We start from the raw sequence: 255,288 nt of genomic DNA, 5'->3' as shown, positions 1-255,288 counted from the left end.
TATGAGTTAGTTCCAGAAGCCTACAGGCAGAATTTTAGACGTCTTACAAAAACCCCCAGCCAGACGTATGTGGAATTTGCCAGAGAAAAATCTCTGTTGTTTGATCGATGGTGTGCGGCTAGTAATGTCACGACATTCGAGCAGCTTAAGGAGTTGGTGCTCCTGGAGGATTTTAAAAACAATCTTCCTGATAAAATAGTGGTATACCTCAATGAACAAAAAGTTACCAATCTGTCTGTTGCAGCTACTTTATCTGATGAATTCGTTCTCACACATAAAACAAACTTTGTCCAGAGTTCTCAGCGTGACATGTCTCGCCGCACCCCCACTTCTCAACCTGCTGTTATTTCCTCTCAGTCTAATGTTTCTGAAAATAGAGAATGTTTCTATTGCCATGCTGTTGGTCATTTAATTGCTGCTTGTCCTGTTTTAAAACGCAAAGAAGCCCGCAATTTAGCCACAAAGAAAGTTAACGCTGTTAGTTCGTTACATAAGACCCCTGATAGTGACTGCTCATCTGAACAACCCTCGGTAGAAGCACTGTTTAAACCGTTTACATTTTCTGGGTTTGTTTCTTTTGGTGATACTGGAGATAAAAAGTCTATTCAGATTTTAAGAGACACTGGTGCTGCACAGTCTCTTATTTTAGACAGCGTTTTACCTTTTTCTGGCTCTAGTTATTGTGGTAGTGACGTTTTAATCCAAGTGATTGAGTTAGGAGTTGTCCGTGTGCCGCTCCACAGAGTTTATCTGGTAACGCCTGAGTTTTCAGGTGTCGTTAAAGTTGCAGTTCGTTCACAACTTCCAGTAAATGGAGTATCGTTTATTTTAGGCAATGACCTGACTGGTGATAAATTGTTTACACTACCTGAGGTGGTTTCTGAACCCCTCTCTGCTGTGGAGAACTCATCTATTTTTCCATCCTGTGTTCTCATTCGGGCCCAAAAGAGAAAGTTTGAGGATGTAGTAGGGTTAGCAGACTCCTTTTTAAGTAAAGATGACCCATTCTGTGATGCTTCTGTTCCAACTAGTGGTGATAAAGGGACAGATATTTGTAACATTAATTACACCGATACGCGAATTACTCGTACGGAGCTTGCTGCTGCTCAGAAGTCAGATCCCACAATTAAACGCTGTTTTGATTCTGCACTTGATATTTGTCCTGATAAACCCTTTAGTCCCTATTATGTTGAAAATGATGTCTTAATGAGAAAATGGTCTCCCCCTTCTTCGTTGGATGGTTGTGCTGATGTGTATCAAATAGTTGTCCTTTAGATCACAAGTTTTGTCCCTAGCTCATGACCATCCCTGTTCTGGACATCTCGGCATTCGTAAACGTATCAGCGTGTCATTGGGTAATGTTGTTGCAGATGCTCTGTCTAGGTGTTAATGTTCTGTTCCTGCTATGGGTTTGTATTTGTGGGAGGGGTGTTACGCTGCGCTGTGTATGTGTGTGTTCTCTCTCTCTCTCTCTCTATCTCTGTAAATTTATAGGTTCTGCAATCTGTTCCAGTCCATGTTTGTTCACCCGTCTAGAGTTCATTCCATGTTCCAGTTCGTGTGTTTGTTCACCGTCCAGAGTCCGGTCCACCATCCAGTCCATGTGTTGTCTGTCACCATTTCCCTCTACGTCATCCCGGCGGGAATCATAAATACGTCTCTGTGTACACTGTTAGGAAGCTTTGTTTTGTGCTGTGATTTGTATTGTGTATCTTGAATTCTGTTTGCCTGGTTTTGACTTTGATCCATTCCTATTTCGACTACGAGTTTGTTTTTGCCCCTTTTGAATACTGATGCTAGATCTATCTTTTGTAAATTATTGTAACACTGTGTATATATTTCACCAGAGTAGGGTTGGCTGCCGTTTGTTTTGGGAGTGGGTTTTGTGTGTGTTTTTGTGGATAGACAGGGAGGAAGGTAAGGTGTTGTCTTTTGTTTCCTTTTGTTTACACTTAGGTAAGTTAGAGTTGTTTGTGGGTCAGTTAGGAGGGGTGTTTGTTTGTTGTTTTTGTCGGCTAAAGGCCATCCTGAAGTTCACTGGTGTTTGGTTTCATTGTACATATTATATTTACAATATATATTCTATGCATTATCCATTCTGTGTTTTCGTTTGTGTTCTTTTTGTTTCACCATTTACATCTGTTACAATTATCCCCTTCATATATATTAATTTCAACCCATTCCTCATTCTGTTACGGCTCAACCCTAGACTGGGTCATAACAATATATATATAAATGTGTGTGTGTGTGTTTTGACCATATCTTCACATTAGACATTGGTGTAATAGGACTGTATAGAACTGTGTACCAGCCCTACTGCTGCACTACCCAAGTTATGGTCTTAAACACATTAAGAAGGCAGTGTTCATTCCATATATATTGATGTTCATTCTATATACACTGCTCAAAAAAATAAAGGGAACACTTGAACAACACAATGTAACTCTAAGTCAATCACACTTCTGTGAAATCAACCTGTCCAGTTAGAAAGCAACACTGATTGTGAATCAATTTCACCTGCTGTTGTGCAAATGGAACAGACAACAGGTAAAAATGAGAGCCAATTAGCAAAACAACCCCTATAAAGGAGTGGTTCTGCAGGTTGTGACCACAGACCATTTCTCTGTTTTCATTCTTTCTGGCTGATGTTTTGGTCACTTTTGCATTTGTCAGTGCTCTCACCCCTAGAGGTAGCATGAAGTTGCTCAGGTAGTGCAGCTCCACTAGGATAGCACATCAATGCGAGCTGTGGCAAGAAGGTTTACTGTGTCTGTCAGCACAGTGTTCAGAACATGGAGGAGATATCAGGAGACGTGGAAGGGGTCGCAGAAGGGCAACAACCCAGCAGCAGGACAGCTACCTCCTCCTTTATGCAAGGAGGAACAGGAGGAGCAGTGCCAGAGTCCTGCAAAATGACCTCCAGCAGGCCACTAATATCCATGTTTCTGCACAAACTGTCAGACATAGACTCCATGAGGGTGGTATGAGGGCCCGACATCCACAAGTGGGGCTTGTGCTTACAGCCCAACACTATACAGGGCGATTGGCAGATTCACCACTGGTGCCCTGTCCTCTTCATGGATGAGAGCAGGTTCACATTGAGCACTAAGACAGACATGACAGTCTAGAGACGCGGTAGAAAATGTTCTGCTGCCTGCAACATCCTCCAACATGACTGGTTTGGCAGTGGGTCAGTAATGGTGTGGGGAGGCATTTTTTTGGAGGGCCACACAGCCCTCCATGTGCTAGCCAGAGGTACCCTGACTGCCATTAGTTACCAGGATGAGATCCTCAGATGCATTGTGAGACCATATGCTGGTGCAGTGGGTCCTGGGTTCCTTGTGATGCATAACAAAGCTAGGCCTCATGTGGCTGAAGTGTGTCAGGAGTTCTTGCATGATGAAGGCATTGATGCTATGGACTGGCATGTTTTCAAGTTTTGTCCCATCCACCAACACCACTTTGCACCCAGACTATCCATGAGTTAACTGATGCTTTAATCCAGGTCTGGGAGGAGATCCCTCAGGAGAACATCCGCCACCTCATCAGGAGCATGCCCACGCATTGTAGAGAGGTCATGCGGCACATGGAGCCCACAAACACTACTGAGCCTCAATTTAAATTGTCTTGAGGAATTTCCACTGAAGTTGGATCAGTCTGTAATTTGATTTTCCACTTTTATTTTGAGTATGATTCAAAATCCAGACCTCCATGGGATAATAATTTTTATTTACATGATCATTTTTATGTTATTTTTTTCTCAACGCATTACACTATGTAATGAATAAAGATTTTCAACTGGAATATTTCATTCATTGAGATCTAGGATGTTTTATTATAGTGTTCCCTTTAATTTTTTGAGCAATATATATATATATAGTAGTATAATATATATTACTATCTTAGGTTAAGACTTCTGCATAGTACTGTGTGAGTGTGTATGTGTGTATGTGTATGTATATATATATTCTGTATACAGGGTGGGCCATTTATATGGATGCACCTTAGTAAAACGAGAATGGTTGGTGATATTAACGTCCTGTTTGTGGCATATTAGTATATGGGAAGGGGGAAACACCTGAAACTACGGATACTGGAAGCCTGTGCTAGCATTTCTCCTGCGGTGTTTCTGTCAGTGTGTAAAGAGTGGGAGAAGAGGGTTGCATTGACAATCCAACACAATTGGCAGCACTTTGAACACATTTTATAAGTGGTCAGAAACTTGTAAGTAACTCATGAAAGAATAAAGTTGCGTTAAAACCATGCACACCATTGTTTTTCTTGTGAAATTCCCAATAAGTTTGATGTATCACATGACCCTCTTCCCATTGAAAAAGCAAAAGTTGGATCCAAAATGGCCACCATGGTCACCACCCAGCTTGAAAAGAAATATGCCACAAACAGGAAGTTAATATCACCAACCATTCCCATTTTATTAAGGTGTATCCATATAAATGGCCCACCCTGAATATCAAAGTTCACTCCATATATATCAATAATAATTTATATATATATATACACACACACACACACACACACACACACATAATACTATGCAGAAGTCTTAACCTAAGATAGTAATATATATTTAAACCTATGTCTTCACAGTAAGCGTGGTGCTTGTATAATAATAGTATATTATTATAATAATACAACACAAACACAGAAATATATTACAAGAAACAAGAAATATATATTAGAAAGTAGTAGGTGTGAGTGATTTTGATGAACAATGTTTTGTTCAGATTCTCCTTGATTGCATGAATTTGTTAAGTAAACAGCACACATTACTTAAAATCATTACTTATTAACCGGTAAAACTAGGTATTAGATGATAACATCAAATAATACAGACTGCCACGTGGAGAGATTTGGAAAAATTTAAACATTCACACAGCTAATATTACACATACTGGAATAATTTTATTGGGTTTTATTCTAATGTTGGGCGTTATTTGTCGTTTATTTTTTTAGCAAATAAACACTTGCTGCTTAGATGAACAGCTTTGTAAATCTCTGGCACATAGAACGTTTGCACAGTACCATATACACATACACACACACTGTAAACCTGAATAAGTTAGTAGTGACTCATTGTGGGTCTCGAATCCATGACCCCAGGACTTCTGAGCTGTGTGACAGTGATTTTACCTGCTGTGCCACATCCCTCACTGAAATGACTACATGAACTTATCCAAATTTACTAAAAACAATGAACCCCGGGCCATGTACCATTTTGGTTGAAAATTGCTGCACACTGGTTCTACTCTTGTGACTTCAGATGTCATGCTCCGTAAGTTTATAACATTTACGTTCAGTTAAATCTATCATATACAGTTATTCTGACTTAAAACCACAAACCGGACTCAAAAGTCAAAACCATACAATATCAACAACTCAAAAAGAATAAATTGTATAATAAATAAATATAATTATATATTTAAATTGAGTGCAACATTTCAATATTTTTGAATATGTTTCAATATTTAAGTTAGAATCACTCATTGCAGCAATTTACATTGAATCTTAGGGTTATATATATATATATATACATTGTAATAAGATAATAACATATCTTACCTGAAACCAGAAGAGTGCACAATATCAGAATGGCAAAATAAGCTCTCCAAATAGAGGCCATAGATGCCAGATCCAAAATGATGCTAATGCCCCACATGTACCAACAAAACTTAATTCACACTCTCATCCAGAATGCCTCAATTATAGCACAGTAAGAGAATTATGATCTAGAAATTATTCTATGATTTCTTGTTCCAAGAAATAGCATCTACATCGACTGTGAATGCTGTCTCATTGATGTAGTAAAGTCTACAGATATTATGCACTACCACTCCCTCTTGACACCTTACACAACCTTCTGAAAACTTTATTGCACTTTAGAACTATCAAGACAGCCTTTTATTTTGACAAGGAGAAGTATTATGCTAAACAGCTCTGGAATATTTAATTGTGAAAATAAGTTAAGATATCTGGGGATATGAGAAACACACTTTAACAAGATGTTTGCTATATGGTATGTGTTTTAACTTTTGCACAGGCCATAGGTCAGCTTTTTGTCTTGCATATATAAAAATCAGTGAATAAATTAAATATCAACTTATTTTGTCACTGTCCAATTAAAAACATGTATCTCCCAAAATAGTAACTTTATAACAAAAAAGAAAAACCTACTTATCTTTCAAGGGAAGTCAATGTAAAAAGATAAAGTAATTTTGAAGAATTTCTTTTGGTTTATTCATTTTGTCATTTTACCACAATGTGAAAGGTTCAAATGATGCAGTAAACTAAAAATCCATGAAAATGGAGATACGTGTTTTTAATTGGATAGCAATGACTTACATATGTAGATGATATGTCCTTGTTTTCATTTTATTTATAAAAACTGGAGCACTGATTCAGAATGTGCCTACAGTATTGAACTCCTTCATGTGTAACAGTATAACTGTGACAGGAAAGTGCAAATAAAGGCATTTCCCCACAGTATCCATTGTGTTTAACTTACTCAATCAATGGCTCATTCTCAATTAACATGAAGATTCTCATCTAATCAAATGAAATCAAATTTATTTAAATAGCTCCTTTTAAAACTGACGTTGTCACAAAGCAGCTTCACATATTAGTATCAGAACAGGATATTTAAATCAAAGACCAATGCGAACAAGCCGAAGGCGACAGTGGCAAGGAAAAACTCCTTCGAGGCTGGAGGAAGAAACCTTGGGAGGAACCAAGACTCACAAAGTGGATCCATCCTCCTCTGTTCAACTATAGATTGAATTTTAAATTATCACCAATTAAGTGTCATTATGCTACAGTACAATAATAGCAATAATAATAATAATAATAATAATAATAATAATAACAATAATAACAGTGACATCAATCTTGGGGCATAATAATAGTGCACTAGATTGGAAGAATCAGTCAGTGTTGCTAATCTGAGTCCATTCCGACTTCAGTGTAGTTGATCATGGTGAGTGGTCAGAGGCTGGCAGCAGTAGTTGGAGGTGAGAAGCTGGTCTGGTCTGGGCCGCAGGAGAATCCAACAAACAATCTTCCATCAGTGGGCCACCATTTTCTCAGAAAACAGTAAAGAGAAGCAGTTAGTTTGGTTGAGTGCGGCAGAGAAAAAGAGCATGTGAATATTTGCATTAGTGTAGTGACAGATCTGACTGTAACAGACTGGGAGGAGGGAAACCAGAAGGAGCTCAGGCAGAGACATCCTTCCGCTCCAAACAAGAGAAATTGTGAGCACATCATCCGAGTATACCCTGATTCCCCATGTCCATGAGTTCCTGAAACAACAACCTTAAACTAGAAAGATGTTAGTTGCCAAAGGCTAAACTGAACAAGTGTGTTCTGAGCCTAGACTTAAACATAGTGACTGTGTCTGCGTCCCGAACACTAGCTGGAAGATTGTTCCAGAGCTGTGGGGCTTTGTAGGAGAAAGCTTTCCCACCCACTGAAGTGTTATGAATTCTGGGTACTAGTAAGAGGCTGGCGCCCTGAGATCTGAGTAATCTTGGTGGTTCATAGTGCGTGATCAGGTCTCGCAGGTATTCAGGGGCGAGACCATGTAGGGATTTATATGTTAGTAAAAGAATTTTGTAATCAATACGGAATTTAACTGGAAGCCAGTGAAGGGTCTATAAAACTGGACTGATATCATCAAATTTTCATTTAGTTTCATTTGTTTCATTAGTTTTAGTGAGGACCCTGGCTTCAGCAGTTTGAATTAGCTGGAGTTTACTCAAGTTTCTGCTGGACCATCCTGATAAAGTGCATTGCAATAATCTACTCTTGATGTAATAAAAGCGTGAACAAATTTTTCCGCATCTGGGAGGGATAAGGAATTGTGAGATTGTGAAGATGTAGGAAAGCTGTTTTTGTAATGTTACCTATATGCTGATCAAATGAGAGATCTGAATCAATTATATCTATATCTAATGACTAGTGGTGTTCATCAGTGTCATTTTCCACACTAGTTTATGTAGACAAACACTACTGGCTAAAAAAAAAAAAAACACAGGTTAAATTGGCATTGAGTTCATGTTCATGATAGTTCATGTTGTTTGTATCATCATGTTTTACAGAAATCAAAGGCAAGCAGGAAACTACTTACTGATGCATCTATAAATTCAGTGTCTCAGTATTCAACGTGACATTTCAAACTGGACTTTGTAATCATACTATGAGTTTCAAAGTGATTGAGTTCACATTTCCTGTTAGACAAAGGTTTCATTTCACTGTAAGAGCAAATGAGAGTTTAACAATTTGCCTTACCTGCTTTATTCATCATAAGAAGAAACAAAAGTTTGTCTGAGTTCAGAACATTGTGGGAGGGTTTTACAACAGTCTTATCTCAGTAATAAATTCATACAATGTCTTGGGTATGTTGGTAATATAACTATATAACTCTAATATAACTATAAATGTGGCACACATCAGAAGGCTTTAAATTGTTCTCAATTATACACTAATAATTTCAAAGTTAGCAAACAATCTCTCTCAGTGATTTGCAGTAGTTCTATGAACACTTATTGCTGGTACATGTATTCAACTGCATATTTAGCTTGTTTCTTTCTCCATGCAAAAGCACTGACCAATAGAAAGACATACTGAGATGCATGAAGTCATCTAAGCACTAAGGCCTAGTGCTAAACACAGGTTGGAGGGGTATAAACCTCTCTGCCATTGGACTGTGGAGTACTAAGACTGCATTCCCTGGAGTGATGGAGCAATATCTAATACCTTGGAGATGGGTTGGGGTGGTATTTGAGCACCAGAATCACTGTTTTTATCTTTAAAAATACAATTTCTGAAAAAGATGACCAAAAACGTCCTACAGTAAACCAAATCAAACGTGAATAAATCATCATTGATGAAAATCATTTTAATTTTATAAAATAATTTGTTTAAATTGTGAATGTATTAAATTTGAAAGTTGTGAATATTCAGTTGCTCTCTTTACTTTGACCTGTGTGATATATACTTACATCTACGCTTTTCTCACTGTAAATCATAACCAACAGCCACATTTTAATTTGGTATTCTTCTTCTTTACCTTACTGTACAAACGTTTCCAAATTTACTTTCTACTGATTGTTCTTTAGATGTAATTTTAACCCAAAATAGTTTTTTCATATATGTCAGAGAGCAAAACAAAATTGCACAATGGCACGTTTTTTATAGGAATCAATAAACCATAAACTGATAAAAGGCTGACATGGATGAGTGTAATAATGTGATGGCCACATGTGCAAGCCAGCATGTGACATCTGCTGATTTTTGTTGATGTGTTTGTTTCTAATGTCCTCAGCCCTCACACAAATCTGCCATGACTGATTTATGTCCTTCTCATCTGGAAGAAGGCTACAGAGCATCCAGATTTAGTCTTCTACTTCAATGAACAGTTAGTCCCCTCTGGCAGTTAGAATACTACACTTCTGCTTGAAGAACTAATAAACATTCAAACCGAACCCTTAACAAATCTCAAACTATCCCATTCATCTTGTTTCATCATAGCTAATGAGCTTGAGAGTCTAAACTTTTAAGCATAAAGTACATATTTAAAGGCAACCTCTATGATTGTGGGGAAACACTGTTGTCACTGGTTTCTTTACGTTCATAAGCTATGTGTGATTTAAGGTGGAACGGTACATTGGAGGAAGGTAGAAGAATGACTGTTGTTTGTATGTGAATAAAGTTGGACTTGTCTGTAAGTTTTTATACAGTTTGAATTACCACAGAGAGTTATTTTTTTTATGCTCATGTAATTTGCACTCTCCCAAATTTGTAATCAGTTCCATCTACAGCAAAAATAAGTCCGTATTACCCACCTATGGCAGGAATAGAGTAATATCCTCATCTTGGTTCATACTTTTCAAAGTTTTTGTACAAAAACATTCAAAATGCTGTTTCTCTGTCATGAACAGAAAGAGAGGATGCCAAGAATACTGGACAGTGACACTTTGTGACACGTCACCTTTAAAAGAGCAATCTGAAATAAAACTGGAACTATAATAAAGTTTCAAAACAGTGGAGAGAGCCGTCTTCCTCCCCACCCTCCTCTCCAGATGTGAAGTTCAACCAGGTTGCCAGAACAACCAAGAGACAGGTTTAAGAACTTTGGACCGTAATAGCTAAAGAGAATGTGCCATAATCAACACATTTACACAGAAATACAGAATTACAGATTTCACTGAAACATCTACCTATGCAAGAAATAGACAAAAAATTTGAACAAGAGGCCACTGTTGCGAGCATTTATATTTCTGCATTGGTGTCTGCATCACTCTCCAATTAAACCGCCACACCACTAGGACTGAATTTCAAACATCATCCTCTACACCAGAGGTATTCAAACTTTTCCTCCTTAGCCCCCTGTGGCACTTGTTTTCCCGTTTTATCCATTTAAAACACACGACCAAGTGTACATCATGTCACTAAAACATCTACCTACTAGTGAAACGCTTATATTTGTTGTGTACTACCAAGCTTGATTTTTTCATTCCACCTTAAATTGGTGAATATGCAAGGGGTAAATGGTATTTACACCTTTAAATCATATTGATATTCACCTTCTTTGTATAAAACACACAAAACACAGTCCTAACACCTTTCAAACATTGCTATGTGTCACGTTCTTTATATTAAACACACAATCTATGGCATTTACTCATTCTGATCTGTACATAGTCATCTGTACTTTTATATTTTTCAGAAATGATTTGCTGTTAGGGTGCCTACAGCCTAGACAATGGATGAAAATCCAAAATGGAGGAAAGGCTAGGCGGGGCAGTGTACACTTTCCCAGTTTTAGCCAGATTAGCAAAATATAAAAGGTTCACCCCATCATGCGGCAGCCTGGCGCAGTGTGTCTGTGTTTTCTGGTTTGTGAGGTTTTCAACGGTCCAAATTTCTTTCTCATTTTAATATGTTCCATTTCCTGCTGCATTTGAGCTACAAACCCTGCCCATGCTCCATCAAAGCACAAGCCTTCTAGACAGACGAGCACTTGCGTATGTGTCTACAATGTTTTCTAATGTGTAGGCAGACTCATCTGTTCAGAAAATAATTAGCCAGCTCTGGATCTGTTTGAGGTGTTGCTGCTTCTAAACTGCCACCACTTTTCAAACACAAGGCCAGTATTTCCTCTCATTTTACTCTGGTCATGGAGATTTTCAAAAGGGAAATGGGGCTTTTTGGGGTCTGGTAAAACATTAACTCTGTTCACTTGGTCATTTCATGGCTGCAAGACACTATGTTTGTAGACCTGGCAGCGCTGTGGGTTTGGACTATAAAGTGATTGGACAGAAAGCAGGACCACAGGTGCTCTGCTTCGGACTGGGCTCTTCTCAAAGAGAATATAGTGCTATAGCAATGCTATGAGCATTGTTTTGTGTTTCCTTAATCTATGACCACACACCTTGGACATTTTATGACTAAGTACAGATTGCTCCTTTATCCCACTGAGAATTGAAACGTGTCACTAGTTTCATTCAATGATTCAGTTGATCATAAACACTTCCTAAAGTCAGATCTTTATTATCATCCCTCCACAACAGACTGTTGCATAGCTCCTGATAAGAACACAACTGATATAAAATATTATGACAGAAACTGCATGAGCAATGCAACACAATTTAATATCAGTAGTACCCCAATTTAGATTTTATTCCCAGAAAGAATATATATATATATATATATATATATATATATATATATATATACAGGGGTTGGACAATGAAACTGAAACACCTGTCATTTTATTGTGGGACGTTTCGTGGCTAAATTGGAGCAGCCTGGTGGCCAATCTTCATTAATTGCACATTGCACCAGTAAGAGTAGAGTGTGAAGGTTCAATTAGCAGAGGGCAAGAGCACAGTTTTGCTCAAAATATTGCAATGCACACAACATTATGCGTGACATACCAGAGTTCAAAAGAGGACAAATTGTTGGCGCACGTCTTGCTGACGCAACTGTGACCAAGACAGCAAGTCATTGTGATGTCGTGGCTGTGATGATCAAGAGCCACGGTATCCAGGGTAATGTCAGCATACCACCAAGAAGAACGAAACACATCCAACAGGATTAACTGTGGACGCAAGAGGAAGCTGTCTGACAGGGATGTTCGGGTGCTAACCCGGATTGTATCCAAAAATCATAAAACCACAGCTGCCCAAATCACGGCAGAATTAAATGTGCACAAACCTTTGCCAAACCTTTGGTCACTCATGCCAATGCCAAATGTCGGTTTGCATTGGTGCAAGGAGCGCTGTGGACAATGTGAAACATGTATTGTTCTCTGATGAGTCCATCTTTACTGTTTTCCCCACATCCAAGAGAGTTATGGTGTGGAGAAGCCCCAAAGAAGCGTACCATCCAGACTGTTACATGCCCAAAGGGGAAGCATGGGGGTGGGTCAGTGATGGTTTGGGGGGCCATATCATGGCATTCCCTTGGCCCAATACTTGTGCTAGATGGGCGCGTCACTGCCAAGAATTACCGAACCATTCTGGAGGACCATGTGTATCCAACGGTTCAAACATTGTATCCTGAAGGTGGTGCCATGTATCAGGATGACAATGCACCAATACACACAGCAAGACTGGTGAAAGATTGGTTTGATGAACATGAAAGTGAAGTTGAACATCTCCCATGGCCTGCACAGTCACCAGATCTAAATATTATTGAGCCACTTTGGGGTGTTTTGGAGGAGCGAGTCAGGAAACGTTTTCCTCCACCAGCATCACGTAGTGACCTGGCCACTATCCTGCAAGAAGAATGCCTTAAAATCCCTCTGACCACTGTGCAAGATTAGATTAGATTAGATTCAACTTTATTGTCATTACACATGTTCAAGTACAAGGCAACAAAATATAGTTTAGCATCTAACCAGAGTACAGTAAGCAGTAAGTGCAGAATGTACATATATAGAAGATATATATGCAGGGATATGGACAAATATACATATATACAATATATTATATAGAATATATTATATATTATAACATAATATATATAGTTTGGTGAGAAAAACATGATGTACAGATGGAGTAGAAAATGCTAAAACATGATATACAAATGGATATAAATACTATAAACATTATATACAGATAACTAATTTACAGGTTGGGTTACAAAGGGAGGGTTGGATATGTTTACATTATGTGAATGTGCAGAATATGTCTAACCCAATATAATATACAGTTATGTGCAATGTAAAAATAGTATACAGAGAATGTAGTGCAGTCAATAACCAGTATATGGATGAGTATGTGTTATCGGTGGACAGAGTTCAGTAAGGAGAGCCTTTAAGGATGCTGCGGGCTCGCCACCGACAGAGTTTGTTCTGTACGTCCCCAGCTGATGGAAGTGGAGTCCCTGTAATTTTCTGGGCCATATTCACCACTCACCATTCACGACTTACGGTCAGCAACAGTGCAGTCCCCAAACCAGACTGTGATACAGCTGGACAGAATACTCTCAATTACATAGCAATAGAAGTTCAGAATGGCTGGAGACAGATGTTGTTTCTTTAGCATCCTCAGAAAAAGGTGCTGGTGAGCCTTCTTGACAAGGCTGGAAGTGTTGGAGGTCTAGGACAGATCCTCCGATATGTGTATTCCCAAGAACTTGAAGCTGGCGACACGTTCAACAGCCATCCCGCTGATATAGATGGAGTCGTGCATGCCACCTTTTTCCCTCCTGATGTCTATGATAAGTTCTTTTGTTTTGTTGTTAAGGAGCAGGTTATTGTCAGCACACCATGTGACCAGATGTTCTACATCCTCTCTGTAGGCTGTCTCATCATTGTTGCTGATGAGGCCAATCTCTGTGGTGTCGTCAGCAAACTTCACTGAGTTTCACTGATCACTGAGTTTGATTCATGAACAGTCTTGTGTATATATATATATATATATATATATATATATATATATATATATATATATATATATATATATACACACAGGGGTTGGACAATGAAACTGAAACACCTGATTTTAGACCACAAAAATTTATTAGTATGGTGTAGGGCCTCCTGTTCCTGCCAATACAGCGTCAATTCGTCTTGGAAATGACATATACAAGTCCTGCACAGTGGTCAGAGGGATTTTAAGACATTCTTCTTGCAGGATAGTGGCCAGGTCACTACGTGATGCTGGTGGAGGAAAACGTTTCCTGACTCGCTCCTCCAAAACACCCCAAAAGGCTCAATAATATTTAGATCTGATAAATATTGTGCCAAGGGAATGCCATGATATGGCAGCCCAAACCATCACTGATCCACCCCCATGCTTCACTCTGGGCATGCAACAGTCTGGGTGGTACGCTTCTTTGGGGCTTCTGCACACCGTAACTCACCCAAATGTGGAGAAAACAGTAAAGGTGGACTCATCAGAGAACAATAAATGTTTCACATTGTCCATAGCCCAATATTTGCGCTCCTTTCACCATTGAAACCGACGTTTGGCATTGGCATGAGTGACCAAAGGTTTGGCTATAGCAGCCCAGCCATGTATATTGACCCTGTGGAGCTCCTGACGGACAGTTCTGGTGGAAACAGGAGAGTTGAGGTGCACATTTAATTCTGCCGTGATTTGGGCAGCCGTAGTTTTATGTTTTTTGGATACAATCCGGGTTAGCACCCGAACATCCCTTTCAGACGGCTTCCTTTTGCATCCACAGTTAATCCTGTTGGATGCGTTTCGTCCTTCTTGGTGGTATGCTGACATTACCCTGGATACCGTGGCTCTTGATCATCACAGCCACGACGTCACAATGACTTGCTGTCTTGGTCACAGATGCGCCAGCAAGATGTGCGCCAACAATTTGTCCTCTTTTGAACTCTGGTATGTCACCCATAATATTTTGTGCATTGCAATATTTTGAGCAAAACTGTGCTCTTACCCTCTGCTAATTGAACCTTCACACTCTGCTCTTACTGTTGCAATGTGCAATTAATGAAAATTGGCCACCAGGCTGCTCCAATTTAGCCATGAAACCTCCCACACTAAAATGACAGGTGTTTCAGTTTCATTGTCCAACCCCTGTATATATGTGTGTGTGTGTGTGTGAGAGAGAGAGAGAGAGAGAGAGAGAGAGTGTGAGTGTGAGTGTGAGTGAGTGAGTGAGTGAGTGAGTGAGTGAGTGAGTGAGTGAGTGAGTGTGTGTGTGTGTGTGTGTGTGTATGAGCTGAGTGGATGTATGTTATTGTAATACTCTTTGCATCAAGATGTTACATTGATTGTCACCACATGATGGCACTGTCGTGTTGTTTGTAGTATTTGAATGAAGAGCAAGAGTGGAAGTAATAAATATAGTGTTTATAATAAGGTTTTCTGTTGATTAATGCTGAACTTAAAAGGTAAGTGATCCACCCCTTATATGATATTTTAGCCACATCCATCCATATTTTCTATTACTTAATTTTCTAGTTATTTTGGCATACTGCTTCCATGGCCTTGAGTGGAGAAAAGAAAAAAATACTATGTGCCCTCCCCCTTCTCCAAATCACCAGTACTCCTGCAATTAGATAATAGCTTTGGATCAGCAAACTGGTGCTTTTAATGACCCTATTATAGATTACCCTGAGAAGGCTTTTTCTCTTTCTGCATCCGTCTGTCTCCAGTTATGCAGTTTTTCTTCTCTCTCTGCTTGGATGTACATATATTGACACTGCTGATTTAGCAGGACCTACAAAATGCAATAAGGCAAATGGAGGTTTAGCACTGTGTAAGGCACTGGAGCCAAGCCAGGACCAAAGTATCTTCACAGACTCAGACTTTTGGATAAGCATACACGCCACCACAGCCTGTAATACATACTGTAGATTAACCATTTATCAGGCAGAAGATACATACTTCCCAACTCACATGTTTTCTCAGGCTTTTCTTTATTTGGAAGCATTTACTTGACCTAGACCCATTTTCACATTCTCATACGGACATATTTGACAGACATATTTAAAAAAATTAATATTTATTATTCACCTTTTTTTTTAAAGTTTCCATTGGGATAAGATGTGCATTAGATTTTATTTTGGAAGGTATTACACCCTGCAGTAAAAAAACAAAAAACAAAAAACAAGAATCTCTGATTTGTCGACTCTCTTGAAGCTTTATTTCCGATGTTTTAACCAACAAACTTGATTGTGCTTTTAAAACATACATTTTGAATTCACTGCAACACATTGCAAAAAGGTACAACAGTGAAAGGTTTACAGAGAATTCAATTTCTGAACATTTTATAGTCCACCTTAAGTAGGTGAATGTTTCAGGTTTTAGAGAAGCATCCACCAAAGGCTCAGCCTTTCCAAGAAATGACAGATCATAGTTCACTACTTAGTGTGACAAACACCATGAGAGAATTATCAAACAATTGTAACAGAAAATTTCTCAGTGCAAGACTGCAAAGTATTTGGGCCTCTTAACATCTACTATACATAATGTTGTGAAAGGTTTCCAGAAATCTAGAAAATTTTAATCTGTGTAATGCAAGGCCATAACACACTGTTGAATGTGTGTGACCTTCAAGACCACAGATGGCATTGCATTAGAAACTGTAATGCGATTGTGATAAATATACCCACATGGGCTCAAGAGTATTTGGAAAAGTGTTCTCTGGGAGTTTATGGCAATAGGTTTTTGCTCAGCCCCTAACCATGTGGTCCTCACTGAAGGCCACAGTAAAGGTGCATAAAGGGTGCGGGAGGGCACACATTTGATTGAGAAAACACTCTTAAACTTGATTGGTAATCTGTCCTTGACTCCTATAACTCACTCAGTAGCCACTTTAAAAAGGGGATCTGTAGTCCAACAACTGGAGAATGCACTGATCCAGGCAGGCTCTTTATATTCCATCCTTGTCTGTATATTATATGGAACATCTGGTGATATTTATGCCATCTTTTTATGTTTTGAAATGAAATTCAGGAAAAATATAAAGAAAGCCAGGTTCTGTTTGCTGCAGCAATATGTCAACTGACTTAGTATACTGGAACAATAGTTTATTTTTTTAGTATATTGATTTATGTCTCTAAGTGAAATACATTGTTGTCATGAGGCAGTTGGGATTCCTTATGTAACTTTTACAGTTCTAATCTGATGATAACATGAGTTCCAGCTGGCAGCACTGTAGCTGTATATGTAGAAATTACAGCTGTTTAGTGACATGTCATAAGACCAACAAAGAACAATGTGGATTCTTTAAAGATATGGTTTGCCCAAAAGAGGCTATAAAAATAACTTTCATGTTAAATAGACATTGCTATTTGAGGATATGCTATATGGTTTGCACAGCAAACCTTTTTGGTTAATGAATGTAGTTCACCCTGCCTTTTTCAGAGCTCTACCTCCCTGTCTTTCTCCAGCTGTTACTGAGATTAGACGTGCATAAATTAAGCAGAATTGTGTCTGGGTAGGGACAGTGGCACTTTAATTCAAAATATGCTGACACACATAATCAATTACATTTCTGGGGTGTTGATGAGCACCCAGGATGCCCCAAACTGTTGCAAAAATATTATCATAGTCCATACCTACCAGATTAAAAGGAATAACCTAAAATACATACAGTGTTGCTGATACAGAGCTTGTACATCTCACCTAATAAACTGTCTGGTGACTTAAATGTGCTTGAGGCAATGCCCATGAGCACTTAAAGAGGTTTCATGCACCACACTGCTGCTTGTGAAATGACATGCTTTATTAAGATGAGGTAAAGGGGTAATCAAGTGGCTTGGCACCACTGAAGACATTTATTACAAATGAGACTAACCTATGATGTCAGCATTTTTTTTTTCATTTGGGAAAGGCATGAACTTTTTTTTTTCTCCCTTGATAAAATTCTCCCTCTCATAACACACCTATTTTTTCCCTTCCTGTCTCTTTGTCTCAATGGTTATGCTTAACCTCTGTTTAAAAAAGGATGAGTTTTAGCCTTTTTTTAAAAAATACAAGCATTTTAGACTGTTGCAACATGAAACACCCCCAATTCGTTTATTCGTTAGAAAATGGGTGGTGGTTTATCATGAGGAAATATGATAATAAGTCAATATTACTAGGTTTTTGTTTTTTTGTTTTTTTATATATTTTTTATATGTTGCTGCCCAAAATTATGAAAGCATTTTTCTTCACTTGAAAATAAATAATAATAAAAAAATAAATAGCTAATGAGACTTTTATAAAAATAAACATTTCCCATTTTCTGAGGGGTTTTATTGCATTGTGTTCTTTCAAACTCCCCATGGACATGCTGCTCTGGACGGAGGCTATAGAGTAGCTCCATTTCAATTTACCCCAGATGTAATTAGCTAGGACCATGCAAAACCTGCTGTCTGTCTCATTTATTCTTTAAGTGCACCCCTCTCTCTATCTATTTGTTGCTCTGCCTCTTTTTAAAGCCAGAATTTACACTGTTCTTCATTGGTCATGAAATCTACAGTACCACCTCAGGGCAGCTATTAAGATGTATTTTGGTGATAGATTGCTCTTAGCACTGCAGTGACACTAATAAGATGGTGGTGTGTTATACTTAAAGTCATAGACATTGGAACATTAATTACATTCATTCCAATGGGTTCAGAAGTTCAGAGAGATCATTTTTTCACTCCTGACGTTTCTTCACTTCATTGCTGCCATAGCAACAAGTGACAATGCAAACAGTAATGTGATTAGTGGAAAGTCCATTAGCTGTAAAATGCATTGCAACTGGAGAATCCTTATAGACAAATCTTTTATTCTGATGAAATGGTCAGCAAGTCTTCTGTTCAGTTCTCCAGTATATAATCGATCATGACTTTTGCATGATACACAATAGACAGCTCAGGCAGTGATGAGGAGGTCTGGGTCATAGTAACTGATCCTTTCAGGCTGGTTATTCTAGTGTCTACACTAGCTTTACATAAAGCACATCTGCGGCAGTTGCAGGCTACAGTGCCATTGGTTCTGTTCAATATATTATCTCACAACCTTAACAAGAATGTCTTTGAGGTTTCTGTCACGTCTTTAAAATGTTATGTTTAACTTGCTTCTTCGCCTTCTCTACATTGGCGTCAGAAGTGGTAAGTGGTAGGAGAGACGGAGAACAATCAATGGCATTGATAAGTAACAGGGCCTGCAGAATTAAAGCACTAAAAATTGTGCCTGCCCTCAGCCTGATGTGCCCAGCAGAAAGCTAAAGACGGCAGTGGCAGAAAGCTCTCTTCTTAAGGGGGGGCAAAGATGGTGGGTGATGCCGGCTGAAAGCAGCAGCTCTATCGCACATCTGAGGCCAACGTGTGTGTCTGGCCCTGTGTTGACATGGACGTGAACAGCACGAGCTGTTTTTCTCGCGAGAGTTGCGCGGCTTTCTCTTTTTTCCTCGCTGTGCTGTTTATTATAAACGGTCTCCCCCTATCGACGTAGCAGAGCAGTGCGGCTCGAGTCCAGGTCTGAGTCTGTGCTCGCTCACTGCGCGCGAGAGAGAAGAGCGAAGATATAGCCTTCACATTTGACAGCACAGACACTAATTCAGTCTCCACACACACAGAGTGCTGTACGGCCTGCTCCGCGGTGCGCACGGCCATAACTCCACAACTACGCGGCTCCAGCACTCAAGGACGCGGAGAGAGAGCGTTCGAGTGACCGCGGCGCACCAGGTAACATCCAGTCATTTCAATCACTGCTCGCGCGTTGTATTTACAAGTAAACAGCACGCGGCAGTACAGAGGGATAGAGAGACATAGATGAAGAGACAGATAGAGTGTGTGTGTGTGTGTGTGTGAGAGAGAGAGAGAGATACGTACTGGCGCTGTGTTTATGTCTGGTCTATGGACGTGTATGTGGCGCGTCTCCGCGCGTGTTTGTTGGTGTTGAATGCACATCTGGCGTTCATTAATTTTCAACCATTTATTCAGTGTCTTGCAGTTCCATTTTGAAGATATTACACGTGCAGACAGTTTTACTTATAATCTTCAATGCACAGCTGCAAATAATGTGTATTAATCAAAACGCCATCTAAATACTGATGATGATGATATTATTGTGCAGTGCATATTTTCTGGTTGTTTACTAAATGTATATGGGCTTTCTTCAGACCAAGTATTTCTGTATGACAATATAGATATGGGCAGTGTTTTGACATCCTTATTTGTATAAATTGTGTAATGGTAAAGCATTATGCTTTTGAGCATCTTTTGAATGTTTAGTTAAAAACTGACAAACTTCATGCTCCATTGCAATAGGCCTGTATTAGTCATTAGTACAGTGAAGCTTGTTTTAATTAGACTTGGTACTGTACGGTATGAGATGATAAGGTGTGCCCTGAAAATGTGGTAAAATATCATATTGTATCTGTCATATCGCCCACCCCTGTATAACTGTCTGATGTGTGTTGCATAATTAAAGCTCTTTGAGGATACACACGCACATATCTCAACAGGCAGCATTTTAGCTTTGAAACAACCTGTGAGCTTAAGGAAAGCAGAGGCTGTAAAAAACACAGACCCAAGATGGATCTGGTGATGGATGTGCGCACTCTCTGTGATTTCATTAGGCCAATGTGGCATGGTGGGATGGAGAGATGGAAGTGGATGGGATGAGAGAGAGAGAGAGACATGCACGAGAGAGAGAGATCACAGCCCACAGAACCCTAAAATGAAGTCTTGTTTACCTGCATCACCTGTCTCTCATCTTTTTCCACTCATGTGGTCCTCAACTGCTTAATTAGACACAGGCACAAGCTGCATGACCGCAAGCTAATTAGGACATCCCATAAAGACTTAGGATATCTAAAATCTGAGGTTATTTTTTTTAATCCTAGTTTATTCTGCATGCCAATAAATAGAGGAGTACTTTTTATCTTCCTCTGACACTTTTTATTCAGAGTAGTAATTATATTCAAGGAGGAATTCCACATCACTGCATAATTTATTTTTCAAGAAACAAATTAATTCAGAATGATTTGGTCAGTGAAACTGACCAGCTGTGTCCCTGAACAGGATAAAAATATTACAGAGAATGAATGAATGAAACTGATTAATTCAGATTTTCAATATTGGTGATAGACACCAGAGGTCATGATTTCTAAATCACAATTATAACCTTCTCTTTTATGATTTACATACCCATACAGCCATTTAATTTACACAAATGTATTTATTTTTAAATGGCAGTAGAACATACACTCATGTTCAGAATATATGTGGATAATAGTAAAACGTTTTTTTTTTTTTAAATCTCGGTACTATTTTGCTATAATTTCAACAGAAAATTGAACACTTCTCAAACTTTAACCATCTCTTGTTGTATCCTTAGCTTTTAGAACCAGTGAACTATTCAGATATCTGGATCCTGTCAGCACTCATGTGAGCAAGTCTGGAAGCTTCTCTGGCAATTTCCTATCTTAAGGGATTTGTTTACATCTAAAATATTTAATTATGGAGACATTTCGTTAGAATCCCTCCTTAACGGCTGTATTCCAGTTACAGCAGTTAATTATAAGCATCCAGCTGCTTCAGACAAGAGCAATTACTGCTAACATTCTGTTCTATATTCTATTCATTCAGTCAGAGCAAAGGCCCAACACTTAAAATATCGCAGTTGTTGTGATTATGTTAATAATAGCACTCCACTGTACAGTTGGCTTTATGACAGTCTGGTGGCTTTAGCCCTGAGATGGAAAACTGGAACGATTTCTGTGGCCATCATCAAACTGTCTGCATGCGTCAGTCATAGTAAATTGCTGGGGGATGGGTGGGTCTGACTAGAATCAAAGAAGGTAGGCTCTGAAGACACGGTAGTGTAGTAAAGCTTGTTAGCATTAATAGCTTAACACTATGTGAGCTAAAACAGTTTACCATATTTATTTCTTACAAATTTTTACCTTGGTTAATTCATGTTTAGCATTGGGAGCCATCGCACCTGAAATTCTGTAACACTAACATTTTACGCCCTGTAGTGGTCTTTAGAACAGACAGGTCAAATCAGTCAGTAGAAGAGAGCATTAATGGAACAAAGTTTATGGAAGAGAATATTATAGATTCTTCTACGATTTAAAATGATTTGTGTATTTTTACCTCATGTAGCATATCAGCTACTAAAAAACTCCCAGGAACTGTGAGGTGAGAGCAAAATACATTTTAAATGTAGTGTAAAGCAGCAAAGAAAGAGTGTCAGGGGGAGAGTGTAGGCACAGATGAAGCTAAGAGTGTGTGCAGACAGAAAGGATGCAGTGGCCAGTGTAGGCTCTTCATTGCCATGGCAACCAAACACACTGTAGCACACTTGAAGTCACCCTTCTAGTGACTGTTACTGGCAGTGCTGGAATAAGAGTCCACGGAAATGGCCTTAAGTTCAAATAACTGCACTACAGTGTATTGCAGTGATGCAACTGCATTAGTAAAGGTCATAGCATAAAAATGTTAAAGGACCTTAAAATGTTAATTAAACTGTCAATGTAAATTCCTACTAAAATGTAGGTGCTTTTTCCACAGCATGGAACCAACTCTACTCGCTTGATCACTTGTTGGTTTTCCACTATAAAGCCCCCTCTAACAGGAACCACAGGCTTTGGAAGTTACAGTAGCAGCAGAGGTTGCATTAAGCTTTGTTAATTCATCGTGTATTTGCATATTATTGTGTTTTTGTTGGGGACTGGACACAACTCAAGACAGGTCAGTAGAGTTTTTTTACTGCCTTGTTGCTTTGTCTGGCTCTCACAGGAGTTTTAGTTGGCCATCGATCCAAGGAGCATTTGAACCTTTTCAAAACACCAAGACTTAGCATGGATGGAGGTGACATGTCCCCACCAATATCCAGCAATTATAGAAATGTCCAAACCAATTACTTGATCCCCTCCCCAACAACAAAAAACCTGAGCTGTCAACATCTCATTACCTAGAGCTGCAGGAAGGGTTAAATTCATAGGTCCCCACCAGTGTCAGGAGCAAATCTACGCCCTTGCAAAACACTATGGTGTAATTTTACACGTTGCTGTTGTGAGTTGGATGATACAAATGTGATCGCTACCATAGCTTGGAGATTTTACAAGCAGCTAGTTTTTGCTGGCAGTATTCATTTCACCATGAAAACAAGTCTCTCTGACCAGTCAGCGTGGTTTACACATCACGTTCAGTCCCTTCTTAGCTTGATTTGAACCAGATGTGAGTAGGTACTTTATAAAAGTACCTGTTTCCAGGGACCAGGTGCGAGATTTGCCTAATGGAACAGCAAAAGTCGAGTCAAGTCGAAAAGCAAAAATCATGCTGCGAAAAAGCGTCATAACATTTTGCCTGATCACAATTATTTGAGCTGATTACAATTACAGTACTGTGCAAAAGTTTTAGACATCTGAGAAAATGACAATTAAAAATACATTTATTGTGTGTGTGTGTGAATGTATTAGTTTAACCCTTTTGAAATCCTCATGGCACTTGACACTATAAAAAATGTAGAAGGCATTGATTAGTGATATAGTTTATTGTACCCAATTTAGCTCAAGTTAACACAGTTCTAGGGTCTTAACGAAACATCTGTGACATAATTTGTTCTAAATAACATAAGGATAAAACAACACAGCACCATTCTCTACCATGCCCAAACAGGCCTGTCCAGATCTTCTGGTTTTTGGGCCTGGTCCTTTAAATGAGAATGAGCCACAGCTCTGTTCATTGCGGGAGCCCAGGATTGAGGAGAAGAAGCTCTGATTTATAGCCTTTTATTTTGGTTCTCTTTTTTATCCTCTCTCATTTTCTCCATAATCACTTAGTACTCTTATTTTTCTGTGCTTTATTGTTTGTATGCACTGTTTAAGCTTGTCTTATGCTGGTCCATTGCTGTGATTGCAGAGACTCAGATGTCTACACTGTCTGCACTCTAATAGTGCTTTTCCACTGCATGGGTCCAGCTCTACACAACTTGACTGGACACACTTAAAGCTTTTTGCTTTTCCACTGCCAGGGTTCTCCCGTGAAATGGAGCCGGTGAGGTTGAAAAAACCCATCTCTTACAGGAATCGCTGTCTTTGTAAACCACAACACCAGCGGCGGTAAAGTTACATGCTGTTTACTCATGATGTATTGGCGTGTTGTTTTAATTTTTTGGACTGAACACGGCGCCACACCCCAGTTCTCACAGATCAGTTTTACTAGTTGCATGTTCGGTGCATTTTGTGGTGATTGACATGGCTCAGGCCAATCAGCGCTCTGCAGGGTTTACACATCACCATGTAGTACCTACGCGGCATGGTTGGCAGCAGCTGGGACTGGAAACCTACCCAGTTCCAGGGACCAGATTTGGCCAGTGGAAAAGCAAAAGAGCCGTGCAGAGTCGTGTAGGTTCCATGCAGTGGAAAAGCGCCAGAAGTGTTCTACTGTTCTAAGTGTAAGAAGCAGCAGAAATTCTGAAAGGCTCATATTATCCTATGTTTGCTGATTTAGGCAGCCTGGGTTGTGGATTTCACTGCTTGGTGGATGTTATGCACTACAGATTCCCAAATTAATGTGCTAATGGACTAAACAAGTGATTTTATTTATTGTATATCTCCTTTATCTTGCCTTAGTTGTGAGTGAAATTTACAGGACATAGCTAATTAGACAGTGCAAGCAATCTTAATTTCTTAACACCAGACAGTAGTATGTACAGAGAGTCCCAGAGTTTTGCTGGAGAGAGAAAGGTGTGGGTAAGGATATGACAGCGCGCATGACGACATGTAATCCCAAGCTGAAAGTGAATCCCCCTGTGAACTTCATACGCAAATTCCAGGATCTAATTTGAGGCCAGGCAGCCTCTCCCCTGTGTCTGTCCCCCATGCACATACCCTCCCTTACCCCGTTTCCTGCTTGCAGCTGTTCTCTCTGATATTAATAACCCCATTGAGACACACTGATGGACACCCTGCATCCCAGTCCCTGGGGCACCTCTACAATCCCTCTGGTTTACTATCAGAAATAGTGTAAGGTTTTCTTAACTATAAGAGTTAACACAAACTGAAAAGTAAATGGTGCAAAGTGAAAATCAGGTTAATGTGACAGTGACTGTGTGTGGGGGGGCTGGGGTAGTGTGGTGGTGTGTGTGTGTGGGTGGAAGGGTAAAATTGTGTGTTTTTCCTCGTGTTACATTTCCAGAGACGACACTCCAGCTGCGTCCCACAGTTAAATTACTGTACCCTTCAGTTTTATTACTCTCTTTTGCCCTTACTTCATTTGTAGTAATATATATAATAATAAGTTAAACTAGCAGTGAAGTTACTGATATTTTTTTATTTTCTAGTAAGTGTTTGCATTTTCTCCTTATTCTACCAAGTAATCTGCCCTAGAGCAAAATCTGTGCAAGACCTCACCTCAATTTGAAGAGGACTAGGCAATTAAGTTTAGTGCTGTGACACTGATATTTATCCATTTTAGTGTGTCAGTTCAGGGAAAGAATCTTATAAAACGTATCCCACAGATCTATATTAAATTACTTATAATCTATGTGTTTATATTTATTCTGTCACATATGACTTATGTGACTTATGACTTATATTAGCACTCCAATGGGTTTTCTAATAGTATTTTAGTGCTAAGCTAGAACACATGAACATTTTTAACTATTCTAGATTAACTGCAAGCATATAGACATGCATAAATGGCATTTCGCAGCGTTTATTTTTAACTTGCAGAGGTATTTACAGAGGGAGTCACTGTAAAATTTTACAGACACATTTTAAAGTACTGCCATAGAATTGCCAGTTTTTTATTTCTAACACCCTGCTGAAACCTAGTTGGAGTACCATTTATATTCTCTTTGAGTGATATTCAAGAAACATCTAAGATGACCTTGAGTGACATGTTCTTTATCCCTAGACAAACTGGCTGATTTCTCTGTCAGTGCCTAAGTACATTGATAATTACTTTAAAGTTTAAATCCTTAAATCTGTAAATATAAGAGTGGTGATCACCTCATAGATCACGAATAATCTGGCTGATGGCCAATTAGTGGTATGTTTCAAATGAAATCTGCTTTGTTAATTTATTTTCATGAGAGTTGTACATAGTTCAAAAGAAGATCTAAACCCTTCACGTGGAAATGTTTGAACCTATGGTGTTAACACTGCATTCTATTACAGAACTCCTCATATGCAGAGGGGGTAAAAGAACAGAAATAGCCACCTTCCTACACACAGCTGCAGCAGAAGTCATGCACCGTCTCCCGAACCATGCCTCCAGAACTAATCTGGCCATCATGGCAACCACACAACATGCAATACATAAACAACAACCTCACAGGTGTGAGTGAGTGTTAAGACCTTGGTAGAATGGCCCAACAATATTTAGAAAACAAAAGCATTAGTGTGGGTCACTGTCCATACAATGTTCAGCAAATAGATTTATACACCTTAAAAATGTGTTGAATACACTCTCTCAAAAACAAAACATTTCAGAGTGTAGATATGTTTGTATATTAGTTTAATACAATGACATACATTTCGTTTTTTCATTCATTCATCACCATCATTGTCTGTAACCGCTTATCTAATTCAGGGTCATAGTGTTTCTGTAGCCTACCTGGAATCACTGGGCACAGGGCAGGAACACACTCTGGAGGGGGAGTCAGAAGTCCCTCGCAGGGCGACACACTTACATTCACTCACACACTCACGCCTTTTGAGTACGACCTTTCACATTTTTAATTTTTATTCAATGATTTTGTCCCCTACAGATTCTGTGCTGAGGCTGCGAAAAACTCTAAGTACTTTAATAAAAAACAGAAGACAACATGAAGACATCCAATATCTTCCTCCTCCCTATTGTTGTCATTGTGTTCTTCATCCATTGTTATGTTGCCCAGAGTGACTCTGAGCTTACAGTAACCACCAGGTTAGGCCGTGTCCAAGGTATACGCCTGCCTGTCCTAGAGAAAAGTCATGTTATTGCCTTCCTGGGTATTCCATTTGCAGAAGCCCCATTAGGAAGAAGACGTTTTAAGCCACCTGAGCCCAAAAAGCCTTGGAATGATGTGGCTGAGGCCAAAGATTACCCCAACGCTTGCTACCAGTATGTGGACACTACATATCCTGGCTTTCATGGCACTGAAATGTGGAACCCCAATAGAATGATGAGTGAGGACTGCCTCTACTTAAATATTTGGGTTCCTTCTTCTCCTCGGCCACATAACCTCACTGTTATGGTCTGGATATACGGTGGTGGCTTCTATAGTGGCTCTTCTTCTCTGGATGTCTATGACGGACGCTACCTAGCTCATTCAGAGAAGGTGATAGTGGTCTCTGTGAACTACAGGGTGGGAGCATTTGGATTCCTTGCCCTTAATGGTTCCTCTGAAGCTCCTGGAAATGTGGGCCTATTGGATCAAAGAATGGGGCTCCAGTGGGTGCAGGATAACATTCAGTTCTTTGGAGGCAACCCCAAGCAGGTGACCATTTTTGGGGAAAGTGCAGGTGGAGCATCCGTTGGTATGCACCTTCTGTCACCAGAGAGTCGCCCAAAATTTACTCGTGCAATCTTGCAAAGTGGTGTGCCAAATTGCCCTTGGGCCACAGTCAGCTTCGATGAGGCTCGTAGGAGGGCCAACAAACTGGGAAAGTTGGTGGGCTGCCCTGACGGAAATGACACTGAGCTCATTACCTGCCTGAGGAACAAACAACCACAGGAGCTCATTGACAATGAGTGGCAGGTACTCCCATACAGCAGCCTCTTCCGCTTCTCCTTTGTGCCTGTTGTGGATGGTGTGGTCCTCCCTGACACTCCTGATGCTATGCTTAGTGAAGGCAACTTCAAAGATACACAAATCCTGCTGGGCGTGAACCAGAATGAAGGATCATATTTCTTGATTTATGGTGCACCAGGTTTCAGCAAGGACAATGAAAGCCTGATCTCAAGAGAAGACTTCCTAGAGGGTGTGAAAATGAGTGTTCCACATGCCAATGAGATTGGACTGGAAGCCGTTGTCCTTCAGTACACTGACTGGATGGATGAGGACAATCCTGTGAAGAACCGTGAGGCCATGGATGACATTGTGGGAGACCACAATGTAATCTGCCCTCTGCTACATTTTGCAAAATCATATGCCCAGGCAGAGACGGCAGGTCAAGGGAATATAGGCCTAGGCATTTCAGGATCAGTAGGCAACAGTGGCAGTTCACAAGGTAAGGTGGTTTGGAAGGGCAGCAATATATATGCCCTTAGATAATTGTAACACATTGCAAATGCTCCTTGCCATCTTTTTACCAACAAAATGTAATTTTAAACATCCATATAAGGTGTTATTTATTATGTTTTAGATTATATCTTAAGTGCAACTCAAAGAATATGAAGAATCAAATTGCGGTTGCCCTTTACACATAATTTTTGGGGAATACAGCAATATTATGGTAACAAGTTGTACTGCTCATTAATTAAATGTCAATTTTATAGTAAATAATAAGTGTTCAGATAAGTTTTAATTAAAAAAGAAAACCCAAAAACTAAATACTTAAAACTAAAACTTAATAATGTATGTTTATGATTGCTAACATCATTCATTCATTCATTCATTCATTCATTGTCTGTAACTGCTTATCCAGTTCAGGGTCGTGGTAGATCTAGTGCCTACTCAGAATCATTGGGCATAAAACAGGAACACACAGTGGAGGGGGCACCAGTCTTTTGCAGTGCAACAAACACTCACACCTATGGACACACTTGAGTCGCCAATCCACCTACCAACGTGTTTTTGGACCGTGGGAGGGAACCGGAGCACCCGGAGGAAACCGACAGGACATGGGGAGAACACTCCAAACTCCTCACAGATAGTCACCCAGAGCAGGGCTCATTGCTAACATCAAAACAACCATATTCAAATTGTTTGGATACAATATTAACCCCAAGAACACAAAAAATGATGCCTGTGCTGTTGTAGTGCTTTTTCCTCGATAGTATTCATAACAAGTGCAGTCAAAACATTTTTCTCGCTTGCCATTTTCTAACAAATTTTTATTTATTTGTTTGTTTATTCATTGGTGTTGAATATAATGGCAATTCCCACAAAAGAGTGGGAAAATATTTGTTTTCTGAAATACAACACGCACACATAATTGAGGGACTGTACCTGTTATTTCCCCTTTTTCTGCCAAACACCTGCTTAAGAGATCTGAACAAATTATGTGTTTTCATGCTGTAAAATACTCATTCACTTTTTCTGATTTATTTCTAGCCTGTCTATTCTGTTGTTTCTGACTGCACGTTACATTGTATCTGAGAAATTATGTCTATAAAAGCTCAGGTGTAGTGTACTTGTGCAGTCAAATTACACATTTTAATTACAGTAAATCTACAGCGTAATAGGTGTGTTAAATATGCATATCTTTCATATTTTCTTAGTTACTGCATCCCACATTAGGTAATAACATCAGTTATTTAAAATAATGTAGCATATAGTTTGTTTAGAGGGAAATGCCACTACCTTCTACATAGAATACCGAATAATTATTTAGTAAGAACTAATAAACTGACATTAAATCTATGGGTAAATACAACTTGTTTCTATAATTTTATCATATTTATACCTATTTATTACTGGTCTGTAAACTTCTGCCCAAATTACATTGTATACTCATAAATGAACCAGTTTAGTTACTGTATTGTGGGTCACCAACTGAGGGCAGCCATGCTTAAAAAGGTTTTTACAGAATCCCTGATACATGCCAGCCAATACGTATCAGTGTAATGGCTGTTTCTAAATGTGAAATTGAACCATTGTTAAAAATAACTGATTGAAACTTAACATGTTTATACACAAATGCCAGCTTATTTAATTAAAGTAAAAAAAAGTAAAGATCATTTGATCCTTTCATCTGATTTTAATATATCACCATATTTCTTTCGTATGCAGTGTATCTCTACTTGTTTGACCATCGAGCTTCTAATCTGGCCTGGCCTGAGTGGATGGGTGTGATACATGGCTATGAGATTGAGTTTGTGTTTGGTCTGCCCTTGGAGAAAAGGCTCAACTACACTCTAGATGAGCAGAAACTCAGTCAACGTATGATGAGATACTGGGCTAACTTTGCACGGACTGGGTAAGAAAGACAGGAATAGTGTGTTATGTAGGGCAAAATGTTTAAACCAGTTAAATATGGATGAGTAAAGCTGAATGTTTATTTTTTTTTCTATAATGTTGTCATGGGATAACTATCTCAATATCTATACCATGTCTTTCTTTGCAAAATTAGTAACCCCAATATTAACATTGACGGAAACGTGGACACCAGGAAGCGGTGGCCTCTGTTCACAATTAAAGAGCAGAAGCATGTAGGCCTCAACATTGAACCAATGAAGGTGCACAAGGGCCTGAGAACACAGTTCTGTGCTTTATGGAACAGATTTCTTCCAAGACTACTCAACATTACTGGTAACTAATACTCAAAAATACCGCATTCTTTTTTTTTTAATATATGTTCAGTTTGTGTCTCTTTCCAGTAAGTTGATTTTCATTTGGAAAAACTGTGACTATGAACCTAAAACAAGTGTTTATATATCGACACTAGTGTTACAGTTGCATCAATAGCTGTTTGTCTTTTGATAGTTTATTTCTTTTGCCTTGGTCAGATCCATGTTATTTTTCTCAGGCATGCAAGTTCAATTATACATTAAATTAAGCTAAATTATTTTTATTTTATTGAAAGGCAATTGAAAAAGGTGCAAATGTTTTAACAAATGTTTAGTTTTTATGGTGGTATAATGTACTTATTGGCAAAGTAGTAAACTGCTTAATATCCTTGGGGAACATACAGTACTAATCATAATGTAAATAAGCCTTTCACTGCTTGAGGAAATGCCTTGTCATTGGATGTGTATCTTGACAGTAAACAAACTCCCCAGTGCCAACTGGTGTTATTATATTGGAGGTGAACCAGAACATAAAGCAGCTGAACCCATACCCTGTTTTCTGAGGAGTTGCAGTAGTCTAGCTGAAGTGACCTGAACTCAAACTGAATCCCCCAGAGGTCTTTTGCTCTGATGAATGGGTGGAACCTGGGTGCACCATTGTATGCTGCTGATTAATTTGCTTAATGGATGTCTCAGACTTGGATGTTTACATCTCAGAGCTCCTTTTTAATTCTTCCTTTTCTGCTCTTGTTTTTAGGCCTTATTTATCTTGGTTGTACTTTTTGATTGAGCAAAAAAGAAAAAAAGTGTTTGCATCAATTCAGCTCAAAATTAAAGATCAAATAAAACAAAGTTTTAATATTTTTTTCTTACGCTTTCTTTCTACCTAGACAACATTGATGATGCTGAACGACAGTGGAAGGCAGAGTTCCACCGCTGGAGCTCCTACATGATGCACTGGAAGAGCCAGTTTGACCACTACAGCAAACAGGAACGCTGCACAGATCTCTAAAAAGATCTGCAGGGAGTGTAAGAAAGAGAGCGCGAGAGAGAGAGAGAATGCAAGAGAAGACAAATTAGAGAAGCGTCATGACCTTATTACTCCATACTCTCTAAGTATCACAGATTCTTTGGTTTTAATTACATAACATTTAATACTGACTGGTGCCTAAGATCAGATATATAAACATTACACCTATATGCACAGTAGAGAATCTTGTCTATCAGGCTATGTGTGTTCTTCTGTAATGAGTACTGAGAGATTATAGAGCATTATGGTCATCAGAAAAGAAGTGGGTGAGAAAAGGTTGAATGAAGTGCGATATTACCTCTGAAAACTGTATGCGTGTGTATCAGTACAACTGATGCTTGGAAACCCTCATTCACTCTGGTCCTCAGGATCCCACATTTCCCTTTTTTACTTAAGGATTTCCTTTAAGCTGTAGTCTGCGTAATTTACAATGACTGTTGACCATTTGTGTATTTTTCAATGTATATTCCCTCTATCCCCTCTATCTTTCTATCTTCTCCTTGTCTTTCAGTCTTGCCATTTGCTTCTGTGGTCTGCTATGTGTGTCGTCTGCTGGTCTCTCTGTGGGTTCAACTCAAATCTTTGATATCACATATAGGAATCATGAGCCATTTCAGTCCGTGGTCTGTGTGTTATCTATGTTCTGCACTGGCAAGTGTTTGTGGTGGTGTGCAAGTCTGTGAGACATGTGATCTCTGTATTTTGCTGATACATATTTTCATCTTGACTGCTGTACACATTGCATGAATATTGATGCTCACAGCATGATCCTCGAATATGTTTGAGTTCGCTAGGTTAACAAAATGAGACTGATAGTGAGCATGTATTTGAAGATACATTCATACACCCTATTTGGCACCTACATGAGTCAGTATTCACCTACATGTGTTGTCTATATGTAGCACACCACCCGTTGTGAATGTCACCTCTACTATCAATATATTTTGTCCGGGCATTGCGTGCGAGAATGCACGTCCTATAGAGAAAAGCTGTTTGAGTACTGTGTGATGTCTGTGTGCCAAAGAGTCAATACTGTTTTTTTTTGTTCCCCCCCCCCCCCCCCCCCTTCCTCGGCTGGCTGGTTGGCTCCCCCCAACCCCCTTCGCCTCAGAGGGAAAGAATTTTCATTACGGTAATGGAAGGAGGATAATTTAGTTAGTGCTTGTTTGAAATGACAGCCTGCTGTGTCAGCCATCTTAACTTCTGCCCTAACATCAGTCACTCGATGCAGTGGGCGGATGATATAGGAAAAGAGAGCGAAGGGAGTGTTCAGGACAACAAAGACAAATTCACAGGAGTTACCACTACACTCTTTAACATAAAAAAGCTAAATTGTTCTTTGAATTGATATCATGGAAGAACTGCTTAAAACACACAAAATTCAAAGGGTGGTTGCTTAGGAATCTTTTCTAATCAAAATGAGATGTGCAATAATGCAGAACCTCTACATAAAGACCTGTAAAGATTTTAGGAAGCTCTTATACATTGCACACTTTATAAGATGCAAGGGTTCTTTAACCTAAAACTGCTCCACAACACATATGTTTAAACCTACTGTAAGTAGGGATATACAAATTTAAAAGTTCTTATGGGCTGAGGAGTCTCTTTAAACAAAGGACAGTGTTATTGATGTGCAGCATTGTTTTTGTGAAACATCAAAATAAATTTTTGCACTAATACCACCCCTTTAGGCAACACCTTCAACCTGTGGTACATAGGTGAGTGGCCAAGTGGGTGAGTATGCAAGTAATGACTGAGTTACAAGCCAAATATGAGGTGTTTTGAATCTAAAATGTTCTTCAGAATCCTACATTTCTTTTCCATTGTCCTCCACAGAACCATCCACTGAAGGGATTTTTAAAGAACCACAAGTGGTTAGGAACTGGGTTATTTTTCTAAAGAACCATCCTTTGAAAGATTTTGCTGGGAAACAATGACATCATTCCAAAGAACAATTTAAAAAGCATACACAAGGGCTTCTTGTGTGTTTATTCTATTTCAGCATATCTTTCTTTTGTTAAAGAATTTTTTGTTGCATGCTTGCATAAAATATATGATCAAAAGCTCTATGTATATTGTTATTAGTTTACTCATATCAGGTTAAATGTTTTGTTGATTGAATACTATATTTATTACATTTTGGGACTGCTTTTGCGTCAGATATTATTCAGTGATTTGATTTGAATGTTCCTTGTCCTGTCTGCTATAGTCTGTCAATTTTATTTTTAGCTTTGTCCATGACTCTGTTTCTTCATACATTATTATTTGTGGTTGTTTGTGTTTATCACTGTAAGTTACACCACTGATTTCACCACAAATTATCTTTGTATTATTTATTTATATATTTTTGTTAAGTTTATTGAAGGAGTGAGTAGACGGTCAGTCCTGGGTTTGGACAGCAGGGCCTCCAGATGTATTGTGGTTGGCTGTCATCAGACAATTAACCTCCTAGAATGCTTTACAGTAGTGTATTTTTAGCTTTAAATGATGTTATTACAAATTAAATAAAAATATATATATAAATATTGTCTTAAATTATTTAGGTATAAATATTTGAGTAGAAGAGAATGAAATAATTGCATGTGTCTACAGTGTGGCTGCGTGTGTGTTAGTTTCTCTGTGGGTTTGAGTGACAGCTGCTCTCGCACCTCTTGCTAAATGAGAGGTCACCCTTATCTCCTCTGTCTAATGAAGCTCCTGTGCATGCCCTGAAGCTCCTCCCACTCTGTATTCTGTACTCAAAAATTTGACTGTTATCCTTTGTAAACATATGCCAGTGCTGCTGTATCTTATAACTACAAATTTATATTAAATTTAAACTGTATTAATAGCCCTGAGATTAATATTAGCAATAAGTGAATAAACTTGCAATGGAATGTTTCATAACTGAATCCTTCACTGTTTATTTAATGATTGTAGCTTGGCTGGTGATAATAAAGATGGCCTATATTTTGAGGATGATGGCAACTGAAATTGTCACTGATCATAACTATTTCTTGACAAAGCAATAGATGCATTTAAATTGATTGGTATTACTTGTGTAAGGTGGCAGGTGTTTTGGAATGGAATGAATTCCAATTCTTTTCTCATAACGTGTAACATCTTGCCTAGCAATGTGCCATTAAATGGAACTAGATGGAATGTTATCTTCAAATCAGTGTTAATTATCCTCCAAAATGGCAGTTGTTTTGACATTTATTTGTGCCATCACTGTTATTCTTCTTCTTGGTCCAGATATTGCCCACTGTGCCAAACTTGTGTGACAGCACTGTGCAAATCCTCTGCATGGAATGTTTCTGCCCTCTCAGGGGACTGTATCTGAAGTCCTCCAACAAAACCTCATTAAACAGACTGACTAAAATGGACAACTTCTCTTTATTCTATTCCATCCTCATAAAACCTCATAACGTGTGCTGGGTTCTTTGGAGGAGTGTTTTTCAAATGGATGTTTAATTTCTATGCCTGAATAACCACTGCATATTTATAGAAGGGTCCTGTCAAGGAACAATACACAAGACTGTGCTTTGCAGCACTTTTGCGATTTCCAGCTATTTGTATTTACAAATTCTTATGAATATTTCAATGATTTATATATAAGCACAGTCAATGAGTGTTGATTAACATGACAGGATCCTTTCTAAAGAAACAAGGGTTTAAGTGGACAGTGATGGTGATAGCAACCTGAAATTAAATTAGGTTTAAAATTAATTAAGGTCCAGTTAGAGAAAATTTTCCCAAACCGAGGTCTAGAACAAAATGTATAACTTGCATTATGATCAGTGTCATATCCAGTACATTACAACTACCTTATAATTATAGCATCATTTTATGTACTTAACAACTGAATGTCAAATCAAATTACACTTTCAATTATATTGCAATATATTTCAGCATTTATTTAAGTGAAGAGAGTCAAGTCAAGAGAGTTTTATTGTCAATTCTGCATATGTACAGGACATACAAACGATTGGAATTACGTTACTCTCCTCAGTAACATTTAACATAAAATAGACTAAATTCAACTAAGCTAAGTAAATAAATATAGGAAAGTGTACAAACAGAAGACAAGTGCAAGACATACGATACCAGCAGCTCACAGATAGACACATGAGACAATGGGACACTGACTGAATACAATAATCTGATTTGGAGGTAGGATAATGGATGTACAAGGCAGTGTAAACAATAGTGCAAAAAATTGTAATAGAAGGAGGTAGGATACTGGATGTACAGGGCAGAGTAAACAAAAGTGCAAAATAATCGCAATAGGAGGAGGTACAATACTGGATGTCCAAGGCACAGTAGACAATAGTGCAAGATATTAATAATATTAATAATTATATATAACAAATACTCTAAATAAAATGTCAATCTCATTTCAAGTAAAATTTACAAATAAAACAATGATTTAGAAAAAGCAAATGCATATTTTAAATAAAAAAAATCCCTAATTACTTTTGTATTGTATTGGTGTCTGAAGCCTTTCCCTGTGTGTGTCACTCATTTGAGTCACAATGCTCATCATAATGCACAAATCTGATTGGCTGAGCTTCTTCATGTATGATATGAAGAAACGCATGCAATTAGTCTGTGAGTTTCCTTAACTGTAATGATTAAAACAGTCACACCATTTAAAACAAACACTCAAAATTAAACAGCTCTTAACAGTTTATCAGTTACAGTATCCCAAATTATTGCTCCTGTCATGTACTTTTAAGTAAGTTTAGAACAGGGGTCAGGAATAGGTGGTCTGTGGTCCAGGTCCGGACCCAGACGCTATCCTATCTGGATCTGGACCTGGACCACAGACCACCTATTCCTGACCCCTGTTCTAAATCTACTTAAAAGTACATGACAGGAGCAATAATTTGGGATATTTTGGGATAGGGCTATTGCTTTAAGCATATATTTTGCAGAAAATATATATGAAGGTTTTTAAGGAAAATAAAACCCCAAAACACATTTTCCCCCATAGGAATACTTTTCTTTTACTCATGATACTGTCCCTTCAGAAGGCAAGTTTAGATCAACACTGGCCATGTGCTCTTTGGGGACCACTAAAATAGACAACGCAGATGAATGCCACCTAATTGTAACTGTGAAGCCAGCTGCTGTTTCTCCTTGATAGTGTGAACTGAACCAGTTGAAGGAAAGTAACTAACAATCCCATTGCTACAAAAAGCCTGTCTTAATGAGTCCATTAACAAATCAGTGATGTGTGGGCTGCTTCACTGAATAAAATGAATCAGTTCATTTGACTTGTTCCAAACAGAAAAAATAAGGAAGATTTACAATTATTTCAATAAAAAAGACAAGCAATGATGAGTGAAATATCCCCTCTCAGTAATTAATTACAGTGTCAAACTCTGCCAAAGCACTGCAGCTATCTGGAGATGGAGGCTAATAATGGGATGTCTCAGAGAAATGACTTTTCCTGAGGCAATCAGTTATTTAAGTCAATGAATATGAGTAATATCTTACAGTTTACATTTGGTTGAACACACCTGCACTGGATATAGATTTACAAGTGCCATTTTAGAATTGGTACCAATATGTTTTCCCTCCTCTCCTGTATTTATTTTACTACATGTTGTCCCAATATTTTAACAGTCATTTTATGCAGTGATTCTGTACTAACCTACTTTAAACATGGCACCAAATTCCTTGGGGTTCACCTGACAGAGAATCTTCCCTTGTCCCTCAACACTAGCTCCATAACCGAGAAAGCCCAGCAGCAACTCTACATTCTGCAAAGGCTGAGGAAAGCACATCTCCCATTACCCATCCTCACAATATTATATCATAGACAGCATCCATAGCAGCTGCATCACTGCTTGGTTTGGGAATTGCACCGGTTCGAGTTGCAAGACACTGCAGCAGACAGCGAGACAAGCTGAGAAGATCATGTGTCCCTCTCCCCTCCATCACTGCCATTTACACTACACACTGCATCCACAAAGCAATCCAGCAATGTGGACAGTGACACATACCCCTCACACACACTCTTCACACTCCTACTGTCTGTGAAATGGTACCACAGCATTCAGGTCCTCACATCGAGTGACTGAACAAACAAACGAACACACATCATAGGGACATGGTTTGTGTCCCCATAAAAACAAGAAGTCCTAACAATGTATGTAACAGGTTCAACCCCGCAACATGAATAGTCAGACGACACATTCTTTTCTCATTTATTTATTTGAAACATAATATGCTGCTGAATGAAGGACTGCTAAAATGGACAATAACTGCTCTCCTTCTGCTGCAAATAAGTCTACTAGGTTTCCACCAAAGTATAATGATTATATCTCTATCATCAATATACTATACTGTACTGTATTTCACCTATATCACCCCAAGTGTAAATCCCAGCCCCTCGGGTCTTTGGTTTCTTGCACATCTTTGCACTCTTCCACATTATGTAGACTTGTGTGAGTAATTTTATGTAGTAACCTTGGTCCTGGAGCAACATTGTTTTTATTTCACTTTGTACTGTATACTAGTGAACGAACTTGGCTGCTCCCATCTAGGAGTCCTGATTTATAAAGCACAGAATGGTTAATTCTGAGACTACAAAACATTTTTTTATCTTCATATAAAAACAAGTAAAGAAACAAGAAATAATCACAATCACATTCTTAACTATGTTTAATTCTCTGGTGGCAAATAACTTATTGGCCCTTTAAAGGTAATATTGCCAAAAGACATAAGTACTTTACTAACGGTAATTGTTTGCTACACATTCCATTTGTGCATGGGAAAAACATAAATAGTCCAGTGTTTATTTTCTAACCCTGTTTACAAAAACTGTAGCATAATAATAAATACCCTGCAAACAATCTTTATGCCTTTGCTCACCAAATAATAAACCACCCCACAGACCTTCCAGGAGATGGTGCCATATCTCTTAGCCAACACCTCTCCTGCATTTTTCAAGCAAGTCCAAGCAAATTCAAAGCACAAGAGATATTCAAGGTATAATACAGTACATACATTTTGATACTGGATGATTATTTGTCTTTCCAGAAATATACACTTTTTAGAAACTTTTAAAAATAATAATAATAATGCATTATATGTTTCTTAAATCAATTTTATAGTTTATTATCATTAAAAATCACCAATCGTTCCTTTAGTATCATTAAGGTAAAATTCATTCATTCGTTGTCTGTAACTGCTTACTGATATCTTGGTTGTGGCGGGACCGGAGCCTACCTGGAATCACTGGGAGAACAGGAGGGACTGCTGCACCACTATGCCCCGATTAAGATAAACAGCAATGTGTGACTTTAAAAGTGCAAAATTTGACTTAGGTTTTACTTTTAGCCTTTTAAAATTTTAACCTTAACATAGATTTTATACGAAAAAATAAATAAATAAAAAGGATGAGATAATATTTTTGTCTAATGCCCCCTTTGTGGGTTGGAAATATGTAATTTTTCACATGAAAATAAATAAATAAAAATACAACCGGAGAATTCCTTTGAGTTTCTTTTAGGTGCTCCAGGTTCCTGCCACAGTACAAAAAAAAGTTGGTGGATTGGCCATACAACAGTATCCATAGGTGCAAGTGTGTGATGCCCTGTGATTGACTGGTGCTTTGTCCAGTAGGGGTGCAACGATACTCAAATTTCACAATACAATACACATTGCTGTTTTTGCTCCATGATACGATACAGTTTTGTTACAACATAGAGAAAGAACATGTTTTTAATTTCCCATTTATTTTTTATGTAGAGGTCAAAGAGGCCAATACAAACACAACAGTATATCTGAAAAGAATGACTGGTTTTAGAAATCTTCCTAGAAAGCTAAAAATATATTTAAAAAAATGGGGACATTGTGCTAAAATAAGTTCTCTCTAGAAACAGAGCTTTAAAGAGCCATCTATAATATTGACAGAAAGTGTTTAAAATCAAAACTAAAATAGTTTCAAAACAGTGGAGAGAGCTGTCTGCCTCATCCCCAGAAGTGATGCTCAAGCAGGTTGCCAGTTTGATGGAAATTAAACGAACAAGCAAGAGACGAGTTTAAGAACTTGGGCCGTAATAGCTAAGAACGTGACATAATCAACATATTTACACAGAAAAGTGTTCATCATTTCATTACAACATCTATCTACGCATAAAAGTGAACATGCAGCTGCCATTAAATATAGATATAATTAATACACATTAAATATTTCTGTTACTTATCGATTTTCCCTTCCACCATAAATTTAAGAGGCAGATCTTATCTGCAATTTTCATAGTAAGTCTTTCTTTCCACCTTACATGTGTCTGTTTACGAGTCTTATTGGTGTTATTCGCCAGGTTGTTGAACTCTCTGTTCCACGTTAAGAGCTGAATCTAGTGCTATAGCTTTTGTACCTTTTTGAATTTAACAATTTTTGTATTCAAGCATTTAGTTCCACCTTAAATGGGTCTGTTTAAGAGTCTTTGATGCTTTGTTCTTTAGCTTCTTGTCTACACTGTTTGTAGAACTGGCCACACGGTGGACTGTAAAATAATTGGACGGAGGGCAGGATGACAGAGAGGACCTCGGAGGGTGGGATCATAGGAGCTCTGCTCCGGACTGAGCACTTCTTAAGGAGAATATACTGCTTTAGCAATGCTGTGAGAGGCAGCAGTGTTTTAGCTTTAACTGTTTTCATAATCTATGATCACACACCCTGGACATTTTATGACTAAGTACAGTAAATATCCTACAGATTGCTCCTTTAAATTTCGTTTTTCAGCACTGACCTGCTGCTCTCAGCGCCGCTGCAAAACAACCCCCTGTAGGTGGGATTGAGACTTCATTGGCTGCTGATTGGCTAAAAAAAGGTGACGACCAATGAGAAGCATGTTCGCTGTTTAGGGACCGTGGAGAATCTGCCCCTCGCTCCGGCTGAGAGGGAACTGCGTGTTTCTGTCTCAAAATATCGCCATAACAGTCTGACATCAAAAATACGCGACAACACGCATCCCGTATCGGTTCAAAACGGAACACATCTTGTAGTGTCCAAATACAGGAGGATTCCGTATTTTACGAGAAGGTTGGCAACACTAGTTCCAGCCCAGTCTTGCTCTCTCCTCTAGCCATTTCACATCCAGCTACTGTAATTGTCCGACAGGCTGACCAAAACAATAGCATGGCGTGGTTTCCCCAGTAGATCTAAACACAAACGGCTCAGAATGGTTATTAAAATAACATCTTAATGTATTAGATTCAAAGCTCGTATCGTATCGTATCGAAAAAATTTAAATTACTATGTGTATTGTGACACCCCTATCGTCCAGAATGTTTTATTGCCTTGAGCCCAGGGATTCCTTGTACGCGCTTGACCCACTGTGACCCAGAACTGAATAAGTGGTTACAGCAGCAGTACGAAGGACTGCAGTGTAGTTTGTCGTCCTCCAGAGGTCACTAACTAACTAATAGCTTGTTTTATTGAACTAGTCTATGGCACATATATAAGTAATCCTGGACAGAAATTGGGGCATCATTTTTTTTTATTAAAATATTTTTACTAATAAAAAATATTGTGTGAATAATTCCTTCAATTACTCTAGATTCATTTATACCTCTGAATCTTTGTGTTTCAAGTTGTGTTAAGATTTTTCAGTTTGGATTTTTAGTTTTGCTCGTATTATGAATCAAAGCCTCAGGCTTGGGTACCACATTATCTTTGTCACTTTCCAAAGCTGCTACAGCAACTTAAGCAGCAGTGAAATGTGTGCTTGGTATTTCATGCTTGATAATTTACTGAGTGAAGCGTTTAGTTTTTCTGATATGATGAGCAAATCTGATGTGATTTCCAAAGTGTGGATTTATTCATTTATGGTCACTAACCTCTTTATCCTATTCAGAGTCATTGTCGGTAAAGAACATACCAGGAATCGCATGATGCAAGGCAGAACACACTCTCACTGTGCCCCTCACACCTGTGGACATCATCACACAGCCAGTCCCCCCTTACTGACACACATTTATGAGGAAACAGTGGCACCTGGACAAAACTCACACAGACACAGGGAGGACACACCAAACACCTCATAAACCGTGACCCTGGGTAGGATTTAAACCCTCAAGCCAAGGACCCTGGAGCTGTGTGAGGACAATGTTACGTGTTGCACCCTTGTATTAATGGGTTTTACACAAAATGCTGATGAACACACAAATCCAACTAATATAAACAGTGACAGGCAGATGACATGTATTTTGTGTATCTTAACCCCCTTTTTAGACTTATATTATACATGAGGTGAGTCATGTATAATCTCATGATATAATGGAGTCCAGTGGAATATACTGAACCATATTTCTGCATGGGATTATTGCACAAAAATGTAAACACATTATGGCACACAGAAGCATTCATACATTCAGTTAAATCTCTATAAACACGAGCCTCTGTTTATCAAAATGATATGTTTAGAAGTTATTTCGATGGAAAAAAAAAACCTCATGCCTTAAAACGTATGTAACTTTACACACTTGCCTTCATTCAATACATGCAAAATATGCATGTATAAGCAAGTAATCCCCACCCCAATATTTCCCTCCACCCAGAAGTTGGTGCAATTAATTCCTTAGGTTTGTGATGGAAGAACCCCGACAGTCTGGATTCGCACAAATTTGAGTCCTTGGAACAGTTTCAAAACGCACATGCTCTGTCATGCCGCATGTTTATACTTCTTATACTTCACAGACACGTTAACAAGGTAAACACTTGATTTTTACTGAATTAGGTCTCTAATTAACGCTAACTTACATATCATACGACACTGTGATCCAACTGGAAATTATGACTTTGCCGTGTATTAGCATCGCCCACTATTAGTGGTACATCTCTGTGAAAAATATGAACACACCCACAGACTGAGCGCTGCGCAGATGAACGCGGCCCGTGTGTTGTCGAGGCTGCTGAGTTCTGACCAATCCCAGACGGCGGCGGACAGCGGACCAATGAGAGCCAGCGGGGCGCTGTGGAACATACATGGCGCACTAATGTCGTTCATTTAGTTTAAAACAGTGGGATTTTTAAGTGTAACATATTAATAAACGTCTAGTCGAGTTTATCTGTTCTACAAAATTCTGTTGACAGCACAGTAATCGTTCTGTGCTCTTTAAACTATAACGCTCCATTGGACAGAAAGAACAATGACTTCGGCATCAACAAAGGTAAAGCTAACATTAATGTAAACCACTTTACGGCTGATACCCCGTTAACGTTAATCGTGTGGCTATTATTCTTCATTGTGGACTTATTATTCAACTCGATGTCTAGCTTATAAATACGAGTTTATCAGGCATGTTTACTTAGGCATTTGTTAGACACAAGTTCTGGCTAGCAGGCTAATGTTTAGCCTCCTATTTATTTCTATACTTCAGCTGAGTCCATAGTATAATACTGCAATTGTAGTATTCCTCAGGATGTACTTGTCCATATTTAGGTGGGGGAGATCTTTTCTGCAGCAGGAGCTGCCTTTACTAAGCTGGGAGAACTCACAATGCAGCTGCATCCAGTGTCTGACTCCAGCCCTGCAGGGTGAGTCAGTCCTCCTCCAGCTGAAAACGCAACTGTTGGACCTAGGAACCCGATGAACATACACTATATGTCCAAAAGTTTAAAGACACTCCTTACAGTTAATGAATTTACTAATTGCTAACAGACGGTCAGTTCATTTCATCTCCACGTAACAGCATTCAGCAACAGAATGGGACACGCTTGAGCCTAAGGTCACTGTGCCCAATGCCAAGCTTGGATATGAGGGATATAAAGCCTCCTATCACGGGACTGTGTAGCATTCTCTGGAGTGACAGAGGTTTATCCAACTTTTTGGATCAGTTGGCGTGGTCTGTGATTCAGGGGAACAAATGTTCTATAAACACACTTTCTTTTCAGAAGAATTATCAGATAAGCACATTTCTACAAACTTTTGGACATAGTGTAATTATTTTATTCTAGTGCTGGACAAAGTGGAAACAATTCAAAGCATAATTTCCACATATAGGGTTTCAGGTCATGTTTCTGCTTGTTCAAATCATGCTAATGAACCCCTGCTTCCTTAATACTGGAACAATATATGCTAAAATAATATTTTACAACTTTGCTAATTTGTATTAGTTATACGTTGTTGCAAATAAAAAATAAATAAATTGTAAATGGTAAAAGTCATTTGCTTTTTAAAACAAATAACTTTGAACAATTTTTACTTTCTCTTGAATTTCTCTAAGACAAATAAAAGTAAAATTCCCAATCCTTGTTGTGTAAATAATTGAAACTTGTGCACACTATTTCTTTGTATCATCTCACTTTAAGGTTTAAAGCCATGTTCTGCATAATAGAAGAAAGAGAGAAATACAAAATTTTCTTTTCAGTTAGAGTGAAATAAAATCACAACATGGGACCTGTGCCTTGGTTGCTGTGTCTCCTTGCAGAGCTAAGTGGACGGATACTGAAATTGAGATGCTTCGGTCGGCTGTTAGGCGCTTTGGTGACGACTTGAACACACTCAGCTCTGTCATCAAGAAGCGTACAGTGTAAGAAATCAGGTCTCCCTACTTTGACATATTTTCTGTGCTGGCCTTATCGACACTTGGCTCAGTTAGTCTTGAGGCTCATATCTCAGATGTAATGGATTCTGTAGTTTTGTGTGTATATATATATATATATATATATATATATATATATATATGGCAGGGGCTCATTTTTGGGATTCAAAAGTCTATATGTGAATGTAGATTGCCTTTTAACTAAATTTATTATTTTTTTAAATCTGTGCTATGGATATTGGGGTATTCTTTGTGGAAATTCAAGAGAAACTAAAAAACACAGGCTTGCTTGATATGGTCTTTTAACCATGTTTTGAATTCTCTAAAAGTTACTTAATGGAAAAAGTTTTATAGATTGATTTGTAGGCGTAAAAGCATAACTGGTTATTTTTTAATTAGGGCACAGATCAAGACCACAGTCAAGAGGAAACTTTATGAAGACAGTGGAGTTCCTTTGTCTTCTGATTCACCAAAGAAAAGTACCAAAAAGGTTCAAGTTGCTGTTGCTCCCCCTCCACCACCTGCAGTTATAGCTATGCCAACATCTCAGGTTGTAGTAACAACAGGATTACAGAGAGCATCTTCAGGCCCAGCCAGCATTAAGAAGTCAAAGACGGCAGGTGAGTTTCCACATGCAGTTTTATAGATTTTCCACTGTGGAATAATTACTCTATTCTCAAGTCATTTCATTTTATGATGATAATCCTATTAAGATAATATATAGCATTATTATTCCCCAGATGTTACACTCAGTGCATTAAACGACTCAGATGTGAACAGCGATCTTGTAGACATTGAGGGCCTTGGTGACAACCCCACAGCAAAAAAGCTCAATTTTGATCAAGGTATTTGGAGGTTTTAAATTACGTTTTAAATACCATTTTATGTGTTTGTTCAGTCACACTTGTGCAGAGATAATAGGAAGCTGGCTCTTTATATATTTTTCCTTACAGAAAGTCTAAATCTGGACTCCAGTCTCATCATGAACTCCAGTGACCTGCCTCTCTTATCTCGCTGAACCTGACACTTCACTAATCACCATCAGCTGAAAAAGATTCAATTCACATGACAGAATTTGACAGTCGCCACACTAGCCTGAGAAACTGTCTTGGGACTTTGCAAGGTCAAATTTGTAAGCTAGATGGGGTGTTCATAAAACACTTCTTTTTGATCTCGACTTTGTTGGAATATAAGATGAATTAGGAAAAAAAATGTATGTACAGTTTTATTAATAAATGTGTATTACCAGCTGTGCTTCAAAATCCTTTTTTGCCAAATAGTAATATTTCAGGTAGACATTATAAATATTATTTTTCCCCCTCAACAAATACATTTTCCACTATGAACATTTCTATTAGAACTATCCTGGAAAATGTTTAATTTTGTGCTTTGATGTGAAACAGGTTTTGTCTTTGCTTATTTAAACCCAGATTTGTCATCTTTGGCAGAATGCATGCAATGTTTTTCCACATGAATACTAAATGTACGGTTTTCTAATGTTTGTACTTTTCTAAATGTGTTTAGTTGATGTTCATCAGTGCGTAGGAGACACTTGAAAACTGTGGCAAAATCTTACAAGGTTCCTAATGTCGTATCTTTGGTTTAAGTATGACCCATTTTCAAGGCCTACCTTTAATTGCAGGGTTCCCAGATACAAGTCTTGAGTTTAGCTTTCTACCTTATTTAACAGAATTCTTTGAACTTATGTGAATTCAGGTTTAGATGAGGGGATACACTGATCCGTGCACAGCCGTGGCCCTCAAGGGCCTGAGAGACAGACCTACTTTAATACAGGTGTTCTGTACACTCAAACCATGTTACATTAGATAAATATTAGTGATTGTACAAGTACTTGTAGAATCAAGTATCTTAAATTTTCCTGATTTGTTTCAGGCATGAGCAGGCAAAGCATGAAACTGCAAATCCAGGTAAACCTCTAGGACTTTATTGTGGAAACTGAGCTTATGGTCAGCCAAAAACTAGATTTATAATTTTATATAAAATACATGACTAAACATTTTATCCCATTTGTTCTTTAACAGTAATTAGTACATGTCTAATAATGTAATAATGAAATAATCATAAAATTCAGCATTTTCTTTAAACCACAGAAATATAATCCTGATAAAATATGAAATGTGTTCTTAGAAATAGACAACCCCATTACTCTTCTAATATCAGCTTCTAGCAAATTTTAAGCAAACTTCCTTCTTTAGTAAGAAGGTGAAACCTGGTGAAAATATCACATTTTATTCCTTACAAACCAAAAAATACACTTACTCCTAGGTTTATAAGTATTTTTCTAAATCTGTACATTTGTGTAAAGAATGATTTTCCCAACAGCTAATGAATATTCATCTCAGATACAACTTAACAGCATCTGCAAAACAACAGGGAGTGAATAAAATTCAGCTTTTGGTCGATTAAGAATATTAAGGAGAAATTCAAAAGTAATAATTTTTTTTTCAAGCCTACTGGGCCTGATTTATGAGTTTCAGAGATAACCTACTAAAAGTAACCAGCTAACACAGCCCTTGAGTGCAGCTGTATATTAAATGCTAAATGTGAGATCACAATCAATATGTTGAAAAATTGAACTGCTTAATTATAACAATGTATTTTTTAAAAAGTGTAAATCAATGCTAAACTACTCTGAAAAAAAAAATAGAATTTTCAGTTAATTACACCCCTTTCCACATCTACATATAAAATGTAGATAGTTCTTGTACTACAGTCAACAAGGAAAGGGTTACTCAATTCAAAGAGTTTCCTTATTAGACATCATTACATCTCATTTTATTATGGAATGATGTTCCTAAATAACCTTATAGTCAAAATGACTAACTGTCATCGTCAATCTTCAGAGTTCATAACATTATGGAAAATAAATATAAACACCAGTAATATTTAAACATATTTATTGCCATTAAAATGACAGAGCATTTTTGAAAGAATGAGTTGTCTCATTACAAAAACGTGCATGTAATGTTTATGTATTCAACAGAGATGAAGACTGTGTCTGTCTGACGGGAGCAGCACAAACCGTACTGGCAACCCAGGGAGAGGGCAGCTGCCAATATTGATGTGCTGCTAGTGTCAGGCACACAGACAAATCTGCAGTAATGGGAGTGACGTCTTGATAAGGAACATAGAAGGAGAAATTTATGAAAGATAACTCCCTTGTACAGTTCTACTAGATGAACAAGGTAGTAAACAATGAAATAAATAAATATTTTTCCAGACAATACTAAAACTTAGAGCGGCCCAATTATGTAAAAAATGAAAACCAATTATTATTGGTCAATACTGAAATCATGATTATTTATGATTATTCACTGACTTTGGATACATCATTTTTTGGACTGAGGAAAAAAAAATCTTTTAACAGTAGCTGTGAATGTGAAAAGGCAAGTTAGGGCTTTTAGGGAGGGGTGAAAATTTTTCTAATCTTTCAAAACCAAAATGGCAGTTAAATTTACCTCAATTGATAAGCGCAAATATAAAAGAAATACTATTTCCTTCAAAGAAAGTTAAAACTCATTAACATTGCTATATGGGTTGCATAAATTAATTGTTCATGCCATGTCCAGTCAAATGTAAAAACAAAATTTGCAATTGAACAGAAATTCAATTTGATAAATGTCAGATGCATCTTCAGAATAAAAGAGATAGATGGGACAAATTATTTTAAATTCTATTTATTAAGAAAAATTTCATTTCTTCTGCACTACAATAATTGTAATATACTACAACACTAACCCACCAAGAGGTAAAAGTGAGAAAGTTACACTATACTGTATCTGCACAGGTGGGGAATTACACAATGCCATTTTATAATGTAGAACAACCAAAACACCCAGTAACAGCACAGAATGATTTGGAAATCTCATTGGAATCTACAAATCATGATGTGCTGCTAAAGGGTACTCCAGATTAATAGGAGGGTACAGGGAGATGCAGGCAAAATGTTTTTTTTTTTCCTCCTTTCTCTTTTTTCTTCAGGTGAAATTGAGAAGATTACTCTTCAGGAAAGTATCCCATTCTCTTTTTTATTTAATACATACACACACACACACACACATACACATGCATGCACAGGGTTATGTTCACTGATCACTTTGAGGCCACCTCAAAAGATGTTTAAAAGGAAAACAAAAATGCTGGATCATAAAGAAATGTGTATACATATATTACAGGTTAAAAAAATTTGTGTCTAAATAGATTAAAATGACCAAAATTTTAGTTCAATTTTAAAGTGTGTAATACACCCCCCCCCCACCCCACACACACACACACACACACACACACACACACACTACCACTAAATGGAGAGTACAAACCTAAAATTTGCATATGACAAAAATATAAAACATGTAGGTAATATTTACAGGTACAATTCACTGAAATGTAATGTGGCAAAATTCAATAAATGTGCTAAATAGCTGTTAAAGATATTTGCATATTTTACAAGTGTGACAAACTGCAAGAACGACTAAGACTAAAGAAGAAAGTAGATGTGGGCATGGGGAGAGGAAAAATAAATAAATAAAAAAACAGCATACAAGGGAATCCCAAAAGATGTGACCTTGACAAAGACAAATTTCATTAGGCCCTGACAATTTGTTCAGTAATGACTGATAGTGTTCAGACTGAGCAGTCCATACCATTACAAATAATAATAATAATAATAAATAAAATATAATCACACAATTACTTTTTTCTTTAGTAGGCCTAAAAGTCCTAGTAGACACTCTTACATCATTACGAACACATTTAAATTGTGCACTGAGCACAATTCTCACCTTACAAAACACTATTACATTTTAATATTCAGTTAATTACATTATATAAGAGTGTAATAGAGTTTGATTGATAAAATCACAAATATTTTAGACATTATACCTGAAAAGATTAATAATATGACCCATACACCACACTGTGTTGTAGTCAAGTCTTAATGGGATTAAAAATAAATAAATAAAATATTAATAATAATTTTTATAAATAAATAAATTTCAGTATCATAACACAAACGTAAGCACTGGTAAAATCAAGGTATATATTTTAATGTATTTTTTCAATCTTAAAGCAACTAAAACTGAAACATTAACCAATTACAGATCCTCTTCAACATCATATTAGAACATGAAACAAAGAATACAGTGAAGTTTAACTGTTACACCTCAGTAATGGACAGTCTCAACTGATCAAGTCATCAGAGTTGAAGAAGCCATTTATTTTTGCCTACTTCAGCCAGCTTTTTATCGAGACGGAAAAAGACAGGAAAAACAGCAAGAGTATAGGAAAGAGTGAGATTAGAGAGGCAATAAAGGATAAAGAAGGAGAGACTATGAAAGACAGTAAGAAAACGAGAAAGAGAAAGAGAGCAGCAGAGAGCTAGAGGGAGAAGGGGAGAGAGAGAACTGACAAAAAAGATAGCCTGCAAATGGGAGGAGAGAGATGGGGGGGGGCTTGCACACACTCACACCCTGGCCTAACTTTGCTTACCCATTCAAACCAGTGGCCATTTTAGTATAAGCTTTGAAGCAGACATAGAAAAATAAGTTCACTTACCCTCGATTCTTTTCTTCAGCCTGTTAAGTAACAGAGAAGAGGGGAAGATACTTCCAACACTAACCTCAGTGAATACACATCTTCCAATCACTTCTGCACCTGGGTGGAGAGGGAAAAAAAAAGAAAAAAAAAAAAAAAAAGACAAACAAATTAAACTAACTGAATTCAATTAGATTTATTGTGTTTCAGTTTTCAGAAAAGCAAAACTTTTTTTTAACTACTTTATGCCATTTTTTAAAAACTAGGTTAAACACACCAAGTGTTTGTCTCAAATACAAATATTTAAATTCCTTAAAATACACAGCAAATCCAACAACTAAAATAACTAGTTAACTTTAACCAAATTTGTAGCATTAGAATTAAAAAGGAAACAAATCCTCACATACAATTATCAATGGGCATTCCAAGTCTTAATTTGAGGTCAAAAATACACCCACTCGTCTAAGCTTGGGGTTTCCATTCCAGGTTGGGGGCTTCCAGTAGTAAAATAAGTGCCTAAACCTTTTGTCCCCCACCACCTATTCTCACCCCTTAAACCCCTTTTTTCTCCCTATTCACCTCCAGACCAGCAGTCCATGCAGTGTGCAGCCTCTGCTTAGCTGTAGCTAGTGAGGCAGCCTGAGGAACTTGGTAGGCATAAAAAGCAGGGGTTGTAGCCTTTTTCCCAGGGCATCACTTTCTACAATTAAATTGAACATTTTCGGGGGGCTAAAAAAATCTAAAAAAAAATTAGTATGTCACCCCGGGGTCCCCTTAGAAGGGTGTGAAATTTGGGGGCTGTTGCTTTAACCATCTCGGGGCAAAAAATTAATTTGTGGGACTTGGTGTCTGGGGCGCGCCAGTGCTAGCAGCTCTCGCTTGCTTGATTTCTTGTACCCTTGCCAAAGCATTCACAGAGCCAACAGAGAGAAAGGGAGGGAGGGGGGAACAAAAGAGGGAGCAGGCTCGACTGCAAAAACGCAGGCAAAGAGGGAAACGAAACAAGGGAAAAGTGTTGAGTCGTTTGTGGCATATTTGTGCTACGATGCACAAAAGCTTTCTCCACAAACTAAACCCTCATAACTACACAGGGGTGTGTTTAAGGTCCAAACATATTGTTAGAAAAATATGGCTGTCCTTGGCCTCAGTTCATTCGCTGAAAGAAAAAGAAAAAGAAAATGCAAGCAGAGGAAGAAAACAAAGTAAGCACCAAAAATAACCCAAAGTCCCCTATCAAAACTTTTCTGAATATGAAGGCTTTTGTATTTCAGTCTGAATCTGAATACGGAGCTTGGTTTCATTCAACGCCATTGGGCTCTGTGTAGAATGAGACTAGGTACAAGAAGTGGAGAATATGTTGATCTGGTTCCTCAGATAGTTTTACTGAAGAGGACAACTGGGCTTGAACACTTGCATGCGCACACACACGCACACAGCCAGACAAGACAAAGGCCTGTGCAAATGGTACACAACCAAATAGCAAAAGTCAGAAGGGAGGAAAAAATAAATAAAAAATATCACAATCCTAGCAAGTTAAAAGGTTGTATACAGGGCTATATAATTCTACATTTTGTAATGTCAGCTTACAAAAAAAAAAACAACAAAAAAAATCACAATGATGACAAACACAGACTATGACAGAAGGGCTTAAGCACAGTTTAACTTTCCACAATTGCAATAAATTTGCTTACAATTACATTCCTAGGAATGCATGTATTATTGCTTTTATTATAGTTCTTGTTATTTAATTAAATAAACATTTATCTCAGCAGCAGTGTTAAGCCAGAGGGGTAATAAAAGTAAATTGCACACATACTTCTTTATCTTCTAAATTCTTTCACCTCAAGCATCATCTAAATTCTTTCACTTCAAGCATCATCTCACTCAGCTCAACCAAAAACACATTTTCACCAAGCCTCAGTAACCACACACAAAAACAGGAAGACTAAGAAAAGTCCAGTGCAGGAACAACATCAAAGCCCAGAACATAAAATCGCTTTAACACCATTTTCAGCTAATTTAAACATGATACATTTAAGGGATATAATTTATAAACATGCAAATACGGGCCTCAATTTCAAGCTGTAAGGCTGGTCATGAGTTAAAAAAGCCTAAGCTACATACCATTCAAGTAAATTTCACTGGGTATTGCTTATGCTAATATTTCAGCACATTTATTGTAAAGTTATTAAGTAAATTACTATAACATATACTGTGTGCAAAAAAAATAATAATAATAAAAAAAAAACAGTTATTAAAAAAAGTAATACCTGTTTAATCATCTGCAGTGCACACATTGGTATTTGCCTTAGCTTTGCATCATAAAACATCTATTTATACAAACATGAGTTTACTGAGAGCTGATTAGACTAATTAAAATTGATTTATATGTGGAAAATTATGAAAAATGACACTTTTTTCTGCATTGTAACCATATAAAAACTCATCTTGGGGAGAGAGAAAAAAACAAACAGCACTGATTATATAAACTTCCACACTAATAATCCTACAAAAAAAGCTGTGACTTTTTATAACTACAATAATTGTGTAAATTGGTCAATGTGACCACCCGGAATAATGATTACCAATGCTTATCACAATCCTCTGAAGTAAAGAACAATCAGTAAATCACCTGAAACATTCCTAATCAGCAATGCCCCAAAATACTCTTTAGAGCATCTTTCCAAACATTTACACCAGTTATTAAAATTCACTGAAATTCAAAGTTCATTTATATCGGACTGCACTATACACCACATTATGAAGTATAATGTATTTCAGAGCCCATTCTAAAACACATCCACAGCTACTGGTTTCATTTGTTCTGTCCTGTCTTTATAAGATGTTTGTGTGTGTTCCCTACAGTTGTTGGAATATCTTACTCGAGCACATATATTTATCAAAAAATAAAAAATAAATCTGACAGGCCTAAGAACACAGTAGTAAATGGAAGTGGTGTTTAATCTACATAAAAGAGCATAAACTAACACAAGTGACAACAATACAAAACGTTGGTCTCAAATATAGGAAAACAATGTAAGAGTGAGTTGGGACACCTACAATTCGAGAACTGTTAAAAGTGACAATGTAGTTTGTAGGTCGAAAGGCTCTGGAGGATATGAAAGGTACTGGACCATAAGTTTACCTAGTAGCTCTACTGTTTGATAAACCAAAACGTTTATATGTAAGAACTTTTTTTTTTTTTTTGCTTTGAATAAATATATTTAATGTTGATAGTACAAATAAATACAATATGAGAAACCAGACACTTACGTTATGACATTTATTATCTTTTTAGGGGGCTCTTAAAGTGGGGTTCACCAGCTTAAGACAAAATTTTTAATATCCAGCAACACTCACAGATACTCAAAAAGGCAGCGATTGTTTTTTTTTTTTTATGTGAAATGTGCTTAAGGGAGAAAGGCGTCATTCTGCAAACTTCAAACAAACGTTTAAAAAAAAAAAAAAAAAAAAAGGCAGGAACGACTCGTAGAGGCCACCCAGTTAATGACAAAAAAGCTTAAAACATAACTGAACCACATACATAAAACAGGTGAGACTCGTTATGTGTAAAGAGATAACAAGCGTTAAACTGTCGACAACAGGAAAAAATAGAAACGATTAGGGAGTGGTTCGTGAAGCAGCAAAGTTAAAAAAAATTACTAAACTACAGCTGTGATAAACATCCCCAATGTTCGATATCGAATACAAGTGAAATGGATCAATAGTATTAACAATAAACCGATTTTTAATATTTAAAACAATATTTATTTTTGCAAGCAGCAATGATGTTTCGAACGTTGCTAAAACATATCTTTACGTGTGTAAAGGAAACTCCTTCAGTAACTGAAGGCTGCCAAAGAACCAAGTTAAACTCAGTACAGATTCTCAACATCTCTCTTCCCTCTCTCTCTCTCTCTCTCATTCGTTTAGTGATTTAGGTCCTAGCTCAGAAACAAGTGTCCTCCTCTTATTCTATTAAAACAGCCAGAGTTTCACTTTGCCAATGAAGTGCTTTTCATAAACAAACGTTAATTCACACCCAAACGTTACCGTTAAGCCGTTTTAATGATTTTGGTCGAACAACGACTAGAGTCAAAGGTCTGACACTCCGATTGCTACTGCTGTGTGTTGCTAAGAGTAGATTACTGTTAGAAATATACCCGAGTTTTAATACTTACCTAACTAAAATCTGTCTAGAATAAACTCGCATTGAATAAACACGTAAATAACCTAAGATTCAGTGGAGGGGGAGTATTAAAACACGTTTAAAAGCAGAAACGCAGCAATCCAGTTTTTTTTAAATATAAAATATTAACTTACCACTAAAAAATATGTCCGAATCCGAGATAGAACAAACAACGCCAACTGTAAAATAAGAAACAGAACAATTTCAATAATTTGTGGCTAACAACACCTGTATTCACTCTGGCTCTGGAGTTTGAAAATGGCGCCAACGCTCCAGTGCAGCTCCTCTACTCTGTGATGACACGAGCACTAGGGGAAAAAAAAGAAATAAAAATTTATTTCTGCAAATTATAATTTTCTAACCACCCTGTAACATGTGTATTGACAAGTAGTAATGAAATCCCGCGCCTGTGGTGTTTATATTTGCCTCAATAATTTTTAAATATTTTTTCTTCGATATTTTTTTAACGGTCAGAGATGGTTTGTGCCGCGGTGCAGGTCGGGAGTCTCCCTGCCTGGTTTTGTTTTGAATTTCCAAACTGAAATTCCCGGATGATCCCCCCGCGGCGCCCCCTGCCGCTCACGCGCCGCGCTGCAGACTCTCCTGACGCCGAATCTCAGAGCTGGTGAATATGGAGATTCACTTTTGCTACTCCAGGACATTACAACGCCAATTTCTGATGTTCAGGTTCGGGCTGTGGTCAGTATTTATGAGTTTTCAAAAAAAATGGTCGGTAGTAACAGGTCTTAAAATGATAGTTTCAAACGGTAGGCTAATACTTTTACTTCTCTTTATATCTTTTAAGTACATGAATATAGATATTATTGCGTGTAGTATTCCGTTTAGCTTTCTTTTTCCCCCTAATTATATATATTTTTTAATTTCCTTATGTGTTATTAGTAAAATAAAATATCAGTTTTAACATGTTAAAGTCCCACCAAAATAGAATAACCTTATAGCAAACTTACCATGTTAGTCTCAAATGAACTACACAACTTGGTGCCAGCCAGGTTAAGTGTTGGCCACAATATAAGGTGCCTTCCGGGGTTAGTGATGGGACCAGGATTGGTTAAACATCTCTGTAAATGAAAAACATCCAATATGGGTACCAAATCCAATATGGGTCCATGCAGGCCATGTAGAGTCAATGACCCGCATCCAGTATAGGCAGCTACCTGGGTCCAACTTAAAAGAAGTGTACCAGTTTACCAAATCCCAGACCCATCTTTAATACAGCGAGTCACGTTTCAACCCATGTGAGCACCAAGGCACGCTTGTTGCTAGATTCTGGAGGTGATCCACTACAGTTAATTAGTGATTAAGCTTTCAATTTGTTCATTTTATTGATTTTATTGCAGGATGGAATTCTTCAAGTAGCCACTTAAATCCTATGAAAATTTTGCAAAAATCACTTAATATTATCCTGCACCATATGTACAATCACCCTTATTTCTATTATACCTTTGAGTGTTCTGGACGGCTAAAACCGATACAGATTATGCTTAGCTGAGAAGTGCATCACTGACATGTTTTAATAACTACAAATGAATATTTACACAGGGACACAGAGAAGAGACATAACTGTCTTTACAATATAAGTGATGCACACATCCTTCCACTGAGACCAAACATTTTATGGGAAACTTTCTATTTATTGCAGCATTTCTGTTACTTAATCATAGCTGAATCATTGATCCAACTCTAATAACCATGCATGAGGTTGGGGTCCATCATGGATTGTAAGCTTTCAGTTTCTTTCAGTGAAAATGTAAGTACAACAGGTGATCATTCTAAACGACAAAATGTTTAGTCAAAATGTAAAGCAGTAGAATCTAAATATTTACAGATGTTACCAGGCTCTGGAGGAGTATTGTTTGGGGAGGGGAAAGTCTGTCAGGGAATGAAATGAGAGACAATAGTTCTGTTTAATCATCTCCATGCAACTCAGAAAGTATATATATATGAGAATTTAAATAAAAGTGTAATCCACATCCCACATGCTGAGTTAATAGATGGAAATAATTAACATCACACAATACATAACCAATTGTGAATCCCCATTGTCTACTGCCTTACTCAGTCTCGTATGAGGGACATAGAATGGACTTTGGCAGAAATTTAATTGACCTTGAAAAATAATAGATGTAAACTAGAAACGTGTAGTACTAGAATACTTCTATATTTTTAATGAAGTTTTACATGGTAGTATTGTTTACAGTAAATCATGTTATACACTGTTATTGAACCAAACACCCAACTCCACAGTGAGGTATGCCAGAAACCAAAACAAGTAACACTTGAATAGTCTGATACATGTTATGTCATAGCAGCTAATTTGTGTTATCATTATACTGAGGTAAAATGGACAAACAGGCTAAAACCTGGACATACACAATGAAATATGACCAAATAATCTATTAATGCTTTCTGTAAAGATTCACATTTTTAGTCAGTGTTTAGAGTATTTATTTGTTTTCTCCATTTTTCATGTCAGTGTGCAAATGAGAACAAAATAAAGACATCATTATGTTAAAGAGTTCAGCAGCGGAAGTTTCACATTCCCTATACATGGATATAAACAAGTTCAACTTTTAGTGCTAACACCTCAGGCATATCTGGCATTTTTTAGTGTCTTCTAAGGAATTAATTTTATCTCAAGGTAGGTCTGTGATTTTGTGGCTTTCTTCCTTGAATTCATTGTCTTTATGGTTCCCTGCCTCATCAACCCCGTCCTCCATATTCCCTCCTTTTCCCATCATCCTCAGGGGCCAAAGGAGGCCATGTTGAGAGGGTTGTGGCTTGTGGCAGCAGGGTGCACTTTTTTCCTTGGTGAGGAAATAGAGCAAAGCGTTGAGCCAGGCATTGAAGGATGCAAGTGGGCGAGTGATTTTATAACAAATGGACACCATTTGCATTGTATGGCACTGCACCCTGCTGGTCACTTTAAGCACCAAAAATATGGTTCGGGTCACATGAAATGGGAAGAAGCAAAGAGCAAAGAGTAGTGTAATGGTTATTATGGTCTTGATGGACTTGCGTCGCCTGTTCACATAAGGTGAGTGAGCCCCTAAAATGACTGACATGCCTTCTGTCCCTGTCCCAGCTCCTGCCAGGACCCTGCTTTCACGTCTTGATCCCGGACCATTAGTTGGAGGCTGGGAGTGTAGTGATCGAAATATTGTCATAACCACATGTGAGTAACACCAGGCAATTATACTAAATGGTACAAAGAAACCCAATAGATGGAGGGTTATCCCATAAGGAACATAGTCGGGGAACTCCTTATCAATAGCGTCATCCCAGCAGTTGTGGAACCCCTCCACATTTGAATTTGTGGTGTCATCATTCAAAATGTTCTCTGAAATACCACTGTTCTTTCGGCGAGGAAGATACTCTGTTTGTGCAAATCGAAAAATTGGGCAAGTTAAAGCAAATACAGACACCCACACTAAAACACAAGTGGCTTTGACAGCTCTCTTAGTCTCCAGGGTGATGGTTCTCATGGGGTGACAGATGCCCAAGTAGCGATGCACAGAGATACAGGTGAGGAAAAAGATACTGCAGTAGAGATTGAAGTAGAAGAGGAAGCGCACCAGGCGACACATGAAGTCTCCAAACACCCAGTTGTCACGCATAACATAGCTGGCCACAAGGAACGGCAGGGACAAGCCATACATAAAGTCAGTTGTGGCCAAGTTCACCATGTAGATAAGAGATGCATTCCAGTGCTTGGTTTGACGAAAGGAACGATAGAGCACCACAGAGTTCAGGGTGATGCTGAAGACAAATGTGAAGGAGTAGCATATAGGAAGAAAGATGTACTTGTAGGACTCGTCTATGTTGCAAGAGGCAATAAGAGTGGAGTTTGAGGAGGAATGGAAGTGATCACTTCCTTGCCCTCTTTCGGACAGGGTTGTGGGAATATCTGTCACCATTTCTGGCTCCTTTGGAATCTTGCTAAGGAAGTCTCATCCTCACGTAAAGAATTCCCAAAAACCATCAGCACTTGATTCCAATACAAAGCATTTGTCCTTCTTCGAGCTTTGCAAATCTGGAGGTCCACCTTGAGTTTCTGTAAAGATAATAACATAATAGATTTAAAATATACAGTCTGACATAGAATACATTTTACGGCGGTGAAAGGGTTGATTTATTTTGCTTGAACCTGGAGTCTTTATCCAGTTCTTTTCAGTCATCTTTGCCCTTCATTCTGTCTGCTTACCTGATTCCCTCTTTACTCCTCACCATCCCCCTTTCTTTCTTTCACAATCTGTGGTGCTGTTTGCGCTGTCGCATGAGTATATGCTGCTGATTCAGACCCTTTTCACTTCAGTACCTCATCAATCAGTAACCACACTTCCCCTCTGTGTTCCATCATCTGTCCATCTCTGTCCTTCCTACCATCACTTCTGTAGATCAACTCAGATTCAAATGAATGGGGGTCTTTTATTTTAACTGCACTCCATAGCCCTTTCAGCACTTTTTTAATCTGTATACTTCACAGGATGAATTAAAACATCAAACAAATTTGAACTACAATTACCTTGATGCCATTCTTTAACCATCATACCATACTAATTGACTGAACCTTTTACTGAGTAACTTAAGGCAAATGACTATTGCTTAGGACTTGAGAAACATAAGCCTTTATATCAACAAAGTATACCTTTGTTTCAACCATATTATCACAAATGATCATTTTACTATCAAATTAAGTGTAAATTGCGGAAAAAAAAACTTATGTTGCACAGTGAGGTCAGTTGGTTGAGAAACCTTTCTCAGAAACTACAACTCATGAAGACGAAAACAGAAAACATAGCAGAGTGTGTGCCTAATAGGGCAATATACCTGCAATTCATCAGAGTGCACATACAAAACCAGGATCATTATGTTGGGTGGTGTGCTCTTAACGACAAGTTTGAACACTTACCAGTCCCTCAGGATACTGCTTCGTGAAAGGTAAAATCCCTTTTCAGTCTATTGTAGAATCTCAAAGTGAAAAGTGCTGACACCAAATCATCTTTTTAAATCTTCCAATCGTTAGTGCAAATAGCAGGAAGCAAATGTGTATAGAACAGAAGTGAGACCACTGTAAAAAGGCTGTTTTATGTCACCACCTTTTCCTCCTACCTATTTTGGACCAGTCTATCCATCCCTCCCATATTCATGGTCTCCCCTTGCTTCATAATCGTACCCTCCCCCTGTCTATTGCCTTTCCTATTTGTGCTGAGCTGGCCTTTTGAATATTCAAACTCTTGCTAGGCATTAAAATCACATGCAGTTGGCATTTTCTGTTCAAAACTTTGTTTAAAAAAATATAACTCACCTATATTAAATAAACAACCTATTCTAAACATGCATGGAATATTCTCTTTAAACTGCATCATTAAAAAATCATTATTTATACTGCAGAATAAAAAAAAGTCCATAACCAGTAAAATCAATGCAAGAGCCTTTGCAATCTAATGCAAGTAAACACCAATGTTATTTATTTTATGCAGCATTAAATGACCCATGTATTAGCATGTGAAAAGTAATAGATTTCATTTGACTTTCCCATTGGCTACACAGTTTTCGTCTGAGCACAGATGCAGAACATATAGTAACATAAGTCAAACCTTCTGGAGTTTATTGCTTTATATGTTAGCTCCTCAAGTGTCTGTGTGACTGTAAACTATTGACTATCAAATCATACAAAGAATACATCACTGTAATGTTGCAAATGTGATGTAAATGTAAATGAGCAGAAATAAAATAAAAAGAATGATTTGTCAAAAACAAACGGATTTTGGAAAAGATGTTGCTCCTTAGGCAGCAATAGCAGCTTATAAATGCCTTAAAACACCCTTAAAAATACCAACAAAAACATAACAAAACAACTAAAACAACGACTGCAAACCTTGAAAACGTATTTGTGCAATTTAAGCTTTTGGAATGGTTAAGCTTTTCACAGTACAATTCAATTCTTCCAGGCAGATCTCCCAGGTCAGTGGGTTAATTTTGTGGGGGCAGTGTCATGTCTGTCCCTCGAATTAAAGATATCTTCTTTCTATGCCATCACAGTGATGTCATATCTTGTATCTCCAGTAACATGGCATCCTGTTCGGTCCTCAGCTGGTCTCTCGTAAGTAGCCGTCCCACTAGCTCAGAGCTGAGGTCTATACACACAAGCACAAAGACAATACATACACAAATAAATAAGGTTAAAAAAGTCATAGTACAGATACGTAATTTGCTGCACAAATTTACTACCTTATAGTCAAGCTATAGGAAGGGTCAACAAATGTCCTGTAAAATATTTTGAATCAAACACAGTATAAGATGTAGGATTTGGAGGTGTCCCAAGAAATAGTACATAGTTTTTTCCACCCTGATGCATGCGGATAATCAAAACTCAGAAGACACTTTAGAGTGGGTAAAATAGTCATTACAATTGAAACAATCATTATGAGGAAACTTTTAAAAAATGTTGTCATTAGAATTATATGGTATGATTTGCTTAACATGACCAGCGGCATGAACTAACACTGAAGAAAGAGGAAGTTTGTGACATGTCTGATAAATAATAATACCAACAGTTGTGATGTCTGTGACATTTCAGATATCAGATAATCAGATTTATAAATTGTATCAACTTTTTATGAACATATTTTTAAGACACATTTTCTCTTATTAATTTTAGGACTTATTTCACGACTACAATTAATAATGATGATTAATGCTATCAAACCAATATGTAACATATACTGTTATGAACATGAATAATACAAATGTAGACCAACATAAAGCTATATAAGGTTAAACAATGGATAAAGTCTTCATCAATACATATGAAGAGATTTCAGTATCAGTTCTGAAGTAAAATGAATTCTCTATGACTGCATTAGGTACAAACCATTCATCAGTGTATTTACTGTACACTACAGCTAATTAAGGTAAGTTTATGTAAAGATAAGTGCAATGACTGAGCAGTAACATCTATTATGACAAGTTATAAAATCAAGAAACGATGCAATAAAATATAGCTTATGGGAATATTTTACAGATTTTCAGACTTTAAAAAAATCTTACTATGAATGTCTTTGCTCAGTGAAGACTTCAAAGCATTCAACTCCTTTAGGGTGAAATTTTGCAGGTCACTGCATTTATAGCGTGTTCTCTGTTTGACTGCGTCACTGGGAGGCATGGTCTAGAATAGAACAGTAAATCAGATGTATTGCACATACAGGTAATAAGAATAATAGTAACAACCATACAACAACTACTGCTGACAACACTAATATAAAAAACAATTATGAATCTTAGAAAATCAGAATTGCAGGACTGATTTTGTCAGCATGAAGTCATTGCTGCAGACATACCTGTTTTTGTTCCAATCTTAGTTTGTCTCTGAGCATACTGAGCGCAGCCCTGACCTCTTTCCTGAACCCTCCTGATTTGGTCTTGCTGTGGCTGACACTGCTGGAACCCTGCTGAGGCTGCTGCACCTGGCCACTGCTACTCTTCCCACACTGTTTCATCAACTGGAAAAAGTAAGATTATTAGCTACTGTCTAATAAAAAGCTTATAACTCATTACTATGTTTTACTTACTGGTTGCCATTTACATTGCATGAAGGTTTCAATGTCCAAAATAACATATTCATTCATTATCTGTAACCACTTATCCAGTTTGCGGTGGGTCCAGAGCCTACCTGGAATCATTGGGTGCAAGGCGGGAATACACCCTGGAGGGGACGCCAGTCCTTCACAGGGCAACACACACACTCACACCTACAGACACTTTTGAGTCGCCAATCCACCTACCAATGTGTGTTTTTGGACTGTGGGAGGAAACCAGAGCACCCAGAGGAAACCCACGCGGACATGGGAAAAATACACCAACTCACAGACAGTCACCTGGAGCGGAAATCGAACCCACAACTTCCAGGGCCCTGAAGCTGTGTGACTACGACACTACCTGCTGCACCACCGTGCCCCCCGCAAAATAACATACGTAACTGTACAATTTTTGCTATTCCAATAAATATACAATTTCTGAAAGTGATAATATTCAAGATCTTTGATATATTTCCATTTTAAATTCCATATTACAATCAGCAATTAGTTATTATTAGCTACTGGTCAATGCATAAACTATCTAGGCACAATCTTACGTTAATTTCCACAAAATATCAAAAATATTGGCAATGCAAGTATTGATGGCAATTGCTATTCAATTAATATTGATTGGTAATACAAGCAATGCATGATATTTAACACTCCATAAAAGGCAGACTATGGCACATTGGCAATGTTTATCAATTGCAGTTGTAATATTTATAGCACAAAACTAAAGAAAAGTAGGATTTGGAACCTCTTTTTTTCCCTCTTCCTCTTCATCCTCGCTCTCACTATTGTTGATGAAGCAGAGCTGTAGGTTCATATGACTCTGGAGTCTACAAACACCAAACAGAACACATTACATTCAAATACTGCAATAAAGAAAGAATGTAGAAGAAAAAAATGTACAGTGGTTACCGTGATGTTAATGCAGTCAGACGACTGTCCTCCATGTCCTCACAAGATTCCCTATGTCTGAAGTCATTTAACTCTGGCCAACTTTCTGTCCACCGGGGTAAGTCCTTAAAGTTATATATAAAACATACAGGTATTGAGCTACAGTATGTAATACACAAAAAATATAAATTTATACATCCTCTATGTAGATAAAGACAGTTCTACTGATGTGTTGATACTGGTAAACATCCTGAATGTTTATAATAATAAATGTAACACAATTCACTTAATTTACTACGTAATACCAAATTCCAAAACTTAAGTAGTCAGTAATTATAAGTAATAACACAAATAATCCCTGGGTTCTGTGTTATTTATTTATTATTTCATATTTTTGTATACAATTTTGTAGCTGAAAAAAGATACTGAGGAATGTACTACAGAGGAATCAAAAGATAAGGTATAATTATTTTTATCAGCACAAAAACAATTCCCAGCCTGATTCCACACCTCATCTTACATTCTTGCTGAAGCCCAACCTGAAATCCTTTTAAAAACTTGTTACTTTGTGTTTATGAGCACATTATTTTAATATTTGTCTGGAAATGTTGATATTTGATCATGCCTTAAACTAAGATAAAGGATTTAAAGGGGACATCTTTGAATGTGGGGAATTGCTGTTCTCTGGTTTGTTTATGTTCAGAAGCACTGCATATTTAAATGTGGAATGATATGTATTGTATAAAAATATATTGTTAGTACATGGCTAAAGTTTAAGTTGTCTGAAATTTTTTATTTACTGTGTGGATTACCACAGAAACTTGTTTGTAACTGGAACTGTTTAATTTTGTAGCTCTTTTGGTAATACAGTTAACCATCTCCTGAATTTGGAGATATTTCCCATTCGAAACAGCAAAAATAAGTCAATATCACCCACTTATGGAGCAAGAATAGAGCAACATCGTCATATTGATTCATGTTTTTCAGCATTGGATTTGTCTTAAATACTCTAGCTGTTTTTTTTTCTCTGCCATGAGCAGAGAGAGCCTAGCATACTGGACTGAAACCGGCTTTGTAAACACTTTGAACCAGTTTAGAGCATGCATACAGAGTGGACAGCTAGCAAATGGTGAGGAAACATCCTCAGAATTTTATTAAAAAAAAGTTTTTCGATCAAAATAGTCATGAAGATTGCCTTTAACTCAAACAAGGCACATGGTATAGAAGGAAGTTGTGTGAATATGATGTTGATCTTTAGTTCTGACCTTGTTCTTCTCTCTTCGTTCCTTCTCTTGTCTCTCCAGTTCTGCGATTCGTAAACTCAGAGCTTCCCAGTGCATGATTGGTAAATCCAGTTCATCTTCGGGGAAACCTTCCTGCCATATTAAGGCTGCTCCCTCAGCATCCTCCTCTGTCTCATCATTCTCTTTCTCCTCTCCTCTCTCCCTTTCTTTCTCTTTCTCTCCATCCATTGGTCCTGGAAAATTTTCAAAAAATATTATTAGAGTACTTCAGAGACTACAGTAAGGTTTGTGAAAGTATGAACCTTACTGAGGCACAGGTATCCACCCACAGAATTGGTGATCCCATACGGTTATCTAACGTAGTCTTCACATAGTGTTTAAGAAAGCAAAACAAAAGGGTTTTTCTTAGCTGAAGGGAGTCAAACAACATTGTGCTGTAACATCCCTAGTCTACTGCTGACACACACACTTAAAAACTCAGATACTCAAAATACAGATACTGTAAAATATTAACCAGCCACCAGATATTAAAGACTTATTTAGAAAAATAAATTAAGAATTTAATTACTGAAGAAAGCAGCTTACAAAACCATCCTATATTTATTTAAGTGACTTAACTAAGTACATTTCAGTAGTTAACCAATTATGTTCACCCCCTTATGACCTAATGTAGTCCCATTAATACTATATTACATATGAAATACTGAACATAAAAGTAAAAAGGTTACATTTTAAAGCACTGGGAAGTCCATGTGAACAGATTCTGTACTTATGCAAAGCTAGGCCCAGCCTGGTTTAGCCACGTAGTGTTGAAGAATTGTCAATTTGTTTTTTTTAAGTTTCCACTATAAATTAGCTTCATTAATGTTAAAACCCACGTGTCCTACCTGTGAGAACTGAGGAAATATAACACAGATGTTGAGGTCGTTTAAACTTGTCGAGGAATAAAGTTATGTTCCCATAGTTTTCCAAGTTAGGATAACCTGATTTTTGTTCCGTTACGCGCCCTCCTCGCCTTCCTTCGCTGTGTTCACACTTTTCAGCCCGAGTTTCTTGTTTTTTTTCGCCTTTATATTTTCTTATATATCATAGACCGCGTCTGTAAAGCGTTATTATTTATGTAAGATGCTCAACCTTCTAATGAGCTAATCCAGAAACTACAGAAATACTGAGGACGGCCTGAAAACTTGGAAGAATTTCGCAACGTTTTGTTAGCGGAGGGAGGAGAAAGAGTTTGAAAGGAGACTCATCAGGTGTCCGGTTTCAGTCTTTCACTACGGTTTGAATTTGTTCTTTCCTCCCCCAGACCCATGAAATACAACAGCCCACTTCACACTAAGTGTAGAAGTATTGATCCTCGTTCAGGTTTTTGACCAACTAGAATTGCTCACAAATAAATAAATAAATACAAAAATACAACGTACACTGACGATTGCTCCGTGGGCCAGATACAAGTATGTACAAGTCTGTCCTGTGAAGAGTTCAGACTCCTAAGGTGAACTAAACTAGCGTTTTGGAAAATATCGTTAAGGTCCTGCACGTTAATGAACATTTGTAGATTTTTTTATGTTTCTTTTTGTCCTAGCAGACTTATTCCTTAATGGATGGGGAATCTAAAGGAATATTCCACGTGGCTTTATTGCTGGAGAAATTACAGAGATCCCCCACTAGCCCCTCTCTAGGCCATATTTACATTTGAATTGATTAGTTGATTAGTTTCTATCTTCCAGTCATGAGGGGTCATGGGACTGTAAGGTCTGAGGGAGCTAAAATACATCACCTTATCTCTTGCAGATTTACACCAATCAAGCATAACATGACAACTAACTTCTTGTTTCTACATTCATTGTCCATTTTATCATTTGTTCCATTGATCATACAGGAGCACTTTGTAGTTTTATAATTACAGACAAGTCCATCTGTTGCTCTGTATACTTTATACACAGGTGCTGGTTATAAAATTAGAACAGAAAGAAAAAGTTGACTTATTTATGTAATTCAATTAAAAAATGAAACTTGTATATTTTACTCATTCATTACACACAGACTGATGTATTTGAACTGTTTATTTCTTTTAATTTGATGATTATAACTGACAACTAAGGAAAACCCCAAATGCAGTATCTCAGAAAACTGGAATATTACTTAAGACCAAAAAAAAAAAGGATTTTTGGAAATGCTGGCCAACTGATAAGTATGAACGTGTACAGCACTCAATACTTAGTTGGGGCTCCTTTTGCCTGAATTACTGCAGCAATGCGGTGTGGCATGGAGTCGATCAGTCTGTGGCACTGCTCAGGTGTTATGAGAGCCCAGGTTGCTCTGATAGTGGCCTTCAGCTATTCTTCATTGTTGGGTGTGGTGTATTGCTTCTTCCTCTCCACAAGGTTAAGGTCAGGCGAGTTTGTTGGCCAATTAAGAACAGGGACACCATGGTCCTTAAACCAGGTACTGGTAGCTTTGGCACTGTGTGCAGGTGCCAAGTCCTGCTGAAAAATGAAATCTGCATCTCCATAAAGTTGGTCAGCATCAGGAATAATGTAGTGCTCTAAAACGTCCTGGTAGTTGGCTGCGTTGACCATGGACCTAAAAAAAAACACAATGGACAACACCAGCAGATGGCATGGCACTCCAAACCATTACTGACTGTGGAAACTTTACACTGGAACTCAAGCAACGTGGATTCTGTGCCTCTACCCTCTTCCTCCAGACTCTGGGACCTTGATTTCCAAAGGAAATGCAAAATTTACTTTCATCAGAGAACATAACTTTAGACCGCTCAGCAGCAGTTCAGTCATTTTTGTCTTTAGCCAAGGGGAGACGCTTAAATGAAATTAAAAGAAATATACACTTGAAATATATAAGTCTGTGTTTAATGAATGAGTATAATATACAAGTTTCACTTTTTGAATGGAATTACTGAAATAAATGAACTTTTTCATGATATTCTAATTTTATGACTCGCACCTGTGCTTACTCTGTACACACAGCATGTATGATTTGGGTGTTGGACCATTCTCAGCACTGCAGTGATACTGAAAATGTGGTGATGTGTTAATGTGTGTTGTGCAGATATGAGTGAATATAACACAACAGTGCCCCTGGAGTTTTCATTGGTCCACTTTGTGGATGTAATGTCAGAAACATTAGCTGATCTCTTGCTGCACAGTTTGTGTTGCAGTACTGACAGTGGTCTACCACCTTTGTCTGTGGTCCTGACCAATGGTGAAAGTGGGGAAAACGTTGGTTTGTAGGCCTCCTTGCTTGTATACAGATTTTCATTCCTGCCCAAACACTTTCTATAGAATTAAGGTCAGTGCTTTGTGATTGCCACTATGTTACTTTAACTTTGTTAAACCATTTTACACCAGCTTTGTTAGTATTCTTGGGGTCATTGTCCTTTGCTCTTAGCTTTAACATCTTGACATGCTGAGATTTTATCCACATAACTTTCGTTCCTCCTAATGCCTTCCATTGTGTGAAGTGCACGAGACCCTCCTGCAACAAAGCACTCACATGATGTGATACTGCCACCCCTGTGATTCATTGTTGTGATGAGGGTCTCTGGCTTGCAAGTCTTCCCCTTTTTCCTCCATACATAACAGTGTTCATTATGGCCAAACAGTTCAATTTTTGTTTCATTATACCATAGGAAACTTCTCCAAATGTAAGATATTTGTCTCAGTGTACAGTTGCAATCAGTAACATAGCTTAAAATACGTTTGCACCTTTTTCTTTCAGCTTCTTCACAAAGTTGTTTGATTTATTTGTATATTGTGTGATGTACAATATATATATATATATATATATATATATATATATATATATCCTGTACATTATGACTTCAACTCTACATGCATTACTAGTTTAGTTTTTGCCTAGTGTCAGCCACAGACACTCCGCCCACAAGAAATCTCTTCCTAGAGAGTCTGGGAATGCAAGACTAGTTTTAGCTTCACATCCCATTTCTGCTTAAATGCAAATATTTAGCTTATTCTTAAGATATACAAAATATTCAAACAACTAAAAGAGCTTTTATGATGTGAATACCACAGAATATTGCATACTAGTATTTCAGAACAAACAAAATTTTTGCATGATTAAATATACACAGAAACACACATGTTCACCTTTAAATACTACTTTTAAAGTGGTTAATTTTTTATTGTTCTTTATTTTTGTGATATATTCAGATTTTCAGAGAGCCTCTCAAGACCAAATATGATCCTTGATTTTTTTTATTGTATTATTTATTTATTTATTTATGTTTGCATGTATTTTATAATTGAAAATGTAATTTCAATGATAATACTTGGGGTATAGCTTTTGGAATTGCTAGACAGAGGATATATATCAATAGAGTCTGGCTGCACAGTAATTTTCTACGAAAATCGTATTTTATATCTACCCCTTTTTGTTAACAATTCATTATTCTTTAAATTAAATAAATGCTGAAAAGTATTGCCTTCATTTAAGGTGTTGAACTCTGCATTGCTCGGATGTAACCATTGAAACCTTCTACGGTTCAGTTTGTTACTTTATAATGTTAAAGCCGTTATTGTGTTATTCCAATGGTAATACTCAAGTTCTATAACAGAATACTGTATTAAATAATAACAACAACAACATTAATAATAATAATAATAAACAGTAATTCTAAAACTGAAGAAAGCGCTCAGGGCTTCAGTGGGATATGAACGGTCTGAAACAGCAGGGCGCAGTGAAGGCAGCTCTTTGGTGAGTTTCCTCTTTCGTTCGGTCAGCTGACCGGAGCGTGTGACTTCAGAGTTTCAGGAAAAGACTAACTTTTATAAATGACACTTGTTTAAAGTGTGTTTTATCCTCACAGTGCTGAGAGTTTCTGTATCTTCGAAGACTAGAAGGTGGGCTTGAAGAGAAATGGCCGGAGTTTCGTGTTGTGGTCCGAAGCTGGCGGCGTGTGGACTGGTGCTCAGTGTCTGGGCGGTTATAATGTTGGTAAGTTTTTTTTTTTTTTTTTATCTCCCTCAGTTCTGAATAATACAGCTGCTTTAAACAAAACAAACAAACAAAAAACACTAAAACCCTTGACTTGCTAAAATATTGATTTGTAAACTGCACAATAAACGTTATATCACAATTACCACAATTAACTGAAATTTTCATTTTTGTCCTGTAGACATTTAAATAATTTTTTGCTGATAGCATTTATCACAACGTTGGCAAGAGTGCCATTCCACAAAGCTAGATAGATTATTCAGGTTATTCAGATAACTTAGGCCCAAAGACTGTCCTATAGGAACAGAACTGAGGGAGAGTTCTATTGGATAGTTCTCAACTTTAGGCTTAAGTTAACTGGCTGAGAATTCCTATCTAGCCACTGTTAGCCAGGTAATTTCTATTATCTATAACATTATGCCACAGTACATTTTCTGGGCATGTCATTGGTAAGCAGGGAATATTAACCTGCATGTTTCATAATAGGGGTATATTCAGTCATGTCATCTTAATTTAGTGTAGCACAGTAATTGAAATGTCATATAAAATTTGTAGTTCATTGTTTTTGGATTGTATTTTTAAAGTATGAAACTGCTTGAATTCCCAATTCTCACAAAAAATAAACATTATTTAACAAGGGATGGCTTAATCACCATCTGTTAAAGATAAAATAAATTTTAGTAAACATAGTCTTGTTTAAACTGAGATTACCCATGAAGGTGTGAGAACTGTAATATTACATGGTAAGATATGAGTAAGTGTTTCAAATTTAATGTTTCATTACTTGCAATACAATTCTGATACCTTCTAAAACATTAACAGAACTAGTTTTACACATGATTCTACAGTAAATGCACAAGTGAGTGTATCTGTCAAGATATGTAAGAGAAATGTAGGTAGCAGGTCATCATTAAGCACTCTGTCTGCTTTCCCTTTAGGCAATGCTGGGGATTTTTTTCACCGTTCATTCAGCCGTGCTGTTTGAGGATGTGCCTATTCCTGAGGAGTTCATGCACAACGAGTGAGTTTCCCACCATGCTCTTCCCCTTTTAGTATGGAAAGAAATAGTAATAATCTCCTTTTAAACTGAGCAACTTTAGAAACAAGGTCTAAACCAACTTCAGGGGTTTATTCTGTGTGTTGCTGCTTATTTCCTGAAAGTTTGAGAGATAATGTACAAAGTGAAATGATGGACAGATATGCAGTGCCAAATGTTTATTCTAGAACTAATCACAAATGGAGCGCTAGTTTATTCATTCATTCATTATCTGTAAGCGCTTATCCAGTTCAGGGTCACGGTGGGTCCAGAGCCTACCTGGAATCATTGAGCGCAAAGTGGGAATACACCCTGGAGGGGGCGCCAGTCCTTCACAGGGCAACACTCTCTCTCTCTCTCTCTCTCTCTCACACACACACACACACACACACACACTTTTGAGTCGCCAATGCACCTACCAACGTGTGTGTTTTGGACTGTGGGAGGAAACTGGAGCACCCGGAGGAAACCCACGTGGACACGGGGAGAACACACTACACTCCTCACAGACAGTCACCCGGAGCGGGAATCGAACCCACAACCTCCAGGTCCCTGGAGCTGTGTGACTGTGACACTACCTGCTGCACTAGTTTAATAATAATTAAAAAAAACAACCTGACCAATGATTACCTTTACTTGAAATTGTCCTGAAGTACTCAAGCACAAATGGTCAGTTTTACTGTTTTACTTTCAATAGTGTTTATTTAAGATGCTGTATATTCCACTCATCCAGTATTCCATTGTAAAATATTCTTTCAGTTCATTAATTAAAGTTCTTCCTTCTCTTTGCAGGGGAAATCCACTGCAAGATGTTTATGAACTTTACAACAAAGTTGGCTACAACTGTTTCATTGCTGCAGGGATCTATGTGGTGGTTGGAATAGTCTCCTTCTATAATGTCCAGATCAATAAGCGCAATGAATATCTTGTGCATTAGCACCATCTAATGGATTGAAAACCACAATAGACTTAATGAAAGTGACCTTACTGTATTCTCCACATTGTCAGATTTGATCATGGTACTACAATATTACTAGACAGGAGTTTGCTGCAACTATTTAAAAGTGTAATTAGTCCCAGTGTATATTGTGTTCACCGTGCCTATTTCTACTTGCCAAAGCTTTCCCAGATTCTGGTCCTTGACAAGATACAAGAGCCTTAAGTGATTTTAGAAGGATGATTACTGCCATCTGTTTTTTAATTCCTATCTTAACTCTGGACAAGTTGCCTTACATTTTATGTGTAAGAATGAAACATACATAATGTGTTTGTCACATTTTTATTAAGTATTAAATACAGACTTGTAGGAATAGACATTTTTGTGGTCATAATTTCCTTGAAAATGTTCACAGCAGTTTTTGGTACTAGTTCTGTACCTTCACATTACACCTTTTCCAAAGTTACTCATTCTGACTACGTTTCTCACATTATCTCAGTATTGTAGAAAATGTATTAAAAAAAATATAGGCTCTGTTACACCTCTTATATGTTAAAAAAAAATCTCTGGCAAAAGAGACATTTACATCAAAAGAGACACGTAAATTTATATCTTCTGTAAGTAAAAAGCTGTATGTGGATTTGTATGAAACATTATTTTTGAAGACATGTCACATAGCAACATATAGTCAGATCAAAACAGCATACATTTTTCTACTGTTTTAAATGACTTCCTTTTACACTGTGAATCCATTGGGGAACGTACCATTATATTCTGCTGAACAGATTATTGGAATAGGTCCAAATTGTTTGGGATAAAATCTGAAATGTTACAAGCTTTTGTTCTGATTCTGACTATATGCTGTATTTTTACAGAGCAAAAATATAAACAGACAAATTGTGGCCAGTCTACCCGTGACTACTGTTTTCTCTATATAGTAATGCTGTTTTCTACTCGGCTGGGACACAGATAGAGATACTGAAGCTCTAGGCCCTCATTCTGCTTCACAATATGCTCCTCAATTTCCTTCAGATCCTGTTGAAAATTTTTTATCACCTGTAGAGCTTCCGGCTCACTGAAGTACTGCTCTGCATACTGTGCCATGGGGATCTAAGCAAGAGCAAAAAAAAAAAAATTAGAATAGAAATAAATTACAATAAAATGTGTTAATGATAAATGAATAAACAATGATTATCCCTTTTAAAATCCAAGGGCCAGTTTCTGTGGACCTATATATGGACCTAATTTGGCCCAAAGTGCCAAAAACTACTAAAAACTTTATTCTAGATTTGTGTTTAGTCTGCGTCTGGCAAATCAGTCTGGTTTTATTATTTATTATATTTAATGCTGATTATTTTGTAATTAATGTCTGCAGTTACCACTTATTACTAACTTACTATGAAACTTTTACTTAATTTATGAAAAATAGAAACTGAAGAGTCTCCACATAAGTCCTTAGAGTAAAGATGGTTGAAATTATGTAATGGAGCACTTGAACACATTCGCAAAATTTTGACTCACTGCATCTGGCTGAGTTCTTCCTAAATGCCATGTGATCGCCATCTGCACACATGACTGGCTAATGTCTGGCAGTGTGTCCATGATTAGCCCCATAGTGACCGCGTCCTTGTCTGTGGGAGGAGGCTGGCGCATGGTGCAAGGTGTGTTGGGTACCCATGCACACCAGTCAAACTGTCATAAACAGAGGGGGAAAGAAGCAAAGGGCAATCTGAACAATCTGAATGCATTCAGCAAATATCAACATAGGGGGATAAACATTTAATTACAATAAAACAAAGGCTGTGTTACATTTGGGGCTTTATAATCGTATGCCTGTGAAAGAAAGCTACATAAGCTATATCCTGTGCTGTAGACACCCGTGTGTAATGTATAACAGAAAACCTCCCGTCATATCTAACTTCACATCTTTGTAAAGATTTTTAACTCTATTTGAGGCTTAACAGAGTGATTCACAGCAGCACAGATTGTTTTCTATTTTTTCCTGACTCAGTAAAGCTGCTACTGTTCATTTTAACTAAATAATTGTACATCGTGCAACTTTAAACAGGAAATATACCATGTTCCTGAAGTGAAAACTCTGGGTTCTTAATTGAATATCTGTGACATTCTTTAGTCAAAATACCATAAGGATCAAACAACACAGCACTGAAAGAGAACCCTGTTCTTTAAATGAAAATTATCCACACCTCAATTTGGCGTAAAAGCCCAAGAGTGAGGAGTGAGTAGTACAAGACATGGTTTTTAGCCATTTTTGCTTGGTTCCATTTGTTTTCTGCTTTCATTTGTCATATTTAATCAGTACACATATTCTTGTTTTGCTGTTAGCCCTCGTCTTTGCTTCTAAGATTAAGGTCACTGTAAATGTGATTGGAAGAGGAGCTGGGGCAATTCTTATATCTCACACTACATAAGATGCAGAATGACTCATGTTTTGACAAACCAAAAACCACTGTGTGAGCTCCAGATAAAAATAAAAATTTCCCCCGTTATGTCCCCTTTAAGATACACAACTGATCAAAACAGCGTACATGTTCCAAATTACACTACTCATCCCAGCTAAAGTTACAATAACAGGAAAATGGGGTGAATGCATTTCATAATTAAAAAGCATTCTAAATGTAGAAAAAAAAAATGAAATGAGTAAATGCTGTGATCAAAACTGGAGTTAACACTTTGGGGCAGATCAGTTATTTAGTGCTAGTCTGGCACTAAAACACTAAAAGACTATTTATCAGGTAATACTCAATCTTCTCCATGTGCTGCACTGTTTTCAAATATAGCCTATTAAAGCACATAACTGATATTAATTTTACCTCAAATCTCATTTATATTTCTTTCAAAATGCGTAATTCCCATAAATCTTACATGTTCTCAAATGTATAATTGTGTTTAAAACATTCGGTTTAGGTGTAATATTAGGATGCTCTCTATAACGTTTAGTAATAATTTTAGAATAATTTTGTTTATATCATGTAAATTTCAAGTGAAAAAATTTTTAAAATTATAATTCAAGCAAGACATTGCCCTATGCCGCCCACACAAAGGTAAAATTAGGGGTGCACATGTTTCTATGATTACTCTTACAGGTGATAATATAATGTAATGTGCTATTATTTGTCATTGTACAACGTAAAAGTTGTGAACACACTCCCAGAGCGGTGGGCAGCCATGCAATGTGCCAATTTTCTAGATGGTTAACTCTTTGCCCACTGAGCAAGTCATCTTAGTCATCACCCTCCCCTGCTTTAAATAATATAATGACCAGCATAGGACCCTGGAAATTCACATTTACCTTATATAGTACATTTATAAATAGGGAAATGGGTTTACTCTACATCTCTTCTTTTTATGTGAGGATAATTACAATTAGGAAAATCATTGACTGAAATTCAGGCAAATATAAGTTATTCTCTAATTGTGATCTCTACTGTATATTGATAATGATTTTCCTTCTCCAAAAACAATGCTCATTTCTGTGCATGATGGTGCAAGGAGCTAATGTGGGTAGGTGGTTTCTGGCCTGTTATGAAAGAAGAGCCGTGACTCACCTGTCCATTGTTGGTTGCCGCATGTTGTGCCGTGCTAATGAAGATGACGACACTCAGCAGAGTGATCAGCTCCTCTTTTTTCTTCAGTTCATTAGCCAGTCCTATCAGACATGTTTCACAAAAAACACAGTCATTAATCTGCACAGGGATAAATAAGGTGATGACACACAAGGATTGGGCTCCAAACACACAGGGGTCAGACTCTAGTAATGTGTGGTCCACTGACCAAACTCTGGCAAGTCCACAAAGCCTTCTTCAACTATATCCTTAATCCAGGCTTGCAGCTCCGAATCCTGCTGTATTTCACTGTCACTGCTGTAGTACAACGTCACCATACTGGACACAAACCTATTAATAGAAATTAAATACATCAGTCTCTAGCTGCGGTGATGAACTCATTGACCTTTATCCCTTTAACAGCATTGTAAATACTTGTCTACAGCATAAAGCAAACATGACATTGATATGATGAACTGAGGTTTTGTTTTAAAATGAATGCCTATTAAGCCTGCATTATCTGTCTATCTTTAAATGGGAAATCCTGCATGATTCAATTCTTAAGTACTCAAAGTCATGTGTTATAGAGTTCACAGCGGTGGTGATAGGAACCAGATATCTAAAGTGTTGGAGGTCTCTAAAAACCATATCACAGAAGCATATCACTAGAAATAAATATATATATGTTGCGCTTAGACATCCTAAGTCTCAAAATGAAATGAAAATGAAATTGTTTACATTTTCCTATTTTATTATGCCCTTTCATCTTCATTGAGTGGGCCTCACACAGCGGGTAGACATGTTTAAATATGGTTCAGTATAGAATGCCAGATATATACAAACCACTAGGTGTCAGTATAACACAGCTTCATAACGTTAAATGGAATGACTGGACAAAATGACTGGCACCAGACTGAACTCCTACTTGTGAATGGCATCCCAGAGCATCAGAGAGTGGTCTCTGTAAAAGTAGTCTTGGAGTTTAGTGACACCTCTGTCTAAGAAGTCAAAGGTGGGCTGTAGAGAGCGGTAGGTCAGGATTTTATACTCCCTCTGTGCCAGGAGCAGCAGACCATCTCCACCTGTGGAGACCACCTGCACAGAACAAGACCTGCTGAATCTGAGCTGACCTGAACAACTCATACAGAACAAGTTGTGTAGTTCAGTTCATTACATTTATTCATTACTAAACATGCATAAAAAATGACTGAATATAGGTATAAAATATATCATAGGCCTATGTAAAATTTAAATGCCTGTTTAATGTACACATTGTGTTGATTTTCTCAAAGAACATCTATACATTTATACATTAACTAATATTTACTTTATGAGAATAAAATTGTAAAAGTCACATTGAAATAGGCAAAGACAAGACAGCACTAATAGTCTTAAAGGGTGTTAGAGCAAATACCCAGGATGAGACTTATGAGGACTGTGGCTCACCACACAACACCAAATCACTGTCCTCACATATAAAAAAAAACACCACCACCCTAACTTGACTATCACCAAACTATATCAATATCAGCTACAATAAGCTGAGCAAGAGTGAGTGGGCACAATTGTTCTTGAATAATAAACAAATGAAAACCTTAGGCGTGCGGAGGAATTGACTTCAGATCAGGTTTCAGTGTTGGGAGATCCAGTGTACCGATGATGTTGCCGTGGGGCTTTATAACAGCCTATAACACCGCTTTTACAGTCCAAATACAGGACAGTTAGCAAACCTAATCATGTCGCCTCACGCTCCAGCTCTGAATCTGACTTGTGGGAATGTGTGCTTGCGCTGAACAGTTAAAAAGAACAGTCTGCGTATGTGCACTCGCACCTGGGGCATTAGCTCTGGCCAACTGGGTCCCACCCATGGCTAGCACCCTGGGCCAGTAAAAAAGTTTCAGCACATGTTTGAATCAACAAAACATGTAATTTTATTATATATGCATTTAATTCATGGAAACTCTAGCATTTCACTATGTGTCTTTTTTCCTGATTACTTATTTTTTGCTAGTAATTGTGCTGATGTAATATATTCTTATACAGTCCTCAAAAGAAATAAAAATTACACACTAGATCTTGACGAACCAGATATTCAAGTGAGAAATCTTCGTGTATAATATTTTTTTCTGATATAAATTGTGTAATTCCTTGAGAACAAAATGACTCAGCGTATGGCCACCAGAAACTCTCGGCATACTCCTGATGAAAAGACAAATGGTGTCCTAGGGAAAATCTTCTAAGACCACAATCATAGAATCATTAAGCTCCTGGAAAGTCTGTGGAGCTACTTGGCATAACATCCCAGAGGTTCTCAGCTGGATTCAGGTCTGGGGAATGCGATTGCCAAACAATGTAATATAATTCAGTGCATTTTCAGTTGCTCCTGTGGATAATATCAATTTATTGTTATCCAAGATTCCTACAATCATGAACCTCTAACATAAGCAGAAAGATAAAGTCACTCTTAATAAGAGCATCTGCTCAGTGAGATAAATTTATTTGTAGATTTGACTAAAGTAAGACTTACTATAGTTTTCCAGCATTAACCTGTCATTGAAACTTAATGCACCAGGTTGTGTTTCACTCTCAGTTTCAGAGAATTTTCTGAGAAGCAGATAATCACCTGGGCTTAGACAACATATGTATTCAGCAGTCAAATCTGCACGGATGCTTGTCCTAACAATGTATACACAAATATATGTTCTAAAAGCATCACATGTGCTGCCTTATACAACATCAATGATAAATCATGCTTTCAGACCATCTCAGAACTACATTCAGCAGCTGTTCAGGGAACAAGGGACTGACCCGTTTGAAGATGCCTTCAGAAGAAATGAGCTGTGTTCTTCCACGACAGTTTATCTCCAGAGTGTACCTCAGATGCGGGGTGAGCAGCTGCAGAGGAAGTGAGAGGGACCAACAGAGAGAGAAAAATATATTCAAAATCTATGGATTTGTTTATTCTCCTCAGAACAGTGTAGCTCTGTGGTAAATAGACACATTTGTTGATTGCCTACTAGTACATGCCCTCTACATGTAGTAAATATAAATATGTATTTTATTGCTCATTTAATGCAGCATTTCTTTTAAGATATAAAATATAATATGTGCCAGAATTTGTAAAATTTTATGGTTCTGTTGTTTTCCAATCTGATAAACTGCAAATAAAATGTCATTCAGATTTGTGATCTCTACAAAGATTGTAATTTGTCCAAAGGCTTCCAAACCTTTGCATATGGTTCAATGGGATTCATGTGGAAATGATTTTGATAAGTAAGCCATGTACTTTAATATATTATAGATTTTTTTTTACTGTAAGCCATGTTACATTTAAAATATATAAACACATGGTGTAATCACAGAAATAGACTCTATATTTTATTGTTTGAGCCGATGCCCATCTCTGACCTTATATAAAGGGTGCACAGCAGGTAGTTGCCGCAGGGTTGACACACAGACCACCTCCACCACCAAGTGAGTGCGCAGCAGGTGGGAGAGCAGCTGAAACACCTGGAACTCGGCATGACGCACCCACATCTTAGCCAATAGCCAGGCCAGGGGTGGGTCACTTGGGAGGAAGATGGGTGTGTCTTTCTTTGGATTCTGCTCGAGCTGAAAGAAGATTGATATTAAACAGGGTTAGGATTAGCCCTGGCAGGTCTAAGAGATATTGTGTTCGTTAATTTTATGTAACTGCTTTATCCTATTCAGGGTTTCAGTGGGACCAGGGCTCACCCAGAATCACTGGGTGTACGGTAGGAGCACAGCCTGCTTGAGGTGCCAGTCCATGAACATATTTAAATCTACTTATAAGGTGTTTTGGAATTGTTCTGATAAAACTAGAGCACCTGCTGTAAACTCACACAGACACAGGGAGAACACACTAAATTCCTAACAGACAGTGAGAATATATATCAAGCCTGCGTATCTAGATCTGAATTTATAGAAGATAATCAAAATCGCAATATATATATATATATATATATTTACACATACATTTATTAAACAACAGCAATTAGAAATTTCACATAAATCAGATAATAACAGCAGTTTTTTTTATTCTGGTCTCTGAATCATGGACTGAATTTTGGATTACCTTGTAACAGTTGGCATATTCAGATGTTGTTTAAGTCGAATTTTTCCTAATAAATGTTGCTAGGTGGGCAAGGTTTACAGATCACTGGCAGAAATAGTAATCGGCCGAAACAGAGGTTGTATCAATCTTTGTTTTAGAGTCAATATATAACCTTGAGTTTCTGAAATATAATGCTGTGATACTGAGATCCATTATTGTTTTGCTAATTGGAAAAAGACAAGTTGGAAAGGTCAAGCCTGTCATTAGTTCTGTTACCAACTAAAAATCAGTTCTAATGGATTGACATTTCACACATACACTAAATAGATATTGTTTGAAATCAACAGTATCCATTAAAGTTAAGAATTCTGACAAATAAGTCAGAGGTTGGGATATATTTTTGAGGTTAAATATTGTTTTTACAGAAAGGTTCTTAATGCTTTCTAAGGGCACCCACAGACACCTTGTCTATGCCTCTCCTCCATGCAGCTAGGAGTGATTTTGTGGGGAGAAAAGTGTCCATATATCTTCAGTTTATATACTCTCATCTTTTGGGGTTACCTGTATGGCAATGGGAATGAGGCCATTGTCAGGATGCTCATAGAGTAAGCACAGCGGAGCTGCTATGTACTGTTTCATATTTCTGATAACATTTGCAGGGACACCATCCATTATTCCATGGTCAACCAGATATACATTTCCAGCCTACAGAAATACAGAAAAAACATATTATGGCCTGTAGTATGCATATTTGTACATGACAATATATAACATAAATGGACCATGACAATGATAGCTCTCCTGCTTGGTAACTGACCTATTACAAAAACAAAAACAAAAAAGAACCAAAAAACAACCTTGAGCTCTTTGTCTAGGGTGGTGTTGGGGCACAGAAAGGCTTTCACCATGTCTCCAGAGACGGGGAAGTTAGAAGGCAGTGTCCTGCACCTCTGAATCATCCTTGGGTTGGACCCATTCAGGAACTGATAGCCAAAAAAACTGTCCTCCTTCCAGTGATTCATAGTGTATTCTATTCAAAGAGACATGTAAAATATATAATCATATCAATCACGCTCTAATATATACAGTCTGTATACAGAAAAAAAAACATTCAATTATTTTTGATTAATTGTCTCCATTCATTGTAACTTTATAAAAAAATTGTAGCTTTGACTCTTCTAAAGAATCTTAATAATACAACTTTGAACAGAAATGCGCACATTTATAATGATCAATCTTATAGACACATCATCATAGCATTTTCCTAAAGTGAGGAACATAGTTCATAATCACATTTTGCCAGGTAATAGTGAGAGGACACTAAACCTGCAATGGGACTCTTCAGTTTCCAAAATATCCGTTTAAAATCATCCAGATCATTCCAGGACTTCCCAAATCTGATGGCCAACTTCTTTAAAGAGAGCTCCAAAAGCCTGGCAATGAGAAAGTATGGCCAGATTAATGAGTGTATTTGTACATCTTTAATCTGGCACTTTACAGAGAGTTTAAGAATTATGTCCTATTATTGGACCCCACACACACAAACACACACAGGTCAGTACATGTCAATTAACACCACTCACGCATATTGAAGAGACCCTTCGAAGTCACTGCGCTTCTCATTGGCAAAGCGATCATTTTGGTGTAGGTCTGCCTCTGATTTGGCATCGATGCATTTGGGAATCCCTGGAGCCCACGCTACCCATCTAACAAGCACAAATTGAACAGACCAGGGATCAACAATACACTCTCAAATATGAGTGAAATGTAGCAGTCTTTATGAAAATGCTATGTAAACACGAGCACTGTTCCATTTGGTGCACTTGCAGTCCTATGGCTCTCATTTGCATGAGGTCACGAGGCTGTGGGACTTCCTATTCCTCAATGTGCCTTAAGTCACGGTTAGACAAAATACTAATAAAATTTGCCTAGAGAAAAGCAAATTTTCCTGGATCAGAAAACACACAGGAATGAAAATGAAAATGAGTTCCTCACATGAATCCGTGAGCCTTAGGAGACTGAGCCACAGAAAAATAATCTTCACAATCAACATTATGTGGCTTATTGCTCACAGTTGTGAGAAAAAAAGACACTACTGGTTAAGCTTGCTGGTTCACATACATTCACTCAAAAATTATACCACACCAGCACCAGAAATAATGACCTTACCCCACTCCAGTACAAACAAGGGCAAGACAAACAAAGGCAAGGCTTTAACAAGGACTTCATTGATTGTTCATTTAGCAGCAGCTTTTAACTCAAAATTCCATGCAACTATAGGCCTGGAATGGAAGGTGTCCCTCTAATAATCAGTTCATTCATTATCTGTAACCGCTTATCCAATTCAGGGTCACAGTGGGTCCAGAGCCTACCCGGAATCAATGGGCACAAGGCGGGAATACACCCTGGAGGGGGCACCAGTCCTTCACAGGGCAACACAGACACTTACACATTCACTCATACCTATGGACACTTTTGAGTCGCCAATCCACCTACCAACGTGCGTTTTTGGACTATGGGAGGAAACCGGAGCACTCGGAGGAAACCCACGCCGACACGGGGAGAACAAACCAACTCCTCACAAACAGTCACCCAGCACAGGAATCGAACCCACAACCTCCAGGCCCCTGGAGCTGTGTGACACTACCTACCACCGTGCCGCCCTAACATTTATGTGATTTTTGATATTTCAGTATATGCAAGAATCTATGACCTAAATATATATATATATATATATATATATATATATATATATATATATATATATATATATATATATAATTATTAATTATGATGTGCAGACTTGAAAGAAGACTGCAGGGCTGAGCATACCTTCTAGGACTGGCCTTACCAACAGAATCCCAGCACTGCAGTGTACAGACCTGTATGTTTTCTGTCTCTCCTGAAGCTCTGCTTTTCTGTGAGCCAGCTCCTGAGGCAAGCTCTCATCACACAATTTCTTAGCTGCAAGAAAACAGACAGAAAAGTGATATCATTCAGTGTTAGATGTTTTGGAATGAATATATCTTCAGCTTAAATCTGCATTGATAAATCCGTTTCTTTAGAGTTTAGAGGGAGTTTCTCATGAATGAAGATAAGCTGTATGTTGCTCATGTTAAAGAGAGGGAAAGGAGAAGACACTTTTTTGGTTAAAGGTTAAAAGCAATTGAATGGGTTTCTAATAATTTATGCAGAGAGTTCATTTATATTCTGGAAGCTTAAGTACATTACACAAAATGGTGATTAGCTCTCGCTTAGCTATGTGTGCTTTTAGATCCTTTACACCTTTGTTTGCTACACACAAAACATGGGAATTTCTTTTTTAATTCATTCGAGAACCTACATTTCCGTTTCGGCATAGCTGCTCGAGATGAGGGTAGGTACATGAGCTTTGCCTGACGTAAACAAGGACTACTGACGTGCAGACTGACCAATTAAATGTTTACAGAGAAAGTTATCGACCAATAATGGTAGCGCTATAGACAAACTGTCCAGTCAGAAGATTTTAGGCTACTTCACCACGCCCCCTTCTCACTCAAGCGAACCAATCGGAGTAGGGGAGGGCGGGACTAGTTTGTGAACAAAACGCTTCTCGAAATTCCATGTAAGCGCTAGAAAAACAAAATCCTGGACGAAAATTCCGACCGGACATTTTTTTAAGTCTAAAAAAGTGGACATATCCGGGTAATAAAGGACGTTTGGTCACCCTAGTTTTATATATATATACAATTCGTATCCCCCCTCCATTTTGTAAAAAATGTCCATGAGCGCCCTCTGCTGTCTACTCAGATTTGATAACATCACTGTACAGAGTGATTTGCAAATTCCATGACAAAGTATATTTGTTGGGGGTGTTACTGAGGACTGACCTGTGCCTTCCCGCACTTCCACTTTCACATCCCCCACCAGCCAGCAGTAGCAGGGGAAGGTCTGTGTGTTGCCCCCACCTGCCGGAGTGACCAACACATAACTACAGAACCAGTTATCCTCCACCCAGTACTTCTGCTTCTCCAACCGCACCAGCAGCACCCGGCCCAGAGGAGCAGAGCTCCGCACAGTGTAGTCATCAACCTGAAGTAGATATAGAGAATGTATATATTACAGAATGCATACTTTGCTCCTGTTCTTAAAGGCAACGTATATGACCCTGGAGAACTACAGCAAAATTACAGCAAAACAGCTGTTTGTGTTTACTTTTACCCTAAGTTAGTAGTCAGTTCCAACTTAAGTAATGTAACTCTAACAGCAAAAACAAGTCAACGTTACCCACCTGTGATTAAATATATATATATATATATATATATATGGGTGTCCTCACCATTGAAGGACAGGGTGAAAAGTATGCAGAGCAACAGGTGGACTATATTCTGTAATTGTAGAAATAAAATAAATGCTCCTGTATGGTCAGCTAAGAGAATAGACACTAGGTGTAGAAAAAAATGGATGGTCATAATGTTTTGGCTGACTGGTGTATAAATTAATAATGTTAAGTGTTAAGTCAATAACCAGGAAGCTATGAGTTAAATGTAGTCATTCCTCTGCCCTCTTTCCCAAGCATTTTGTACACTTTATGTGGTAAATCATTTCATATTTGACTCAAAACATTTGCAAGGGCCACTTAAAATGACAAATATTTGCACTTGATTTTTTTTTTTAATTTACCCTATATCTAATATTTCCAGAATGGTTTTGTTAAATATCTGTCAAAATTGGAATACAAATTACTACTTTCTGTTCATATTTGCTTTTTACCTTCTGTTCCAGCTTTTGGAGTTTATTTTGTATAAAAAATTTACTTTATTTTATTATTTTTTTTAAGAAGACATATAATTTGGACCCACACTTTAGTCGCCGTTATATCTACAGTGGTATGAAAACGTTTGGGCACCCCTGATAATTAGCATGATTTTCCTTTATAAATCTTTGGTCCTTCGGATCAGCAATTTCAGTTAAATATATCATATAGCAGATGAACACAGTGATATTTGAGAATTGAAATGAAGTTTATAGGATTTACAGAAAGTGTGCAATAATTATTTAAACAAAACTAGGCAGGTGCAGGAGCCTCAACTCTCAAATGACCTAAAAACCAAGATACAACATCATGGTTTAGGGGAAGGATACAAAAAGCTATCTCAGAGATTTCAGCTGTCAGTTTCCACTGTGAGGAACATAGTGAGGAAATGGAAGACCACAGGTACAGTTCTAGTTAGGTAGCAGGCCAAGAAAAGTCTCAGATAAGCAGAGGGGAAGGAGAACAGTCATGGTGAGAACAGTCATAGTCAACCCACAGACGAGCTCCAAGAACCTACATCATCTTGCTGCAGATAGTATCACTGTGCATCGTTCAACTATCCAGCGCACTTTGCACAAGGAGAGGCTGTAAAGGGTAATTCAGAAGAAGCCTTTTCTGTGCAAACTCCACACACAGAGTCGTTTGAAGTATGCTAAAGCACATTTGGACAAGCCAGCTTCATTTTGGAATAAGGTGCTGTGGGGCTGTGTGGCCAGTGCAGGTACTGGAAATCTGGTTAAAGTTGAGGGTGGCATGGATTCCAGTCAGTATCAGCAGATTATTGAGAACAATGTTCAAGAATCAGTGACAACATTGAAGTTGTACTGGGGCTGGATATTTCAACAAGACAACGACCCTAAACACTGCTCAAAATCTGTGGTGTGATTTAAAGCGGGCTGTCCATGCTCGGAAACCATCAAACCTGACTTAACTGGAGAGGTTTTGTAAAGAAAAATGGTCCAAAATACCTTCAACCAGAATCCAGACTCTCTTTGGAAGCTATAGGAAGCGCTCAGAGGCTGTTATTTCTGCGAATGGAGGATCTACTAAATATTGATGTCATTTTTCTGTTGGGGTGCCCAAATTTATGCACCTGCCTAATTTTGTTTAAATGATTATTGCACACTTTCTGTAAAACCTATAAACTTCATTTCACTTTTCAAATATCACAAATTCGTCTCCTATATGATATATTTAACTGAAATTGTTGATCTGAACAGTCAATGATTTATAAAAGAAAATCATGAAAATGATCAGAGGTGCCCAAACATTTTCCTACCACTGTACATGGCTTATATATTAGACACATAAGGCCACACATGATCACTCACTGCGCCTCTGCAGAGGTCCAGACCAGGGTTGTCCAGAAGAGTTCTCTCGCTCTCCCCTTCCTCGCCCACCAGAGTCACATACACATAGTTGTTAGTGCCTGAGTACTCTGAGGTGCCTGTAGCCACTGTTACTGTGTACTCCATCTATACACACACACACATACACACACACCAAACAGGCCATTAATTTTAAAGGAATACAAATCCACTATTTAACCTAACCTCTATCTGCAGCATCTGTGGCAAAGATAAGTCACCTCAGATCAAATGACCCGATATTTAGACAACAACAAGTAACAACTGATGCAAACATACACTATATTTGTACACAGCATTTGCACAAACCCAAAATGATTAGAAAATCTGATTTAAAGTGTGCCAATTGTGGACCATTGGGATTGTATCATTTCCATAGATAAGCAGAGTACCTTACAACTAATGTATTTGATGCTGAAAGCCATTAATCCTCACAGAGATTTTCCAAAATGTTAAGCCAAGACTTAAACTCTTTATTAATACTGTGGCCATGTGGTGTATTTATAACAGAAGGAAAGAGGAAGAATCCTAAATGTGGTTTTGACCAGTGTTGGGTAGTTACTCAAAAAAAAAAACTGCAATCCATTACTGTTCACTCACTACTTAACTAAAACTGTAATGGGATTATTTTACTCATTACATCCTGGAAAATGTAATCTCTAACCTCATTACTTTACTTTTAAGTTACATTCTAAAACGCACACCCTTTTAAAAACACACAAATTAAATCAATGGACAAATCTGGACAGTACAAAAATGATAGACAATAGTCCTTCCATAGTTTATTTAGGAGCTTATAGCAGTAGCAGCAACAATAAACATGTATAAAATTACTTTCACTATATTTTCACTTGTTTTCTCTGAAAATTGCTTATTATGTATTTAAACAATATACAATAGTCAAATAAAACTTAAAGACTGGGTAGGTGATTTGTCTTAATATATTTGTTATATTTTCCCTAAATACTCTTAACATCCTGATAGCAGCCAATAAGTTTTAAGATCTGATGACATAAAGAAAGAGATTTGTTTTGTATATAAGCAAAAAAGCGCAGCTGCCAATGTACTCACCGGCTCATAATCCACGCCCTCGTACCGTACCGGAACGTGTATTCGTTTGCGCATGCGCGGCTAGCGCGGCTAGCTACACACACACACACACACACTGGCAGCGAAACACACGAAGGTACGCACTGGTAAACAGCTAAATAAACAAAAGTCAGTGGCAGAAATAGTATTCAATAAAAAGAAGTTGGATTAAGCCCCATAGCAGTAGGGTGACCAGACGTCCTCTTTTACCCGGACATGTCCTCTTTTTTAGACTTAAAATAATGTCCGTGCGGGATTTTGTTTTTCTAGAGTTTACATAGAACTTCGAGAGGCGTTTCGTTCACAAACTAGTCCCGCCCTCCCCTACTCCGATTGGTTCGCTTGAGTGAGGAGGGGCGTGGTGAAGTAGCCTAAAATCTTCTGATTGGATGGTCTGACTGTAGAGCTACCGTTATTGGTCGATAACCTTCTCTGTAAACATTTAATTGGTCAGTCTCCACGTCAGTAGTCCTTGTTTACGTCAGGTTCAGATTAAGCAAAGCCACAAGGAGCTAAAATAGCATTAGTTCTATCTAAAGCAGAGCTATACTTCCCAGTGTTTCAGCGCTGAACTGTTTGTCCTCGCCGCCGCAAAACAAACCGCGGTAGGAGGGACTGTGACTCCACTGGCTGCTGATTGGCTAAATATAGGTGACGACCAATGAAATGTATTGAGTCAAAAAGATTTTGAACGTGTAAAACAATACTCACAAATGTAACGTAATTTGTAACTGCGTTTGAGTAAGTACATACATGTAAAATTCAAATCTATAAATGTATTGGAATGCACAAATTTAAAACAACAACAACAAAAATAATAAATAAAATTTACAAATATGTGTAATGTATAGAAATAATTTTTAAATGTATAAAAAAGATTTGCATTTGTAAATCAAATGTCGTTAATGTGTGAATCACCTCTCAAACGGCTTAAAATGTGCAAGAGCAAACATTTCTGAGGTTCCAAATGAGACATTGGAAGTTTTTGAATGAGGTGGAACAAATCCATACATTTACCTTCTCTGCTGCATGTGCGGATTTCTTTTAAGACTGTTTGACGGCCAATTGATGGACCAATAGGAAAATTTTAGCTGGACCAATCAGATTGTGAAGTTTGTTTAACATTTAATCAGAACACTGATTTGTTGCCATCACCCACAGCGCTTTTACTCCAAAAGAACTCTGGTTATATATATATATATACGGTGGCACAGCAGGTAGTGTCGCAGTCACACAGCTCCAGGGACCTGGAGGTTGTGGGTTCGACTGTCTGTGAGGAGTTGGTGTGTTCTCCCCGTGTCTGCGTGGGTTTCCTCCGGGTGCTCCGGTTTCCTCCCACAGTCCAAAAACACACGTTGGTAGGTGGATTGGCGACTCAAAAGTGTCCGTAGGTGTGTGTGTGTGTGTGTGTGTCTGTGTTGCCCTGTGAAGGACTGGCGCCCCCTCCAGGGTGTATTCCCGCCTTGCGCCCAATGATTCCAGGTCGGCTCTAGACCCTGAATTGGATAAGCGGTTACAGATAATGAATGAATGAACTGAACGACTTAGTTTACAAATAATGAACGTGAGCGTGACTGAACTAATAAGGCCGGACATCAGACACGTCTGCATCAAATTTAATACGACACATTGAGCTGAAGCATTGAAACACGCTTGTGGAATCCCTGTGAATTATTGAAGTAATGGAAGTAATGGAATGGATAATAAATCAACTTTGTGGTATTGAACTGCAAGCGGAAATTACAGAGAAAAAAAGACTTACGATATGTTAATAAGGTTATTAAAATTATACCTTATAGAAAAATTACGAAAGTAGCGTAGTCTTTATTAAAATAGTAACTATAATGTGATTACAAAATATTTTACAGTAATTTGTTACATTACTTCGTTACAGAAACTGTAATGACAAACCCAGCACGGGTTTTGACTGAACATTGTTTTTTCTGTTGTGTTAAATACGCAGATCTGTAAAGTTTTTGTTTGTGCAATCACCAATATTCTACTGGAACAGCTTGAACAGTTTATTTTTTTCAACTTGGTTATGCAACTGCCTACAATCTAGTTGTCAAAAGTATGATCAGTGGCACACCTAGGTTTTATTTTACTCAGAGCTGTGTGTTTTGTTTGATCAGGTAAGAAGGTCCATGCATAACTCCACAATATGTGCATGTGTATTCTGCTTATCTTGTGGACATATCTGTAGTTTAAATGCCCAGGGCCATGCAACCGAGGAAAAGATCATGAACACATATCATTGTTTCTATTTGAGAACACAAATTTACTAGTTACTTATAAATGTAGAACAACAGCTGAAGTATGTAGCAGAGAATAAGTACAGTTCAGTAGAACATTGCAGAATGTCTTGCATTGTGAGTTCTAACAGACCAAAATCTACCAAGTGGCTTCTTTCTACAAACATTCTCTGAAAAACTTCAACTTTGAAAGACACTAAAGGTGATGTCACAGTAAGATATCACATTCATTTTCTTACTTCCTGCTAATATCGTAATTTAAAGTTTAATATTTTGCCATTTATGTTTGGGTCATTCCTTTGCACAGGAGTACAGACACAGGTCATATTCTCATGTTTCTCCATTGATCCCTTGGTGGAATAAGCAATGAGTAAAAGAAAATCAAAACCAGCCACACCTTGCTGAGAGGCAAAAAACACCTTTGTCGTAGTATTGTAATTATATATAATCTATCTGCTGAAAACAAAGGGCTCGAACAACCAGGTATCATACCTGTATTTAATTCTTGAAAATAATAAGGGAAAAAAAATATGCTCTGTTCATTCTGACATTGCAAGTTTCTAAGCCTCCAGTTATTCCTGTGATACCGTATCATTGACTATGTAAACATGTAACTTAATCACCATTGAGCAAAGTAAATCCAATATAATTCCTCATGTCTACTGTATTAATACATCTTAATAAATCATTAACTATTAAAATATGTAACATATATTTCATACACATATAAATGGATTTAATCTCCCATTTTATTCACTGTCCAAAAAGCTTGAAAAAATGGCAAATTTACCTATAATTTTACCTCTAATTTAAACTAATTTATTGCCTGCATTTTTGGAGTATATATCCTGGCCTGTCCTTCATGAAATCTTTGTGCACTGTAAAAGGCAGCTCAGGTTTTCAAAATCGGTACAAAAATAAAATGTATATATACATATATATGTAACTATTAGGAAATAGTTAATTCAATAAAAATGTAACTTGCCTATGTAAAATGTCACATACCTAAGGATGCTTTACAAATTGAGTATGGTGTAAATAATCGGAGCGAGACAAAGTATTGTGAGAAATTATTTTAGCCAGGCTTTGAAAATCTAAAGAGAGGAAAAAGTGAGTATAGAAGAAGGTAAAGAGTTCCAAAATATGGGGGCAGCAACACTAAGGGGTGTTATCCCAGAGAGGGTTTAAGCTTAGTCCTGGACTTCACAGCATTCTGAATTGTGACTTTCCAGTGAAAGTAGGATAAAGTACAGGACTTAATCAAACAGGAAGTCTTGTCTGGAAAGCCAGCCCTAAAAGACCCACCACCCATAAAAGCCTAAGCCTAAAAATTGTAATATATTTTACCTTATATAACATTGAGATTTTAAAAATACACCACAGTATGACATACAAACTAAGACAAACCAATGGTTTCATCGTGCATCATACTATACATTCTACAATACGTGAAATCATCACCATTAAACAAATTGATAAATGAGCTAATCCAAATAATCCCAATATGAACTCCTGACTTAAAATGTGATTAGTGTAAAAGTAGATAATTGAAAACAAGATGTAATACACTCACCGCAGATTAGAAAATAACATGGCTAATCCCATTTAATCTTTAAAATGTCAATGATTCATTGTTACCTGAACAGAGAATTTCCCTGTGAGAAGCTCCAATGCAAATATCTGTTTGATGTGAGATATTACTGGAATATCCAAATACAGTTTAGAGGCTTACTTTTAACAAAGTATGTAGCAATATATTGTCACTTTCCAATTAAAAACTTGTATCTCCCAAAATAGCAGCTTTACAGGAGAAGGAAAAAATGTTCACTTTCAAACTTTCAATGGAAGTAAATGTAAAAAGATTATATTTTAAGTTAATTTAGTGCATATCTATTGGTCCATTCATCATCAAATATATATATATATATATATAATATATCATCATATTTATATATAAATAAAAGTGTACACAGCTTCAATGCCAAATCAAAGCATGTGACCAATCAAAGTCTAGTAATGCTGTATATGAGTACTTATAGGCAAAATAAAGTACCTTGGTCAAAATCTTCTTGCCGTTCTTTTTGTTGTCCACCAGATAGTCTTGTCTCTCTGAAGGTCTGTCCACTCTGCAGGTCAGTACACGTCCCAGCATTCACTGTATTCCAAAATTCCACTGACCCTCCCCTTGTCACACGTCCATCTACGTGGCTTTATTCCTCCTGCTTTTTTTCCTGCCTCTTTCACGCTTTCTGTGCTTCTCTTACCGCTTTTTTTGTCTCTCTCTCTCTTTCTCTCTCACACATGCACACACACACCCCTCTATGGTAATGTCTACATTTAAGCTCCACTCCCCAGTTTGAGGAAATGTACAGTTATATATCACTATATAAATGAAAACCATGGCTATCATTAACAGTAGATCTCTTCACATCTTTGCAAATTTGGCAATCACACAGTCACAAAATTTCCCCCATCGTACAAAACTACACACACAAATTTCTCATGCATTTCAGCTCCATTTTTACATATTACATCTGTCCTTTATCTTTCGTGAGCTCAGCTTGCGGTGCAACAGCCTGCAATCTAAAGTTGATAAGCACACTGAGATCTGTTGTACAGATATAGAGGGATAATGTTCATTTGTCTTGTTTAGTGTAATACCTCTCATATCATTTGGAAGGTTGCATCATTTGTCATAACTTTCACAACATAACACTGCATTCCAACAGCCTTCTTTGAAACGAAGGTTCCTGAATGAACTGTTTATATCAAATAGTTCTAGGAAAAATGTTTAAACCACATTATGCAAAATCAAACTGTGTAACCCTTACTTTGTCTACATCTAAAGAAACAGACTGCACAGTCACTCTCCCTCTTTATGACTTCCACATTAGATTTTCCACCAAACAATTGTACACTTGTTCAATGTGTCTATACAGTATTTACAATTACTTTTCTATCATCATGGTTTGACATAAGTGTTGGGACATAATCTTGCATTTTTCCAGATATCTATGCTTTGTTTTCAGACTGAAATACAATAATGGAGGGATCCACAGAACAGATGTGAAATGTGTTATTGTTATTGTACAACAGTACAACCAAAATGTGTAAAGCTCTCATTCCTATGTGAGGTCTGCTAATAGTCCTATGACTCTGTTCATATACTTTTACTGCTGGCTTTCTGCTGTGAATAAACGCCTCAACACAGGAAGTTCAAGTTCATGCAACTGCACTAACATGAACTTATGAACTAATTGTTACGTGAGTTGCTGGTTCACAGTGTTCTGAACAATATGATTTCATCAATATCACATTAGTTGGTTCGATGAAGTTTTCCCATCCTGGTTTTTGATTGCAGAAGTGCTACTCATTAGTGTTGTTCTTGCTCTGACACACAGCAAACACTGATCAGCCATAACAATAAGACCAGCTCCTTGTTTCTACACACATTATTTTATCAGCTCCACTGACCATACAGGAGCATGTTGTAGATCTGCAATTAGACTATGGTTCACCCGTTGCTTTGTATATTACTCTGTTAGCCCTCTTTCACTCTGTCCAACGGGTATTGTTCGGCTAGTGGAGCATCCTCAACACTGCAGTGAAACTGGTGTGCTGGTGGTGTCTTACGTTTGTATGTGTAAATCAGACAGTTTCTGGAGTTAGAGAAAATAAAGTTTTAAATTCCTTGTCATTTTCCACAGTTATTTGATCATCTCACAGTGCACACAACACCTTTACTGAACAACAGTGATGCCGGCTTCACAGTGCTCTTTGACTGCCAAGTTAAATCAAAGCGCTTACAGTAATCCCATAGAGATCACACCCATTTCACATAACAATGAAACTACACTGTCTCTGTACTCCCATCAATGACTAAAGGCAGAATTAAACCCTATTTACAACACAATAAGTTGAAATGAAGCCCCATAAAATCTCACAATAGCTGTAACTGGAGAGAAGACCCACCCTTCTTTTACTACAGACGGGTCACTGCTATGACCTGTGCTTTGCAGTTATCACAAAACCAGCTAACAATATCATCTGGAAGATTACAGATTTGGTCTCCATGAATTGCACAGGACAGGACAGTAGATCAGTACAAGTATGTATTTTATTTATTCTCTGTTTGAGTGTTAACAGGGTGTGTAGGCAGCAACCATCAAATACCAGCTACAAACATAAAAACCAGCTACTCCTAAAGAAGGTGGTCTTTCTCCATTCCAGTTACCAAAGAACTTGACCAAAAATTACCAAAGAATTTGTATCTGTGCTGTTTTGTAACACTTTTGGTTTATGTTTACTTTCAGGCAGTTAACGGTCTCTCAAATTGGGTATGATCCTCCTTATGTTTTGCAACTCCAACAGCAAACAGCGTTACAAACCTGTGGAGCAAGAACAACATCGTCATCTCTTTTCAACATTCATGGTGTCACCACTGTCCAAATGCCCCCAAAAGCTGTTTCTTGTCCGAGCCCGAGTGGGCAAAAGAGGGAAAGCACTCCTGAGCCAGTGTGCGGTTTCTTGAACTTTTTGACAGCTGACTGCACAGCACCAGTAAAATAATGACAGCACGCAGAGACCATCACCATGTGCAACCATCACAAGTGCAAATCCTATCTGCCTCATGCATTACTACTGATAGGGCAACATGCAGGTATGAACGTGTATTTTACACATCACAGCATGTCCAATTTTTCTTTATTCTGGTCTGACACCCAGGTGTGGAACAGCACACTCTTTCAAATGTTTATTGGATACCTTCTCACTATTCTTTTTTAAACTTCTTGAAATGTGTATTGTTAATACTTGACATACTAGACATCACCAATGAATGCTTTCCATGACAGCAATTTAGTTCAGGGGTAACTTGAGATTTTTTAGGACGCTTAGCTTAAGCATGTATTATACTAGAGTACTATAAAAATCAATCAGAATTTTATGTGTTAAACAAAATTTGTTACTCATGAAAGTACTAAAAGACGACGATACAATGTCACTGATTTTCTATTTTTAATAGTCTTCCAGCATCCCGTAAATATTTAAAAAAACAAACAAACAAAAAAAAATAACAACACATGTAACAAATGACAGTACAAAATAACAGAAATGTGAAAAAGCTCAAAAACATCAACCATATGGTTCATCTTCATTCATGTTGTAAGTTCTTTAGTGTATTGTCTGAGAGCTGAAACAGAATCCAAACAGAAGGTTATGCAAGCTGACTGGAGCATGTAACCCATGGGCAGAAACATTCAGAACACTGCAAACAAAGTCTGAACATCTTCCCTCTCACAGGCCAACATTCTGGAAATGTGGGAAAGGACCTTTGAGAAAGTAAACACTGGAGCAGAGATAAACGTTTTGGGATGTAAGAATGACAACCATCCGCATGGATCATATTAGATGTCATATTTTTACGTTATATTAACACCTATGACACCATTAAAGAGTAATTCCTGAATGATATCACAAGCAAAACCATGACTGCTTTCCACAGACAAACACTGTTTATGAAACTTTTAAACAGTTATGGATGATAATGAATGAATGAACCAGTTATAGCCGAATGCAAATATTGATCCTTAGGAAACTGACCGGCTCAGGCAAAGACTTTGAGTCCATATGAATGACCACTGAGTTGTGGATCTTGCAGGTTTTTTGCTCTAGGAATGTGACTGTGAGGCACCATGATCCTCGTCGTCGGGAGGGCAGTCCACAAAGTCAGCCAGCATAGAAGCCATTGCTTCATCATCCAGCTGGAGGAGGAAGGAAAAGAGAAAATGTCAAGAAAGTAAATTACTGCACAAATTATAAACAAGTTTATCAGCATTAGGCTGAAAGTCTAAAACCACACTGGTTTTTGAGCTTGAGTTTACATATCGTACGTGGAGTATAAACATAAGGAGACTACTTTTGTAGACATACATCTGGTGTCTCTTGGGGCACTTAGAGAAACTTTTTGTTATAACAGACAGTTAACAAAATGTTAGAAATGTTAGAATATATATATATATATATATATATATATATATATATATATATATATATATATATACACATACATACATACACACAAAAAAAACAAAACAAAAAAATCCACAAATTAATACATTTAATGACGCATTTGTACTCAAAGATAATTTTAAACTGGAGCTAATGTAAAGGCTAACTCGGCCAGTACACTACACCACAATATTAGTATAATGCAAACTGCATGCATACATCATGAGGCACTAGCCTCAAACTATGTTGACTTTGTTGTAGAAATGCAAATGTTCACAGCATGGTAACAAAAACAGAAGTCATTTTGAAACCAGAAAACGGTTCTTCCTAACATCTATTTTTGTTTGTGTCACAGTAAACGTCCAGACTAGTCTGTGATAACTTTGCAGTTACACAATATCACTCCCAGCACTGTTAGCAAGTAAATTCAATTGAAAAGTAGTAAAAACAACTTAAAAAAACCTGTCAGTATTTTACAACTAGACAGTTTTTAACTGTGTGCACCAAGATATCAAATACAACTCCAAACTTGCACAACTGAGAATAGCTACACCAATTTGCTGCTCCACAAGAAGAATGAACTCCAAGAAGTCCAACAAAATTGACTAAAAGTGTAAGCATTCGGCTATAGCAATGTCAAAACAGCGTTTGCTTTGATATCAGTAGTCATAACTGTGATAAAGGAGAAGGCACTACACCACAGAATTTGTACTTTAGTAAGAATTACCAGTAAGGAGAGTACATAACAGATTCTACATAACTTTAACAGTAACTGGTAACCAAATCTCAAGAAATGTTAGTAAAATATGGTTATGATAAACACACTGTAATATGGCCTTTAATAAATGTAGGCCAAACCCAAACATTTGACAGTCTCTTAAAACTGAACTCTAATAGTGTCTATCAGAATATATGTGCATACACACAGGCTTGTCCATGAGGCAGGCAGGTGGTTACCCTCCTGACTACGATGATCATTGTGCCTAACAGTCATATTCCTAGAGCAAAAAACCTACAAGACCCATAACTCAAACCATTTTTAATAATAATTCATTATGTACCGAGCATTTAATCAGTGACCAAGCATACACTATACAGGGGGTCCTTACGACGTTGATCCGTTCCTACGTCGTAAACCGATTTTCGGTGTAAGTGGGAACATACGTACACACGTGAGAGAGAACGTTGTAGCAGCAAGCTAAAATGGCGTGCCAACGCGACTGGGGTGACGCCGTCCTCCTCGGTCTCGAGCCACGCAACCGTGTATTCTTCCGCCGCGCACACCACACACGAAGTTCGCGTTACAACGTTTACGACGCAAACCCACTTAAGTCGAAACAAGGCTTTATACAGTAAATGGGAGATGTGTCGTTACCGGGAAACTCGTAACATCGTAACTCGGGACTGACGTAACCCGAGGACCTCCTGTATTGCCAAAAGCTCTCCAACTTCCTGCAGAGTCAATAACAACAAACCTCCAAACTTCATGTGGCCTTCAGATTAGCTCCAAAATGGCTCATAGCAGCTGCATCCAGGCTTAACATCACCAAGTGCAATGCAAAGCCTCGGATGCAGTGTTGGAAAGCATGCGGCCCCTGGACTCTAGAGTAGTGGAGACGTGTTCTCTCTATTGACAGATCAAGCTTTTCCATTTGAAAATTCAATGGACCAGACTGGGTTTAGTGGTTGCGAGGAAAACGTTACTTGTCTGACTGCATTGTACTAAGTGTAAAGTTCATTGGCGGGGGAATATGATGTGGGATTGTTTTTCAGGAGTTGGGCTCTGCCCCTTAGCTCCAGTAAAATAAACTATTAATGCTTCACAATACCAAGAGATGTCGGACAGTTTCATGCTCCTAACTTTGTGGGAACAGACTGAAGATGGCCCCATATTAAACCCTATGGATGGGTTTGTCAAAAATGGGATGTAATTCAAGTTCATATGCATGCACAGGCAGAGTAGCTATATTGCCAAAAATATTTGCTCAAGTCTAAATTATGTGGCTGTGCTAGCCATGAATAAATACCAGATCTGTGTCAGCCAATAACACATAGTAAAGTGGATATATTATACCACTTCCACACATTACAGTTCTCTGAGGTTTTAAAGAAACATCTGTGGCATGCTTTGATTGTTTTCTCCATATGTAATAAGTTCTCATTTCTCCGTACTCTGAGTTTGTCTTTGCTCAATTGGAGCAAAACAAACAGTATAAGTTGATTCTCTGGCGATTTGCAGTGAAAGCTTTCATAAGAAATTGAATAAGGGCACATGGGCAGCAAGTTTGGTCTGTTCTGCAGACAGAAATATTTTGCCATACATCCACCTGTGCGTATGCACATATATTCTGATAGACACTATTAGAGTTTAATTTCAAGAGACTGTCATTTTAGTTACATAAAAATATACATTGAAATGAAACAAAAACATAAAACAAGACTGCACACAACAACCTCCAATAACTACGAACCACTTTAAATAGTGAACAGGACTAGTACAGAGTAGATCTCCACTTTTGACTTTCCCCTGAGCCCATGTCATACATTTTCATTTCAATAGCTACTGCACTCACAACACTTTACTAACGAGTGGATTTAGAGTCACCAACAGGTCCAGACATTAAAGCACTTGTATTGGTTGTTTGTGAGGCATTGGCGATCGCCGGGAGCTCTTGGATGTTTCAATGATCCACACACAACGAGTAAATCCGACCTGTAGGTTTTGGTGGCAATCTCCCAAAGGGAGAGAGTAGTTGCAAAATAAGGGCTAATATCACATACTCTGCACCTGGCACAATTTGACCCCTTTAATATGCAGCTTCGGTCCAGGACAAAGGGTGTTGTTTGTGTGGCTGTGTGAACAGCAAAAATATTAGTGAATCTGTTTTGTTTTTTTTAGCTTTTGGGCCACTTTCATTTGTACTGACATAATTTGTTGTACTGACATCTGATCCATATTTGTGGCAATAAGACTCTGACCGAACAGCCAAATTAGAACTCATGTGACTAATTGTTACTCCATGATCGTTGAGAATGACCTGTGTTTAGGACATGGAAACGGTCAAAGCAGTTTTTTTTATATAAAAAATTTGGTATTAAATGTTTTAAAATTACAATCATTTCTTAGCTTATTTTTTATTAGCTGTTTATCTATATTATTTATGTCGATATGAAGCTGCCGAAATGTGGATCATGTAAACACCAAACTTATTTTGTCAGTGGTTGTGTCCTCCTGACTCTGAAAACAAATTCCCCGGGTCTCTCGCAAACACAATGTCTCCAGAGTCAGAGAGACTTTCCTACGCCTGGCCACTAAATAATCACTGACTTTCAGAACCATGTATTAACAGCCTTTAAAATTAGATAGTTGAGAGAAAAAAAAGATTGTTTGTTTGGTGATATATAGCTGCTCACTTAAATGCCAGCGTGGTTCTATTCCTTTATTTCAAAATGGAAGCATTTTGGACAAAAATAAATGCTCATTGCAAAATATGTTAAACAGTTGTTAAACCTTTCTGAAGCAGGGTGCAGAAGCAAAATAGATTTACCTTTTTCTTCTCACTGCCCTGTTCCGACGCCTCTCCTCCTTCACAATCTTCCATTTTCCTCTTTGTCCCTCGTGCTTCTTCCTCCTCGCCCTGCTGCTCTTCATCCTTCTCCTTCTCTGCAGCCTCCTCTACTTGCTGTGGAGCAACTTCTTCTGATGTTGATGCTGTACTCTGATTGGCTGTCTCTTCTTGTTCTGCTTCTACACTCTTTTCACTGACTCCAGGTTCTTCATCCACCTCCTGAGTCTCCTGAGGTATCACAGAATCCTCTGGGGCGGCTGGTAGGGGCTCTTGTTGGTTTTCTTCCTGTTCCCAAGGCCTTGCTTCCTGCTCTGGTGCTTCTGTTACTGCTGCAGCAGAGTTTTCTTCTTGCACTTCTTCTGGTTCTTCACCAATCACTTGAGCCTCAATTTGTGGCTCACCAGCCTCGCTTTCATTTCTTTCTACAGCTCCAATGTTCTCAATCTCTTCCACAGCCACATTATCCTTCATACCACCCTCTCCATACACACTTCGGACACCCTCCATTTCTTCTATCCCTGTTTCCACCTGTCCTTCTCTCTCCATTTGGAATGCATCCATCCCTCTTTCTTCTTGTTCTTCAATGATCACCTCACCTTCCTCTCCTCCCATCACAGCTCTTTGGTTCTCCCCTTCCAAAGGCTGGACCTCCTCCTCCTCTTCTTCATCCTCCTCCTCTTCCTCCTCCTCATCATCTTCATCCATCTCTTCTCCCTCTTCGTCATCGTACTCATCATATAAGTCTTCCTCTTCACTTCCTTCTTCCTCTTCTTCGTATTCCTCTAGCCCTTCTTCTTCTTCTTCTCCTAGTTCATCTTCATCCTCCATCTCTTCATCCTCCTCCTCTTCATCATCTGAGCTGTTAATATTGATGACATTCTGGTCCTCATCATTTGCAGAAGGCTGCTGCTGCTGGAGTTGACGGCTAGTTTGAGCCAGCTGGCTCTGCAGTTGCACGTGCAAAGAGAGGCCAAGCTGTGCCGTCTGACCACCTGGGGAAGGTTGCATCAGCATCTGTTGGAGCTGAGGCCCGGCAGGTAGTGAATTACCAAGACCACTGGGAGATGCTGCAAGAGACACAGCAGTGGAATTGAGAGGAGGAACCAAAGAGACCAGTTGCTCTCCTTGGCCAGGTCCAGAGAAGGAGTTGATAGTGTTGGCATCTGTTGGCAGGATCTGATGGGAAATGGATGTGGAGAGATCATTAGGAAGGGAAGTGTCAACTGATCTGGCTTCGCTGGGTGTGGGTATAGCACCTCCTGGTGGCACAGGGATGCTCTGTGCATTTGTGGCTCCTTCCTGCATCTCCAGCATCATTCCTTGAGGCATGATAACCACACTATCATCAGAATCACTTCCGAGAGAAATCTCCACATCCTCAGGCTCTTCTTTGTCGTAGCGGACAAACACCTGCCGCTGGCCCTCAGGGGCCCCCAGACCTGCAAGTTCAGCTGGCTGTGCTGGAGAGAGCATCAGATCAGCTTGACTCCCAGTGGCCCCTGCTGGAGTGGGGAGCACAGGAGCTAAGGGAAGATGGTTCTCTAGGGAGCTGAGTAAGGCAGCAGGGCCTAGCCCCAAAGGATGCCTGGCAGAAAAGGAAGGTCCGGGTGCAGGCCCCCCAAGTAGCGTAGGGAGAGAGAGAGGGGGGTTCTGAGTAGGGCCCAGGACAGGAGCAGCTGGGGTGGGCTTGAGAGTGAGAGGAGGAAGGGGAAGGGAGATGGAGGGAGTACGTGGGTGAAGCATAGTGTTGCATATAGTCAAGGCTTCAGCACAGAATGAAGACACCTGAAGTGAGCAAGAGAGAACAACGAAAAAAAGGTCAGGGGTGGGAATTAAAAACCTCACCATACTCAACAGCAAGTTTAAAACATTGAAAATTCAACAATACTCAGTGTAAAGCTCTACAATATATATTTACTCAATTAACAAACGTAAAGTTGCAGTGAACATACTACAAATATGCAGACTTTTTCCTCGAGGAACATACTACATGAGTACATTTCTCAGTATTGCTCATATAACTACGCCTTGATGGAACATATGTTGTGTATAATTATGAAAAAATCCTTCTTAAATTGTCCTCCACATGCATCTATACCTGAATATAACAGACTTCGACCACTACAATGAAGCAACTATAATGAAAAGCACCTACAACACCAATTCCATTGAAGTTGAAGATGATTTGCAAATACTTTTCAACCTATATTCAATTGAATACACTACAAAGACAAGATATTTAATGTTCAAACAGATGAACTTAGTTTTTTTTGCAATTATTCACTCATTTTGAATTTGAGGCCTGCAACAAGTTCCAAAAGAGTTACAGAGCCACTGTGTTACAGCACCTTTCCTTTTATCAACACTCAATAAGTGTTTGGGAACTGAGGACACTAATTGTTGAAGCCTTGTAGGTGGAATTCTTTACCATTCTTGCTCAATGTACATCTTCAGTTGCTCAGCAGTCCGAGGTTTCCATTTTCGTATTTTATAATGTGTTTATAATATACTTTATAATGTGCCACACATTTTCAATGGAGACTGGTCTGGACTGCAGGCAGGCCAGTCTAGTACCCATACACTTACTATGAAGCCACGCTATTGTAACGCGTGCAGAATGTGGCTTGGCATTGTGTTGCTGAAGTTGCAGGGACTTCCCTGAAAAAGACGTTGCTTGGATGGCAGCATATGTTGCCTTCACAGATGTGCAAGTTTATATAGCAGAACAACTGGGATTCACTGAAGTAAGATACAGGCCAACATTCCTGGAGCATGACAAAAGCTTTTTGTAATAGGCATTTCTCTCCTTATCTTCACTGACTGCATTTTGGAATGCCTGTGTGAAGTATTTTTTCCCTGAAGGCCACAGACGAGGAAGAATGAGCACTAACTTTGCTAATGACAAGTAATATTTATGCACAATGGAAAAGGAGAATTTCAGTTTACACACACGCACACGCACATCCAAACAAATATAAAGCTAGGGCTGGGCTATTAATCGAAAATTAATCAAAATCGACATTCAGAACTTCTAATGGTCAAAATCTTGTCTGTATTGATTATTTTTATTCTGTTATGTCCCTACTGTGTGTTCATGTACCATCTCTTTTAAACCATGCTACAAAGCTGTAGTCACGTGATTCTGCGCCTATCTGCCACATGGAAGCAACCTAAGTGCAGCAGGCAACCAAGCAACTTGAGAAAGAAGCTTCCAACAACATTAAGAAAAAATATCCCAGCTTTAATACTGGAGCATATTTACAATACAAGCCTTGCCACTGAACTATGAGAGTCAAAAATAAAACAACCATTTTTAATCGTAATAATGGTAATATTACCATTATAATAATATATAGAGCAGAGTCCTATTTCCAACCCAATTGATAATCTACACTCACTCACCATGATATTGTGATCTCTGCGGCCCTGGCTGAACACAGACACAGCGCAGGAGAGTGGAGGGGGCCAGTGGGGCGAGGGCACCATAACCATTGCCAGTAAGAGGCGGTAGAGCTCCCGACGAGGAGCAGCACTACCAAACTGACCACTGACACTGCCAACCTCTGACCCACACTGAGCCTGCTGCTGTAGCCGCACACACAGTGGCACTACCAGATCCTGCAGCCTCTGAGAGGGAGAAAAATAAAGGAATAATTATAATAATAATAATATATAATATTATATTACACACACACACACACACACACACACACACACTTAACTACAAACTTACCTTATGTAGATCATCTTTCAGAAGAGTGCCACTAGTCAAAATAATCTGTCTAAGGGCTGAAAACATACAATAAAATGTATTAATATTTTCCCATATTTATGATGAATAAACAGAAGATTTCAAGTTCACCATTCCCCTCACCTCGAAGAGCAGCTAAGCATGTGTCCTGATTGGCTAATGCATCGCCTTTCCTTTGAAGAGAAACCGTTCCTGTCTCTACAATACCCAAGCCCTTTGTCCGCCTTGGACCTGCCTTCCCAGCAGCACCCACAAGATCTGACATGGATGTCTGTCCTGTACGCAGCTACAGAAGACAAGGAGGAACAAGTATTAAGGGAGCGAGCGAGCAGAAAACTAAAAAGATACAACTAAATTCAATCCCAGATAATCATATTGAAATCTTGGCTGCCCTAGACAATGTGTGAGCATTTATGGACAAATGGAGGTGTACATGTAATCTCATTACATTAAGTGACAGAAAAAGAAACTATTTTAGAACAAGGTCACTGAGTGTGTGACTGACAGACAGACTGACTTTGGGAGAAAGAGATTTAAAAATACTGCAATTTCTTTTTAAAGTTATTAAAATGACAATGAAAATTAAAATGGACAAATTCTGGACTTCCTAATCTAGCCACCAGCATAGCCAGTTTCCATTAATGCAGGATTGATTCAATGAAACAGTTACTGAGGAGTTTTAATATATATAATAATAAATATATGTATTATTTTGACAAATTAATTCTTTGCTCTTTCTCTTTTGCACAATACTGTTTTCACAAAAATGCACAGAATATATTACATACATATTACACAAAAATAAAGACATACTTTGACAGCCTCATTTCCTGGTGTAATGTCACTCATGAGATGAGCAAAGAGCATTTCGGAGGGTGAGGTGCTTCCCTGAAGAACTGAGGCACAGGCTCCACCCACACGCACCCACAGTTCTAGCGTGTGGTATATGGCCACTCGTACAGCACTACAGGAAGACAAGAAATTTCAACGTCAATTATTAATGTAAATGAGTGTTATACATGATACCTCCTGTAATTGCAATACAGATAGTCCAACGAGGAGAACAGAACATTTTCTATGATCGCTGGTGTGTTTTACCTGTACGCCCTTTGCTGACCAAGGCTGGCTTCAGGTAGCGGCGTCCATACAGAAAGTGATTGAGAGAAAAGCCTGGTAATCACACTACTATACTGCACCAGTCCAACACCCACACTGAAATACACAGCAGCATTCAAATCAACAATACATGCCAACTCAAGATAATCAAATCATGTCATATGTAGGTGAGTATATACAGAGGCAATACACAGCTTATTGTATGTAATGTAACTATGTAAAAGCAAAAATCTTAAGGAACTGGTTCCCCTTTACCCACGCTTTGATTAAAGCAGAGAGCACATCCAGGGAATCTGTGTGTATTGATGGTAACACCAACAGTTTCAAGCAGCCATCACCTGTGACATTCTGGAGAAATATACAAACATGGAATAATAAGCATCGTTTTATATTCGACTACACTTTCAAAAGAATGATTAATTTGTCACTGGGGTTGTGTCCTGTAGGGTACATCTCCATTAACTTTAGTTAGGGGAAACTAATTGTAACATATTTGACTGTAATAAAGCCTGTCAAAATAATTACATTCTCGACTTATCGTACAATATATGGACATCATGCTCTTTAAAGGAGTGCACTTTATAATGTGCTAGTATATTATCATTATATAAGAGGCATAAAATGATCTTAAAACAACAATAATATTGTTTATCACAATTATATCTAGGACACTATGTCAACCACAAAGGCTATAGAGACAGACTTAACAGTAATATGTTAATGAGCCAAACTGGTTTCATATTCTCAGTTTTGACTTCTGGCTCTTTATTCTATTTTTCTATTAAATAAACAAATAAATAAATTAATTAAATTTACTAGTAAAAATATATACAAACAAAACAAAATCTCTAAGTATGAGAAAGGGAACAATTGGTCTTACAATGCTCTTACTGCTAACAGCCAGAGCACGACACACCAGGTTGAGTACGTGCTGAATGGGAAGCCGCACTGAAGTTGCTGGATCAACACTTCATGCAAAACAGAGAGACATGACAAAAACAAAGACATGATTGTTGACCAATTTTCAGACATGAATATCAAGACTTTTTATTGCACTGCATTTTCCTGCAGCTTGAAATAACGAACAACAATGTGTAAACCCTAATTATAAAGCTCAAAATAGGGCTACAGCTTCTCAGTAGGTACATACTAACACACACTCACCTAAGAGTATGTTTAAGAGCTCGACACACTGCTCTGTAGCGCTGGCGAAGCTGAAGAATCAAAAGTGGATCAACGTCATCCAGAGGAGGGAAGGGAAGTTCTAATCCTGGCCCATCATAATGAATTATATCTTCTATATAAGCAAAAGAATAAGAAAACAATATTGATATAGAGACAGGCATAGACCAAGGTTAAAAAATATTAAAGTATGGATTGGAGGACTGCACAAGACTGATTAATGCCCACATAAGCCTGTTTTAGGTTGTGCTTTCTGTCAGAAGTTCTGCCTGTCTTTGTAATATATATACCTCTACAAATACCTCTACCTCTATACCTCTACAAATTCAGCACCAAAATAAACATTAGAATCTTAAAAACCCAAATTAAGGATGTTGTATATGTTAATTTTAAACAAAATCATCAAATAGCGCAAAGGGTTCCATACAATGAGCATCTATATCTACGTAAACAGAAATTCGGAAACACAGTCAAGCAGCTTGACATTGCCCTGTTCCTTCTTAATCTGTATTAACATTAAAATCATTAACTAATTATAATACAAAGCATCTAAACAGCCAATAGAGACAGCTATGCCACCCCATGACTGAGGTCGCTTTCACAAACCAATAAATGTCCAAGCCCACTCTGCAGTGTCATCCACAAATCCTGCCAGCTTGAACCTACAAGCGATTAGCTATACTTTCTCAGAAAATGGTGCTTGAAAATGAGGCTGTAACTTATTTTGCTGATTCAATTGCTTTTGCAGGTGAACACACCATATACAGTAGGATAACCTGTGGTATTATTTGGTATCAGATCAAAAAGAAAATCAGTGATGTTGCCCATTCCCCCTGGGAGTCACTCACCTGTTTCTATATCCTGGTACAACTGTCCTAGAATGCCACTTGCTGATGCCAGTAGGCAGTGCACCTGATTTGTCCATCCCTCTGCCCTGCGCCCACCTCCTCCACGCTCAAGCATACCTCCCAGACAAGGTAACCGCCCATAACACTCGCAAGCTACCTATAAACACAGAACCATATGATTAGGGAAAAGTGAAGCACAGGTTTGTGATTCTGTGATAACCGGTAAACATACAGGTATAACAGATCATGGAATGTGGCTCTAAAAGTATCTTCTCCAAGAAAAATATGAATGTAATTTTTGAAAATGAATATATAAAGGCTCCAAGCCGATGTTTTTTTTCTCTCAATTATAACTGAACACTCTGAATTAAGATTATTAATATTCCTACATATAAGATTCTATTGTGTACTGAATTGAAATCATTAGATTGGCATTATTCTAGGTTTGATTATAACTACATTGTTACGCATTTCCATGCATAGAACAGTGGCATATAAGATGTCAGAAAAAAAATAAACCGGCTTTCCTGGTTATGTAATGTAGTTTATGATGCAATAATCTGTTCTTAATTTAATAGTCGCAGAGACACAATATATTTCCCTGCTGGTCCTAAATTCTGCCATGCAAACTTTCTTAGATTTGAATAGGGATCTGCAGGAAAGTTAGTATGAAAGTTATAGCTCAACAAAAATACAAAAGTCAGATTTCACATTTATATTACAGCAGCTAAAGTCAAAATAACAGTTTTTGTGAAGTGTGTGTGTCAAGACAAATGTGTGTTTCCACTTTTAATGTCACCTTTATTCTGTGTAATTCAGCTGACTGTGTAACCAATCACCTTCAAAAGTAAAAAGTAAATCTTGTTCAGTAAACACTTGCCATCAGCCAACTTGAATTTGTTTAACCCCATATTTATTTTAGAAGTTCTAGTAGGATTTTCCTTTACTTGAATCTTATCAGCAAAAAAACATGGTTTGCAAATCATTAAGAGGATCTCACTGTTGGAAGGCATCAGCCAGGAGAAGAACAAATTTCTAAGCATTAAGTATACATTGGAACACCATGACTATACCAAGGATTAAATATGGCGTAACAGTGACTTTATTTAGGACTGGACGGCTATAGAAAAACTGATGAAAACACAAGAAGAAAACTGGTCTGGAGTCTGCCGGGACTCTACAGCAACATTAAAGAAGCTGCAGGAATTCCTGGCAAGTACTGGTTGTGTACAACATGTGATAGGATGGCAACACAGAAAAACATCCGAGACAAAGCACGCCTTTACATCAACAAAGGAATAGCTTCGCCAAAAGATAATCAGAGAAGAGGGCTGTGCACAGGAGATGCTCTCACAAGCTGACAGCTCTGGAACACTTTTGCAAGGAAGAATGGGCAAAGACTGCCAAATCTTTATGTGCCATGCTGAAGGACTCCTAGCCAAAAAGACTGAATGCTGTCATAAAATCAAAATGAGCAACAAAACTTGTTTTGTAAGATTTTCTTTCCCCTACAACATTTCAGTTTGTTTTTCAATTTAATTGCAGATTATAGTTTGAAGATTCTTAAATTGTTCCAACGTATTCTAATTGTTTACATCACAACAACATGGCATTTCATCAGGGGAGTGTAGACTTTTTATACATATTGTATAAAAAGGCAATTTTTATTTATATTTTTTCCATTCCAGATACCTCAACTCATCCCAAATTGGAGGTGGGGATGAGACAAAGTGCTAATATATTTAGTATATAATATTTATTATATTTATATTTTTATTTACCACAGGGTACAATAGAGGGGATTTATATATATTTTTTTTATTTTTGCAAAGTCCAGCTCATCAAATTGTGCTCCAAATATGGACATAACCCAAAGTATAAACAATGAAGCACGACTTCAGTGGACTACTCCCAAAAAAGCTACTCTACGTTAACATTAAATATCATTAAGATAGGAATCACACTTACTTCTTGAACTTTGGGGTTGTCAGAATCCATCTTAGACAGAAAATATACTCCTAGCTTTTCCTGCAGGAGCAAATGATTACAATGAATACAAAGAGTGCCAGTTGTATACATAGCATACACTATTAAGATTAATAGTTTAGAAAAATTGGAACTTGTCTGCACTCACCTTGAGTGATCCACATGCCCGTGGGTAATAGGTCATGCATGCCATCATCCCCTCCATTGCAGCTAGGTGGCACTGTGATGAAGATAACTTAAAATAAAGAGGCTGCACAACACTAAGTCAGCTGTACAAATCTTACAACAGGTTGAATAATATTTTTCAGATTAAAGCAGTATTGCTTATATCCATGCAAAATTGTACCATACAGAAATGCTTTATCGTATTTGAACTTTAATAAAGTTAATGCTGGCAAAAACTTAAGGTATATTTGTGCCACCTGATCAGTGAATGCTAATTCACTGATGTGTATTTTTCGTGTATGTACATAATCTTTAGTAATCTAAAACTAGTACTTAATCAAAGAACAATACGGCTGTTACCAAAAACTAAGAAAAATGTGATACAGAGATCCATTTTGCCACAAATTCACACACAGGGCAGAACAACAGAACTAGTTTGATTTAGTGATTTAAATAAATAAGCAGAGAATTTAATTTGGGTCATTCATTCATTATCTGTAAGCGCTGATCCAGTTCAGGGACACTGTGTCCAGAGCCTACCTGAAATCATTGGGCGCAAGACGGGAACACACCCTGGAGGGGGCTAATTTGGGTCATTTAACAAAAAAGTAAAATAAATAACAATTCAATATGTAGTGTTCTCACCTCAGACTTGAGGCCCAGCAAAGAGGTGAGGATGCCCAGGATGGAGTTAAGACCCACCTCTCTGGCCAGCTCAGGCAGTTGTGATGAGTACTGGAGCAGGTCAAGCAACACATTTACTGCTAACTGTATAGAGGGCAAAGGAGCCTGGGACTGTGAGCATTTGGAGGGAGAGAAGCCGTGTGTCGCAGGAACAGAGAAAAAGAAAGACAAGGAAAAGGAGAAATAATATGATAGGAAAGATTACCACATACGAAAAATATATGCAAGATATAACTGCACACATTAAAAGAGCAATATTTGGTAGCGTGCAATAAAACTAATATTACAGTACATCAATGTGTAATTAAAGCTGATACATATGCAGTTATGCTAATGAAATGTTGTTTTACACACACGTGACTTCTGCTACATTGTTTTTGCTTTTAAACAAAGTGATGAAACTTTTGATAAAGGTATATGTTGTAACATTGCAGTTTCTCTTACTGTTGAAATAGCTACCAAAATGCAGCAAGTTGCCTCACCTGAATAATCTGCTGTAAAGATCGCAGCCAGGATAAACAGTGCTGCTGGAACACCTCACTTGAACTGTCCTTAACCAGAATAGACAGCAAGCACAGGCCCTCAAACCTAAAATACCAAAGTTAACAAGTTTGCAAAGCACTCTACTAACTTTAAAGTATGTTTGCCTTTCATAACTATATCCATTTATCAGTACAAATAAGAATTATATCAATGTTCATTTCCCAAATATAATGAGCACACAGCCCTGTCTTCGAGAGTAAGCACATGGCCGTGAGAGATGCTCAGTGTGACAGTGTGTGTGGACATGCTGGTGCCCACCTGGTTTTGCTGGACCCAAGCCGTGAGTTGCTGATGCCCACTAGGCCACCGACTGCTCCTGAATTCTATATGTACAGAGAAAACAGGATTAAGAGAAAAATACTTTGTAGATGGCTCCAACTGTGCTACTGGGTAAACTGACATAAAGAACAATAATTCACACAATTTGGCTGGAGCTTATGAGACGACTGCAAACTGAGATGTTTGTGTTCATGTAATCTTTATAGAAAACAATGACCTAACAGGATGCTTTGGAGAGCAGCACAAAGTCCAACATCATTATAAGGGGGACAGCCTCTGCCTAATCATTAGCAGAGCGGGCTTGGTACCTGAAGTTTGCCAGTTCGATCCCCAGGACTGGCAGGAACATCCATGGCTAAAGCGCCCTTGAGCAAGGCACCGAACCCACAAACACCCCTGGCACCAGGAATGGCTGACCCCCGCTCTGGGTGTGTGTTGAATGACCCCTAGTGCACTAGTGTGTGAGAGTTCACTGACATAGATGGGTCAAATATGGACGACACATTTCGCCGTACACTGACAAATGACTGCACGTTATAATAACTAGTACAGCTACCATATTTTGGAAGTCTGTTCAGTGTACAAGCTGTAATTATAAAAATACATAGCAGCAGTTCAAGCCTGGTCTTAGGTCACAGTGTGTATGGAGTTTAATGTGTTCTTCCCATGTATGCAACCCTGCCTCTGGGATCACTCATGTGCCCTTCTTGTGCCAATTTCAAGCCCAGGTGAAATGGGAGGGTTGCAGCAGACAGTGCATCCAGGGTACAACCTGTCTGTTGTGCAAATCATTGACAATCTGCTGTAACCCACCTAGTGACCCACCCTTTAATTTCCTCATCCAGTGCAGTATTACGTTACAGAAAACCCAAAAACTACATAAACAATCCACACTAACTTTTGGTAAAGTGATTCCAAATCTTTTAGGATGGAATGGCAATACGTTTAAGACTTCAATATTTCTCATATCCCTACTACCTGGAGGACCTTTCATGGAGGAAAACAGCCTCCAGCATTTGCACTCTGGAGCACTGGAAGAGCCTTCTCTGAAGTGAATGCCTTCTACAGCGTAACGTCTGGATGAATTCTTCCAGCATCACTATTAGATTTCACTGTTCTACCACAGCTTTGAAATTCAGCTTTGGATGAATTATTTAAACATATTCATGTTGGAGTACACAAAGTGTTGCCAGACAAAAGAGTATCAGTGTGCACAATTGTGTACAATTTCAAAGCCTGTTATTAACAGACCATTATTTTACACTCACTGTCTGTCTTATTAGCGCCACACAACATACAGGTGCTTTTCTCTACATTTACATAGTGAAATCCATCTGTTGTTCTGCATACTTTGCAAGTGTATTTCACTCTGTTCTTCAATGATCAGGATCCCACCGGACCACCACAGAGCAGCTGACTGTCAGTGTCACTTACGTGGTGGTGGTAGGTTAACGTCTTGTGTTGTGTCTGATCCACTTGTACCAGAGCAATGGACAAAAAGGTTAAACAGTGTACATTCTATAACAGGTCCTCTCGTAATATTGTACAGGAAACAAAATGCCCATAATTACGTTGTGGATGTCATAACCATGGCCAATATAAAAGCAAACACTATATATTTGCAAGAGGAAACTGTGTTTAACTAACGTCTCTGTAAAAAATAAACCTACTAACACAAAGACGCCGCGACAAGTCTGAACTTCACCTTTAACGTTAGCTTATTTTAATTTTTCGTCACACTATAAATAGATCGGCAGTTGGATTATTCTGATGATTAAAGGCATAGAGCCCAAAACACTGACAGAAGCGGCAGTAAAATAAACGTGAGGTTGGCTTCCTCTTCGAATTTCCTGTTCCACCTTAAATGCTGCACTGCAGCAGTTCACCGCTGCTCTATTTAAGGTGGAACTGTGAATTTTGGGCAGTAGCGTCCCTCCAGTCCCGGCTCGTGTGTACGCGGTAGAGTGGAGGTGCTGGTACCTGCGTGGTAAGGGCCCCGTGCTCTCTGTAGTCGCGGAGGAGAGCGGGCAGGTACTGCGGTCTCTCCTCCCTGAGGGCGGACAGCAGGCTTTCGGTGAGCGGGGCATTGTTGGGAGCATGATGCAGCCAGGCAGCCGCCGCCATTTTACCGCCTCGCAAAAGCGTCATTCACACGCGACACCACCTCAATACCCGGACTGAGGTTATCTTTCCGCGCCGCACAGCTGTAGACAGCATGAGGGGCACATCTGGACACACCTATTGGTGGTTATATATATCCAGTATCTATGTCAATATATGGACACTCTATGTGTTTTCCAGCTGAAGATCAATTAATTGGTTTATGCACATGTGTTTATTATTATTAGGGTGACCAGATCTGAGATAGTGAAAAAGAGACATGTCTTACACCTTTATTTGCTAGACAAAACATGGGAATTTGTTTTTAAATTCATCCGAGAACTTACATTTACGTTTCGGCATAGCTGCTCGAGATGAGGGTGGGTACCTGAGCTTTGCCTGACGTAAACAAGGAGTACTGACATGCAGACTGACCAATTAAATGTTTACAGAGAAGGTTATCGACCAATAACCGTAGCGCTACAGTCAGACCGTCCAATCAAAAGATTTAGGCTACTTCACCACGCCCCCTTCTCACTCAAGCGAACCAAACGGAGTGGGGGAGGGCGGGACTAGTTTGTGAACGACATTTTTTTAAGTCTAAAAAAGAGGACATGTCCGGGTAAAAGAGGACGTCTGGTTACCCTAATTATTATTATTATTATTATTATTATTATTATTATTAAGTTTTTATTTTTTTTAATTGGCTAATGTGTGTCATGACAAAATGAGCAGTCACTTTCATGGCTGAACATATCCGCTTTGCAACTGCAGTGTTCCCAACAACAGGCAAATTCTCAAACAGCCAAATTCAGACAGCCAGGGTTTTATACGTCATAAACCTACAGCACCAAGCTTGTCAACTTACAGGGTGTGTCATTTGAGCTGTAGGTGAACAGCAAAGAAGTAGATGAGGTAGAGAGAACAATGGATCCCTGTGTAATGAATGAAGGTGAAGTAAGTTACATGTAAGCCACTTTAAAAGTATTAGGATTTAATTTTTCTTAGAGATACAAAATTGTAATATATAATTTTGATGAACAGAGATGAGGTTTAACTGATGAGGCAGACCTTGGAACATTTTCCTTCCTCCTGTGTTTGTGTCTCATCTCCACCTTCACTGCATATGAACAGAACGTTCTAGGGTGAAATATGAAAAAAACGGCCACGTAAAATGTGGTTAAATGTGTGTATTTCTTAACATACCAAAACAATAACTAATCTAAATTATTTTATATGTATTGATAAGGATGATGATCATAAAAAATAGTGATGAATAAGGGGGATTAACATTCCTTACGATGGTTGCATTTATTTCTCTGCCACAAATAGATTTCAAAAAGTCTGTAGACTGTTAAGTCTGAAAGATTACATCTCTAATATGGAGCATTTCACATCAGACAACTCAGACCACAATTTTCAGCATTTAATTTTACAGAAATGGGTGGACCTCCCCTTTTACTCTCACTAGTAAAACGTGTTTCTTCACTCAAAATGCTTCAGGAAATCTTACACTGAGAGATCCCTGGATTAGGGCATGTCTGTGTCAATGCAGAGCTGAGAAAGATCCACCACCCAAAGCATACCCACTCTGTGGTGGACTTTTGAGGGTCCTGACCATTGAAGAACAGGGTGAAAAAGTAAGCAGAGAAACAAGTAGACTACATTCCATAATTGTAGAGCTACAAAGTGCTCCTGTATGGTCCGTGGAGCTGGTAATGGATAATGATACAAGATGTAAATACAAGGTGGGTGTTCCTAATCCAGTGATCTCTCAGTGTATAAAATCCTACCATTTGTTTTGTATGTGTAAATGAACTCTATGCTGCCCCCTGTAGTGTTAGAGTAGTCTTGTAACATTAGCTCATCTCTTTAAAGCCAGTCTGAATTGCATTTTGAGAGTTTTAGATGTTGGTGTAGATTAATGGTTAATGCCACTGCCTTCTACGCAAAAACTAGAGCTTTGGTTGTGTGTTCATTCTATGCTGTATCAATAAGAGTCCTTGGCAAGCCTCCTCAAACAATGCTCACTTACATCTCTATCTTGATTAGAACTGTCACTGTATAAGAGTTTCTGCCAAATGTCTGGGGATTTACCTCCTTTTAAAGTTCCAATAAAACCTGACTAATGTTCATACGCCTCTGATGGGCTTTCTGGACCAGAAGTGTAAAATTACTTCCATCATTCTTGCATCAGTACTCTAATATAATTGAACTGTAGCATAATGACAGACTTAACTGGTGATACTGTTATTTCTATCAGTAGTTTGATCAGAGGAGGATATGTCTCCCTTGTGGGTCTTGGGTCAAAGATTTTTTGCTTCAGTCTCAAGGGAGTTTTTCCTTGCCACTGTTACATGCTCACATGGGGCTTTCTGATTCACTGTTATCTGGTCTGATACTAATTCTGTGAAGCTGCTTTGCGATAACATCAGTCGCAATGAGCGTTATAAAATTGTTATTTTTTTTTAAATTTAAATTAGGGTTGGAGATGACCTCCGCAGGGTGATAGAGGACCAAGGACTAAGAACTGACATATCTGACCTAATGTATGTGATATTCAAGGGGACTGGGAAAATGTTTAGGGTGTTCATTGCAAAATAAGCATTTGTTCTGTTCTACATGCATTCTTGTCTCTTAACATCTGCTACCTTCCTAAATATGTTTAAACAGACTACTTTAACAATGTAGGAAGCATATGAATAGGCCTGGTATTGTGATAGAGTGGCATGGCCACACAGCTCCAGGGACCTGGGGTTGTGGGGTCATAAGTGGCTTACATGTAACTAACTTCACCTTCATTCGTTAAACAGGGATCCAAAAAGATCCATTTTGTTCTCTCCACTACTTCATTTACCCCTTTGCCATTCATCTGTAACTCAAAATGACACACCCTCTACATTGGTAGGTGGATTAGTGACTCAAAATTGTCCACAGGTGTGAGTGAATGTGTGAGTGTGTGTCGCCCTGCAAAGGACCCACCCCCCCCAGGGTGTATTCCCACCTTGCGCCCAGTGATTCCGGGTAGGCTCAGGACCCACTCTGGTTACAGACAATGAATGAATGGTATTCTGATATCTGTTGTCAGGAAAACCATCCTCATATCCCTTGCCCCTTGTCATAAGTTAATGATAAAATTAACCTACTTCTGCAGGAGCTCTCAGCTGAGAATTGAGAGGAAGCACAAAAGGCAAAGTGTATATTTTGATGTGGCCTACATTTTTTCTCTCTTCTATTTTACTCACCAAAGCCTAATAATTTTTTATCCTTTCTAACACTTTCTCTGATTGTTTAAGCAACCTCTCTCTCTCTCTCTCTCGCACACACACAGGAAATAAACACTGACACCAAACTGGGATTTTTTTTTTTTTAGAACAGTACAAAATAAAGAAGCAACATATATGAACTGACATATCTGACCTAATGTATGTGATATTCAAGGGGACTGGGAAAATGTTTAGGGTGTTCATTGCAAAATAAGCATTTGTTCTGTTCTACATGCATTCTTGTCTCTTAACATCTGCTACCTTCCTAAATATGTTTAAACAGACTACTTTAACAATGTAGGAAGCATATGAATAGGCCTGGTATTGTGATAGAGTGGCATGGCCACACAGCTCCAGGGACCTGGGGTTGTGGGGTCATAAGTGGCTTACATGTAACTAACTTCACCTTCATTCGTTAAACAGGGATCCAAAAAGATCCATTTTGTTCTCTCCACTACTTCATTTACCCCTTTGCCATTCATCTGTAACTCAAAATGACACACCCTCTACATTGGTAGGTGGATTAGTGACTCAAAATTGTCCACAGGTGTGAGTGAATGTGTGAGTGTGTGTCGCCCTGCAAAGGACCCACCCCCCCCAGGGTGTATTCCCACCTTGCGCCCAGTGATTCCGGGTAGGCTCAGGACCCACTCTGGTTACAGACAATGAATGAATGGTATTCTGATATCTGTTGTCAGGAAAACCATCCTCATATCCCTTGCCCCTTGTCATAAGTTAATGATAAAATTAACCTACTTCTGCAGGAGCTCTCAGCTGAGAATTGAGAGGAAGCACAAAAGGCAAAGTGTATATTTTGATGTGGCCTACATTTTTTCTCTCTTCTATTTTACTCACCAAAGCCTAATAATTTTTTATCCTTTCTAACACTTTCTCTGATTGTTTAAGCAACCTCTCTCTCTCTCTCTCTCGCACACACACAGGAAATAAACACTGACACCAAACTGGGATTTTTTTTTTTTTAGAACAGTACAAAATAAAGAAGCAACATATATTTTCCAATGTTTTCATGTATTAAAAAAATTGCTTTTTTTCAGTGGATTTTCATTCAGTTTTATTGACTAAAATAACATATTGCTTATACAGTATCTTGGAATCCATAATATCAATATATTTCATCTTACTTTATTGTGAATTAAATTACCAGGTAGCATGTAGGTTTATTTTCTTAATATCAATTTTAATAGTAGTGAGAAGTAGCTTAAAATCATCTTTGAAATACAAAAAAAAAAAAATAATAATAATGTCTGACATGGTACAATATAACCTATAAACCAACTTTAGCGTGCATTTTCCTTAGATAGACCCTACTGAATCTGAGGGAAATATACAATATAATATTTCTTGTGTACACTTGACTGGTTCACAGACATGAGGCTCCATTCAGATTGCAAAAGCAAAGTTGTACATTAATATGATCTGAGAGAGTGCTTTATCACTATAATACAACATTCTCAAAGCCTACAGTCGCCTTTGCATGCTTGGCTTTCTAGCAAAGCACTCACAACAGGATAAAGATGATTTTGGACCATCTAATGAAAATAATCTCCCTGCCATTTTATAACATTATTAAAAACAACAACAAAAAAGCATTTTAAATTCGACAGCAGACAGTCAACAAATGTACACATATGTAGACACCGTTTCACAAAACAGAGGTGGGTAGTGAGTAGGTTCATTTGCACTAGTACAGGTTCTTTCCTGAGTATTTTCAAATCATAGCACTTTAAATTCTACTCAAGAACATCTGAGCAATTTTTCCAAATTCCAGGGAAACTGTATTCATGTATTAATTAGGACGTTCCATTGCAGTTCTTTAATTACTCTGTGCTTAAGAAATATTTGAGCCCATCTTTTGCTTGAATATAGATTTACACTTCTCTACCCACCTCTGACTAGATGGCATCCCGTGACATAATGAACTGTTCTACATAACAGTGTCACTCATCTGAACCCATTACTGTTGTTGATATATACGTAAGGAACTTCAGAGGTCTGAACAGAACATCCTCAATTTTTTTTGCCTTCTCTTTATTCGGCAGCGTCCAATCTGTAAACGTCCCTCAAAACTGGTTGATGATAATCAATTGTTCATATAATGTGTTGTGTAGGTTATTCACATGAACAAATGGGTGTCTGACATCTGTGAAAATATTTCAAAAGCAGGTTAGATTTGTGTGCTCCTATGTACAAAACAAGACTGCTGTTGATGTTATGCGTTGATGGTTGTGCTGATAATTAATAAAGTACATCAGACAGCCGAACTGGTCTTAAGGTAAAACCACTACTTCACGTGTGCCGTAAGGACATGGGTTGAGTTGCTGGCCTTCACATAAGTACACCATCAGACTTTTGACAAAAGATGTTCTGTAATATTTAAAATAATAATAATTATTACAGCATAATCAGAAAACTGCATGGGATTTCTGATCAGTTCATTCGTGACTATAATTCATAACTTTGAATACAATAAATCATAGGAACAAACAAAGATTATGGCAATATCTCTTACATTTCTTTGCATTAATATAATAACAGAATGACTACAAGTGGTAAATTCAGAAGTAGTTCTTCAAAAGTGCCCATAACCCACTCTCGACAATCAATTTTGATAAGGAAACTTGAGTGAAGATGAATTTTACATACCAAAGTATACCATGAGCAGCACTAGACTCTACCCTACAGTTTTGTGAAGTTAGCCCAGTCAATGTTCAGTGGCATTTTTCATTAACAGAAAATGTATAATTTGGATAATAACACAGTAAGCTCTGGTTTAAACACTTTTAAATTTCAAGTGACTATAAAAGGCAAATCAATAACAATGGAAGGGGAGAACCGTTCCTAAGGCATAAAACCATGAAAACCTGGCAGTACAGGATTTCATCTTGACACCAGGGGGCGCAGTAGAGACGATATTTCATGTCAATTGCATGTGTACTGACATGATTTAGACAGACAGGCTCCCAACATTAATAAAAGTGCTATTTATGCTGATGCAAATCAGTATTTTAAATGTTCCTTGCACAAGTTTGTTGAACTGTATATATCCGAAACCTGGCATTCTCTACTGTGCAGAGATTAACTAGAGAAGATTGGCACTAATAAATATGGAAAATTGAAAAGCAGCTTAACTGAAAAGCCTGATCAAGGGAAGTAAGCCAATTTCTTGGAAATTATGACAAATAACACCTTAAAATTTCTTTCAGCAAAGCAAGTTTCTTTTTCTATTTCTGGCATTCCAACTTAAACACTTCCACTATCATCATTCAATATAAACAATATGTTGTTAGTTTTTGGCAAAAATGGAATTAAATTAAGCTTCACCAGAGAATTTCCAGATGGTGATGCGCAGCATATACAGTAGCAACATGGCATCTGCAGACAGACACCTCAGCGTCCATCTATGGTCACTCGAACCACTCAATCCACAGTAAGAACAAAAATTCTATACACATCTCAAAACTGCCGCAACCATATGACAAAAAATAAATCAGATGTTATGTGGTCTAATGGACTATGCCAACTTTTGAAAACAGTGCCACACTTACCCTGACCGTTGAGTGCTCTATGTCATCTATTAAGGGCACTGAATAGTCATACCCGTCCGTATTACTTGTGATATGTGTACAAAATTTTAAAATAAAACTATGGAGGAAAGATGGACAAACGTATGTTGGTGCCCTATAAGTCTTACAATGGATTTCTCAAAAGAATAAAAATAATCTTCAGTTCAAGTTCCCTATATGTATGTATCGTTATTCTACACTGAAATTATGTTACATATGTTAACACTATTACAAAGCTATTAATGCCCACTCAGTTTACAGTGGGAAACCGATGAGGAAATAGTAGGAGAAAAGAAAAAAAAAATCACCCCTGAATTAATGGAAACTGTGTCTAAGAATATTTCCTAGACCACGAATGGCCCATAAACTTCACCTTTTTCTCTTCCATTCTTACTCTGTTTTGTTCTCTCTCGTCTAACACACATGCACTAGAACAAAGTAGTTTACCAAAAAAAAAAGGTCTTTAGACAACAGCATCACTGATGCAAAGAGGACAGGAAAGCAGGTGAAGGGCAAAAGAAAGACAAAAAAGGGAGGAGAGAGAAAAGAAGAGAGTGTGTGAAAACTCAGTGAGTGTCCCACTCTGTCACATTGGCCCAGTGGGATGGCGGAGTAGTAGTACTGACATGTGGAGCCCCTCCAGTCCAACTTCAGCCCCACACTCTTGTGACCGGCTGTGAGGGGGAGGAGACGGGTTAGCAGAAGTGGTCGTCCTCGTCCTTATCATCCTTCATTCCTTTCAGCCTTAGCCGCGCAAAGTCCTCAAACACAAAGTCATCGTCCTGAGAAAAATTACTGGGAGTGGGTGAGAGAGAGAGAGAGAGAGAGAGAGACATATTAAGGTCAATAAAACTAAGGACAGTTTTAGCCACTGCCAAACACAGCAACAAGCACAAATGCCCAAAGACAGCAAACTCACTTTGTCTCAAACTCTATCAGGTTGGTGTCTACAGGGGCATCTGTCTCTGGCACAACTGTAGAGGAAAAGAAATAAACAACTGTAGTCTTTCTCATTAAGAAGCCATTAAATTGAAGCGATTTCCCGATACAAGAGGAAAAATACTTCCTAAAATCCTATTTAAAATTGATTTTCCCTAAGTAACTGCCTGGACTCTGTCGTAGAGGAAAGGAATAAGCCACAAGAAGCTGTCTGTTACTGAGATTTTACCACTGTTAAGAAGTGCTGAGGCTTGACACAAACTGGAGTAAAAACACTGTACCGAAAGACCTCCAAATCGCTTACGAAAAATAATTATAAAACACTCCAATACATCAGCAATTATACCTGACTGTGGTCTTGAGCTGGGCTGCTCAGAAGGTTTGGGGTGCATCAGGACAAAAGGTAGCTCCACTGACACATCACTGGTAAGGGACAGAAAAGGAAACACTAAATTAATTCCTAAGTTTAAAACACATGGAAAAACATGGGCATTTATGAAAAAGTGGTTAAATGTTGATAATGCGTGTTTGCGGCTCTTGTGCTCACCCGCCACGTGACACAACCAGTTTAACCTTGACTCTATAGGATACCAGGATGCCCAGAACCTCTTTGTTGGACCCCTCTTTCACACTATTAAAACAAAAGATATTAAACATGTTAACATTCAAAAGAGTGCTGCTTATCTGAGATCAGTGACATAACTAGGTTTAAAAAGATCAGCTCAGAGTCTTTCAGAAGTAAATATCAGAAGGGGTTCACTATTCTGTGAAAGACTGCATGAAACAATTAAAGAGTCATGTTTCTCAGTAGAAAATACAAAAAGCCTCTCTGATGGTAATGCACATAGATGACTTGCACATCTTTGTAGGTATCATTAATGCTAAATGATCCCATCCAGACCTTGCATTTTTCAGGGAAGCCACAATGTCAGTCCACATTTTGCATATACTACAACAGTACTGTCTTGCAGTAAAAGAGAGGTGCTAAAATAGTTCAGACACAATGAAAATTTTTGAAACAAAAAAATACCACGACTCTGACTTGAGTTGTTGAGCAGCTTATATGAACTACAGCAATATGTCTCCTCAGTTCCCAAACTTTAACTTAGTTTTATATTAAAAAAACATGGTTATATAACACAGTGATAAACAAGACCCTGTACCCTGTATTTTTATATGGTGTTACGGGCATCAAATTCAAAATTGGCATATATTGTTTAAAACACAATAAAAGCAGGTCTGACTGGCATATTTGTATGAGTTTACACATGTATTAATGGATGAAAAACATGATAATTACTTAAAATACAGCTTTTTCCCATAAACATTGATCCAACTCAAATAGGGGTTATAAATAATTCATATTAATGGCTGATAATGAAAATACAAATGAATAAACATTAGCCTTTAAACTTAAATTAGCCCCTTGAACCTGGAAAGGTTATTGGTGTGTTGCATGTTACATTTTGTTGTGTGGTGCAGGCTCACATAGTGCTGGAGGCCAGATTAGTATCCTCATGCTTGAGTTTGCCATCTAGAGCCAGACCCCTCTTCTCTCTGTTGTTGTTCAGTGTGGGGGTGAGTGTGTACACTTTACAGAATGTGGAACTGGGGGACACTTGATCACTGAAGAAGATAAGCAAGAGAAATTTAGACAGAGGTCACATTTCCACACTACTGGCACTTCTTTAGTGTTATAACACAGCTGTTTAATGTTCTAGTGTATGTAAGCAAATGCTTGGAGTCATTTATTCCTGTCTATAAACAATGGCAGATTGGCTTAAATACCAAATAACTTATGCATACCGATGATTGTCAATGTGTGTGTGAGAATTTCACGATAAAAAGTACTTTATGAATGCATACAAAAGAATTGTTCTCTGAACAGAAGAACCAGACCAGAAAGCATATGAAGGGACATACAAACAGAAAACCAAAGGGGGCAGGGTGTTAAATGAGAGAAAGATGTTCTTCAGAGGCTAGCGTTTAACAGTGAACATACCGCAGGAGAAGCAGTGCAAAGAGAAAAATCTAGGTGAGCTGAGAAAAAAAAAATAATCAAGGACTATTTTCTATAGGGAATACACAAAAGTGAAGAGACAGCAGCTGCTTGTTGGGGCCCTGTGTCAATTGTGGCTTATGACAAATACTGATGGCACTGCAACAATTAATTCATTTCTGCACACCAAGATCAATAGTAATTGGGGAAATAGGGGTATAGTTGTTAGCCCAGCAGCTTGAATACCACTCTAGCATAAAGGTTGTGGATTTAACGTAATTGCACAATACAAAAAACACAAAGATTAAGTGTAATACAAAAGTAGAGAAGAATCTCACTGCATTGGTCATTCACTTTTGATAAAATACAAAATATATGGTCTGTTCTGCAGTCACTGGAGATGAGGAAATAAGTCCAAAAAGCATAATGACATAAGGGGGATGTTCAAAGGAGCCAGTAGGGTTGCTCAGGGTCAAAAATTAGGGTCCTGGTCAGCCTCTTGGCCATACTCACCCTGAGGCCAACCGACCCACAGACTTGCTGTAGGTATCGCTGGAGTGCAGAACCACGTATGTCACCTGCAGCACTGGGAGAAAACAGCCCTTAATGACATCACTAAAGACACAGCCAATCACTGGGAGGAGGGAGTAGTTCACTGAGGGCAGCTGGCTTGTAGGTAAAGTCTGTTGTGATGTCACAGCAAGGTGAAAAAGATCATAACTGCTCAATTGGGGAGGCTGTTGATAAAAAAGATTGTACAGCTACAGAGTCAAGAGTGGCAGAAGACAGCTGCTAAAAGCAATAACTTTGATGTTTTGCTCACAGCACTGGTTGGCTCTCACAGCTTTTGTGGGATAAAAAAAAAGCAAAATACATAAAAGGAATAACAGCAAATGCAGAAAACACAAAGGGACAGCATAAACCTGTGTGATGCACCTCACAATCTCTTATCTAGACCACTACATGCTAATCGATAGCACTGCAGATAAACAACATTGTGTGGTGTGTATATGAATGCCACATCCACCTAATGTTTTTTCGCAAGAACACATAGAGATAGATTGAGAGATAGATTGAGAGAGAGAGAGAGAGAGAGAGAGAAGCTGAAGAACAGACTGAAGAGTATTAAAAAACAAAGAATGGAGCATAAAAGGTGAAGGGCTCATTCGTTCAGAATGAGAGGGCAGTAAGAGGTCTGGAAAAAACAGTCAGGTGGAGAGAAGAGGGAAGAAAAGAGGGATGAGAGAGGAAAAGAAGGATGGAGAGAGGTGGAGGGGTACTCACTCGGCCTCAACCTGAGCCACAGGACATTTGTACTGTGCAGTACTGAACAGACAGATATCAGCATACTGTCGCACTGTGGGGAGAGAGCAGGGACACACAGCAGGGTTAGGGCTGGAGAAAAGCAGTTACATACATATGAACACAAACTTTCCTGTAAAAATATTCACACACACACACACACACAGGACAGTGACCATCTTTTTTCATTTCCAACAGCCATTCACTTTTCAGCAAAAGCCAAAAAATCAATGATTTCTGGAAAATTACACAACACTCTCAACAACCAAATAAAAAAATAATAACAATAATAATAAAAAATAATTTGTTTTTAAAAGAATGGACGCACAATCCATCCTGTACACATTCAGTGTTGTTAGGGTCTGGGCTCTGGGGCTAGTACATTTATTTGTGAACACAAGCAGCTACTATAATTTGCAAATTCTCTTCCCCTTTATTTTCTTTTCTCATGTGTTTTTTGGATTGACGGGTGCTATATTGTCTCCTACATTTCTCAAAAATGCAGGCTTCAAAAGATATTTATGTAATGCTAACCATTTTGGCCCTTGCAAAGCTTAGTTGATTTTCTTCTGTTACAAATATAGATAATGTACTATCTATGTAGTTAAATCAGTGTCACTAGAACCTGAACCAGAAATCATAATACTTAAAAAAAAAAAAGAAAATTGTAACTGAAATTTTTCGATATTTCAAATTCAGGTCTTGAAATTCCAGTTTTACAAAGTCTGGTAACCAAAATTTCAGATAAAACTAATTCAGATACAAATATTTCAGGAAAACAAATGATAGAAATGGAAATTCAGGTTGTGGAATTAATGAAAACATCCAGAATACTCAGCACTGTCTTGTGATGAGTGTGTTTGCAGTGTGTTGAGTGCTGTGATGGGCATTTGTACACTGTGTTGTGACTAGTGTGATATATTCTGATGGGTGCATGATTTAATCTTTTTATACCAGTTTGTTCTGAGAGGGCGGCACGGTGGCGCAGCAGGTGGTGTCGCAGTCATACAGCTCCAGGGGCCTGGAGGTTGTCGGTTCGATCCCAGCTCCGGGTGACTGTCTGTGAGGAGTTGGTGTGTTCTCCCCGTGTCCGCGTGGGTTTCCTCCGGGTGCTCCGGTTTCCTCCCACAGTCCAAAAACACATGTTGCAGGTGGATTGGCGACTCGAAAGTGTCCGTAGGTGTGAGTGTGTGAGTGAATGTGTGTGTGTCTGTGTTGCCCTGTGAAGGACTGGCGTCCCCTCCAGGGTGTATTCCCGCCTTGCGCCCAATGATTCCAGGTAGGCTCTGGACCCCCCGCGACCCTAAATTGGATAAGCGGTTACAGATAATGGATGGATGGATGGAGTTTGTTCTGACCCCACAATGTGATTGGCTGGGAGACATTCCAGGTGTGCCATCCTTCAGCATGATAATGGCACTCAGACCAAAGCTCTTCTGGTATTACATACAATACAAAATATATACACATGTATTCCAGCAACGAAAAGTGTAATAACGTCCCAAAGAGTTAGGATGTTGTCCTGTTTCTGATTTGTAAACAAAAGAAAGTCGCAATAAAAAGGCCACATGTGTGGTTTCTGTAAATGATTTTATTTTTTTCTCCGCTACTCTTGTGCACCAGCTCAGGATGGCTGTCATACTCCAAAACTCAGTGTTAACTTAAACACAGAGAACCTGGCATTGTTTAGTGTTTTATATATGATCTGAACCCGCTGTAAACAATAGTTAACTCTGGGTTGGTTCTGTCCTGATTTAGACTGAGAGCAGCTCCGAATAACGCTGCCTTGTTTCCCATCAAATCTGGTGTAAACTCTGACCCGCTTCCTGGAGAGAACCAAGGTTAAAAATCCTTAATTGAACCAGTTAAAGATCCAGAGTTCAAATAAGGTAAAAATAGGTATATTTCCTTATGAAAACTTGATGAACAAACAGTTTTTTCCTGTTTTTTAAAACCTTAAAACCTAATTAAAAAACAGCGGTCACAACACTCATTACAGCACATCATACACACATTGAAAACTCATATTCATCGCAGCACAGAGTACCTGAATAGTTTAATTAGGTCTAAGCTTGGCTGCTCTTCCCAACTAGCACAGATGTTTTTCTGTTATCTTATCACTGAAATTTTACACACCTTTTATTTATTTTTTTTTTACTTTATTTTTCCGGATTTTTAAAATCTGAAATTTTACAGTTAAACATTTAAATAACTCAAAATTACACAGACTTTTTGTCAAGCATCCTAATTTCAAGTTCAGGTTCGAGTGACATTGATTTAACTCATAACACACTGTAAATATCTAATCGCCACAGAATGTCTCCTGAAAAAAAGAAAAACAATATGCAATGTCTATTTAACTGGAAACTAAAGACATGAAAAGTTAGTCTCTAATATAATACACAAATGCACATGCACACAAATGCTCACACCAACCAACCAACCAAGCAAACAACCAGCACACAAAAAAAAGCAGGAATGAAAAAATATAGTCTGTACAGTTCAAAAAGGACATGGCCCTTTCTTCTGATTCCATCTGACTGCATGGAGATGTCCACTGACACTGATAATAGGCGTAGTAGGTAAATATAATTATCTTGAATGTATGCATTTTTAAGTACGCTAAAATCAGCATCAACCAGAATAACATATTGATGCACAGATGTTTCTGTGGAAACAGACTCATTAGATAGTGTAATATTAACCACACATTTCCACGTAACCCATAAATGTGAAAGAACTACAGCTGTAAAATAAACACCACAACCACTAAAAGAGGGTTATGTAAATGGTCAAAGCAGCAAGTATGAGTAAGATGAGATCATATATATGGGATATAAAGTGGGAACACATAATGGCTAAATCTATCACTACATCATGAATCATCCATTTGTATATTTACCTGAGATTTTGACCCGTTTGACAGTCTTGGTGGTGTTGTTGGTAACATGAACGTTAACAGAGATGGGTTCTCCATGGTAATACAGCTGAAACAAAGAATAAAGAACAAAGAGAGTTTAAGAAAGCTAATCTATGCATACAGAGTAAAATAGAGCTGGGCAATAGGGCCACAAATTTTATCACAATTTTCTATATTGCTCGATCTTAATATTTATCACAAATATTTTGTCACACTGCTCACACAATGCTGACTAAATGCACCAACTGTTCAGTATTATAAAATATTTAAATTTATATACATGTGCACATTGTTTGCACATTACTCAAATTCACAAGGAAATATTTCACTGGAACAATAACATTTTCTTACCACAACAAAGTAATGATATCCATGTTTTGTGTCATGAAAACATTCTTAAGGCATTACCACCTCAAGCGTTTAAAGAGCAGAAAGAGGGAAAGCTAGACCGTTTTCAGTTTTGCACTTTTATTCATTTATTGTCTGTAATCGCTTATCCAGTTCAGGGTCTCTGTGGGTCAGGAGCCTACACAGAATCACTGGGCACAAGGTGAGAGCCGTTCTGCACTTGGCTGTGTTTATTTAAGAGAAGCAGCCTAGTCTATGGGGTCAGATCTAATTCAAAATTCACGAGTGGAAAAAAAAATTGTGAGGAAACCCACATCAGGTGACCAACACTGCTTCGCAAACGGGAAAACATTTCCCGAGAGGAAAATACATTTTGAGTGAAGGAAAACCCACCTTGTGCAAGGTCAGTTAAAACAGTGTGCCAAACTCTGCTCCCTACGCGTGAGGGAAAGTTTCTGTGCTTGTGCTCTGACAGGGGGTAGCCATACCAGCCCAAACACACCCCAAACACAGAGTGAACAGGAGACTTTAATATATATATATATATATATATACACACACACACACACACAAGCACTTGAATTAAACCCATATTCATATTCTTGTTAATGTTCTCAGGGTCATGTGGTCGCCTATGTTTATTTACTGTTTCTTTTTTTACTTTATTATTCAATTTTATTTTTATCGGTAAGGCATGTATAGCTGTCTCCTGAATTTGGAGATATTTCCACTTTAAGTAATTAGAAACAGCCAGAATAAATCATTATTCCTACGGAGCAGGAATAGAGCAATACCCTCATTTTGATTCATGCTTTTAAAGTTTGGAGTACTCCCCTTTGTCTAAAAACTGACAGATGCCTTTTCTCTGCCATGAGCAAAGAAAGACAAAGTCTAGCATACTGGACAAGACACTTTTGTTATTTCTCATTTACTAACACTAGGGCTTCGTAAACCCATTAGACTGGTTTCCAGCACGCAAACAGATTATAGAGCTAGAAAATGATGAGGAAACAGGTTCTGGATTTTATAACAACTGATTTTTGATTACAATCGTGAATGTTGCCTTTAACTGTACACGTTGTTTATTTTGTATGCATGCTTTAGTACCTCTTTGTCAAGTGAGGCCTCCAAGTGTAGCGAGCGGTCAGACATGAGAAAGCTGCGTGTGGTCTCCACCATGGGCTGTGGGCCTGGCTTCTCTGGAGCATACTGGACCTTACGTATGACCAGCCTCACAGAGTTCCTGCAGAAACAAATAAACAAGCTTAGCATCCTTCTCAGTATAATACAAAAATAAACATACAGACACATGCTATGAGGATTCACCTGGCGGTCAGTAAACATAACCCACAAATAAGCACATATCCCTAAGCCTCTCCAAGTATTTTGAAACAAAAATATGACAAACTGTGTTCAGAGGGTGAATGAACTTAAAGCCAAGTCTCGGCACCTTTTGTGAATCTTCTCCTCCACAGTTTTGGCACAGAAAGCTCTGATCTCAAAGTCTACACCACATGCCTGAGGAACCAAAGTTGGGGATATATTAGCGGTAACCAACACGCAAGATCCAAAAGCACATATGCATGTGTATGTTTGGTTTTTACCTTGCCCGTGTCCTCTGGTCCTGGCTGTAAAGTGACGGAGCAGGGGAGATTCTGAGGAATCTAAAAAGAAATAACAAATTAAACATAATCTCAGTACGACTGAGTATACAAAGACAGGTCCGTAAGAATGCTTTACGTTATGGGTCTCTTATGTACTACTAAAGGAGAAATGTTCTCAAAAGATTACGTCTTATCTTTGAAAAATCCACTTTTTACTCCCATAGATGTTCTCTATATGACACTTCCTATATGTACAGGGGGTCCTCGACTTACGACGTTGATCCGTTCCTACGTCGCGACGTAAACCGATTTTCGGTGTAAGTTGGAACATACATACATACTGTACGTAAATAACATACTGTAAGCACTAATACCTAACACCTATCATAACACAGTATTAATCAAACACATATAAAATACGTTTAATAATGAAATGAAACAGGAATAATGCGACTGGGGTGACGCCGTCCCCCTCGGTCCCGAGCCGCGTAACCCTGTATTTTTCCGCCGCGCACACCAAACACGAAGTTCGCGTTACGACGTTTACGACACAAAACCACTAAAGTCAAAACAATGCTTTATACAGTAAATGGGAGATGTGTCGTAACCACGAAACATCGTAACTCGGGACTGAAGTAACCCGAGGACCTCATGTATAGTGTATTATAGCATTACTGTTATTACAATACTGAAAACAAATGAGCACATGCAGGTTTATTATAACATAATAACTAGTTATACACAGTGCATACAGTATGTTAAAGCACTTGGCACTTTACAGTTAACGTGGTAACAAAATACAATACGACATATTATACCAATACTAGGATTTCATATGTATTATTAAAAGTGTCAGATTTATTAACTGTATAGTTGCTAAGCAACATAAAGGCCACAGGTTACTCTATGGACAACACAATGTTTTTTAAATAATTCAACACTACAGACTGATATGTGTGGCCATGTGAGTTTATAGTCAAGCTATAGTGAACTGTTATTTAGTGAGTTTAGAACCGGAGCTATCTGTTTTATAACAGTTATGCACGAGCTGAATAAGTGATTAACTAGATAATGTAGCTGTAATTACTGTGAAGTTGAATGGGTGTGCATGCTGCCCAAGTTTCTTGAGCAGTCGCTCCTGGAGGCGGCTGAGTGGTTTGCGCTCCTCTGGCAGTGGGGGGAAGGCCTGAAACGTTGAGATGTACAGATCCTTTCTAAAGGACAAGCCAAGCACATCCAGGTCCTCACGACCATAACGGAAGGCACACGTCAGGGTCACAAACACTAGACAGCAGGAACAAGAAGAGAAAAGAACATACGTGTATGTGCACATTTGAATATGACTGTGAAAAACAGCACAAAGTTTATTAGCTAAAGTCAGGAAGCTTTTTATATTGCATCAATAAATCTTACTGACATCTAAATGATGCCTTTAAATTAACAGATGCTTTGTTATTTATTCACCCACCTTTTCTGTCTTTAAGGTATTCTGGGTCAATCAAAAGAACACCATCTATGGGTACACAACATACAAAGTTAGCATGTCATATACATACACAGTCATACACTAACATAATCATACCTTCATTTTTGCTCATGCTCACATTTTATAAACAAAAACAAATGATGCAGTTCTAATATATATATAAGCAATCTCTGAGACAAATATACAGCTAATTCATGGCTATAAGCCCTGTCAAAATGAACAAATAACAATAATGCTCTACTCTAAAGTCATGATTCCTTTCAAAATTCAAAAATTTCATAACCAAAAAATTCACCCTCAAGAATTTCAGAAGAAGGTCATAAAGGAAAAAGCATGAAGGTGTGTAGAGCATAAGCCTCACTTTCTCACATCTCATTTTATTCTCAACAGAGTGCCAGATTCTGATCACTGGTACAGCAGATTTGATTTAAAACACGTTTATTCAATTGTTTATATTGTTACACATGTAGAATATATCTATGATTAGATCAATGAGCTACATGGATAGTGATATCCTTTATTACTGATGGAACATTAATACTGTCCCCTTCATCTGCAATGGAAAATAACACAGTTGATTGTGTCTGATATTTTCAAAAGCAGCCAGATTCTCTTTGTGATTTGTGGTGCACTAACATGCATGTGTAGCTCCTTAAGCCAATGAAAGAGAGGCTTAATCATGCCCAAAGCCAAGCATCAGAATACTGGGTATAATTCCATGGGTATAACAGCTGTTCTCTGGAGCACATCTGATATATTTTGGACACGTTAAATCACCCATAAAGCAGAAATTTTAAGTGTAAATGTAGGTTATATAAATGAACACTGGTTGTTTCCATGTAACATTGTGCAGTGCAGTAATGGGACTTTTTCACATTATATGAAATAAACTTGATACGATGACACTGAAAAAGTTCAGGTTTATACACCCAGTTCCAATTCCAGTAGTACACTACAATTTCTCACATAAAGATTTCACAAAAAACCTTTAAATGAAGGAGGTAGCAATTACAGCAACTTGAAAATGGTTACAATTAGAATACTTGAGGCCTTAATTCTTCATTACAAACAGCATACACACCCACACCCACACACGCTAATCTCCATCATCAGTGTAAATTCTGTGTCTCCCTAACTGAAGTAAACTGCTTCCTCCAGAGACTTGCTGTCATGGAAATGGAGGACACCAGAGACATGAAGATGTTTTGGAGAAAATACATATCAACATAAAAACACTAAAGATCTGCCATACTATCATGAAAATAATAAAACCACTTCAAAAGAACAGACTTACAAGTGCGGAAAAATTACACTCAGTTGTGACTCACAAGACATAACAAAATGATCCACTGAGGTTTCTGACCTTCACCCAAACCAACAAAGGAATTCAAGAAAAAATAAGATGTCACACTCAGGTCAAAGTTTTTCTTTTGTATTTACCAGTTTACAGTTAAGGCTTGATCTTGTTTATAATGTTAAAGCAGCTGATTGGTGACTGTTGAAGCAAAGACAAACATCAAGCTCACAGATGCTGGTGTAGTTAAGACTTCAGATATTAAGTGTTGTCATGATAAATATTCAGATGACAACTGAGAGATCACAGTTCATTTCCTCTACAAGTCAACTGTTCATGCTACAGCTGAATACACGGTATCAACAATCTTAAGAAATGGCAAAAATCCTGAGATGCTTTCAATGGAAACTCATTAGACTTACCAACTGGATCCACGTGATCTAGATGATCCACAAAGTCCCTCTTGCCCAGATATACAGTGAGCTGTGAAAAACAAAAAAAAAATGTTTGATGACAATGCCACAAGCCTGAACTTGCTAATGAAGCAGGCTTAGAGAGTGAATCGAAGTGTTTAATGCTCCACTGAGGATTGTTCATCACACCGACACACACACAAACGCACACTTCACCAAACAGTGTGCATCATGCCAAACTGACCCCAAGTTGCTCCCCGCCCTTCCTGTAGACGACCCTGCCAGACCGAGTGATATCACAAAAGACATCCTCCACACATACACAACTCTCCATGAGACAGGGTGAAGAATGTGAGAATGTGTGTGTGTGAGAGAGAGGCAGACAGAGAGATGCAGACAGAGAGAGAGAGAGAGAGAGAGAGAGAGAAAGATAAATAAGAGTACTAAAAGCAAGCAAGCTGACAAAGCAGGGGGCTTAGCATCAAAGATGAAATGTCATACAATGAAACCAAATATTTTAAAGCAAATAAGGTAGTGATAGATTGGCAGTAGAGGTCAAAAGGAGACAAAACAGCGCCAGAATGCATACAAAACACAATAGAAGGAAAGAAGGACAAAAACTACAATGATTTAGCATGGTTGACACAGCAAGATATAAATATGTAGATGACAGAAACAAGAGTGCACAGGAGGCAGGAGGAAGAAGTGACCCTGAGGAAATGATGAAAGAAAGAAAGAGAGGGGAAGGGAGGGGAGGAGAGAAGGAGGAGAGAGAAAGAGAGAGAGAGAGAGCAATAGAAGAAGAGAAGGTCCACTGAGAGAAAGAAAGGAAGAGCCAACAGTGTGCACAAACACAGGTTCTCTTTCTTTCTCTCTAACACACACACACACACACACACACACACACAAATCATAAGAGTGTTACCTTGCAGTTGGGGCTGGACTTCTTAAAGACTCTGCATGACAGGAAAAAATAGTACTATTAGTTATTAGAATTAATATTACAATGCAAAATATTATGTGATGTGTATTTGATCCATTATTGAATGTAATTCAAAACATCAGAGTGAGGCAAGAGTTTCAGAGAGGCTATCAATATCATCAGCATCAAAGTCACTGACGAACTGAAAAACAGCTCAGCATCTTCACTTTAGTTCACAATAACAAAGAAGATCACAGCAAATTAAATGTAAAAATCCCCTAGAGAGGATCATGACTGCAAAACTGTAAAAAAAACGTAACGTAAAAACGTAAAAAAAAAACAGCATGTGAAATTTTAAACAGAACAGAGTTAATTAACTACTACTCAATATGGTACTAACGATACTGTTTATAAAGGTCAGAAAAACGAATTACTGTAAAGCATACAGTTCATTTAAAAAATGTTCTACTTTATGATTGTTTCCATCTATGTGAGGCCATGCTAGACGCATCACACTCTTTCTCATAACAAATAGTTCCTCTAAACGTTATCATTTATTTTTAGGACCTATAACCACCCTTTTATCAACTTCTCCTCATGTTTATTCCTCCTTCTCTACACAGCTAAATACATTCTTGCTCATAATACTTCCATTAATTTTTCTAAATATATTTTGGTATTATCTTGAACTAATAAAAATTAAGACTATGATTATGTTGCAGACCTTAGTTGATTTAGTTGGATGTTTTGTTGCACAACATTTTGTATCAGACGTTATAATAAAAATAATATCGGTTTACTACAATGCACATACATTAAGAGTAAAACGACAAAATATATGGTGTGTGTGGTTAACTTCATGCTTCTTACACCCACACAGGATATCAGCTTATTTCCAGCTCAACCACAGAGACACACATGAGCACACACACATACACACACACACACGCACACACACCCACATGCACACAGTCTAAAAAAACCAAAGTAAAGCAGTTTAAAAGGTCACTAAAATAATAAAAGCCTATAAAATACTGAATTTTCACCGAGCCCTCATTCTGCTGCCATACTGCTTGCTGTGTTTGTATGTGGGATAACCCTTTAATCTTCCTTCATAAATGTTCCTTCATTTTTTTCCCCAATAGTGCCAACAACAAGCTTTTAACAATGCTGTTAAATGGCACACACATTTAACATGGCACACGCACACACACACACACACACACACACACACACACACACACACACAACCTTGTATCTGTGATTTGTGGGGATTTACCATTTTTCATATGCACTACTTTTTTCATATGCACTACTAGCTTAATTCTAACCCTAAACCCACTCTTAAAACATTTATTCATCTTAAAATGTAATGATTAACACTACGGTCTACACCTGGAAGACATATATTTAATATATATTACTAATATTAAAGGCTTCTTTCATTTCTAATATAATACCATGTATTATATATAAGACTATATTAAGAATGTATTCCGTATTATGGGTGCGTCATTACGTTACATTCTTACGTAAAAATCACTAATATCAATGTTACTGCAAAAAATATGATATGGCACAGCCCTACTTCATAGTTCATTCATTATCTGTAACCACTTATCCAGTTCAGGGTCGCATTGTGTCCAGAGCCTACCTGGAATCTTTGGGCGCAAGGCGGGACTAAACCCTTGAGGGGGCGCCAGTCCTTCACAGGGCAACACACACACACACACACTCACACCTACCACTTTTGAGTCACCAATCCACGTGTGTTTTTGGACTGTGGGAGGAAACCCACGTGGACACAGGGAGAACACACCAACTCCTCACAGACAGTCACCTGGAGCGGGAATCGAACACACAACCTCCAGGTCCCTGGAGCTGTGTGACTGCGACACTACCTGCTGCACCACCGTGCCGCCTTCCTACTTCATAGTATTTAAACTGAAATGAACACTGCAACTATTTATGTTTGTTAAGTGTTTGCATTTTTTATTTTTGGCTTGTTCTAGCCTGTCATAAACAAACTGCACAATACCAATATTTTTGGATATTAATATTTCAAGGCATTGACAAAAAAATCTGTAATTATGTAATTGAAGCACGTTATTGTAGATGCATAGCATATTACCAGCATATCACACATGAGACTAGCATGTAATATTTCAACATATTTTTGTTACAGGACTGTATCAGATTAATTGCTTTTGCCCTGGTCAGATGATCTAGCTTTCTCTGCTTATATTGACCAGCTACGGACATCCATCAATACAGCCATACAATTTCTTACACCTGTGTAGGAAACTGGGTTTCAAAAAGCTCAACAAATTTTGACTCTTGTCATCCCACTCTCTCTTTCTCTCTCTGCCTCAACTCATTTTTCTGCTTTCACTCATCATAATCCCCCACTCTGCCCAATTATCTCATTTTCTTCTCGTTGACTCTTCGGGCCATTTTTATCTTCCTTCATTCACTTCTGTCCATTTCATCAGATCTCTCTCTTACTGCCTTTTCCTCAGTAATTAATCTGGGCTCTCTGACGCTCCCCTTATGCATCTCTCTCACTCACACTCTCTATTTCTCTCTCTCAGTGTCTCCCTCTTGGCTGATGAAACTTTAAAGCACCATTAAAGTCTGTGGCTCTGCCAGAGCCCTCTAATGAATACATCTTATTAATATTGCATTAGCTACAAGAGGCCTGGGGTAGCGGCCAGTCCCGGCCAGACACACACATGCTCATACATCCTCAAACCAACACACACTTCAATCTCATGAATAAAAGTAGACAAACAGAGCTCATTTCTGGTCCCAAGAATATTCAGATGGTAATGGAACACTTTCCCTCCTATACATATCTATACACAAAATTTACCACGGCCAAACATATTAATGCAAGCAAATGCTTATTATCTATCAGTGTATGACCATTGCAATATATGGCTTCCCCTTCAGCTATCACCTTACATAAACTGCAATATCAGCAGGAGCTATATTTAAATATACAGAATAAATAAACTTCCTGAAATGATATGGCCTGAGAATATGCTATTAATCTACAGAAAGAAGAGAGCCGAATAACCTGTGAATGTTCTTGTGTTTCTTGATATGACTTGGTATTTGATAAAATCAAACTTACTAACTATAGGTGGAATCTTCATGTTAAATGTTGAGCATGTTCAGTTAGCCTACACTAAATGTAGCCCAGTGTTGTTATGCTGGGATATTACATTTTTTATATTACATTTTATATTACAGTTTTAGTTTTAACAAAACAAGTCACTATTTATCTCAGGAAGGCCAGTGTTCCGGAAAGATGTTTTCTTTGTGGAAGCTGCTGCAAAATGGCTTAACCTGTTAAACAAGCACAGTCAACTGTACAGAGAACATCCCAAATAGGCAATGGGCATCACATTAAAATAATACAGATTATGAACCACATGTGCTTCCTTTTTGTCCTTTTTAAAGCTGTAGTGGTTGTCTGAAATGTACATCCCCCAACTAGTCAACATGGCCAATAGTATTTCTGGTGTTTTTAAAAATAACAGCTTGTGGTAAGTGACCAAAGGACCAGAGACATGCAGCTTTTTTCATTTATTTATTATCTGTCACCTCTTTACTCACTTCCATTAGGGTCTGGAGACTACCCAGAATCATTTACCAACCCACTTACCAGCATGGGTTTGTGGATTGTGAGAGGAACACTAGGAGGAAACCCACACAAACACATGCAAGTCAGTGTTTGAACCCACATCCCCAGAATTGTTTTTTATTTTTCCACTGTATCAACTAACTCTACTGAGGAGTTCTCCCCAGGTCTGTGTGAATTTACTCCCCCAGTCCAAAAACACATTGGTAGGTGGACTGGCCTTGCCAAAGTGTCTGTAAATTTGAGTGTGTGAATGATGCACTTTGATAAAACTGGCATCTAACAAGGTGTGTTCCTGCTTTGCGCACAATGATTCTGTGTATGTTCAGGAACCCCACAACCCTGAATAGAATGAAGCAATGAGTTGTGCTTCAGGCAATTGTAAACATAGTGTGTTTTGTCAGAACTATCACTATTTAATCCATTTACATTTGATAAGCTGCATACTCACATAAATGTACTCTTTATTGGGTTACCATAGCAGCCAGATGAGCTTTCTTGTGTTCCTATGACAACAGCACAATGCAAAAAAATAAAAATAAAATAAAATAAAAAATAAAAACCCCAATCCAAAATATAATAAGCACCTTTCCCGCATGGAGCTGCGAGTGTGTGAGAACGGATCAGAACATGGCTCTAGCAGCTGGGGCGCTGACCCTCAAGTATACTTTAAAGAACATGGCCATTACACCCAGTGACAATGTGTCTGTCCCATAACCTAGCATTTTACGTCACAAGGTCTGTCCAAAAACCTAGTGAGCAGTCTACATAGAGAGCATGTAGACAGCACAGTGTGCGTGCTCCTGACATGTAGACTGTCCCAATTCTTAGATACCTTAGATATGCTGCCTCACGAGGTACCTTAATTTGGTCGTGTAGAGCAGGAATAAGCAAAGATGCAATCTCTCTCTAACTACAACGTCCATATTGCCTACGTCTTGAGGACAGTCGTTGGTTAGAACTCTGCCTATTTAAACAGATGTCTATGTAGTCAGCTCGCTAAGTTTTGGGACACTCCCAGTGACACACTCCATAAGGCAACATTATCTTATTCAACAGTTTCTCTGTGTGTGTGCCCTTGATATAAAAGCATACTGATTTAACTGGACAGCAACAGATCAGTGCGCAGTTAGTGATTCCACTCAGGCATGTTATAATGGAGATGAAAAACTGTAATCGTGGATCAAAGTCCCGGCGGCTTCTCCTGCTTATCCAATCACCTATACAGCTCTGGAAATATTTAAGTAATGACAGTCCACCAGGGCAGGCACATTTAAATGCACGCATGCTCATTTTGATCTAGTTTTGGCCAGTAGAGTGAATCCTTCACTTTCCAATATATGAGTTACCGGCAGAATACTGTTTTTTGAAAATATTTCATAAAAAGTCCAGCAGAAAACAATGGAATCCTGCTTGGGAGGTACAACTCTACCTGAAGCTAGTCAGTCTCAGTATTCAGACTGAGCGCAGTGCAATAATTTTATTAGTGTTCAAGTATGCAGTGCTTAGAACTCTATTAGATTTGCTCAGAATGTTCTTACTAATGCCTATTACCATTCATGTTTCCATTCAAATATTCGCTAAAGAATTTTAGCTCTTTTGGAATGCTAATTTCAGAAACTCTTGTCAAGTACTTGCCTTAGACTTCCCGTACTTTGTGAGTAGATTATCATATATCAAATGCACTAAAAATATTTCCTTAAAAATGAATAACGCCGATATTGACTAGTTTTGAATGGAAATACGATAAAGGAACGGTGGCCCCTGATATTGCATAATATTCTACGCATGTAAAAAGTGCTGGCAGTACTAAAACTAGGCATATTATCTGAAGATTTTCCTGTTTATTGGTCCAACTATACACTTTCTCTTTTCTCAGCCTAGACTTAATCTTCTCCAGCTCAGATATCTCCATGCAGAGTGTTTTTTATTAGTGTAACTAGGTCAGATGCTTTTTATGATCTATAAAGTATATGGTATCAATTTACAAACACACAGTGGTAGGTTACATACACATATACAGAACAGTGCATCTCAGACAAGCAGGAATGCAAATATTAGGGAAAGCCAAGAGACACTTCCTCACTCACTCACAGAAACACACTCCACTGAACTGCTGCAACGTAATCAGATGTGAGACAATATGCAGAAAGTTGCCAGAGCATTTCATTTACCACAACTGACTCAATCATGCATACATGTCATTTATTATATAAATGATGAGGGTGTGAAATCAAAAAGAGCATTTAAGGGCTCCCTGCTATTGGCCACGATTAGTGAATCTGTGGATTTATTTTTCATTACAAATCTGAACTGATAACGCCAGATGGCAATTTAGGAAGTAAGTACTGAGGAATACGTGTTAAGACTTCACATGCTGATGTTTTTCTTCTTCTGTTCCCTTTCCTACACCTAACCAGGCATACAACTGACATCAAAACTTCCATTACACCATCAGGAATATTGCTTTTAGAGAAAAGTATAACAACAACTTTAAAGTTACACCCATATTTGCACTCGGGACATGAACAGGGGATACACCTGCATTATACAGTCTCAGACAACAGCAAGGCCCATGTCTCAATTAGCAATATACCTTACATAATTTTTAAATCTCAATAATGCAACACGGCTTTTCCAAATAATGTATTTTTAAATCCTTAAACACTCAAACATACACACATAAAAATGTCATGGCCGCTTGCAAACTGCATCCTTTGGTATCAACAACAATGAATAACAATAAGAGTAATAATTGAAAATACCAACAATTTCATCTTCATCAATTAACTCAACACCAAGGCTGAACGGTGTAGCACATAATACAGGAGTTGTTCCTGGCTTGTGTGTTGATTGAGTTCTCTTCATATCTTGGTGTAGCCAAGTCGTTGTTAAAATAATCAAATGAATTCTTATTATAGGCCAGTATGGTGGTCCTGGAGGTTATGAGTTCTAGCCTCGCTCTGGGTGACTGTCTGTGAGGGGTTTGGTGTGTTCTCCCCGTGTCCTGGTTGGTTTCCTCCGGGTGCTCCGGTTTCCTCCCACGGTTCAAAAAACACACATTGGTAGGTGGATTGGCGACTCAAAAGTGTCTATAGGTGTGAGTGAATGTGATGGAATGGCGCCCCATACAGGGTGTGTTCCCGCCTTATACCCAGTGATTCTGGGTAGGCTCTGGACCCACTGTGAACCAGAACTAGATAAGTGGTTACAGACAATGAATGAATTCTTACCATTATATTTATAGATTTTGCATAGTATCAGTAGTTTAAATTCTGGGCTTTCTAAAAACTGCAGCCAAGCCTCACCCACACACTTACCATGCATTCACACTAGTAGGCGACAATTCGCTTACCTAGCCTCAAGTTCGTCTCTTGTGGGTGTGTCGAGGGGGGGGGGGGGGGCGTGGTTCAGAGAGCAGAAGCTGGACCCCGAACTTCAGACCCTGTGTCTACGATTGGTTCCAAGAATTTCTTGCAGCTAATCATTTACAATGTCGCTTCACCACTCCACAACTCATTTGCATAAAGTTGAGAAAATCTCAACTTGATATTTTGCTCTGTTGCTGTGTTGCCTGCCGCTGAATTGCTGCTAAAAATCACATTCATCCATAGGAAACGACTGGACGCTTGTTTGTCGCCTGTTAGTGTGAACAGGGGGTTACACTCAACCGCCCACATACACCCACACCCACAAACACATGATTAGTCCACAATAAGTATTAAGGAGCTTTGGATTGCTGCTGACTGGCATTTTAATACAGAACATGAACAAACAACCTAATTCAACAGCTCAAGGAAATACAAAGCCACTGTCTAAACCACAACATTCTCACGAGTAAAACTGCTGTAAAAGTCTGTCCTTAACACATCAGGTAGGTGAAAAGTGACCAAAACTTGTTTCAGACACAAGTATATATTCCTGTAAGCACATGCATGCACATACCTGCAACTGCGTGCATGCATGTGCATACAAGACATACAAAAATATATACATTTCCTCATCTAACACACACACACACACACACACACAAACACATACACACACACATAAAATAAGCGTATAAGGGAAGCTAAGAGTATAAAACATTTTAGTAACTGCTGACTGAGGAAGATCTACTTCAACTTTCAGGGCTGAAAACACTGCAAACATCAGAAACTCTGTGTGTGTGCGTGTGTGTGTGATGGAGAAATAGAGACTGATAAAAAGAGAACAAGAATATGGCAAAGAGCCAAGAAGAAACAGTAATGAGTTTGAACACCCCTGGTGAAATTATTATTATATTTTTGTTATAATATGTCAACACATACCTACACAGAGAAATACTGAACAGGGCTTTCTTTTGTTCCAATTTATTCACTAAATGACCAAGAAATATGCAATATCTTGGTCAACTGATCAATGACACCCGAATGTTTGCATATGTTTGTCTGTGTATTTCACAACCAGCGTGTGTGCTCTTCCACACATACACAGAAACACATACCACATATACCACATACTTGCTTAAAAAAATAAAAATAAAAAACCCAAACCAACAACCGTGTGATGGAGAAATAGAGGCTGATAAAAAGAGAACAAGTACACAAGTATAAAATATATGTATTTATATACATATATAATAGCCTTTTAAAAGTTTTTTCAGGCTTTTGCTTTGCCTCCAAAATGTCTTGTAATCTTACCCACATAAAATATTGCAATTAAAGGGAAAAAAAAAGAAGTAAAAGCATTATCCTTCCAAAATACTTGGGAAAATATAAGCTAGAATATATGATATATAAACAATCTAAAACTGCAATGAAGAATTATTGTTAAAATGTATTAAACTGGGGGCGGCACGGTGGCGCAGCAGGTAGTGTCACACAGCTCCAGGAACCTGGAGGTTGTGGGTTCGATTCCCGCTCCGGGTGACTGTCTGTGAGGAGTTGGTGTGTTCTCCCCGTGTCCGCGTGGGTTTCCTCCGGGTGCTCCGGTTTCCTCCCACAGTCCAAAAACACACGTTGCAGGTGGATTGGCGACTCGAAAGTGTCCGTAGGTGTGAATGTGTGTGTGTGTGTGTCTGTGTTGCCCTGTGAAGGACTGGCGTCCCCTCCAGGGTGTGTATTCCCGCCTTGCGCCCGATGATTCCAGGTAGGCTCTGGACCCCCCGCGACCCTAAATTGGATAAGCGGTTACAGATAATGGATGGATGGATGTATTAAACTGTTGATTATTATTATTATTAAATTAATTGATTCGTTGGTTTATTTATATAAAGAACATACACAATAATTAATTTAAACTTAAATCTAATATTTATTGCATAAATCCATAAAATACCCCCTCCTATGAAGTACACCGAAACTGTTCACATGTTACCTGTTCTTGGCTAAGGCTGGCAGCCATCCAGCAGGAAACATCCTGAGTCACAATATCAGCTCTTTTGGAATCAATTCCCCATAGCGTTTGTTTGGGAGACAAGCGAGATTTCATATTTGTGCAAAATTTGTCTCACGTATGGCCCAGCTATGCCACTGGAGAGTGTTGGTTGGACATGACCTGGGACAAAAGTCATGAGCCAGTTTTGACTTGGGTTGCGGCACATATTGTGTGGGACAGATGAGGGCAAAATATTGATTTGGCCACGATTTGTTCCACAACACATCAGCCAATAAAAGGTGAACGTGTGGCAGATTTGAGAGAGCCAGTCAAAGCAGTCACTCAGGACCAAATGTAGATCATAGGAGAACTGCAACACATGTAAACCAAACCAAGCTTAATTTCTCAATACCCAAATTTGGAACCTTTTCTGTAAACTCAGCGAAAGGTTTGTACACGAAAGGTTGCTGTAAAAATGTCACATTCAAATGTATTGCTTAAACAGGTTTCTCTCCCAATTATCTCTACAATGTTGAATAAGAAGATGATCTGTCCAATGAATATGTTCATCTTCATGCTTCTATTTACTTCATAGCACCATAAACACAAGAATATTGCAATAAATGCTTCTAATCATATTTGAATTTTATTACATTCAAACAGAAGTGAGTCAATGTTTTCCAACATGAAAAATAAAATAATAATAATTTGAATTTTACTGTAATAGCAAACATGATAAAGAGTAAAAACAGTAGCACTAATGCAAAGAGGGAGTCTTGTTCGGCCTTCGTTCTGAAGCCAGCTATAGACTTAAAGGGGTTGTTTGATTGATGTACATAACACAAGGCCATTCATAAATTATTAAAATGCAATCTGCCAATAATACACCATAAATACATAAGATAATGGCTCAAAATACTAACATTAGAGTCAAAAACACACACACCCACACACACATACTATGCCAAAACTTGCCAGCCAAAATCTGGCTATAAGCCCTTGCATATTCCACTTGATTTAAAGCTAGCTCATTTTCCATCCCTATGTAACAAAGAAGCCTTAAAGCTTACAATTCATTTTTTGTGAAGGGCTATACACTTAAACATCACGGGAAGCATATAGGCAAAAATAGGCAAAATTAAAGATGCAAAATGTGGATTAACGTACTAAAATAACGTCTAAAAACAGTACTGCTCCTTTGTAAGCCAAAACTAATTTTAAATAAATATTGCATTTTTCTTTAAGCTTTTTTTCCGTATTATGGGTTTAAGAGGATTGACAAGTGCTTAACATAGAATAAATTAGTCTTTTTTGGATTGGTGCATGAATCCAACCTACATTACCTTTTTTCCTCGTTAAGCGTTCTAGAATGAACATTTCAGCAGCGACTGTTAAACACAGAAGACCACAATGGAGTAGCTATCATTCAGAGTCATGTTGAAGGCCTTCAGCAGTTTTCAGTGTTCTACATCTTGAAAAATGCAGGTCCAATGTTGATTCCTTGTCTTGTTCTTTGTCAAAGGCCATTTTTACTGGTGAAGATTATTAAGGAGACTACTGCTTTCACCTGGATATTTCGCACTGCCCTCTGCAATCTTGCATACATAATGCTGTGTAGGTGGTATTGTCTCTTGAGGAGGCAAAACAAAAATAGGCAATTGTTCTCCACAGTGCAAGACTATCATGCACATGTGGCTGGAACAGCTATGAAAACAAAGAGCAGAGAACAACACACACAGAGTCTGTGATATTTTCTGCTCAGAACACCTTTACTCCATTATATATTTACATTTAAACGTATTTATTCATTCATTCATTATCTGTAACCACTTATCCAGTTCAGGGTCGCGGTGGGTCTAGAGCCTACCTGCAATCACTGGGCGCGATGCAGGAACACACCCTGAAGGGCGACCTTTAAATGTACTGTCGGATATATCACATTTAATAAACTATAACATTTCATTAAAAATAGTTTGAGGAAATGTAGCACTCAATAAGGCCTCTAACTGAAAATCTAGTTCTGAATAAGGGTATGCAACAATTTTAATACATTATCAAATCATCAAGAAATATGTGTTTATAAATGTGTAAATAAATTTAAAACTTTATTAACAATACAAGGCAGCTAAGTCCAGATTTATTCACATGTGCCAACATAACAGTAATAACATTTATTCATCATCTGTATCTGCTACATCCTGAGCTTACCCAGAATCAATGGGCGTAATGAAGAAACAAACCACAGACAGAGCACCAGTCCATCAAAAGATAATTATAGATTCACCCAGTTACTCTCAACCATTTGTACAATTTTGCATAGCCAGATAACCTGCCAACATGTGATTTTGAATTATGAGAGGAAACCGGAATCCCAGAAGGAGATCCATGCAAACATACGTAGGTTAATACAACACACATGAATTTAAATGTGCGTTTTTTCTGGAAAAGTGTCTTCTGCATTTAACCTATCCATGGCAGTGCACACCCCCACCTACGAGTGCACTGAACAGACACTGAGAGAGGCAAGGGGGACCAGCTGGGGGTTGGGCGTCTTGCTCAAGGGCACCTCAGCAATGGATTGAGGGGGGGAGTACAGTGATGTTCCTTCACTCCCACCACCCCATCTTTCCAATTTGACTTTGGATAAATGACTTTAGGCAGTGTTTAACTAACAACACTGTTAGTTCCTTTTTCCAGGTACATGTGGTTAACTGGGCATCAGTAGAATTTATCAGAATTGACCTTCAATGTAATAACATACACTGTAAAACCAAAACTGGGTGCCTACAAACTTTTAGACTAACGGCATGTCAAATTATAAAATGCCTAAAACAAAAATACTTTAAATGTTAAGGAGACATTAATGCTAGTGTCTCTAATTGTCTTTTCCCTCCTGACATTATAATTACAACTATGACTAATGACTAGCTAGTATTGCAGACATTGTAAAAACATGATTTGTTTAATTGCAGGGCATACCCCCAAGCCACAAGTTCTTCAATTTAAGGTTTCTGAGAAGCTAAGATGCCACATTTGTGTAGATATATATGATGTATTGCAAACGCTCTTCCAAAATATCTTGAATGTGGCAAAACACCTCCCATAAGTTTTACTTTAAAAGATTATAATCATGCGTTTAAAGGCCTATTCACACAGATAGATTTTTTTTAATATGTTTTGAAAATAAACACACATATATTAATGGTGTCTTTCATACTAAGTCCTATAGTCTAGAGTGTGTTGTGTGTGTTTTTTTTATTTTTAAACATTGTACAGATGTATTAAAATCAGGCTAATCTTGTTTTAATGATGTATGACCATATCTAAATGATATCAGTACTGGCAGAATTATTAATATTATTATTTATTTTTCAATCAGCATTGGACTGATGCTTTGATGCTGGAAGAATGGACAATTCACTTGTTCTAAAAAATAAAGTTTGGACTCTGATAAGCTAAAATTTAATTCAAATAAATGAATATATATATATATATATATATATATATATATATATATATGTGTGTGTGTGTGTGTGTGTGTGTGTGTGTGTAAATATACAGAGAGAGAGAGCATGTGGGTGAGAAAGGAACACTGGCTTGATCTTCACAATATGGTGACACGTCACTTTGTTCAACGGTGTATGATACAGTGCTAGAAATAACACTGTCCTGTGTCTCAGACACTGACCTATACTGACACCAAAAGTGACAGATAACAGCGCTGCATTCTTTAAAAACAGCTTTACCCATGTTTGCACTGCACGCCAGGCTAACAGAACAGCACAGATTAAATGATTTGGCCTAGACTCAAATCTTTAATTTGCTTTGATAAATTACTTTGCATTTCTCTTGATGTGGTTCAAATGTGCATGCTGAAACAGAAGGTATGATACATGAGCCAAAAAAGAAGAGCACAAGGAACAGAAAAAAAAAATTCACTTGAGCAAAACCTGCAGCTGACAGCAGCCAATGATGGAACATTTTGTGGCCAATTATAACCCAGGCTTCTAGATCAGTAATGGTTACGGTAACCAAGTGAAGATTAATATTAGTGTGAATGCAAAAGGTGCAAAAGATTTTGAAACTGCAAAAGGCCATGAACCTTTCCAGTTCTTTAGAGATAAAAAAATAAACCTTGTAATGCTACAGCATTCACTTTGGTGTAGTGTGTGCGTATGTGTGCATGCACAAGGCCTCACTGTCAACCCACTTCTGTGTTTGACAGTCAATCAAGTTGATGTGCAATTATTTATTTAAAACTTAGGTAAGATGCCGAGCAGTGCATTTAAATTGCTGTAGTCTGGAGTTCATCGGGTAACTAAATGGACTTGCACGTGGCTGTATGCGAAAACTCAGGCAAAGTCTCTGTTCACATCCCTGGTCTTAGTTTTAATTAGAAAAATCAACAAAACATAAAGCCATGCAGACATTCTAATTCAGATGGACTGGTTATTATTTGCTGAATTTAACATATTGGAAGAAACAAACCCTAGTCTGTGGAAACAATTCTTTTTAGTGCAGTTAAATTTCCAGAATATCTGGAGAAAAAAATGTATTTCCTGTAGAGGACTTGTTAACTTTTTTTCAGCTAAATAAGGACTGTGGAAACATGACATGTCAAAACCTTTGCACAAGGCTGTATAATTATAACACCACTGCTTTGTGTAATACCTGTTACCCCATTATTACTGTTCCCCTGTATTTTTCTTTTGATCTGGTAAAAGCAGCCCAGTTTTTTCCTTTCCAACTTTAACTGTGAGGGTATAATGACTTCAACAATCAGGAACAGTGTACTGAAACCTACAATTTTATTGGTAATACACCCATTGGTCTATTGTGGGAGTATTATTCAGAATATTTATATCACTTAAATCTTTTGTAGAAACCTACTGCCAATTGTTAAAGTTCATCATCTGGTCATATCTTATCAGAGTAAAGCAGGAGGAGTGGGCAGGCTAATGTTATGCATGCACACACATTCAAATAACTGCACTTTTTTCTGATGCTGCATACAAGCCAAGGGGGTAAGGGGGTGGGGGACTATAGATTTTGTGTTCTTAGGGATATGGCATGGCCATCACTTAGCAAAGCTCTGCTTAAATATGTGAATATGTGAAGTAAAATGTGAATACAATTTGAAGGAAATGTGGACTGATCCACATGATAAGACTGATGTGGTAATTATCTGATAACATTGATATGATTCAGATATCATAGTAGGGTCCTAACCTGCAGCTCTATTAGATCCTGACTGGATTTTGTACTATACTGTGAACATTTCCTAATAAAAAACCTAGAAACAGATATGATTCAAGACAGCTGTAAACCCTGTAAAAAGGCATGAAAGGTGACAACAGCACCACTCTCTCAGAGAGGAGATTTCCTGAGCTTCTGCCGAATAATCACAAATATTCGCACCCCTGGCTTCCTCTTTTGCTCACCCAAGGAAACCCAGCCCTATCTCCACATTTCTCTCTCTCACTTTATCTCTCACACACAAAATGGACAATGATTGTGTGAAACCCATCAAACAACATAAAGATATACATCAATAAAACAGTACTGGTAACTTGTAATATTATAAAAAAAAATCACACCGTCAACAGGAAGGAAGTTAAGGGGGCGGGGGCTCAAGGAGGTTCAAAATTTAATATGAAGTCTAATCCTCAAATAGATGAAAAATAAATAACCCACACCAATGCACTAAGGGGTTTAAATAACAGTGTACGTCAACAAAATAATGAAAGCTTATGTAATTTAAGATAAAGAATGTGGAAGAGAAATGACAACTGTTTGTGTGACCATGACACAAAGCATGTAAGAACAAAACTGCAGAGGATTGCAACACGGAAGGAAAACAAATATAGGAAAAGACATGGCAAAGCGTAAGGTCAAAGAAAAGAAAGATGGGCTTGACAAGAATAGAGTATGAGAAAAGCTAGAATGAGAGAAAGAGAGAGGGAGGAAGTAAGAGAGGAATAGTGTTGGAGAGCTTGCCTAATCACACGCTGGTCACACTTCCTCTTTTGTGCCCACTCATTTCCTGTTCTTATTGTATAGGTGTGAAGATCCAACAGGCTAAGAGAAGAGTATATGCGGCAACCACATTCACCCACACACATACACGCAAAATGACCATTTAAGCCTATTCAGAGAGAACTCACACTACAGCACACAAAATACTTCACTCACACATTAAGAGCATGTGAGGACATGTCTGAATGTTGTGATTTAGCCGTTATGTATTTAGTATATAAGTGAAAATAAATGTAAATAAACAAAAAGTGCTGAAAGTTAAAGCTGGTTATGACAGTTTGTTACTAAAACAACACATTACATCTATCTTGCTGTGTATGGGGCTGCATGCCCATGCTAACACTTCATTTCTCTACACAGAATGGTCACTGGTTTACCGGTTTCCTCTGACCACGTACCAACCACTGCCTACCAGGAACACTTCACAAGACCAGTATTTTTAGAGATACAATTTTGCCATTGTCAAATTCACTGATGTTTAAACACATCAACTTCAAAAACCCACTGATCACTTGCTGCCTATTTTATCGCACAACTGTCACTGTAACAAGACCTGTCAGTAATATATTTATGCCTTAAAAAAGAATTGGGGTGATCCGTGCATGTATGGATGAATATATCATTTACTTTATAAAGGCTTCAAACATCCCTCAGCATATCAGATTTAATATGTGAAATTTTCTGCTTATTTACTGATTATCTGATGTGTCTTAAAGGGTTATAGTATAATGATGGTCTGTTATATGTCACTTATTCTGAAACATTCATTCATTATCTGTAAGCACTTATCCAGTTCAGGGTCACGGTGGGTCCACGGGGACCTAGAATCATTGGACACAAGGCGGGAAGAGGAGGGGGCACCAGTCCTTCACAGGGCAACACGGACACACACACTTGTTTTTGGACTGTGGGAGGAAACCAGAGCACCCGGAGGAAACCCAGGCGGACACAGGGAGAACACAAACTCCTCACAGACAGTCACCCGGAGCGGGAATCGAACCCACAACAACCAGGCCCCTGGAGCTGTGTGACTGCGACACTACCTGCTGCACCACCGTGCTGCCCTATTCTGAAACATACTAATAATAATTAGTCTAATTAACTCAGATAAATCTGACTTTAAACGATGCACTGAATTATATCCTATATATCTGAATAATTCTAAAGTCTGAGAGACTACTGGAAGGTGTCACAGACATGGAAGAATTTCAGTGTTAGAAATTAAATTAATCACAATCTTACTTTTCACAATCAATACATTTAATAAGAGACAAACATCTCCTTTATTTTGACAGCAAGATAGCACCAGTGCTGCTTCATGCAATAAACACACAAAAATAGTTCACACGTTCCTTCGTTCTACAAATGTAACACGCATAATGGCACGAAAGATTATGTCAAATAAAGAAAAAAACCTATAGAATCCCTTTCTATCCCTTTCCATCTACAAAGGATGCAAAGAAAAACTCTCTTCGCAACGGGACAATGGTTCAGCAATGTGGCTTCATCTCATCTTGATAGAATCTGCCAGTCTTTCATAAATGAATACTGATAACAAAAAAAGGGCAACACTGATGGTAAGATGTCTTAAATAAGCTGTCTCAGAAAGGTGACTTCTATCCTAAAGAGACATCAGATTCACTGTTAAAGGGGGACCTATTATGAAAAACATCTATTTAACATCTGCCTAAGCCAGACAATAATGAATACATTGAGGCATTCTGATTTTGCTCTGCTTCTAGGATCAGGTGCAGAGACTTTATAATTGTACCACCTCCTCAGCTAAATATCTCCAAACACAGCACTTGACTTTGACTATGAGAGAACGAAAGGACAAGGTTAAACGGATCAAACAAACACAATGAGCATGCAGAAATGAGAGCACTGTGCAAAAACGTGCAAAACGAGAACAGAGAATAAAAGGAACCAAAATAAACTGGCTAAAAATGAGAGTTTCTGCTTGCTCGCTTCTCACTGCCGAGGGTACGAGTTAAGGTTAACAGTGGCCCTTCGTCGTTTAAAGGAACAGGCGCTCAAATCTATCGTTCTGAACGGGGCTCTTTAAACAAGGTGAGAAAGGAGCTGTGGTGCTAATGGAAATGTCTTGTGGAAAAGGAGTATAATAGGTCACCTGTAAAATATTCTTATTTTAAATATGCGTACAACAATGCTCACAGTACAGTGGCTGTGCTGGAACTTCAATTATACAAGAGAAACTGTAAAAACGTAAAACTGAAACAATGCTATTGCTTGTGTTATTACAAACAATATCATAGTTGTGACATACTGCATTTTAAACTGTGAGAAAATAAACAACATCTTTCTTGTATTCAGTTGGATAATTATAAAGCAATGGAACGACCTGATAAAGGTAAATCTGGCAAATAATAAAGAAAGCTCAGCTTAAATATTGTGGAAGTTTTTGAACACAAAAAACACTATTTTTGTATTGGAAAATTACATAAACCAATGATTACTGATTTCTGAAAATGTCAGAACTTCTGTATATAAGCAACAACAACATCAAAACCACAGATGTGATTCAGTCACAGTTAATAATCCTCATAATCTTGGTGTTGTACACAAAGCCCACTCCATCTCATCTTTCTACTGATTAACACTTCAGCATTCTAGAATCATAAATGGAACATCCTCTTACAATTCCTTAAAACAAGCTGTCACTGGCACTGTGTCACGTCACATTTAATGTCACTCAAGTGCAGTAAACCGCAGTTACACTGAACAATGGTTTTCTTATTCTACACTCCTTTTCCAGCTAAGCAAAGAATCATTGTAAAAAAAAGGAAAATTCGAGTGAGATTATGTAAAAATGACGTAAACTGTATTTAGCTTGTGCAAAGATGGCAAAAGAGCAGTGGGACATACATATTTGTGATTCTAAAAAGCAGCCTACAGTAAAGTGTCATGAAAATGGCACAATGAAGTTTGTGTTGTAGATGTGCACTACTGTCAACATACGAGGAAAGCTTTCCTGCAGTTGCTTTAACCTTCGTTTGTAGCACCAGCCCAAGGTAAGAAGTGTGCATGTTGTGTAGGTTGTGGAGGCTGAATGTCATGTTTGGTGGCTGAGCTGCAGCAGATTGTGATAAAAGAGGTGATGATGGACTCCATAATGGCCGTGTACAACTGAACCAACAACTCCTGAAGTTATTTGAACGTCCTTGGCTGGTGGAGGACATTTGTACTCTGTCTGGATTTCTTTATGATGGTGTTGATGCTGGAGACCCCGTTTAGGTCCCTGGTGATTGTGGTTCCCACAAACTTTAAGGACTCTAGAGCCGGTACGGTCGGGTCCATTTCTGCCAAAAACACACCATCAAACAATGCCCCAACTACAGCGCATAATCAGATCTGTACAAAAGACCACTGGTATCAATCTGCCCAACAGGTATGACACACACACACCTCTGCAATTAGAATGCATGCAGAGAAAATCAACTTTCATCCTGGTTATTTTAAGTTAGAACACCATGTGTTCTCACCTGAAGTGTTAATAAATCAACAAGAGCCAATAGATGCAGACATGCATATGCGTGCACACATGCTCACTTGTCACCTCCAGGACTTGCGTCACTAGATTAATAGTACACAGGATTAATCACAAGAGTGCATTAATTACACTGGGACTGTGGGGGGACACAGTTAAGCCTCGCACTTTGAAAACTCATTTCATTTTCATCAAACTACACAGGTACAGACACTGTAATCCCACAAACACCTTTGGGCCTCACAACTGCCTGAGAAGAAAGAGGCTGTAATATCACACATAAACAGGCCTGGGCCTAATGGTTAGAGGACCGGGTTTGGTACCGGAAAACCCATGGTTGAAGTGCCTTTGAGGAAGGCACTGAACCACAAAATGCTCCCCTGGCGCCGGGGATGGCTGCCCACCACTCTGGGTGTGTGTTCACCGCCCCTAGTGCACTAGTGTGTGTGTGTGTGTGTGTGTTCACTGCCACAGATGGGTTAATTGCGGAAGACACATTTAATTGTACAATGACAAATAACTGCACATTATTATTATTATTATTATTATTATTATAATTACTACTATTAAGAGAATGCATTGTAAACAAGTAAAGAAAATAATCAACACCTGAGCACTTAAATTCAGAATATAAATATTGCCATTGCACAAGCAAAAATTCTACTTCTAGTTTAATGTTTAATTAAACGTCTAGTTTTAATTTTTTCTGTAAATTTACCATTTCAACAGGAATAACGTACTCATACCTAAAGATGGACAGAAATATGAGAGCACTTGCAGTGTGACCGTGGAAAGAGGGAGGTCACGTATTTGTTGCCTTTCTGAATATGCAGCCTGCGTCAGCAGAGCTGTGCGTGTTCCTGTTGCTTGATGAGTGAGTGTGTGTGTGTGTATTGGTGTCTGTGTGACAGGATGAAATAAGGGAAGGGGCTCTATCTGCTATTTTTCCATAATATTGGATGGAAAGAGCAAACACATTTAGATTGTATATGCACAGATTCACACCCAGACTCTCACCAAGTCACAGTTATAAAGATATGGCCAGTAATTCAGCAGAGACACGGGTGACAGAAGAGTATTTTGAATACAAAAGTATATTATAACCATCAACTTTCCCCTCCAAAACACACATATTGGACAGCTTCATCAACGAACTGCATTGTTCAATATTCCACATTAGGACTAGAAAGAGTTCCTAAATCTGACTGGTATACAACAACTGCAAGTTGTTGTGAAAATCTTCATTACTAATCATTTTAATTAAATACTTTTTCCCACCGATAAATCACCCTCTTCACTCCTCGATTTATACTAACCCAAGTACACTCTGTCCCATTTTACTGTTTACATAACACTGAAACACTTCAATTTAGCATTTAATGTGTTCCAGTAGTTATTATTATACATTATAGAGAATTATGCAATTCCTAGGTCACCCTTAACATATTGTTTTTTTATTAATTTAATGACATAAATACTTAATAACTGAGAAGAGTTTGAATTATTTTATATATCAGAATTAAACCATGGTTACAGATACTAATTAGGCATGGGTGTGATGATTCCATTAATCGATTATTCAAGTAGGTTTGAATGCCATTTAGTAAATTAAGGACAATAGACTACGTTTAGGTAAAAGCAGCTCTGAACTCAATGCTCTATTGAATGCACTTTAAAATGTATGCCTCCAGAGAAGCTCTAGTCTATTGAGTGCTATTGGTTAGCTCTGTTCTGTTGCCCAGACTGGCTATATGTAAGTGAACTGTGGCAGAAAGAAGCCCAACAGAACGAGTAGAAACACAAGAATCCATATCCTGCCATAATGGGAGGGATTAACTGATTAATGCTGTGGAAAATTGATTACCAGATTGGAATGAAATGGCCATCCCTGTTTTCTATGTTATTAAATACAGCAAAACTGGAATGGAGGGCGGCACGGTGGCACAGCAGGTAGTGTCGCAGTCACACAGCTCCAGGGGCCTGGAGGTTGTGGGTTCGATTCCCGTTTTGGGTGACTGTCTGTGAGTTGGTGTGTTCTCCCCGTGTTCGCGTGGGTTTCCTCCGGGTGCTCCGGTTTCCTCCCACAGTCCAAAAACACACGATTGAGGGTATATTGGCGACTCAAAAGTGTCCGAGTGTGTGTGTTGCCCTGTGAAGGACTGGCGCCCCCTCCAGGGTGTATTCCTGCCTTGCGCCCAATGATTCCAGGTAGGCTCTGACCCTGAATTGGATAAGCGGTTACAGATAATGAATGAATGAAAAACTGAAATGGAGTTTGAAAAATGAAACATGAAATTAATCAGGGTCCACTTTCTTTGGTTGACATGCTTTGCTCTGGCAATCTACAAGAGAACAAATCTGAGATTGTGTGCTTTTATTTCCGTAAAGTACTTTGAATTGCTCTTGTATGAAAGGTGCTCTATAAATAAACTTGTCTTGCCGTGCCTAAAAACATAACACATTTTTAGGAAATATAGTGTATAAGAAACTGATTGCTGATAATTCAGAATTCATTCTACTAATATCTTGATCCCTAAAGCTTGACTAAATAAATGGACCTCTTCATGCATGGGTTGGATTAAAGTAAATAGCCTGTGGATAATGTGATAATATTGACTGTATATAATCCTTTTTCTGGATTAGTTATTTTGAATAATTTAACAAAACTTGAATTAGATGGTTTTGACTGATGATGTAAATCAAACAACAGGAAAACTACCAAAAAAAAGAAGCTATCTATATATCTACATATCTATTTACTATATATCTATCAATCAATAACCTGATTCAGTCAGATAACGTTATAGTTTTTCATCTGGACACATTATGATATAATGCAAGCAAATTGAATTCCAAAAGCTGTATTTATAATCGTATTTGACTATGACGGACCACTAAGAGGAAATACACAGAGAGCATGCAAATACATGCATTGCAAAAGGGAACAGTCAGTGGCAGAGTGCAAGCAAGTGAGGCCATGAGAAGAAAATTGTAATTTAGCAAGGACAAATATTTTGGAGGGCAAGAGAGAAAAACTGAAGATGTTGAAGGATGGAGACAGTAAACAGAGAATGAGAGAGAAAGAGAGACAAAGACAGACAAACAGAGAGAGAGAGAGAGAGAGAGCCAAAGGAAATGCTGAGGATCTCTGGTTATGATCACTTGTCCACCTCATGCACATACACAAACCTATGTGAAGTCTGACAAGAGAACAGTTATATGTTGTTAAACAAATCTTCAGTATGTAGTTGTCGGTCATGATTAGCTATTTCATTCTACCTTTACACACTGGTGAACTCATTCTGTTCCAAACTGATCCAAACTCCTGTCATTACTTGCTAAAAGTTTTCAAACAATGTTTGTAAGTGGCCTTTCACATGGTTAGAGACAAGAAATAGAAAACCTTGGAAGTATACAATGAAGTCTTGTTAAGCCTGTCTATCCATTACCATTAAACTGTCAGAAACATGACTTTCTCCACCAACAGAAGCTACACACTGAACCTATGTGCCATCCATAATACAAGTTTAACTTGTTGCAGATTAGAAATCTTTTCTCCTTAGCAAAACATCTTCCACGTCAGTGATGTGTCATGCTGATAAATGTCTTTTTCCAGGGCTGCTTCCCATTGTGGGCAAATATTTCTACTAGAATAATTCTTCTGTCCTTCTGCTTTCCATAATGAGAATTAACCTTCAGACATCAGACACCATTCCTCTCTTTCAGCTCACTACACGACCAAAAAGAGCTCGACACCAAAAAAGTGTATATGAAGTAATGTGGACTTTAGCCACAGAGCCACAAGATCTGAGTGCAATATGTAGGTAACGTAGTGGAATATGGTTCATTAAATGAAGTGTGCTAATCCAGGCAGAGAGGCATGTCCAAATAGGTCCTAAAGCGCCTCAGGTGAATTTAGAGACTGGGTCATTTTGTGATAACTGGATCATTATGCTGATGAAAGTAGGGTGCAGGTTCATAGAGAGCATGCGTGTGACAGCACACCCTGTTCTACTCTTATACACACACACACACACGCATTTTCATAGGCATCAAGGAGATTAAATTTGTAAGCCAGGGTCTGGCTGTCAACAAGAGTGCATAATGTCATTGTCATGTCAAAATCGTACTCATAACGTTTTGTTCTAATGTCTTTGTGATAAAGCTCACCCCTTCTCCATCGCAACGTGTAATGGTGGGAGGTGTTCTCTATGGGTAGAGGCCTGAGATGATGTAAGGTCGACTCGAAATAACACTGAGGGGTTCGATTTTTGGTTCCCTTCCACCTTTACTTACACACCAGACTTTACATTATTATTTACAATATATACACGCTCGCTCCATGAGAACAAACAATTAACAAAACAAAACTCTCTATTAGCAGAGACAAAAAAGATAATGACAACAAAGTCAATTGAGTCTTATTATATACACATAGGTTATGTTCTCTCGCTACGATCTAGCAGAGTCTTCCCCTCTTTTACCCTTGTGTGGTATATATATAGGTAGCCCCGCCCCCTATAATATACCATTCCCTAAAGAGGTTAAAGTTATTGTATCTTGGATACACAAGTTTCATAAAGATTAAAAATAACAATGAACTAACAACTTTACCAAGATTCAATTACGGCCATGGCATGTTTTACATTTATTCATAATATCAATATTTATTAGTTAATATATTATCCCTCTTCTAGATGCTAATTCTCCCTTCCCTCTATGGAGAATGGATTCAACCAGGTAAGTAAAACTCAGCATCAAGAGATAGTACTCTTTTCCCTCTCACATGACCCGTCTGCAGGTGAGTAAGTACAGGTAAGTATACTTATAATGGTTTCTCTTGGTGATGTGTCACAGGTACTGTACATCATCACAGTCTTCATCACTGTAAAACTCTAACTGAGTGGACTCATATAAATTTATATTGACATGCAAGAATATTTTTTTTTCTTGACAAGTTTTTTATCATTTTTGAGAAACAAAATCTGATATGACAAAATAGAAAACTGCTGTATGAAGGAATGTGGCCATATAAGTACATAAGCCATTATTACTATCTCAGAGAAATAAGAGGCGAAAACACACAGAAGGAAGTTACTTAACAACCAATGCACTGTGTAAAGAAAAAAAAAAACATTGCTCAATAAGTGCAAGCCACCATAAGCAACGCTTCCTGTAGTTACAGATTAATCTATTTGTGGAAGCCTCTTGACTCTACTTTTTGTACATTAGTAATAATTCCATGCTTTTCATGTATTTCTTAACTACCCTTCACCTACAAATCCATGTAACTAGTGAAAACTGGCCTACTCTTAACACTGTAGCATAATCTTAAGGGCATTATCCTGCACCCATTTTAAATATAAGGCTGTAAAGAACATTTTGAAGATTCTGACACTTCACCTGACTCCATCTAAATGTTCTAAGTTTGCAAATATCTCTTTATAAACAGTATGAGATCCCAACATCTAATTTTAATGGAGTCTGGGTATTAACCTCACCTGATGTCCAATCCTTCAGATATGAATGTAACTGCATGGCCCAGCTGCATTAACACTTCATTTACAGTATAAATGTTCCAGTATTAAAACTAATATTTTAATAAACGCTGGCCAGTAAGTCAGTTTGTCCTGAAATTCCACCAACAGATGCATATTGTACTTAATAATATCATCCACTTTCTACTTCTGCACTGAGCATCTTGAATAAATAAATGAAAGTAAAAGTAAAAGGTTGGTATAAAGTAAAAAAAAATAAAATAAAAAATCATCATAATGTGTCTCGTGATTTAGGTTTATGGAATATCTTGGAAATAAATGGCACAGGGTGTCTTTACTTGTTTTTACGCATTTCTACAGTTACACTATTTATCAGTTCATTTTTCAGTGCTCTAAGGTTGGGCGGTATAACGGTAATAACATTATACACCGTGCACAGTGTAAAAGCCTGTGTATCTGTGATGGTGTGTGGGTGCATTTGTGCACATGACATTGGTGACATGTTTGAAGGCACTATCAATGCAGACAGAAATACACAAGTTATGGAGCAAGGTGCTGTCATCCAGACCTTGTCTTTTTCAGGAAAGTCCTTGCTTATTTTAGCAAGACAATGCCAATCCATATTCTGTATGGATTACAACAACACTGTCAAAGAGAGTTGCTAAACAAGTTCAGACCCATTTTAAAACATCTGCCATAATATGAAATGAAAAATACTATAACAGAGTCACAAACCGTTGAGCAGCTGGAACCCAATAATCAAGCAAGTATAGGACATTATTTCACTTTCAAAATTACAGTAACTGGTCTCCTTAATTTCCAGACATTGTTAAGAAAATGGTGACAAAGTGTTAAATACATTGCACAACATCCTTAGTCAGCATTATTCTGCAAATGGGGATGTATATGAATGGATTCTAAATATTATCTTATTTATTAATGTACATGTGGTACCTACAAATACAGTATTGCTATTTTAACAACAGTTCAAGTGCTTACAGTGATATTGAACTGATTTTGATTAAGATTGCATAATAAAATTGTGATAGAAGTTCATAAATTGTGATATATTTATGAATTCTCATAGATCTGCAACCTCCTGTTACAGAGACTTTAGGGGGATAGTCACAGGAAATTCAATACTCTTCCAGAAACCCCTAGGAAGGTGAAAGCATTTTTGCATTTGCTAATAACACAGTGTCATAGAAAAAACCTTGGCACACTTGGACAAGAATGTTAACTGCCAGATCTGTCTTCTTGACCTAACAGATGCCCTTAATTAACTAGAATCACTCCACTTTGTCAGAGGAACTCTGCCACCCTCCCTACCCAATGAGAGCACATATTTCAGCCATGGATTTCAATCACACCACATTACATTCATTACACTTTAGGATTAGCAACAGTCCCCAGTTCTATAGCTGTAGAAACAGTGCCTAAAGCGAGAATGGGGATTTTATTCACGCTGCAAGAAATACATTTTTGTAAAGATATCACTGTCCAAGTTCTCAGCTCCACTGACCATATAAGAGCATTTTATAGTTCTACAATTACAGACTGTAGGAAAACTGTTGCCCTGCATACTTTTTTTTGCTGGTGGATAATTCTCAGCACTGCAGAGACACTGATGTGATAGGGTCATTGCCATTGAAGAGCAGGGTAAAAGAATGCAAACAAAGTATGCAGAGCAGTAGGTGGACGACACTATGTAATTGTAGAACTATGAAGTGCTCCCTTATGGCCTGTGGAGCTGAGAGAATGGACAGTGAGTGTAAGAACAAGGAAGTGATCATAACTTTATGGATGAGCGGTGTATAGTATGACAGGCTTCAAAATATGAGAGCAAAATTCAAATGAAATCATCACAGTGGATCATTTTTACAATCCGCAGATCTGACGTAACATAGGTTTTACACTGGATGCACATCCTGATGTATCTTTCCCATTCATCTCTGCTATGGACAGGCACTATGAGCACACCAGCATATGCACCTCCAGTTGCCAGGACACTCCCACAGTCACCCTAATGAGAGTCATTTCGCAAAGCAAATTAACTCACTAACTTCTGTTTTTAGGACTGTAAGTGGAAACGGGAGCACCCAGAGGAAACCCACACAGACAGATGAGGATCGAATCCAGGGACAAAAAGCTATGTGGTAGCAACACTACCTGCGGTACCATCCATCAGACAAAATGGAAATTTTAAAGCCACAATGTATAAGTCACATCTTTCGATCACCCTCAGCATCAGACCTGTGTGCTGAGCCAAGGCATATGACAACAGAATACATAGTTCATTTACATAACCTCACAAAATTACATTTAATACTGGGTTTTCTGTGTGATGAAATTTATCTGAAATGCAAGTGTCCCTGAAAATGCTACTTGCAAATGAAGTGAAAGACCGTAAAATTATAGACTAGTGTGTGGGCAATGAGACTGCTGCCAAGAAGTGACAAGTCAAATCAAAATTTTGGCCAGATGAGGTGGGTGGTGGGGGTTATCTATAGAACTTTTTTCACACGCCAAAAACAACTCTTCTAAATAATAAAATATAATTATAAGGGCAAAAACGAATCCTTTTAGACTTTCCAAAATACCACTTCAACCCATAAATATACAAAAAAAGCAGAGGGGAGAGAATACTTTGTCACAACACAGCATGTGGTACACTAGTGTTGCCTTTTATTGGTGGAAAGAGAGAGAGGGAGGACTGTTGCTTTGAAAATCAGAAAGTGTTTGTGGTGGACAAGCTAGTTACTATGGTTACGACTACTGAAGCCTCAATCAGAGGTCATGAGGGTCACCTACTTACAGAGAGACACAGAGAGGGTTGATTAAGCCGGAGAGAGAAGAGAGAACAGAAAAAGCAAAAAGCTAAATCAGGGAATCAAAGAAAACACAAGTTCACTCCTGTGACGTTAGCACATGTCCACTCTAAGTAGCAAGTAGCAAAATGCCATGTGAAGAACATATGAATCAATAAATCAACATGGCCTTCAATGATCCACTTAATCTTATATTATTTAAATAAATAAGTAGTTGAGACTGAGATTCCAAAGGAGAAATTAAAAACTTTATTTAGGCTAGTGACTCACCCCAAGTAACTATTAGGCCTAATTCTCTTATAACCCTAGGCTATTATTATGTAATTGCAATGGTAAAATTAAAATGCAGTTTGTTTTCTAGAAATCATTTAGCCTATGTATGGAAATTTCCTTCCTTTTGAGATCATCAGAAAATGCTAACCAATTCTCTGTCCAGTCATCACGCTGAGGTGAACTTAGTATCGTAATGGTCGTAATGGTATGAGTATATTGATTATAGTGTTACTATGTATGTTTAGTGAGCGGTACAGCTCGGTGCAATGGAGAAACACACAATCTATCACAGGGCATCATACATTCATACAGTCATTCACACACTTTTTTATGGACTGTATTGTGACCCAAACAGGGTTCGAACCCACAACCCCATGACCTTGGAGATGTATGTAATCAACATCCTGCCAACTGTGCCACACATTTTACATGTGCAATATATTTGTATTTATATTGTACTGAAGTTAAGCAAAAAAACAGTTTAATTCGTTCAAGCTTAGACTCTTGGCAGCCACTTTGCTATAAAAGTCAATGTAATTTTATAAGTATACACTTAATTACATTGTGAGTTACACATTTAATTACATTTAAAGCATACAGTCTATTTGCTAGTTTTCATGAAATGAGAAATGTGTAAATGTGGCGATTCTTTCCGCAAAACAAAAGACCAAATTTTTATCAAATTCAAAGGCCAACATTTTATCAAATTCAAATAACAGTATCATATACACTTTTCCATTTATAAACTAAAATATGGCATTATGTGGAATTTTTGAATCCATACTTTCAGCAGAATGTGTCTGTATATTTCAATGAGATAATAATGAGAAATTATATAATTTGTTTCATTTATCCAGGAATAAACTTGACTTCTGAGGCTGAATCAAATGTCAGCTCTGCTATCATTCTTCTAGAAACCAACATACACCACAACATAAACACGACCTTCTCTCCACCAGTTACCATCAAGAAAAAACTGAATGTGTCTGGAATTCCAATGAAATGAATCAGAATGGTTGCTTCTGTACACCTCATCATAAATTTCCTTATGTGTTTACATAGAGTAAGCCCATTTTATACAGAGGAGCTTCCATATACAAGAAGGAATGAATATGTGATTGGATGAGGACAAAAAGTGATGCAGAAAGACAGCTGAACTGCAGAATTGAAATGGGGATTTTGCCGTGGTGAAAAGGAGTTAAGTGAGCAGATTAGAATGTTTGAGTAGAGAGCGGACTAAATCTCCTGTAGCCTACAGTGATTCCACACTGGCAAGTGAGCCAGATGCAAAGAACACTACACCCACACTCCAGCGCACCCACATCTTTCTGTCTCTCCCTCTCTCTCTAGTGAAAGATACAGAGAAGAGGCCTAAAAAATACTACGAAGGCAAGCAAACTGAGTGCACTATGGAACTCATCTGAGAGATGCAAGCATTCAAGTGGTTTATACATTTTTTTAAAGATAAAAAAGCCAGGGTGTTAAAAGAAAAAAGCAAGACACATGCAGATTTAATTTCCTCCCCAAAGCTAATTTGAATGCACAGACCAGCCGTCGACACCTCCATAATCTTGCCCATTTCACAGCCTTGCAATGCTCTGAATGTGTGTCAATCAATACGGACCAAGCAAGTTTGTTCTGCACTGGTTGTTTCGTCAGGGCAGGGAACAGCTGCTCTCTCTTTCTATAGACACACGTACGCACACACAGAAACAAATGCAAAAAGGCCAGAGGCTTTTCTAATTAAATTACTATACAACAACAGTGCTGTCATAGCCTACTGAGCAATGTTTATATGTTTTCACAGGCAAGGATCCTCATGATTCACATGTAAAGCAGTAAAATGGAAAACAATCTTTGCTCAAATGAAGCTTGGACATTTAAAAGGAGACCTATTAAACAAAACTGCATGTTTACATGCCATTTCACATAAATGTGACCATCCAAGAAACTATGATACTTGACAGTTGATACTTGATTCGACACAAATTCCGCTTTGTACAAATGGCATGTGATTCTACGGGGTGTTCAGACTTGCTGTTTGGATTCTGCGTCACAGTGTAAGTGACCTCCCACCCTACTTGGAAAACAATACACACACACACACACAATTCTCCAAAGCTAGCTTGATGCTAAAATAATGGCAAGTTCCTATCATAACACTGGCATAAACTAACATGATCATAGCAGGGCTAACATGTAAACAAAAATTACCTTTAATGGCAATTACTATGTTAGTGTTTTCATTTGTGTGTGTGTGTGTGTGTGTGTAATAACATACTTGGGTGGAACATGAGTGTATGATTTTTGTGAATCAGCATGGCCTTTTATCGTAAACAATAAAAAAAGCATGTTTTGTCCCTGCATACCAAAGAACCTTGTGGATAACTCCTCTACCAGGTTACTCCTCCTTGTACCAGACCCCTAACACTGCATTAGCCTCCCATAGTAACATGACTGAAAATATAACACACGTAGTCTGATGTGTACCTGCAAAATGCCAAAAATGTAACCTAAACGTATCATGGTTTGCAGGTGCCATCCACTACTGGCTAAAGCCCGCATGTGTGCGCGTGTGCTGTGGATCAGACGTCAAAACAACGTCACTGTATGCAAACGGAGGTCTTACCTTGCTACCTACTGCAATATTCTCAAAGAATTTACCAACCGTTAACAGGACAACTAATCACTTAGGCGAGAAAGCCCCGGGGAAAGAAGCGAGGTGTAGGGAGAGATAAACTAAGGCTGAGCGCAGAGACACCTCCAGGTTACTCATCAAACCGTACACGTACACGTTCGCCCACGACTACAGGGGACTGCAGCGCTCCGATGGGCTTTAAAGGAGAGGCTTTCTTGGCTGTGGGGGCTCCTACCGAGTAGTGTATTGTACAGGAAACGCTGAGGCCTTTTACTAAAAACTTGAGGAAGTGTTCGGGGGTTGGGGTGGCCGCGCTAACACTGCTGGCTTGCAGCATTAGTGATATGTTTTGTCGTTTTCCCATCTCTAGAAGAGCAGCTCTGTGGAGTGTCGCTGTCTACCGCAGACTCCGTGGCGGCGTTCAATCGATGTAACTGTCTGTGCTAACCTTAGCTGCTTGAATACATATAAGGGCTGTTGGTCGTATCCTAAACAGTCAAGAGGCCAACTGTACAAGACAAGCAGACACGGGAGACGGATGGACGTACTGCTGGCTTCCTATTCGAATTTTCCGCTCCACCTTAAACACTGCAGCAGTAGACTATACGTTAACCGCAGCAAGTTTGGTGGAACGGAGAATACGAATTCATAGCTGGTCAACTTCAGCTTCGTAGTAAATGGCGCGCGCGCACACACACGAGCTGGTGTTGTTGATTGGTGGTTATCTAGCTATTTGTAAAGCTTCACACTCTTTCCGTTGTGTCAATTACAATTTTACACCATATTATTCTGGCAGTGCCACCCTCTGTAGACTACAAATATGTATCTAGTATAGCTGTTGGAAGCAGCCAAAGTGTGCAGCTTGACAGATTAGCGAACATCTATAACAGCAGTTCATCCAAATACACTTCTGTACTACACCACTAAAGGTGGCGGTTCACTACTAAGCGTGAGACTAGGACTTGCACTCGTGATTTTTTAACTGCTTGGCGCGAGCGTTCGTTGGCCAGTAACCCCACCCAAGCAAACGGAGATAAAGATACAGCTACTTCACGTACAGATAGTATGTTGATATGTCGTGACAGAAGTACAGACACCGCACTGATGGTGTGGAGGGCTTTGCTCTGCTCGCCAAAGCCCTCCTCCAGCCATTTTACTCTCTGGTGTTGAAGGTTTACCTGCGTAAGGAGGATAATCTCATTTCACCGCTTCTTGACTTAAAAACGAGACGAACTTTATCGGTAGAAAAAGAAAAACGAGCCTTACCTGGTCCCCGCCTTGTCGCCCATCTCCGGATGCCTTTTTCTTCGAAGCTAGAATGCACAAAAAGCTCTCTAATTCACTAACTTGACTGGCACTTCTTCTGTAGCGTCCTGAAACCCCTCGTCAGTCTTTCGAGGCTTTGGAATCTGGAATGATTTGCGCTCTCACTCTCTCAGGGTAGTTTCCCGCAGCCCTGACACGGAAACCTCTTGTCAGTCTGTCTCTGCTGACAAGCAAGTAAGCCCCGCCCCCTACTACTGACCGACAACGGCTCTTACCAATCAGTGAAAGGGACGCATTCCCACCATTGTGTCGTCAAACCGTTCGCCCACCCCGTACAACGGATAAACCAATTAGAAATCGTTTAAGAAAGAAGGCTCTTAGAAAAATAGTAATTTATGCAGATGTTTGGGCAGCCCTGGTCAAGAGACAGGATTTGTTGATCTTCCCAGTAAGAATAAGTAGATGACACAGTTTTAAAATATGCCATGTAGTGCACAACACTTATTTGCTTTAGAATTATTTTTTTAAGGAAACAATATGTAAAATATAAAATACAAAATGTGATAAATTGTATTTTGGAAAACAAATTGACCCTTGACCAAATCACATTTTTATTCAAATTCTATAACTAAACAGAAGCCCTCCAGTTTAACACATATGAGAAGAACCCATTTATTGAAGGCAAAAAGAAGTAATGCTGAGAACATTTTAAAGTAAAAGATGCAGCAGACTACCAGCAATAACATGGATAGACACAATTAGAGAAATCATGGACAAGCCCCCCTTAGATAATCAATTATGTCTTAACACAATTGTGTCTGTCACTTTTGCAATTTTGGTTAAGAATAATCATTTGTGTTATATTTTGTATTATATTTTGGTCCACAAAATAATTATTTCATGTTTTAAATATATTTATTTTTCACTTTTTAAATATGTTTAACATTCTTAAAACATTTTGAAAATTGGAAACAAAAATTACACAACAGAGAGAGAGAGAGAGAGAGAGAGAGAGAGAGAGAGAGAGAGAGAGAGTATGAGTCTATATAGTTTGTGTAACTGCAAACTACCTGTTTCTGGCTATGACTATTGCACACAGGAACATTGCATTATCTGTCTGTCTATTTATCTACTTGAAAGTCTGTCTAATGTTAGCTAGCAAACTGGATGATAGATGATAAGAAACACATACTCCACACAATATACATCAATGACACACAAACATGCACACACACACACACACACACACACACACAATGTTAGCTAGCTTAGTTAGCTAGTTTAGTTAGCTAGCTAATGTTTGTATATACGTGATAATTTGATATGCCCTCATAGTAGTCATAAATGACACACACACACACAGACATATTTCTGTGGTAAAAAAAAAAATCAGATAATACTTACATATATCAGATCTTTTTGTGTAAAATGATGTTATAGTCTGTGTGTTCCATTCTATGTATATAAAAGAATCAAATGGGTGGCACAGTAGTACAACAGGTAGGGTCATTGTCACACAGCTCCAAGGATCTGGGGTTGGGGGTTCAAGTTCTGTTCCAGGTGACTGTCTGTGAGGAGTTTTGTGTGTTGTCCACGTGGGTTTTATCTGGGTGCTCTGGTTTCCTCTCATGGTCCAAAAACACATAATGGTAGGTGTACTGGCTACTCAAAAGTGTCCATAGGTATGAGTGTGTGAGTGGATGTCACCCTGCGAAGGACTGGGGCCCCTCGATGGTGTGTTCCCACTTTGTGCCCTGTGATTCCAGGTAGGCACTGGACCCACCGCAACCCTGAACTGGACAAGCGCTTACAGAAAATGAATGAGTGAGATGAGAATCAACATTTCCAATTCAATTCTATAGGAAATGACCCACCTATGTAAGCTTGGGGTAGTAATAAAATGTTTTAACATTTAAAATGTACAAAAGATTAGTAAATTATATCAATTACATGTTTTTGATTAATAGCTGGATTATGAAATAATAACAGCTTTTCATTATGAAGATATTGCAAGAAAATGACCTCACTGTGTCGTTTTCGACCCACTTATGCATCTAAGGGTCAATGCATATCCTTACATTCACTTTCATTAAATATCTTTAAGCTCCAGTACCTACTTGTGTTTCACTGAAACATGTAGATCAAATACAGAAGTGCCGCTTGAGTTTTTAAAGTGTTTAAAAACTCTAGCAGCATTGATGTGTCTGATCCACTCATACCAGTGAAACACATGTAGGTCAGTGTACCTGCAGTGCTCAGAATAATGCTGCTGTTGTGGTCCTCTGGAGGTCCCGACCATTGAAGAGCTGGGTGAAGTGAGGGACAGAATGTGTACAGAGAAACGAGTGGACTACAGTGTGTAATAAAAAGTGCTCCTGTATGGTCAGTGGAGCTGATAAAATGGACAAGTTTAGATACATGGTAGATGTTCCTAATCCAGTGCTCAAACATCAAAAACATGAAACACCTCAACATTTTTTAACTTTTTGAAGAGGGCATTTATACAGCTTCGTATTTATGTAAGAAAGTTTACAATCCTTGTTCGTTACTACACCAATCCCATGTTTGATAGAGTTATGCAATAGGCCTGTGAACTTGTCTTGTGACTGTATATAGTCATAGACACTGTCTTCTGCCATCTAGCGACTTGATATAGATATCACATTAATTGCAAGATCTTTAATCCTGCCCATATCATTCAAAGGGAGAGCAGAGCACACGGTGTCTGTTTTTACCACAGAACAATGATTCTCTGAAGTGAATCTGTATCACATTCACAGCCGGAGGAGGACAGAGCACGCCACGCAATTAAAACGTTAAAATGAATGGGTTAATTAGAATAAATATTTACATAAATTGCTGTAATACTGATGTGTCCGCTTCACTACTAAAATGATTTAAAAATAATCCCCAATCCGTAACACTCATTCAGAAAGCAGATAAAATGGCGACCTGGCTAACAAGAGGAATTTAGAGCCGTATTCATTTCTTTGTGCTTTCACTTTAGCTGACTATTTTATGACTTGACTAAGAACCTAAATTTAGATGCTAGTTAACTGTATCACCTTTAAGCTCAGACACAGATGTTAACCATTAGTACATCAATAAAACTTTAAAAATCATCTAACCAATAACGCACAGTAAATATTTCAAACAGTGAGAGCTCCGTTCGCTCAGATCTGCAATCCTCTTATTTACATATTTAAATATAGTGGGCCGTGATTGGTTGAAACTCATCCATGGACCCATGAAATGTGGATGAATCAAAAAGCAGTTTATTCAAGAGTGGTTAGCCTACTAAAACATTTTTGTTTGTGGAGGGATAATTTATCCAGTTTCTCTTATTACTATGCATGTCCTTTCTTTGAATAGAGCTTATTTGAAAAGCCTCACTTTTTTGTGCAGATGATATAAAGCAGCGACAGCATCTTGTGTGCTTCTCCTCGTACTCCTGCTCAGAGTCAGATTTGTGGAACAGGTAGGAAGGAGTGTGTCCACATACATGAATTCACAGGCAGGGCATTAGCTATGGCTGATGGAGTGGTCCAGTTTGCCCAGGTTGACCCATGGCTATGCCCCTGCTGTGAAATTATGTGGAAGGGCTTTCTAACTGCATTTTACTGTTCCAAGGGCTGGGTCGAGGAGGGGAGTAATTGCATATTTCATCCATGCATAGTGAGTGAAGGTGAGGTTTATTTCTAAAACAATTTTAAACAGGTGTTTTGTTAGTAGTTAAATTCAATAGGTTAGTCAGATTATATTGCAATGTCTTAGTTGAATTGAAATATGAGGACATATGTGATGTCATATCCAAACAAGACCAATTATTTGACCAAAATACGTATAAATATTTGACGGCCTGTGTGTTTGCAAGATTTTAAAAAAATGCAGTTAATTTTTGGTGTGTTTAATCCATCATTCCTGTGGCAAGAAACCGAATGTTATAATGTACAAGAAGAAAAGTATTCAGAAATATCAGAAATGCATAAACATAACCTGAAACAGGTTTGTCATGCTATCAGTAATCAAAAGCTCAGTGGATGACTAAGATCACAGAATGCTATTTACACTGCATCACACTGTACAACACGTAAGCCAGAGATTCCAGCTTATAAATGATCCTTTTAGTGAGTGCCTAGATATGGTGTCAAATTAAGATAAATACCATAGGACCTGGCTAAGACTACCATAATAACTACAGAACATGAACATGGGTAGTTTGTGTTTTACACTTCTGTGGTCTAAAAGCTCTCTATAATGAGGCTCCAAAGTACTGTAAAAAGTGATTTAAAAATCCAGTCTGATTTTAGACATCCTTATTTTTTCTTTCCTAAAGTAAAACATACATTAGTTATGATTGTGTTGGTCTTTTTGTCACAAAATGTAGACAGACTCACAGATGCCTTAATTACACAAGGTGAGAGGTGGATAACACGTCTTATGTATCTCAGACCCTGTTTATCCATCCATCCATTATCTGTATCTGCTTATCCAGTTCAGGGTCACGGTGGATCCAGAGCCTACATGGAATCACTGGGTGTAAGGCGGGAATACACTCTGTAGGGGGCGCCAGTCCTTCACAGGGCAACACACACACACACCCACGGATACTTTTGGAGTCGCCAATACACCTACCAACGTGTGTTTTTGGACTGTGGGAGGAAACCGGAGCACCCGGAGGAAACCCACATGGACACGGGGAGAACCAAACTCCTCACAGTCAGTCACCCGGAGCGGGACTCGAACCCATAACCTCCAGGTCCCTGGAGCTGTGTGACGCAACCTGCTGCGCCACCGTGCCGCCCCTCAGACCCTGTTTACAGCCTCGTAACTCACAATCTTGCAATAAGATGAAACTGAGAGGTTAGACTCTACAGATTCTGTCACAAAAGTTATGCTGGCAAGACATTCATTCATTCATTGTCTGTAACCACTTATCCAATTCGGGGTCGCAGTGGGTCCGGAGCCTACGCGGAATCACTGGGTGCAACACAGGAACACACCCTGGAGGGGGAGCCAGTCCCTTACAGCGCGACACACACTCACACAATCACTCACACACTTTTGAGTAGCCAATTACTGGCAAGACATGTGTCTTGCAATAAGAGAGTGAAACCTAAACACGTTTTAATGCATGCAAGAGTTTCTAAGGAAGTACAAAATTAAACTTGTTATTTAGACAAGTATTTCACCTGACCTGAATTTTTAGAACACCACAAAGAATCTTAACACAGAAAGCTGAAGAATGCAATCACTTCAGCAAAGAAGTGATGAAAAGAATATTGTTCCCATACTTTTCTCACCATAGATTTGTGCCACACTTGTATCATCCATGCTAAGGAGGCTTTTATATTATTATACCAATAATTAATATAATATTGTAAATGACAGTGAATTCTCAGTACCTCATTTTCAAAGTAATCCAAGAATGTATTCCAACGTATTTACTAATGTAAAGAACACTGAACAAATTCAAATATATAAAAGAAGAATGTATAGTCCTGGTTCATTAACAGTGCACTAAGGGGACACACAGCCCTTCCAAAAAAACATAATTTCACTCACTGGACTATTCGCTATATATCTCCATTGTATCTACTCATTGTCCATTTTATTGGGTCTATTGGTTATGCGTGCAATTTGCCATTCTGTATTTGTAGCAGTGGTGGACAGTAACGAAGTAAATGTAATTCGTTACTCTAGTTAAATACTCTTTACGTAAGTATTTCCATTTTGGGCGACTTTTTACTTTAACCCCACTACATTTCAAAGCTCAATACCTTACTTTTTAACCCACTACATTCTGAAAATCTGCCGTAACGTAAAAACGTAACGTGTGAACAAATCTCCCTGCTCCGCAAAAATCTCCGTGCAACACACAGCGGCACCGTTGCTAGGCAACGAAGAGTCGTCGCGCTAAAACAAGTGAGAATGTTTCTCCGCCTACAACCAATAATATCAGATTTTTTCAACTGCTGTGCGAATTTGAGACTGTAAGTAATTACTTTCACTTCGCAGAACCATTATGAATTAACAAAATTATTTGTACCGTTTAATATTTGGCTGTATGTGATCTGTAGACGTTACAAATCACTCACCGAGAGTGAGAGTCAGTTGGAGTTTTATTAAACACGATACGTAAAGCGAGGTCAAAACCAGGAGAAATATTCTAAAACACAAAAATCAGTACACAGTAAATTCACCAGTGTTAAATCAACACTATTATTGATTTAACACTGGTGAATTTACTGTATATAGAGAGATAAACAAGTCCAAAAGACAAGAACAAGTACCAGGCAAAAAGTCAGAAAAACAAAAATGTAGCCTGTTTAAGAAACAGATGCTCCAGAATTGATGAAAAAATAGCTCAAAATGTACTCTGCAACTATGTAGACAAAACATAGAGTGTAAAGGAACACTATGTAAATGTTTTTATCCTAAAATTACAGCTTCAGAATCATTGTGATGTTTCCAGCTCAGTACTGCAGAAACTGCACTGTAATGGAGGAGGGTAGGAAACCACCCCTTCCCTCCCTCTACATACCAATTTCAGTACAGTTGTAAAAGGTAATTGCACTAGGGGCCTCAAGAGCAGAAGAAAATCCTGGTCTTACCAAGTGTTCCTAAATTAGTAAAAAACTAAAGGCCAATTTATGCTTCTGTGTTGACTCAAAGCAGAACCTATGCCATAGTCTGCAGAAGTGTCCTATGCCAAAAAAAAGTTTATAATTGTGTGCTGGTGTCTATGCCACTCTGCAATAACACCACCAAACCATTAGGGCTGAATTCCAAACATCTTCTTCAACCCTATGTAGTGTGCAATGTAGTGGTGTAGTAGTATTAGTATTATTATTATTCATTTTATGAATCCTTTAAGTACATTATTTAGGGAGTGTAGTGTAGAGGAGTTAATATTTCTGGATATCTTGAATTAATCAACTTGAACCATGTTCGTCCGACTGCAGACCAATCACAGTTATTTACTGTACTCTGTCATAAAATGTCCAGGATGTGTGCTCAGTAAGGATGTATATCTTCACCACTAATGTCGATTCGATACGCATCTCGATACACTGCCACCGATACGATATAATTGCGATACACTGAAAACCCTTGTCGATACGATGCGATACAAATCAACCCTGTTCAGGATACAATGCGATTCAAAAATGATTTGATAACGATATGACTTAATTATAAGAGGATTTGGTTTTATAAGTAATCATTCGATACAGTTAGTTGAGGTTTGAGGATGTATTAGCCTAACCCATCAGTTTTCTTAACTCAATAGCACAATTCTGCTTTACTCTCTGTAACAATCTGAGGGATGTATGCATCTGGTTGTTTTCAATGGAGTAAAACCAATACATAATATAAAAAATCCATAATTCAATACATTCAGACAGAGAATTACATTTTATTCAGTTTAATTACTCAGTTATATTCTCCGTCTATATTTATACAAAATGTATAAAACATATAAGATGAACAGTTTTCAAAAGTGCAGTATTAAAAATATGCATAGAGAAAATTATGATTTGCAACACATACTATTGTCTGCTAGACTTATCTGCTACTCCACACCATGCCGTCGTGCCGTCACCAGGTTTGTCGTGCTACTAACGTATTTTATAGCCCCACGGCATTGCTTGCAGATTGTGTGCATCTTGTTAAGTTGACCACCTCGCTTAAAAAAACCCAAAATATGGTCACACGTTTGATTTGTGTGTCTTTTTTGGTGCATTAAATATCTCTTTGTCGTTGCTAATGCTCTCGTTTCCTTCCATTTTTGTTGTGTACGTCTGCGTGCTTGAGTCCGTGCCTGAGGACACGATGGTGCATTTATGTTGCCTCAGAAAAAAAAAGAAATCAATAAAAAAATACGTTGACTCAGAAAATACATTACAATAAGGAACTAATACTGCAAAACAAAACACCCGATTTAACCATGGTATTTGCCGATGCAAAAAGGCTAGAGGCGATGCACCGTAAATTCGCCCGCAAATTAAACCCGATGCAACTTGAATCTACCGGTGCAGTCGCATCGCAGACATGTGTGCCGAACCACCGATGTGAATCGGTGAATCTCCCCATCCCTAGTGCTCAGAGCTCCTATAATCCTGCCCTTCGAGGTGCTACCTGTCATCTCTCACTCTGTCCGATCATTTTACAGTCCACCGTGTGTGAGCATATTTAAAGTTATATTTTACCAGACCCAAAAAGCGTATCAAAACCAGTTTTGTTCATAAAACCTAACACTAGATTTAGCTTTGCGTAGCTGTTTAAGGTGGAAATGAGTATTCAATAAGAAGCTGAACAATAACGCAAATGAGATTCGTAAACTGACACATATTATGTGGAACTAAATGCTTGAATACAAAAATTGTGAATATTTGGTTGAATAATACAGTTGGTTTGTGTGAATTAAATGGATAAAATTGAATAACAGTTGCTTCAAAACGTTTCTAAAGTGCTAGTTTCAGCTCTTAAGGTGGAACAGAGAATTCAACAACCTTGCGTATAACACCAATAAGACTCGTAAACAGACACATGTTAGGTGGAAAGAGATGTTTGACTATGAAAACTGTGGATAAGATCTGCCACTTAAACGGCAGATAACTAATGTACACATGCTAATAAACAGGGTGGGCCATTTATATGAATACACCTTAATAAAATGGGAATGGTTGGTGATATTAACTTCCTGTTTGTGGCACATTAATATATGGGAGGGGGGGAACTTTTCAAGATGGGTGGTGACCATGGCAGCCATTTTAAAGTTGCCATTTTGGATCCAACTTTTGTTTTTCCAACGGGAAGAGGGTCATGTGACACATCAAACTTATTGGGAATTTCACAAGAAAATCAATGGTGTGCTTGGTATCTTCACAGCATAGACAATTGCTTCAGATGACCCCAAAGATAAAAGTCTAAGGGGGTCAGATTGGGAGACCTTGAGGGCCATTCAACTGGCCCACGACGACCAATCCACTTTCTAGGAAACTGTTCATCTACGAATGCTCGGACCTTACACCCATAATGTGGTGGTGCACCATCTTGCTGGAAAAACTCAGGGAACGTGCCAGCTTCAGTGCATAAAGAGGAAACCACATCATCATGTAGCAATTTCACATATCCAGTGGCCTTGAGGTTTCCATAGATGAAGAATGGCTCCACTATCTTTGTACCCCATATACCACACCATACCATCAAGATGTGCAGCACCTGAAACTTCAAATAATGGAAGCCTGTGCTAGCATTTCTCCTGCGGTGTTGTTGTCAGTGTGTGAAGAGTGGGAGAAGAGGGTAGCATTGACAGTTCAACACAATGGGCAGCACTTTGAACACATTTTATAAGTGGTCAGAAACTTGTAAATAACTCATGAAAGAATAAAGTTAAAACCAAGCACACTGTTGTTTTTCTTGTGAAATTCCCAATAAGTTTGAGGTGTCACATGACCCTCTTCCCATTGAAAAAACAAAAGTTGGATCCAAAATGGCCAACTTCAAAATGGCCACCATGGTCATCACTCATCTTGAAAAGTTTCCCCCCTCCCATATACCAATGTGCCACAAACAGGAAGTTAATATCACCAACTATTCCCATTTTATTAAGGTGCATCCATATAAATGGCCCACCCTGTACTACTACTATGTCATTGTCAACCTGCTCTCTGTGATTGTGTCTGTAACTGTAGAAAGAATGCTGTAGCTTCAGTGTTTATAAGGTTGTCTTTGCAAAAATCTTTTTGTAGAGTATTACCCTAAAATTGTTTAAATCTGCCTATCAGATATTAGCGTAAATACAATATTGTTACTCTATTACAAGTGGCAGGATGTATATGGAAATAATGGTCTATGTAACTTAACTATGCGTATGTTGTCTCTTTATAAAGACACATTATTTCCTCATTTGTCAGGCAAGTAACTACAACACTCTCCAAGAATTTGAGACGACTGAAAAAGATGTCTCATGGTGCCTAGAAAGGATTTATATTTCATACAAACAAATCTGGATCTGGATGTTAGATATCAGGGCCTACAAGCTAAGCCTGAGGCAAAGCAGAGCTGGATGCCTTTCTTGAAGACTATTGCTCAGAGAACCTTTTAAACTACAGCATGAATAATAAAACCTCCAGAGCACAGCTAGTTATGACCTAATTTTGAGCTCTAAACACACGTTCGACAACATATCTTCTTCAAAACATTGTTGAATATTTGTTGTGATGTGTTTCAACATGTGTTAAGTTCATAGAAATATCAAATGAGGTGAGGTTTTAGCCATCTGTGGTTGGGACTCCCATAGAGGACAACTGCCCCCTTTCTCTCTGGGTGTGTAGGAAGCTCATCCTTCTCCCATTTTCAGAAGTGCTAGCCAGTGTGGGTGTCTGTTAGCTGAGCTCTCTAGTGGCAGCTCACTAAGTAGTTGTGCCTGGACTTACATGTCTCGGAGGAAGCATGTGCTTGCCCCTAACCTCCCAGTTTGATTAAACTGTATGTGACTCAGGGAGACCTAGCTAACAGTGGCAAATGAGAAGACTAATTTCAAAGTACCCTGAGCTATGTGGATACAGTAACTAAGATGAATGGAAGTCTATGATACTCAATGTCTTTTTGAAATACATAGCCTTACATTAGCCTCATAGCAGAAGGATTAAATTAAAGATGAAGTGTGTAGGATTTATTTAGTGCTATCTAGCAATGAAGTGGTAGATTGCGACCAACTCAGTACCCCTCCCTTTACAAGTTGCAATATCAACGTTTGTCCATTATGGTGAAAGAGGACAAGAAAAAATGGCTCATTCTAAACTATTAAAATTCCATTTTTCTCCCACAGTGACAACACATTGGTAAGTCAATTGGCTGTGTAAAATTGCTCACTGGTGTGAGTCTGCATGTGATGTCCTGTGATAGAATCTGTTCACGGTATATTACTACCTTGTGTCCAGTGATTCTGTGTAGGCTCTAGACCTGTTCAAGATGAAGCATTATCTAAAATTAATTAATTATACTTCTTCAATTAAAGGAAGGGTGATCTCTGACTTTTGCACAGTACTGTAGGAAAGCAAACAAACATGTGCTCCAAAGAAATCAACTGTTGCCCATCCTTCTGGACCTTGCCTGATCGGTTCCTCACAATAAACTAAATTAAACCTGTGATTTATAATGGCACTTATAACTCATTTAAGTAAGATTCTACAGATGAATACAAGTGACATTCAGTGCCCCTTAGACTGCCTGTGCAAATCCTTAAGCTGTACTATTTAAACCTCATGTTTTACCTTTGGAAAAACACCCAAACACAAACAGGAGCCAGACAACAGGAAGACAAAAATAAAGACCAAAAGAGGATAGAGATAATCTAATCAGGCCATACAATGAGCTTCAGTGGGGTAATTAGATTAAATGCTTCCACATCACCCAGACCGTGAACAACTGACATCACCGGAGTATACATACCATTAGCTAAAAATGCCAATGATGCTTACAAAAGCTAGGCCACCCCCTACTGAGTATAATAGTAGTGGTTAAAGTGGTCCCTGCTGTTATAAGTGAGCAACAACTAGCCTTGTATTTAACAATAGGAATCTAGCAGTTTGCTCATGTTATACATTTGAGAGGTTGTAACTCCAAACATTGTGTTATTGTGATTTGAGAAGCTAAAACTCAATCAATATGTATGAATGGCTAAAACTTTTTTTTTCATAATACTTCAGAGATTATTGGTTATTGATAGTTATTAATATGATGTTTTGTATGATTTGACAGTGATGGAAAAAAGCATGAAAAATTGCACAATTATAAAAATTTAATCCATTTAATTTCAAATGTTGCGTCCTAAACATATAAAAAAAAAATCTTAGATACAGATACGTACAGATTTATCATCAACGGTTGCACCTCCCCCTCACTTTGCATTTAGCTGGAACATGAGGCTCACACAACAGTTAATATTAAAAATGCACTTAGCTTAAAACATGCTAAAGAAAATCTTCCACATAGCTGTCGCCATCTCCTGTGCTCATGGCCCAAGAGGTTTTTGGGGATGAGTTTCCGTTTCATGTAGCATGTTAGAGCTACATAAATCTTGTACCAAATGTTTCTCAGCATGCACCACAGCAGCAGCGTGCTGGCAGAAGTCATCCTGTTGTACTGATCTGTGCCGTTTCACAGTTTCTCTAGTCTTGATTAAGTTGGGGACTGGAGGTCTTAGGTCAGTACACAAGAGAAACTTCTAACAGAGACTGAGATCTGCATCTCTTGCCCTAATACAGGTGCAGCGTGGAGGCTCCATTGACACCTTGAAACACACAACACTGAGCAGAGTAGCAAAAAATCAAACCCTAGTCAATAATATACTGAGTTACATACAAGTTTAGACAACCCATTAAAAAAATAAACAAACAAAAATCATAACGCTTTATATATGGCAGTGCTACCACTTGTGTAAATAATTCGATATAGGCAATGAATGGAAGCAAATGGTAGTCAGGAAGACACTGGGTTGCCATGATGATACACACACACACACACACTATCCTGGAGGTAGGAAACTGCTTCTGTTCTCACTCACAGTAACTGTCCTTTCCTTTCCTCACCAACAACACAAACCCTTCTCATAATCATCCAAAGTAAGAAGTGATGCACCAAAGGCCAACAGTGTATTCCTACTGCACTTCATCCAGACAGAAAACTTAATAATAATATTAATAATAATAACAATAATAGCAATAATAATAACTCTAGCTTAGATGCTAAAAAAATGAAGTCTATTCGTCATCATCATCCTCATCCTCGTCCTCATCGTCATCTTCTTCATCCTCATCTTCATCATTGTCTTCATCGTCCATGCTGCTCTTCATCATGGGTTTAGGGGCCATTCCCATCCCCATGCCCATGCCCATGCCTGTGCCCATATTCACACCCATACTCACTCCCATGCCACCAACCTTGCCCTTGGACTTGTAATCAGCAATGTCCTGCAAAAGAAAAAAAAAGAAGTTTGTTTAAAGATGGTGCTTTGCTTTATTAGAGAAGTACTCCAGCATTGTTATACACTACGTATAGATTATAAAGTATCTATAGATTATCTTTAATTATTACAGACAATCTTTTGTCGGGTTTCCCTCCTTTTATATAAAAAAGCCACTAAATTCATTAACTTATTTAATTTAACACTTAAATAATTTAAGTCAATAGGCAGAACCTCCTTATTGACATCTGTAACAACACTCTTCCTTCAAGAACTCTAACCACCATTACAAATAATACCAGCATTGAATTTAGTTTTATTCAATGCTTGAATATTTCAAGATGTATTTATTGTATATCAAATGAGCAAAATGATTAGAATGTGTTGGAACACTACTATGAATTATATATATTTAATTTGTACAAATATGTATGTAATTTTTATTACTTTAATGTATTTGTAACCCTAAAGAAATAAACAATTTGTGTGATCCAGGTGCATTTATTCCAGTTTTATTCCAGGCTGTATGAACATGACTGGATGGAACATGACTGGATATTGGCATTGACTCATAATTCCCATTCCAGTGCATCCCCACTGATTAATGCTATAACTGTAAAGCAACACTAGGAAAAATGTGGTATTTTTTTCTCCTGGGCTCCTCCTATAGGCGAAGAGGATATTTACAGAATTGTCCTGAAAGCAAGGCGGGTGGGGGTATGGGGCATGTTTTCCTATCCTCCTTCAAAAGTTACAGATTGCAGTTTTTGCAGTGCTGAGCCCAGAGAAGCAACCACAGAGGTTGTTTTTTCTCTATTACAGGTCAGTGGAGCATCACAGTGACTTTGAAAGCTGTAATTTTAAGTTAAAATACATACATACTGTTCCTTTAACCGCATTCCACCTATTGGTATGTTACCCATTAGTGTAAGGGACATTACCTGCTGATACTTGTCCTTTAATTTGTTGGATTTATTCACATAAGGCTGTTTGTGGGCATCTGTCAGGTTGTTCCACATCTCGCCAAGCTTCTTCGCCACCTCTCCAATACCCATGTGAGGATATTGGGCTTTGATTTGGGGACGATGCTCTGAGCAGAATATGAAGAAACCAGACCTATGGAATTTTAAAATACAATACACAGAGTTAACAAACATAAATCTGTATTTTCATTTTAATTAAGTTAACCATGTTCCTCTGGAACCATAATATACATGTACAAATTATGGCTTAAGTTAAATTACTTCTGAATTTAACCAGTATTTCTCCTCTTTCAATGTAAATATTTCAGTAAGTCTAGGCAACCTAGGGACCGAATGTTACATTCAGTATGTGCATTGGACTAGTAACTTGTTTGCAAATATCAACTATATCACAAGTCCTGCAGATCTCTGGCTTGATGATAAATCCAAGATTACAAGTCAAAGTAAAAAGCTAGAGAACGCAATTTCTCAAAGATGTATGCTTGGCCATGTGAACATAAACAAAACATTTGTTCATGAGCAAAGAAAGCAATTTGTAATCAGCCTGCTGTTTCTGTACTGTTGTACATTTACTTTATGTAACTTTAAATGCACCCATAAATGTGTACATTAATGGGTTTATATGGCATGAAAAAAGCCATTTTTTTGCCATAAACAAAATGCCATTCAGCTTTCCATACAAATATTTATATAGGGCTGCTAATCACACATGTTCTTTTAAATATTAATATAATGTAATTATGTTTTTATTGTGTCTATTTTGTTTTTTCCTTTTCCATTTTAACACATTTAAATTCCACTCAAGTTTCTATATATATATATATATATAAATATATACACACACACACACACACACACTCTTTCGGCAACTAGTATAAATGAATAAGTAACTATGTAATATGCATGTTATGTAGTTATGAGTAAAAATAAAATGCATAGGTTACTGGCAGTTTAAGGGGTACTGTAAAGTTGGTTACAAAATGCCACAAACATTACTATTATGTGGAGATTTGTTGGCTTTGTGTTAATGGCACAGTCTTACTTACGGTGGTCTCTTGGGGGCATTGGGGTCCTTCTTTTTGCCTCTCTTGCCAGTGTAGTGCATCATCTCCTGATCATACCGCACTTTGTCCTGTTTGGCCATGTCCTCAAACCGAGATTTCTCTTTTCCAGACATTGCCTACAGAAACAAAAGCAAAAGTCAAAATCCAAACAGAAAAATATCCAGTGAAATATTGCTGCAACAGATTTGGGGGCTGCAAGGATGATTTAAAAAAAAATAGATAAATAAAAATAATAATAAAATAAAATAAATAAATAACCAGGTATTCAGTCCACCATCTTAACAGTCATACAGTTAGCGATGTTAATTAAATGAACCGTGATCTAACCTTCCATCGTACGGAGCACTTTTTGGAGAATTCAGCGAAGTTCACTGGAATCTCTGGGCTCTTCAGTTTGTGCTCCTCACGGCACGTCTGCACGAAGTATGCGTAAGCGGACATCTTGCCCTTGGGCTTCCTGGGGTCCCCTTTAGCCATTCTGCTTAGAAAAGGGGTGCTGGGTTCCTCTGGTCGTCTCTGATTAGATGTGTTTATCTGTGGAAATAAAAAAAACAGACGTAAATATAATATAAATAGTGGTTTACTTCATAGAAGAACAAAGGAATTAAGAAATAAATTTGCCTGTATGTGATTCATACTGAAGAAACAGGGCACAGACATAAGAAAGAGGAGCCCATTAAAATTCTGTGTTGAGGTGATGCTTGTCATTTTGCAGAAGGCTGGACTAGCAGACCCTCCCTTACTGTGTGGGGGATGTGAACTGATTATTAATGAGACTGATTGTGGCTCTGTGTCCTATATTTTAAAATTCTTAATTAATATCTATAAACATGTAATTGTTTGGAGTAACACACTAATTATTCTTTTTAATTTTAGAGCATCTGCTTGCAAAAAAATAATAATATATAAATATTATATATTATGATATATATTTATATATTTTTTTCATGTCTATTTCATTTCATTCTATGTTAATTATTACTATGGATGATTTTCCTTAAATATTGTTTAATCATTTATAAGGAAAAAGGAGTCATGTTTATTTTTTTGCGTTTTCATAACAGAACCTATTAAAATTTGGGCATGTTTTGCACCCCGCCATGTTCTTTGGTCACCACCGCCCCAAAACTAATTTTCTTTGTGCTGTGTTTTGTTGTTTATAGTGCAACTTAAACTTGTACCACTGGCCGCCGTTGACTCAGTTCATAAAGCAAGTGGCTGGAATCTGGCGATGCTTTTAGTGAGCTTCAGCCAGTGGAGCAACAGAAAGGTCATTAACACGAATTATTCATCTTCCATTTTGTGAAATGCGTCTACATGAGAAAGAATGATCTTTATTTTCCGCCTTCTTTCATTCGTGTATCGTGTTACGTCTCTGCGCCAGCCGGTTGTCCAGTTCAAAACTCCGTGTGTAATGTTCCAGACTCTCAGGGCTGATGTACAGCAGTGCTGGAGCTACTGGCTCGAACACAGCGGCGCTGAGCTGCTTGCTGTTTTCGCTCCATTCATTAAAATGGCTTCTGTAGGGGGAGCAGGAAGGCTGGGGCTGACTAACAAAGCCACGCACACCCCCTTTCTCTTTCAAGGACGATTTCAACAAACAGAGAGAGATTCGTGCGAGAAAAACACACTTATTAACTAAAGCAAACGCTGTATTTTTGTGTTCCGCGACGTTTATACGCTGTCACCCCGGATTTTAAATGTATTTAGCTGTTTTCTAAAGTTGGAGCCCTAGCTGCCGCTTGGTGCATTGCCGCCTCTAACAAAGACTGTGCGCCAGCCATTTCCAATGCGAGTCTCTCTATCAAACCTGTCAAGTTCAAAAAGCTATTGATGCATCGCATATCGTTTTCTTTTTAACACGGGAAGATAGAGATAATCATTTCGAGCCGAAAACGAAAAAATAAAAATTTTTCACCCACAAAATAGCGAGTTACGTCTCAAATCCGCGAGTCGTTCCTGCACGTAGGAATAGGATCTTGTCAGTGGTTTAAATCGCCAGCCATTTTAATACAGAGCAAGCGTGATCATTTTAGCAGGATGCCGAAAAAAAGAAAAAACACATTTATACCCGCTGTATCGTTGTTTCTTTTATATTGTCAAATAGAGAGCAAAAGGCATCGCCAGAAACGAATACATTTAAACTGAAAACGCGTTTTTACAAAAAGATACCATTAAAGTGGGATCACGCTAGAAGAAAGCAGAGTGATTCGCAGCCCGGACGCAGCCAGCCATACTCAATGTGTGGAGAATCCGGAAAATATCTGAAATAACTTTTCATTACTATAACATAGGGGTGACCCGATAAGGGATGACTAGATAACAGTACCAGATTTGATTAGTTGCCTTGCAGGATTGAGCACACTGTAAAAATACAGTTTATACCCTTTAAACATTTCTCCGCGAAAATCTGGGAAAATAAACACATTGCATTGACTACGTGTGTCCTAGGCTGTATATATGGAAAACAACATTACGGAAAATACATTAATCTTTTCGTTAGACTAATATTGGTCAAAATATGAAAAATGAAAAACGATAATAATTATAGAGATTCCTGCTTTAAGATGTTTTGAACGTTTATAACGCGCGTTACCGTTGAATGAGTGTGTCAGTTTGCGTGGATAAATCGTGGGCATGGGGTCGTACCTGTGTTGTTGATCTGCCTGAAGTCTCTGCTGTGTCCTCCCTTCTCTCTGCTCTTATAAACCAGGCGCAGCCTCGCCAGCTCCATCCGAGACCGGCCTGATTGGTTAGTGGCCTCGTCCGTTCAAAACAACCTCCAATGCTGCTGATTGGCCCGCAGCTTACACACATCTAGCAATGCTCTTCTCCGATTGGCCCCGGCCAAGCGTTCGGGACCGCCCCCTTCGCAGCCTGCCTGCAAAACTCCTAGTGAAATAAACACAAAGTTGGAGAATCTGTGACTGAGTACAGTGAGTGTTCACAACAGACGCGCTACTTCCACACACAGCTCTCCACCACTCTCTGCTTCTCTCCTGGTAATAGCTGTCGCTAAGGAGCAGGTTTCTGCAGACTTGTTAGTGCTTCTGGAATCTGCACATCCAGCTTATTTCATGAACTTTACATTGCAGGATGTGTGTGCAGATGTCAAGTGTTTCCAGGACTTACTGAACAACAAAAGTAGCTTGTGAGTTCAGTGTGTGAAAGGGCGTTTATGAATGCACCCGTTTGTTGTTTAGGCCTTGAAATATGTATTAAGATATATATGAGAATTATACACTGATCAACCATAACGATTTGTACCACCACTGTTGTTTACACCCCTGTCAGTATTTCCATCTCCATACCATATTCTGTTGTTCTGCAATTATACACTTTCACCCAATTCTTCAGTGGTCAGGACCCTCAAATGAGCAGGTATATTAGCTGTTGGATCATTAATATCCAGCCAACAATGTCCTGTGGCCAGTGTCCTGAGACAAGGGCTAGAGGATGACCAAATGAAACTTGCAGAGACTAAGCATTGTCTCAGATTCCACAATGTAAATTTTAAATTAAATTTAAATTCAAATACACAATTATTTTTCATTGTGCAATGTAGAATGAAATTAGTCCTCCGCATTTAACCCATCTGTGGCAGTGAACACACACCCAGAGCAGCAGGCAGCCATCCCCAGGCATCTGGGGAGCAGTTGTGGTTCGGTGCCTTGCTGAGGTTATGCCATCAACCAGACTATCCAGCATATCTCAAACACCTTGCCCTAAGGAGAAGAAGGTTTGGGGGCCATTATGTTGAGATGTGTAATGTAGATTCCCCAGTCTGCTGTAATGGTGTGGTATTTGTGAATTCAAGACTGATGTATTTTTGACTAATTTTAAGAATTAAAGCTACCACTAGGTGCCAACCTAGGATCATTTTCTGTCATGTAGTATATTTTAAATTTTGGTATCAAATTAAATATATATGAGTAGTTAATTTGCCCTCCTTTGCTGCAGTAATGCTGTTCTCATTGGAAGGCTTTACATTAGTGTTGGAACATTTCAATGAACATTCATTAGCATTCAGCCACAAAAACATTAAGGTCAGTCACATTTGTTGTACGATCAGGTCTGAATCAATAAAACACCAATTCGACTCATATCAAGTATATATTCACCTGCTTCAAAGCTCAATGTTGGCAGGTTTTACCTCTCTTTCCCACACTTAGCACTTCGCATTGTGAACTTATGCTCATTTACAGGTGCTTCTTTTTGTGTTATTTCTACTCTAATTGTTCAATTTATTAACTCCACTTACCATCTGGGTACATTCTCTAGTTCTACATTTACAGACACTAGTCCATCTATTGCTTTGTAATTCCCTGTTTACCCCGTTTCTCAGTGGTCAGGACCACCACAAAGCAGGTATTATTTGTCAGTAGGCGACCCTAAAATTGGATAAGCGGTTACAGATAATGGATGGATCATTCTCAGCACTGCAGTAACAATTATGTGGTGGCGGTGCAAGTTTCTGGATCTGACACAGCAGTGCTGCTGGAGTTGTTATACACTGTACTCACTCACTGGCCACTATTAGATACACCTATTTGTATTGGTCCACATTTCTTGATGTAACACATAATACAGTAGCTCATTTTATGTTTATTTGACTATGCCTGCCTTGGTCTTTAATCAGCGGCAAACAAGACACGGTTGGTGTGACTGATCCACTCATACCAGCACAACCCACACTAACATACAACCACCATGTCAACGTCACTGACCAAATAATATTATCTCTGTGATGGTAGTGAGGTGGTCCTGAAGAACAGAGTGAAAGGGGGCTAATTATGTATGCAGAGTAATGAGCATATAGTCTGTAATTGTAGAACTACAACGTGCGGCTAAATGGTAACTGGATGTGAGACAATGGATGATGAGTGAAGAAAAAAGGAGATAACGTAATGTGTTGACCGATTGGTGAAGTTAAGCTATATGTCATACGCTTGTAGGATAGTGACAATGATTTAATACGTTTACTGCCAGTCAGATGTGACTAGTCATTTCTGGATAATAACGAGTAATCAAAGATTGTTATGCTACTGAAACTCTTTTTGTAGGATATATTTGCTGAGGTACAGTACTGTGCAGCAGAGATTATGAGATTTAAAAAGCTATTTGTCTAAGCAGCAAGTGATTATTTGATAAAAACTAACAAAAACAAACAAACAATAAATAACACCCATCATTAGAATTCATTCATTCATTCATTATCTGTAAGCGCTTATCCAGTTCAGGGTCGCGGTGGGGCTAGAGCCTACCTGGAATCACTGGGCGCAAGGAGGGAATACACCCTGGAGGGGGCGCCAGTCCTTCACAGGGCAACACAGACACACACGCCCCAATCCACCTACAAACGTGTGTTTTTGGACTGTGGGAGGAAACCGGAGCACCCGGAGGACACGGGGAGAACACACCAACTCACAGACAGTCACCCGGAGCGGGAATCAAACCCACAACCTCCAGGCCCCTGGAGCTGTGTGACTGCGACATCTACCTGCTGCGCCACCGTGTCGCCCAAAACATTTGTCACCTGCGCTGCGAGCAGGGTTCGAACCTGCGCGGGGAGACCCCATTGGATTTCAAGTCCAACGCCTTAACCACTCGGCCATCGCAGCTCGACATTAGTTCAACGTTTTCCAAATCTCTCCTCGTGACATTTCGTATTATCTGAAGTTATCATCCAATACATAGTTATACAGGTTAAAAAAATATATAATTTTAAATATTGTTTGCTGTTGATTTAACAAATTCATCCAATCAAGGAGAATCTGAACAAAACCTTGTTCTTTAAACTTCCTCACACCTACTTTATAGAGAAAAAAAATAGTATATTTCTTATTTGTTTTACATTATTTTATATATTGTGATTGTATATAACTTTATACAAGCATCACACTTACTGAGAAGGCATTAGTTTAGTTATATATATTATATTAGGTGCCTAAGACTTCTGCACAGTACTGTATATGTAACAAAAAAAAGGATATTTATTTGAGTAAAGTGTTCTATTATATTCCTGAACACCAAGAGACTTGTGCTTAAATATCTTGGCTCAGTTCGAGTCAATGACGTCGCTGTCATTAACGTCTCTGCTGGACAGAGCAGCATGGGGAGACTTGAGAACAGACCATTTCTTGGCTTCTTGCCCAGGTGACATAGCCTTCACAATCAGTGCATTCTTTGTTATTGAAATGCATATCCAAGAAAAAGATATTCTTTATTATTACATTTGCCAGTGAGTGCAATTATTCAAAAAAAATTTTAATGACTATATAACGACTAAAAGAAGGTACACATACGATACTTTCTTAATCCACAGTTCAGATGCACTTGAACAAAGCACGTAGCTTCATTGCACTGTTGTACAATGACAATAAAACTTGTGTTCCATTTCCCCATTTTAAATTCTTTCTGCATATATTAAGGCCACACCATTCATATTACAGTGTTTGTCTTACAAAGCAAATTATTGCTGCTAGAATAAACCTTCTCCGCTTTTGCCTTTGTTAAAATGAATGAAAATAAAACAATTTTTATCAAAGAAAAATAACATATAGTATACTCCCTTGTATCACAGAGGTTTAGGAGAAACTTGTTAATAAACAGTTAAATGATTATATAAATGATAACAACATTTTGTCTGGGATACAGTCACTGTCGTACAGGCTATATCTGTGTTACAGCTGTCTTGAAAGTTATGTCTTCTTTGCCTTGGATACCAAGCATCATTGTGCTGCATTTTTTATTGACCTGACCAAAGCGTTTGATTGAGTTGATTGTTCTATTCTAGTAAATAGACTGGACAGCATCGGGATCAAAGATCATTCATTAGCATGGTTTGCAAATTACCTTTCACTAAAGTCACAGGATGTAAAATTAGATGCTACTCTTCCTTACCCTCAGCTAGTTACTAAAGGTATCCCTCAAGGGTTAATACTAGGCCCTGCATTGTTTTCTCTATAAATTTATTCTGTTCCCCTGGCCGCTGGTAATGCTTTCATTACATGCTACTGGTACTTCCCCTGAATCTTTGTTGACAACGCTCCAGGATAGCTTTCTCCTAGTACAAAATGCCTTTGCCAACCTTAAACTGTCTTTAAACATCTCTAAGGCCAGATTATGTGGTTTGGTCGGAAAAGTGCCCTGACTGGCCCTACCTTTAAATTTTCCACAAATGAGGGAACAGCTTTTATCTTTCTCAACCCATACTGATATGTTACAATGAGAGGTTAAGGCCAAACTTGGCTTTTTATACAGAAATCGTTCTTCTTTTACCCGTGCTGCTAAACTCACTCTTGTTTAAATGACTGTTCTCCCTTTGTTTGATTATGGTAATGAGATCTTCAGACTGGCATGCAGAGGTGCCCTTCAAAAGTTGGATGTTCTTTATCATTTTGCTATCCGATTTGTTACAAATGCCGCTTTTAGAACACATGACTGCATTCTGTACTCTCTGGTTAACAGGCCCTCTTTATACACTCGTCATCATATACACTGGTTTGCATTAATTTATTTAACTCTTTTAGGACAGACACCCTCATACTTACAATCCCTATTACAGCCAGAATCTGTTGTATTCAACACCAGGTCTTCTTTTTCTAATTTCTAATTTTAAGAATAGCATTAAGGAGATTTGTAATGATTCTTTAACCTGATATAACTAAATAACTGAGAATTTGTTTTTTCATTTTATTTTGTCTATATGTAGGTGTATTTGTGTATATATAGATGTGTGTGTGTGTGTTCAAGTAGCTCCTGCTGTGGTGCAATTGTAAATAAGAACTTGTTCTTAGGGCGGCACAGTGTTGCAGCAGGTAGTGTCGCAGTCACACAGCTCCAGGGGCCTGGAGGTTGTGGGTTCGATTCCCGCTCCAGGTGACTGTCTGTGAGTTGGTATGTTCTCCCTGTGTCTGCGTGGGTTTCCTCCGGGTGCTCTGGTTTCCTCCCACAGTCCAAAAACACACATTGGTAGGTGGATTGGCGACTCAAAATTGTCTGTAGGTGTGAGTGAATGTGTGTGTGTGTGTTGCCCTGTGAAGGACTGGCGCCCCCTCCAGGGTGTATTCCTGCCTGGCGCCCAATGATTCCAGGTAGGCTCTGGACACACTGCGACCCTGAACTGGATAAGCGGTTACAGATAATGAATGAATGAATGAACTTGTTCTTAATGACTTACCTGGTTAAATAAAAAATATAGCATAGAAACATTTTATTATATGGATATTTTAATAAATTTTCATTCTTCTTTAAAGTTATCTTGTAGAGATATGAGTTGCTGTCAACAGTGATAGACTAAAATAATCAATGGGTTTAGTTTCTTTTGGCTGTTGAGTTGAAAACTTCAGCAGATCATAAGTTGTAAAGAGCAGTTTCTTTGAAATTAGTGCATTAGAGTATAGAAAACATACCTATTATGTTTTTTGAGCATGTAGGAGTTGTTAATAAAATCCCTTAATTAACACTCTTCTTGATTCACAAGGAGAAGTAGATTCACCTACTTCAGTGTTTCACTGGTGAGTCCACCACATCTTCAGAAAACTCGACAATAATTCCAGACACACTCTCCTCAGTTCACTCTCCTGTTGATCCATCTTGCTGACCCATGTTTATCTTTTTAGTCACGGTGCGTTTTTGCTCTTTTCCACAATTTCAGGGATGGTTCTGGTGGCTTGGCAGAAGGAGTATCCCTGGAAACACATTTTCCTTAGAAGCCTGGTGATGAAAGCACTTGCCCTGCAGCCAGCTTCCACAGGAAACACAGGGAAACCTGTGTTTTCCACCTCTTCTGTGCTGTGTCTGGTGCCCGATCTGTATATTACATAATCTTCCTTGACATATATTTACTATGATATTGTTAACTCCACAATTTACAGGATGCAGTTGACCACATGACCAGAACAGGTATGAGTCTTTTTTTTTTATTATTATTATTTTTAAAATCTGCAATGAAACTCCTTAGTTATGGACATGAGTGATAAACTTGTGACTCGTGCATACATTTTTTGGCATGATGCTATATGATATATACATGTTTTTCTTTGGATAGTGACAATATTATATTATAATATTAGAATATAAACATTCCAATGTCTATAATATCCTAATTAAAAAGAATAGGCATGACCAAGCAACTTTTATGTTGCTCTATGAGGGATTTGATTGCTTTCAGCCTCTCAAGCCCATTAGAGAGGTCAGGTTCTCAAATGTATGGTTATCCATCAAACCATAGAACACACCCACATAGCCCAATGCTTAAGGATATGTAGCCCTCTAGCCAAAAATTAGCACTAAACATTGTTACCTCGTAGTGCTGCTCTGTAATGTCTTGTTCTATTAACAGTGATTCTGTGGAGCTCACACAAATGGTGACAATTTAATGCATATCAGCAATACAAGCATGTCAAAGTAACAGAATCCTCTAATTTGAAAGGGTACCCAGATATTACTGGGCATACAGTATCTTTCTAGTTTCAGTCATTAGTGACTCTATTTCATTCAGTTTCTACTGTCTTCTCATTTTTGGTAGAATTGGGGGCACTGAATTGCATTCAGATGCATCAATTTCTTTCTCAAATTAAATAAAGTGGCTGGCTTAAGATTTCAAATATATATCTTAGCAAGCTTGTACCAGAAAGCATTTAATTATATTAAGTGCTGGTTTTGAAACTAATCTCAGAATATGAAAGTATTGCACCAGACCTCGGCTTTGAAGTCCTCTTCAGCTATCCTGTAGTTTGTGTGTGTGTTTATGAATCCCACCCCTTGCTGGATTACAAGCACCATTTTTGAAGGACTTGACACAATTAGAGGGCAACACTTAACACTACCACTTGACCATGGAAAGGCTTGATGCAAGTTGGTAATCAAGAATTGAGGCCAATTAGAGTATTGAAATTCTGTTAGGAGATTCTTGCTAGTCCCAGAATCTAATCATAGAGCTTTGACCAAGATTTAAAATATGATTGAGTGTATGGTAATGACTGTGCTGGGTGAAAATATATTCCTCACTCATTACTACTGATTGTAAATTAAAGTGAATTTGCCCAAAAATGTAAGTAAAATAAACATTTAACAAACACTGTACATGTGGCATTGCTAAATGCATTATGTTTTTTATTCATGTAAATTCCTGTCAAATGTGTTAACACTTGGGATGGGTAACTGACTTAGCCACAGCCGTAGAGTCTCTGGAGTTACATTGCAAAAATAGCCTTTACAAATTGAGTGGTGTATGTCTGAAAAAATAAGGAATAATTTATGATCCAGCACAGGAATCAAATTGATATATAGAATAAAATCATTGTTCATTCATTATCTGTAACCGCTTATCCAGGTCCGGAGCCTACACGAAATCTCTGGGCACAAGGCGGGAACACACCCTGGAGGGGGCGCCAGTCCTTCACAGGGCAACACACACTCACATATTCACTTACACACTCACACCTATGGACAATTTAGAGTCCCCAATTCACCAACCAACATGGTGTTTGGACCGTGGGAGGAAACCGGAGCACCTGGAGGAAACCCATGCGGACAGAGGGAGATCACACCAAACCCCTCACAGACAGTCATCTGAGTGGGACTCGAACCCCCAACCCCTGATCCCTGGAGCTGTGTGACAGTGAAACTACCTGCTGTGCCACAGTGCCGCCCTAAAATAGAACTGCTAATTAAGACTGCTTAAATCATCTATAACAATTAGCCATACTATTAATGCCACCACCTTGTTTCTGCACACAGTGTCCATTTCATCAGCTCTTCTTACCATGCAGGTGGTAATTTGGTAATTCTATATTTATCATATGTATTCTACCTGTTGCAATGAATACATTGTTAGTTCATTTTCTCCTTGTTCTTTTATTGTCAGGACCTCAACAGAACAGGCATTATGTGGTTGATTGATCATTCTCAGTGCTGCATTGATAGTGAAATTATGGGTTTGTGTGTGTTGCACTGATATGAGTTTTTAAACCCCTGAGTCACTGCTAGAATGAGCATAGCCCACCAACTTAAATTATCCAGTCAGCAGTGTCCTGGAGGTGGCTTTAATATTGTCTGGTTAGTGTATTCAGGACTGTACAAATTGTTTAGACACATGAATAAATATAATTCAATTCTGGATTTATTTGTGCAGAAAATTGTGTTTGTCACTTAGTTTACTTGAAAGGACAGGCTCTGAAACAGGTCATTCTGAATAAGGCTCTTCATACTGGATGAGAAGGGTGATGGTACCACTTTAAAATAAGACTACATTTATAAAAGTTTATAAATGGCTAAACCTGTTTATTACATTATTAATGAGGTTGAAAGCACCATAAACGTCATTAATAATCATTTGTAACACAGAGACAGATAAAGCAACAGTGACTTATTTTTGTCTAATACTGAAAATATCAGATAATTTAAAGAAAATGTCAAGGTAAAATATAAGCTCAGACCTGAGAATGTGATTTAGTAATGTGGTAAACACCACATTATCATTAATGCATAAAAAGACAATTAGTTGGTCGTTAATATGTTAAAATTGGTGGTAAAATGGTTAACAAATATGGGATAAAGCTGACTGACTTAATGTCAACTGATGGGAAACACAAAGTAATGTCAGTATCTGGCAAGATTTGAGGATTACGAGTGTAGATAAATGTGGGTTCACAATCTGGAAAACAACAGGTAAATGTTACCCTTTCTGTTTATGTGTTACTTTTTTACAATTTTCAATTACTTTTAATGTATTAACACCATAATTAAAAACTATTAATAAACAGATTTTAAATGATTTATAAACCTTTTTAAATGTAGCCTTATTCCAAAATTGTACAGATCTTTGTAGTATTTTGACAATACATGTCTTGATATTGTATTCTCTCTGTGTCCGCGTGGGTTTCCTCCAGGTGCTCTGGTTTCCTCCCACAGTCCAAAAACACACATTGGTAGGTGGACTGGCAACTCAAAAGTGTCCGTAGGTGTGAGTGTGTGAGTGAATGTGTGTTGCCCTGTGAAGGACTGGCGCCCCCTCCAGGGTGTATTCCAGCCTTGCACCCAATGATTCCAGGTAGGCTCTGGACCCACCGCGACCCTGAACTGGATAAGCGGTTACAGATAATGAATGAATGAATGTCTTGATATTCCAAGGACACAACCCAGGGACCTGTGTTATCTTATTGAAAGTGATCTTAAGTTCACTTAATAAACACCTTGTTACCTGTAGTTACCACGTATTACCCAGTTTGGCCAGTCTTCGCGCCATATTTAATAAAGTGGCCTGGTGATGAATTAAACAAATCATTGCCCCAAGTTGACCGCATTATTCTTATTCTTCTTATTATTATTCTTTTATGGTATTAGGCCATTTACTTGCAAATGTACACCTATTGCCAAGATAAGTATGGTTAGGTGACTTTAGCACAATACCTTAACTAAGGTGTCTTTTGTATCAATAATGAATAGAGGTCAAGTCACTTACGTCATTTGATATATAAGGGATGCACGAAAAAAGGTCATCTTGAAAAAAACGTCATTTTCAGAGAAAATGGGAACTAAAAACTGATTTTTAAAAAACCGCCAAGGGTAACTGAACGTCTAAATGTAAATGTAGTATATAAACTCGACGACCATTTTGGCCAATCTTTCATTCAGTTGAAGGCGACAAATCTGTTAAGCAAAACATCCTGTGTGAGAGAGACATAGCCTGTTGTTTGGTTTATCTCTGGTAATGAGGGATTAATCGATGTTAGCGTGATTTTAACAGTTCCATCGCAGGTATTAAACGAAAAATATTAATTGTCGAGGGAAAGGAACCGCCCAAAGCTGTAAATGTGACCCCCTCCCTCTCTCTCCTCTAGGCTACAATCTCTCTCTCCCCTCCGCCTCTCTCTCACTCTCTCTCTCTCTCTCTCGCTCTCAGTATCTTCGCACTGCAGACTTTGTTGCAGCGGTTTTCAGTCGCAAAGTATACCATATTGGGCCCACAACCAGGTAAAAATATCAGTCCCTTTTAGCTTGGCGTTACCACAGATTTTAGAGGGAAGGGCAGACTGACGGTCTGGATTGTTTAGTTTATTCCACAGCTGCGTAGGTGTGAAACTGTTTCTGTTGAAGCCATGAGGTGCCTCTCGGCGTGGACGTTTCTAGCTCTGCTCTCTGTGTTAGCGGTAAAAGGTAAGCTAAGCCCTTCGCCCCTCTTTGTTGAACCCCATTATATCATGCCTACTTCATCATTGTTCCTCTGTTTCCACATATCCGGGTATAACACCGTTACACGTTTACCAATGCAAATGTTTCTGTTTGAAATGTCCTTGTCTGTTTTGTTGCTTTAAATTTGGGGTTGTTAGTATTTCAGCCGTTTGATAAAGAAGGGCAGGATTTGTCGCTGTTCACCGGTTGCTACAAAGCTTTTCAGGTTACAGATTTTATTTCGGTTAACGGTCAGATTTACTTATATTTTTTTCTCTTCTGGGAACTCCTTTCGCCTTATCGTGGGTTATGTGAGGTGAATATTGTAGCACAATATTGTAATTAGCTGTTAAATATGTGCATATTTGAGACATGCCGGTTTAATGTTCAGCATATTGATGAGGACGGTTGTGGCATATTGCAGTATTTTACTGTTTAATCTTTCCTAAAACAAACGGCTATGTTTGCTTATTTGATAATAATTTTTGTTGAAATATACTCAGTAAAAACCAGACGTTAAGATGTGCCACAGTTCACTTAGAATCCCATTATTTATGTAGAAATATACAGCTCTTTATTTACAAATTTTGGCAGTGTATTATAGATTAAGCTTTGATTTTCTCGCATGAAACTAGAGCATCTATACATTTTAGAAAAATAATTCTACTTTTGTCCATTATGCTACAGTTACATGATCTCAATTTCAACCCAAAACTCCAGTCTAAATTGGCATATTATTACATATTTTTACCATGAATCTGTTAATTTATCTATTGATACATGTACATTTAGCCACGGCAGTTCCACCCAGTGCTGCAGTCCGGTGCTGTGTCAGGACTGAACAGGTAGGCAGTGGAGCTCAAATTGAAAATCATGTGTCTGTCTGTGGCAGAAGAGCCCAGGTGCGGCATGGGTGCAGTTTTTGCAGACTGCGGAATACAGGGGGGAGATACCATTGGGGTGGGGGGCAGCTCTTTTTTTATTTCATTTTTTTTTTGGCAAGAACAAAATCTTTGTTAAAGGTATTTTCAACAAGAGAAAACTTTTCAGGTCGTTTTGTAAAACATTTGTTAATCCATGTGTGAGGGGCATTGGTCTATGTAGATGTTGATATTGAACCTTGATGCAGCAGCAGTGCCCCCTTTTTTCTTTGAATACTCTAACCCCTCCCTACCCCCACCCCCCACCCCAAAAAAAAGAAGACCCTATTTCTAAATGAGCGGCTGGATCCACTATTTGGACTCAGCTGTATTTCTGGCATTAACCAGCACAGTCCCTCCTCTGCCTCTCTGGCCCACCCTCTGTTGTGTATGTAATTAGATCCATGCTTGTAACCATGTGCTTAACCCATTTTTGCTGAATAATTCATTATTTATGCATGGGCGTGTATTAGCCAACAGTGTTGCCAGGTTTCAGGTGTGTTTTTCAGTCATGATTCCCCATAGGCGTCACACCCTGTGCTGCTGTGTTGATAACAAGTGCGGGTCCTCATGACAAATGAAAATTTTACTTTTAGACAGTGGCTTAAGTTGGAATATAAAAGGTTTGGATTCATATGTCATTTATGGGGGCCAATGATATGAGTTCAGTATCACTCAGTCTAAGACGTATTTTGTGAAATTTGGATTTCTAAGCACCTGTAAAATGCAAGTAATCTAGTTCATTAATGTAAGCATGGAGTCAATCTATGATATTTTTGTGCATTTGAGAAGCTGAACTATGGAAACAACAAATTTCAAATAAAATCTTAAAACATGACATTTACACTTGTTTGCGGGGGACAGTTTGTATATCTAAAATAAAATATGCAAATTGTTCTTGTTGATATTTTGGCATTTCAGATTAAATTAGCATTATTCAAATGACAAGTCTTTTATGAAAGTTTTATTTAGCGTAAGAAATCATATGATGGCATCTGAAAATCCAAGTCTCCTCTTTTTTTTGAAACAGATAAGAGTGATAGATAGAACCGAGGGACTGGGACAAGATGGGGTGGTGACATGTGGAAATGTTGTCACAGGAAATAGTTATTTCTAGTGCTGTCAAATTTAACCCATTAACACAGGGGGGAAGGGAAAAAAAAGCTACATTTCAGAAAATTGTGCAATTAATTAGTTTATTTGTTTTAATCCATTTCCCAAATTTTAGTTGAAAAATGGACTGACAGAAATGCTTCAGAATTACTTAGAATAGTCTGTCACAAAGACTAACTCCAAATTTAAATATTTAATAATAAATATGAAGAACATCTTTTCCCTAATATAAGTTATCGCTTGTGACACAATAATGTATTACTCTTTGGAATATTTAAATTATTTAAATTATTTAACCTGCATTTTGTCAGTTTTGTGCCAGAGATAAGGTAAATCATGTGTGTGGTCATATGACCCCGAGGCATACTGCTGAGTTGGCCTGGCAGTGGTGCAGGGACGGCTGGTGTTTTCACTGCTGTTACTAAATCTGGCACAGAGTGCAGCAGAGCGCTATCTAGACTGCATAGGGAGGGAGAGAGAGAGCGAGAGAGAGAGATTTTAAAACAGTCCTTGTGAAGTTGACCTGGTCAGAGATCAAACTAGAACCGGTCATCACTTAAGTGAAAAAAAAAAATGAAGAGCAGTGACCCTCAGAACTAAAAATAAACTACAATGAACTCATCAGTGAATTGTGAAGTCTGAAATACTAAGAACTACACTGCTGTACACATTTAAATTAAATTGATTGTATCCATTTTCTTTTCTCAGATGGTTGCTAGGGAGAAATCTAGATAGCGATCTGATTGGTCCAGCTAAAGTTTTCCTATTGGTTCATCAATTGGCCGTCAAAACAGGGTCTTAAATTCGCAACTGCAAAAAGAGCAGAGAAGATGAATGTATGGATTTGTTCCACCACATTCAAAAACTTCCACTGTCACATTTGGAACCTCAGAAATGATTGCTCTTGTGCATTTTAAGCCGTTTGAGAGGTGATTCACACATTCACGACATTTGATTTACAAATGCAAATCTATTTTACACATTTAAAAATTACTTCTATATATTACGTACATTTTTTTCACATTTGTTTCAGTTTCAAATTTTGTTATATTTGTGGGTATTGTTTTACAAGCTCCAGATCTTTTTGACCCTTTTTGTGACTCCATATAGAATCAGCGACCATCAGAACTAAACATAACATGGCAGGTCCATAGCCAACCTGAACACACCCAAACAGGGCACCAGTTTATCACACCATCACATCCTCAATCACAACTATGGATACTTTGGAATAGCCAATTGTACTGATATGTGCTTTTGGATTGAGGGAGGAAACTACAGGACCTGGAGGAAACCCATGCAGACACAGGGAGAACACACAAAACTCCTCAGAGACAGTGACCTGAGGCAGGTTTAAACCCATAACCCTAGGACTCAAGAGCAATTCTACAGTGACACTGTTGCACTTCTGTCCCACCTTCTGTTGATCATTCTGAACTATAAAAATGAAATGGGTTACACAGAAAGTACAAACTACATTCAAATGTGGTCTTGTTTGGGATGGTTTTATATTGTACAATGTGTCATCACCACTGTGGCTATTTGTGATCATATATTCATGCTTCATTTTGAACATATTATCTTTTGATTTTTAGGTCTGGCACAGGATCTCGACCTGTCTGATGCCTTGGAAGGTGACCGGCCAAGTAAGTGAAATCTAGCACAGAAAGCTGACCTTCATACTGCAAAAGCTTTTCTCGTAAACATTTTGTAGGCTGGACTAAGCTGCAATAATCCAAAGCCTAGAATCTAGCCAGCAATGAACTCAGCTGTGTTGTTTCTATCAGCTACTCCAGAACCCAAACCAAAAGAGCCAGCTGGAGGAGCAGGACCAAAGGGAGGTAATTACTACAATGTGATATTAAATTTTAACTGATAAATGGTTGTTTGTCTTAGCATTGAATCATTACACTCTGCAGTTATTTTCATCACAACACCCTAAAAAACAGACTAATGAATACTTTCTCTTTGGATGTTAGGCAGTTAGTTGTTAGATGTTAGTCCAGCTAAGTAGTGTACAATTTAAAGCACAAACTGTGGCAGTCAGATTTGAATAATATGTCTGTGTGTGTGCATATAAGGGAGCATACATTCTATACATTTTCTCCAACCTTGCACTTGCTTTCAGAATTTTTGAGCAGTATGTTCTGTAAAATAATAACATTGGCCTTTACCTTTCAGACATTTTTGGTGATGATAAACCAACTCTAAAGCCTGTCCAACCAAAAGTTCCTCTAGCTAAGCCTAAACCAACTAAGAGACAGTATTCTAAACATGGTTTATTTTGCTTTTAGATACCACTGTCTTTCCTAATGCCTTTTAAAGCATTCTTGTTTTACCCTGCTGTGCTTCTTTTTAAGCCAAGCTTCCTGTAACTCATGGGTGTTGCGGCAGCACTTAAAGCAGTAGACCAGTGGACATACTCTGCAGAAATCAGTGTATTATCTTGTTAAAGAGACAGCGTCTAGTTCTCAGGGTCATAGTTTACTCTATCTGCTGCCAGATATTGATTTGGTATGGTCTCATTTTGAATGACACTGAAGCACTTACCCTGCAGATAAATGACTTGTTGCTCACAAGAAACTTGATGGAGACAAAGCCAATCTAATCAAACGACATTTGATTGTTTTGACGAACTAGTAGTCATTTGCAGGGTGGGAATTTTATAACGTGTTTATAATAAAATAACACTGGTATTTTATCAGAAAAAAATATAAATTTAGAACAAAGATATAATTTTAATAGCAGAGGCTTTACAAATAAATAAGATCTGTAAAACTACTGTTACAAAACACTCCTAAAACATTGGCGAGAGTCAGTTGAAGGTTTATTGAACATAGTATTTGAAACGATGTCAAAAGTCAATGAATTCTAAGCCAGAAAATACAACAGCCCACAATTGATATTCAATAAACAAGTACAAAATATCAGGCAGGGAAAACTATATTATGCCCCTTTCACACATGCACCTTATTCCAGAAATGTTTCAGTTTTCCAGAGGGGCTGTATGTGTGAACGTGACCACTTGCAACATTTGTTATGGACATTACACAGAGTTTATGCTGGTAGTGCCCTAGTAAAGACATGTTCCAGAGTTTCCCCTTTATGTGCTGCACAGGCACTGCCCCACGCCTAAAGCATGTGTTTCATCTCCCACTGAGAGAGCACACCTGACACAGATAATCTCCTGCTGTGAGAGCACACCTGACACATAAAATGTGCTGTTGTGGGCTGCATGTTTGAAAGGACCACTCTGGGTTTCTCTAGAAATTCTCTGGAGTTCATGTGTGATAGAGGCATTAGAAATAGAAGGCTTAGAATGGTGGATTTAGCTCAAAAAATACTTTGCAACAATGACGACAAATTTATATATCCTTATAGATGAATTACTACCTTGGTTTAGGTCCAGAGCATACAGTAATATTCAGGAAATAGTGTCCTCTGTTAGTTTAAAGGGGAACTACCTTGGGTGTTTGTGACAACTACAACCATGTTATACTGGTCAAGCTCTTATAAATAATCATCAAGGAGCGTAGTGCCATCAGTGCATGGGACATAAGTCTGTAGCTCAAGCATTTTTGTTGTAAACACTAGAGCTGCCACAGTAAAGAGTTTATATGCTTCCTTATTTATCTCACAATTTTTTTATATGTTTTTAAAGACCTGCGCTTATTTTTTAAAATGATTATTTGTGCATGTTGTTCTATAACACACAACTGCTCTATTTCTGTCCTACAAAGACTTTTTCTTTTTAATCCTTACTTGAGTTGGTTCCAGAACAGTGTGTGTGTGTGTGTGCACGCGTAACCGTACTAACATACTAGCCCTTACTGACAGACGAGAGCCACTCTGATTTAATTACACCCACTGTGCGGCCGAGCGTCAGACCGGTTCAGAGTTCAGCACCCCATCACAAGGACAAGGCTGGTGTGTACTGTGTTTTTTAAAGCCTTCAGTGGAGCCATTTTCAGTCTGTGTGTGTTCATATGATTTAAAGCACATTTAAGGCAAAATTGTGCTTTATAATTGAGCCATTGCAACCTAGAACCCTTTATGAGCCATTTTCATTGTTAGTAGTACTTGTCCTGTTTAAGCAGTTGAGATAAATAGGCTTTCAAAAGGAGCATGAGCCTAAAAAGGAAAATACTGCCATATAAACAGAGTAAACATTTTTTTAAAGGGGACATATTATGCAAAACTCAATTTTGAGTGCTTTTGTATTTCCACTTGGGTCTCTACTGCTCCAAGTGCAAAAAAATGCATCCGTTTTCTGAGAGTCAGTTCTTTAAAGAAATTGGTGTCAATAATCATATGCTTCTACGAGCCGTTTGGATGGCTCCCTTATTATAACGTCACACTAGGGAAATTTGCATAGATCCACTCTGGCATTCGTGAGCCGGACCGCCCTGTACGCTCACTATGCACCCGCAAATGAACAAAAGTCCCCTCGTCTCCCATAGAAGAGAAACTCTCCGTCAGGGAATAAAAAGAGGAAAAAAGACTCCACGAGACTTAGCTGCAGGAACAGCAGTGAGGTAAACCTGTGACTGTTCTTCTCGAGGTTGGATTGTTAATAAATAATAGTCTACGTATGTAGCCATGGGATTATATTTAGAGGTGGCGTGCACTGCGCAGCTGCTCTCCACAACCTTAAAAGCCTCGCAGTGCCACAGTATCATGAACAAAACTTTGCAGCTGGAAAGTGAGCATACACTGATGTTTTTATACCGTCTAGTATTCATCTAAACTTCCTCAAACACACAAGTGCTGTCTAAACGTCGCATACTATTTCATACCACATTAAAAAAATTAAGTAGTTATTTCCAGTTGCTAAGTTGAGTTATTCAAAGTTTCAGTTCCACGTTAAATGCTGCCACTATATTCACCCCAATGGGTGGGACGTGGCCAGCAACATCTTATGCATAAAAGTGACAGAGCCCTTAAAGGGCTCATTCTCCAAGGGACTGAAACTGGCAAGAATAGAGCTGGTGAGATCTGACTTAGACCAGCCCATAGACCAATTCTCACTTGTTTAAAAATAGGTATAATATGTCCCCTCTAATTAGAGGGCATCAAATAATGTAATTTCCGTCTTAAAAATTGGTTTCACATATGTGGTTCTTTGATGAAATGGCTCAGTTATTCTGAATCTTAGAGGAATTAATAGAATTTTACATACTTGGCACCGTTCACTTAACTCCTTTGAATTTATCCATGTAGAGGTAGTCTAAATAGTTTGATGTGAGTTTATCGTTTCATCCTCACCTTCGTCTGTGTCTTTGTTCGTCTGTTTTGTTTGGTAAAGGGCCCATAATATGGAGAATTTTTTAATATTTCTGTTCTTATTTTAAAAAATTATGTATCTGCATTGTTAAAGATTTGCCCTTATCAAAAAAAAACAATGAGTGAATGATTTTTTTTTATCACCACATCAAATTAAACCAAATTAAAAATGTACCTACATTGAAACAGTATATCAGTCCAGTGGACCCTGGACTTATTTTTAATTTAATACAAACGCAAACCACTTTACATTAAAGAGATATGCTCATGTGAAAGTAAAGCACAACTCTTTTTGGTAAATTAAAACATATATGAACCATAGGGGAAAGAAAATTGAAGGGTATGGGCCCTTTACATGCACAGCATGTGTATTCACCAGTGGTATATTTTCTGCATTCTGGCACTGACACATTATTCCTCCATATACTACCACATGAACAACAACTCACAGCCAATTTCACAACAGAAGCATTATGGCTTGTGTGGTGCTTTGGAAACATTCCATGACACTGGACGCCACATATATACGGGTTGTGAGGCAAAAGAAGTTTGAAAAAGATACAGCAATAAAAACCTGATAGACTGCTACATTAGGCTATTGGTCTACTTGTATTATTGTTTGGGTTGATTTTATATTGCACATTTACACATTGTTATTATCATTCTGGCTATTTGTGATTATTCATTCATGCTTTATCTTGAACATATTTTCTTCTGACGTTTAGGTTTCGATCTGACTGATGATGACTTGTTAGGTAAGTGAAACGTAGCACAGCAAGCTGACATTCATGCTGCAAAAGATTTTTGCATAAACATTTTTAAATGAGAATAGTCAGACAAAAACTCCAATGATCCAAAGCTTATACTCTGGCTACCATTGACATAAACTGTGTTCTTTCCCTTAGATACTGACTACAAACCAAAAAAACCATCTGAAAAAGTAGGAGGGGGAGGTAATTACTAGAAAGTGATACTACTTTTTAACAGATAAATTGTTGTTTGTATTAGCTCTGAATCACTACACTTTGCACAGCACATTTAGTACTCATTTAAATGTTAAAATGAATGAATAAACAGCGTTCTCCTTCTGTGTCACTCAGTATACTCCATACAACCTACAAAGTGCACATTATAGATAATAAATCAAAAATACAGAACATTGCTAGATGCAAATTCTCTACATAAAATGCACCATATAAGAGCACAAACTAGGGTTGCCAACTGTCCCATAAAATAAGGGATCGTACTGTATTTACTAAAATACGTGTTCCATATTGAACCAATATGGGAAACGTTTTGTTCCAAATGTTTGAGGTTCTGACTGAGACAGACAGAAATACGCTGGTTTCCCTCAGCTGGAGGGAGAGGCAGATACTCCACAGCTCCTTATTAAGCCAATCAGAAGCCAGGTTCAGCTGTTCATCATTTTGTGCTGCAGCCAATAGAGTAACAGTCCTTTCTACAGGGTTTTGTGTTTTGTGGCGGCACATAGAGCAATGTGTCAGTGCTGAAACTACCTCCACACATCTCTGATGACAATAAAGTTGATAGACTTTTAAAAACCACATTAGATAATTTCATAAAAGATTAACAATAAAACAAGGACTGGCGCCCCCTCCAGTGCCCAATGATTTCAGGTAGGCTCTGGACCCACCGCGACCCTGAACTGGATAAGCGGTTACAGATAATGAATGAATGAATGAATTAACAGTAAAACCAACAGGAGTGTAAGACCTGGATAAGCAAACTAGTCTATATATTAAACACAGGATAACAGTAAAACAATGACAGCAAATGTGTTTGAACATTTAATTATATGACATTAATACTGGACATATAAGTTAAAGATGGTAATGAGGATGAGACTGTCTTTTAGACATCTCAGACCAATTAAAATGCTTTCAGTTCTCATTGTATTTAATGAACGATTTAAAATGGCACAATAAATTTTTAAAATCTAATACAGTATTTGCAAAATCCTTTTGATTATAACAGATTCTGCTTTGCCGCTGTTCAAAAAAGCTACCGAGGTTCCATTTTCTTGTCTTGATAATAATCGGCTTAATAAATGTCTTACAACAAAATATGTATCTGACTGATTACAGTAAAAAAGATCAACAAATTCATTCATTCATTATCTGTAAGCACTAATCAAGTTCAGGGTCGTGGTGGGTCCAGATCATTGGGCGCAAGGCAGGAACACACCCTGGAAGGAGCGCCAGTCCTTCACAGGGCAACACACAAACTCATACATACACTCACACTTTTGAGTCACCAATCCACCTACCAATGTGTGTTTTTTAACTGTGGGAGGAAACCCACACGGACACAGGGAGAACACACCAAACTGTCACCCGGAGTGGGACTCGAACCCACAACCTCCAGGCTCCTGGAGCTGTGTGATAATGACACTACCCGCTGCGGCACTATACCACCCGCAACAAATTCATACTGGTCCAACTAGACTTTTTACTTTCTGAGCTTTTAGCTTTTTAAGATATAACTGCTCATTTATCCTGAAGGAAATTGCACACCTTTTATTTATTTGACCATTCCATTCCACATTAAATTGGGGAGTTTTTGAGGCAGCAATGTGCCTCTTATTTATCTTATTCCACATTAAGAAGTTAAATCAGCTAATTACAAGTCACAAAGCTTGTTCCCAGAGCATATAGCCAGATGAAGAAAGTGTGTCAGAAGAGGCTTGTTGGAAAATAAGTAATTTTTTGTCTGTTGACGAATACTCCATGTTTGAACAGTTACTTTAAAAACTGTTGACACAGATCTAATTCCATAACACAGAGGTGGAAATAGATGTATTTAACACAAACAGAAATAAAAACACAATGAAAGTAAACATGAGCTGGACTATACTTAACAGAACAAAATAAGAAAAAACCATGAACTGACGCGAGCAAACACAAAACATACATAGAAGCAGACATCTATGCACAATACCAGACAAGGGAGCACTGAGAACAAGGGGGTATATATACACAACAGCATAGGACACAGACAAGGAACACCTGGGAAGGATAATGAGATGGCAGGGACTAGGGTGGAGACTAGGACAAAACAAAAACAGCCACCATGTGCTTCTTTAGCACATGAAAGACAAACAAAAAAATAAAAAGCAGTAACACACGAAGCAGGGTACAAAACATGACACATTTTCCTCATGAAGTCCTAAATGAGTTCCTTTCACTACTCATTTTACATGTTTTCTAACACAGCAAACAGTATGTATAATACATAATGTTTTCCTCTTGTGTTATAGATGACTTGGACCTTGCTGATGCTTTGAACCCCGACAATGACATTAAAGGGAAAGGGAAAGATGCTGGCAAAGGTGTGTAACTCTTTCTTGGTCCTTTTTTGTATTTTTCTTGATGTTAGATTGTTGCCATCCAAACTCATTTGATTCGAAATCAAGTCTGGAGCTGGATTGGCTAGTTTCTGTACCCTAGAGTTCTGTAGAGTTTACATGAAGTTGTTCCTTAATGAACTTGTAAGAGCAACAGGAGATTGTTTCGTTCGTACTGTTTATGTCTGCCTTTCACTGATTTACAGCGGTTGAAATAATTTTAAGGTAATGTCAGATATATTTTACATGAATGTCATTGCATGTCCAAAAGGTTTGACAGGCAGTGGAGTCACAGTTGGACACACTAATGCACTTGAGGCACTAATATGGATCAGAAGAGCCAGGGGTATTGTTTAAAACCATGCATAATTTTAGCACTACAGCATGGCAAACACAAAGTTTGGAAACCAATGTCCAATTCAAAAATTTATATCTGTTTTTGTCCATTTTTGTTTACGACATCATTTGAACACAGTAGCTGTTCTTCACATTGTGTGAAAGTTTCATGAATAGACCATTAGAAATGCTCCAAATGTACTTTGAATAAAATCTTTTTATCTTGATTTCCATAGACACTTAAGAAGGTAAAGTTGCTGTTTTGGAGATGCATGCTTTTAATTAGACAATATCGATATACATAATTGACATTTATAAACTGGTATATGTATGCACAGATTGCCTTTTTTATCCCTACCACAATGAAACTGAGTATTCATGAACAAGACTTTTGCCCAATATCTGGAGTTATACCTTTTTGAATTATCCAGATGAACAACAGAGTCTGTCAGTAGCAGTGTGATTGGTTCATTAAGGCACTATATCCAAAATAAAGAAATGGTTGATTGCTGACATGAATGTCGAAGGTATTGGAATATCAATTATTGGAGAAAACCTGGCATTTTGTGTGGCGTGGGAGGTGGAGTCCCCTTGCATTTAGGCGACAGTGAGTCATTGACTTGTATTTTCTAAAGAATTGTCCAAATAAATATCCTGAACAGAAAGCAGTTCAGGTTATGCAGTGCTGTTCCTCTTTTTTTATACAGGGGACTTTGATTTCTTGGATGTGCATACATCAGGTGGAAAAGGGGAAGATGATGCCAATCCTAATGGTATAGATGTATCCACGGCATCTGGCTGTGAACACACCTCTGCTGCATCCTGTGATCGAGATGCAGAGCAGCATCAGGGTGGACGCCAGGAAAACATTACCGATTTAGTCACAAGTGTAACAAACGAACTGAGGGAAATTGGTAGTTTCCTGCGTGAAATAAGCTGTTCGTTAAAGGAACTAGTCCAGAAAAAAAAAAAATGAAATCACACGAAATAAGAGCTATAGGGCTGCTTCATTTGTCTGCAAGTTTAGAGCGCCAGGGTTAGGTTCAGGGCAGGGAACATCATATGCATCATGTAAGCATCACAATACAAAATGACCATCTCTGCTCTCTCAGACATTCCTCATACGTAAATGCATATACAAAAATCTCGATATAGCCAAGGCTATATTAAACATGAAACACCGAGAGCTGTTCATGATATATCGCATTATTATTCTGAACACTGATCTTGATAGAGTGGTTCCCTGTGCAGGGTGTGCATAGAAACATAGGTTTCTATGCTGTGTCCAGTGTTTCCAAATAGGCTCAGGACCCACTGCAATCCCTAACAGGATAAAGCAGTTACAAAAAAATGAATGAATGAATGAGTACTTCTTCTATCAGCAATACCATTGCAATGCCACTGCCACCATTGCTGTTAAATTCATGCTATAGTTTCAGCACTGACTGAGACTGCATTGCACTGCCTTTTTTGCTCAGTTAAAAATGCTGGCTAATAAAGTTAGAAGCCACATTAATACTGAGGGTCATTTGAGAATCAAACAGTTTGTCAAATGGCTGCATGGATAACACGGGACTAACATTTAATATAAAACATTATTTTCCCAAGAAGCAAGATTCATGCGCAGATCTAGCTTGAACTAGAAGACTGAAGCCTTGAATTATAATTTGAATCAAAGAATTATTGACTTAAGTCATCTCAGTACAGTGTTTTCTGTTGAGACACACAAATTAATTTGGAGAAAACCTTTCAAATGGCACTGCAAATTGCACTTTAATGTTTGTGTTTATTGTAAGGATACATCTGAGTGAGCTATTAATTTTTACGTCCCATATAGCAGATGTACTTTGACAGGATACCTGAGATATAGCTAACCACCCAGCTAGTTTAATTTACAGAGCTTGGGTTGTATAAGGCCCCGTTTGAAGTCAGGATTTGCAGGTGGTCAGGTAAATTTTTTTCTGATCCGTTTCCCTTCTAAACCGTTTCAGCTGTAGTCCCAGTTTTACAAATGGTTGGGAGAGAGGGATTGCTGCATGTGCTTGCTGGCTAGCTAATAGCAATATTCAGTCCTTTTCAATGCACCAGTCTTTATCTCTGTTTCAGTCATATCCATGTTATAAGAACAAAACAGACAAATTATAATCTTGTGCAGTTTAACCTGACATTCATAACCTACAATACCACATTGGAACATTGTATATCTCAGCAGTGATTTTATTGCTTTACTTACTAACTTTGTCTGTATTTTGCTGTAACAGCTACATTTCCCACCAGGCATCAATAAAATCATGTGATAACAGTAACTTTGAATTTGTAAAAATGTTTTCTCTCTTTCTGTACAAGGCAGCTTTCTCTCCCTTATGTGTGTTTTTAATGTGTGCCCTTTTCATGTGAGGGGAAACTCTGAGATGAGAGGGATATTTCATTATGATTAAAAGTCAAAATAATTCTCTGCAACAAACAAAGTGGAAAGTAAAATGTTTACACAGGTTTTGCTGTTACCTATAAGCCAATCTATATGTTTTTGAATAATATTGGCTAAGCTAAGTATTATGTTTTTAACTTATGGGGGTGAATATAAATCTCAGGATTTAAAACAACATTTTCCATGCTAACTTTAAAACTGACAGATCGTAGCAAAATATGTGGTCTGAAGTCTGCATAACAGCAAATGTTCTCAGCTCAAACATTGTGTGAAAACTAACAATTGCAATCTTTTTTTTTTACACTAGCAATGTTTATACATGAGACACAACGTCTTTCTTTTTAGAAAGACTGCAGTACTTGGACTGAAATGTGAGTCTGTATACCCTCTCAAGCAATTTGCTTCAGCTACAATGACAGCCAAAGCATGTATTGCCTTTTCTTAGGAGATTTCCTATAGGATGTGTAAGGTATTCTGTGAAATTACATATAAAGGGGGTCCTCGACTTACGACGTTGATCCGTTCCTACGTCGCATCGTAAACCGATTTTCGGTGTAAGTCGGAACATATGTACATACTGTACGTAAATAACATACTGTAAGCACTTATCCTATCCTAACACCTAACACACGGTCCCAAGCCGTGTAACCGTGCATTCTTCCGCCGCGCACACCAAACACGAAGTTCGCGTTACGACGTTTACGACGCAAAACCACTTAAGTCGAACCAAGACGTTATACAGTAAATGGGAGATGTGTCGTAACCACGAAACATCGTAACTTGGTACTGACGTAACCCGAAGACCTCCTGTACGTTTGTTGAAACACCAGACATTAGAGGGCTAGATGTTCAGATCTTATTGTAGTATTCAGCTTTGGTAACTTCTCTGCTGCTTTTCTCCTAGCACTTGGTAGTCATCTAGCAAGTCTAGCTGTGACTGAGATTTCTTCAGTAATATGGCCATGTTAAGTGGAGCTGTGTAATTAGTTACTCTTTCTAAGAGAAATATAAAGGTTGATAAAGTTGGTAGGCAACTCTTTGGCATCTCATGTTCCTGTCAGATAAAGGTCTTGGAGGAGGGGACCGAGGTCATGGCAGATCAAATATCAGAGGTGGAAATGGGGGTAAGGACCCAATAGACTTCTTAAGGGTGACACTGCCTGGCATGGGAATAAAATCTGTATTCCTCTTCATGTATTGTCATCTCATTCCTGTAATTCAGGAAGGTTTTGTGTTGTCAGCCAAAGATTAACCCACCTTCACCTTTAACAAGGCGTAGTTTATAGCTAAGGACATAGTTGTAGTGAATTAAAGGAGGACATTCCACTAATAAACCATCACCCTGTATCAAACACTTAACTAATAACCCTGCATGGTTATTGTGTACTTAGTCACCAGGTTTGTCGTTGTTTTCAGTGTTGGTCTTCTTCTGTATGTTGCCAAAGGCTAACCCTCAACTTTTTAGCTTTTTCTCTTCTCCTTTTTAATACATCTTTCCTAAATTCTTGGAGAGAGATAAAGTCTCTTCTCTGTATAGGATCTCAGCTTTGGGGTTTAGATAATCGCCTGATGATGCATCCATCTATGTTTTCCCAGCTTAACAGTGGTTTTCTCTCCTTGTAGGTGGTGTTTTAACAGATGATGACCTTTTTGATGTGCCGAACAATGGCTACAAACCTGATCAAGGGAGTGGTATGCTTTAAGGCTTTATAACTTTTCTGAATATTTTATCTGATAAAAAAAATCTGCACGGTTTATGGCAGCAGTGTGCTGTATCCAGATAATTGGGTTGGTAGGTTAAAAACATAATGACTGCATTTATTTTGAATGTTGTTTTTGCATTCATGCTGAAGTGTTCTTGTTGCCTGTTTATCTGTGGTAGTGAGTTTATAAAGACCTTGAACAGGGAGAGAAAGTTAAACAAGGACAAGCACACAAATGCACCCTTTCATACTTATTTTGTGTTGAGCTGTTAAAAATGTATACAAAAAAAAAAAATATATATATATATATATATATATATATATACGCTCACTCACACTGTAGTCCATCTGTTCTTGCTTCTTGTTCAAATCTTGCTCCATTTCACCCTGTGATTTTCTCCAATGGTCAGGACCACCACAGACCACAGAGCGTATGATTGGTAATGGATCATTCTCAGCTCTTCGGTGACACTGATGTGGTGGTGTGTTACTGTTTGTTGCACTGGTATGAGTGTATAAGAGACAGCAATACTGCTTGACACAGTCCACCGTTAGACACACCTACCTCATCAGCCCATCTTGTAGATATAAATCAGAGACATTAAATCTTTAGCTGCAAAGTTAGTGCTGAACATCCTGTAGACTATTCTCAGTCCAGCTACGACACTGAGGGCTTTAAAAGCTCCGTGAACACTGCTGTGTCTGACTCACTCATATCAATGCAACTATGTGTTAGTGCACACACTAACACACCACCGCCATGTCAGCGTCACTGCTCCGTGCTGGTGCTGTGGGGTTCCTGACCATTGATGAACAGTGGGGCAAAGAAAGTATACAGAGCAACAAATGGACTCCAGTTTGTAATTGTAGAACTTCTTGTGGTTAGTGGAGCTGAGAGAATGAAGAGTGTTTTAACCCTTTACTGGGTGTAGTGTGCCTTATTTGGTCAGTATCTGAACGCTACTTGATAACCACCACAAGCACCCAGTGTTATTGATAATATTACTCTTCAAGTTGTTCGATTCGGTTGCTCCCACAAGTGGTTGACATATGGCTCACACACCAACTTGGTGGATGATTTACATATTAGACTTGGAGCAGATTTTATGCTGGATGTCCTTCCTGACGCAACCCTTCCATTAAACCTGAGCTGGGTATTGGCACCAGGAGCACACACGCACATGAATAAAATAATTGTGTTGTACAATCATTACTGATTTACTAAAGGTATATTTTAAATAATGGTCTTTATTTAAAAAAAATTGTGAACAATATCATGCTCTGCCTGGTCTGAGGGAAGTGTGTTTTTACAGGTGGGAAAGGAGCTGCTAAGGTTGATGATAGGGACACTTCTGATAATGGTGATTACGGTAAGAATTACACCTCTATTTATGCATTTAAAAAATGCGTTAATTTAAAACTTTTTACACTGAAATACCACTGGATTAGGAACAGCTATTTTGTATTTTCACTAATTATTCATGTTATCAGTTCCTTTGACCATACAGGAGCACTTTGTAGTTCTAGAGTTTAGTCCACATGATTGTTTGCATACATCCTTAACCCATTTCATTGCTCTTCAAAGATCAGGACCACCACAAAGCAGGTGTGATTTAGGTAATGGATCGTTCTCAGTGCTGCAATGACACTGACTTTGTGATAGTGTGTGTTGTGCTGGTATGTGTGGATCACTCACTATCCACTCTGGTAGACACACTACAGTCTGTAATTATAGTAGCGCACTCCTGTGTGGTCTGTGGAGCTGATAAAATGGACAATAAATGTAGAGACAAGGTAGGTGTTCCTAATCTAGTGATAATTCAGTGCATATTCATTAGGCTTGTAACTTTGTGACGTTAGAGATATGCCAATGGATATAAGAGCCAGATCAGTTTCTCAGTATGAAAAAACTGTCCCCTCCACCTTTAGACACCATGGCAGAGACGGGTACCATTGCTGGAATTGTGAGCGCTGTTGCTATGGCGCTTGTTGGGGCTGTCACCAGCTATATCTCCTACCAGAAGAAAAAGTTCTGCTTCAGTATACAGCGTATGAACAAACTTCCAATACTTTATTTATATATGGATCATTTCTTACCTGTCTCCAGTGTCTCATTGTTTTTTTATCTTCTACAGAGAGTCTGAATGCAGACATGGTTAAGGCAGAAAATCCAGAAGTTGTTGTGGCTCAGGAACCTCAAGGTAAACACATCACCCTGCTATAATTTTCATGTATATTTCATGTTAGGGAGAAGCTGTGAGTGAGAAACAGTGGTAAATAAAACGATGCTTGATTATTGTTGGTGATAACCTGGACATCTAAGGTTTAACTGAGGATTTACCAGAGCCTGCTACAGGGCTCCAGACTGTAACTAAATTGGTCGCAGTTGCGACCCCAAATATTAATTTGCGAGTAAAATAATTAAGTCGCCAGTGGTGACAGGTGGCAACTTTTGATTATTATTATTATTTTTTTAAATTATTTTTGCCTTGGATGGTAAGTGATATAGCCTAACATGAAGCATCCAATCACATGGACATATCCAGCTATAAAAGAAAAATGCCTGCATGCTTGTGGGATTTTGACCAAAAATGTGACAACCGAAGCAGTAGCTAAGAGGAGCTGAGCATCAGGCTGTGAACGGCGGTCTGTAGAAAATGGCGAAGCAAAAAATATCCGATTTTTTCACACAATCTTCATTTATGGCTGACCTGAAGAGGCCATCTGCTCAAACGCAGATTTCCGTTTGCACCAGTGGAGTAGCGGGAGACACAGACAAAGATGAACTTAAACAGCCATCCACCTCAAGCAATAGTACAACCACAGAGAGATATTTCAAAACTTCTTGGCTTCAGGAGTTGGCGAGGTTTCATGTCCAGAACCAATCACTTAAATTTAATTGAAAAAAACGGAATAATCACAGCAAGAGACAAAGAAATGAAAAGGCATATGATTGCTTTTTCATTTAGAAGCCACTGACTCCTTAAGCTACATTTTTAGCTGGAGACCTTTTGTCACACCACAGTTGTTCCTGTTTGATTCGCAGTGTTTGTAAACATCCATGTTCGTTGTATTGTCTTTTCAGTTCAACAAACTCTTCTCCAGCCTCCTAATGCCGAGCCCCCCGCCGAGGATAATGCAGTGTAAACTGTGTTGTAATCTCGGACTGAAGAAGGTGCAGTGGTAAACGTGGCTCTCCTCCTAATGGGAAAACAGCATCTTTCCCACCCTGCATCTGCTGACTTACTCTTTCAAACTACCCGTTCTGCTCTCTCACCTAATCAGACTTTCTGTAAATATCATATTTATTTAACTGTTTGCCTTCATCACCAGTAATATGACTGTTTACAATACTATTCCTATGAAGTGGAACGTTCTGCAAAAATGAAGAATTGTGCTTGTTAAGATTTCAAGAGGTTTTGTGTGTATTTTGTTTGTGACAACCAAGTTCATATTCAGCTGTTCCATGTCTTCACGCGTAGGACATTATCACTGTGTAACTGAAGTTCATCATTAATTCATGGCCAGTTCATTGGTTTTATGCAGACGATGCCCAAAGGGACTGAACAACCAATACAAATATACATTAGTCTGAAACCCATTTCTATGATAGAACTTGGGCTGCTTGTTGATGGAACTGACCCTAATCCCCATTTGCTAAAGATTTGTGATCTTTTTATGCAGACACTTTTCACACTTTAAAACGTTTTTACACAATCTGTATATATTTGCCCTGCTTTTACGGAACAAAGTGAAGTGATTGTTGTACAAATGGAGGTTTTTGTGTCCTAGTTTCAGACTAGCTTTAGAGAAGGTACAGGGAAAAACAAAAACAAACAAAAAAAAAAAAAGCAAAAAACGACTGACACTGATGTCAAACTCTAACCTACAGCTGCTCACATTTTCGTTTGCGTTTTTAAGAAATGGAAATGACCCGTGTGAAAAGTTGATTGTGGTGATGAACAAACTGTTGATGAGTCTTTGCGAACTTTGTTTTCGTGTGTTTGATTGATGAGTACACCAGTGGTAGCGGTTTATGTTTCTAAGTGAGTGAATATAATATGAAAAAGATGCCTAGGTAGTCTTGTGTGGATTAGGCCTAAATGAAGGAAGATGTAGGTGCCGAGCTCATTCTCTTAGCACAGACACTACTCCAACCGCTTAATATGTTTTGTATACCTTAAGAAAGTTGCCCTTTTTTGGGATTTTTAAAGATGTTGTGCTTGTAAATTGTGTATTGCGTATATTCCAGTTTATACTCGAACGGTCGTATCAGTGTATCCTTACACACACTTGTAGCAGTTAGATGTATGAAAGTAATTGTGCCCCCTGCTCTTTCAGCTTTAGTAGAATGGGGTAGTCTTAATTTAGCGGTCATGTTATTAGTGGAACGTTTTGGACGCTTTGTCTTTTTAATCTCACAATCTGCTGCACCCTTCACAATTTTGCTGTTGCCTTACTAAATTTTTGGCTGTGTTCCAGTAGCCCGTGATAGGTTCGTTTAGAAGATCCGTGTGACTGAGGCCTTTTGTAGTTCAGCTATGTGAATGGTTTGAAAATTTAACTAAAGATCAGAAGTGCTTCTGGGATTACAGCATTTTAAATAGGATACAAGCAAAAAATGAACCGGAACACAGCCTGAATTTGCCCTATATTCCTTTAAGCTTTCTGCGTCACCCGTCACCTCCTCTTTGTCACGCTACGTTCTGATGCACCTTCTCGATCTTAGCCACTTCCTGCTGGTGCTTTCTTTTTTAATGCCTTACCCTGTCCACAGGGGCTAAACAGCAGCACTAACACACAGGGGAATGCAATACTGACTGTACAGTGATATTGGCTGCTTCAGTTGAATGTGTCCAAACCAAATATATGAGGTTGAAATCTTGGTAGGACATTGCAAAATCTCACCGAAGAACAGAAACAAAATATTTCCTCATTTCTCACAGATAAAATGATAAGAACTGAACTTACTGTTCACTTACAGCCACTTACAGTTTCTCTAATATCCTGCTATATCGCGTCCTATCAAGGGTTTCGTTCAGTGTCCAAGGTTTCCAATAAACAAACTAAATGCCTACTGATCGCCTACTGAATGTAACTTCTGTGCTGCCATTTTGTTTGTTAGGTTTATGACGTAGATGTAGCATCTTGGGTGCTACCTTTGGCAAAAATGCAGAACACCAAAGATACGGCAATGAGGGGAGTGATCTTATCCCTTTGCATGTGCTGTGACGTTTCTGGTGACTGAGTTGGTTTGTAGCAAAATTTCAAATTCACCAATGCCTTGACCACTTGATCAAAAAGAAAAAAATGTTCTTCACGATTTGACTGTTTAAACCAGCGGACTCATCCATTTTGTAACAGTGGCTACATCTATGAACCGAGATTATGTAGGAGACTCCGTACAGGGCGAGAGTTGGAGGCTGCATTTCATCCGTAAGGAATTCTGGGCTTTCTTGTGTCATTTGAATATGAACTTGCAACACTCTTCAAGAAAAGGGTGAAAACACAGATGCATGCTTTGGTTCTCTAGCTATAGACATATTTCTTGCATACTTCGTTGACTTTTGAAGTCTGGATGAGTTTTAGAGGGAGTTTTGTGAAGTGTTTTGGATTTGCACTGCCAGTGGAGTGATTGTACGCTTTACAACAGCAATGTCACAGATCCGAGTGTAATGCCGTACAGTAGGACTTTTATACCGTGGGACTGACTACTGCACTGTTGTCTTAACCTGGAAACCACTTTGTTTCTGCACGGATTCTCCCTGCTATCACCAGTGCCTGTTCTGTTCAGGTCTGTCAAGTTTCTACTGGTTTTTAGCGCTACAGATCTGTTGTCAGCTCTCCTCACTGGCAATTCCTGACAGAAAGAGATTAAATGTGAACAAAACTAATACAAAATAATAAAAATTGACTGACATTAAACAAGACATAGTTTGCCGCTTCTTTATTTTGTTATTATTCTTTTTTCAACAGGAATGTCAAAAGTGTTTTCAAACTTGGAGATAAGGCATGGAATATTCTCAAATATTGGTAAACATTAATGCGACAGTCTACATTTTAAAGTGTACAGCAGGGAGCCAAACCATGAACAAGCTTAAAAATGAGTTTTACAATCAATACAGACAAGTGCAAAGGTAGTAAAGGTGGCAGTATAATTCTGAATTGGCATTCCCCAGGAAATGCACTGAAACCATGCATGGCAGTTGTTTTCAGACATTAGTTCTGCGGAGCACCTTTTAATGTGATATTCTTCAATACAATCCACATCTCTGTAAACACCTTTCACTTCAATGCAGCATATCACCATCAGAACAAAACCTCCAGAGTCCATGGTTCTTTGTTTTGTTTGTGAATGAATCAACAGAAATGATCTAGAAATGATCATTCATTATCTGTAAGCGCTTATCCAATTCAGGGTCGTGGTGGGTCCAGAGCCTACCTGGAATCATTGGGCACAAGGCGGGAATACACCCTGGAGGGGGCCTTCACAGGGCAACACACACCTACAGACACTTCTGAGTTGCCAATCCACCTGCAACGTGTGTTTTTGGACTGTGGGAGGAAACCGGAGCACCCGGAGGAAACCCACACGGACACGGGGAGAACACCCGGAGCGGGAATCGAACCCACAACCTCCAGGCCCCTCAGCTGGATTCAAATCTTTTACAATAAAATTAGAAATGGATCACGCTTCTCCTGTAAAGTTAGCATCCTGTAGATCAAGAGGTTCCGTTCGGACAGTGACGATGCTATAACTAACCCAGTGTTCTCATGCTTGCATTCTCATTTCACGCACTGCATACTGTTTTCCTATTTCTGAAGTGAAAGACAGGTGATACGTTCAAGGCAAAGAACGAGTGCCAGGCAACGGTCATTTCATGGAACAAGGAGCTCTGTATTCTGTGAACAAATCACAAAGACATCAAAGCAGTGCAGTTCATGAGATAATTGCATTTTCATGGAAGACATGGCCTTGCTGGAGGCTTTCTGATGTCACTGCACTGGAATCACATGATAATAAAAATACAAAACCACCAGAGCAGCTTCTAAGAAAATAATCAAAAAGCACCCCCAGTTCAACTTGTCCAGTCTGTGTTTGGACACTTTGTCGACGTTCTAACTGAAAATAAGGGAACACAATCTTTTAAAAGGAAAGTCCAATACGACCAGTTTCTACTAAATTAAATACACACTTTCTAATATTTCTTAATTAAAACATAAAAACAGTCATAACCTCTAAACAGGCCAGTGTATGTTTAAGAATATGTACTTACTTTCACACAAGATGAACACTGACAATCCACAGAAACCTGTGTTATGGCTAATATTTCATTTATATAAGAACTGTAACCTCCATTAACCTTAACATATCAGTGATAACACACATTCCTTCAAATAAAAAAGCAGCTACAATAACAGTGAACAGACACAGACTGAAGGATGGCCGTGTACAGAGCAGGACAGACCCATTTAACTCATTCATACTGTAAACTACATAAACATCTCTCAAACTGTCTCATCAGTGAGAACACGGCCTACACAATAATGACACGGACAAATAACAGCGATATAAAAAGTCAAAGAAAGGATTCCCTTTAAAAAAAAAAGACAAAAATGGAATAAAACTTCAAGTAACTAAGAACAGCGCAGATATTACACAAAGAATTGGCACAGAGAGGCAAGTGTGTGGTGGCAGCATCTTGGGAACCACCGTAAAACAAGGAATAGAACACTTCTTTTAGTCAAGTGCAGTACAAATATATTAACACATCTGTTAATATTTACAGGTCCAATATTAGATAATAAACATGACACAAACAAATCAACAACATCATCACAGGAGGCAAAGAAACACTAAAAGCACTTTTTCACAGCTTATAAAAAGGTAAAATTTGTATCTACAGTGACTCATCTATGGGTTTAATTTGGAGAAAATGAATGTCTGTCCTTGTTTATTTCATTTAATTCATTGTATGCCTTCGTGCACCGACCGCTCTTACCTGAGTGTGTATTAGTAGATAAGTGCTGTGTGTGTGTGTGTGTGTGTGTATATGAGATATCGAGGCTGCACATATTTAAACAGTGGAGTGAAGTGGCGTACCACCATGTGAGGGTGAAGAGGTATGTTCTGAGGATGAGGAGATGGAGCGGGATGAAGCTGCTTCTCTCTGCAGCTCTTCCACTTTCTTCTGCAGCTCAGTGCGCAAAAACAACAGCTCCTTCAGGTTCTGATTCACCGGCATCTACACAAAACAAACATACAGTTCAGAAAAAAATATAAAACATATACAGTCAATATAACATTGTGATATTGATTGCAGATACCAATATTTTAATATTTAATTATTAATCCTAACACCGTTCAGCTGCCACTCTAAACTGCACTAGACAGGAGTAGTTGCTAAATACGCCGGGGGAATTTACATCAATTGCTAACAAAACTATCAAGTAAAACTCAATACATTCTCATCTAAGATTTAGGTTCATGATCAGGATTGAGATAAAGACCAAGGTGAGGGTTTGGTTTAAGTTCTGAGCTGAGGTTTAGGTCAGGGTTAGGATTAGAGTTTAGACAGAATAAAGTTATAGAGTAATACACGTGTACCTGAAATGTAGGCATTTAAGGCGAATTTTACTCACTAGGAATACACATGCTTTAGTGATTTATGTAAATGATGTGTTCTGTTGTCAGAAGAGTACTGAGGAAAATGTGCCAGGCATTTAAAGAACAATATTCTAGTCCTTTTCAAGAAGTGAACACAGTTCTGGGGCCTTAATAAAATGACTGTGACATGCTTTGTCCAAAATATTTCGAGGATCATACGACACAGCAGCGCTCTTCCTGTCTAAACAGCGATTTTCAGAAGTGACCGTTTCAGCGCCTGCAGCTTTAACCGAGAATGAGCCACAGCTCAGTTTAGAGTGAGGAGCAGAAGCTCTGGGTTTTAGCAATTTTCACCTGGTTATCTTTCTTCCCTATTGTGGTGCCTGCTGTGGTTTGTACACACTTCAGAAGAAAGACGACTAGTATATTTTTAGTGATTTATTGCTCCTAATCCGGCATTATCAAAGTTTTGACACAAAAGAAAACAACTAGAAATAAATGTTTCAGATAATGTAAGTTGAGGAAACATCGAAAAGTGGTCTAAACTAAATTACTGCACACATCTGACCAGGACTTTGATGTAAAGGAAATGCCCCTACTTACCCCAACAGACAAAATTATAATCATACGCAAGATAAAATGTAAAATATCCTATGCCATTCCATTAGAGCTTCACACAGGGCCCACCACACACTGTTCCTACCTGCAGCCACCAAAATTCCTGTTGAATCCTACACCTCTACACAAAGGTTGCTGTGGCCATTTATGATCCGATCAGCAGCCGGCTGTCCTTAACAACTACGGTTACTCATTTAGGCCAGCCCATGAGTTCCCAAACCAGCCACAGTATCACTAGCTCTTCACAGGTGTCATCAGGCAGGCACCTCTTCTCGTTAGTGTTTCGCTGAATTAAGCCCACAACACCTCCAGAAGGCTCAACAGTGAAGTCTGGTGTCCAAGACCCACCCCCCTCCAAGCCAACTTTACAGTCCTACCATCAACTTTACCATCAACAACCGTAAATCCACACTGGCCTCCCTGGTGACTAAGGCTGTACCTAGCCCCACTGGCACCGTTAATGCATGCTCAGTGCCATCAGTTGGTGCAGTATCACCAACCACACAGCCCCTCTACAGTGCATTTCCTCAAGCAATCTGTGCTCTCCTTATCCACAACCACTGAGTAGACCTTTCAGCAGTTTCTGATAACTCCTTCACAGCTGCCCTTAGTTTCCAGCCCCTGATGCCGACCTGCACAAGCAGGGATGTGGCCGAATTGGCTACAAATTCTCTGCATTTTCCGATGCTCCGGATGTGAGAAAAATACAGACTAAGCTCCCGCCGGCTTTTCCAACGTTTGGCTGCCGAGTAAATTACAGAATTGACACATGCAGCCAATTTCGAAAGCTCCGGATATGAGAAGCATACAGAATCGGCTTGTGCCACCTTTTCGAACGCTCTGGATGCGAAAAAAATACAGAATAGGCTCATGCGGCTTTTCCATTGCTCCAATTGTGAGAAAAATAAGGAACAGGCTTGCGCTCCTTCTGCCAATGCTCCGAATGGGAGCAAAACACAGAATAGGCTCCTGCCGCCTCTCGGAACGCTCCGGATGATGAGTAGGCTCCCACCGCCTCTTCCAATGCTCTTTCTAGGAATTAGCACTGATTCCTGTTCCTAGCAGTATCTTAGTTCATAGGATTTTAAAATGATACTGGCTAGGATGCATGGTTTTGTCTTGAGTAGATGACAAATCACATTTCTTATTAGCTCTGGATTAAGCATCAGCTAATTTTGTGAATATAAAGTGCAGGAAAAATGTTATATGATGATGATGATGATGATTATTATTATTATTATTATTAGATAAACCTACAAAGATTTACATTTCTTCTGGAAAAGAGACTGCATTGCAACTTCTGGGAACACAATTGGCTCTTAAGTACCTTTAGCAAGGGCATAGAATTAACTTGGACAGAGGTGTCACCACCAATATCCAGTGATTCTGGAACTGTCCTCACCAATAATTTGATCCTCTCCAAAAAAGAAAAAAAAAACCCAGATCTGTAAACGCCTCATTAACCTAGAGGTGCAGAAAGGGTTAAATCCTGTTCTCTACTGAGTCCTACCGCCCCATAACACATATGGTGAGGGTGATTGGCTGTGCCTTTCGCTGCTGTCACATGAGTCTCTACTTTGGTTGTTAGCAGCGCCAAAATGGATAGGGAAACTTTCCAGTCATAAGCGAGTACTACTGTGCAAGACTCAGGTGCATCATGGGTGACACACGGGTGTCAAAAGCGAGTGCAGATGGCAGCAAAAAAGAAGGTGGACATGAGCTATTTTCCAAAGAAATGTGTAAGTCACTTAAAGTCAAGTTCACTAATGAAATGAGTCCATCATTAAAACCGCAGGCTAAAGTCGTCTGTAGCTATGAATAACATGGGCTGAAAATGAACTGCACTTGTCAGTTCTCTCATCATGGAGCAAAGAAAAAAAATAACAGGGGGAGTGGTAGATTCATAGGTCCCCACCAATGTCGAGCAAATCAACACCATTGACCTTTAGCAAAGAAACCTGTACAAGACCTTTCTCCTGATACTGAAAAAGCTTTACGTAATATTTCAAGTATTTTGTACTTCACAAAGTTATGGTTAAGGTTATGTTTTAAAGCTTTAAAGTGTAATAACCTGTGGTCTCATGCGAGGATTCCAGCGCACATAGTAGCTCACCCACAGCTCCAGGTGCCTCAGACTGGCCAATGGATACAGAACATGGTTCTCATAGTCCACATAGAATGGGTTTATAAAGTCATCTGGCTGACTGTTAATGTCCGACCACAGAGACATCGTCTTACTCTGTACTTCCTGAGAAGAGAAAAAAAAAAAACAGAAAAAAGTGAAGGAGAGCAAAGACATCAGCAGAAACAAAGAGAGAGAGAGACTGGTGTCACAAGAGATTGAGTGAATTCAGAAAGCATTCATAAGTTAAAAAGCTCGCCCTGTTATAAAGTGGATCAAACCTTTTCCATTCTCTCTTTTTCACTGTTGTAGAGGAAGGTACCAAAGAGGCAACTGTACAGATGGTCCAAGATGGTAATAAGAAACATCTCATTAAATTCAAAGGCAGTGGGAAACTGTAAAAACCACACACACACAATTGTAAGTTATTGTAACATAGTTATTACCAGACGTTTAATATTTAGGAGAGTAATGCTGGGATAAGTGATGAAAATATTCAACAAAATGTCCTGAAGATTAATATTAATACAACAAACTGCAGCAGAAGTAGCTCACCTGTCTCATCATCTGCCACACACAGTCTATAAACTGCACAAAGAGAGGTGAGCGCTCAGAGTTGGCATGGTTGTTATCTCCATGCCCAACACGCTGGGTGAGATTGAGAGAGAGAGAAAGACATTAGAAAACACCTCTCAAAACATCAGTTTTATTGTAATATTTAATTAATTTACATCTTTCAAATATCTTACTATAGTACACACATTATTCCACAGGTCAACAAAGCTTTCTGGGGTCTTAATGAAACATGCCTGCTTTGGACAAAATACCACAAGGATCAACCAACACAGCTCCATTCTTCCCCTGTGTAAGCAGCCTGTTCAGAACATCTGGATTCAGTGCCTGTTCCTTTAAATGAGCCACAGTCCAGTACAGCGCGAGAGCCCAGGAGAGAGGAGGAAAAGCTCTGGATTTTAGCCATTTTCACTCGTCTCTGCCTTCTCTGTTCCTGTTTTGACCACGTTTAACCTTATTTCTCTGTGCTCAATGCCTTTGTTTTGCTCAAATTTAACCTAATGCTTGTGCTTGTGTTGTCTTATTTCACAGTTTGTGGGTTGGGGAGGAGCTCCCTGAAATAGTGTGCTAATGCAGTGAAAAAGTGACTACAGTGGAGGAAATAATTATTTGATCCCTTGCTGATTCTGTAAGTTTGCCCACTGACAAAGATATGAACAGTTTATAATTTTGAGGGTAGGTTTATTTTAACAGTGAAAATTACATTGAATAATATATGTATTAATATATATGTATTGAATAATTATGCATATACATGTAAAACATGTATTTGCATTTTGCAGAGTGAAATAAGTATTTGATCCCCTACCAAACAAGACTTAATACTTGGTGGCAAACCGCTTGTTGGCAAGCACAGCAGTCAGACGTTTTTTTGTAGTTGATGATGTGGTTTGTGTCATATCCTGGCCCAGTCCTGTCTGTTTTCCCCACCATGTGCTCATGTAGCACATGGCCCTGTTTGTTGTTGTCCCTGTCTCCGCCCTAGCCCCACCTTAGTCCTGCCTCTGTCTCATTATTGTCTCCAGGTGTTCCTCGTTTGTCTTGTCCTTATATACCCATGTGGTTTGAGTGCTCCTTTGTCTGGTGTTGTGTGTGTAGATATGTGTTTCACAGTCTTTCTGTTCACACGTGTTCATGGCTCTTTCCTGTCCGTCCTTGTTTAGCTCTGTTAAGTTTGTTTTGTCTTTATTACCGGTGTTTATTTTGATTCTGTCTGTGTCTAATAAAATTCCTTGCATTTACGTCCGTCTCCTCGTCCTCCCTGCGCAGCCATAACAGTTTGCACACGTCAGGAGGAATTTATATATTTATGCAATACATATAATATTTATATAATTAGATAATCTGTCTCTCACTGTTAAAATAAACCTACCCTTAAAATTATAGACTGTTCATATCTTTGTCAGTGGGCAAACTTACAGAATCAGCAAGGAATCAAATAATTACTTCCTCCACTGTATGTAATATGTCACCTTTAAACAGATTACAAGTGACTGATGAGCTGTTGCTTTGGTCGTGAGGAAAGCTGTACAACTGTAACAATATCAAGACACAACCTAACATCAAGGAAAAAAAAATTGTTGCTTGTTGCTTTTCCTCACCAATGCAAACTTGTGTCCGAAGCTGATCCACTCCTTTTCCAGCAAAACCTGGAACCCCCTGAGTGTCCGGTAGTAAGAATCCAACATCAGCATGGCCAGAGAGGTGAGCTGAGCTGTGCGGTCCCAGCCGTCACCGCAGTGCACCACCACTGAGCTCTTCCCGGACTCCAATTTATCTGCTATACGCACTGCACCTGCTAACAGCAGCTACACACACGCAACAATTAATAGGACTTGTGTTATTAGAGTTAAATGAAATAAATATGATATTTACACTACAGTGAAAGCATGTTTTACTTGTTGGATGTTAGGTTTTGCTAGAATGTTATTTTTTAGTTGCAAAGACATTTATTGTATCTCACACCAGCTGTAAACATCACTTCTGACCCTCTTTCCCTGAGAAGGTAATTGAATCCTAGTTTTCTGTATAGAAGGCAGCAGCTTTACTAAACAACACCAACCACTCTTCTGAAGAACTGGTCATATTCCCCAAACACAGAAACTATATGGAAAATGAGTACATTGCATACTGCACATAAAAGATTCATAAACAAACAACACAAGCACATAAATACAAACAACCGTGTATAGTCTGACTGCATTCCTCTATGCCACAAACAATTGTTTTTTTAACAACTACTATGCAACTGATATGTAAGGTATGCAGTCATGCACGTAGGGAAACGAGGCATGGACTAGGGGTCAAAGTAGGTCAGCTATATAACTTTAAGGTAAAGTAGCTTCTCAGACAACGGTGGAGTACCTTGATATACTCCAACCAGTGTGTGGCTTCTACAGCAGTGTGCCAGTGAGGTTCATCAATGGTGGGGTACACCACCTCCTTCAGCTTCCGCAGAGACTCTCTCATCACATGGATGTTTGGGATTTCCAGAAAGTTTAATTCTGCATTATTATAAAAAGCATCCTTCTCATAACCACCATCTTTTGCCTGGAAAAAAGAAAAGGCAAGAAAAGAGAGATAAGACTGATAACGGTTAGTTCTGGATAACATCCATCACTTCATCCCATCTCAAATGTGTTGGATGGTGCTCCTTCACTAAAAAAAACATTTCAGTAACAGCATACCACAGTGCTTGGGGCTTTGGAACACTGCAGTTTCATAGTTGAAATGATTAGCCATGGCATTGACTCCTTATTTTGTTCATGGCATGTTTTTCAGTGTGTAAATAAGTAAATGACTAGATAAATTTAAATAAATAAACTGGCCATGCTATCAAAGTTTAAAATTTCATTTTCACTGGGGGGGGGGACTTTTTAAAAGCCCAATTCACTAATTATAAGGGGTGTATTCAGACTTACATATAGTACATATAGTGTATTTAATATCAAAACCGACTCTGTCATGTACACTGCATTAACTGACTGTGATGTCATAATAATGCCTTTTATCTTGTTTATCTTGTGGTAAAAATCCTGCCTTATACTTGAATACAAAGAGAAAAATGCCACTCCAACTGCAGAGCGGAACTAAGTCAGACTCAGTGTGGACTGAGTGCTTAACAAAAATTAATAGCTTTAAAAAATATCTTAAAATTGAACCTTACTTCTGAATGTTCAAATACACAGTTACATCAAATACACTGACCATAACATTTTGACCACCTTCTTGTCCCCATAAGATTACCATAGAGCAGCTCTGAGGTGTCTGATACACTGCCTCTGATACATTCGTATCAACACACACTAACACACCAGCACAATGTCAGTGTCAGTGCAGTGCACTGAGAATGATCCACTGCCCAAATAATCCCTGCTGTATGGGGGGTCCTGACCATTGTAGAACAGGGTGTAGGGTAGAATGATGAATGTGTATTAATTTCCAATAAAAAAAAAATCTGACTTTTTGGAACTTTAATACTTTCTTTTAACAGTTCCCCCAACAATTCCCCCAACTCAGATTTGAATCTAAGATAATACTCAGAGAGTGTCATAAACCACACTCCAGGACACTCCAAGATGGTTTATGACCCAAGGTCTTAGAGAGAGGAATTTTTGGTGATGGCAGAGACACTCCAAGGATCAACTTATGCTCTCTGTAAAAACTGCTTAATCAAGAACTTCTCAAACCATGGAATTAAACCTTAATTCCCTTTGGTTTACAACAGTTTGAAGTTGCATATGGGATACGACTGTGTAAAAGTAATTCCAGTTAGAGGATCAAAAAGGATTAAATTAATTTACGTGTTTAAAATGACCTTTTTGTATGAACTTACTCTTTGTGTTATTTGGTTAAGAATGATGTAAAACATGGTCTTGTCTGATTGATATTACTTTGTGTTAGTATACAATATTTTATATTGCAAAAGCATGATTCAGAAATCTTGGTTCTAGTCTAAAAGAACATCCAATCAACGGCAAGATACTTTCCAATCCTCAATCTCTGAGGACCAATCAGGCCTTCAGGGTGGGTTTCCACAAACCTGGTTTAAAAGTGGCACGAAAAACTTAGCTTTTTTTTTCCAGAATGCTCTTAGGCTCGGCTCTCGCTCTTCAAAATTTCAGCCCAGGCGTAAAAAACCCAGAACAGAGAGAGAAAATATAGGGGTGGAATGAAGGAGATATTTAGATTCACCCAAGGGTGGCTCTGCTTCCAGTCTGGACGAGAAATTCCGGAAATTCCAACAGAGGTTTATTTTTATTTCTAGCAGAAATATTAGAAAGCTATAGTTTAAATCCAACAAAGCTCAATGCCACGCCCAGAGCATGAAAGAGACCTCAGACCCTCAAAATAGTGACAAGAGCTTCAGGATCAGCAACATGCTCCCTCAGAATGATCACCTTCTGAGGTGGCATCTCTGAGCACAGGCCCAGGAGAGACAATGCATGGACATGCCTCTCACAAGGATGAAGATCAGCAGCAAAGGAGAATCCCACATGCCCCTCAAAATGCCACCAGAGTGGTCGCTGTGTCCAAGGCTGCGTCTTTGACCAAAAGCCAAATGGAAGAATAGGTGCAATGATATAAGGCCCATGTCTGCAAGAAGAAAGCCCAGCATGTCTGTGATGTCCTGTAAGCCATCTCCACTCTTCTTCAGGGATACGTAAGGTCACATGGTTTCATTTCTTTCATAGCTCTGGAGATTGGTGCTGAATGCTTTGCTGGGATAAACTTTTTAGAATTTAGGGAAATTATCATAGATATATTCCCTCATATATTGATCTCCTTGCTCCCTCATGTATTACTGTAGCCCAAATCATTATATGAATGTACAGGGTGGGCCATTTATATGAATATACCTTCATAAAATGGGAATGGTTGGTGATATTAACTTCCTTTTTTTTTTTAAGTCAGCCATTTTGGATCCAACTTTTGTTTTTTCAATGGGAAGAGGGTCATGTGACACATCAAACTTATTTTACACAAGAAAAACAATTTAATGTAACTTTATTCTTTCATGAGTTATTTACAAGTTTCTGACCACTTATAAAATGTGTTCAAAGTGCTGCCCATTGTGTTGGATTGTCTATGCAACCCTCTTCTCCCACTCTTCACACACTGATAGCAACACCGCAGGAGAAATGCTAGCACAGGCTTAATTCCTGTTAAGTTTGATGTGTCACATGACCCTCTTCCCATTGAAAAAACAAAAGTTGGATCCAAAATGGCCGACATGGTCACCACCTATCTTGAAAAGTTTCTCCCTACTACAAAGTAGTAAACTACAAAGTGCTCCCATATGGTCAGTGGAGCTGAGGGAATGGACAGGGAGTGTAGAAATAAGGAGGTGGTCATAATGTTATGCCTGATCAGTGTAGATGTGTACTCAATTTACAACAGAGTCCATACACATACATAACCATTATGTCCTGTCTCATAACTCATTTTCACCTTATTAGGGTCAACGGCATTGTTTTGTCTGGCATCAAATATGGTAAGTTTGTGTGACTGAGCATTGGCGTCCATGATGATCTGTAGGTAACGCTCATCTTCTTTACAGCGACGGTCTGAGGGACCCACCAGAGGCTGACTGCAGCGCACAATAGTGGCCTGAGTCTCAGGGTGGATCCATGAGAGAACCTTAAAGACAGAAAGAAAACACTCTCAATGTTACACCTTATGTTCTACCTAGCTTGAGACTTCAGATTAAAACAAATCCATTCACACACACACACAGTAAAAAGAATTCCAGCGCTAAGTGGAAAAAGTAATTAAATTTTTTAAATGTGTCATCTAAGGTTTTCTACATACAAACAGAGTAAATTCACCAGTGTTAAAACAACATTATCAGATTTAAATTAACACAGTGTTGACAAGTGTTACATTTTTACACCCACAATGATAATTTAACATTAATAGTGTTTATTTAACACTGGCAAATTTGCAGCACACACACTCACTCACCGGTATGCGGTGCCTGGCTCTGAAAGAGGCCACTCTCCTCAGCTCGTCTTCTTTGATGCTTGCTGGGATGACAAGCAGAGCAGGATACGTGTCACACACTTCATAACTACTATTAATCTTACTGATAGTCCAGCCTTCATTGGGCAGACCCTATAGAGAATAGGAAAAGGAAGGGAGAAAGAGAATACGTTAAAAAAAATACAATTTTAATACTCAATAATTGAATATGAGGTGAAAAATAATAACTATATAACCTGTCTTTTATACTCTGCCATTGGATCATAAACCTTCCATCCTTCGACTGGAAATTCCACTTTGAACTGGAAAGCAAAGAAAGACTGGAAAAGAGAGAGGAATATATGACTGACAGTTTCCTGACTTCCTCATCTAATGAGCACTAACAGCTATTGCCTATAACGGGAGGCTGGCTGACTAGCTTACTGACCAGATCATTGGACAGAGGGAAGGCGTACTTGGTGAGCGTCTCTAAAATCTCCAGCTTATACTGTTCCTCATTCTTATAGGCAAACCTAAGATTTCTCATGTCCTGAGAAAGAGAAAGAGAGAAAGAGAGGTGAGTAATGTTATCTTATAATTAAAATGATACATTTTCTCTCAACTCGTTTGCAAGCCCATGATACAGACTGCGTTTATTTGCCTGTATCTGCGTGTGCGGGCTAATTTCTTACTTTGCAGACAATTTCTATGCCCCTTGAGTTTTCTCCATGGCTCGGAATGCTGATGTTCTCTAGCCTGCTGACTGCCCCCAGGTTCACATTCAACAGGAATGGTGGTTCCTGAAAGGAAACGCAGAAAGGCACAACCAAAACACAAACATAAGCTATAAGACTAAGATGCTATATAACCTAATGCCAGTTTAACTTCAAGTTACGTTTGCACTAAAAGACCATATCTTACCTTTTCTAAACTGATGAAGTGGATTCTGAAGTCTGTAATGGTCAGTGTTCCAGTCACAGCTCCAATGAATGGACAAATGTACATCATATCTTTAGCTATGTACAGACAGAGATTTCTTGGTGTTATAGCAGAAGTAACTGTTGAGAAATATTTGGTGTTGGTCAAAAATAAAAGACAGAAAAACACTCACCAGTGGTTTGAATGGTCTCCCTGGGGAGCAGTTGAACTTCATCTAGTGCATTCGCCTTCTGCACATCTTTAAAAACCTGCTACTCAACCCAGTGATTAAAAATCACACAAAGTACAAACAAATCATGCATCAATGACTAAACTGCTGAATAATAATTTGATAATGGCATTAATGGTTTAAGAAAGAAAAAAAAAGAAAAGAAAACATTTGAGCTATTTAAAAATCATCTTATTGCTGACATTCCACTTCTCTGTATATAGTTCCACCAATTAAGTTTGTGATTTAAAAGCATTTATTAGGAGATCAACTGGGTCTAATGATGTAATGATTCAATGCATAAATCATTGAATACTTTCAATTGTTGTAAGAACCATAATTAAATCAAATGGTTTACTCTGAAATTTAAATATTGTAATATAACATTTTATTCCCTTCCAAAATAATGCATGTTAAAAGAAAAGTAATTTCTCTCAAGCAAGCTGAAAGCCTTTGATTATAAAGTTATGGTTATTTGTAGACTGTGTATTCAGCTTTGATTGAATTACAGTAATGCCATAAGACGGGGGATGATGCTAACAGAGCACTACAGGAAGCCAAGCAATTAACTGCATAAGAAATACAAGCAATAACTCTACTGACAGTGCATTTGACACAGAAGGGCGACAGAAAGCTTGTGTGTGAGATCAGGGATGTTACTGAGAGCAGAAAGTCAAAAATATTAGTGGTTAAAAGCAGCAGAGACTTGCCACGGTATGAGTAGGCAGTTCAGAGTCACTGTCACACTGATAACCATACTCGTCACCAGAGTCCTGCACAACCAGTCAAGAAGGACAGAAGCAAAGAGAACGAGAGAGAGACAAGAAGGGGAAAGCAGAATTAACGTTGTTATGTAGCAGTAAGAATGCATGAAAGTGAAGAATCATAGGAAGGAGAAAAATCTGAGTTGATATTTATATTAATAGAGAAGCATAATATTATAGTGTCATTCCAGGTCACACATAATGGACATCTCAGCATCGGCCTAGGTGGGTTAACATTGCTATGTTGCTATGTAGTGTTTAGAATTCGAAAGAGAGATAGAGTGAGAGCAAGAGAGGAATGCAGCAGCAATAACAGAGAGTCAAGAAGGCCTAAAGGTCACACCCCCACACACAGAGACAGGATGTATGATGAGAGGAAACAGACAGAACACACATATCCCACACACCACTGACAGGACATGACGAGGAGGCTATATTAATACATAATAACTCACTGCTTAACACTGGAGCAATGTCCACTCCACACTCTAACCCTTTTAACTCCTTCAATTCCTAGGCTTTTTACATACCATCCCTAACAGAAGAAAACAGCTTACAAAAGTGTTTCCCAACCCACATACACTCCACTTCACATGCCATATTCAGGACCGCTAAACTCTGATACATCACTGTATATCCTCGGCTATTGTATTGATTGGCAAGAATTAGTAAGGAATCTAGTCTCCAGCAAAAGCTTTTGCAAACCGCGGTGAGCAATGACAGCCAATAAAAGCAGTGATTGCCTCTCTAGACCTAGATCTTTTTTGTAACTTGTAAAGTATTTTGCGGATGGATTATTTGAAGGAAAATGCATTTGAGAAGCCACTGGCTAAGGGTGATACTGTAGTACTAGCACTAAGTATAAGATAGTTCCTTGTCTCCTAGACCCTCTCCCTATTCAATTTTATAAGCTTGCACTTTCTCATGCAGTCATTCTGAAGTCAGTGTCATGCATATTATGAACCATGGCTATAAGGAGAAAAAAATCAGCAGAGAATTCCAAATCGCTGCTATTGTTCCCTACAGAGAACATGTATATAACACGTCTGACACATCTGTACATATTGATATGCACCTATATATGAGCAATAACTTTAAAGGTTTCCCTTTTCTTTCTACACTCCATGTCCATATTAACAGCACCACTGACCACACAGGTACACTTTGTAGTTCCATAATTACACACTCTAGTAGTTCTTTTTTGCTGTGCATACTTTGTTATCTCCCCCCCACACTGGACCAATGCAGAGCAGGTATGATTTGGGTGGCGGATCATTTTAAACACTGACACTCCAGCAGCACTGCTGTACAGTACATCAGGACTTTAAATATTCCACCAACCAAAATTACAACCATGCCTCTAATCTGTAATTACAGAACTACAAAGTTCTTCTATATGGTCAGTGGAGCTGATTAAATGAACAATGATTATAGAAACAAGGAGGTCATTTTAATTCTCATCTGAGCATGTTTCTACAGAAAGTCCTCAGATTCAATGTAACTAGGAAGTTGTTAAATATTCCTACAACAAAACTAACACTGCTGAGCAATAAAGGAGACATAATGAGACGGGAAATCTCATCAAAATACCCCATACACATTGAGCTTTGTTACATATAGAACACAAGATACTTTAACAGTAGCAACCAACAGTCTGAGTGTGTTAAAACTTGAAAGCAGAATGTCAATCAAAGCTAATTTACTGTGCACGGCTTTTGGTTAAAAGTATTAGCAAGTACTATTTGAATATTTGAGAAAGAGAAAGAGGACAAGGATTTAGAGGAATTGCATCTGTCAGACATCTCAGAGTAAAAATGCTGATATAGAGTCTGCCTCCTATTCTTCCATACAATGAATAGTAAGTGGTTAAAACAACACTAGGTAAGATTTGGTATTTTTGCTCCTGGGCCCTCCCTACAGTTGCAGAGTGTTATCTTTATTACAGCATGATCCTGACATCACTGGGGAGGGAAGAGGGTGGCAGTGCTACTCTATTTGCCTCCTACAGTTACATAGTACAGTTGCTGCAGTGCTGAGGCCAGAAAACCCTGCAGGCACAGGGCTGTATAGCAGTGGGACTGCATTCTCTAGAGTGATGAAGATGCATCCAAGACCTTTGAGATCAGTAAGAGTGGCCTCTGCAGTCCAGAACTAATCATTCAACATCAGAATAGCTCATGGATGAATGCTATCACATTTTTATAAAAATATTCCAATAGTTTTTTCTCCAACAGTGTAGGCTGTTACTGCTGTAAAGAGTGTCAAATTACCTACTAGCACAAACGTTAGCTAAATAGTGTAGTGTAACACCTTTAGGTAAGTAGTATATTTAAATCGCAACATCTAAATCATTGTGATGCTTCATTAATCTGTAATAGTGTCTACAAACTTCCTGACATTGAGTGTATATCAGCAGTGCTACTCTGAGATGCATTGAATATATAGCTGAGCTATTTGAGTCAACCTTACCCTCAAAACTGGCCTCTTTGATACCTGTAAATCACAGACAATAACAACACAAACATGCAAATTACAAACATGCATGCATTCTGGGGGTTGGAGTTCTAACACAAGTAATTTCCGGAGTACATCAGTCCTCAACACAATAATAGTTTCTCGATCCGAGCACAAGAGATTTACCTTTTCAAGCTAACCTATTCCTGAGCTACAGGTGGCGGTGGAAAGCCGCTCTGAGGCAGAGGAATATGCGTCAAAAAAGGGAGTGACTTCAGTAGTGTGGTGGTGGTGTGGTTACAAAATATCTGATGTACAATAAACCATGGTATTATGTAAGAGATGAGAGAAGCCTATAACAACAGAAGGGGGAAACACAGCTAATTCATTTTACCACCTTCAGCAGAAGCATCCAGTTGAGGATGAATTTTTTTTTTTTTAAACATTATGGATAAATTACACCGACTCTGTATTTGTTTTGTTATTTACTGTAAAGCTTTAAGGTTCTTTTTTATAATTGTTTAATTGTTTACAATTGTTAAAGCGTTACTATTGTTTTGTATAATTGTTTACAATTGTTAAAGCGTTACTATTGTTTTGTATAATTGTTTACAATTGTTAAAGTGTTACTATTGTTTTGTATAATTGTTTACAATTGTTAAAGTGTTACTATTGTTTTGTATAATTGTTTATGTTTGCTGTTTATATGCACACATTAAACAATTGTAAACAATTATACAAAACAACTGTAATACTTTAACAATTGTAAACAATTATACAAAAAGTAACCTTAAAGCTTTACAGTAAATAACAAAAATAATTCTGCATTTTGATTGTGTGGTAGATTAATATGCTACAATAGATTTTATACAAAATCACAATCTTGGCAAGTTACAGATGTTTACAGATTTTTTTGTGCCTTCTGAAAGTTTTAAATTGATACATAGTAAAATGTTTTAATACATAAAATAGCATATTCTTGAAATAAATAAAAGTATTTATGAGTCTTTTTTTCATATCACCAAGAATACTGTTATCGCCAAAATACCATGATATTATTTTAGAGCCGTATCGCCCACAACTACAGGGAAGTTCAATAAATATGTAAGATTTTAATTGACTTACTACTCTCTAATCAGAACAGAGTGCAAGGTGACTTACATACAAAGAGAAGCAAAGCAAAAGCCGACGGAACATTTCAACCTATGGTAAGGACACACATCTCTATAGATTTGTGCATCACTACTCTGTTTATTAATATTAACCTCCAGCAATCATGGTGCTGTTAACATCAACATATATCAGCAAGCCAGCACACATATCAGCGCTCAAATCTTACCCTATGGTCTACTTTCCACCCCACCTGTTGGTTAAAAACACAATGCATGCACCACAATGATACATAGAGTATGGAAAACATGTGGACTCTTTAAATTGTCATGAGTAGGGTGTTCTTCCATAATTTTCACTATGAATTTTTAGTTTCAGCTAGTAAAACAAAAACAAACAAACATTATCTGCCTTTCCATTTCACCCTTCAACTGGACAACTTACAGTTCGCATCCAGTGAAAATCAAGATTTTTTTAAAAAATATTATCATCAAATGTCTATAGTGTTAATGATATAATAGAAGAAGTATTGTGAGATTAGCTTTTATTTCAACTTCTGAAAGTGCAGAGTTCCAACAAGAGTCTCAGTTTGAAAATTCTTAAAGCCAGAGGTTCTTATGTCACAAATCTAAGACAAACTATACCAGACAGGGCTTTCTTGCTGCAATTGAATATCAGATGGTTAATTGCATACGTATGTGAAGGTGTAAAATTATAGCTAAACCACTTTAGCATTAGGGAATTTCTAAACATGTCATTTTGATAAACAAAAATGAGTCGTTAGGGGTTTCATCAATGACTGAGTGGGGAATGAAACGTGATCACAAATGAAAGGGTAATTTCCTTAATTGGAGGTGTTGCTACATCTGTGAAAACTTACCTTAGATTCTCGGGTCGTAACCTCCGGTGGAGCACTAGAGATTTGGCTGGAGATGGTGGCTGCAATCAGCTGCTTGCACCACTCCACGTGGGAACCAGTGGGGCTGAGAAAGGACCACAGAGAGTATCAGTGAGTGCTCTGAGTGATAGCTTGGGTAATGACTCTATAATTAATTTGACAGAGTCATTTGTGACTGCTCTTAAAATTCATTTTTTGGAAAAGGTGATTTCTGTGTTTTTTTATGTTTAACCTATATCACTGGCTGAATATTATTTGATCAGACAGTAACTGGAGGTTATGTAATGTAGTTTGTTTGGACCCATGTAATTTTAAATATCAGTGCTGATGTGAGTCTCTGGGGTATCACTTTTTTAACTGGGCTTTCTGTGGCCTTTGCAAATGACAACTCCACAGACTCCACAGATTTAAATGTACTTGTAAACTCTATGGTGTCAGAGAGCACACAGTGAATGAATACTCTTGCACATTTTGTCACACATACGGTTTGGAACTCACTTGCCCTGAGTTGTTGTTAAATTGCGGTGATACATTTGCAGCTACATTATACACTGTAGATACCCCAGTGTTAGTGCAGGACCAACACTGATTTCCAGCTGAGCTGAGGCAGTTTGTGTTTTGATGAGAACACCCTGATCTGGAGGGGTTAAGATGACAGATGGCGTTATGAGGTCACTGAAATGTGTCGGTGGGTTTTACCGTGGAGCAGTTGAACAAGTACAACTCGGTTCACTGAGAGTGTAACAGGAGAGATTTTTTACAGCTCCAAATAACGTGGTGAAATGTTGTAAAGTCTACACAGTGTAGGATACACCGACGAAGCTGAAGAGAACTTCTCATTCACCGGGTTTCTCTTCGAGTGTTCCATTCCACCTTAAAAGGGGCGACCGTCACATTCTGGCGCCTGCACCGCTTAAGGTGGAACTGGGAAATTCGAGGAGAGTAAGTAACGATAACGACATTATAATATAAGCGATAATGTCGTTGTAAAGTCGTTAACGTGTAAAAAGCTTGATATGCGTTAATATAGTTTACTAACAGCTAGGAACATCATATTTCTCTCACATATTACTTCAACATATAGCTATTTGGTTAATTCTGTCACTGTTTTGCTCCATTAAAGTACGTTAATGCTTAAATTGGCCAGAAAAAAAAAAACATTATCTATAATGCAGCTGTATTTTTATGTTTCAGGTTAGTGTTTGGGAGTAAAGTGAGCTCACTAGTAATTGGTTATATGTGAGAGACATTTAACGTTATAAATTCCATTAAGGTTTTAAGTGGAGTGAAGCAACATAATGTATGTTTAAACTATGCTGTATTTTCAGACTACCCGTTAGTGTTTTGGCAGCAGAGGTACGCTAGCGTGAGCTAAAGACCAGTAATAATAATATATCAGAGGAATGCTGTGATGCCTGGTGTTTTGGTTCATTTTAGGAGTGTTGTTTCACGTTAAGCCTTTAGAGTGAACGAATACTAAGCTAGTTTCAGCCTCAGCCTCGTGTTGCGTATGATCTGAAATCCCTGCCTAATGTGTTTTAAAGGCTGTATTTCTCTCTTAAACTCATTGTGTTGCTGTAAACTCACCTATCCTGGCTTTCTCCGCTGTCTTGTCTGTTTGACGCTGCGGTAACTCCAACACCCCGCGGTTTCCTCGGCACCGGTGGCGCCCCGCTGCTCTCCGAGCTAGAGCTCCCCTGTTTCTCCATTCCTCTGTTGTGTCCTTCTCTCTCCTTGTCCTCTGTGTGGGTTTGCAGAGAACCGTATTGTTTTTGGTTATTGCGAGGATGCCATAGCCCTGTGCTCTTCCTCTCGCTCTGTCTCTCTCTTTGCCGGACGTCGTCACCGCTTCCTGCAGCTTCGTCTGCTCCCGATACACAGCGATTTACCACAACACAGCAATGATGCGAGCTCCGAATCCTTCGAGAACCGACTCTTTTTTTTTTTTTGCAAATGTACGTCTTAAGGAATCGACACTGAATCAATTGCTCCACGATTCAGAGGTCATATTTACAATTGAGATTATATATATATATATATATATATATACACACACACACACACACATATATATACATACATACAATTTTAACACTAATTTTATTATTCAAACTGAAATCAACAAGGTTGTATGAAAAATGCTAAGCAAAATGTTTCTTAGACCCACAAAGATATATTTAGCTTAAAAAAAGTGTACCTGGCAAAAATTGAGCTTGGGTTCAGGAATTAACATTTGAATTACTACTACCATTTTGTTATGTATGTAATTTACTTAATACATTCAACCAGTTCCCTTTTAAATTTGCATTTATAATATTTGATTTTACTCTTGTCCAAATTGATATCATTTGACACTGATACCAAGAGCAACAGATACTTTTAATGATGTTACAGTAGGTTAAGGTAATGACTCAAACAAGTCTGGTGTGTGCAAGGTAGTTGTGTTACCCATTACCAAATACCAATTACAGTTGTTATAAAGTGTTAAGTATGTGTTTAAGGTTAGTGATAATTATGTTGATTGAAATCTACAATGACAAAAAGCAACAATGAGCCATGAAAGACAACAACTTGCATGTCATTTTTTATAGGTGTGAAATCTTTAAATTAATTTAATCAGCATTATTTACAGAACAATAGGCGGCTTTCAAACTGTGGAGCATACATGAGGGAGAACAAAACAAGAAAGTCGATCCCTAAAGGAAAAAAAAAAATAAAATAAAAAATAACCCCAAACGGCACAAAGATAATGTCAGATAATAAAGCATACATCCTGCTCCAAAAAAAAAAAAAAAAAAAAATCCAGAAAGACACAAAAATTAGTGCCTTCACTCAATCTCACACAATGTAATTGAGAACAAAATTTCCCTACAAAGACTCTGACAAACGAATTTAGAGGACTCTGAAAACACTCAGATCTCTATGATGTCATAAAGCAAACCTAAACACCCAAACCTAAGTAAAGAAATATATGATGTCCACTAATTACCAACAGTTCAACCAATCAAAACACGTTTTCTTATTACTTTCCTTTGTATAAAACTGTCAAATTTTACACTGAATAAAATAATTATATTTTACAACAATAGAACTTTCAACAGTAAAATAGGCTTTGTTGAGGTAATTACATAGTTATGGTACTTATACAAAATAAAAAATATATTCCCCCCCTAAAAACACAACCAACAGCTAAGTGTTTGTGTTTGTTGCTGTTTTTTCTTCTTCTTCTTCTCACAATATGGTTTAAACTTCATCTCCTCATTGAGGCCAAAGACTTCAAAAGGTACGCTTTTCTGAGGCAGCATTAGTTATGGCACAGAGGTGCCCCAATGAGCTTGTCCCAGATCAGATAGGTCCAGTCTTGTTACCAGCCTTAATCAGTATTTGCAACATGTAAAACTGACTTTGGAACAGCTCAAGAGGGCAGCTTTTCCCAACATGCTCTCATTAGCTTCATCTTATATTAACTACTTTCTCCCATCCATAGGAAGGGACCCAAAGCATAACTGAAGAGTCTGTGGCGATTGTACTTCAATTTAAGAGGTATCCAGAAGCCATTGGTGCATGGTGACTCAAGAACGATCCTGTCAATCATAAACAGAAAGCTAAAAGAAATGATTCCTTCATTGCCACTGATGCCGCCTACAGAAAAAAAGCAAACACATTTTGCTTAAAAATGTCTACGTGAGGTAAGAGAATACCTCAGACAGAAAAGGCACAGAACTGGTCTCTCTAGCCCCAAAACCCTGGTTCTGTTTGATAAGCGCAACCAAAGCATCTCCCAAACCGCAGACATGTCAATCATGAGCGGCGAATGCCCTGTATGCTTGAAACGGTTAAAAAAAAAAAAAAAGTGTCACACACAGTCTTAACTTATTCCAGACAAACATGTTGTGGTCAGACACTTGAGTTCATGTCGCAAATTTGACCGAGTCTCAAACACTGACAAAAGATTGCTTTTAGAACCACAACCTCTGACTGACACTGGATTGAGTGGACAATATACAAGCAAAATTCAACAGCTCTTCATAAACCAGGCACAAACAACCGGTTACGTCAATGAATGACAAACCATCCACCCACAGCTTAATTCCTTTCCCTTATTACTATTAGAACCTAGCTCACTCTGGTCAAGTAACTGAAATACCGGCGTTTCAAATTATCAGTGGACATTTAGTCTTTACCATAGCATACACAACTACAGACACCTCCACTTTGCACCACATCAAACTACTACACAGTTTAGGAAGAGCAATAGCCTTTTGCCTGCAATATGCGCATTAGTACACATACAAAACAAACGTATCAATGTCTCTTTAAGGCTTTTCGTCACCCATATCTGACTTGCGCTATGAAGGCCATGTTGTGACATTATTGCATAATTGTGTATTTTTTTGTTATCTTGAGCGTTACTACTGTTTGTGTTATCATAGTTATTACTATTGCTATGTACAAACGTCCCGCATACTGGTATGCCTGCATGATCAGAAGGGTGTCTGCAAGTGTGTGATGTGCTGATTGGGTGAAGCAGCATTAGGAGTGGAGCTGTTGCTCAAGTGGGTCGAGTCCGAAACCTGCAGCTCCTCCAGTTTCTTCAGATACTGATCTCGAAGAGCCAAGAGTTCCTTATAGCGCTGCTCCACCGGACTTTGCTGCAAAGACACACAGATATAACAAGTGAAGTATAAATAATGAATATGTTATGTTAAGTTGAAACCCAAACCATAATGACACTCAGGATTTACTGATGCTGCTTAATTAGAAACAACCCTGAACCCCAACGCCTCTGACACAAGTGTAACCAAAATCCTAAACTGAGGAGTTGATGTCGAACTTGAAAACTGTTAAACAGTTATTTATTAGTCTTCTAAGTCAATTGTTTATGTTTAAACCCACACCGAGCGAGACAGACCCCATCTAATACCCAACAGGTGTAATTACAACCTTCTACCAAAAGAGGGCAGACAAGACACAAATTTGCCACAGAAATGGAACACATCACTTTTTCTTGCTACTACTCAACAAGGTCATCAATTATACTGCAGCATAAGCCATCACAAAAGCTGGGTCAGCTCTAAACCTAAACTAGGGAAAATACAGTTAATTACAGGCTCCAACAAGAAAGCTCTGAAGAACATTTAGTCCAACCATTAGTGAACAGTCAAGGTTAAGTGTAGAATGCAGACAGACAATAGGACTACAATATCCTCAAAATATAATGTGAATTTAGTAACTACGTGAAGTCAATCTTGTTTATTTCTTTGATTATTATTGAATCACACGAGTGATTCTTATTTGTCAGTCGTTGCATGTCTGCAGTAAAACCACTATGAGAATCCGTGTGTGTTTGTGTGTGTGCACGTGTGCGCGCACATCCGTGTGTCTGCTGTGGAGATAAGGCCAGCATGAGCGGCAGCTCTCTGTAGTGCCAGTCAGGACGTAATTAAACTGGGGAAAGAGGATTTTCTGCACCACTGAATCTGAGAGTGTGGGACACACACACACACACACACTCCCAAAGGCAATAACAAAGACAGAAAAAGAGGACATAAACAAGCACCCACCCTAACTGATCAACAAAGAACTCACACCAAAAGCGTCCAATATGCTCAGAAATGCATATTAACATGCAAATGCACACAACCAGTCCTCAGCCGCAGACAATAAATCTAAATGATCACGTCATTATCTTCATACCTGGTGCCGTATACGAGGATTCCATCTGATATAGTAATTCACCCAAAGTTCTAAGTGACGCATGCTGGCTACTGGGTAAAGCACACGGCTTGATTCTGGTGTGAAAAATGGGTTTATGTAGGAAGACGTGTTGCTGTTAATCAGAGACCATACAGACACCGTCTTCGTCCGGACATTCTGAAAAACAAAAACAAAACAACAAAATGGATATTAGTTATTTGTTTATTTATTCATTTATTATTATAATTTTTTAAGCACACCAGTGATGTCACTGCTAATTCTTGTATGTTATATTCATATAGGTACCTATTGTTTTGGCAAGTAATCAGAAAATAACTTGCATGTCCTTTTATAAATTTAAACAATAACTGCGCTGAAAAAAGTCAGGCATCTCTAGTCAAACATTTTAAATATTTTAAGTGACAAAATGTGTATCAAAATCTCCTCTACAGGGAACACAGTCAATGTGGCATCATTGTGAAACTTTACGTTTTTACTGATTTGCATAATGTCTCAAGTTTTGGAATAAAAGTTGAAAGAAATTGAACAACAGTGGGTTTGTTATGAATTCCTGTAGGTGAAATTAGCTCAAATTCAGTCATCATAATAAACCTTAAATATCATAAGCAACAATTTCACCAGGGTAGTAAAAATGTTGTTTAATAACAGGCCTCAATGTAATCTTTCTTGTCCTATAAGGCAATGACATGGTTCTTCACTATGATGCATTTATGCAGATCAATGCAGACACAGCGAGAAGAGAGAAGTCCAACAGGGTGAGGAACAGACGTCTCTGGGAAGACGCAGAAAGCATTGCTGAGGTGTGCAAGTGTGAAGTGGGCCTACATTCTCTAGCACAGTTATTGTTGTGCATGGCTCTGTGGGGCCACAGAATGAATGTTTCATCTCCCCTAAGTGCACTCTGCTCCCGCTCAGAGCCACTGAAGCGTCCCCCTCACTCACGCTCTACTTCACACAATGAGCAGACAGAAAGATAGAGACAGAGGAGAGCGTGTATGTTAGCCAATAAAAGACAAAAATGTCCCATATCAAAAAAAGTCTACAGGCCTACAGTGGGCAGAGATGACCACTATCTTTAAGAGATTAAGGTGATTTTACATATAATGTCTGATCTATTTTGTCCTTCACCCTTGAACTTCCCAAATGATTTTAGGCTTGACATCATTAGCAAGGGTCTCATTTGCCAAATTGATTCTTTAAAGAAGCAGCCAAAAAATAAAAATATCTGTCCATAGAACAAATTTTAAGCACCTTTCCACTAAGATCAGTGTTTCAGTGTGGACATGTGTTTGTGCGTTTCTCACATTGCTCTCCCTGACACTCTCACAGTTGTAGAGGAAAGTGCCAAAGCGGCAGCTGTACAGGTGATCCAAGACTGTTATCAGGAAACGTTCATTAAACTCAAACGCTGTTGGGAACTGTAAATAAAACAGAAATTCCTCACAGTTAAATGCATGTTATCTTAAATTTAGGAGGCTGAAGGCTATTCGTTTGTTCATTTAAAGAAAAAAAATGACACTGAAAGTCCTACAAACAACATTCTACTGTGAGAAAAGGCATTCTAAAATTTAGTAGGGGACCTTGCACTCTGTTTCTGTTTACTGCATTAGTTTAAAATCTATGTAACAAAAGCTGCCACAGATTCAATACTGAGTACTAACAGTAGGATATTAAAAAACATACCTTATATATTGTAACAAATTCAACTTTAAAACACCATAGAATTCATTGTAGCAACAACAGACAGCAAAAATCAGTGCATAAAATGATGTATTTGGTGATTATCAAAAATCTAAAATAATAAATAGTTTGAGCAAAATGGAGCATTAAAGCCTTTAACAAACTCTATCATTATATTGTATGTAATTATGATTAAAATTCAATCATATGAAAGATTGCTTGTTTGCACGGCCAGCTGTCATTAACAACTTAAGACACACTGGTAAAACACAGAACTTTCATTCATTAATTGTCTGTAATAACTCATCTAGTTCAGGATCATGGAAAAACCACAGAACACTGAAAGCAAATTCACAGTGTAAGGCAATGATCACTTACCTGTTTGGTCATCTGCCAAACACAGTCTATGAACTGCAAAAATATGGGTGACCTGTCCTGATCTGCGTGATTTTTGTCTCCATGGCCGATTCTCTGCACACGTATAGAGAAACACACACACACACACGTGAGTTAAAAGAAAGTCCTGAGCATTTTACACAAATATAATCACCAGAATGTCAAGTATTTCCCAAAAATATGTCAAATGGGAACAGGTATTAAGTTAAAGTTCAGAGCCAAGCACTATATTTAAAGTAAAAAATACATGAGAAAAGTACACACCGAGGCGAACTTGTGTCCGAAACCGATCCATTCCTTCTCTATCAGCACCTGGAAACCCCTGAGTGTCCGGTAGTAAGAGTCCAGCATCAGCATGGCCAGAGAGGTGAGCTGAGCTGTGCGGTCCCAGCCATCACTGCAGTGCACCACCACAGAGTTCCCTGAAGACACCTTATCAGCTACCTGGATCGCCCCTGACAACACCAGCTACAGCAAAACAGGTGGAGAGAGAAGGCCAAGGATGCATTTAAATGGCGTGCCTCTAATAAATAAACTGTAATGGGTTTCTTAAAAGAAGTTATTCAGGTCTACATACATTGTTGTATTATTAGTGCTATGCAACTTCATAAGTAAATAATATAATCTCTAAAGTACTATCAACAGCTGGTTATCTATTTTTTTATTTTTTTATGGGGGGGGGGGGGGGCAGGGTAAAAACAAAACCAACACAACCCCCCAGTTATTTTTATTTTAATTCTAATAAGGCTCTACCTTGATGTGCTCCAGCCAGTGAGTGGACTCCAGGCTGGAGAGCCAGTGAGATTCCTCTACGTTGGGGTAAACAATATCCTTCAGCTTCTTCAATGACTCCCTCATCACATGAATGTTGTGGATGTCCAGGAAAACGAGCTCAGCATTCTGATAGGCATCGTCACCCTCATAGCCCCCTCCCGTGGCCTAGGGTTCAAAGGTGATGGGCCAAATGTTAAAGTGGACATTCCATAGCTAATGTGTTCCATCAGACTGCACACAGTTGCACACACTTTGTGGGAGTAAAATCATAGGATCAATACAGTGCATTTCAAAATGCTCAATCAGCAGAGATTATAGAGATGTTCTATATCACTGTCACATTAGTGCTCGCCTTTGCAATTGCTTTCACTTCAGTTAGATTGTGCTTTTGCCATACTCAATTGCATACACGCACACCGGTGTGCACACAAACAAACACGCATTCAGCGTTCTGTCCTCTGTTTGTTCAACTCTACCTCAGTTATGTCTGTTGACTTGATGAGAAACCAATCAAGCAGAAACAACCCACACCCCTACAAATGGGATGAGAACAGAACAAAGGAACTAATGTATAAGGTGAATCACAACCAATCCATACAGTCGGTGGAACAGAACGAGACAATTATGAATTGTTAAAAAGATTCAGACGGGCAGTGCGGATCACAGATCAACCACAGATCCAAATACATGCAGCAATGCTGAAACAGACTAATGTACAAATATATGAATATGAAGCCTGTCAACATAAATTCCACAGCAAAAAACCCAACTCTTAAATTCCACAGTGAACAATTTGGGAAACACTGTATTTGAAAATATAACCCAATTCTAATATGTATATAGGGCGGCACGGTGGCGCAGCAGGTAGTGTCGCAGTCACACAGCTCCAGGGACCTGAGACTGTCTGTGAGGAGTTGGTGTGTTCTCCCCGTGTCCGCGTGGGTTTCCTCCGGGTGCTCCGGTTTCCTCCCAAAGTCCAAAAACACACGTTGGTAGGTGGATTGGCGACTCAAAAGTGTCCGTAGGTGTGAGTGTGTGTCTGTGTTGCCCTGTGAAGGACTGGCGCCCCCTCCAGGGTGTATTCCCGCCTTGCACCCAATGATTCCAGGTAGGCTCTGGACCCACCGTGACCCTGAATTGGATAAGCAGTTACAGATAATGAATGAATGAATGAATAATATGTATATAGGCTACTGTAAAATTTTATAACCTGAAACTGTTTAATAGAATGCTGTAGAAAAAAAAAACAATAAGCTACACAGTGCCAGAATGTCATCCAGGTATCAAGTGTATGACATTATGATACCCGAGTCATTAATTTATATTCTTAAGGCCGGTTACAGGTAATGAATGAATAAGTCTCATTTCAGGCATGCGATATGTTCACTTGTTCAGTGCACCATTGTATATCCAAAAAAGCATACTGTGATGTAACTTAGAGGGGAAGTTCATTTGAAATATGTAGCTACATATTCTACCCCTTTTCCACAAGTAAACAGTTCCCTAAGTTAGGGGTGGGCAATATGGCAAGAATACATTATCACATTTTTTGCAGGATCACAATCTTCTTGGGTATGTAATTTCTGCCTGAAATGTTATGAAGTAATGTTACTGAAAAGCCTTGAGAATTTAAGATCTTGAAATGATTCATTAGTGGTCAAAATATGATCAAAACAACAAAACATTTTAGGCACTTTTCTAAATTACATTTGGAATCTTCTTTAAAATCTTCCTTTGGAATTTTCAAAGACCCCAACCTCTCCATAAGGAAAATCACTCATTTTACATGTGACCTTCCTTGACAAACTAATCTCATGTACCTCTCCAAATGGCTCTTTACCCTCACCAAACAATGAAAAACAATTCTGACCTCGATTTATTCTGATATTTAGTCTTGTTTCTAACTCAGTACTCTTCCCTTTTAAGGCCAGATGTGTTGGAAGGGGGGGATCTTTTTCCGATTGGCTGTAGAGTGAGGCCTCACACCCCTCCTGTGTTTAAATGGTCTCAGTAGGGAAAGGGATCTAAGCTTTAAAAATGTATTTATTGTTTTGATTGTTGTTAATTGTGATTGCTGTTGTCATATAAAACTGTCTGTGTCGTCTCTCTCTGTTAAGCACTGAAGCTTGGTTGCTTCCCCGCACCCTTGGTTGAACATCGCCCCTGATTGGTCTACAGACTTGACTGACATGTCATTAAAGCTGAGAGCCCAAGCTACACAGCCATAGCAGAGATCCACAGGGAACATATTTAAACTATTGTTTTGTTTGTTGTACTATTTTTTTAAACTGCTGGGTTTATTTTCCGTCTTTTCACAAACATGAGGGTTCCTAATGAGTGGATTGATGGAAAGACTCAAATTTGGTCTTGTTTTGAAGGGGACAACCTACGTAAGTGCTGGTGTGCTGTGTGTGTTAATCGCTTGTAGGCTCGTCAGGCTTCGTGGCGCCACTGTTGTTTTTTTTTTTGTGTGAGGAAGAGATCTCAAGTATGGAATAACAAAATTTTTTGTTTTTAATTCAGCAGTCATACATTTTAGAGTAGCGATGATTTACATTATTGGTGTCCATTCAGCTGATATGTACACAGTATGCAAACAACTTATAAGAACTGCAGCAGACTGAATGTGCATTAGCACAATCTAACGATCTCCTTCGATCTAAGATCTTTTTGAAACAGCTGTGATATGGTTTGCTCAAAATGCCACAAGGATCAAACAACCCACCACCATTCTCCCTGTGTCTAAACAGCCCTTTTCAGAAGAACCGGTTTCAACTCCTGTTCCTTTGAATAAGAAGACACAGCTCAGTTCAGTGCGAGAGCCCAGGAGTGATGAGCTAGCAGCAGAAGCTCTGGTTTCAGCTATTCTGGCTTGGTTCAATTTCAACTCCTTTGTTGTTGTCTACATATTTAATCATTATTCAGTGCTCCATGCATGTTGTGTATTTTGCTCTATTTAACCTCATATTTGGGCTCTAAATTAAAAGCGGATCTAGTGCTTTAATTGGAGAGATTAGGAAGTGGGAAAATTTTTGTCTCCTCACTCTATGCATTTTGAAGCTCAAAATCTTGAAAATTATTAAATTTTATACCATGTTTTAAATAAGCCCACAAAAAACTGTGAGAGCACCCATGGCATAGCGGACGAATACACCTTCCTACTTGAATGCCCTTTAAAGATCAATAAGGGCAATAAAGTGAGTATATATGTGTTTGCATCAACAGGTGTACTATGTATGCAATATGAATGTTGTAACATCAATTTAACTGTTGGGGAAATGACTATATTTTGTCTTAAATTCAAGTGATTCAAGTAGTTGATATAAACACTATCTGAGATGCACAGAAATTGCGCTATGTGAGTTTAGACTGGTTGAATGTGAAAAAGGTGAAATTCCCCTTTAATCACAATAATATCAGCATTATGTTGCCCACCTTTGCTACAGCTATACGACCCAAAATCTTGAAATTCCTGTTGTTTGGTCGACAATCTGTCATTTGAATCTCCTAAGACATTACTGCTGCTGCTGTCTCACCTTATTAGCCACAGCATTGACGTTAGGCCTGGCATCATAGATGGTGAGCTTAGTCGTGCCGTTGGCTTCACGGATAATGTCCAGGTAGCGCTCATCATCCTTGTTGCGTTTGCCACTCATGCCCACCAGGGGCTGACTACAACGCATTATTACTGCTTGATTCTCCCTGTGGATCCATGACAGCACCTGGACACACAAGCATTTACAAATACATGTTTCAGTGTGAGAGATGTTCGTTTTGAGGTACTACATAATTGTGTTCACTTAAAATATCATTTAAAAATTTTAAAATTGTTATGAAAAACTAGCTGTTAATAAGCTCAGGTAACTTCATAAAACAATCCATGTGTTTGGGGCATTTGCTGCTGCTACCAAAGTTTTAAGCTCACCGGTATACGACAGCGGGAGCGGAAGGTAGCCACTCGCCGGAGGTCCTCTTCCGTGGCTTTGAAAGGAACTACCAGGATGGTGGGGTAAGTGTCACACAACTCATAGCTTGAGTTGATGAAGGAAATCCTCCATCTTTCATTGGGCAGACCCTACAGAACGTAGAATACAGGATTTGAACTGGCACCAGGCTGATTTACATTACTCTCAGGTCACTGTACTTAGTGTACTTATTACAACTGCATTATAAACTCAATGGATATCTGTCAAAATTGCTCAGACCTTCAACAGTGTTAAACAAACCAATTAAATAAAAAAAAAAAAAAAAAAAAAAAAAAAACGAAATAGATCAGGATTTTAAAACATTCATATTAGAACTAAAAGGAATTCATAATGCCATATTTGTCCATTTTCAAAAGAGCTGTGCAAATTCTTACTAATCTGTGTCTATGAACAAGTCTGGGTGGAACATGCTTTGAGAGGTGACCTTGCTTATTTAATCTGCAAGAACTAGGATGATATAAAAACATGTGGAAAACCAGACACAAATATTTACATTAAACACACTCCGTTTTTGAGCTGGGAGCGTGTTCTCAGAAATGGACGGAAGTGCTGTTTCAGTTAACAGCGATTAGAATATATAAAAAGGATCCACACCTGACGCCTGTACTCATCCATGGCCTTATAAACGATCCAGCCGTTCTCCTCAAACTTCTCCTGACTCAAAAATGAAAAGAGGGGCTACACAAAGAGAAAAGAACACAGGGTGAAAAAGAACAGTCATAAAAACAGATTGGTTTCAGTCAGGTCAAATATGTCATTTCATATGACAAAAAGAAAATAAGGATCAAGGGAATGCTACTTGAGAGGAAAAGCAAGTGATTAGAATATTAAGATTCACATCAAGAGCATAGCTCAGTGTTTACACGAAGAAGTGCCACTTAGATGAATAAATCATTTTTGGGTGTAAGCCTTGTTTCCACCATATCTATATAATTTCACTCACCAACACTTTAATGTCCCTGTTTGTGTGGGAACTAGTCTTTTGACAGAAAGATGGAAGCAATACTATAAAATGTGGGGGTGCTGAGAATTCAAATTACAAAAGCAACATCAGCATGTGTTTTAACTGACCAGTCCATGAGAGAGTGGGAAAGCATATTTGAACAGCTCCCCAAAGATGTCTCTCCGACTGTGGCCCTCCTGCTTCAGAGCAAACCGCAGGTTTCTCATGTCCTGCAAATAAACAAACACACAAATGCATGAAATACTCAAGCAGTATGTTTGTGAATTGATCAAGTTTCTCAACCTAATGTCTTATATAGAAAATGTCTTATAGAGAATAAATATTCATAATCTATTAAATGTATATCTAGGCAATATGTTAGGATGAATTACACTAATGCGTACAGAAAAAACTAATGTTTGTGTGTGTGTGTGTTTGTTTTGGTGTGTTAATTTTGAATTATTTAGTCTTAGTCTTCATTAAAATGTGTATTTTTTTTCCATATAGTCATTTAATTATTGGTAGGTTTAATTTAGTTTTTGTGAAAGAAAACAATAGACATTTTAGTCTAGTTTTGGTTTTTATATTAAAGTTTTAAAACATTGTATCCTAATTTTAATGATGTAATTTTAAAAACTAAAACAACTATAAGAGTTTAAACTCTATGAATCATTGAGCATCTGGGTGTCTCTCATATTGACTGTTGGTCAAAGAGCTGATTCTTTGAGATTCGACTCCTCTTCACTAAATCCTTTAACTTTATTTCATTGCTCTGGCTACAGAGGCGCTATTCAGTGGGATGGCTTTTGAACCGTACTGAGAAAATTATCTTGGTTTTTTTACAAAAATATCTGCCACATTTCACACATCTGTGAGAAAAAAAAAAAAAAAAAAAAAAAAAAAAAAAAAAAAGAGTTTTTAAAGACAGAAGAGAAAAACCTCATGCTTCCCCATAATCATGCGACATAAGACACAGATCAGATACTACTGTGTCTTTTATTTGACATGTGTAAAATGATTTTAAAAGTGAGGTTTGTCTGAGCAGCAGCTGATAATACAGTAGTTGACAATACATTTTTCATAGTTCTTTTTCTAATATTATTTATTTACTAAGTTTAATGTGATTATTAGATCAACCATTGATCGTTACTGTTAAAGGCTAAGCACCAGCGATATGAAAGTGTCAAACAAATAAATACAGTGGAATTTGAGTTCCTAACTTGTGTTTATTGATAGTCAGAAAACATGTTATTTCTTACTAATTGAAGGAATAAGGTTTAAAAGACCATTGCCCCCCCCCCCCCAACAGTGTTCGGAAACTCTAACTCTTGCATGTGACGTAGATGGTGGACAACGACTCTAGAAGTTGCACTTAATTTAATGCAAAATGACGAAAAGGTGTGTTGTTTTTGGCTGCAATAATTCAATGTACAGTGGGACATCTGTGCACAAATGGCCCAAAGATCGCAAAATATCCAGAAAATGGACTACATTTGTCAACTTTAAATGGGCACATTGGAAAGGACCATTCGCTCACTCCGTTATCTGTAGCTCATTTCACTGGTGCTTTTCCAAAAATATGGGCATGTAAGGAAACCAACGAAAGGTGTTCAAGAGCCTCTGTATACATAGAGGTAAACAGGGTAAGTACACTCACTTCGCCTGTTTTAGTTGGTGTTAGTTAACATTTACTAGGCTATGTAGCTGCATTACAGAGGTTTATAGTGTCGGATGAATTGGAGTTCGACTTCGATCACATTTACAAGAATAACGGCACCTCTAAATTTGAGTTTAGCTTATTGCTAGGCTATTGTCATGAATAATGTTGGTTATTTAGCTTGCTAGATACTGTCATAACAGTCAGTCATAACGGTGTTTTACCGCGGCGTTGTTCAGCTGTTGTCCACCAGTGACGTCACGGTTGCGTTCAAGAATCTCCGTAGCGAGCTCGTCAGTTTAACAAAATTGTCAGGTTTAAAGCAAATTAAGCTGCTATTTTCATTTTAACTCATACTTATATAGGTCAGTAACTAAAATAATGTGAAATATTCATGGAGGTCCATTGAGTGGTGCTTATCCTTTAATAAAATTATAGTCTCAGCCACAGACGCTCTACCCACAAGTTGACAGACAGTCTAATATATTCAGTGCGTCACTCTGAACCAATTCTGTAAATCTGTGTATGTGCACTTCCTTTTGTCCTGGCTCTTACTGTCTGATCTGTATCAAAGGCTGCCTCCTCCTACACATCATGCCAAAATAGCAGACTTGTGATTGGTCCTTTGGCGTGTCAGTCAAATATTTTTCTTGCAGTAGTAGGCGGTTCTTGGTCATGTAAAAGTGGCAACAGGCACCAGACCATGCGAGACTAATTAAATTAACACTGACTTGGAGTACAATATTACTGAGATATTACTTGGCAAACTGTTAGTGTACAAGTGTCTGTAATCGGTAGGCATTACCTTGCAGGTGATGTCCAGCCCGTAAGAATTCTCCCCTCGACTGGAGGCTCCGCCCATTTTCTCTATCCTGCTGATTGTACCCAGGGGTACATCAAGGGTAACTGTTGACTCCTGAAAGAAATACAGAATACTAAGCAATATTATAGTTACACTCATTTAGCCAATCAATGAGTCCAAGAACTTTTCCTTTTAAACCAGCAAGATATCCTGCAAGCTCAGGATATACAAGAATACATGCTTTAAACAAAAAAAAAAAAAAGTGTGAACTGACGAACCATCTGTGGTTAGTTTTTCCAGACAAAGCTAAAAGTTTAAATATATCTCAGTTAAGAAAGCAAACTGAACGTCTCGTTTTAGTTAAGACTAGCCTTAACTTGTAAGCAGAGACAAAGCTGTACTCCACTATGTCACTATGTAAAAACAACCCAGATAAAGATCAGTTTAAACATGTTCTGCACAATTTCAGACTCAGTCTGTATCATTTAAACTCGGTCAAAGGCAACCAGCACATACTGGTAGGATAGGAAAACCCCCAAATAAGGGAACACCTGCTTCATTTATCATCAAATACTAAAACATTTCCATAAGGAAAATCCAACTTTTTCTTTTGCCCTCCCTTCTCCACATCTTCCTAACAGATTGTGCAGTCAAACATCCAGCAAGCCTGCAGGTGCCTCCTGCTCTGTGCCAACAGCAGCCAGTGCCAGGACATAGATGAAAGACTCCAGATATTATATTCATACACTCCACTTCTCACCCTTCTCTTCTGTTTTTACACCCTGCTGTTACAGACAACCGTGATGAGACTTTACTAAAGATAATGTTAAATCTGAAAAGAAAAGGACAGAACATGTCAAGAGAGAGTGCAATAAAAAAAACAGGTGAGAAACACCATTTTCCAATGGTGAAAGAGGATGAGAAAACAGCAAAGAAAGATCTGACAGAGAAAGAAAGTAAGCGAAAAAGGAAGAATAACGAAGGAATGATTAGAAGACCTATTAACAGAAGGAGAAAGAAATTGAGAGATTGAGAGTTTTTTCTGACAGAACGAACAGGAGAATGATTCTGAAAGAGAAAGGAAGCAAGTAAGAGTGCAACAGAGAAAAAGCAAGTGAGCAAGATATTTCTGACAGTTCTGGCATGTCTTCAGTTGTACTGTCAGCTGTTGTTGAAGGTAACAGTGCTGAAGAGACGAGCAAAATATGACTCATTCTGAAGTTCCTCCGCTGTGCTCATTTACATCACACGCAAAAAGCGAAGTGCTTAAAACACACCAGTGCGTGGTCGGCCAATTATGTCTTTCAGTTCTTCAGTACAAGCAGGTCACAGAAGTATTATTCCTCAAACACACACACACACACACAGAGGCACATTAACTCTCTCACACTCACCGTATCAGTGCTCTTGAAGTACAGTCTAAAATTGGTGATGAATACTTTCCCTTTCAGCGCTCCGTTAAACGGGCACATGTAGATGAGGTCTTTGTCTGAGTGAGAACAGAAACATGAACAGTCATGAATATCATTCAGTAATAATACATGTATTATCATTATCAGTTTACTACTAAATATACCAAACAAAACAACAGGAATTTCATATTTAAAAACATGTCTCAAAATAACAGGAAGTACACTAAATAAATGTGATTATTGTTTTTGAAGAATACACTTAAATATGATACTAAATTATATAAAAACATTTATAACTGAAGCATGGCCTATGAAGCGGCCTGTCTCAGAATATATGTTCACATTTTATGATTAATAATCTTAAATCCAGAGCCTGTTAAAATGTGAAGCCCCCATGTGAGACAGAATAAAAAGGGTCAGAGAGAACTAAGCTTAGAGTTCTCTCTTTAAGAAAGAAATCCTGCTCGCACAGACACACAGACAAAGCTTTTGCACTTTCTTACTCTCACTTTGTGTCTGTAATGAAATCTGGTCAAATTGTGCGGTGAAGTAATAGGAGCTGTCAGATTTGAGCAGCAGAGCAGCACTGGAGCGATTCAAAGTGCCAATTCCAGGAAAGGTCTAAACTCTAAGAGAGATCAAGCAGGCTGCCTAACATTTACTGACAACATGGGAATGAAAGAATAAACCAATGAGTAAATCACTGGATCAATGTTCAAATTCAACTCAAATTTTCGAAGTACTACACAGTGATATAATTCCTTTTCTGCTTGTTTACTACTACCATAACACATTACAACTGCCAGCTCTTACTAATCATAAAGAATAAGAGTTTGTGAAATAAACAACAACTGGGGGTGTGTTTGGGGCGGAGGTAGTGGCAGAGTTGCAGTGTTTACACAAAACTACCACAGGATCAGAGAACAACACCTTCAGCTCTCTGACCTGTGCCGGTTTACACCAACCTTTCATCTGCACCACTGTTACCTTCATTTACTTCTCTCTAAATGTTAGAGTATAATCACTCTATCATTCTGTTTCCTACTTTTATGTCACTTCTTATTAGTAATTGTGTTATTTTAAATGTATTTATTTTTATTTTATGAACTACTGTTGATTTTGATTAAACCTGTACTGCTTTGGCAACAAAGGCATTTAACCTGTCATGCCAATAAAGCACATCTGAATCAGAATCTGAATGACAGAGAGATAGAGAGTTAAAATCACATTCCAGAGAGAGAGAGAGAGAGAAATGAACATGCGCACAGAGAAAATGGCTGTAAAAACGATTCAACTAAAAGTTAAATTTTAAAGATCTCCATCTTGCGTTTTTCTATGCCTCCCCTAATCACTGTAGCTTATGTCATATAACATTGGTGGATGGAAACACCAATGTATTTATTTCACATAACATTTGAGAAACATTTCAATGTAAAACTAACTATGGTCACCACTGGATTAAGAATAGTCCACCAACCGAAAGCATCCAGCCAACAGCTTCCTGTGGGCACTGTCCAGTGACCGCTGATGAAAGACTAGAGGATGACCAACACAAACTGTGCAACAACTGTCTCAGACTTTACATTTACAAGGTGGACCATGAAGGGAGGAGAGGACACATTGTTTAAAAACTCCAGCTGCACTGCTGTCCGATCCACACACACTAACACACCACATCACTGTCAGTGCAGCGCTGGGAATAGTCCAACACCCAACTCATACTTGCTCTGTGGTGGTTCTGTTGGGGTCCTGGTCGACTGAAGAACTGGGTGAAAGAGGGGAAATGTATGGACTGCACTTCTTAATTTCAGAACTACACCTATTTGGTAAGTGGAGCTTTAGTGCAGATACAAGGTAGGAGTACCTAATAAGGTGGCCGGTAAGTGTATATTTTAGATATTCATATAACCCTTCACGTGTATTATACAGATGCAACTTTCCAAATATACCACATGTCCAATGCTACATAAATACCTTTACTGTCCAATTTTTTGTTTTTGTTATACTTTGAAAATAGCAGTTATTTGTTATATTGACTAAGACCTTCAAGGTGAATTTGTGGGAAATGTGTATTCTTTTTAAAATAGTGACAATATGCATGGAATTACCTGTATGAATAAGAAACTTTCTAAATAAGCTTACATTCTGCACCCAATAAACAATAACAAAGATCTGACTCTTTGTATAACAATGTAAAACACATGCTCACCAATCACTCTCTCCTCTCCTGGAAGTAAGGCAACATCTGCAAGGGGCTCCATCTTCAAATTCTCCCTGGAAGCCTGTCATCAAAACACATAGAATAATTGGGTTGGCATGGAGCACACTAACAACTTAAACACCTCGCACGGAAACCATAAAATGGACAAGTGTTCTACTACACTCCTAGAAAGCAAGAAATGTGGTTGACCAGTGGTTGTGTGTGTGTGCCACAAGACAGCTGTGGCATCTTCACCCACTTTTAATAAAAAAAAAAAAGAATCAGATTTAATAGAGGGCATGGATATAGGGACAAAAGAAAAACAAAGGAGAAGCATCTTCCTTCCATGTCTGTGAGTACTAGTATACGTGTGTGTGTGTGTGTGTGTGTGTGTGTCCTGATCATCTTTCCCTGGGACAGTTTTTTCATGCTGACAGCTGAAGCTCAGTGAAGCTAAATGCAAGCAGAAGAGTGACTATAAACAAACACACACATATTTAATTGACTCACTACAGCGAAAGGAGCAAGGCCTGCTGGGTAATGACTTGAACTGTACTTACATAGTTGATGTTTTATAAGTTTTCTTTTTCCTTCAGTATATTAAAATAGTAAGGTACTGTTTTGGAAGATACATGTTCTTAATTGGACAGTGAATTTATAAACATATGTAACTGTATTATACTACAGTAACTAGCATGTTAGCTTGGGGTTAACTTTGTCTATACCACTCATGTTCAAATACCAATACCAAAACTTAAATCTCATGTTTAACCACTGTGAAAAACCTACAAAAATAGAAATACAAATAAGCAGACAGGTAGGCAGAGAGGCAGTGTCCGTTGTGTGCTGACAATGTTGCTCCACTGTCTCTGTCCTATCAGATGTTTTGCTGCAGTAACATATGTACACTCCAGCAGTCATCCAGCAAAAACACCAGAGCAAGCCAACTCTGTCTGCATGCCATCATCTGCACTCTGCCCAGAGGAATACCATCTGCCAACATGAACACAGTGTCACTGTGTGTTGACGTAAGCCACTATCCCAGCACAAAAGTTCCAAAGTGACTCATTTAGTATGTTTTTAGGTAAAGATTTGAAAAGCTAGGCCCACTAAAGTGAAACCCTTTAAAGGGATTGTTGCACTACCTTACGCCAGTGTGGGGACTGTGCATCATAGTGCACATTACTGTGGTTTGCGTGTGTGTGTGTGTGAGAGAGAAAACGCTTTAAATATGTGGCACTACTGGTTTTACCTGTCAAGCCTCTACAGATGCTGCTGACTTATGATGCTTTCTGTCCAACAATGAGGGTATACTTTCAGCAATGGTGTAGTGCTGACTATTTTACTGTCACACTTGACATGGAATGCCACCTAGCAATAACAATTCAGCTCGAAACATCATTCTGAAGCATGATCAGGTCACCCAGGAAAAGGTTTACTGTAGTCAGCGTCAGTTCAAGGGCCTAAATGAGTAGCATTGATAATGCATTATTTGATTCTATACGGCAAAGCTGCAGGGGCTATATAGCATAGAGTGAAGGACAGGCAACTCTACTGATGACAGTGGAGAGCATAAATTATTAATGCAGAGAGAAAGTCTAGCTCACTTGACAGAGCAAAAAACTGTGACACTAGACACATACATGAGATTGCATTTACTCTGCGTTTCTGAAACTTGTTTAAAAATGAACAATGGGATATAAGAAAGTCAAAGTATCCAACAGAGAACAGCATAATACAAAATTTACAAAAGTATCTCTATTTATGTCAGAGCGCTATACTGATACTGCTTCAGCTGTATGCATAACAAACATTATATATGCCGTGCTGGTGTCTGTGTGCGCTCACTGCCCCTAGTGCACTAGCGCATATATGTGAGTGAATGGCTGAGCAAGCGAATGAGCATGTGAGAGAGAAAGCATGCGTGTATGCTCACTTCCAAGGATGGATAAAATGTACTGAGGAAGTATGTATTAAACCATAACTTGATGCTTACATGAAATTGATTATCATCTGAAACTATGATTGGAATTTTATCAACCTTACCCAGGACCTGTCCTGATAGAAAAGCAGTCTCAGAAAGCCATACTCACGTTTTGACTGGAGCTGTTCTCCAGTGGAGTGGAGTTAAATGCCGGTATGGGAGCCGAGGCCATCACTGGGTCTGCTGCTTCCACCACTGAAGAAAAGGGAAAAATAAAGGGGGGAGGGGAATAAACCCCTAATGAAGGGATGAATGACATTTCAAACTAGGATGAACTACACTACATGTTTGAAAATGAAGTCCTGCAGTATGTAAACGCCACATCCCTCTCAACAAAATATAGGTTTTGAAAATCACATGCAAACATTTATAGAGTCTCCAAATAAAGACAGAGAAAAAGATGAAGGTAATAATAACAACACGTGTTTCATTGGCGTCATATCTGATATCCCTGAGTCACTGTCACACTCTTTATACTGAGCTTTAGAGAGGATCACTGCCATGGAATTAGAGGAGGTTGGTGGGGTCCAAGTAGGTTACAGGTTCCTGACTGAAAGACAGTGAGCTGGTAGGTTTATAGGAATTTACTGTAGTTATTCCTCTTTATATAATTACTATTTCCATTAATATAATTAGGTACATAACAGTGTGGGAACTGTGTACTGAAAAGCCTTGTACAAGATCAAACAGGCTTAGCATTGCAAAGATTTTTAATACTTATTTGTAGAGGATTAAAAATGTTGTTAACTGTGGAGCAGCTCAACACTGTTTCAACATCCTCTCTTCCCGAATATGATTTATTGGTCACCAAACATGGTTTGATATATCAGTAAAATCTAAGCAATTCTGATGCCAATATTACTTTTTAAAAGAGCAAGAACTGTATAAAGCAATGCAATTTTTATACCTTTGTGCAACTTTAACATTTGTATTATTCTTTTTTAATACTACATAATAGCTTTAAATAGCAAGGTGTCAGAAATTGTGTGCTTCAGCAATGAAGATAATTATTAAACCTACTGATAAATCTGTTTTAGAGTCTGTAAAGATTGTCAATTAAAATTGATTACGTCAGATTCTTCTTTCAGAAGCTACAAATGTTTCAATATTCTTGCAGGAACTAAACTGGAGGTATACACAACGAAACTGACCATAAAAGAGGACCTCAAAACCAAAAGTTCTCATCAGGCATTTCTAAACAACTAAATCAGGGGGGTTTTCACAATGCAGGGTTACTTATGTAGCCATTTAACGTAGCCCGAAATAGAGGACTGTTTAATAGGAATGACTGTCAGCTCTATTTCTATTGGACAGGCTTGACATGACAGATTTTTGACCTTAAGTTATCTGGCTAAATCGAGAAATCCTGCTTTGAGGAACCCCCCCACCCCCTTCCCTAAACTGGGCAGAATGCAGTAGGCACCAAGCATATAACTGAGGCCTGACCCAAAACACTAAGCCTGAAGTTACCACTTGAGCTAAATTTAACTCCAATGCCTGTAATTAAATGCAGCATAGGCGAGCATTGCTTATTCAGTTTCCATCAGTCACTGTAACTGATTAAATGATCACTGACTGGTAATGTACTGAACGCCAAAATTAAAACAACATCCACCAGCAGGGTCTCCTACTCAAAGCTATTTATACGGATGACAGAGAGGAAGAGCATGACATCAGTGGTAAAAGTTTTGCAGTCACACCTCACGTTAACAGGGGTAAAGAAACATTACACAGATAAAAATCACATCGTGTTTTTCAAGAATTACAAGAGAAAAGCGAGGGACACTTGAGATTTTACCTTGAATAAAAAGTAGTTAAAATCACAAACTAAGGGCGGGACCTTAGAGACAAAAACAATCTGAAAACAAGTTAGGGTTAGGGTTTTTCTTCTACAAGAAAGCAACAGAATGTAAACACGGATGCTAAACATGATCTATAAACCCAGCTGTAGTTTAAACCCACCATTCAAATAACTTATATTGCCATTATAAAAACCTCACATAATGAAACCGAAAACCCATTTTGCTGGAGCCCCAGACAACGTCAAGTGAATTTCAGCTGGCTAACTAAACACCAACTCAACAAACGTCACCCAGCGAAACTAAAGCAGGATTCGTATTTTAATTTTCTGATCCACCTTAACTGCTGCAGCAGTTACAGTCTGACGCCTGTACTATTTAAGGTGGAACGCAGAATTCAAATAAGAACTTGGCGAATAAGAAGTCAACTTCAGCTTGGTGTTTGAGACGAAGCTGAACTAGATATTGTCTCACTTTAAACATTTTTAAGGACACGAATCCCCCGTTTTCCCTCTCAGTGCGGTGTAAGGAGTGTCAGAGCTGGAGCAGTGAACTTTCCTAACTTGTCTGTGCTCCGTCAGCAGAGTTACCGTTAGCAGGGCGCTAGCAGGCAGTGGGAGCAGGAAACAGGGCCTGCCTCTGCCACGGCTCTCCGACACAGAATATGAGCAGGAACACCTCTCCAGCGGACCGAAGCTCGGGCCCCTGGCCGCTATAATAGCCCCGCGAGGGTCTGCTGAGTGTGTTTATGCTGTTAAAGCTCGGTACTCACCCTGTTACTGCGACTCTCCGCTCCTCTCTGATCCACTGTATTTTCAGCTCCGCCGCAGAAAGCGCTCTGCCGCGGTCACGTGACAGCGGGCGCGCTCTGATTGGTCCGTTTTAACATCCCTCATTCAAGCGCTTTAAAGGAACGTGGGTTGGTTTTCCACGGGGATTAGGTCTGGTCTCGGTCTACATCCTCTCCATTCACACAGTACAGACACAGACACACATCCATTTTAAATGTGTACTACCCGACTTTTCACTTTATAAGTGGTGCTATAAATAACATTAAATATAAGGGAAACTATTTAAAATAATTACAGTTAATTAGCAACGGTATCAGCACAAGTGCACTCTGTGACTAAGAAAACCTGTTTGAACATGCTCTCTGAACTGAAGCAGAACTGAGGCTTTGTTGTTGCGATTTGCCCCACTCTGCTACTGGACGTGGCATTGTCTAATGAACTAATCTAGTGCATTGGTTGGGATTTAGGACGTGCGACCTCTGGAGGCTAGGAAGGAAACTAAAAACATGGATATTCTGGAGAAACCGTGTAATACTTCTGTAGGGGATTTATTCATTTAAAAATACCCTTTCAGTGCGTGAACATTAATTTTGGGATCTGGGGTGTCTACCAGCTCTTTTTTGTTGTTGCCTAAGTCAGAAAACATGGGATAAAATGAATCATTCTGAATTTGTGCTGCTTCAAACGTAGAAAGCTGGCATGTTGAATTATACCACCTTTTCGTATTAGTCACTCCAATAACAGCACTGCACCTGCATTTATGTAAGAGCACATAACAAGTTTAAACAGAACAAAACAAGCACAGTAAGCACAACCGAACATGGAGAAATGAGAATGTAGAAAAAACAAAAGATAAACTAGACTTGCATTTCCTGAAGGAAATACATAGTGCTTGAAAAGAGCTGAAAGTGTGTCTGTTACTGTGGGTGTGAATGTGTGTAACTCTGTGATTCTGTGAGTGTGTGTGTGATTTTGTTAGTGTACATAATTTAGTGTACACCAATCAACCATAACATTATGACTACCACCTACGAGTGGATCAGACACAGCTGTGCTGCTGGAACGTTTAAACACTGTGTCCATCCCTTCCTTGTTGGTCCACCTTGTAGATGTAAAGTCAGAGACAGTAGCTATTGCTGCACAGTTTGTGTTGGTCGTCCTCTAGTCCTCCATCAGTGGACACAGGACTCTGTTGGCTAGATGTTTTGATTGGTGGACAATTCTAAGTCCAGCAGTGGCACTGAGAGTTTTAAAAACACAAACAGCACTGCTTTGTCTGATCCACATATACCAGCACAACATGCACTAACACACCACCACCACTCAAGTCATTCCTGCTCTGTGGTGGTCTTGACCATTGAAGAACAACAAATTATGCAGAGCCACAGGTGGACCACAGTTTGGAATTGTAGAACTATAAAGTTCTCCTGTCTGGTCAGTGAAGCTGAGAGAGGGGACAGTGAGTGTAGAAACAAGGAGGTGTTCATAATATTATGGCGGATTGGTGTATGTGTGTGTCGTGGGAGAGGTGAGTGTGTGTCAGTGAGAGAGAAGAGGGGCTGTGCATTTGTGCTGTGTCTGTGAGACTCAATGGCAGTTAGGTTGTGACTGTGACATCATCGATGGAATTTTATTTTTTAAATGCAAATTTATTAAAAATGACAAATCCAATGGACTCCACACCTCTCAGTGCAGAGAGCTTCAGTTTAAACTATGTCTGTACTTTAGGCAGCGTGGGCTGTTTTAATCGCAGAAAACTGGAGAATAATAATAATAATAATAATAGTATTAATAATAAAATATATGAAGATCAAGAATAACAATATAGTGCCTTTCAAGCACTAAAAACCAGAGCTTCTGCTCCTCACGTCTCACTCCTGGGCTCTTATGCTTTATTAAGCTTTGGCTCATTCTTATTTTTAAAGGAAGAGGTGCAGAAACTGATCATTCTGAACAGGAATGTTTAGACAGAGGGTGTGGTGTGTTGTTTGATCCTTGTGGTATTTTGACCCAAGCATGTCACTGACGTTTCAGGAAACTGTGTTCATTTTGTGAAACAGGGGTGTAATGTGTTCCATTTGAAGCTAGAGTATGTCATTTAATTTACTTTATAAAAACTTTGATATATTTTCTAAATACAAATAAAATGACAAATATAATCGTAACCTCATGTGATATTACACTTTTTTTATTCTGAAAGATATTTTCACAGTAGCATACATATAGCATATGAATAGACATGAAAAATAAATAAAGTTACAAAGGGCATCAAACCACAAAGAGTGGGATATATCTACCAACCTATGAGGTACTTTCATGTAAAAAGCTAAAAGAGTGAAATGTTTTACTTTTGGTTGCTGAGGTTAAGGTTAGGATTAGGTGTGTGTATCATTAAAGAGTTAATCATTATTTCTATGAAAGGTATAGCCAGTGTGTGTGTGTGTTTGTGAGAGAGAGAGAGAGAGAGAGTTTGTGTGTCTGAACTGAGTTCTTTGACCTGTAGTTTCTTCACCAAAATTCTTGTCTCAGACAGATTTAGGAGAAGAGAGAGATCTTGTTGAACCTGAAAGCTGCAGGAATCCTGTGTCTTGATTAATAACCCTCAGGTCATTACTCTATCACAAACTGAATCTGTTTGGGGCGACAGTTGAAATGTGTAGAGGGGTC

General features: G+C 38.4%; 12 protein-coding genes, 1 long non-coding RNA gene and 1 other non-coding gene across 29 annotated transcripts; 5 read left to right on the top strand and 9 right to left on the bottom strand.

Moving 5' to 3' along the window:
• Positions 1-19,457: 19,457 nt before the first annotated feature.
• ache (acetylcholinesterase (Yt blood group)) lies at positions 19,458-34,756 on the top strand. 2 transcript variants are annotated; one of them, XM_066681604.1, is made up of 5 exons: positions 19,458-19,660; positions 26,703-28,146; positions 29,871-30,057; positions 30,211-30,389; positions 31,258-34,756. In XM_066681604.1, the coding sequence occupies exons 2-5, from the start codon at positions 26,760-26,762 to the stop codon at positions 31,377-31,379; spliced, it is 1,875 nt and encodes a 624-aa protein (XP_066537701.1). In that variant the 5' UTR covers positions 19,458-19,660; positions 26,703-26,759; the 3' UTR covers positions 31,380-34,756. The 2 variants fall into 2 exon arrangements, with proteins under 2 accessions (XP_066537701.1, XP_066537702.1); XM_066681605.1 differs by lacking the exon at positions 19,458-19,660 and adding an exon at positions 23,770-24,048.
• Positions 34,757-42,289: 7,533 nt separating this feature from the next.
• Positions 42,290-45,378, top strand: zgc:92664 (uncharacterized protein LOC436695 homolog). 2 transcript variants are annotated; one of them, XM_066681844.1, is made up of 6 exons: positions 42,290-42,566; positions 42,839-42,933; positions 43,827-43,928; positions 44,340-44,560; positions 44,681-44,785; positions 44,894-45,378. In XM_066681844.1, exons 1-6 carry the CDS (start codon positions 42,546-42,548, stop codon positions 44,956-44,958), a joined length of 609 nt encoding a protein of 202 aa, XP_066537941.1. In that variant the 5' UTR covers positions 42,290-42,545; the 3' UTR covers positions 44,959-45,378. The 2 variants fall into 2 exon arrangements, with proteins under 2 accessions (XP_066537941.1, XP_066537942.1); XM_066681845.1 differs by lacking the exon at positions 43,827-43,928 and having other exon boundaries at positions 44,894-45,376.
• Positions 45,379-54,157: 8,779 nt separating this feature from the next.
• Positions 54,158-61,936, top strand: LOC136706938 (uncharacterized). Its single transcript, XR_010804169.1, has 3 exons — positions 54,158-54,381; positions 61,065-61,214; positions 61,353-61,936. It is a non-coding gene; the product is annotated as an uncharacterized lncRNA (long non-coding RNA).
• Positions 56,337-57,617, bottom strand: si:dkey-6n21.13 (P2Y purinoceptor 3). The gene has a single exon (XM_066680692.1). The coding sequence runs from the start codon at positions 57,615-57,617 to the stop codon at positions 56,337-56,339; it is 1,281 nt and encodes a 426-aa protein (XP_066536789.1).
• Positions 59,186-64,662, bottom strand: si:dkey-6n21.12 (schwannomin-interacting protein 1). The gene is made up of 7 exons (XM_066680693.1): positions 64,312-64,662; positions 63,446-63,657; positions 62,202-62,305; positions 62,038-62,119; positions 61,044-61,205; positions 60,754-60,871; positions 59,186-59,840 (listed from the first exon to the last, which is right to left on the bottom strand). Exons 2-7 carry the CDS (start codon positions 63,650-63,652, stop codon positions 59,740-59,742), a joined length of 774 nt encoding a protein of 257 aa, XP_066536790.1. The 5' UTR covers positions 63,653-63,657; positions 64,312-64,662; the 3' UTR covers positions 59,186-59,739.
• Positions 64,663-68,047: 3,385 nt separating this feature from the next.
• rnaseka (ribonuclease, RNase K a) lies at positions 68,048-70,772 on the top strand. 2 transcript variants are annotated; one of them, XM_066680695.1, is made up of 4 exons: positions 68,048-68,161; positions 68,274-68,401; positions 69,340-69,422; positions 70,230-70,772. In XM_066680695.1, the coding sequence occupies exons 2-4, from the start codon at positions 68,324-68,326 to the stop codon at positions 70,372-70,374; spliced, it is 306 nt and encodes a 101-aa protein (XP_066536792.1). In that variant the 5' UTR covers positions 68,048-68,161; positions 68,274-68,323; the 3' UTR covers positions 70,375-70,772. The 2 variants fall into 2 exon arrangements, with proteins under 2 accessions (XP_066536792.1, XP_066536791.1); XM_066680694.1 differs by lacking the exon at positions 68,048-68,161 and having other exon boundaries at positions 68,169-68,401.
• A 2-nt stretch (positions 70,773-70,774) lies between these two features.
• On the bottom strand, positions 70,775-89,736 carry alox12 (arachidonate 12-lipoxygenase). Its single transcript, XM_066680691.1, has 15 exons — positions 89,572-89,736; positions 84,142-84,285; positions 81,885-82,086; positions 80,898-80,979; positions 79,599-79,721; positions 79,342-79,448; positions 78,873-79,045; positions 78,577-78,720; positions 77,349-77,552; positions 76,749-76,835; positions 74,866-75,035; positions 74,170-74,291; positions 73,944-74,044; positions 71,896-72,066; positions 70,775-71,484 (listed from the first exon to the last, which is right to left on the bottom strand). The coding sequence occupies exons 1-15, from the start codon at positions 89,668-89,670 to the stop codon at positions 71,305-71,307; spliced, it is 2,109 nt and encodes a 702-aa protein (XP_066536788.1). The 5' UTR covers positions 89,671-89,736; the 3' UTR covers positions 70,775-71,304.
• A 2,790-nt stretch (positions 89,737-92,526) lies between these two features.
• Positions 92,527-109,836, bottom strand: pelp1 (proline, glutamate and leucine rich protein 1). Its single transcript, XM_066681734.1, has 17 exons — positions 109,631-109,836; positions 107,630-107,694; positions 107,311-107,416; positions 106,790-106,939; positions 106,128-106,199; positions 105,962-106,021; positions 103,994-104,150; positions 103,128-103,260; positions 102,844-102,931; positions 102,223-102,311; positions 101,946-102,059; positions 101,661-101,811; positions 100,971-101,133; positions 100,830-100,885; positions 100,499-100,723; positions 97,076-98,881; positions 92,527-93,280 (listed from the first exon to the last, which is right to left on the bottom strand). Exons 1-17 carry the CDS (start codon positions 109,796-109,798, stop codon positions 93,188-93,190), a joined length of 3,696 nt encoding a protein of 1,231 aa, XP_066537831.1. The 5' UTR covers positions 109,799-109,836; the 3' UTR covers positions 92,527-93,187.
• A 4,213-nt stretch (positions 109,837-114,049) lies between these two features.
• Positions 114,050-161,065, bottom strand: arrb2b (arrestin, beta 2b). 2 transcript variants are annotated; one of them, XM_066680774.1, is made up of 15 exons: positions 160,879-161,065; positions 129,831-129,861; positions 128,915-128,975; positions 127,181-127,225; positions 126,800-126,996; positions 125,713-125,772; positions 125,559-125,626; positions 125,216-125,351; positions 123,743-123,827; positions 120,823-120,895; positions 119,028-119,165; positions 118,087-118,170; positions 117,886-117,962; positions 117,520-117,574; positions 114,050-117,395 (listed from the first exon to the last, which is right to left on the bottom strand). In XM_066680774.1, the coding sequence occupies exons 1-15, from the start codon at positions 160,899-160,901 to the stop codon at positions 117,296-117,298; spliced, it is 1,233 nt and encodes a 410-aa protein (XP_066536871.1). In that variant the 5' UTR covers positions 160,902-161,065; the 3' UTR covers positions 114,050-117,295. The 2 variants fall into 2 exon arrangements, with proteins under 2 accessions (XP_066536871.1, XP_066536872.1); XM_066680775.1 differs by lacking the exons at positions 126,800-126,996; positions 127,181-127,225; positions 128,915-128,975; positions 129,831-129,861; positions 160,879-161,065 and adding an exon at positions 125,986-126,207 and having other exon boundaries at positions 114,051-117,395.
• Positions 161,066-166,802: 5,737 nt separating this feature from the next.
• cd99l2 (CD99 molecule-like 2) lies at positions 166,803-210,148 on the top strand. Of its 7 annotated transcripts, none has more exons than XM_066681410.1 (15): positions 166,803-166,871; positions 184,558-184,805; positions 188,809-188,879; positions 188,960-189,062; positions 192,706-192,756; positions 192,898-192,951; positions 194,948-195,037; positions 197,119-197,148; positions 197,299-197,346; positions 199,671-199,742; positions 204,145-204,213; positions 205,538-205,594; positions 206,154-206,273; positions 206,360-206,425; positions 207,310-210,148. In XM_066681410.1, exons 2-15 carry the CDS (start codon positions 184,793-184,795, stop codon positions 207,369-207,371), a joined length of 906 nt encoding a protein of 301 aa, XP_066537507.1. In that variant the 5' UTR covers positions 166,803-166,871; positions 184,558-184,792; the 3' UTR covers positions 207,372-210,148. The 7 variants fall into 7 exon arrangements, with proteins under 7 accessions (XP_066537507.1, XP_066537510.1, XP_066537508.1 ...); XM_066681413.1 differs by having other exon boundaries at positions 188,747-188,879; positions 207,310-210,145; XM_066681411.1 differs by lacking the exon at positions 194,948-195,037 and having other exon boundaries at positions 207,310-210,146.
• hmgb3a (high mobility group box 3a) lies at positions 172,696-178,730 on the bottom strand. Its single transcript, XM_066680617.1, has 5 exons — positions 178,548-178,730; positions 176,226-176,432; positions 175,881-176,014; positions 174,793-174,967; positions 172,696-173,858 (listed from the first exon to the last, which is right to left on the bottom strand). Exons 1-5 carry the CDS (start codon positions 178,713-178,715, stop codon positions 173,649-173,651), a joined length of 894 nt encoding a protein of 297 aa, XP_066536714.1. The 5' UTR covers positions 178,716-178,730; the 3' UTR covers positions 172,696-173,648.
• trnas-uga (transfer RNA serine (anticodon UGA)) lies at positions 181,438-181,519 on the bottom strand. Its single transcript has one exon. It is a non-coding gene; the product is annotated as a tRNA-Ser (tRNA).
• A 79-nt stretch (positions 210,149-210,227) lies between the features above and the next one.
• On the bottom strand, positions 210,228-230,383 carry mtmr1a (myotubularin related protein 1a). 6 transcript variants are annotated; one of them, XM_066681403.1, is made up of 18 exons: positions 230,067-230,383; positions 228,462-228,564; positions 227,811-227,834; positions 226,487-226,510; positions 223,964-224,026; positions 223,218-223,296; positions 223,028-223,122; positions 222,799-222,906; positions 222,555-222,656; positions 222,364-222,447; positions 222,110-222,259; positions 221,597-221,785; positions 218,510-218,695; positions 217,747-217,953; positions 216,128-216,220; positions 215,854-215,967; positions 215,522-215,698; positions 210,228-212,470 (listed from the first exon to the last, which is right to left on the bottom strand). In XM_066681403.1, exons 1-18 carry the CDS (start codon positions 230,186-230,188, stop codon positions 212,303-212,305), a joined length of 2,088 nt encoding a protein of 695 aa, XP_066537500.1. In that variant the 5' UTR covers positions 230,189-230,383; the 3' UTR covers positions 210,228-212,302. The 6 variants fall into 6 exon arrangements, with proteins under 6 accessions (XP_066537500.1, XP_066537502.1, XP_066537501.1 ...); XM_066681405.1 differs by lacking the exon at positions 226,487-226,510; XM_066681404.1 differs by lacking the exon at positions 227,811-227,834.
• Positions 230,384-230,778: 395 nt separating this feature from the next.
• Positions 230,779-252,667, bottom strand: mtm1 (myotubularin 1). Its single transcript, XM_066680750.1, has 15 exons — positions 252,603-252,667; positions 250,141-250,226; positions 248,057-248,129; positions 245,830-245,924; positions 244,439-244,549; positions 242,105-242,206; positions 241,628-241,711; positions 240,973-241,122; positions 240,584-240,769; positions 237,027-237,212; positions 236,538-236,741; positions 236,256-236,348; positions 235,502-235,615; positions 234,177-234,353; positions 230,779-233,131 (listed from the first exon to the last, which is right to left on the bottom strand). The coding sequence occupies exons 2-15, from the start codon at positions 250,201-250,203 to the stop codon at positions 232,964-232,966; spliced, it is 1,806 nt and encodes a 601-aa protein (XP_066536847.1). The 5' UTR covers positions 250,204-250,226; positions 252,603-252,667; the 3' UTR covers positions 230,779-232,963.
• Between the last annotated feature and the right edge of the window lie 2,621 nt (positions 252,668-255,288).

Source organism: Hoplias malabaricus, chromosome 9 (genome assembly GCF_029633855.1).
Source record: "Hoplias malabaricus isolate fHopMal1 chromosome 9, fHopMal1.hap1, whole genome shotgun sequence".
NCBI classification, from domain to species: Eukaryota; Metazoa; Chordata; class Actinopteri; order Characiformes; family Erythrinidae; genus Hoplias; species Hoplias malabaricus.
Note: the sequence above shows the minus strand (reverse complement) of the source record. Positions and strands in the feature narration are given on the sequence as shown.

Bases quoted from the DNA above. Each gene is read 5' to 3' on its own strand.
- ache (XM_066681604.1), top strand. From the start codon at position 26,760: ATGAAGACATCCAATATCTTCCTCCTCCCTATTGTTGTCATTGTGTTC. The intron at 28,147-29,870 runs GTAAGGTGGTTT...TTTCGTATGCAG, and splicing joins CAACAGTGGCAGTTCACAAG to TGTATCTCTACTTGTTTGAC. The intron at 30,390-31,257 runs GTAACTAATACT...CTTTCTACCTAG, and splicing joins AAGACTACTCAACATTACTG to ACAACATTGATGATGCTGAA.
- zgc:92664 (XM_066681844.1), top strand. From the start codon at position 42,546: ATGACTTCGGCATCAACAAAG. The intron at 43,929-44,339 runs GTAAGAAATCAG...TTTTTTAATTAG, and splicing joins GTCATCAAGAAGCGTACAGT to GGCACAGATCAAGACCACAG. The intron at 44,561-44,680 runs GTGAGTTTCCAC...ATTATTCCCCAG, and splicing joins TAAGAAGTCAAAGACGGCAG to ATGTTACACTCAGTGCATTA.
- si:dkey-6n21.13 (XM_066680692.1), bottom strand. From the start codon at position 57,617: ATGGTGACAGATATTCCCACAACCCTGTCCGAAAGAGGGCAAGGAAGT.
- si:dkey-6n21.12 (XM_066680693.1), bottom strand. From the start codon at position 63,652: ATGGATGGAGAGAAAGAGAAAGAAAGGGAGAGAGGAGAGGAGAAAGAG. The intron at 62,120-62,201 runs GTAACCACTGTA...TGGTGTTTGTAG, and splicing joins CTGACTGCATTAACATCACG to ACTCCAGAGTCATATGAACC. The intron at 60,872-61,043 runs GTATGTCTGCAG...GTTCTATTCTAG, and splicing joins TAAGATTGGAACAAAAACAG to ACCATGCCTCCCAGTGACGC.
- rnaseka (XM_066680695.1), top strand. From the start codon at position 68,324: ATGGCCGGAGTTTCGTGTTGTGGTCCGAAGCTGGCGGCGTGTGGACTG. The intron at 68,402-69,339 runs GTAAGTTTTTTT...CTTTCCCTTTAG, and splicing joins TCTGGGCGGTTATAATGTTG to GCAATGCTGGGGATTTTTTT. The intron at 69,423-70,229 runs GTGAGTTTCCCA...TTCTCTTTGCAG, and splicing joins GAGGAGTTCATGCACAACGA to GGGAAATCCACTGCAAGATG.
- alox12 (XM_066680691.1), bottom strand. From the start codon at position 89,670: ATGCTGGGACGTGTACTGACCTGCAGAGTGGACAGACCTTCAGAGAGA. The intron at 80,980-81,884 runs GTCAGTCCTCAG...GTTTTCTTGCAG, and splicing joins GGAAGTGCGGGAAGGCACAG to CTAAGAAATTGTGTGATGAG. The intron at 76,836-77,348 runs GTCAGAGATGGG...CTTCCTCTGCAG, and splicing joins CTGTGCACCCTTTATATAAG to CTGCTCACCCCGCATCTGAG.
- pelp1 (XM_066681734.1), bottom strand. From the start codon at position 109,798: ATGACGCTTTTGCGAGGCGGTAAAATGGCGGCGGCTGCCTGGCTGCAT. The intron at 102,312-102,843 runs GTAAGACCAATT...ATATTTCTCCAG, and splicing joins CTGTTAGCAGTAAGAGCATT to AATGTCACAGGTGATGGCTG. The intron at 101,134-101,660 runs GTATGTCTTTAT...TGTCTTCTGTAG, and splicing joins CAGGAAATGAGGCTGTCAAA to CTGCGTACAGGACAGACATC.
- arrb2b (XM_066680774.1), bottom strand. From the start codon at position 160,901: ATGGGCGACAAGGCGGGGACCAG. The intron at 125,352-125,558 runs GTGCCGAGACTT...TTGTTTCTGCAG, and splicing joins GAGGAGAAGATTCACAAAAG to GAACTCTGTGAGGCTGGTCA. The intron at 117,396-117,519 runs GTGAGTTTGCTG...ACCCACTCCCAG, and splicing joins CTGATAGAGTTTGAGACAAA to TAATTTTTCTCAGGACGATG.
- hmgb3a (XM_066680617.1), bottom strand. From the start codon at position 178,715: ATGTGTGTAAGCTGCGGGCCAATCAGCAGCATTGGAGGTTGTTTTGAA. The intron at 176,433-178,547 runs GTACGACCCCAT...TTATTTCCACAG, and splicing joins CAGGCAGATCAACAACACAG to ATAAACACATCTAATCAGAG. The intron at 176,015-176,225 runs GTTAGATCACGG...TTGTTTCTGTAG, and splicing joins AGTGCTCCGTACGATGGAAG to GCAATGTCTGGAAAAGAGAA.
- cd99l2 (XM_066681410.1), top strand. The intron at 188,880-188,959 runs GTAAAAATATCA...TGGATTGTTTAG, and splicing joins CATATTGGGCCCACAACCAG to TTTATTCCACAGCTGCGTAG. The intron at 197,347-199,670 runs GTAATTACTAGA...CTTGTGTTATAG, and splicing joins TGAAAAAGTAGGAGGGGGAG to ATGACTTGGACCTTGCTGAT.
- mtmr1a (XM_066681403.1), bottom strand. From the start codon at position 230,188: ATGGAGAAACAGGGGAGCTCTAGCTCGGAGAGCAGCGGGGCGCCACCG. The intron at 227,835-228,461 runs GTAAGTTTTCAC...TTTAACCAACAG, and splicing joins TTACGACCCGAGAATCTAAG to GTGGGGTGGAAAGTAGACCA. The intron at 226,511-227,810 runs GTAAGATTTGAG...TGTGATTTACAG, and splicing joins GGTGGAAAGTAGACCATAGG to GTATCAAAGAGGCCAGTTTT.
- mtm1 (XM_066680750.1), bottom strand. From the start codon at position 250,203: ATGGCCTCGGCTCCCATACCGGCATTTAACTCCACTCCACTGGAGAAC. The intron at 240,770-240,972 runs GTGAGCTTAAAA...TTGTGTGTCCAG, and splicing joins GCTCCCGCTGTCGTATACCG to GTGCTGTCATGGATCCACAG. The intron at 237,213-240,583 runs GTGAGACAGCAG...TTTGAACCCTAG, and splicing joins TCAATGCTGTGGCTAATAAG to GCCACGGGAGGGGGCTATGA.